The sequence below is a fragment of the Falco punctatus genome (assembly GCF_963210335.1).
Source record: "Falco punctatus genome assembly, chromosome: 8".
Lineage (NCBI taxonomy): Eukaryota > Metazoa > Chordata > Aves > Falconiformes > Falconidae > Falco > Falco punctatus.
This window is the reverse complement of record NC_137588.1, coordinates 46,269,242-46,526,831: the sequence shown is the minus strand read 5'-3', so window position 1 is coordinate 46,526,831 and position 257,590 is coordinate 46,269,242. Positions and strand designations below refer to the sequence as shown.

Here is a 257,590-nt window from a genome sequence, read left to right as displayed (position 1 = left end):
CCCTAAACACTGCTACGTAAAAATTAGTTTAAAAAAAGACACAATACCTTGCTAAATAATCACGAGAAAATTCATTTCAGATCATAAGAATAATTTCTTACCAATAATTTCAAATTCCTTGAAATTATATTTATTCTAAAATTTTCAAAACTACAATTCTTGAAGACTCCTTCTGAAACAATTTTGAAATTGTCAAAATGCTTAGTTGTGCAAGTATCGGTAGCAATACTGAAGTATTTATAGAACCAATTTTAAGTTACATATTTTGTCAAAAGTTTCAATTTCATAACCTGGATTATTTATTTTTAAGTTAAACCCAAAGTATTTTCTGAAAAGTTTCCAGCTCAAACAATAAGATATCTAAATATGTATCTAAGAAGAAAGCTGGCACAGGCCAAAAGCTGAAACCCCAGACCTAGCCTATTCGGGGAGCAATTTTACTAGGAGAATACAAAAGAATTGGCTTCCAGATAGCGCAGAAAGCGCCACAGCCAGCAGAGCTCCAAGCAGCACGCCTGGCCCCCGACTGCCACTGATGAGCTTGGGCTTGATGGCCACAGCTGTGGAAGATGCTATGGTCCTCACCACCCATCCTGCATCTCTTGACAGCACAACCAGTAAAAACAAAGCGAACCGACTCACTGCTTACAGGTGAGAAAAGGGGAGGCACTGGAGCCTCTCAGCTAGGGAAACTTATTTCCCTCTGCCTGTCCCCTGCAAAGCCTCATCTGCTGCAGAGGCTAGAGGGGAGGTTTGCCCAGAGACCTCTGCATATGAATATTTAGGAAACCAGGACAAAGTTCAGCCCAAAGTAAATCCCTCTGTATCCCAGTGACCGAGAATTCAAATGCATACCCTCCAGTTCTGACATCTCTCCCTGGGTTTTAATGCTAATATAGCCAAGTTTATGTTGCTGTGTTTTTTAAGTTGCTATAGAAATATGAAAAAAAGCCACCCTGACCTCTTTACAGAAAGGACCTGATCCAGAGCCCCTAGAAACCCACAGGAAGGCTGCCACGGTCTGCCCCTGGCTTTGGACCAGACTTATTTTCTAAGAATGTGGTGTAGGAACTAAACCCCATTCAGAAAGGGCCGGGAAGTCCACGCTGTCTCAGCAGAAGGGAGAACAAGCCCCAGTGCTCTCCCCCATCATGGCTACCACAGTCCTGGTACTGTAGCAAAGCAGACATTTTGCACTGAATTCTAATTTTATTTTAAAAACTACAAAGCATACCAGAGCACTGGTGAAGCACATCCATTCATATTTGAACTAAAGCATACTGGCTCTCTCTTGTATTTTTTTGGGTGGAAAGGGAAACTCGGTGGGTCATAGCAGGGTAATCTCTTTTTAATGTAGTGCTCTGTGCAAAATCCACATGAAGCCAGCCAAAGGAAGACAGATATTAATGATATTATCTTGCCCACATACAATAATAAAACATCTACAATGTTATTAATCTGCCTTGATTGTTTTCTCAACACTGAAATATTGCAAGTTATCAGGCCTATTTACAGGGACAGAAAGAATATTGCTAGAAATAAAATGCATTTTCCAATCCTGATGTAACATGTGTTTATCTTAGATATTTATATGGTTTCCACTACCTCAGTATCTGGACTTTGTACATTTTTAACACGATTTTTCTACGTGGTAGGAAAATATTAATGCAGATTTTACAGATGGGGAACTAAAAGAAAGGCAAATCACCCAGCAATGGCAACCAGAAATACTTAATTCACATCAGGTTTCAAAACATCAAAAAACTTTACAGCCTTTACAGTCACAAGTTTCAGAAAAACAATAACTACTTCCTGTAGTTGTCTTTTGTTTGCCGAACCCAAAGATGCTTCTTGGCTTTTGTTCTCAAGCATCTTTGAGGGATAAAAATTTATTTTAAGCAAAACAGGGGCACACAGGCATGTGATTTCTCAACACAGGGCCTTCAAATAATGGGAGAAAACTGTGAAACTCATGAAAGCCAAAAACACTTGCTCTGCCTTGACCTGGACCTATTGTCTTTACACCAGAGCCCTGGAAAATTAGGCTGATTACTGCTTCAGCAGCAAAAGATTCACTGTGAGTTCAGCAACAGCTACCACTTGATGGAAAACAACAAGGCTGAGACCCCACCACTAGCAACAGCCATGGTCTTTTCATGCTGAGGGTGGTGGGTACACCCAACTCCCTTTTCTGCAATGAAAATCCCACTAAAAACACCAGTGTCTGTCCCAGCCCCCTGTTTTCAGGGCAGAAAACTCTGTTCTGTCCACAGCTGAGCCTCAAGTCTGACCTGAGGCAAGCCATCCCAATGAGAGAAGCTACTCAATCTTTACACTTATTTCAGTTTCATAGAACAACTACACAAAACCCCTGCGCACGCAGACTATCTTTTCCAGAGCAAACAGACTGTGAAAATGAAAAATGCTTCAAAAATGGGATTATGGATGCAAGTACAGTGCTAACACCAGGACGCTGGCCAGAAGCCACACAATCGCTGGCTGGCACAACCCAGCTGCCGAACTGAATGCTGCGGTCTGGGCATCAGCAAGGAACAAGCCCAAGTACAGTCATTGTATGCAAGCTTTTTAGCACACTAAGTGTGGATCTCTTGTTGCACGAGACATATGTGGAAAGGTCATAACTGGGCAGCAGGCCAGTATATGCTCTAGTGTATAGGATCTCAACCTGCACAAATGCAGCAGCATCCTGGATAAGCCTACCAGGAAGCCAGAGATGCCCAAGAAGGTCACCTCTTGGAACAAGAGAACCAGAAAGCCATCTCCCATGAAATCTTACAAAATTATCTGAAATAACTGAACAAGCAAATCTTCAACCTTCTGCCGACAGCAACAAGTCCCCTGGTGTCACTAGGAATCATCTCACTGCTCAGAAAACGGTATTTTCATACTCAGAATCAAGAATCATTCAACATGGCAACATGTTGTCAAGCCACAAAACAGTGAAAAAACAATTTAAAAAAAAATGTATCAGTCTTAGAGTAATTTGGCAAGGATGGTTTTGAATCCAAGTTGCTCTCTGACTATCAATTTGCCCAGAAATATGTGGAAGACACAAACCCATTAGGCTTTTGGTCATCACCCAGAAAAAAAATAATAATGCTCAAAGTTTTGATTTTTTTTCTTTGTAAGGATAAATTCTATTTTTCCCACCTTGCTCCTTGACTGTATGGAAATTCTCAGCGTATATGTTGACACCTAGAAGACTCCCCAACACTCTGCATTATACTACAGACACAGACTGCAAGTATCTCAAGAACTCATTCCTCCTGAACTTGAAGTGGCAACCAAGGTGGACTTGGAGAGGAGATCCTCCCTCCAGGTGGAACAAGCAAACCCTGGAGTGGCTGTGTATTTCCTCATGTCAGAGTCGGACTGCAGCAGGGATTTTTCCTTGCCTTTTGGCTGAAAAAACATGTATTGACAAATAGATGTTTGCATTTGCCCATGTGGTTTACTGCTTCTTTATACAATATTGGTCTCCACTGTCATGAGAACACGTACAAAACCAGAGCTGTTAGACAAAAAACATTTGAACTTTCCTGCACAACAGGTCTGGTAACCACAGAAAGCTATTCAACCCATGCATCAGCTATGCTACTGCCAGCCCCAAGCAAGCACGGCATAGTTAGACATTTTTTCCTTGCTAGATGCTACTGTACTCTCACATCACATTTTTCCCCAGCAAACGAAAGAACAAGATACTTTCTGTCTTAATGGACTTTAAGATTTGGATCACATTTCTTGCTTTATCAGCAGTGATATTAAGGAGTGGAAGGTTTGCAGGTGAGAAAGCTGGCATCGCTGAGGCAGGTACCTTAACACAGTAAGTTGCAATAAGCCAGCCTAACCATATCTAAGAAAAAGAAAACATCCCTAGAGTTCTTACTTAAGAAAAAGCACCTGAATTGGCCCATGCTTCCCACAGAGGTGCAGGAACAGACCAGCCCATGTGGTCAACATCCTCCTCATGCTCGCTCTCGCAGCCTGCTGCCACCTCAATGTTTCCTTGTCCCCAGCCCAAGGGACTTGTCTGAGACCGTAGCCTTTGAGCCAGTGCATCCCCAGGAAGCGCCCGTCCCCGCCACAGGTCACAAAAGGCGGCCTTTTGCTATACCAGTCCATCTTGAGAACACTGTTGTTTCAGAGCTGGCAGTACACGTTATTTAGGGGATGAATATGGCTGCAGAGAAGGGACAGAAGAATGAGGCTAGAGGATGTCACAGACCTTCCCACACCCAAATCCAGCACATCGGTATTAACTCCCACAGAACCACTTCCTGCTCTGAGCATTAGGGCAGGTGTCTCTCCACCCCATCACACACCTGCTCGGTGCTCAGCCTCACACATTAACTCAGCCATGGGAAAATAAGCACTGAAGTCCTAGACTGCAGGTCCTAATGATGCAAATTTTACATCCACAATCTGGTTCTTTCACGCCATGAATTTTGTCATGCTATCTTTATGCCCTTTAAAACAGTTGACTCTTTCCAGGGGTGGCTGGCAGGAGCTATTACCTGCCACAGACTTTGCCAAGTCAAAGTAATACTGCCCAGCAGCTCCTGCTCCCCAGCTTGGTATGTTGCCAGCAACCACACTTTGACCTTCGCTTTGAGATACCACAGCCCTTAATCAAGCTGAATCTAAATTGAAGGCCAGTTTTAGTATTTTTACAAATTTAATAGTTTCATTTGTAAGTGGAACATTAAGGCTACCATGCAGTCACCAAAGCCATGAGGCCAAATTCACATCACCTGAACCACAGAGGAATATTTCCATTGGCATTATAGGGTGGTTTTGACTGAAGACATGGAAAGGCAATACTTTGGGTGGCTATGAACCTCAGTTTCAGGATGTATTGAACAGCTTGAAATTCAGACCAGATCCGAGACAGCAACTCAAGCTTTTCATCTATCTCTCATCATTTCTCAAAGTACGTTACAGAGATAAACCTTTCACTAAGAGCTGCAGCATTTACCAAGAGGAAGAACTTCACTTTTACTGAGTGATATCCAGCGTTTTCTAAGCATATGGTATCCAAATGCCTGTTTGGAAATGGCATTCACTCTCCTGGGGCAGGCACACACATACACCTCATAAAAATGGACTTACAAGTCAAAATCAGCTATGGTTTGGAATGCAGGTCCTTTCTGTGGATACTGCAGAGCATGAGGTGCTCCCAGATGTGCCTATTGTAATAAAATGCACACTTGCAGGAACAACCCCCAGCTAATTCATTATGCTTCCCACTTATGTGATCATATTATAGAGCATAAAACCATTACGGCTCAAAGGGAACGCAATGGGGGCACTGTTCGCTGTTAACTCTTTATTCCGCCTAATTAGAACGGCCATGGCAATCCTGTGGCATGCACACAGGGTTCACAGGGATGATGATCAAGTGAAAACAGTTGTTACACACCACACAGTATCACTGTAATACAAAACAAGTGTGACTCATTGCAACCCATCTGTAAACTCTCCATTAAACTAATGGGACAGAAATGTCTTTCATTTGGGCAAACTGGGACCTGGCAGAACTATTCGGGAAATATGAGCCATTCCTCCCTCCCAATGCATCATGTTTGCAAATTATTATTTTTTTCTTCACAAAATGAAATTAATATTTTTTGACAAACTTTTCTTCAACTGCCATTGTTCACTTTACATTTTTTGGTCAGACTTGCTTCAGTCTCTGGATCACTCCAAGTTTTAACTTCAGCTAGAAAATGTTCAACAAGTTGTGACTGCTCCAGTCACTGATTTGACCTCTGACTAACACCACACTCCGCACTGGAAGATAATGAATTGCAACTAACCTTTTTGTAAACACAGATACTTACACGAAGAGCCACCATCTCTGAAATACCAGTACAAACAAAACATGCTTGCATAAATTACCTCAATGGGTAAATGAGGAAGAGACAAGAGTTGTCAAAACAAAGTGAGTTGTAGTAGATTTGCTAAGTTTTTCTGCTGTTTAGCTAACCCTGCCCTTAGCACCGAGGGGGCTATTTTTGGAAAGTCTTATAAAATCCATTCAGCAGTTTCTGTGGTAGACGAATGTGGAAAAAACCTCACAGCTGTCAACTTTATTTTTCAGATATTTTTATTTTTTTGATGCTTGGATAATTAAAAAAGGCTTTGATTTAAAACTCCAGACTTGGCAAGGGCAAATGGTAGCCCTGACTGAAAAACAAGAGCTGTGCTTTAAGTTCTGAAATAACCACCTTATGGATGTTTAGAACTGACTACTGAGCCTGACAACACCAACGAGAAGTGCTCTGGACCTTGGCAGGTGCAAAGGCAGCGTTTCAAAGATTGCATTAGCATTTGTATATTTGGAGTGCGTCAAAGCAACACAAGTGATGAAAAACAATAAGGACCCATTAAAAAAATAGAAATTTTACTGAAGTCTGCTATCCCTGCAAATCCCACAACTACGTACCACGTAAAACAGTCTCCTTGAAACGACACACACTGTTTTGTTAATCTTTTTATCTCTACTGAAATACAGACTTAACAGCGTACATGCCAATAAAGTTCACTAATACACTAACCAAACTGGGAACAGATTTTCACTGCCCTGATGAAGCAGTACCTGAAACCGATGGCTGCACTTGCTGGTCATTATCAGGTTTTATTTGGTTTTTTCCAGCTTAAATGGGTTTGTGTGCTACTACAATGGCATTGTGTATTGCACATTATCTTCAAATAAGCATCACAGATTGTTTTCTGCTTCTCAAAATGACAGTTTGCTCAAAAAGTACAACCTTTGGTCAAGTACAACTGCTTAACTCCATAGTTCAGTTGATGAACTCTGACATCTTGGAATCTGTTTTTCTGAAGGCAAACCCAGTTTAATTCATAAACTTACATTGTGGGGGGGAAGGGTAAATTTAAGCAGAGCTTCAGTAAAACAGAGGGCTTTCAGTAACCTCCATTCAGTAGCCAAGAATTAGCAAGGAAAACACCATTTCCCATTTTTTTAATTGATGCTTATGCCAAAACGCCTCAGGTATGTACAATTACAAACAAAAGTCTCTGGGGAATTTCAGCCTCCGGAAACCTACTCTCCTGGGCAAAATGTGGTTTCCTGGAGTCAGTAGTTCTACTGCAGAATATTGGATGTTAACTTTGTTAATAAGAAAACATTTTTCATTTGAAAAAATGACTTGTTAAACCACTTTTATGTCACTTTTTCAGTAACACATTAAAGTAAACAAACCTAAGATGTTAAATAAAATAAAAAACCCACTACACCTGCAGAGTTTTACCAGCTCACATTACAAAGTCCTCTCTGAAGTGGTTGGTGAGCTATTTCCATTACAAACAGCAAGTGTTCTTGAAAGTAATTCAAAGAGTCAAATTAGGCAGATTACATCAGAGTATATTTCCCTGCAGCATAAGGACTTTTGAAACACCTGCCTGACATATTTCAACCACTGCAGAGAAATACGGCACTGACTGGTTTCAGGAGCTGCTAGAGCCTTGAAAGAAAGCCTATTTTATATTTAACTCTAAAAACCAAATTTTAATTAACAAACCAATTTGTTTGCTATTTGTACTTTTGCTTTTAAACACAAAACAACAATACACAGTGACAAGATGCCAAAAGTTGCACTAGCTAAAATTACAGTAAGTTTTGTTCACTTCATGCTAAACATGCTAAAATGTTTCCTGTTAGTCCCAGCGTTTTACCAGAGACTTTGTTGTCTGGAACATGTTTTAGCTAATTAGATATATTGCCCACAAAACTCAAGTGACAAGTTTGAGAAAGTAGTAGTGGCAGAGTTGGACAAGCCAGCATCAGAGACAAACAGGTAGAATTTCACATTAGCATTAGGAAAGAAGAGTTAGAGGGAACATAAATGGATCTACTGTTACAGCTGAGCCGCCCCAGATGTGTCACATCATAGGGTACTTAGCATCTGAAGACTTCAGACTGCTGCTGCAATTGCCTTTTCACTTCAGTTCTTGGAAAAATGCTGGAACAAATCATTATACAAACATTCTAAGCAAGAGACAGAGATGACTGATAGCCAACATGAGTTTCTCAAGAGCAAATTATGTCAAAGCAGTCTATTTCCTTCAACAGCATACAGACAGGTTACATAGATGGAGGAAAAGCAGCAGATGTAGTTCACGCCCTAAATTATCAAAAGCAGCAGACAGGGCAACAACGACAAGAGCAGGAGTATTTTGATGGAATAATCTTTTGACACTGCTTATCAGGACAAAAAGCTGGGTGGAAAAAAAAGAAAAAAAAGAAAATTGAACTGACAAAGTTGGTATTGCTATTTCCTGCACTGGGCCACACTCTGCTTGGTCCCATCCTAACTATGGTTTATTTACTATTTTCTTTAATAACTCAAATGATGGAATAGGTAGTATGCTGCTTAAACACACAGCTAAGGCTAAGCCAGTGGAGAGGATTGCCATGCGAAGTGGAGAGACAGAAGTGCCTGGGGGGGCCAGCAGAAAGGAATTCAACTCAATATGGAAAAATGCAAGATTAAACCCGAGTCAAGAATAATCAGTTGCATAAATCAGAAACTGGGAATACCTCATGTCTGACACCACACAGAGACAAATAGTGGAATTATAATAGAAGAATCTGAACATCAAGCAGCAATGCCATAGTGCAGAAAAAAATGACAAATAAATGAAAAGGTAGTGAGAGAGACATGGTACTGTATGTAGTATCAGATGGATTTCAGCTTAAATACTATATCCTGTTTTGAAAACTCCTCCTCAAAAATATAAATCTTCAAGACTACATAACAGAACAAATGAACAGACATGTCAGAAACAGAATACCTGAAGAAACACAAGAAAAACTGAAGTTATTTAGAACAAAGACTAAGACACTGTCTTAGTTTTCAAGCACTTATGGGATAAAACAAATGACCTATTTTGTTTTCACTTTGTATATTCAAGTAGCGGAAATCTTGTCTGATATGTTAAAGACCGTTTCATTAAGACAAACTGCTGACTCCTAAAAAAGAGTTCCATTTGCATTGCAGTTTTTCTCAAAATGACAAGATAAAGCTACTGAGAATCATAAAGAAGATGTAAACGTTAGACAACGCGTTCAGCTGCACAGACAGTTATGCACTGGGTTGGGTTGGATTGCATTGCAACGCGAGGGATTTCCACCAGGAGGAAAGCAAAACCTTCGAACAGGTGGGAAACACCCATGTGCTCTGGAAGCCTGTCCAGCTGCACCCAGCCTCCTCACCAGACCCATCAGCAGCACCCATTGCACTCTGCAAACCAGGAGATGGCTAGAGTGTGGGACCTCACAGTGGGACCTTGAGGAGGGCAAGATGAATTATTGAGGCTGAAAACACTTCATGATCTAAGTAAGCTGCTGCTTGGACTGAGATGAAATAACAGGCAAAGCAGTTTCAACAAGGAGCGCCTATAAGTAAACATGAAAGCAAAGACCTTTTGCACAATATTATGTTAAAGGCCTGCCTTAACTTAAGGAGATTACATCTCAAGTTGAGCTGAAAAGTATTTCCTAGCAGAGATTTCTTACTCTTATGAGATTGCTTTTTCTTAGTCTTTGTATTTTTATAGTGCTCATTGTTTTTCTTTTTAAAATTAAAAAAAATCATTTTCTAAATCTAGAGTTCATCAGTTTTGCAGTTTAAGCTTTTTTCTTTATAATGTACAAAATTCTTCTTATGTCAACAATGTAAGCCTACGTAATATATTCCTAGGATTCTTTTCAAAAATCGGCAATTAAAAAAAAAAGTTCAGCATATTCTTCATGTTAGCAGCCCCAGAGGTCTGTCAAGATGACTGTGTCTTCTATCTATCAATTCCAGGCACTATTTCTGCTTTTTTAAAAGCTGTTTCATCTGCCACTGCAACGTGATGCTTCCTGGGGAACACACTTGCCATTTTGCACTCAGATATCTGACACAATAAAAGTAATTAGCTAAGCCTGATGCATTCTCTTAGCAGTGCTGCTGCATCTTTGTAGGGAACAGCAGAAGCAAAGTTTGTAGGGAGAGGTAAGCACCTTTTATTACACCATCTTATATGCCATTACTGATTCAGGAGTACATACCCAGATTTCTACTGAAATTGTTGCACTAGAGATCAGTTTAACACTTTCCAGAGTGAGTTTTCCACCTCTTATTTCTACCAACAGCAGGCACACAGCATTGCAGATTCCATGTGTAAGCATTTTTGATGACCAGCTTTTAGCTGAAGATCAGAGGCTGACTTTCCAGCTCACAATTATAACCTTTCACTTGTAAGACGAAGGTAGGAAGCAAACAAATACCTACTACTATGTAAGAGAGAAATTAACCTGCCTGTTCTCCCTTCACCAGAGTACATGCACAATTACAAAACAACAAGCAGCAGGTAAAATTTCCATTAATATCCTACAGAGCAGAGCTGCCTGCAGCCACCAGCTGAGGCACAGGGCAGCATCGCTCACAGCGTGCTCATGCAAAGCAAAAGCGCCGCTGGGTTGCAACATGCTGCTGCCATTTCAGAGCTGCTGAGTTTTATAGAGCTCTTGTGGGAGCGGGGAATAGCCCTGTGCCATTGGCTCTTACTTCTATCTCCTGCATTTCAAGACGCAAATAAAACAAGCAAAGTTGAAAGTTTTTCTTGTATGCAATGGATCCCAGCAATGCCTAAATGTTTTCTTTAATTCTTCCATAGGTATGAGCTGGGGATTGTTACTTTCAGAAGGAACCTTGCAGTTGCACTATGTAAGGCATTGCAGCTCATGTATGAGGATGTCATGGTAAAAATGTCACTTTTTTATGTTGCACAAGCTCTAAAACTGTAAAACCACTACTCTGCAAGTCAAGCCCTAGTTTTATGGAGTTAGGGAAAATAGTTTATAAACCAAATAAATCACTTCTAAGAAGTAAATGGGTGCATCAGAGAAAGACCTTGTAACACACTCTGAACCGGGATCCAAGAAACTGGGACAGGGTATCCGAGGCAGGTTTACAGAGAGGAAGGATACTGCATTTTTAAACCTAACTATACATCTCCTGCCCCTGGCACAACCAATACATTTTTCCTCCCTACAAACTAGAATATTAGACAGTCTCAAGAACAGTTCAAGACTCAGTCCAATACTGAGAAAAATTAAATTAGTGCAGTCAAGAGTTATCACCACAATAATCGCTGTTCTCACTTTTTCTCCCACAACAAATTAAATATTGTGAAGCATTTTGTGCTACTCTTCAAGCAATGTATTTTACAATCAAAGCATTACTTCTGACTTGCAAAAGAAATTAAAGATGAGAGGTAAATTCTGACATCTGTTGTTTCCTATGAAGAGCTACTGCTCAACTGCTCAGTGAGGAGGTAGGTGGGCTGCTGTCCAGCTACTGAATGATGGCATGGTAGGCCAGGTTTTAGGCAAATTTTAATCACCTGTACAACTGAAGTCCACAACTTCTAAGTGCAATCTGTTCCTCAGGCATCTAATAAATTGCACTTGCAATGATTTATACCCAAGAAATTCCTAGCCTAAAAATACATGTCTATGAAAGTTGAAAAATCAGGCCCCAGTGTTTGCAATAGAATTAGTTTCAGAAGTTTTCACTAAAGAAAAAAGCCCTCGGGGGGGGGGGGCGGGGGGAGTGATCCTGACAGCTACTGTTCACTTGTTTTGCTCTTTCTCAAGAATTTAAGAATGAAGTAATGATATTGAAAACAGCTTTACATACAACAAAAGAAACATGGAAGAATGAAATCGTATTTCCCACTTATGTAAAAAAGATTGATTCAAGGCCACACCATATACCCAGCAGATGCTCCCAGAAAACTTCAGAACAAGTTTTCATTGACTGACACATGTACCATTTGTATTCACCTTGAAGGGACACCTCCATTTCTGAAATCTACCATTCTAGCTTTGTTCTGCTGTAAGAACAATGCTGCCATTCTCCAGGTTACATATTTCTCCATATATTTAATGGAAACTTGTTTCCTATGAGCACCTTCTGCTGTATACTAGAGTATCTTGAAGTCTAATGAACCTCCCCCAATCAGCACCTTCAGAAAGATGAACATCTCTGAGGCTTTCACACCACACATTATCATTCAGCTGCAAGATAAGCACAAGGATTATATTTTTTTTTTTTTTTTGCCACAGCTACAGCATGCGTGGCCGGATATTTACTGTATAATAGCTATTAAAAAAAGGACAGTTTTCCCACTCTTCTACTTGACTCAGGCCTCATACCCCTTTCCTGCTTCCTGGAGTGACAACTTCTACCTTCGGGCTCAGTGTGACTGAAATCACCATTAGTATCCTTACACATTGTAGTAATTATCTATGTCTTTACATAAAAAGGGTCATGAGGTCTTAAATTGCTGTACAAGCTCTGTAAGGCACAGAAGCTATTTATACACAATCAACAGTGCTTCTCTACACAGCCCAGATGAACAGTCCAGAGTTTACAGTAGGAAGCATGTTTTGGAGGCTGAATACTTGAAGTAAGGATAGCTTCCAGAGAACGTAACGTCAGCCAGGACTCCACCACACTTGGCACTGTACAAACACATAAAGATAGAAACTATGTCCTGAATGTCTTAAGAGTCTCATGCATATGGAAAAGAAGTGAGGTATAAAGAGCTGAAGAAATTTAATCAAGGTTGTAGAAAACACGCATCTAATTTTACAGGTCCCAAGGCAGAGTTCAATATTTTAATTAAAAGGACAGTCAATCGCTTCAGAAAAAGTGATACTCCAGTTCAGTGATTAATTAACAGCTATTTAGCTTTACTGAAAGGGGAAAAAATCCCCTACCTAGAGAGAACCTCCCCACAGACACCACAGTCTTCATGGAGATTTTGTACCAAACCCACCACCGGTATAATCCCACGTGAGTAATCTTAGAGAGTCCAGAGTAGCATCAGAAATTAAGACCTGCCTGTATGCAAGCTGTATACCACATGGTGGACACCGCAAACATGGCCAGCCAGCTGGTATATAGTGCAAAACTCCTCAGGTAGGTCCTTGGTGAACACGTAATCAACATCCCAAAGCATTTAGCAGGTGTTATTAAACATTGTGAACCACTTGACAGATAATATAAATATTGTCATGTGTTTGGTCTACATCACAACATCAGCCAACACCTGGCAAACATTGTCAATCTCATGGGAATTCTGGCAGTGTCTGTAAGCAGTTAGATACACGAAGCAGAGTGTGACTGCTTCAGAAAACCCAGTTTTCCGAGACCAGCTAGTGTAAGTCCTTGAGACATCGAGAAGAGAAGCTAAAGGCATCAGGAAACAAAGATCCTGACCTTGGAAAGTCAGCAGGACTTCTACCAAAGCAGCCCAGATCTCACCAGTGCAGCCTTTCAAAACCACTGTTGGTACCCTTCACACCAGTTCACAACAGCAAGCAGCAAGGAAGAGTTTCTCTAAAACCCTTATAAGCATAAGGTTTTCCCATCAGAAAGAACTGTGCTGTATCTTATGTTAAACAAGCAGAATAATCTTCTTTATCGATTCCTTTTGTTTGTTTGTTTAGATCAATAGGTTTTTTCTTCATATATTTTAATTCAGGGCTCCCCCCTGCCTTCTGGGAGCATAATCCAAAACAGTCCAACAACTAGTAAACTGAATAAAGCAACAAAAATATTTAGTAGTTATGTCACAATGAAAACAGATGAATGTTGATATTACTTCTCCATATACTGAAGGAGAATCCTCTCAGGAAATTAGCATATCATACCCAACTTCTATCTTCAACAACTTCTGCAGTGCCTTCCTTCTTGTGTTATATTTTTGGTATGGTGTTCATGAAAAAGATTGCAGTAGCACTTAAGTAGAGTATAAAACTCAAAACATGACATTACTTAAAATTTTAATAAAGGAACATTTTATTTAGTATTAAATCATTGCTTTGATAGAATATTGTCAACACCTCCATTAATAAACTCTGAGTAGCCAGTTTCCCCAAAGGATGTTGTGTGATCAACAGAAACACTCCCAGAAAGATTCAACTGCAGAAGCAGGACATTAATTGGAAGCCTGTCAAGATTATGGATGTCATTCACATTATGGCAGTACTCCAGACTTAGATGACTGTAGAAATAAAGAGTGAAAGATCATTCTTGTGCTGCATGTACAAAGTATGTAAAAAAAAGCCCACTGAGCAGCTGGGAAAGGAAAGCAAGAACTACAACATATGCAGACCGCTGGTACATACAACTGATATGAAGCTGACTTTCCTGTCATACTCACTCCAAGAAATATTCTTGAAGAAAGCCTGATTTCTTAAAATCTAAAAAAAAATAAAAAAACCTTAAAGCTTTTATTCAGTACAACAGGGTTTTAGTTAAGTGTTTGAGTTTCAATAAGTAAAGGTATCGAACTATCTCAGTATTTTGAGAACAAAAGCCGTATGATGGGTTCCAGTGGTGGTAACAGACACATGCTGGATGGGCAACCCCATGTACACAACAAAGTACCTTTCCAGATCACCTGCCAACAGACATTCTGCTCCTCCATGAACTAGGTCCTGAGCAATCCCAACAGTTTGATGCAGATTGTAGGCTGGCTGGAGTTATTTCAGCCACTCTGAAAGGGCGCCCATCTCTGCAGCAGAACAAAGCAGCTGTTCAATAGCACGTCAACACCCCTTCAGGAGAGGAAGTAAAGGAAAATACCACATCCATTGAAATTTAATTTGAAAGAATGCACACGTGGTTTAGGAACAGAGTGAGACAGAGACAACATTCAAGAGAAATGCTATGCAAACAGCTTCCCCTTTGGTATATACCACCACTCCTATCTTTGAGGGATCGAGTTCAGAGACATAACGGGGCCAAGCTTGTTAGCTGCTGGATAGAGCCCGCCCTTCCACAGGAGAGCATTCAAGACTGGAGTCCAATCCAAGTTAGCTCCGAAGCCTTTGAAGTGGGAATGCAGTTTATAGTCCTCTGGTAATTCCCTCCTTGATAGGCTGGAGCAAAGTCTTCTTTTTTCTCCTCCTTTGAACAGAAAATGGTCACCAGTAGAAGAGGGAAGACTGCACCAATACTGTCTGAGGGCAGTCGTTATTAGCCCAAGAAGGGAGTTAAGGCAGTTTATAGAGATGCATATTCTTTTGATCAAACTAAATTTAGAGTTAATTTTACTTAGAGCTAGGTACACAAGAAACTGTGAAAGGAAGAAAGTCTTGCCTTGGGCCTGCAGCACAGAGACAGAAAATTATTCCAGTGTTGTCACACCTCTTGCCAATAACACAGAAAAATGTATCAAGCTGACACCAGTTGGGGTTTTTTCCCCAAAAAGAATTTCCCAGGCAGCACAACTAAAAACCTCTGGCAGCAATAATGTTAATACAACAAATGATATCATTTACACACCTGTAATTCCCCAACAACTCTCCTCTTAAAAAAACAAACAGAAAACAAACAAAACAAATACATCTTAGTTACTTTATGAATACTTCAACCAGAAACTTCTTTCTTTAAAAAAAAAATATCTATCCAGTAATTAAAGTCAAATACGCAACAAAAATAGAGGTTACCTTGAGGGTACCACTAAAATGACTGTGTCCACACATAATTAGATCATCTGACAGTGGTACTAACTGAACACTTTCCAAACCACCACCCAGAAGCCTAAGCATCATTCTTGCTCAGCAGGATGAAGCCATACACACATACACCTGCATTCTCCAAACTATTTTTTGTTTTCCCAAAAAAACAAACCAACTGTGGTTTTTTTCAAATTCGTTAAGTTGAACAACTATCCACCCAATGCTTTCCTAAAAACACCCTCTGTGCGCCAGCTAGGTCTCTCCAGTCCACACCACAAGCAGGGTGGTGGGGAGAGTGCCATCCCTGCTGTGACCAATTATCATAGCACTGAATAAGGCTTTTCACTTCTGTGTCTCGCTATCTTCACCCTTTGCATCCCTCCCTAAACTGTAATGACTTCAAAGACTCTTCTTCCATAGTCCAGCCTAATGGAAATGGTCCCAGAAGTCTGCTGTGGTTCCTAGGAGCCACGATACAAAATACTCCTGGGATTTTTGCCATTTCCTGAATGTAAGCCAGAAAAACTCTGGATTTAAAACATGAAGGAATCCAACCAAGCCCTAACTACAAAATTTGCTTTGGTGGAAGACGAAATTCTCTGAAATATGTTGGATAAGTGAACAACGGCAAAAAAAAAAAAAAACAATAAATAAGCATCTATGGTAAAAGCTGGGAAACATGAATATATCCTAAAATTTCCATCACCAGTAGCCATGTATCTAAATAATCTGCCTATGGGACAGCAGTTTGAGGACCCTGGCATCACATGGCTAATTCTGAAGCATGGGTCTGCTTTTGATATGAGCGGTATTTCCCAATAGCTTCCTTCTTTGAGGACAGATACCAACAACATTTCCCTCAAATCCTGTGTACCAGCTTGATTCTCTCTCCCCGGACCTGACCTGCATTTAGAGAAGAGCTGTAATTGCTTCCTTCTTTTGCTTCAGTTCTGCCAGCAAGGGAAGATGGTGCAGGAACAGAAAGCAGAGGTTTGGTTGCAGGACTACAATGGTTCTCAGTTACAGTCAGGAGTAACCAACAGAGATGGGGGTGAAAGGGGGAAAAAAACAAATCTGGGATGGAAAAAGAGCAATTACAAGCATGTAATGGGGCCTTGGAGGCTCTGGCAAGGTTTCCAGCTCCACTGTAGCTCCACCAACACACATGGCCCACAGTGTGCTCCATTTCATGGAGACTGCTTGCCAAGTGTTCGGTTGAAGGTGAACAGCAAAAAGGATCAAAGCAGCAGTGCCTTGTCCACCCTCCATCTGCAGACCTGATGCCTTAATGGAAACAGAATATGGTCCTATGCTCCCGTCTAGTATGGTCCCTTGTCTTGTTCCCACTCATGTCAGCTCATAGACAAATACTATCAGGTTTGTAGTTTCCCAAGTATCTTCTCTACTGGCTCGCATCCTCTTCTGTCATCCAACAGGGAGCAACATGTGACCCAGTCATGCTACACTGGCTGTGTATCCCTACGCTAGCTCAGGCCAAGGAGAGACAATTTAAAGTCATGCAAAGATAAAGTGATGTCTCCACTCATCTGACACGGCCTCTAATGTGTAGCAGTAGGTGTCCACTTCTACTCTACCTTTGACTGAGGGCTCACAGACCAATTCAAGGCCTGTTCAAGCAGTTCTCCATCGCTCTCCCACCCATCAAGTCTGGTATTTTGAACTTTAGGCAGCAACTATGTTGCTTTACATGTCTGCGCAGTGCCTGCTCTGGTAGGGATCTTAGGTATAACAAAGCACCCAGTAAAGTCAGAGCTGGACCACAAGGCACTGGCTACACTGCCAAAACCCCTAAATCCAAAAAATCTCTTGCAGGCTTATTCCCAGCAGACACTAAGTAGAGGCTAGGACTGAAGGACACAGCTTACAGGGAACAGCTCAATGCAGGGGCAGCACAAGCGAAAGAATTAATTCCAGCCAGCACAATAAGCAGAAGCAACAACTAAGCGAGTTCATCCCTCCTTGTTTAAGGAGTTTGCAGACAGCAGGACAAAACTGCACTATTGTACACACAGTAATGGTGGCTGATATCTCACCTATCCTCTCCTCTGTTTTATATGCATCTAGAAAAAGAAACATCTTCTTCCAAAGCATTTTGAGCACCTATTATAGTTTCTCTTTCCTTCCCATTTTATTAAGTCCAAGCTTTGGGATATTCCTTTAACTTCTTTCTCTGAAGAAAGAAGAGACTTTGGGAATAGCAAGTCAAGTTTTGGCTAGTAGAAATCATCAGAGATCCAACTAAAATTAGGTTTACAGATGGTCTGAGTATCTGGAGATCCACAGGGCAGTGCAGAAGACAACTTCACTTCAAACAGCTAAAGATCAAGCCTGCTACTGAAATAGATTCGGGTGATACTGGTGTGTATTCCAACAAAACAAAATGCCCCAAAAACCTTAATTCAGCCTGGCAACGAACTGTGGTGGACTAGAGCATTAGCTATACTTGGTATCTAAGAACCAAAATAAAAGTTAAGAGGCCAATCTTAAAACTAATCCATAGTCCAGTCCCTTACAAAAGAGCAGCCTGTTGAAATTAAACCTCAAGCAATTTGCCCAAGGATATACAATAAATCAATATAATTGGATTGTTTCCAACCTAAGTAAATCATTTAGAGCTTTCATGTTGAGTTGTAAGTTCTCTAGCTATCCAAATGTATCCATGTAGGTATTATTTTATAAACTTTCCTTTTCTGAAAGAAATGTAAACATACATATACAAAAACACTAAGGCTACAGACCCAAGCACTCAAAACTTAAGAAATGCCAGAATTAAGTTTGCATGGGTAAAAAAATATTTTTCTCTTAATTTCATTCCCAGAAATGGTGAAACCATTTTTTGTTGAAGCTTTCCAAACAATTCATCTGAGGCAGACATGCAGCATGGAAAGTTTTAGCCCAAACAGTTAAAATCTGGCAAAGTTATATGCCACTGAAAACAGGGTCTTATAATGGGAAATGTGAGGCAAGCTTAATTACAGGCAGCACTACCAGCAGCACTTATATTTAAGACTAAAATTTCATACTGGCTTTGCTAAGTCTGTTTTTCTAGGAATACTGTACAGAAGTATTTGAACCTTCTTATATACATCTAAATTTCAGACTCTGTAAGTCTGAGGTCTCTGACAAACTTGGCCAAAACTACAACATAGCTATTTGCATTAGCCATCAGAAATAGAAGTCATTACTTTAAAAAAAAAAATCTCACTTATATGATATGAAGTAGAAGCAGCCACACATTTTCAACAGATCTCATACCCATAAAAGTTTCAAGTTTCCACAAGTTTTAATACAGATAGGTTTTTGTTTGCATTTCCCAATCAACCCTCGAGCTGGTCAAAAGGCGATGTTTCTTTGTGAGAAGGTGGTTTCAAGATAAAAGCAAATTATTAATATAGAATTTTCAGCAGAAATGAGCAGATCTGCTTGATAATTAGTGCCTGGAATTTCAAAAGGAAAGGAACTAAGTTCTGAACAGATGGTTAGATATCATGGTATCTAAGGAGCTGGCTGGCATCATCGCAATACTATGAATTCTCACTGTCCCAGCTTTCTCCATGGGCTTCTGCAGTACATACTCTGCATTCAGCTCCTATTCTTGATGGAATCCAGAAATTTCAACATTATCTTGCAGCATTCAATTAATTCTCTACCAAGTAATAAATAAAAATCTTCAATATCTGTATGGTTATACATTAGCACATACCTATATTAAAGAATTCTTAAGGTCCAAACACACAGTCAGGGTTACAAAGAAATGTTAAGGACAGCAACAGAGCTTGCAAAACTTCCTTGTTGTTTTGGGGTTGGTTTGGCAGAGACGGGGAGGCTGGAGGAGGCAGAAGCATTATTATATACAACCAGTTTCCTGTCTGATGCTAAACTGCTCACCACAGTCAGCGATGTAGAGTTTCAGTTTTGTGTATGTAAAACAATCCCCAAGTAGAAACTCAGTAGCAGCTGTTTCTTTTACAATCTGAAGAAGGTGGTGGTACATTTCTCACCGCATTCCTACTGACTACCAACTCAAAGAATGATTTACAGGAAGACAGAAACTGAATTTATGAGGGCTGAAGGAATATTTTGCAAGAGCATGGGATGAATTTCTGTGCTCTCAATATTAAATTCTGGTTTATTCAGTTCCTAAAAAGAATGAAAAATATATCTTATGTAAATGACAAGTTATGTTTTGTTCTACTAGCAATCAAAATGCATTTATCAAGGGGAGAATGAGCTTTCGGCCAAAGCCTTGCCTGAGATGCAGGAGAGATGCTTCCAGTTCTCTTGCTGACTACAAACTTTCTGTTTGACTTTGGCTAATTCGTTTACCTCCAGGCCTCAGCTTCCTACTTTTCAAGCGTTAATACCATGACCTCTGTTCTCCTGCTCTTTTCCAGTTAGGCAGTAGGCTCTCCCAGGCAAGTACTGGTTTCATCCTGTACATTGTATACTACCACCTGCACAATGGCAACACATCTGGGTGATTTCAAGGCATGCTACAATAGAAATAAATCCCAGCTCTCTATAACTGTCAGTTGATTAAAGGCATTCTTTCCAGCAAGACTTAACACTCCCATTCATTTTAAATTAAGTATTCATATTTTATTTTTTGCTTCTTCAATTTGCCTCTTTTGAAGCAAACCCCCCAAAACCATATCAAACATTCTACTCTGCTGAATGGACACCAACTTCTTTATTCACTTCAGCAATATATAGTGACATAAAGGAATCTTGTGAGGCAAGGCATCTCTGGTAGGAAAAATAACCATGACCTGTAGAGCACTTCAACTTTCCTAAAGACTTCGTATTTGTAACTTATGAATCACAGAGGTTTGTTCCATGGTGACCTTGCCAATTATGCTACATTGTAATGAACACCTTTAAGAGCTAATGGTGACACAAGGTTTCTTGATTGAATGTATTTGCACAAAATTTCCTACATCAATCTTGCAACACCGATGGAGGTGATGTAACAAAGCTGGGAAACAGCTATCAATCGTAAATAAGCTAAGACTGCTCGCAGCAGCTAAGCACTGCAGTTACTTTTTTCCAAACTGATGCTGAGGTTGAGCTTTGTCTCCAACATCATCCTTAGGAAAACAAGTGTGAAAAAACTTTATTTACAGCAGCAAATTTCACATTGTGTCTGTCTCAACCAGAGAGCATCACTGCAATTAGAAGCATTTCCTGCAGTTTACAATTCAACCTCAAAAATTTGTTTCAGGCTTGTACTTAACATTGAGGGGTTCAGCTTCAGCAGCTGAATGAAGGTGTGCTGCTCTTCATACTAAAGAAAATCCTCTATTTTGTATGAAAAATTACAGAATCCTGTATTTCTTTGGGCTATTTGCATCATCACGGGCCAATATTACACGCCAGCAATTCCTCACAGAAAAGCTGAGCTTTCAGAGCCAGTCTGATACACTGGTATACTGACAAGAGCTACATCCAATTTATCTCTAAGCTCAGCATTATCTCTTCTCATCATTAACACAAATATGTCATGCAAGTTCTTTACTACTCTTCCAGCTTTTATATTTTTATATATAAAGATTGACACATAGGGATCCTTCCTTGGTTGAGGCATATATCCATTACCCTGTCTCCTAAAACTGTACTATTAATCCAGCTAATCTTGTTATTACTGCAGAAGCCAAGCACATTTTTTGCTCAAGGCATTGCTCTGAAAAATTCAAATAGTGATCATTTCTCTGTACATATATCCCAGGGAAAGTTTCTAAAGGAATGAGACTCAGCCCAGCTTCGACATGACTTCTTCCAAGCAAGCTGCAAACTAAGCAGGAAAGAGCTTCCACAGCTCGGTCACAGAACACCGCTTTCACTTGTGAAATCATCCTGTCTGAGAGTACTTTCACCAACTGTCTTAGAAATGAGCCAGCAGTAGTTATATATTGACTTCATACAAACCCAGCCTGACAAGAATGCCATCACCCTCAAAACCAGACTCGTGATGTAGTTTTGCCTCTATTGCCTGTGCTTCCTGTGAGCTCAGGTTCAAATCGCGGTCTTGAGTATTAAAGTTTTGGAGATTTTTATTTTTATTTTTTTTGTGTGTGTCCAGAGATACAGGCTGCTCTGTGGCACTGTGGGCAGTTCAGGAAATGGTTAAGCTGTCTTAGCCCCATAAACCTAGTCCTCCTTTTCAGTGTTAGTACTCGGGCACTCCTAATTCTGCTCTTGTCAAGAGCTGGAAGGCTCACAAGGAACGAAGGATGGGGAAAAGATGTTTGATCAGTTTTAGACATGCAAAAATTATAGCACCCAATTTTGTCAAAACATTCACAGGGATCTGACAGCATTCAGCTCAAATGAAGCATTTTTACAGTACTTATGGTAGATATCTTGTGCATGAAAACACATTTCTTCAGTCTTCTCTTATATCAAGTAGATGGTGGGGAAGCAATGTCTTTACTCAAGCCAATGAATCAGACCTCTTCCTGTGAGTGTTTTAAATGAAAATTATAGGATTTTCTTACAGCCACACTTTAATGTAAGATGCAACATCACAGAACTGGAAAGGGTTTGTGGTACAACAGAATGACAGGCTGTAAACTTTACTGAACTACCAAAAATACACCAGCATGGCATCGAGAGTAAATCAGACTAACATCTGGATGATCAAGTCATAGAAGAAATTGTCAAAGCTGCATTTTTCCATAAGAAACATCTAGGCTGCCTGCCAGCATTGTGAGGCATTAGGGGTATTGCAGTGTTGGCTTTTCTAGGGAGGAGAAGTCTTGCCTCTGCTGCCTGTTCATATTACAGCGGTGCAGCCTTCACCCTCCTGTTGCCGAACCAGAGGCTCATGCTGTGGCGTGGGTTCAGGGGAACTCCATAAGTGGTGAGCAATTTGGGTATGCTAACCTAGCACACATCTGCCAGCAATTACACTCACTCACTGAAGCACAAAAGAATTCTGATTATTTGTATTAAGCTGTAAATGCAACATGGCATTGGCTTTCAAATACAGAGATAAGCTTGTCATTACCTAAGCTGAACACTGTACATGATCAAAAAAGACAGGCATGCCAGCAATTATTTTCTTATTTCCAAACATTAATCTGGTTGCATGAAAATCAGCATTGTTTGCTCTCTCAAGATTTATTACTGCAGTAAGAAAAGATCCACTCTCAAAAACCAATATGCCTTCTCATAACCATATTATTACACAAACACCTGGGAAGTCTCTTAAGCCTAACAGGCAGAGTCCCCAGGCTGAAAGCAATCAACTGCTGAAGGACAAAGTACTAATTATAAAAAAAAAAATACCTCCTATAAGGTACATCCAACACTGCCTTAAGTTTTAATGGGACAGCATTTCATGGAAGAACCTTGAAACCTTGTAACTCTGAAGAAAGCCTGGGTAGCTGCCACATTCATGGATATCTTAAGCTACAGAAATGCGTGCTATTAATGTGCAATATGTATTATTATGTGCTATTACTCATGAAGAACAGGCTGACCAGCTCTCTAGTATTTACCCGATATGTTTTGTGGCCTTTGTGGTCAGGTCTCACACCCCCTGAATTACTCTCAATTTTTAGATCATGGAAACCGGAGTGACCTCAAGGAAGCTGTTATTCAAGACATTAGCAATCACACTGACTCAACTGTGACATGTATTTGGCCTCTGCTCTCCAGAGGTATTGCCTAAAGCTCCAAAGTCAAGAGAGGTTTCCAGATCCAAGATCATTCCACGGGCTGTCAAGGATGTGTAATACTGCTGTGCGAATGAAACTGGACCTCCACATCAGCCAGAGCAGCAGTGCTGGCCAGGAATACCAGCTGCCATGCCACAGCCACAGAGCTAGTGGTTACAGAAGGAGCTTTTAAGTGGTTGAGAGACATGGAAAATGCCACAATTAGGGAACTGGAAATTCCTTATGCAGATAATTTTCAAATGTCCTCCCACACTGGAAGACATTTGATTTTACGCTTGTTTTCTTAGGGAAACAAGGTCTAAGCAACCACAAATTCTGTTTACTCCACCCAACAACCTGTGTCATTCATTACTACATCTCTAACAAGTTTATTTGAAACTAGTTGTCCTGCAAGTCATGAAAACATGGCCAGATAGAAGAGGGAGATTATTTACATGATAGAGGGATGAACTCACACTGCAGCCTTTATTACATACCGCTCACAGTCCACTGTCACATACCTGGGATCTCAGCTATTGGAAACAAATCCTTAAGACCCTAGATTTGCTAACCCTGGTACATGTGAAACAACTTGCATTAAGAACAAGGGCAGGAGAGGCAGCCTCATCTTTTGCACTTTCTTTCCCCTTATCAAAAAAGCAGCTTACAGCAGCAGCCATACAGCATGGCCAGCTGTTTTGCAGCAGCTGACTGGTGCAAACAGTAGAACATAATGCTATAAGTAATGGCAGAAGTCAGCATTAAAAGTATACAACCTTCAACTCAGGATTACGTTTTTGCACCCAAACAAGGTAGCACATATGATCCCATTATTAAAGACTCCTAGCTGCAACACTGTTTTTCCCAGTAAAGATCATCAGCAAAAAAAATATTTGTCATACAACCCCCTTCAGTTCACTGAAGCATCCCACACCAGTAATGAAGGAAAGGTGAATGAACTACACCTTACTATTTCCTCTTCCTTGTAGCAGTCAAGGAAGGATTGAACCGTAAACATGATCCGTGGCAATGCTTGGAGTTGTTATGTGACAATACAGTGAATTAGAAGCACATGTTCTAAGGGAGAAACGTAATGTAATTGGCATGCTCCAGACGTGAGTACAGCATGACATTGACGGGGAGATTGAATTACAAAGGTGTCAAATTCATAGAAGGGATGAAGGCAACAAAGCAGAAATAGTTGCCAAGATGGGGAAATGAAACATTATATCAGAAAACATTTAAAAAATAGCAGGTTTTGTTGACATCCCAGAAGCCACTTGGACTAAAAGAAGGCAAAAAATGAAGAGGTGAGAATTGAAAGTGGCTGAAACACCTGAAGTTCAGACAGGGCATTGTTTCAGGTGTAAAGCATATCAGCAAAGGCAAGAAGCAAAAGAAATACTAAGGCAGGCCTTATATCTGCTTATTCCTTTAAGCAGAAGCCCAGAGAGCATTAAGGGTTTCCTTCTTGAAAACATGCCAAATGCAGACAGCAATAAAGACTTTCATGAACATACAAACATCGGGAAACAGGGTAAACGCAAAGGATTGCTGTAAGCCCAATGTCACACTGACACGAGGAGAAGGAAACAGCACCTGGTATAAAATAAAACAGGAAAGGACTTCTGCCTGAGAGAAAACAGAAATAAAAAGGGAAGGCGTGTGTAATTTCTATGAAAACAGGATCTGTATTGAGCCTATCCAGGCAGAAGTTATTACCCATAAATTGGGTAACTATACTAAATTTGCACACAATAATGCTAATTTGCTATCGATAAGTATAAGATAACACAATCTTCACTGCATATAAAGAACAGTGATTTCTGGTGTTATACACACTTAGGCAGATATAATCAGAAAGCATTTACAGTCTAGAAAATTGTACACACAAAAATTTACATCACAAAATTTATTAGGACTACACACAGCATATACAATTACTGCAATTTTTTTTTTTTTTCCTAAGAGGGACAAGAGTTTTATATGCTTACAAAGACTCAAGTTGCAAGCTTTGTGCTCCAGGGAGACAGAAAAACCAACCAACCCCTAAACGTGTTCAATTGTCACATCCCTTTTCCACTCACTTCATAATATCTCTCTCCCTCAGCTGCTTGCCTTCAACTATTTCTTCCTTAAAAACATGCCACCTTAAATATTTTCAATGAAAAATCCAAGGCACCAGCAACCCTGAACTTTCAGACACATTTGAAAACAGAAACTTATACAGTTACTTTGAAGTTTTTGTTTATATTGTGCTTCTCCAGCAGGAGCCATATTCCTAGGGCTAGAGTTCATAACTTTGCTTCCTCATTTAATGCCCTACAAAAACTGTTTATTGCCTCACAGTTTTCTGCTATGAACATTATCATTTTAGTTACACCATGAACTACAGGAGATCTTTGTGTTTCTTCCTGCCAGAAAACACTATTTTGACATATCCTTAAACTTGTAATACATAACGGTGTTACATATCAATCTTCTTTCTACTACTGTATGCCAAGCTCATGCTGTTCATTAATGTCATGCTGTAACACTATCATAAAATTACTTCATTCTCAAACTGCTTCCCCAAGCACTTCATTGGTCTTCAGCTAGAACCATCGCCATTGAAGTCTGCTCCCCCGTAACACTGGTTTCCCACTTTAATCACACTAGAGAGGTAAATCATTCCACCATTATGGAGGGACACCAGCTCCCAACCCAACAGTTCCTCACTACCCTGAACCATTGTTTCAAAAGCACAGGGAGATAAACAAACTTGCTTTCAGAACTTCAGACTAGACAAGAACCATTCTGAAGAGCTACAGTAATAGTGACCTCTTCACCTGCTAAAAGGCAACTTACATCCACGTCAGAACAAAGTTAAGTGCATACATCATTGCAGGGTCTGGGTTGATTCGGTAACCTGACCATAAGCAAAGAATACTCTTCACATAATCTCTTCTAAATATTTAATCAACATTTCCTACTGCCTAAGCAAGGCATTTTTGCTGTACACTCAGATGCCCTCAACTCCGGACTTCACCTGGTACTTCAGCTTAGGAAGGGGCAGGATCATTTGAGTCATCTATTCCAGGCAACCACACAGACAGTTATTTAGTGCAAGAAGGTGCCCAGAAAAGTTATCAAACCACACAGCACTTCATGCTCTGTAGTAAGCTTCCTGCCAGAAGCCACAGAAAATATTCTTGTGGCACAAGACCTGAGCAGACTATCAGCATGACAGAGGACTCCATTATTCCCTGTTTGACAGTTGATATTATAAACAGAAACATCAAAATCTGCCACTCCACAATGTTTCCAGTGTTGTTAGAGCATATATAAGCTGATGATGGGTATGCACAGGGCAGTCTGAGGTTGTACGTGCTACAGCTACTGAGGGTCAACACAAGACCCAAATTTAAGTCTTACAATATTCCATCTTTCACAAACAATTCTAATGCAATCAATAAATTTCAAGTATAGAGAGGGGTTTTTTTTCTAAAAGAAGCTCAAGTCCAGACCATCCTTTAAATGGCTTCAGTCTCTGAAAAGGGTGCAGGAGACACTGCCATGCTCAGCAATCACCTGGTAATCTCACACTGAACTGAATCTCTTGGCCAAGTTCTTGCATCCTCAGGATAGCTGGAGGACATACAGGTGGATGTGAACTGGCTTACCTCTCCTATCACTCTGGGACTGTGGTAGGGTGCCCACCCCCAGGAATAGCAAGGAGCAGAAATCTCACAAAGACTCTGAGGACTTAGGTACTATTTACAACACATATACTGAATCTTATATTGCTTACTGTAGTGGGCTTAATGTATATACTCTTACATATGTGGAACAATTCTTAAGGGTCCATTATTCTACTGCTCCAAAAAGCACCTGAGCTTTTAACATAAGCATTTTTACAGATTTCTAAAGAAAACTTTCTAAGTTCATCTTCTTTGTACAAGCCTACCTTGAAAGACTAAACCATGGATAAAGCAAGAAAAAAAAACCAAAACACCACAAACAAGCAAAAACTCATGACAAAATAAGCCACATGAAATCAAAGTTTAACTATGAAAAACACCTAACCTAATTAACCTACTTTACTAATCAATTCAGACCAAATCTCCTTAATGCCTTGTCCCAGCCAGTATTATCAGAAGCATCACTTTCATGCTTTCCTTATTAGAAATTAATCCAGACTGTAAACAATGTATTCAAGTATATATGAATTATATATATAGGTATAAACTAATGGGAATTAGTGATTTTTTACATTGTGGTAACAACGTAATTTTGTATCTTTTCATAGTTTTGCATATAGCTGTGACCACTGCGTGCCTTCCTTTGACCCACCCACAACAGGTCATAAACCAGATACAGTTAAACCCACTTCTGTCAACAAAACATTAGGCCTAAACCTCTTGGAGCATTCACCAACTCCAGACAAATCCCGGCTGCAACCAACGCAAGGGGAGCTGCTTCTCTCCCATGCAGGCTGGCCTTGGGAACACTCCTACAGCCAAACGGCAACATTCTCAGTTGGAAATTAACACTCAGCCCCTGAAATCTGATTGCTTAAAACGACAGCCCGATAACATTCCTAGAGAAGCCACACAGCCCGAGCTAGAAGAGCTTCAGAAACTTAGAGCCTCAAGCAAAGCCCTCCTAGATCCTGCTGAAGGGGTGGGGGGCACCCCACTTCACACAGTACTAGAGGGAGGGGGGGGAAACCAAAAACACCACAAAAAAACCCACAGCTCGGAGCCTGCGAGCGTGCCCCAGACGGCGGCCGCCGCACCCCCCTCACTGCCCGCCGCCGCTCCCGCCCTCACAACCGCGCGGGACCACGCGCCTTCTCCAGAACGTTCCGTGCAGCCCTACCAGCACCTGTACCCGCTCCGCTGGAACATACCATTGGCTCCGGGAGAGGGGGGAAGATAGCAGAGAGCCGGCACTACAGAAATGCCCTTGCTATCACTCACGCTTAAATACCACGGCGAGCCGGAGGGATTAAGCAGACCGGTTATTTAAGCCAGCCGCTTCGCCAGAACCAGCGACTTTGCCTGTCCCTTCCCGCACAATGGTTCGTTCCAAGCCCTTGCCCAGTGCAGTGGCGTTAGCGGAGCACGGGCGGTACGGGCCGGGCGCGCTGACTGAGGTGATTTTGGCTGGCTGGTCTTCAGTTGTAATTCTTTGAGTGAGTGGAGGGGGAGGGTCCCCTCAGGACAGAGCTGGCTCCCCTCAGAACGCGGAGGGGTGATGCCTCCCAATGGACTCAGTGTTCCTGACTGTTCTTAAGGGGAAAATAATAAGGAAGTAACAAAAATAACACAATGCCCCTTCATGCAAACCATGCACTTGTGTGTCAGAGTGATAAAAACAGCCTGAAATGCTCCAGTCTGGGGCTGCCCTGATTGCTCCCCCACCAGCACAAGCCACCCTGTGGCTCCTGCCTGGCCAGCAGCATGAGCTCAAACAACAAAAGGGATTTTACAAATAGGGTAGGCCCTCGGATATTTAAACTTCCTTCCGAGTTTCCTCCCTATTTTGATAGTCAGTTAGCAGCACTCACAGAAACTCACTGGAACAAAGTAAAGATTATGGTTTGGCATGAGGAGACCAAACTGCTAGCTGTCCCCAAAATTCACAGTTGCATGATTGTCTTCCCTCTTTTACCAATATTTTGCCTTTGTGCTTCTGTTCTCCTTGAGCCACTGATCCCCTGAAGCTAAGAAACTCTTCCTCCAGACTGTCCCTCCTGGCTTTGCTGCTGAGAGGAACATACAGCAGAACAACCTGTTCAAAGAGGGCAAGGATATTTTATCATCCATTAAGACTGGTTTCCTTTCCTCTTGTCCTCCTCCCCAATCTCACAACTCCTTTAGTTCCCCGAGCATTACCTCCTCTCCCCAGCACCCATCTATTTTGCTAGAAGAAGGAAGCAGGAAAGGCATCCAACCCAAACGGGGTTTTCCCCCAGGCAGGCAAGAACAAAGTGTGACAACTGATGGGTTTCATCTTAATACAAATCCAGCTCCAGCAGATTTATGATTAAACTGTAAAAAATGGCAATACTGGGAGGAATTAGTGTCACAGAAGATCTTATAGTCAGAGGAGGTTTGGACTAGAGATAAGGACAAGGAGCCACACCGAAAGACAAATTCATCCCGGCTGCACAATGCTTTTGCTGCTGTGAACTGAGAGTAATTCTCCATGGGTAGTACCTGAAACATGAAGTACATCTGGTTTACCCTGGTGTAACTTGAGACTGAACTTTGAATTTTTATGAACACAGAGAAACAGCTGCAGAAGTTAAAACTCACAATAATCCCTCTCAGTAAAGTATTTGGCCCAAAAAGGAGTATATAAACTCAGGCTTTGTGCATCGTTCTCATATACGCTATTCAGGTCTGTTGCTTCTCAACATACACAGTGCAATAGCACATTCAGCCATGTATGTAGCAGATTTGACAAAAGGATAAAACTTGCGAGTACTTCAGACATTTACATCAACCCCACCTGACACAGTGGCCCTTCCAAGCACCTGCAGTTTATTTGTCATCAAGGTAACCTAGGAGATCCAAAATGACAAATCAGGGTAGCATCGTAGCCTAGAATCACATGGGAAAGAAAAATTGGCCTTGTCCATGAAAAAGTACTTCACTGCTGGTCTTCACATTCATGGTCACAGCTGTACTTTTTGTGCTGTCAGTGGGCTCTGCAGAACAGCTCCAGGGAGCCCAAGGCCACAAGACAGCCTCTGCAGCAAGAGCTAATAGGATAACTTCACTGAAGCTATAAATAAGCTGAGAGGATGATAAAAACTGTGGAAAGTACCCTCCTTAGTGTTACAATATTAACTACTGGCAGCAGCTTTGGCCCAGCTAAAAAGTACATTTTCTAAATGGGAGACAAGGCCTACAAGAGCAGAAAATGTGTCTGGTTTTGTTTTGAAAGGAGAGAGCACAGAGAACGTGATTTGTAGCCTGCATCATGCTTGAAGATCCTACATGATGAAAGCTGTTATTATACTTTCAGGGTCCCATGCTGGCAATCCTCAATTACACTGAGCAACACTTCATTACTTGAATAAAACCATGGGGTTCAGCAGGTCTGTTTGTGTGGAGTACTATTCAGACTAAGAGTTGCAGTTTGGCTTCAGTGCTAATTGCTTCTCCTATTTCTTTATATAACATGAGAGCTCCTAAATGCTTTTCCAAAGAAGCCAGGGAGAACATTGCATGTCTGCTCCTTTTTCATCTAAGAGAAATCCATCACTGCCCTTTAAGGTCATTATCAAAATCTGTATTTAAGCCCTGAGAGTGGCACAATGATCTTTACTTTTTAACATATTTTAGGCTGCTTTCAGTTTTGTCTAAGTTAACATCTTGCTTGGTTTGTTCTGGCCTCTCCTTCCGTGACACATGCTGTGCAGGAGAGCCGGTCACTGATTCTTTTACTGAATACTTGCTTTAAGGAATTAGATTTTTAGATATTGGGAAAAAAATAAAAAGAGCAGCTCAAGAGGGCAAATTTTCTAGGTCAGAGCTCTGAGAAGTGTTACATGGACCTCCTGACACAAGAACAGTTTTAGGCAGTTGGGAATAGGCTTAATTTGGGCAATTGAGTTTGAGGTGGCTGTGACAGAACATGATTGAAATCCACTTTAGAGCCCCTAGAACAAGAAGATAAGTCAAATCTACCACTTGAAAATTATTTCTTTCATATCTTTTGTTGGCAATACTATGAACTTCTAGTTAATGGTGTAGCAGCTGCGAAACATCCAGGTCACAGCTACAATTTGGGGAAACAAGTAGAAGTTTTAATTTGTTACCCAAACAACCCGAGACTCCCTTTGTCAGCATATTCCTGCCATCAGACATTCTCTTAAAGCACTCAGTAAGGACTGTCGCTTCTGGAGCTGGTTACTAGTGCAAGGGTAGCTGTGCTACATGAGAATTCAGGATGTGAAATGAGACAAATTGCTTTCAACTAGCACAGCAGGACTTTCAACTAGTTTCAGCAGGACTGTAAAGGGACATTTTTCAAGGCACCCAAAGGAGCTGGGTATCACACTTCTATTGAAAGACCACAAGTATTTAAGAAATGAACTCCTCTTTTGTACTTAGGAGGAGCAGAAAGGAACACTAAACAAATAGTGTTTAAATGAACACCAGCCTGCTTTCGAAGTCATCAATGAGAGCTCTCAATCCTGGCCAGTCATTTGAAAACATTCACAGCCGCAGACAAAAGCCTTTAAAGTTTCATCTTTATACTCAGAGAGAAAAAGCCCACGCTGCTAGCTTTACTCAAAGGGCATTCCTGATGGACAGCTATCCAGATGTGTTCCAGCTCTGTGTGAAGTTGTCTCCTGCAAGACTTACTAAAATGTTTCTGCAGTCATAAGACCAAGCTGCAGGAAGTTAATCCTTGTCATCACCTTTGTGACTCACCTTGCAGTTTCAATTGGACAAATTATTCCTCACATCTCCTCTTCAGAAAAATAAACCACTGTGTTGAGTTGTTAGTGCAGAGCGGCTGCCACGTTCCAGCCTGGGCAGATGGATTACAGCAGTGAGTCATCAAATTGAATGTACAGGCACAATAGCTGCGATTTACAAAGAAGCCTAACCCTTATTTATTTCACTGCAGTTAAGTATCTAAACCATTTACATTCTGCTGAAACCCCTCAGCAGTGAGCCCATTACCTATGATACTTGTAGCTGTATGTTACATGCTGCAGGAACTTCAGTTTTCCAATATACCAATTGTTGAGCAATAATGCTAAGCATGATTTGCCATGCCAACATGGTTAGGAACAGGGGAAGAATCATTGCAGATATAAAATTTTGAACTGGTATCAAAACAAAAAATGATAATGTTCAGCCCAAATGTGAATAAATAAAAGTTTCATTCTTTTTGTTTTAGTGTCCTGAAAAACTGCTTCCTCGAGGACTCTGACCCATAAAGCAATCTGGGACAGAGAGAACAACTTTTGTTGATAGTGGTGGTGTTTGTTGACAAGCCAGAAACTGCAGGGAAAAAAGTAATAACTTTGAACTGTATCCACACAAACTGTCTTACTGTTTTCAGCTGAGATATTTTTATAAATAAATTAATTTGTGTGAATATTTATACAAATATCTCTGAGTATGTAACCTAAGCAGTGGTGAAGCTGAGATGCAAGTTGTCTTCCATGATGAAAACCAGATTATGTTCTATTGTGTTTTTAATATCTTCTGTCTTCCATCTTCAGCACTCTTACCATTTATTACATTACGATCACTAAACAGCCTAATGAGCAAGGATCTGAACACATTACATCAAAAGATACTGACGTAATAACCAAAGAATATATGCAGATGAGAAAAGAGAGCAGCTGGCAAAATAAATAAGGAAATGAATTATCTCAGTGTAGAATAACTAGTTTTGGCATCAGAACTGAAAATCACATGTCAGAGACCAAGAAAAACCTTTATAATACAAGTCCTGCTTTCAGTTAAATTAATTCCTCGTTGAACAGCCTCAGATGGCTTCATATTGCTGAATCTGTTTAGATTTTCTTTTTCTGAAAATATGATTCATCTTATCCAGACCCTCCTGTATCTATTTTAGAACATATTTCACTAGTGATTTCAGGTCTGCAAAGCTATTTCAAATATTCCCTGTGGTGTGCTGATAAATAAACAATAAACCCAAACCTATTGTACTCAAAGTCAGACATCCTAGAGGTTCTCACCATGAATTTTCTTCAGATGTCCAGTACAGGTGGATGTAGCACATCACACCAAGAGCATCAACTGCTCATAGTGCTCTTTTGTTAAGCAAGGTGACCTCTGAGAGGCACTCTGAAGTAGAGATTTTAGTCCTTTACATTAGCCATCAAGTATTCAGAAGTTACTACTCCATCAGACATACCAAACAGCACTGGGGAGTGCCTTGTTCACTAGTCGTCTCATTATCGGAGACACCATTTTTCCATATAAAACATGAAAATTATAAAATAGATATAAAATTAATTACCATTGTGAAATCTGAGCAGAATACACCCCTCTCTGCTGCAGCCCTAATGACTAGGTAAGGTAACAGGAATAAAAGTTTTGACTATTCTTAAATTTGTTTTTAACGCAGTAATATCTCAAACTCCCACAAACTACCTATTTAAATGGTAAGAAAGTGGTGTTATTACATATACATTTGATATTGTAACACACTTTGACCTTAAAACTCAATAAGATTTCGGTTTATCTAATCCTGAAAGGCTCTCTGTGGGATGCCAAGTCTTTTTCTTTTTTCTTTCTTTCCTTTTTTTTTTTTCTTTTTTTTTTTTTTTTGGCAGGGAAACTAGGAATTTAACTATTTTTCAACAGAGCAAGATCTATTCTCACACTCTGAAGCTGCATGGTTTCATTGCATCACAGATCTCCTAAATCCTTGTAGCCCACAAACAGCTCCATCATCTCTCTGTTTAGTTACAAATTATCTTCACTTACACCAAAAATCTATCATGAATTGGATGAAGGCTGTCTTATGGAACTGCTTTGCTATTTTCTATGCCTTCTTTTCCAGCAGCAATGGTCTCTTCCATCTCTTCCAGAACCCTGAGTGAAAACAAGATGTTTGAATTACTTTCTCTAGCCCCAGTTCAGTGCTTTTACTAGCAGAACCACCAACTCATTTGGTATAGAAAGAAGGGCACAATCACATTCATCACTAACTTCAACACATGCAACCCTGGCCCTTGGGGTACACCTTTTCTGCAAAAGATAATGCACAATGTAAAGCGGCATTACATCTATCACTGTGTATGTGCAGGGTGGGCAGGCAGATTTATTAAAACCCAAATGACTGATCAGGTTGTCATTCACCTGCAGGCCCTCACACCTATGATCAGAAAAGCAATCTTAAAGATCCTTCAGATAATATTCTACCCAAGCTGATGGACGTAAGGTAGATGGAAAGAAAGTAAAAAGAATTGGTCTGTTTTATCGGTGTGATGCTGAAAGATGTTTTTCTTGTTTGTTGCTACATGAATAATTAACTGGTTTAATTAACTTTTCATTCTAGGTAAGGAAATGCCATTGAAAGATGGTAAGAGCACTGTAAGCCATCAAGCTTGGGAGCCTCCTACTGATACTGAACTTTGGCAGAAGGATGCTAGCTCATACAGAAGAAAACAGAACCCATTCTGTAATGCTCTGTCAACAGCGCCATTCAGTTCCTTCGCCTCCAGAACACAAATCTACCCTCTGTACTGGAGAATGGCACAGAGCATCTGCAACAGCAGCAACTGACAGCAAGCATGGTAGCCTTATTAGCAGATTAGCTGCTGATTAAATTAAAATTAACCTCCTCCCAGACGTCCTCTGTGCCCACGTCAGGAACTAACAAAGTAAAATCCCATGCTGTTTGTTTCATTTCCATGTTACTGTAATACCTGCCCAAACAATTATTTTGAGATTTTTGAAAAATGTAGGGATGGGTATGGAAAATTAACACTGAGATAGGGTAAGAAGCAAATGCAGAACAACCAAAAAATCCAAGGTAGATGTTAAGCTGGACAAGATTCTGGGCTAAGTTTTTATGACTTGTTTCCTTTTCCAGTTGACCGCTTCTCTCTAAGTCTGTCTTTCAAGATTTGTATCTGGAAGGGGCATTATAAAGACAATGCAAACAAAAGCAGAAAGAATGTGAAAAAAATGAAAGATAGCAAAATTATGATGAAATTTTCAAACAGTGGACTGAGATAGAAAGGGGAACAAAGGATTAGGTCTGCTGTAAGAGAGCACTAAGAAAGAGGTGGGACACAGGGACATGAGGATGTATGAGGAAGCAGGAAGGATTGGCTGTAGTTGAGTGGGACTAGATCCTCAGCCTGTTTAAATTGGCATTGCTGCTTTGACTCAACAGAGCAGTACAATTTACACCAGCTGACGATCTGGCCTGATAGCTGTAAATTTGAGGATAGACCGTATTCATCACAAGGCTGTAAACCTTCCCCACCCTAGGAAAACAAGAAGCGTAATCTGGTTCCTGAGCTTGCTGCAGCCAAGTGGAAAAGGTGCCAAACACCTGAATATCCCATATGTGAGGCTCTTTATTTGGGGGAGGAAAAAAAAAAAAAAGACAATAAAAACAATTTTACTGCCAAATAAAAGCGTCCCTGATGCTTTCCTATAGAGAAACAATGACATCCAGTGGTGAGTTACATTAATCACAGGGGCTTTACATTAACCCTGTCTCAGGAAATCACAGCTCGTACCTGTTCCAGGGAAGGGATCAGTCGCTGTACCCATTACCCACGTGCTGTGGTATTCCAACCCTTGGAGACTTTAAAACTGTCCTTACTGCTTTCTTTTCTGATAAGCCAAGGGCCACCGCATTTTCCCTGTCAGCTGCATCTCTGAAGCCTGGCTCTAGGTCCTCAAAGTCTAATAGGGGCTTGATAGTTTCTAAGAGAAACATCTGCGGGTGATAGCAATATTATCTTCATGAGCAACTGAAGGCTTCTCAGCAGGGCAGGCACAATGGAGTCTGCAGTGCCAGCAGAGCAGATTGCTGCCTGGCACTGTCCTCCCCATGCTGGTGGTGCCTACCTACGCCCTGCCTCACCTGGGTCACAGACTGACAAGCAGCTCCAGGCTGGAAGATGGAGGCGATTAAGAATACAGTCTCTCATAACCTCCTTCCTCTTACCGTTAGGACAGTCTCATACCTGCACAAAATTCTCCTCCCTTCTCTCCCAGCCCTGAAAAGGTCAATACAGATCTGGACCACGATTAATAGTCCCAAGCTGTGGGCATCACAAAACTGCCTGGTTACACTGCTTTGTTTTGTTCACCACCCCAGTGGAGACAGATGACCTCTGGTTTGTAGCTTGTATCCTGATTCAGCTTATCTCCCACTGCTGCTTCAGGGACTAACCCCTCAACCCCAGTCTATTCAGTTTGATTTGTATTTTCAGCTCCTTTTTGGATTTGTACTATATATTGTCATCTTTGGTTTAGATTTTTTAAATTTATGTTTAATTGATCATACATTCCCTTCCTATGATTTAAGTGCATCGTGAGCTTTCTGAAGGGAACAGAAGGGGGGGGGGGGGGGGGCAACTTAGATAAATTGACAGGTGATGTACTCAGCAGCAAGGTACTTTCCCCAGAAACGTTCTTGGAGTAAACTGTCATGCCACCTCTAGTCTGGAGGGTATGGATGAAGAGCCACTCTCCAAACCCAGGAAGATTTCTTTCCTAAGTTTGTCCAGAATCCAATCGTTCTAAGCTTTATTTCTTTTCTGCTATCTAGGCATTCTACAGATTGACTTATCTACCACCACAAGGTACCCTTAAGAGGGGGTGGCACTGGTATACCTGTTGTATTACTGGGAGGCGCAGTAGAAGATGACCAGAATTATTTGTGTATGTCTTGGGTTGAAAACACCTATCTGGTAGACTTTTCAAAAGAAGCTGGATACTGGATTCCTAACAGGATTTTGTCAGGCAGGTACTTTCAAAAATCCCATCAGACACCCAATGTCATCATTAAAGGCCCAAACTGCCCTGACTGTTTTTATCAAAGCTACACAAATACCTGTGCTAGATCAGATGCTGAGGAAAAGCCTAAAATGCACCACCAAGGTCGAAGCCCTGTTGAATGAACTGCTTAAAAAGCACACAATTAGGACTGATTCTTCCGTCTAATGTATTTATAACCTTCACAGGCAAGACTTACAGAGGAGACGGAGGCATGTAGAGGAGACAAAACTTTGCTTAGTGGCACACAGCGAAGTCTCCAAATCAATGCCACTTCTCCCAAATTGTGCTGTTTGTACCAATTGCTTGTCCACAGCCTTTAGCTGTTAGTACTTCTAAATGGTCTAATTAAATGGTCCATGATAAAATATTACCCCTGTTTCATTTTTGCTAACTGACCCCTTGCTCTCATATTAGGGAGCAATGTTAATTTGAGGAGTGGATTAGTTTTCATGGTATCTTTCTTAAACACCTCACTCACATACTCTCCAACCCTTTCTTCTTCCAAGCTAAACAATTCTCACTTTTGCACTCTATCCTCAGATGTAAACCCCACCCAGCCTTCTAACCATCTCATGACATGCTTTTGGTGGACTTCCAAACCAAAGAGGTTTCCAAGCTGAACCTCCAAAATGTTTGAGGTTTCCCCATCTCTGTACAGTACTTTCCAAGAGCACACTCCCATTGATTCTGGAGGCAGCCTTGAATCAAAACTAACCACAATGCAGTCAGGAACAAGTCTGGCTACTTTTTAATGAGGAAATATGCTCTTGGGAAGTATCATGCAGTGATGGGCAAACCTCAAACACATTGGAGGTTCTGCTTCTAAACCTCTTTGATGTAGAAGTCTCACCCAATGGCAAAAAAAAATGATGATCATGCATGCACAGAAGCATGCCAGCCATGGCATGAGAGAGCTATTATCACGGTGGGCAGGCAGCACAGTCCCCACTACACACCCATGCGGCTGACTGGAGCAGTCCTAAGGTTTAGCAAGAAAAGAACATTTCATTACCAATAATAAAAGAAAAAATAACCCAGAAGTATGCAATTCAAGTTAACAATCACCCCTCCCCACCCCATAAACTCCCACTGCAGTCGTATCTGGTATAGCCAGTTCTAACGTTGCTCTCAAATCTGCAGCTGCAGAGAGCCCTGGCCAAGACAGGTTCAGATGATAATGTAGCTTTAACTGCTCATTGTTCCACAGTGACGGAGAAATCAAGCTCTGCTGGGATGCACCACCCTTTTTTTTATTAACCTGAACTAAAAGACTTGAACTCTGGAAGAATAAATTTTGCTTTTAGTGCATGTCACTGTTCTCCCACTGAGACAAGGCCATCTACAACACAAAGTCATTAGTCTCAGCTTCAAGGCTGGCTTTTTACCTCAAACTGCAGAGTCTCATTCTTTCAACATCAAAGACCTGTCATGTTAGGTAGGTGGTAACCAATGCTAGAGAAACAAAGGACTCTGAAAACCAGGTAGAGCAAGAAAACAGAACAAGGCAACAGGCATACTGCGGGTGTGCGCCTGCCCATCTGTCTGCCTCTTCTTTAAAGTCCTGCATGTGTGGACAGAGGTGATTTTCATTCACAGAGAACTTTTTCATTGTGCTGATGAGAGTTACAGAACAGAGAGCCTTTTTGTGCTATGAACAATATTAAACTTCAGGACTTACTCTTCTCCAAGTCGTTTGTTTGTTACACTAGACAACTCCACAGGACACCAGCCTCTGCCAGTTGGTTTCCCCCAGGCTCCTTGTCCCCTTTCTTTTCAGCCTTGTCCCCAAACAGATATTAGTAATAGACCCAACTACCCAACTGAGAGATTCAGTGCATTATCAAAGCACTATTAAAAGGCTTTTTAGTAAAAACAAAACTACTTCTTGTTTCTGACAAAGTCCAAGAAAACAAGGCATTGCTCTTTCATAGTTACAGGCTGCACTGTGCAATACTACGGCAACTGCATGAGAAGAGAGTTGTGAGAGGTCAAAATAGGGTTCTGTACCCGCAGCCTCCAGGAAGGAGGGGAGTGAGTTAGTCCGAAACCTGTTAGAATGATTCCCAGCAAGTGCGAGCAACTGCTATTATTGTGATGTCCAACTGAGTAATATCTTATTTCTAATTTTAACATTCAAGCGGAACTTTTTGTTTGGCCTGGCTTAACTAGAGAGCCATTGGCAGTTGCCTATGGCTCAAATGCTAATATGTCAGGAATTCAGGCTGGCATCCCGTGGCGAGGCGCAGGGATGAGGAGGTGGTGGTTCTCAGTGAACTCTCACTTCCCGTCTGCTCCACTGTTGGCCTGTACGAAAGCCACTGAGCGGGAGACTTGCAGGTCGTGTGGCTCAGTTCCCGTGCTCCGTAGGCTCTGAAAACTCGACTGTATATCTCTGTGGCTCCTACTTAGGTGAAACAGAGGTCACAACCAACCAGAAAACGTCTCAAGTATTAGTGTTTTTATTTTTTATCTGATACCCTGTGTAATACAGAAAGCTGCGCAAATAGGCTGGAGAGACGAAGACGTGAACCAAAGTGAACTTTTCACTGTAAGGTCTGAAAAGATTCCATAACTTTTTATTATCAATAATATCTAACTCCAGATTGTCATTTCATCTCTGATATCTAGCCAGAGCAGGTGCAGTGCCAAAACAGAAGAAACACTGTGCTCACATCTGTAAGGGTACGTTTCTGGTTTACCTTGGTTAACTCAGTAAGATAACCTTAACTCAGTACCAGCAGTAACCCTGAGGGTATAGCTCTTAGTTGCCTAAGACTGGAAGGACTGATGAGGAGAGAACAGTTACGTCCTCTGCTTGAAACTTTTGGGAAAATAAGAAACCTTCTAGAAGCAACCACCCCGTATCTGCCCCAATTAAAAAGTTCACAACACTTCTGCAAGAGAACTCAGATAAGCTTCGCTAAACTTGACCCAACCTTTTGATCCACTGAAGTTCAGACAAGATAACCCCAAAGTACATTAGTGAGATGAGACTGAATCAGCCCTGGAATCAGATATGCAACAGACTGACCTCATTTTTCCTTTCTTAGCCCTTCTTCCCATTCCTGCCCAAAGTTACTCACATTGTTTAGTCTGGTATTTCCTAGTACTTTCATGCATTTATTTTAAATAAAATGAAAGGATGGGGTAGCCGTTATGAGTCTTAAGAGGTTCCACAGTCTTCTCTTGCCAGTAAATCTAAAATTTTCTTTCCTCTCACCCTTAAGTTCCCATCTCATGCTTCATTGTGTGGTTCCTCATCCCACTTAAGGCTTTCATATATTTGAACTTCACCCTTCCTTGTGCCATCATTTAGTCGAACTCTCAGTACTTGCTTTCTTTTTAATGATTTCACCCACGTGTTTTTGTCTCCCTCACCTGATTATTTTCATGGCTACTTAATCCCCACCAACTCACTTATGTCTTCCATCCAACTAGGGGACACACAACTAAATACAATATCCCAAATCCCATAAGGTTGCTGAGATGGTGCCATCTCAGCAAAAAGCATAATTATCTATTTAATATCTGATTTGCTGTCTCCCTATAACTCACAGGTCATGTTCAATAATACTGCTTCCCAAATCTCTCTGTCTGATTAAGTACTTGCAGTTTTCTTTAGACATATTAAGTACATTTTTCTAAGCTGAATCATCTTTGTTTTCTTCTTATTATAGTACTAATCTCTTGAGGCTTCTTTTGTACAAGTGGATGGAAAGAGTTTTTTCCTCTTATTATTGCACAAGAGGGTTTTATGTCTTTGGATGTGTCATAATAAAATGGTTTTGGTAGCAGCAAACCTAATTCCTGTTGTTATTAAACCATAACACACTTCAGGACAACTTAGTCATTGTGGAATAACACTGTCTTGTGAGTACCACATATACATTGCAGAAAGTGCTGAAGTAAGAGGAAATGGGCTAGAGACAGACAAAGAAGAAGGATTTACAGGATGAGTAAGAAATCAAATTCAGCTACTCTTAATGAATTAGGTGCTTTTCAAAAAAAAAAAAAAAAACCAACAAAAAAACCCACTAACAGCTATCTTTTTCTGTTACTCAAAAAAACGTTGCAGTGACCCCCCTTCATATAGTTGAGAGGCAGCAAAAAGCATGGTAGGAAAAACCTGGTTCTTGTATATCGGGTTTTTTAATGGAAAAAGTATAATCCAAAATTTGGCTCAGCAAGGCGGAGGCACTATATGTCCTACGGGAACTGCTGGGTTACTTGGTCTGTAAAGAGGCTGCTCCCCTCTTGACTTATGTGTAGTCAGTATATTTCATATGTAAGGATGGGCTTTAAAGGATTTACAGCCATTCACAGACCATTTTGGAAAGGTATTTTCTTCACATTCAAAGCTGGCCTTTCTTCCCAGCCACTCAGTCCTCCTGCCATTTCTGCTTGCCAAATAAGAGCTCACCGTAGCGGGAACGGTGCACTTCTCTTCGGGAGAGTGGGGCAGCTCTCATGCACACAGCCAGCCATGGGTTGTCCCAGGCGGGTTGTCCCAGGCCCCACAATTGTCTGAGAATTAAAATTTCGTCTATCTGAAATCAAATAGATATATATATACTGGTAGGTTTCTGTAGTGGCTGGTCTACTATACATCTCCATTACGCTTGCCAAACAACCTTCTTAGTCCTAGGCAGTCTGCATTTCAGGTTTGGTTGGTGTGTAAACTGGTCAGCCAGACCAAACTGACAGCCTGACAGTGTGGAAGGGAGATTTCCTTACAACGTATGTAGAGAACTGGAAGGTTTATATGGCTTGAGTTTGTTGCAAATCCAGTACCATCTGACACAGCTGGAAGATAAGACATGGCAGAACAAAAATTACCATGTGAAAAAGCATTTTGGTGGTGAGTTAGTCCAGATGCATTCCATCTCTTTCATTCAAGAGCCCTGGTCAGATCACACAACTCAGCTGAAGAACTGGCAGTGTACCACTTTATACCATTTGATTCCTATGAATGTACATGATCTGGTGGCAGCTGCATGTATTTATGCAGCAGCTGGATTTATTTATGCACAGAACCTAGTTTAAAGAGACTTATTTTGGGAGGTACTGTTCAGAAAAATACCCTGGAAGGTTACATCACTTTAAAAGAACAATGACCTGTGTCGTAGGAGATGGTACACACCTCGGCTTTGCCATTCAGCCAAGAGAACACGGCACTTCAGAGTCGTTCTGCTTCCTTGCACTGCGCTTCGGGAATGCTCCATCATTCATACTGCTCTGGGCCAAGGGTAACTGGGGAGCTAGATGGAGAGGAGGGGAGCTGGCACACTGAGTGGGGGGGAGCTCAGTGGTACACTGACACCAGCACTGCCTGCTACCACTGTCAGCCTGGCAAAATCTAGGCTAGTCCCCACAACCTGAACAGCTGAGAGGTGCAGAAGTGACAGTGAAGGAGGAGCAGGGGAGGGAAGCCAGTAGGAGTGGGAGGAATTAACTGGTCCAAGAGAAGCGAAGTGGATCAGGAGCAAACACTTAAGTCAACAAATGGATGGAGGAAACAAAGAAAAGCAAGACAAAAATCCTTACTTAACAGTTTATAGCAACAAGTCCTAAGGAGAACTCTCAGAGTTTGCATCCCTTGGAAACGAAGCCATCAATAATGCAATCCTGGAAAAGCTTCCCCACTCCAAGTCTTGAACAGTATGGATCCAGGAAATATTAAATCCATCTGCTGTGGAGAAAATGTTTTATCAACAACAAAAAATCCATTTGATTTATTCTCTAGACATTGGGCCCAGACTCAGTCACTAAGCTGTGCTATCTAATGTGGTTAGACAACTTCTAGGGAAGTAACCTCCTGTTGCCATTACTCACAGTATTTGCTTTTCCCCTATTGCCTTACTCATCTGATTCCTCCCTTCTTATTATGACTCTGGTTGAGTTGATAGGTCATAATTTATACTACAGGCTGAGGCTTTCATGCCTTTGTCGGTAACTTGAGCCAGGGAAGTGAGTTATTCTTGCCTTTGCCTTGTTTCTCCATCTCATTCCTTCTCCGTCTGGGAGTTTACCTAGACATAGAACATACAAGCTCCATAGCACTATCCATCAGGAGAGAAGCCGGTTAGCTTTCCCTCCAGTTTTAGTTACAGTACGTGTCGGTGAGTATCTTTAGATGAAGTTTTTTGCTGGATACCAGGTATTTAATAGAAGCCCACAGTGATACAGCACCATTAGTCCCAAAGTGCTTTCCAAACCATAGATTTATCCACTTAAGTTATCCTAACATTAAAAGAGAGGCATCATTGGAGAAGAGCAGGCACACAGTAGGCACTTTCTCTGCAAAGCTGCCATGCAGTGGGCTTTTTCACAGATGTTGTGTCCAGCCCAGCTTCAGCCACTTCAAGAACCATCTCACCTACCTTTGATGCTAGTTCCAGGTCAGTTAACTAGCTCCTCCTGTGTGGACAAAAGCCAAAACATGGTTTACACTCGTTTCACACCATAGCCCACCCACGTTACACAGAGGACACAAGCTAAAACTACTCAAGTCCTGACAAGGAACCTAATTGCTTTCCCTCAGTGATCCCGTGTACCCAGTAGTACAGAATGGTTCTTCTCCAGCTTTCTGGGCAAGGACTCACTGAGCAGTTATGTTTACTGTGAGCAAAAGGCCCATGAGCCCCCCCACCACGGTATTCATGTCCCCCAGACAGAGGCATGGGGCTCCACTCCAGGCTGCAGCTGCACTGAGGTTCCTTAGACTGGAAAATGCTCCTTTGTAAAATGCCAATAACTTCAGATAATTCTACTGCGATAAAAGAAAATCAAGGATGGGTGGAGACAGGCTCGTGCACTGCCCCAAATGGCTGCCCTCCTAATAACGTGCTCTCACATCTGTACCAAAATACCGGTTACCAAATTGCATGAAGGCGTCCAGATCATTCACTGGTAGACAAAAGGCAAAAGATTCACATGGGGTGAAAATACCTCTCCCCTCCCATCTCAAAATAGCCTTGCCTTTTTCATCTTCAGAAATGATCTTACCTAGATAGAGGAGGGAGGCCCTACGTCAGCTGAGCATTTTCTTACTAGAATTTAGGACATTCTCTGCATCTTCCACCATCAAGAGTTCAGCACGTCCATTACCTGCGGCAGTGTGAGTCAGATCTGGCTGGTTCTTGCCTAGGTGGCATCAAAAGAAAAACATAAGGATTCAGTTAGGTAATAGTAAGGGATGATCAGGTGGCCACTTAAGACACATTAAATTTCTTCCCAAGAAGGGTTAAAAAGTTGAGCTCACATGACAATTTTTCAATAATCAAAGTCTTAAAACAAACAAAACAAAGTCAAAACACCCCCTCCAGAAGAGAGAACCATACGAGAGGATTTGAAATTAGCCCCAGCAGTGTGGGCAAATACAGGGCTGGCCCATTAAAATACGCTTTACCTGCCTCAGAAATACCCACATGATCTCTTGAATTGGAGCAGCGATTCCTAATGTGCTGTTTGACAGCTGCCACGGCCTTGCCAAGGGTGGCTCCTGCTCGGTGGTGAGTGAAGTGATTATTGTATCTGCAGTCAGCTAGACACTGCAGCGGGGAAGCCTGGGAGATGAAAGGCACCATATAAATATACAATATTATTACTGCCATTACTATTATTTCACTGGCCTTTTGCCTCGCTTTCTGGTTGAGCAAGAGAATATGAGTATTCCTGAATGTCCCCAACCCTGCATTTAGTCAGGCCTCGTCTTTAGCACTGTAGACCTTCAGATATAATTTTTTCCCATCATTTCAGTTCACAGAGCCACAGACCATGTTTCTTTACTTGGTATTAACTTCAAAGTATTTTTCCTTTTAAAATAAAATACAAGTCAATGTTATTTGTTAAATGACTGTTTTGAACTTGGATCCAATATTTTTAGTTAAAAAAAAAAGGGGGGGGGGGGGAAATGTTTTGTTTTGTTTTTTAACTGGAAGGAATCCAAACTATCCATGGCTTTTATAACCCAACTTCCTTATGAGTCAGGACATTTATTGCCAGAAAAATATTATTTTAACTTTATTAGTGCAATATAGCAGTGACATCTAGTGGCTTTCATCAGCGTCATGATGAGCGAGGGAGAGGCGTAACTGGCAGGACTTTTGGGAACAGATCCAGTTCGGGATTTTATTATGCCATTGTTGAGAATCAGTGGAAGTTGGATGAGCTCTTCTACAGAGTTTACCAAAATCAGAAAATTCTAATAATATATTGAAAACAAACCCTAAGGCAGGAAATTCTAGTTGTATAACACCCATGGGTGATTTCTTCAGCTCATGTTTATTGACAAGTAAGGTAAAATTCCTGCCTTTTTTTATCCCAGCTGAAATATCTCACTGTTCTCACTAGGGAGCTCCTTCACCATGAACTACAGAAACAATATTCTCAGATTTCTAAATCAATGTTCAGTCTAAGGCAATTTACAGACCATGTAGCCTAAATGCCACAGGCACAGCCCAGCTCCTTTTGAAAGAAGCAGGAGTTGTGCCACAGGTTTCCATAAAGCTAGATATCATGTCGTCAGCATTATCTTTTTTTTTCAGAGCTGAAGCTCCTTCTCGGGCCTTCAGCCAGGACACATTTGCATGCATACTTAAATTGACGCTCAGAATACTGAAAAAGGTCAAGATTGGCCTTTTAGTGACAGGATTGAGGCAGTGCGATCACCAGGCAGGCAATGCTCACGGGGCTCCTGAAGGAAAACTGGTTCCAGTATGGTAAATGTAACACTTCTGGTGCTGGCATGAAAGTTTATCATCAGCTTTGTAGCTGAAAATATTTTTTGTTAACTGTGGAATACAATTAATTTTACAACCAATTTGTGGGTTCCCTTTCTTCCTCTATGAGCTTGGTTGCAAAATTTAGCCAGGCACAAAAATTGCCTTTTGTTCTTGTTCTTTGAAGACACGGCTGATTCTGCTTGTCTGACGTTGCTCAGCTGGCTTTGGAGCTTCAGGCTGTTAAACATTCCTGTGATTTCAGAGTCTACCATAGATACTATACTTCTGTCCCTTTGGCTTCATTACTTGGTCAAACTTTCCATGTAGAAGGCTTGCTTAACAAGAAAAAAAAGGCTATAATTGAGGAGAAGCTACTAATAATTTGGTTTACTCAGTTGTGGACGCTAGCTACATACAGAAAAGGAGATGAAATATTGGAAAACTTGTTTTGTATAAGCATATTAGCCTGTGTTGGCTGGCTGCAGCATAGATAAACCAGAGGATCACTCCCCAGCAGACAGATCTTGCAGGAGCTTTGCTGAGGAAGCCTGCGTTATGAGCCGTTGGGTTATGGCTGTGCAGGTGTATGCCTGGGCGTGTGGCTGTATACGTGCACGCATGTGTTTTATTATGAAAGGATTTACTTTTCCATGTGCAGCAGTGACAGCACCCCAGAGGAAGTCATAGCTGGGAAGTGTCTAATATAATATTTGCACTGAGTCTGCACTTTGTGTCAGCGTGCCAACGTTGTTGCTCTGCTCTCCCTCCGTGGGATTATTAGGGGGGTTTGTAACATTAAATATAATGACCGTCTTTGAAGTTTAGACTTAAGAACTGAGACGGTTTTTCCACGTTGGCAGTTAAGCTGCAGCCTTCTTCCGTGGATGGCAGGCCAAGGAAACAAACGCTCAGCTCCACATCTGCCTGAAGCACCTCCACAGAGTCAACCTACTGCTTCCACCCTGGATGGAGCTTCCACCCCAGCCTTCACTTGGTCCCACCTCCTTCGGACTGCTGCAGCGGGGAAGAGGTCAGACCTAGAGGTGTCCTCCAGTGCTCCTTGGGCCAAGTCCCCGTGGGGCGATGCAGCCCTGGCCCCAGGGCCACGGCCAGCATTGCCTCCAGGGTCTGGACCGCGGCTGCCCACGAGGCAGCATTCCCCGCATGCTGGGAAGTGGTGAGTCAGAGCAGCGGCTTGAGGGAGACTTCAAATACTCCAACAGGTCTGGCAGAAATATTTATACACCTGCATTTTCAAATATGCTCTACTTTCTCACTTTATAAATACATGGGATCCAGTTGAACACTTGGCCTAGCAGAGCCAAGCATGCCCCTTTTTATTTGACGGACCAGCTGTTTTTCTGGCCTGTTCATATAAACATATTTGTGTTGATTTTGCAGTTCATTGGGAAAAAGAAACAGATGACAGGTCATATGTGCATTTTTGTTATGTATATAACTACCACATAGAAAATTCCCTTCAGCCCATTTACTTGTTTACTTTGCATGAAGGGAAGCAGCACATAAACCATTCAGAGAATGTATAGGTGCTGGGCTGCTAATGCTTTTTTAACCAAACAGATGCAAAATCAGTTCATACAGGTGAGATGTTGCAGTGGGTCTGTTTATACATCACCATGGGCTGCAATACCGTGTGATATGAGTCCACACGTGGGACAACTGATGTAGCCTGGACAGCAAGCTCCTGCTCACATATTCATTCCTTTGGTTCTGGCTTCCACGCCTGTGTTTCCATGTGTGAACTGGCCCTGGCACTCAGGATTCAGACCAGGCTTTTCCAAGGACGCGAGATAGCCTCCTGTGGCACTGAAATGACACACCAGCTAGGCACTTCATAGGCTGCTGCAATTACCTCCTTCCACACCAGTAGATACCTGCTTATCTCCGGCGTTGCACATAGGTGAACAACAGATGCAGGCTTGTGCTCCTCCCTGCGTGGAGGCTTGTCAGGAGCTAATGCAATACGACATTCTCAACCAGCTCATAAAATTATAACGGGATGTCAAGGAATTTATTGCCAAGTCTGAAAAAGAAAAACATTTCAATATCCTATTATGGCCTCTCTCCAGCCCTATAACCTGCTGAGAACTAGGCTTTAAAATGCTGTACTAGCCAATCCCTCTGAACTTTGACTTCTATTTGGAGGCATTGTTTTTTATTCAGCTATAAATAAGCTGAATTATGGGCCTTTTCAAGGGGGACATGCATCTGGAACACTACATGGAAAACCTCAGGTTAATGCTCTGACAGTTTGTCTAGGCAGTAAAAGGTAATTGCATGTAACACCACAAAAGTTGTGCAATCCCCAGCATAAGGAACTTTGCTTCACACAAATCACTGGAATTAGACAAGGGATAGGATATACTCCTTGGAGGTGCCAGATATCATCTTGCCAGTTTTATTCTTTATACTTACCTTAAGAATACATTTCTAATTTAATATTTTGTTCTATTTCTGATTGTCTTTGGGGCCAAACTGGAGAAACTAGAGCATTATAAAATGGTCCATCCTGGTAAACACTTGCATTTCACCAGCTGCTTAAAATAGTCACAGTATATTTTCACAGCTACCAGCCCCTTCCATTTCATCAGCAACACCACTGAACTCCTTATTTTGGGCAACAAATGAAATTTTAGATCTTATTTTTGCGTGTGTAATTTTATGACACGATTTCACAGCCAAGCCAAAAGGGAGAAGGCAAGTTAACAAAGAAAGCCCATTTCCCAAAAGAAAGGCTTGTGTTCTTGATCATATCAGATGTAACAACGGCGATGGATGTGCATCAGCCAACATGGTAAGGCACTGGTGCGGTACTAGCCAAAAAGGTATCAGTAAGCTATGAAGTTTTATTTCATTTTGAAGAAAAATCTAATACATTCTGCTTCCTTTGGAATTTTACACAACTTTTCATTTCCTTGTAGAAGTGTGGGAGCTTTCAAATAAAGCTGCTTTCAGGGAGGTGCGCCACAGGGACAGGACACTTGTGTACCATACCTGCACTTGTGCTCTTTATGAGTGAGTGAGTGGCTTCCCTGTGGAGAGGGGAGATGTGCCTGCTCTGCCGAAGGCCAGCCACTCCTTTCATGTGCAATAAACAAATGCGGACCCCTTCACTCCCTCTGTCAGCCAGACAACCCCCGCTGGACAGACACCAAAATAAGTAAGGAGAACAACCTACTTAATGGACAGCTGAGCCAGGTGGCTGAATATATGGGAGAAAAATGATTTCCAAGTTGCGTGCCAAGCTCATGTTCTCTACAGTGGGGCCCCGTTTTGTGCTGGGGAAGAGTTAGGACTCTGAATCGCAGTGTCATGGGATGCTCTGGGCAGAGAATCGACTGCTGTTGGCTGGAGGTGTTGCGAGACGGTGCTGATCTTGCTGTAGCTCTGAAAATAGATCTGCACCTGCTATTAGCATCAGCTTTGCCATCAAAATCCTGTCCAAGGATGTAAATAACTTATGAATAAGAGAGATTTTGAAAATATCAAATATCACTCTTCCTCCCTATCAAGGAAACAACCCAGACAAGTAGTCCAAATCTTCCTAACCACTCAAAAGTCAAGACAGAGCATTACAAGTGTTAGAAAGAAGCAAGCATAAAACGCACCTCCACACAATTCACAACTGTGCAATGAAAGCGTGCAACGAACTAGCCTAGATTAAAAATGTGGTCAAAGATCCAGGTATAAATTGACCCAAATGTACCTAAAGAACTAGAGGGCGATTAAATGAACTTGCATGTGCCAGCTTCTCTGCTCCTTTTCTTACTCTCTCTTTGCCTTCCCTGTGGGTTCCAGGCTTGCCAAAGCACTGACTGTCTCTTTCCATCTTCAGGTTTGTAGCTGCTGCCCCTGCTGCCCAGGATCACAGCTGCAGTTGAGTATGGGGTTTATTCTATGAATGAAAGTATAAGAAGTTAATTGAAGATATCACAAGTAAAAAATTCAAAAACAACTGATAATTTTAAACATTTTTATTCTGGGGTATGGCTTGAGCTGCTTGAAATTCAATACCTGGGTTGCACAGTAGTTCAACTGTGCCTCTGAATTAATCTTCAACCACTGTGGTTTCCAAAATCATATGACATTTTTCAAAATCTTTGCCTATGAGTTTAAAATGAGGACAAAAAAAAAGCCCCATCTCCTCCAGAAGGCAGGGAGTCTTCATCCCCAGGCAATGTTGGAGGGTATACCTTTGGAAGAAGTTCTTTTTGAAGGTGCTTACAAACTATTTACAAGCAATGGGTTCTGGGCTGCTGCTGAGAAGGAGCTAGGTAACAAACAGGTATACACATAAGTTAAAAAATCTGGTTATTCAGGGAATATAAACCCAAAGATGGCAACAGCAACTTCAGCTGTATATGTCTGCTAGTTTTACCCAGCTGTGGGCTTGAGGTCACTCCACCACGTGCTTTAAATCAGTAATTTTCATATTGTACACAGAAGAAACATTTCAGTTCAAACCAGTCCCCACCCAGTACCCAAATGTTCCCCTTGGACAAGCCACTTTGCTTACTCCAAACTCAGCCATAGCAGATCAGGGATCAGCTTGTATGTGACCAGGACAAGCAGAGGGTCTCAGCTGAGAAGAGTTGTCATGCTGTCAGCCCATACAACACCACATGCACCTCCTAACCCACATGATCCTGCTGCTGCTGGGGATTTTTATTACGGGGAATCAGGCTGGATTTGTGCTGAACTCTCCACAAAGATCGAGAAATAAAGCCACTGGTTTGGCACAGGTGACCTTGAACTATCTCAGAATAAGCTGAAATAAAACTTGCCTTAGGGTTGTGTCCCCATTTACCTTGAACTCTGATGGCCCTGTTGCTCACATGAATGCTGATGCTCTTCTCACACCGCACCGCAGCACTACTGGCTGAGCAAAAAGGACACGTATCCAGTCCACGAAGTTCCTGCACAAAGAAAATGTTGATTTTCCTCAAAGAAGAATATCATCTGGATGCCTGTTCTATCACTGCCGTAACTGAGAAGGAGCATGGCCCAGCATATTTGGATTGTGTCACATGGGACAAGTTAAAAGCTCAGCAATGGGCTCAGGAATTGCCAAAATGTCATAGAGGTAGTGGAAGAAGTAAAAGTCTCGCCAGCTCTCACATGAATGTGTGTTGGCTCAAGCATTCATGCTGGAAGTCTTTATGTGGCAACTTGAATATCCTCATTTCACTCCTCTTGTTTCAGTTATCCGGTCATGGAGTGAAAAATCAAAACAAAACAAAAGCACCCAATGTACATGATTAATCACTCACTCTGCATAACTCACAGTAAATAGCCAAAGGCTAGTCACGGCAAATAATTCACCAGCACTCTGCAAGCTGAAATACATTTGTATGCAGTGTTCAGCCAGTTCTGACTAGCAGACTTTTAGAAATAGGTATTTGCAGGAAACTCATCAACAGAAAAAAACAGGGTATTTGTTACTGGCTTCTTTGCCAGTTCTATTACTTGCCTAATATGGCAAAACACGGGAAGGGTGAAGCAGAAGGTGCAAACAAACCATGATGTGCCCACCAGAAAACCACCTGGGTAAGAGGGTCCCATACCACCTGGAAGGACACTTGACTTCATTGACCTGCAGGGTTCAGACCTCTCAGCAACCACAAGTGAGGCACAATTTTCAGAAGCTTTGCTTAAATTCAGCCCCATACATGGCCCAGATTTTCAAAAATATGTGACAGCAGATGTACAGAGCCCTTTTGCAAACCCAGCCATCCGACTTGGTCCCTAAATGAGACTGAACTCTGTTGGAACTAACCAGTCAAAGCTAATAATCTGGCTTCAGGCTTGCTATTGTCTCACAGTGGTCATCAGATGCAGGAGAAAAATGAAACCTTGAGGGCAAAAGATCTTATCCAAGACCATCAGTGGAAATGCATTGCTCTGCAAACTTGTTTTCTAAATGGGCTTCCCTCCCACTATACCCCAAGTGGCACATGGCCTGAAACACAGATGGATCAGCACCAGCACATATACAGCTGTAAATAGATCATATATAATGGTGTTTCATTTTGTATTCCCAGCTTGCCAACAGATATTAGGCCATGTGTCTGGTTGTGAGAGAGAGAACTTAAGCCCTGGAATAACAGCTACAAAATTTTCCTTTGTATATGGTTGTGGAATAAGGGCCCCTAAGCAAGATCAAGGTCCTATCGTGGCCGAGTGAAATGATTCATGTAAAGTCATGAACGAGCAGATGAGAACTGAACCAGAGCCCACATCTCCGAATGAGGGGGGGCTCCCCGCCAGCCCGCACTCATGCTGGCTGCTCAGAACCTCAGCCCCCGCTCCAGCTCCGTTTCATGGCTGGGATGTTTACCACGCCGCTTTGACTGCCGTCTGAAATAGTGTCGTGGCTGAGTTTATACCAAGGAAATAATCTGACTAAGCCAGGCTTAATAAAAGAATTTCACCTGTAGAAAGCTACCAAAGCACACAGAGAACCCAAACGCACTATTACTGATGCAGGTACATCTCAGATTAACAGCAACTGGAAAATAAGCAAAATGTGACTCAGAAAAGAGAAAAGTGTAAGGAAGTTCTGCCCTAAATCTGCTTTGAGGCATTGCTCCCAAGAAATTATGTTGCTCTAAGGTTAATTAGCCAAATACAGTCTCTACATTCATTTTCCCTCTTGCATCCATGCAAAACAACTATGGACTCCAAAAGAACCACAGGGGGAAAAAAACCCAAACAAGCAAGCAAGCTGCACATGTTGTACTTGTTTGATGGCACTGCTTGTCATTGCAACAAAATGTCACCAAGCAATTTAGGGCATTTTGTCCACACCTTTACATCCTGCGCTTGCGTTAAATGAGGCCCCATCATATCTAACGTGCAACGCTTCCCATGCGAATGCCTGCAGGCTTCCTATTTTCCCCAAGGATTCTGCAAAGTAAAAAGACCTCAGATATGTGCATATTCAGAAGTGGCAGCGTGGCAGAGACAAACGCAGTACAAGCAAGAAACTGTTCCATATATACAGACTCAAAACTGCAACTATCCGTGTTTAGGGACTGCATGGATCCCAGCAAATACACCAAGAGGAACACTCAGGAGGACCTCTCGTCTGTTTTCTTGCCCGGTAACAGGAATATTTGTCTTACAGAAATAAGCCAAGATGCGTCTTTCCTCCGCCCCCTGTGTTCTGGAAGGCCACGTTCTGCTCCCTGAGATCTCCCAAAGTAACTTCAAAGCGCCCGGTGCTCCGGGGAGGGCAGGTGAGCGAGCACGTTTGCATGTGCCAGCATTACGTGCCTGTCACGGTGTGCAAATTCGCTCAAGCACCTGCTCACCCGGTGCCTGCTGCAGCCCCTCTGCAGCGAGCCAGGCCCTGCAAGCATGGCTTTGAGGGAAAAGTTAATTCATTCTTCAGCATCACTATTTGCCGGGCTGGCCAGGCAGGGCAAATTTTGGTATTGCTTTCATTGCTGCCTTTGCTCTGAATATATGATTTTTCTCCCTCCATTCCAATTTTCTTTCCAACCCCTGTCAAGGCAAGCAGTGCAGGCATTTACAGCCTTTCCGTTTGCTGAAACGTGAGCCTTAGCAAAGCAAAGTTTGCCCTCTCTTGCCTTTCAGGCCACTACAGCTTTCTCTTAAGGCATCACTGGCAGTGGGCACACAGTTGTTTTTTCACAGAGCAGTAAGGATGCTGCTAGTGAAAATACGGTATTTTTTCGAGATGAACGATGCACACTCACCTCCTTCCCAAACCTGTGCTTCTGTCATGTTTCCAGAAGGACTGCTCTGGGTGTGACCTGAAGTCAGAGCTGGGGGTAAGTGAGGACCAGTGTATCTGCAGCAAGAGATTCAAACTGCTGTGCAAGCGCTCTCTCCCTCTCTCTCTCCCTCTCTCTCTCTTTCTCTCCCCCCCCCCTCCCCTTTTTTTTTTTTTTTTTTTTAGGATCCATGCTGGCACTCTGCTTGACCACATGCTTATCTAAAACCGAAAAAAAATCTTCCATGGTAACACAATCACTTCCACACCAATCTTTTTCCAAGTCCTGTTTATAATTAAGCTCCCTAGCATCATATCACCAGGTGCTTTCCCGGCCTCTTAGTCCACCAACTGCCCCCATAAATTCGGGAAATGTATGCCACGGTGAAGCTAACCCAGCTACCTGGCAGCTGCCTGCTGCCATGCCCTGCTCTTTGAGCCGGTCCATCTTTCCACCAAGCCTTTCCAATGCTTGGGACGATGCGCCAGGCTGTTGCTGTGGCAGGCCACTAAGGACCCCACTGCTCTTCTCCCTCCCCTCCCAGAGCCGGGCAGCTTGTCCTTCCTCAGCATTACTAGAAAATTCAAAAGATCATATTGCCTATCACATCTTTGTGGCAGCATATTTGCCCTCACTATGCTTGCCCAGGCTCTCCCCTCCCCTTTTCACTTGCATTTGAGCCTTTCATTTGGCAATTTGCTAATTTTTGCCAGTTTTTGACACCAGCAGCATGAAGAGACAAAACCAGCTGGAGGCGACATGGGGGTACATGTAGTACGCATCAGCTCGGCTTTAAATGTGCGGCTGAAACAGCCGGTAACCCAGCCTGAGATGCTCACGTCCGAAGGAAAGCCTTGCTGTAGAAAGCATCGGCACAGAGGTTAATGCAGTGCACTGATCGGGTACAGGCTTCATCCGAGATGTAACCTGCGCCGTTCCCCCGTGGTGCAGCTCCTTAGCGCCGAACAGGGATAGCACCTCCTTTCTCCCATCCTTTTTTGACTTTATCTGTTCAGAAAACTCCGGTCATTCAGGTGCCCACACTTTCATTTTTTAAAAAAAACACCTGTGTTTCTACAGCATATACAGACTCAGCATTTGCTCCATTTTCAAGGTACCACATAACAATTTTTCCTAAGATAAAAAATTTGGAGTCCACAGCTTTGCTGAGATAGATCAGAAAAATCAAACTAAACCCAGGCTGGAATGAACTCACCAGCTGAAGCTATGTAAACCGACATGTCAAGACAGCAGGAAGTCTTGGGAGGGTGGTAAAATTAAATTTTTCCCAAGCAAAACATTTTTATTGATTTGATAACCACCAGCATTCTATTTTGACATTAACTAGGATTCCAGTCTAGATAATGGGAAATGGGCAGCTTCCCATTTCAGTTAAAAGCTGAGGGATTTATTCTTCTTCTTCTTCTTTCTTTTTTTTTTTTTTTTCTTTCATTTTACAACATTCAGATAGCTTAGAAGCATTTGCTCCATTTCTGATGGAGAGTTTCACCTATAAGCAGCATACACTGGTATGTGTTTTAAAAAATATTTCCATATGCTAAAGGAATGCAAATTGTTGCCAAAGAAAGTGGCTGTTACAGCAGCAGGCTAGGGCTGTTTTTAAAGGAAAAACTGCTGCAGAAACGAGGTATCCACAGAGGTGCACTAAAGCAACACTAACTGCAGTGACCTTGAGATGACCTAGACCTCCTCATATTACAAAAATGAAAAGGGAGTTAGAAAATCTGAGGCCAATTAGACGCTTTTTTTTCCTGGAGACATGATGAAATTTCCTGAAACAAAAACTTTAGCAAATTCTATAAAATACTTCTAGCTTTGGTGGAAAAATAAATTATTGCCTTTTTATCTCCTCATTCCTGAGGCACAGAACTGGCCCACTTCTGTTTGTGCAGATGGATTGGAGGGAAAACACCCAAAGAAGGGCCAAGTGGTGAGATTCTTGGCACGAGCAATTAAGTGTGAAGTTATTCTCAGGGCTGCCTATTTGTTATTGCAGCAGGAATCATTAAGATTATATGGAAAGATATTGTCTGGGAAAAAGTGTGAAGTAAGGATTATATGTCCTGAAATGCGATTAGCGAGCAAAGCATCATCTGTCCTCAGCAGGGTCTCTCCGGACCGGCAAACGGCGGTGGCTGCGCTCAGGTGGCTCGGGGACGCTTGGCTTTTGGTCTGAACTTCACTCCTGAGGCACGTCCATCGGCCAGACACAGAGGCAGGAACCATCACGAAGAGAAGGTTCCTCTTCAGGGCCCTCCAGTGCTTCACACTCAGCCCGATGGTGTCCGTGGCAGCGCGCAGCTCCTAGTGGGTTCAGTGCTGCCCGTGGAGCAGCCCATGGACACAGGAGCATCGCCCATGTCACCGGAGGAGGGTTTGGTGTTCAGCAGCTTCCCATCATCTCAGCCAAGCAGAGACGGGTGTGATGGCGCAGGCTCCTGTTGAACACCCCCCCCCGCTGGCTCTCTCGGGGGGAGGCACGACTGCTGGGGCTGCTGCCCGCGGTGTCTGGGCGCCCCAGGGAGGAGAGCCAGGTCCTGGCAAAGCTGCGCCCTTGGCTGGCAGCTGCGGGCAGCTTGTCCGTCCCTGCAGGGGTTACCTCCTCCCTGGGGGGACAGCCCAGGCTCCCACAGGACGGACACCAGAGTGTGGCCCCTCTCCCGCCCTGTGCCTGGGTGGGCTCCCCAGCCAACGGCTACCAGGGCCTACAGCCAAACTGGCAGCAGGGCAGAGGAGGGCTGGAGAGTCCCTTCCCTCTCCGCCGCTGCCCTTCCACCGACTTCGGCTGACTCCCACTTCCCAAGTAAGATGTGGGCAGATGGGGAGGGCCGGGAGGGCCGGTTCAGCCCCACGCAGCCCAGAGTGCAGGCTCACGCAGAGCCCAGGGACGGCATTTGCAGCTCTCCACTGTCACATCTGCCACCAGTGCCATCATTCCAGGACGCAGCAGCTTTCTCCACCCTTCCCTTGCTCAGCACAACAGCTCACTTCTTGCTGAAAACAGACCCCAACAGCATGGTGTCAGCAAGTCTTGCGCCTCACTCTCAGCACAGCTGCAGCCGAGGCCCAGCGTTGGCCATGCAGCCCCCACCGGCCGCCACGCTCCTCCGCTCCCAGAGCCTGCGAGTCCCACGCGCACAGCGCTGGTCCCTGCAGCCCGGACAGGCGAGCACGGGGGCGGTCAGTGATGGCTTTGGACCTTACGGCCCCGCTGTTGTACATCCATCCTGCTTTGGTCACCCTGGGACTGCTGGATGGGTGCCCGCCAGATTAGATTTAGCTTACAAGGAAAAGGGCTCCCCCCCCCCGCCGGTCACCATGGCTGCCTTTATCCGGGAGGTGCTGAGCAAGATCCAGGCTGGTTTCTCTAAGAACACCAGGATGGATGAGGCATCTCTGCAAAGCAAACTTCCCCCCTGCAGCGTCACTTGTGGCAGACCCTACGGCTGCCGCTGTGCTGATCTTCCCCTCCCCGTGCCCCCCTGCACTCCTCCGTTGTCTGCAGGCCAGGATCAAACGGAGAGGAGCTGCAAGGAGGGATGGGTGCTGAGCCAAGGAGCAGCAGGACAGGGATTAGGGGGTGCAAAGGGTCCTGGGCAGATCATGGCCAGACTGTGCACCAAGAGCGACCTGCCCATCTGTGCCTGTGCCCCCAGACCCGAAGGTCCACGTGCAAACCCAGGAAGCCATTTTCCCTCCCGCCCAAGGGGAAGCAGAGGTTTGGGGCAACACCACCTTGGCCACTTCCCCGCGCCTCTCTTCCTCACTCAGCACAATCCTGTTCAGGAGGGAAAAGTGTGTGTTTCGATCCAAATGCTGGTGGTTTGGACTTTTCCTTTCACAGCCTGAGTCTCGTGGCATCTGCTGTAAAGTGTGACAAGGGTTTGCGAGCTAGCCAGGAGCATGTGCCGAGATAAACGGATGCCTACAAGCGCTGGGGAGGAGCCGGCAGGATGTCTTTGCCTATCACTTGCCAAACCAGCCCGGGGGATTTGGAGTCGATGATGCGTGCGTTGAGTTTTCCAAGCGTCTTTTCTCAACCAGTTCCCCCCACACCACCTCCGAGGAGCCGCCGCAGTGCAGACAAGCACGCTGCATGGTGAGGAGTGCAGACACGTGTAAAACTCATCAGGGACGCCGTGTTTAGACAAGAAAGACCTGCAAGATCATTGGGTTCATCTGCTGGCAAGAAGCTTCGTGGTGCTGATACCAGAAATCCCACAGACAAGAAGAACCTGCATTCCTCTGACACGGCTGGATTACCTGGCCAGGAGGGCTGCTCCGGGTTTACAGCGCGATCAGACAGTAGGAAAGATGATATGGTGAGAGAGGGTGGTCGAACTCCAAACCTTTCCAGATGCAGTCGTAACTAAATACTGTTCCCACAGCGCTGGTGGTGCTTAGGCAAGGCAGCGGAGCAGCGTTAAGTCATTACCAAACAGACAAAAGGTGTTAATTTCTAATGCCTAATTGGATACATCCAATTATGTTGGGCAGAGCTGCATAAACTATGTTGAAAATTCTGTGGAATCTCTCTTTGGATCAGTTGTAATTTTGGCTTGTTAAATTACTATTTAGAAAATTAAAGATAATCTAAATGCTAAAATGAAAGGAAAATAAGGATAAAAAATTCCAGCCAGCGCTGACAGCTTTCAGTGGGCACATACCACATTATTTACTGATAGTGGAAACACCAAGGGAAACTGCGTGAGCTCAGACAACTAAATCAAGAGAGTTCTAGATCAAATCCGTCAAGATTTAACTAAGTCCGTCATCCTCCTACAGCATCTGGACTCAGCCCCAATCAGGTCTTCAAGACATTAGCTATAGGTTCGGGTAATCACTGCTGATTTTTGTCATCTTAATATCCTGAATTCTGGTTATATTGGAAAACAAAAGGCATTTCTGTAGAAGGCAGACAGCACTCCCATGAAGACGCTGCCTCCCATAGCAGTACTTTTTCCTGGTGTGTAAGTGATTAACAACTGACTCGCATCCTGTTTCAGTACCACAGAGCATAGCGCAAATGCTTTTAAAGTATCCAGGGAAAAGCTGGAGCTTGGAAAAGCCGACTAATGCTCCAGCGCATCCCCTCCAGAGCAGTGGCATGGTGAGCAGCAGGAACGCGGGGCCCGGTGCTGCACAGGGTGGCCATAAAACCTGCCAGTGACACAGAGCACGGCCGTCAGCTCGGCAGGCTGAGCCTGCATCGCAAGAAAAACCCATCAAGCCACGACAGAGCAACCAAAATGCAATTTTAGCATCCCCAAGGGTGGGTTTTAAATGGCAGTGATGGTCACAGTCTGTTTCAACGGTGCTCTAAGCAATGCGGCTAATGTCTGGCTCATGGCGCTTTTTCCCTCCACCTCTGCCGGTGGAGCAGCACGTGCAAGGGAGGGCTGCATTCCCAGAGGTTGGGTCTGGCCTGGGATTCTTAGGAAAAGCACTGTTGGAGTGAGGTGGAGAAGCGGATCCTTCCTGAATCTTTGTTTGTATGATGCCTATGCTCTTTCCTTAGGAGAAGTTGGTTCCGAGGCTTGCTGTGGCACTCGGGAAGGGTGGAACAGTGTCCAGGACGCCCCTGTGCTCCTGTGTAGAGGAATGAAGCTGGGTTAATTAGCAATGATAATATACAACTGTGGGTTGGCTTCAGGGGTGGTGGGTTGGCCGATGTAGATAAGGTGCAGCTGTGGCTGGTTAAGTTAGGTGGTTGAGAGCCGATGAAGAGAGAGCAGCTGGGGAAGAGAAGGTGAGAGAAGAAGAAGCAGAGAGAGAACACACACCCTGGATGAGGTGAGACAAGGAGAAGGCAGCAGAGAGGCTGTATGGAGAGTGTGCTGGTATGAGATGGTAAAAGACCTTGTTGCAGCTGCCTAGTTTGGAGAGTGCTGTGACACTCCTGGGCATCCCCTGGCTCGCAGGGCAGAGGAGGGTCCGTGTCCTGCAGGGACGTGCTGTGCCCATCCACGCTGCCAGCGGTGCCCATTGTTTAATTCAGGCTGGAAGCTTTTGGCTGCCAGGAATCCATAGCCCAGGCTGTTACCCACCTTGAAAAGAAGGACTAAGGCTTTGATCTTGATCCAATGGGATATTGTGGTTGGTGCTGTAAAAACACAGATGCCGAGGGCATGAATCTGGCCTCACTCTCTTGGAAAAGTGCCGAGAACTCAGTCCCGTAACTTGCTTCCCACACTTAGCAGGTGGCTCCCATGGGAAACAGCCTCTCTCAGGACAAGGCTGAAAGGTGCAGAAAGACACAAGTCCCAGGATCTCCTTCCAAAGGAAAGATTCAGACTCTGAAACCTCTCTACATCTTTTGTCTGTTTTTTGTTTGCTTGGTTTTTTTTTTTATAAAATACACAAGGATTTTGCCAACCATATTAGAGAAACATATTTCCCATCACTTGACTTCCTCAGCAACAGATTCATTTCAGTAAAGCTATTAAAAATCAATGGGGAAAAAAACCCCACAGAAGATATTATTTTGAATCCTTTTGTGACCTTTTGTCCCTGTTACTTCGCCTGCAGGACAGTGAGCATGACAGGGAGCACAGGAGGGGTCAGGTGGCAACTGGCAGAGCATCTTCCCACGGATGCAGGTAAGATGGAGCCCAGGCCAACGGATCAGCTCCTCTGGCTGAGTGCCAGGTGACGGGGCATGGCATGCATCAGCCCTTACCCTGAGAAGGCAACAACCAGCCCAGAGACAAATCCCTTCAGAGCTCCCAGTCGAAGCCCCAGCAGCTGCTTGCTGAGGAGTAACCGCTGCAGGGGTTGACCCTGCTGAGAGGCAGAGAGGAGAACAAGCCTGGTGGCTGCTCACTGCAGCCCTCCCTGAAGAAATTGCACCACACAATTAACAGCCACGTGGGGCTTCTTAGACAGACTGTTCTGTCATTAAAAAACAAAGCATGAGTGTTCACAGCACTTTCTTTCCCACCTCTTGTGAATAGCAGCTCGCTCATTCAAAACATAAACAAGTTCACATGCTCATGAAACCCTAAGGGACTGAATGGCTTATGAAACCTTAAGAGACTGGATTACTCGAGCCTTTCTTCCTTTTTTTTTTTTAATCATGAACACACCCCTCCTTCAAAAACATTCCCATTTGCAAGATTTAATGAACTGGTACAATGGGCTGCTCAATGATTCCCAAATTAGCGCAGGCAAACCTTGCCACCAAGAGCTGGGGAAGCCGGCAGCCAAGCCCATTTGAGACCTGCAAAGCTCCTGCTACTGTTTAAAAGAGCTGCTGCTCAGAGCATCCCAAAACCTTGAGTGTGAGGAGGCTCCGCCACACCCAGGACCAGCCACTGCCTGGGAAAAATCCAAGGCTGAGTGCTGCGCATCCCACAGCTCAACGCCTGCTTCCCAGAGATGCTCTAGAGAAGCTGATGTTTGTAACAAGAAATGCAAAGATTCAAGCTGAAAGAATCACTTAACGGAACATAGAGAAAGTGAATCTGATGGCAATGGGAGACAGAACCCAAAAAGCCACACCATGGCTGGGCACAACGCACCTCTTTTGTTCACAGCTGTTTATTCCAAGCGAGCCATCAGGGTGCCCCAGATGGGGTAAGGACATGTCTCAGTACCCGTGGGTGGCCAGAGGCTGTTGTACGTGACACTGGGCAGACGGTGGCTGCGCAGCCGGAGCCGCGAGTGCCAGCAGCGGGGAGGAACCCAGCCCTCCCCTGCTCCGCACGCCCCAGAGCGCTGCTGGTGTTGGGTGCAGGGGCCTGGTGCCTCAGTTTACCTTTGTCTCTTCTCTTCAAGGAAGAGATTTGGCTGTGGAAGAGGCAGCTTTCCTTTCAGCACAGGCTCTGCTGGAGGGATGCGCCAGCTCAGGAGCAGCCTTTGCTCCGGGTTCCACAGGCACCCCGTGATCTGCTCCGGCCAAAGGGCCCGGCACCACTTTGCCCATTGCCCGCCCGGCCAAGACACTCATCTGACAAAGTCAAAGCGCCTGGTCCCCCGCTCCCCTGCTCCTCCAACATGGAATCGACAGCTCGCCTTGGTGGAAGAATTACAGAAAAAAAGCAAGCTTTGCTTCTGAGCATGATGTGTTCGGAAATTAAAAATAAAACCTTCAAAGGGCTGCTTCAAAGGAAAAATGGAAGAAAAGAAAATACAAAATTTTTGACTGTGGAAAAAAAACAGTCAAGAGATACAAACGCATCTCTCTATTTGCACTGGCCTGTGCCAAGGAAAAGATGAAACTGCAATTCTTTAAATCATTCAGATGAGGAAAGCTGTTTCTACTTCAGCCCAAGACCTGTCTGCAGCTAAAAAATGGGGCCACCCAGCCAGGGGCTGCCCTGCCACCCCACTCGCCGGGGCTGGGGCCGTCTCTGGCACGCGGCAGCCCAGCTGCCCCGCTCACGCTGCTGGGTGCGAGGGAAGCCGTTCCCGCGCTGACACATCTCGCACGAGCGTGCCGGAGCCAAGCAACAACCGCCTGCACAGGGGATCCATAAACAGGCAGCGGGAACGTTTTACAGCTTGTTCTCCTCCTCCAGAAGGAAAACGTCTCCCCGGAGTGGGCACTCGCCCCCATCCATCTTCTCTTCTTGTTGGCACACATGGCAGCTGCTGTTCATGGAGCCTTTCCAGCAAGTACCAAGAATAAACCTCCAAAAATATACACCCCTCATGCTTCTCCAGAAGGGAAAGTTGCTGTTTCCGATCCTCCCGGAGACTTTTGGCTTGTGCAAGCAGCGGCTCCGCAGTGCAGCTGAGCAGCTCTTGGAGGGGAGGGCAGTGGCTGCCTCCCGCAGGCAGGGGCACGGGCAGGGCTGGCAGCACCCACCCCTGCGGCCCAGGTGGGCACCAAGCGCAGGGACCCACAACCTCTGAGCTGTGGCCACCCAGGGATGCACAGCCGTGCTGCCATCCCCAGCACAGTGGGGCAGAACTTGGCCCCCTAAGTTTGGTGCCTAAAGGTGCGAGAGGGCACTGGGGCAGGAGGTAGCACTGTGCTGGGGGTGAGGGCATGCCGGGGGCGCAGGCAGGGTGGGTTTCGGGGGTGAAGGAGCTCAGAAAGACAGAGGGAAACCCTGACCCACGGAGACAAAAGGGACATCCCTTGGAGAAGAGGCAGGAAAGCTCCTGCGATGGAAATGGGGAAAGGGGCCAGGATAAGACATTTCCTGACATGATTAACAGCCCCATGCAGCTGGCAGGAAGCACCCACACTTGGAAACCAGATCAAAGCACAGGGACACCAAAGCCTTCGCTGGAGCAGAGCGCTGCAGAGCGGCCAGGCACGGGTCCTGGTCCCCTACAGCCTCCTAAGCCCTCAGAGCATGTCACGAGCATGCAGGCCCGCCACAGCAGCCTTCCTGTTGCCATCCCGGGGCCTGTTGAGGCCCTACAGCCACCTGCTGCCTCAGTCAGGAAGGAGTTGAGGGTAAAACAACATTTTGCTGCCAGCAGCTCTGGACTGTGGGCACGGGTGGGAGGGGACACATGCTGCCACCTCCTTCCCCTTCACCAGCACACTGCTGGCCCTGAGCCACCCTTGCTCCGAGCACCTCCGCGATTGTTTCCACCTGACACCCAGAACAGTTTCGAATACAACAGATCTGAGATCCCTTCTAGGAGCTGGGCCGTGTTGAGCCATGGCTTTTGGAGGACACCCATCACATCCCCTCGCTGCTCCCCAAAACCGCTCTGTGCCGCTTGCTGGGGTTTCAGTGCTGCATCCCGTTACATACCTGCTTTGCTGCTATCTTTTAATCTATCATCTGACATTTTCTTATGTCTGTAATTAAGGCTGGAGCATCCAACAGCGCACAGCCTCTGACACGGGTGGCCCTCAGCAGGGTTTGGAGGTGCAGAGCTGCAGCAGAGCAAGAGCATCCCCCCACAGTGCCCTGCAGCCCGGCCTCCCCACAGCCCCCAGCTGCTTCGGGGGTGGGCGGGGGGTGGGGGCACGCACTCACGAGCGGCACTCACGCTCAGTGGACAGCCTTGTTACCTTCAGACCAGATTTAAAGTTCCCAGTTCCAGCCCAGTAAAGAAGTTTGGTGTCTGCCCAGCTGCAGCACTGTGCTGGGCAGCCCCCACAGCTGAGCCAGGCAAGAACAAACACCTGAACCCCCCCGCCGCACCGCAGACCTGGCACAGCCTCCACGGAAACACAGCCGGACTCACCGAGGACGGAAGGCGAGCTGTTCCTCCGCATCCAAGCGCTCCCTGCACACGCTGGTCTCTGCCAGCCATCCTGGCTTTGCAAGTTTTCCCACCGGGCCCCCATCAACCTCCTTCTCACGACCCCGACAGTCCGGCTGTCACTTCCCACTCGGGTCTTCTCCATCTCACAGCTGCTCAGGAGAAAAAAAAAAAAAAAAGCTTCTGGAAGCGGCGAGGAGCAGAGGCAAATGAAGAACAGGCATCTGGGGATAAAAATCGTGCTGCAGCAGAGGAGGGGGGCAGCAAGTCCAGCAAAAGCTCAGCCCTGCAGCGCCCAGTCCTGCACTGCTGAGAAGCCCCAGACAGGCCGGGTGGCGCGTCCAGCCTAAACACCCCAACTCCGCCACGGGCACCCACCTGCTGCTCGCCCTCCTGCCGCCTCCTTCAGTTATGCTTCCCATCGATTAATTAGACTGAAGTACATTTCTACCCAATTAAGCTCATCAACACAGCTCTGACCTCAACAGCCACCCAGGCTGAGTGGAGCTGGACTCGAGAGGAGGTGACATGGCAGTGCTGGCACAGGGCAAGCCAGGAGGGACCCCGCGCCGACACCCACGGTGATGGCACCAGCCCCAGCAGTGTTGGGCGGCAGCTGCCTCCCTGGGGCAACAGAGGAGGTGGAGAACTGCTCTCCCGTGGGAAAAGCAGAGCCTGGGAGCCACCAACACCAGACCTGCCTGCTCAGTCACAGCTCGGGGACAACAGCCCAGCCCACTTCAACATCTCTTTGGATGAGAGTTTTAAAAGGAATCTCACAAAAATAACACGGAGTTCTCCGCTGAGCGCTTTTCCCCTCTGATCCTCTTGACAAAGGGTGCCCACGGCTGTGCCCACACAGGCAAACCCACTGCCGCGCAGAGGGCGAATGGCCACACAAGCAGGACAGGGACGCAGCTGGCAGAGAACAGTGTCACCCCCAACGCGGGGGCACAAACCCCTCGGTGCCCTTCGCCTCAGCTCCAAATGCAAACCCTTCCCAGCTGCTGGCCACCGCGGTCAGCCCCGCTCCCCAGGAGCGCCAGGTACCAGCCCAGGGCAGAGACCCCCGTGATGCAACTGGGGCCACCCCAGCCTGCGCTGGCTGGAGCCCAGTGCGTCTCCTTCCCAGCACCAGTACGGGGCTGTTCGGGATCTGTGCTGGGAACAGCGCTGTTAGCACAGGGGTGTCTTCCTTAGCGCTGAGCAGTGCTCACACAGAGCCAAAGCTGCTTCTGCTCCCCACAGCCACCCCAGCAGCGAGTGGGGGGGGGGGGGCACCAGGAGCTGGGAGGGGGCACAGCCAGGACAGCTGACCCCAGCTGACCCAAGGGCTATTCCACACCGTATGGCATCATGGTCAGCACATAAAGCTGGGGGAAGGAGGAGGAACGGGGGGAAATGGAATGATGGCATTTGTCTTCCCAAGTGACCTACGTGTGATGGAGCCCTGCTGGCCTGGGGATGGCTGAGCACCTGTTCATGGCTCCCCCTCAGCAGGCAAACTCCTTATTTTTCATATTTTTTTTTAAATGAACAAACATAAACAAACTTTGCTTGTGCGCACAGCTTTTGCCTTATCTATTAAGCTGTCTTTATCTCAACCCACACGTTTTCTCACTTTTACTATTCTGATTCTCTCTCCCATCCTGCTGTGGGGGGAGCGAGCGAGCGGCTGCGTGGGGCTTAGCTGCTGCCTGGGGTTCAACCACGCCACCACCACATGGTCAGTGGCCAGGGCCACCTCACACCGCGCCAGGTGAGAACGCTCCATGGCCCCTCCATAACCAGGGCCAGACCCCAGAGCGGACGTCCCTGCCCGCTCACTCGGCCTGTCAAGCATCACTCGCATCACACCCAGCACCGCAGATCGCTCCCAACCCTCAGTGAAAGTCAAAGGGGCCCCAGCGCACCAGAATGGTGGGAGCCCCGGCAGAGGAGCCCACGGCTTCACAGGGAAGTGCTCTGGAAGGAATTAACAGATGACTCTTAAATAGGCTACAACTGCAAGGAAAAAAACCAACAAAACAACAAAACCCAAAGACCACCCAGGTGAGATGGAATTTTAAAGTTTGACCTCAAAGTTTATACCGCAGATTTTAGCAGATGTATCACAGGGCTGTCATGGCTTATTTGGATAATGTTGTTCAGCAAGACATTCACATCCCCTTTGAGCAGTTCAGCGAGGCTTCACTTCTCACAGTGCACTTCCAGCACAAATGACAGATTTTACTTGCTTTCCTCTCACTGAAGTGCAGCTCCATCTGAGCAGCAGCAGTGTTGCTTTGAAAATTATTATCCAGTGTCAGAGCGGGCCACGGAGAATGAAAAGGAACCTACACTAGACATTTTGAAGACCAAATTTGCTAATACTCGGCCAGAACTTTGTTCATATCCTCAGCACAGGGTCCATAGCACCTTTACAAACATTTCAGGTTAGTGCTCCCAACATAGACCTCACGAAAAAAATAACGCTTTCCAGAGAAGGTTGTTGGAGAGCCCCACGGTGGGCACACAAAGCCGGCTCCACCACTGAGAGGCCGAAGCACGTGACGTAACAAGGCATTTTCACCCCCTGCCGCACTTGTACCTGACCCCGAGAAGCCCGCAGGACCCTGGCCGGTCCCCCTGCGCCGACGGCATGAGCAGCAGCAGAGAGTCTGCACCATCAGGCACGGCTGGTCTGAACTTTCAGAAACAAACAGGAGCAACTCGTGAACCCCTCAGCACAGCAGCTTCTCAAATTGTTTAAAAATGAACTGAACTTACAAATAAAACTAGACAGAAGACCAGGGGTTAGAGGCAAAGACAAGAACTTTCCATCATTCGTTCTCACTAGCCACTGCACATTAGCAAAAGAAAACCCAAGAAAAAGCCTTTCCTGAGGCAGAGCTAGCACGGCACAGCCCCTTCCCTGCGCGGGGCTCTGGGCATGAGCACAGGCTGCTTTCGCAACCAGGGAAACGGGTAGTATTTTAAAAATTCTATCTGCGTTCTTGACAAAGTAAGAAAAACACTATTCTTGCGACGTTTCTGCTGACCCGTGGCATGGAAGCGCTGCAGCCAAGTGCCTCCGAGACGGGTGAGCCCCATTTCTCCCGTCCTGCCGACGCACGCGCTGCAGTGCGGAGATGGGCAAAGCAGCACCAGGAACCACCGGCCCCGCCAAGGCAGGGAGCTGCGCCACTGCAGATGCCTTTTGGGCTCGGAGGGCTCTGGCCTGGTAGCCACACGCCGTACGCTGGGTGCTGAAAAGCGGCTGGGGAAAGGCACCCAGAGGCCGCCGGCAGCCAACACGGCCCGCAGGGTAACGAACACTTACCAACACCCGCTCCACATCAGCATGGCTGCGGCTGAGCTTGCGTTAACTAATGCGTAATACCAACGCCTGGTTAGATGACATTACTTATCTATTTATTTGACAAATTAAGTTCAAACTTTTTTTTTTATTAAGCACATTCCACAGTACAAAGCTTTAGATCATGAACGATATCTGTACAATTTAACAGTTTCAAGAAGCTGTTCATACACCAACTTTCCAAACAGATAATTGGCAAACATAATTACAAGTTAGAATTAGACTATCCCAGTGCTTTGAAACATTAATATAGCAGTAATGTACAGTTGCTCAGTTATGGTTAGCAAAACAAAGTCCAGAGTGCAGCCAGGATCACTACCATTAATCCCAGGAGTCAAGTTCCTTGGGTGCCAATCACAAAAGTCCACTGCTATGTTACACAAAGCACAAAGAAGTTTAGACTGCATGTTCAAATACCATTATCTCCCAAGGAAAAACAGGAGTTTAAATCTTACACATGCATTTAAAAAAAGGACTCTTCTTCAGAAACAAATACCTTTTTCTTCAGGGCTGCGACAGATTTTTTTCCTTTTAAAACATTTTAATATTAAAGCTATTAGATGAGTAGGGTAAAGTAAGACACTTTCACGAACTACTGTCAAGCTTACCAAAAAGTGATCTTATGGACGCTTAGGAGCATGTATTTCATCTTCTGTACTTCATCGTGTTCGGTCATCTCGATGAAATAAATATCGTTGTAGTTAATACGTAAACAGGAGTTAACTTAAACACTGACCCCAACACCTCTCCCAGTGTGAAGGGTGAAGAGGAGAAAACCTTAAGTCGCACTTGTGTAACAGTTCGGTAACACCTTGACACACGCTCTCTTGGAATTCGCTTGACAGAAACGATGCATCTGACCAGGGCTGTCCCGCCGGCAGCGACCCCGCGGCAGTCCGACACCCCCTAACCTTGCTGACAGTAAAAGGGAAAAATGCAAACCCAAGAAACTGCTGCCAGAGGACAAAAAATATACAATGTACAAACGATTGAAGGAATGACAACACATTTCTGTGGCGGCACACGCATCTTCCCCAGGAAAACAGGTGGATTTCACGCTGAGCTTGACTGAAGCACAAAAGAAAAGCCACCAACAGGCGTAGTCACACACCGCTAACGCAGATAAAATATTCATGTTTGCATTTATCTATGTCTTACTCCGACATAAGAAAAATGCAGTAGCATTTATATGACCACATAAATTAAGAGGGGAGTCTATGACAACGTAAGAAGACAAGCATGCTAACAAAGAGGAACCGCGACCAGGACATCGCAACATGGTCACAGGTGATCGGTACAGGAAAGGAAACTAGCACGGTAATTAGCACGGTAATCAGCGTCGTAACCAGAGCATTGACTTGAAGGGACCTCCACTCCACCATAAGGAAGTGTTACAAATCAAACATAAATAAATTTAACTTTGGCCCATGGCATCTTCTCCACTGAGCAGCCAAACTAATGCTAAAGAAGGACATCAGCAGGCGTCTGTGAGGACCTACTGGTGTTCAAAGAAAGACACCTGTAAATACTGCGGCACAAAAATATAAGATACAGAACATAAATTAAACATTTTTTTTAATTTTTAAAAAGTTTAGAAATTACATTTTAAAATACGTAGTTCCCATTAAAAAAAAAAATCCTAATGAATACTGAAAACCTCCTTTTGCAGAGAAAATGTCTAGGTAACTCATATTAACCCCTACAGTGCCAGTAGTTAGAACATCCTGCTGCCAAGTGCTACCACATTTTGTATTAGTGTGTAGTGTCAGGAAATCCTGACTCCTAGCACCCGGAGGTTACACTGTTATGTACATTATATCTACATGCTTATACAGTATTTGAAATGAGGCAAGCACACATGGAAAGGTTTTACTATACCAAACATTAGGAAGCGTGGGACGGCTGTAGTACAGAGCACAGTTAAAAGGAAAAGACAGTGCTAGACAACTAGTTTAGATAACCTAGCCTGAATTACAGGTAATCTTTAATTTAAAAGAAATTATTGGTGCAGAAACAAGTAAACTGTAATCCAAAAATATTACTGAGCAATTCAGAAATATTTCTAAGAGTCCAATGTACACTCCTATCAAACAAAACAGGCTCTGAATCTGTCATGAAGTCTAAAGGACAATGGTGACTTTGAAAGCAAAGCTCTGTACATTCTGGGTATGTGTTTGGCACCCAAATTTCATTGGAGAAGGTTTTTTCTTTAAAGTCAGACAAAAGTGCAAAGCAATATAAATTAGGCCAAGTCCTCTCTTGACTTCTGATTTATTTCTGAAAAACAAGCCATCAGAGTTCAGTTTCTACGGACAATTTACATGTGAAGCTTTGGATTTCTCATTGCAGGGAAGGATGGGCTTCTGAAATTCATCTACTCGAAGTCAGTGAATTTGTAGCAAATTCAAAGACGACCACTGAGAGCAGGAAAGATTAAGAAATTTAGATATAGAATTGTGCTGCTTTGCATCTACACAGCATCTAGAACCCATTCTGACTTTAGCTGTCAATCAACATCTTCAGGCATGTAGTAGCCAAAAATCCAGTAGTTCAAGACTGTGAAACCCTGAAAAAGACAAAAGACAAGCTGAACTGTCGGAAGATACAAATCAAAAAGCAACATCTGGAGGAGGTTAGGCTCACACCACCTTGTGCACTCCAGGCTGACACTAAAAGGACAAAACACCCGCGAGGAGCGCACTGCTTACGCAACACGTTCACGGGGGTGCTCGCCCTCACTTACTTCCCTCAGTGCTAGCAGCCCTTCCTTTGAGGAGATGCACCTCCACAGGACACTGTCTTCGCTGTAGAATATGCTCGGAGTTCAGATTCTCAGCGGTGCTAGTCCTTGGGGGCGGCTGTTTTCTCACACGCGGCAAGAATCAACAGCCCTCCTGGGGACCAGCGGGTGAACCACCAGCGTCTCGCTACACACTGAACGCTCTTTCCTGCAACAGTGACCTGCCTACAACTGCGAGAAAATTCTCCTTTCTTCTCCACCCTTCAGAGGAGCAAGTTTTGCACAAGATGCGAGTTCAGGTGCTTTAATACAGGGGCTTTAACAAGGCAGACAAAGAACTCAAGCGGTTTTGTCTTCTGGTTACTTTTTCCAGCCACACGACTCCATTATTAGCCTGGAGACAGCGCAAGCTCTTAGTGTAACTGAATTTGAACTTTGATTTTACCTGCCACTTCCCCAAGCCATTATTGTGGACTACGGAGAGCCACCCTCTTCTGATACGAAATTCCCATGAAAGGTTAAAACACCTTCAGGTACTTCCCCTTGACTTCCCTTCCCCCAGCCCAAGGCCTAGTGCTTAATATAAGAATATTAGACCATCATATGGTAACAATTTTTATCATGTTACAATAAACAACAGGAATTCAACAGAAAGCAATAAAACTCTCGCAGTCAACTGCCAGGACTGTCAAAAATGATCTGCTTTGAAGAGGCATAACATTGCAAGCCTTGTAAAAAAAAAAGTGTACAGGGCTGCTTCAAAATTCAGAAAACTATAACATTTGAAAGCATATAAAACTGTTTCATTAAATGTCATAATGAAATATTAGCTGTCTGACCATAATTTCATGTAGAATTATGGTTTTTGGACTCTGAAGTCAGACAAACCTGTCAAAAAGTGACATCGCAGCATCTCCCCTACGTAGGAAACAATTATTAAGGGACTGTCATTACCAACCCCGACAGCTCCCAGGATGTGGAGATCTGCATGGTTTCCGTTGTGCGTCACGGGACAAGTCAGTCATAAGCTGTGCAAAACTGTCCAAGTGTGCAGAATTTGAACGCAAGAACACTGCCAAAGGCATTTCATATTTCACTGACAAATCTCAGTGACAGTGGGTCTTGTGGGCCACATGTGGCAAGCAAAAAAGAAGTGACACCAGCACACTGCTGCTCAAGCGAACCGATACAAATTTCATTCAACTCCTAATTTCTTTTGCACTTAAGACACACTATGTATAGCTTTTCCATGAATCAAAACTAATAAAAGAAGCCTGCCAAACATATTTCTGTATTTAAAAAACCCCACAAAACCAAAAAAAGAATATCAATCTCAAATTATAATTTCACAGAAGAAAGCACTGGTACATGGACTGGAAGGTAGATGGAGACTGTTCCTAAAACTACTGTTGTTTTCACACAGAGCCTATTCTATCTGTTTGAGAAGGCAAGGAAAGAAAAAAAAAAAAGAATTACTCTGAAAGGAGGAAAAAAATGTTTTCCATAGAGATGGAAAACCATTCAACTTCAATAAGCCTTGGAGTTCCCACAGCTAAAGTTCATTTAGGCATGGACCCAGGTGGCACAGAAGCCAACGGCAGTGTTCTCCATCTTAAAAGGAGCAGGAAATCCCTAGGGACGTTACCATCAGTGACAGCATCAAGTCCCCCACAACGAGGATGCAAGCACGTCATCCTGGATCAAAGTAATTTTGAAGTGGGAGGCACAGGTAAGCAATGCTGTAGGACCTGGCTCTTTGGGGAATTTCAGGATTTACCTCCCAGCAAGTTGTGTCTTTCAGTCACTTCCCCACCCTGCACAAACACCAAGTCCCACCTCCTCAGATGTCCGTTGTCCTGCTGCAGGCAGGACAAGGAAGTCCATCAGTTTTACTACCCCCCCCTTGCAGCATTCTTAAAATGCAGGTTTAAGGGAAAGTCCCGTTAACTGCTGATTCTGCACGCTACCTCATCAGCATAGCGTAAGGCTTCTTTCCTTAACCGTGGGCCTGCTTATATTAAATAAATACAGGTTCAGGAGGACGGACAGGCCACTCAGCCTAGCGATGACCAGCTTTCTGCTGTGACCCTCTGCGAAACGGAACAAGCCAAGTGTCATATCCAGAGAGGACGCTAGCCTGGCTTTTTTTTTTTTTTTTTAAAAAAAAAATGAGTAGTTCAGTTAGTAGGAAAGGCAGCCAACACCTTCCTGAGCAATGCTTACAGGTGCGAGAAAACTAATTTTTAAGAACCAGCATCTCAAAGCAGCAAAGTGTGTCTTCACAAGGAAAGTTTATTTCCCAGCCAGGAACGAGCCTACAGAAGGGGTAGAAAAACCTGAGGAACTCATTGCCACAGCAGGGATAAACACAGAGAGAGAGATAATGGAAATCCATGCTCACGTGAAGACACAGAAATCTTTTCCCACAATGTTTAAGCAAACTATTAATTTTCTACTTCAAATAAAATAAATCCTTCCTGTTGGGGCAATGTTGTTTTTTAACGCCTCTTTTTAACGCTGCGGTGTCTCCACTTCCTTGGACGCATCCAGTCTCAGCACCAGCAGAGAGGGAGCACTGGAGAAAGGGGCGACTGCCCTGGTAAGGCCATTTCCCGGCATTCACAGCTATTTATAGTTTGAAGTGCAATTGTTGGCAGTAATATAGATGACACAAGGAAAAGAATCCCCCGTCCTAACAAACAGATCTACAGCAGAGCTTTTACCCATAGCGCTTCAAGAATTAAATGAAGCTGACTTGCAGAAAAAGGGAAACAAAATAGGCAAAGTTCACATGCACCGCTTCTGACAGCTCCAAGTTGTCACGTTGCCTAACACAACGTAATCTTTAGCTCTGAAAGCTTTCCCGACTCTTGTGATTATCACAAAACTGCTCATTTCAGATAAGCATTTGCCCAAAGATCACATGCGCGTTCAGTTTACTAGGGATGCAATACAATGCTCGTCACAAAGCTTCACATAGTGAGCAGATGCACCAAGGGCTCTAAAAGGCTTCGATTTCACACGGTATCTGGACTACCTGTGCAACACACCAAGTCTCCTCAATTTCCAAGAAAGTTGTGAATAGCTAGTAACTTTCCATAATACCTGAAGTACCCAATTACAAACAGGAGGAGTTACAGAAGGGGGTAAGACAACGTGACAAGTTTTATAAGCTGAAGCATGACCATACCAAGGTTAGATGGTAAAAGAAGTGGCACAAATAGGTTTTACTTTAAGAAAAACGTCCCCTTGCTGTTTTGACTGAGCCAACCTGCAGGCAGAATGATAATTTCAGACATTTGTAATACATTCAGTAAGAGGGAGACTTACCTTCTGAGGGTAGTAAAGTGCAGACTGTTATCTGGAGATGTAAGTGTATGTTCTAGATGGAGAGCGGGTCTCGTTCTGGGCACTGGGTGGCACGTTTAAGAAATCCCAAATCAGAATTGTATCGTCGTGGGAACTACTAATGATCTGAAATTCATCAAACTGAAGTCTAAAGACACGTCCTGAATGTTCCTGTGAGCAACACAGAATTGGTTAGCAAGGTAAGAAGAGAGCAACATTTCATCACCTCTGCGCTCACACGTGTATCTGGGCACAGGCTGGTGTGTTCCAGCTCTGCAGTGCTGGTTAAGAAACCCTCAGTTACAATCACACTCGAGTTCAAGAAAAGCTGGGTTTGTAGATAGGCTTTTTCAGCAAAACACGCGGCTTCCAAACCCAGTGCTTGTGAACCCTGCGCCTCCCCCAGAGGGGCCAGCCGTGGAGGCTGGGATTATTCCAGCCAAAAGCAGCCTATCAATCGAGAAGCAGCAATGTAGAAGATGGGCTGGCACGGGCAATCTGCCAGGGCTCCGTCTCTTTTTTCAAAAATTACATTTGCATTCAAGGCTGCCGCTACCTCCACCTCGGTACAGCCCCGGTGCACATCCCACATCCCAGCCTGGGACTCGCTGCCGCACGGACCGGCACAGCTCCGGCTGGCTCACCAGGCAAGGCGACTGTTCAAACGCTGCCGTAGGAAAGGGAGGCAGAGTGCACACCCTGGCAACTCCAAGAAATCTCAAAATGGCACTTAGAGGCCCAGAAAGGGTTCTTCCTGCTTGCCCTGCTTATCCGTTTTTACTATGTTTAAACAGAGTAGGCTGCCTTCGTTAGAGAACTAACCAAAACCTCAGGCTGATCTCCCAGCCGTGGCCGGAGCTGCAGTATGCCCACAGCAGGGAAAGAGCCCGCTTCTACTGGGAAACTGAATACACCGCATTCACATGGAAAAGGACAGTTAAATCTCATCTCATTGCAAAGACTACCGAACAGAAAGGAAAATAAGAAGCATTTCTAGCCACGTAAGCACTTCTTTAGGTGTTGGAAAAGCCAAGCACATGCTGAATACACCAGTTTCCATCACAACAGTCCATAACTTTAGGTTGCTACTACTTTGCCAAACTGACTCCTGAAGCAGAATTTCACACACGTTTCAGTGAAAAGAACAATGAACTCACTTCCCCAATCTATTTTTAATAAGGCCTACTGTCATAAACCAAAATCCTTATTACAAAAAAAGCCCCCAACTTAAGCAACAGCCTTAAATCTGAGAGTTCTCTGAAGCGATTAGAGTTCTTGTGGTAATCAGTCTCAACCTCCCTTCCCTCTTCACATCTCTTCCTTCCAAACTGAAGGGTTAGGAGAAGAGTTTGGGAAAGGCTCACAAGATTCCTCCCCTCTTTTTAATAAGGGGAAATTTAAAGCCAGCCCTACATTAGGGGAACACACCAATAACTGAAATAATTTGATACGGTGTCATTCTGATACTTTTTTTTTTTTTTTTTTTAGAGTATCCAAGCATCTCAAACTAGAAAAACCTCAGTCTTTCTTTTAAGCTCAGATCCAAATAATTCAGGATATACCAACATATAAATTCTTCTTTATTCTTATAATAAGCAGCAGCCTAGGCTTTATAAAACACCCCGAGTTTCTCACCTATCCCACTCTAATAATGCCTCTCACCTGCAAATAAAAATTTCAGATAACCCCAAATGAATTAATTTTACATACCACTAACGTACGCAAGCATAATGTACTTGCTGGGGCACGAGGGTCAAGAGCAGCTTGCAAGTCCCAAACTTTAATTTTGCTACAAAGTAAAATAAGAAGCTCATTAGGAAAGCATTGTTTCAAGTATAGGCATAGGAAAAGCATCTAAAGCAATAGAAAGCACGCCAGATCTTCCCTACAGGTAGCTCATCAGGATCAAGCAAAATGTTAGAATTTATTTTCACTAAAATACTAACGCTGAATCTCGTGAAGACACAGATAGTTTTGTATTTCTTTTTAGCAGCAAATACGGTGATGTCTTTGAGCTGGACCAAGTGGGCTGGTTCTATGAAAGACAAACTGACCACGCATGTGCAAGCCAGCTGGAACTGCAGAACATCTCAAAAACTCACAGCACTACTGGCAAGGTGCAAAATTCCCATGGGAATTAGGCTGGGACTGCCAACCCTGGTGTGACACTGAACCCTAACAAAAGGCCTGAGACAAACACAGCTCCAAAATTGTTTTCAGTCACTCTACTGCTCACCACAGGTATAAATCAGGCAGACAAAGAAACGGAGAATTTGGACATTGTAAGCTGTCATGGATCCACTACACACTGAAAAGACCGAGCAAGTCAGAAGCGCTAACGGTGGGGGCTCCTGCCCTCAACCCAACCGAAATGGGCACTAAAGACTTCTTGGAGCCCCACAAGATACATTTACACTCACAATAAACATTTTCAGGGTGCTGTCTTATAAAAATAGAAAAGCCTGAACTACTAAGTACACAGGATGGGGCAAGGAGCAATTCCTGAGTGAAGAAACAAAGGGATGTCACTTCAGCCAAACAAAAGTTTACTTTCTATGGAAAGTCAAACTTGAGTGATAACACAGTTTAGGAGTGTGCTAAAGAGCACCAGAAAAGCAGTTTCTTGGCAACTTAAAACTGCAGCCTGCTGCGCTGAAATGCTCAAGCAGAAGCTGCTCAGGTAAATATTGATCCATCAGAACAGAACCCTCACACAAAGCTCAATGGCTTTCGCAAGATGCTTTGTTAAGAAAGGCAAAAAAGTTTTTTTTAAATTGCTTCCAAAAACATACCCATCGTAGGCTCCACTAACAATCCTCTTATTGTCGAACCTGATGCATCGAACAAGTTCTTCATGGCCTTCTAATACTCTTAAACAGGCACCGCATTCAATGTCCCATAGTCTTAAGAGAACAGAGGAGAAAGTCTTTTGAGTACTTCAGGTTCAGCACTGCCCCTTAGCCTCACGCACAGCAATTTAAGCATGCTAGAGTGGTTTTCTGTGGGAGATACCACATAATTTGCTTCAAAAGGCCTGAGAACCACGAGATGTTCCTTGCATGCAATTCAGAGATAAATCTGGGTTGCAGCTGCAGTATAGCAAAATTAATTTTGATACTACACGCATGTAAAGGCTGGATATGTGTTATCTTGGGAAACTTCAGCAGGCTTTTTTCTATTCTGCATAAATCAATGATTAGAGGTTCAGAAAGCAGTTAAGAAAACCAGTGACCAATGTCTTCCCCATCTCTTCAAGCAGAAGACAAGGTGATAAACCACAGCAATAGAGAAGTTTTGTTTATCTCTGTCATAAACCTCAGTGCCCTACTTTTGCACAGCGATGTGATACACTCTCACACTGAGTTAAGTTCCATTCATACATCATCTGCTCCAATAGCAAGGTGCACCAAGCATGTTTTCACACGCAATAGTGCGGGACAGCATCAAAGGTTGGGGAAACCCTATTTTCCACATGAAATGTACAGTGTTACACACCAACAGCAGTTTGTGGGCACCCACCGGATGGTATTGTCTGAAGATCCACTGACAACTAGTCGATCCCTGTACTGGAGGCACGCAATGCCACGCTTGTGCCCGTTCAGAGTACGAACAAATTCACATGTACTTGTACTCCAGACCTGTGAAACACAAGATAAACGCTCTTTTGAGTATTACGCCCAAACAAAGTTTTTGTATTTCAGTAGAAGCCATTATGAATCCATAAACAGAAGAGGTCTGAGGCTGACCTTTGCTGCAGTGGAACAAAAACTGGGAGGGTATTTTTGTGGGCAAAGAGCAGTTACCCGGCATTAACGGGAGGTGGGCGCTGTGGGGACCTTGCGGTGACAAGAGCCACGGGCACTGCTGCCGCACATCGAATCAATGAGAAAAGTTGGGGGCGGTTGTATATAAAATTTGCAGGTGGTAGAGATGGCCCTAAATGATTTCAAAATCTTGATTACGCTTGCATATCAGTAAGTAATCATTTTTAAAATCGGAAGTTATCACATACGCAAGAACACCACATTACCAAAGAAATCAGTAGCAATCCACTAGTACAAGGCGGCCAGAACTGTGGCCCATAAAAGTTTGGTTGCTGCTTCTTTCTTAATATTAAATGATTCAATCAACTTTGCCCATTTTTAATGAACTGTAATTGAAGTTGTAACGTGGAGTATCCAGTGGCTCATTTCCCAACACGGAGTGCAGCGGGATCTCTGGCAGGTATTTGGACATTAAACTGCCAAGAGCTTTTTGGCACAGTCCAAGGTAGCTCTGGTTCTAGAGAGGGAAGGGTGGAAACACCTTTATTATATTAATAAGCTCTGGGTAACTCAAATCTTCTGGTATGTAATAATCTTCAAATAGAGGCTCTTAATTCTTCAAACATGGCAAAGCCTGGTGGAGCTGCTGGGAAGGCATGGCAAGGAAAGGCAACTGCTGATAAATTTCATGTCTGGAACAGGACTGCCAATTGAAATAGAAAATACCACTTGGAAAAAGGCACAAAATGTTGCCATATTTAACAAACCAACCCATACCTTGAGACTAGAGCTCAAACAGCGAATGGGCTTTACTTTTTTGCAATTGTACGACAGAAGCCACAAAAATGTTACAAGCCTAGTTATGCACATAAAGACATTAACAGCTAGCAAGAGGAAGCAGCCAGCTGAATGCTGAAGAAAAAGACACAGAACTGCTCAGAAGCTTTTCTGGCTTGGTAGGCATGCAGCCCTAGGGTAGCGCTCTGCCAACGTACTTTAATGGTCCTGTCACCTGACGCTGACACAATATACTTGTCATCGAAGTCTACCACGTTAACAGCAGCACGATGGCCAACTAAGACACGGCGCAGGGTGATGTCAGTAGGTGATGCCATATCCCAAACAGCAATTGATCTGTCCTTCGAGCATGTCACCATTAAGCCGTTGCTGAACCTTAAATGAAGCACTGCCTCGTTGTGATGAATCAACGTGTTCAGAACTTCACCTGTATTTACATCCCAAACTCTGCAAAAGAAAAGAATTTTATTCCAAATGAAGGATGATGACTATGCATGGTGTAAAGCGTAAACATGCACAAGTCTGTCATTATCTCTAATGACAACCCCTCTAGGTGCCTAACATCTCTTAGGGCTTGGGGAAGGCAGGCACTGGGGTATCCTAGTTCACGTCTCAGACTGACAAGCAAAAATTAACAGCAGCAACAATTAGACCAGGAAATGCCTACGCTGGGACCACTGCTAAAAGAAAGAGCCGCTTAACAACTCTACAACTCTTCCAGGATGACTGAAGCTTGTATGATGTACAAATTGATGGAACAGGCCAAAACAAATACTATCCAGTTTGGGGTTTGTTTTTTTTTCAGATTTACATCATTCATTCAGATTTCACACACACCAGTAGCAACTGGGATACAGCACCCTCCAGGGCTACCTACTAGCTTACATGAAGTGAAAAGTCACTCCTTAATTTATAGTACCTGAAGGGTGTCAAGATGAGCTCTTAACTTTTGAAAAGTTTTATAGACACTGACGTTGGCATAGCAGTGCAAGATACCAGGAAGCGACAAGGCCCTTCCACTGATCTGTACCAGAGTGCCTTTACATTGGCATCTACTGACTATTGAATTCACACAAGAATTTAAACTCTGTATCATCATAATTCCAGTCAGACAAGTGCTCAATATATACCAAATAACCTTTCATAAGGGCCATAATTAAGAGATGTCAGAAGGCAGTACAAGAAACCCTAAATGAAGAAATTATTGCCTAGTTGGCCATCAGCCATTCTACAACTTCAGGATACGCCTTGAATCACTCAGATCATACTCCTTCAAAATTCTTAACACTAACAAAATGAGACAGATTTGGAAAAAAAATGTATTGAATGTGATGCTTTGCCAAGTATGAGTATCTTCATTTTGGAATAGCAGTATCACATTCCCATTAGGGATGTTTTCTGATATTTAGAGATCATTGTAAATATTCCCAGCTCTGATACTCAAATCGTTTTTGTGCAAAAACTTACCTCACTGTAGAATCTGAAGATCCAGTTACAATGACTCTTTCATCATACTGCAGACAAAGAACCGAGCCAGTATGTCCTGTTAATACTTTCAAACATTCCAAGCTTGTTTTGTCCCAAATCTGTTAAAAGCGAGAAGAAAAAACGGCTTATCAAGATCAAGAACACTGATCCAAGAAGGAAGAAAACCAGAAAGAGCAGGAGGAATCCGTGGGCAGTTAGCCTGGCCGATCAGTGGGCCCGTCCTCCCTTCCAGCTTCAGGAAGTCTTAACAGAAGTTTTTGACAGAACAGCAAAATAATTAATGGTCATGAAAAGATAAAAGCCTGGTTTGCAAGAAAAATGCCACGTACGATTAGCATGAAAGCAACGTGCTAGCATGAAAGCACACACAGTCTTCATTCACGTTATGTGCACTCTGATTTCCCAAGCATTTCTTTGTGGTCAATAGCATTGATCTCTGGCTGGGAGTTGGGAATCCCCAAAGTTTCCAGGGCAAAGTGCAGGTGAGAACCTTGCCAGGCTACAGAAGACACTGACCTTGCACAGATAAATACTGTCCCATGATGAGACAAGAGAAATCAAGGAAACACAAGCAGCTAGCTTTCCGAGGCAGAATTACCCACTTATCTCCAGGAAAAGACTTAAAAAAAAAGTGTTTACCTTAATGGAGTTGTCTCGTAGGCCACTGATAATCTTTTCATCATCATACTGTAAACAGTAGACACCTTTGCTGTTTTCAGAGCGGCACTGAATCCTTTGCAAATTATGCCGCCCACATCGCCAGTTAGATTCTATAGTCTAACAAGAGGGGAAACAAGCAGGGGTTAGGCATGAGGCTGCATGCTTGACATCTCCAACACACACAGAGCAATCTTTCCACTTCTACATATGTCGTCCTTAAATTTGAAGTATATAAGACTTAAACGTATCTTCCCCCCCCCCATAAAAATACACAAAACACGATGAATCGGGACTTCTGTAATTTGTCATGGCAAAGGTTGTTTGCTGGTGAAAATTATGGCCAGCTAACCTCACTGAGAATTTCCCAAGGAGCCGTTAGAGACACGCATTTAATAACAATCCAGTTCCCCACCCCCACACCCCAATTTACACGATCATCTGACACAAGCAGCAAAGATTAAACCAGGAGCTCATATGGTGCCAACATTCAGCCTCACCCGACTAACGAACATTACAGAACTGCTGAGTCCAACAGGGAGGTTAAGGGGTTCCTGGACCTTCCCTTCCCCTACCCAGCCACTTCACCTGTTAACCGTCACACCTCTTAGAAAGGGATTTTGAGATACAAAAGCCTCCTCTAAGCACCCTGATCAAAATAAAACCAAACAGGGACTGTAAGGTTCCAAATAATCAAAACTTACTTCCCCTGCCCCCTGCCTCAAACTCTGTGGAAGTGTAATTCTCAGTATTTTCATTCTGAGAGGTACATTTAAGAAAAGAGACCTTAAACACACCTTAAAAAGCTGCAAACGATTGTGTAGCAGAATCAGGATGATTACCATGCTTTAATCAGCTTAATTACTTCTAAGACAACCATCAGTCTCAAAGAAATACAGGATTTTGGACAAGAAGTTTGTAACAACAATCATAACAAAATCTATGCACAGAACCCCTGGCCAGCACCTGCAGTACCTACACAAGCTGGGATGCTCTCCATCCTCCAGGGCAGGCACCAGAACAGGCCGTTAATTTAGCGGTTTCCCTGGGATCCCCCCAAAATACCGTGTGGAAACCTGGGGAGAGGCTGGCTGACTGCCAGCTCACTTGGAAAACCCTATTTATAACCAAAGCCTAACTTTCAAAGCAATAGCAGGCACCACTGCAGCTCCTCCAAGACTGGAAAACAACAGAAACACTTATTAAAGGCAAAAGTGCAGTGTCACTACGACGTCCCAATTCTAGGAAAACACCTCCAAGGGAAAACTAACCCTACCGCTTTGTTTTCCATGCATTTGCTCCTTCATTTGTCTCCCATTAGGCAATTTGGAGAGAACTACACATAGTCATAATACAAACCTGATGTGCCACAGGAATTTGTCTAGATCATAAGTACTAAGAGATGCTTCTAGAGGAGCCTGCTGACAAGCTATTCATCCTCCCTCAATCTCTTCCAGTTTGGTGGGGAAGCTAATGAAATTAAGATAGCAAGTCGTCCATCAGTCTGGGATCAACTTTCCCGGCCAGCTAGCGCACTGCTGGTTGTCAGACTGGGAACTGGGCTTAAAACGGTCCAATCTGACACCGTCCTGGTTCAGCCCTGGACTCCTGCCTTGAAGGTAGCAGACTGCTCGCCGTGGTACTTGCTCAGCACGGGATGGAGGTTTTCAGGAAGAAGGACAGGCAGTTCTCAAGCTTTATCCGAGATTTATCATCTGTGCTAGAAGGGCAGAACTGCAACTCATTAACTCCTTCGTCACTGCAGAGATGACCCTCAGAAACAGGGGAGGACTGTAGACATTCATGAACCAATGTAACAGCTGATCTGAAGGCAAGGTGTTTAAAAATGCAATACTAACACTGAAAACACAGGACAAAGCATCACAGATTTGAGTTAGCAAATTTAAATAGTTTTGGAAGCCATATATGTTCAGATATTCATTTCTAAGAAGTCTTACGGGAGAGTTTTCCTAAAGCAACGTTTTTGGAAAGGTCTGAAATCAGCAGTGGTACAGAACACATGCCAGATTAGCTGCTGACTGCTCAAACACCACTTGAGCACCTTCATGCTTTGGCTTCCCGCGACAGCGACTACCAATAGTTACAGAATACATTAAGACCATCACAAATCAGAAGTTTTGCTTGTAACAGTCTCCCAAACCAAACAGCAGTCAGTGAAGGTATGGCCACCAGCCACTGGGGACACTAGCTGGGCTTAATTCTTGGAGGTTCACTATAGGAAGCTACTTAATAAGTTCCCCATAAGAAAACGCTGGCTTCAAATAAAAGAGACAAAAGTATCATGTATATCTATGTGATGGCACTCTAAAGTGTAAAGTCATATGCAGGTGCACATTTTAATTCTGTGAATAGATGTCATTTCGTTTAGACATTATATGGCGTGGCTACTGTGGGAAAATACTTCATGTTTTTCGAGAACTTGTAAAATCCCCTTACACTGCGTAAATTTTGAATACGCTGGGAAGGTAGCCACAATACACAGAGAATATACAGCAGCATTTCAATTGGCAATAGAGTGAAAACAGATGTGGACATATAGAGAAATAACATTATTTTAGATGACTAAATACGGCTGAGTGGGTGGGCAACCTGGAGGACCCTCTGAAAAGGAACATGTTTAATACAATACTGGAAACCACATTAAAGCTTCTTGCTATAGGAAACTTCTGGTAGTTACTGAATAGGGCAGTTAGTAAAAGTCTTCATCCGCAACCACCTTCCAGGAGATATCTCCATAGACTGTGTACACGTTGGGTAGGTATGCATGCACGTAGAAGGGGCAAGGAAGAAATCGCTGTGTTACAGACTGTTACAGGCATCAAGGGTTAATGATGAAGTGACCCACAGGTGATTCGCATGTTTATGACTCCAAACCTAATACCAATACATGCAAAAACCCACTCCTGTATTTTCTACAGATCCCCTCCAAGTCTCTGATAACAGCCTCTAAACATGGGTTTCACAATGAAAAGCAGGATGTTGCAGAACACTCTTGCGTTAGTTCACACACAAAGAGAAAAAGTTTCTCACGCTTTCCTGAAAGCTCACTAGAGCAACAGCAGCAAGTAGTTGACAAATGCTGTATAACCAACAAAATCTGGACATACAAGGGATAAAGACCAAGTATGAAGCCAAAGCATCTGCCACAGTAGGAGAGCCATTTGGCAGCTGAAGAAATGCATAAATGGATAAAAAAAGGCATTTAGAGAGAAAAGTACACAGAAAACAGTCCAAGATACAGAGGTATAGCCAAGCCTTGATCATGCCAGAATACATTTGCTGGTACAAAGATGCACAGTTAAAAAAGATGCATTTCATCTGGATTAACAGTTGGAACATTAACTATACATTGGAAGCGTTAAGGATAATCTACTAGGAACAGGGTTTTTCCCCCATTCGATAATGTACACTGTGTTCAGCAATTTGGCTAAAAATTGCATTTTTATCCTTGTGAATGTTATTACAGAGTAAGTGGGTTTATCTTAATCCCATAAACCAAGGAGTTTGTTCCCTCTGAATACACAATTCTTCAGGATAAATGGGGCAGAAAAAAAGGAAAAGGAACATACACATTTGTTACGTACGTAGGGATTTCTGCTGAAGCATTAGGCATTTACACCAGGGGCAGTTAAAATCCAAGCCCTTGTTCTTCACATGCTTTCTTCAAAGAAAAAAAGAAAATCCCTCCTGACTGTGGCAGAGGAAAGGCAGAAGCAAAGGAACTTATGTCACCAGGGTAGTGAGGGCTTAATATTTCATTCATTATGAAGTTAAGAGAGTTTGATAAGCGAAGACAAAATGACAGCTTGGTCATGGCACCAGGCTCCCTGCATTTCTGAGGTATTTCACCTCTCAGACTCTCTGAAGATGCTGCAACTGGTTTTTTTTTTTTTAGGGGGATAAAAACAGCATTAAGCTCTTGAAGAAGGATTCCCTAGATCCTGGCTTGAGACTAGAATTCACTGCTGGGTCTCCTCGCTGCTGTTAGTGAGGGCCAAAGAGCTTTTGTAGTCTCTATACCAGCCTAAAGAAGAAAGGCTACATGATAACTTATTACCTAGAAGGCTTGAACTGGTCCTCAAAAGGAATCTGCAGAGCGCTAGCTGTCCTGTCATTACCACAACAGCATGAACCGCAAGATTTCTGACACACAGGCACGACTGGCTCACAGCAACAGATGACAAAACGTGCCAGCAGCAAAGCAGCCCTGAGGACTAAAAGCCCTGCAAGAAAAGAGCATCACCATCTTTCCTGCAAGTCTCATCACTTCTACAAACGACTGTTGTTAAGGAGCTAAGCGCTGGTGGTAGGCATGTAGCAGCAAAGACAGCTAAAAGCTCACAGACCACAGGGACAAGAGCGGCACTGGGGCAAGTATTGTACATGAACAGCAATAGGAGCGCCAAAGCAGCATGGCAGTAAAAGCACTTGCACTGTATCCAACATCCCCTTCGTAAAACAACTCCTCAGACCAGCTGCATAATTCAAGTGATGAACAAGAAAATTACGTGGTCAGTAAGACATCTCAGTGGAGTAGCTGATGAGTTTTGGCTGCAGACATGGTATATCTAATTATACATTCACTAAGACTTGAGCATATTGTCAAATGATTCAACAATGTTCAAACCTGAACCAGTAAATATGTCTTGGAAGTGAGCAGCAGGGTATACAATGTCCGTACCAACATCCTGAACATAAATTGGCACTGCTATTAGAAGAGAGAACACCAAGTGCTGCAAACCATCCACCACCACATCTTGCCAATTATTATCCCACTTTTATCATTAAGCATATTGCCTTTCCCTATTAATTTTCTTACCTTGTTCCATGAAAAAACCATACCAACATGACTCATGCTACACCAGAGGACTCAGCAGAGTGACTAGATTTGGATTTTACTCCCAAAATGCTTTGAAATGTAGAAGGCAGCAGCTATACAACTGGGAGCTACATGACACCATCTCCCTCCTATGACAGCTCTTTACTGTTTAAGTTAAAATTTATACACTACTGCTCATCAAAAGAATCTGCACTTTCCGCTACCAAGAATTCTTCATATTTTAGATTATTCACAATTAAAGCTAAGTGAAAGCCCAGAGGAAACGAAGTTACATGGAAGAAGTCGTTGCCATATTACATGGCAAGAGGTAGGAAACAGTAACATAGTAAATAAATGCAAGGAAGTAAACCTAAGAAAAGATTAATTCAAAACAGCAATCACCTGATTTTTGGTATTTACCTAATTTCTTGCCAACAGAAGAGTCAGGTAGAATAAAACTCATGAAAAATAACAATGAAAAAATAAAAAAATAACATAATAAAAAAAAGAAGCAAGTCTAACAAATAGAGAAATGGAGATTCATTACACCCCACTAACATATAACATATGCTTATTTTTATTCTTACATATGTATATATGTAAATTGCAGCATGCATTTGTTTAATACAAGCAGAAAGGACCACTTTCACACACACACAAAAAAAAAAAAGAGGGGGGGGGGGTGGGGACGGACAGACTACAGGAATGGGTGGGGAAACTTCCAATAAGTGAAAAGTGGGTTTCTGGCTTGATTTATAAAAACCACAGGATACCCAGGCTATGTTTTGAAGAACAGTCTGAAATTAAAGTGAGACCAAAAAGCCAGGAGTGTACTACTGAGAGCCACCACACATCTGAACACTACATGGGCTTTCTGATCAGTTTGGGTTAAAATACCACTTTTAGTATGAACTCCAAGACCAGAAGAAAAGCCATGAACAGTGAAGTCCAAAAAACCTAAACAACTCTAGAGAAAAAGGAATAGGAAGCTTTTCCTATTAAGTGTTACAATTAAATCATGATTTCTTGGCAGAATCCGAGACCTAAAAACTAAGTTCCTAATATTTACAGCTGCTTAGATAAGATCCAAATGTGGACAATATAAATTGATGAAGTGTTGTCTCTTTCTGCATGCAGCTGATCCAGCATGTGAGAAGATGCTCAAAGGTCCACCAAGTAAAACTATGCCCAAGTCCCGCTGCAGCTTTGCTGAACCCTTTTTAAAGCCACATTTAAAAAGAACAGATCAACCTTATAATGCTGAGCAAGATAAATCTGGACAGTGGAATATGCTAATGTCTTACAGAGGAAGAGAAGACGACCTGTAGAAACTGGGTTAAAGGCCACTGACATACAGGGCCCACAGGGAACCACTTTGGGAGAAAGCTGGCGGTACAATACAGACCATTTCATTAAGCACGAAGACAAGACAGCATGTTCCCTCAGTGCCAGAACGGTGGCGTACACCAGAGAGAGCTTAGACAAATCAGATAAAAAAAAAAAGGCAACCAACTGAAGTTTCAGGCCTCTGGAGCAGCAGTCCAACATCAGGACCACCTTACTGCCCAGGATGGTGGGAGTGCCTGACCTGCTGAGGGAGGCAGAACACACGCAGAGGAGGGTGTGAGAGACTTCGATTACCCCCACGGAACTGAAGTGTAGCTGCGTCATGTCCCCACGGTCTCTGCCCCACACATCTGCTGCTGGATGCTGTGCTAGCCACTCTTCGATCTGACCAGTACAGTTGTTCTGTTTCCCCAGGGAGGGAGTAAAGAATCCTCCTAACTCAGGAGAACCTGTAACAGGAGGATGCAGATGCACAAAGCAGTTCCTCCTCCCTCAAAGTCTGCCTTCTCTATCAAGCACCTCTGCAAACCCAGCCCGCAAAGCGCAAGATCCCAAAAGAGATTCAAGGGCAGCTTCTGATGAAGAGAACTTTTTCATCTCTGCAGCTGCAATGATCACAGTACCACCCGCTGATGGGTCTTCGCTGGTTTTCTGTTAAAGGATCCCTATTTCCACCAACTTCCACCAACCTGTTCTAACACACCTAAGACTAAAATGTCACGCTTTGAGGTTACAGATGCAACATCAACATACATTAACTTTAAATGGACTCCTGCTTACACCAAAGCGATAGAGGAGAAGTACTGATGTTACTGCCAGATCTGGAAAAGACACCTTAAAAACACAAGCCAACAGCAACGAACACAGAGAGGGGTCCTTGGAGGCACCTCAGTGACACACACACCTGGACTACACACAACACCTGACAGTGAACAATGCTGCTGAAAAAACAAAATTATTGCACCTCTTAGGTTCCATTGAAGACAATAACAAAGTTTATGCACAACACCATAAAAATACAAAGTTCTATCTAAACAGACAGTTATCAGCCCCCATCAAAGCACAGGGGAATTCAAGTACTCAAACAGGAATAATAAATCCCTCTTTCAAACTGCAACAGAAAAACTGCAGTCTTGGTTTGCCCATTTGTGGAAAAGAGTAGGAGTGACATTGGCAAAGTCAACAAAACCCAACCCAGGGATCCGTCCCACGCTAGAGGCATCTAAACGGCATCTTCTGCCCTGCTCAGACACAAGAGCCGAAATCTGGTGTCAGGCACCACAAGAACTTTGTCCCTGCCACTCAAAAGCCTCTCCTTTCCTTGGCCAATTTCATTTTTAAGAAATGCCTTTTGGAAAGTGCCTGCGAAGTAGAGATTTCAAAGGCTGGCTGAAAAGATTTCAAGGCATATAATGCTGACCAGATTCTTCACACACACGCACACAGAAGTTTCTCCAGCATCAGAATTAGAACAGCACCCAATTCCCTCAGAAATTATAAACTGCAACTTCCATAAACAGAGATCTCCTAAAGCTGGCGGTGACTTAAGGTGAGCGCTGACATTCTCCCCTTTTCAAATTTTCCCAAGGCTTTGAAATTTCAGTTCCAGTCCTAAAATCTGAACTTTTTCAAAATTCAGAAGAACACATGGTGTTTATCTGATGGCCTGGTGCCATTTTCCTAACATCTTCAGCAAAATAACATTCTAATTCTTGTCTTAATTAGGTGGACCTAAGTCTCCATGGAAACAAGATGAGGGCACTTGCCATGTGTTTGAAGATAAGGGGAACATTTACAAAATAAGTCTTTGAGACTCATCACAAGAAATAGACACTTGGGCTAACCCTGAGGGGAAAACAGAATAGTTGGCCAAATTTCACAAATAATATGGAAAAAATCCAGGGACTCGGGGTTCTGGAATCAGCAGTATTAAACTTCCCATCCTGGCAACGTGCCGATTAAACACAGTCCCATTAAACCAGCTGACCTTCCCCAGCAGGCTTGGGGACTGCGCCCGGGCACAGGACACCCAGCACCACCCAGACCACCTCTGCAAGCATGGTCTTGCAAACCCATGGTCAGTCTTCCAGGATAAGCCCCAAAACAGGTTTTTCCTTTATTAAAGCTCCTAGGGAAGCTTGGCAATTCAACATCTGACTCTGAGACATTGATGTTTACCGGACCACCTCTTGTGAAATGAAACCTAATTAAATATTTGGCTTCACAGGAGGTGGAGAGTAGCTACCTCTCTTTCCAAGAACTTGGTTTCAGATCTCTAGATGTCCTCTTATTTTCAAATCCAATGATTTCAAAAGTGACATTATGTTCCTAGAATGTGTTTGGCATGAAACAAACACTAACAAATCTTCAGAGAGGCAAGGGGACCTCACTTTGCCAATTCATTGCCTGTATTACCTTGCAGCTAACGACACTTGGTGGTTGCACGGACTTTTGACCCAAAATGCAAATAGAGCCCAAGGGAAAGAATTCAAATTTGCTATTTATAATTCCTCATCTTTCCTTCCAATTGCTAATTCAGGTTTTGGATTATTTTTCAAATTCTGTCAGTCAACCCAAAGGAGAGAGCACACTCTCCTTTGAGCTTATCTCTATCCACAATCCAATTTAGTACCAGCTGCAGTAAATTAATAATTCTTATCATTAGAAACAGTCTAGCAAAATTTGGTTAATCTTTGTGCTCCGCAGGTAAAATACTGAATGACAAAATTTTTTGTATTACATCAAATACGTTTTACTGTATTAAATCAAGCCCTTTGGACACAAGATAAATGTCTTATAAAAATATTTATATAATTATATAAATGCTAATATGGTAGCCTTTGGCTCATTGATAGCTCCCTAAACTCTGACAGAAACAGAAAGATCTTATTAAAGGTCCAGGCAAATATTTGAAGAAAAAACATTTTGGTATTCAGAGATACAAAATTCATCATCACAGTTAAGATGAAAGGCTCATTTAAGAGCTTCTGCACATTGCTTTGAAAAATGAGGGAATGGGGAAAGTATGAAACTGAGGGAAAGCATGACTTAAGGCTTAAAAACAGTATAAGGGGACGAAAAATCTAAGAAGTGCTCCTAATCTTATAGCTAAGTTTTGTTGTTATTGTTACTCACCATCTACATTTTTAAACAGTGTTAAAAGCTTCTTTTGACAGTTCTTTAGGGAAGCAATTTGTGAAAAGTGCTTTAAAGGGTGATTTATTAGAAAAATTATAACAGACTTTTGGAAGTGGAAGAACTATTGGACCCTTGACTATTAACAAACACTAACCTCACTCCAGGTTGGAAATGTGGAAAACAGCAATATTTCAGAGGGCTTGAATGAAATATGTAAACAGGGAAAAATTTGACGTGGCATACTACTCCCATCCTTCTGCCTCCCCCTCCAGTTCAGCAATTTCGAGGAACCAGGAGTGGGAAATGCGCTGCCTGTATAAACTGAGCAGTGATGATTCTGGAAGTAGCCATTAGTTTTCAAAGAGAAACTTCACCGCTCTAGGAGACTGGACAAGGACATGTTTGTTGCCTGAATTTGGGCAAACAGAGGCTGACACTTACTTTTGCTTAAGTGAGGTTCAGAGGCAAGAGCCCACAGCTGACAGGTCCTGGCTCCTTTCAGCTTTACTGCTCTACCAAAGCATCCACGGGCCATGGACAGCATCAAGGTTGGTTGCCAATACCTGAATTTCTACCCCAAGTGATTGACAACCACTAACGATTAAAGGTTTCTCACAGGTTTATAGACACAAGCACGGAATTACAGGAAATTTTCCCCAAACAGCCCCAATTCTGCTTCTCTGTTCTTGCCTCCCTCCACCTGAGTGAGCCACATTGGAGTTCCCTGCATGCCCCAGTGATATTTAATGTTGTTAGGGATATAAGCATCAGATAGGAACTATGGGAATCATATGTAAAAGTAGCTGGATTGCCAGGCAGTTTGGAATGGGCAGAAGCTATGGTAACAGCTCACAGTTTACTCCTTGTATGCTACAGAAAAGACAACTTTTCCCACGCTCATTACTCATGTTACTATTTTTAACTACTAGTGGCATGGCACGTTTTACATATAGCACACTCCACTGTCCCAGCTCCATCTCAAAGCTTGTCATGAAATAACCCGTTACTCTGCATATTCTACATTGATCACATCATCCATCTCAGCATTATATAATGAAAATTAAAAATCTGTAAGTTGAAACTCCGAAAGAAAATCAGGGTTCAAAAAGAGTACTATAAACCCCTGTTTCTTGCATTTTATATCCATTTTGAATAGATGAGCCCTTACTTTTCAAGCCATGCAGTGCAAATTTTTCTGTTGCCTTGGTTTAATATATTTATTGTTAATTTAATGAAATTTAGGTTTTTTAAGAAACATGTTCATTACTACAATACATTTTTAGTGGCATACCCTTTCCCCACCCCCAGATATTTAGAGACTGAAAATTTTTTACATTTAGTATTGACATTGGTGATGACAGAAGAATGAGGGATTTGGTTTTGTCCTACTTATTTCATACTACCAAGAACTGTCCAGTTCTGCAGCTTCATTTCTGTGCTAGCAAATGTACAGAATCTAAAGCAAGTACAAAATGGCAGGTTATGACAGTTCAAAAGGCCTCAGAAAGTCCTTAGAACATCTCTAAGGAATACTCCCATCTCTAATTCTAAGAATTCCTAATCAAACATTCCACTTACACCTAAAAAATGAGTTTCAGAAGAGTAACTTTAAAAATGTGAGTTATAATAACGCTGAACTTTTTCAGTGTTCTACACAAAGGTTTTCACACTGCTTTTTGCGCATTTTCTTTACTGAACTATACCAGGATTTTGCAGAAAGCAAGAAAATATCACATTAAGAATTCTCCTTAATCCCCTGGGCTTCTTTTCATTGCAATATCACTCCGTCATTCCTTACAGGGAGAAGACATCTCCCTTCAAATAATATAATGTGTAACATTCAGCTTACAAGCCTAGACTATATTTCATACTTAGTTCTTTTAATATTTATAAATTGTGTAGCAAGGGTTATAAAAAAATACTTGAAGATTGGGTTATGTTTTCCAGCAGATACATTTTACAGATAGGTTAAGCGTTCTGAATAATTCTGTTTACTGAGTGCCAAGCAACACAAATTCACATTTGCCATAGCAGAATGATTCCATTAGTTCACATCTGTCTTAAACACCAAAACATGTGTTTCCCCACTAATGAATTTCAGACCAATAATTTCACATCCATCACGTGGTTAAAATAAATCCATCACAATCTGTGGTACAACTTAAGTGTTTTGTGGTGGTTACACAGCAAACTGAGCAAGACAGATTTTCTGCTGGTAGGCAGAACACTAAGGTGATCCTGATTTATCAGAAACATTTTAAAATGAGGGAGCAAGCCCAACTTTGTAAATCTTAAGCAAGATAAGGAAAATATCAAAGAAAAGAATAGTCATTTTTGCAGTTTTTTTACTACTGATACTCCTGCACAGTCTATCACTGTAGGACTAATTAATGTTCTCATCAAAGCACAGGATGGGGAAAAGAAAACCCCATGCAGTGAAGAAAGCTGTATTTGCAACAGTCACCACTTTAGATATACTGTTACTAGATAAGCAGTGTTTTAAATTATTTAAATAAATTAATCAAACAATTAAATTTAAAATAATTAATGATTTTAAATGTTTAAGGCATTAACCTTCAGATCACCTTCTAAGCGAGTGTAACCAATGTATCAGAACATTCAGCAATAGGTGGAACTGTCTTGGAGTAATGTGTCCTAAAATAGCTATTTGATCAAAATCCATAGTCCCAGAAGAGTTCCAAAAATCTTCAAATGCAAAAAGGATGGTGTTAACACTTAAAGTTAATGCACATACTGTGGCTGTAAGTGGCTGAGAGTGTTTTTGACATCGTCTGAAGAGCCAGAGCTCAAAAAGTAGTAGTGATACATATGTAGTGATACAGATACATATGATACACTTCATTGCCCCAACATGCAGCACCTTTGAAACACTATCAATATTCAACATTATTTCTCCCGCGGGTATTATGTATCAGAAAACATACCTCTATATCCTGTATTATCTTTGGGTATAAGGACCTGTAAAATGAATTTGGGGGGCCATCTGTTGGTCTGTTTTTAAACAGGTACTGATCCCTAGAAAGAAGCAGAAACATTTTTCAATGTACCACAAAGAATTCAAACTTTGAAGGAATTAAAAATCTGCACAGAACAAAGCCTTATGACATTCTTATAAAGTACTTGTAAGAATTCTGAGTATTGCCATTACAGCTCTTGTGACTTTACAATTTGACAGCTGTATTGAAAATATCAAAGACTTAAAAAGAAAATGAGTGTTTTCCTTATAGTTTTCCAAATCAGGGTTCACTGCTTCATAAGGCTTTAGCCAGCAGGGTGGCATTCTCCTGCTCCTTACAATATGCCTTGCATTTTCGTAGGCACACCACCAGAGAGCACAGAAAAACAGGTTTCTAAAGCAGAACACCTCCTCATCTCTTCAGGTATTCCCGAAGGACAGAAAAACTCCGTTGCCACAAACATAAATGGTTTCTCTTTGAGAGAGGCTTCTGCAGCCCTATCAGCTATTTTATACTTTAAGCAAAAAAAAAAAAAGTTTAATTGGAAATACTTTACTTCAGAAAAAGCCCTGCAAAACATTGTTGCTAGTTTTTGTGAGCTGATCTAATTGTTTGTTCTCCCTGCAAAACGGAAATTAAAAATTTGCAGACAGACTTACCGTAAGAAAGCAAGTGTTAAAAGACATCAGGGCACACAAGGACGGGACAAAGCCGAAGTGCAAACAGGAGCTGACAGCTCTCCTGTAGCTACCCCAACCAGTCCATAGCAGAGATAAGCATCTCTGCGATAAGAATTTACTATAAACTTACTTTTGGCAGAGCTCACCATTAGGGAAATTTGTAAAGAAGAACATTGTACAAGGTGAATTTAATTATTGTCAAGGTACTTACCAACCCCTTCTTTCTGACAGTCCCTTCCATAGCGGGTCTGTGCGTACCATTCTTTCAATCAATTTTTTCCATAGCATTCCCTCAGAGATGACTCTCTGCCATTCCTTACATACCAGCTCTGCTGCACAGAGTGATCTGGCATCAAGATAGGAAAGGATGTTTTCTGCTATGTGATCTAAGCCTTGCTCTACAAAGAAATAAAGGCAATCAAAACATCAATATCACTTCACAGTAAACTACAAAACAAGCTTTGCAATATACATTCAGAGAAAGCCAACACAGCTTTAAGGCACTAGAGCAACACGATGATTAAGTTACCATACGTAAAAGCACCAGTTACAAATGAATCCAAACAGATACACCGAAATATCTCTAATGCTTTACTCCTTTCCCAGCAGTCTGCCTAATGGACTGTCCCATCTCCATTGAGTCAGAACAAGCACAAGCCAAAATTCACCACAGTACGCAAGTAGCAGAAAGCATTTTGCTTTTTCTGGGCACACAGAACCTGGACTTTTTGAGCACATAATGTACTGCGCTACATGATCCAAAAAAGATGATCATCTTCAAGCAGATATTTTATTAAGCAGCAGTAATAAAAAATTAAAATATAGATTATTTTACTATACCCCTACATATAACAATAGGTAGTTCAACTCAGCAGAAGAGGAGACTCCACAGGAACAAATACAGACATATCCAGCAGAAGCATAAGCAAGGATTCTGCAAAAACTTTCTTGCATCAAATGCAAGGACATATTTTCTATTTAAGCCCTGCCTATAATCTGCAGATGCCAAGTCCACTCCTGAATTTTGTTCAGGACTGGTGGTAGAGCATACGCCAGAGACACCATGCCCTGCAGCCCAGTGTAGGAAGGAGAAATCAATGAGTTTGACAGTAATTTGTCAATCACAAATGCTGCTTTAACATTTAAGGCAGTTAGCCTCACTCATGGTTTGCCGCACTTGGGAGACAGTAGGACAAACCTACCAGAAGCTGGTGGGTTTGAGGCTTCTCTTCAGCTAGAGAAAACTTCAAGAGGGACAAATTTCTTGAAACATCTTCAAGTTGAGTAAATCAGACTATAACATTCAATACAGCATTTGTTTTGGGACCGATGGCTGCAATTGCTTCTAGTATGAGAATCAGCTAAGAAAAGCCCAGGATCAGCAGGAGTCAAGTAACCTTCAAATAACGAGAGGTGGTGACAGCTCAGCTTCTGCACTGTAAATTCCAGTGCAAAGTAAATTTAGTTCAGCTTCACAAAAGATTTCCCAATGTATTTACAACAGGCATATGAACAGATATTATCTTAGCATCTTTCCTGTGTCTGCTGCTCTCCTACACTCAGGGCGCGCTACCTTTTACAACGAGGGAGTGATGTGTGTCCATGTCCTGCTAATGTGACAATGCCAGCTTTACCAGGCCAAAGAATGAGCTCTACAATGTACTACAAGAGAACTCCCAAGGAAAACAACATTACTGCAAATGAAAGCCCTTTGGCAGTACTCAGACATTGCAGAAACAGCATCACCATGGTGACTGCCATACTCTTAACTTCACCTGCAGGACAAGGTGTGCTGGTCACCAAGCAATAGTTACGAGTGGACTGGGGTAACGCTGACTTTCATCGTGAAGAACCTAGCTACCAGAAGCAGCTTATTAACCCCTGTGATCCTTTGATATCATGGCAAGGTTAGTTTTGCATATTAAACGCACTCAACATGCCAGCAGAAGTTCAAATACAGCAGAATTGGGGTCCTGCCCATTGATTCAGGTCTACGTAAGGCCATGTGCTGCAATGTATCATTTCATAAATGTCACGTAATACTTATCCAAAAGTACTAGGTACTGAAGCCGAAGCTGGTAGAAAGCATAAGTACATCAATAAAGATGATGAATACAGTAAGCTGCCACCACAGATCTATCAAGACATAGAACAGGTGGAATGCTGCATGTGTTCCCTTAAGGTCTTTGCCTAGATCTTGTCTCCCACTGAGGGTGTTAGATTTAAAAATGTGATTGTAGTTGATTAAAGATACCTACACAGAAACCACTCAGATAACATACTTGCACTATATTTAAAATAGCAACTAAACTTTTCTTGTTTATGTTCCAACTACAGTGTCATCGGTCCCACAAAAAAATCACTGGTAATCTGTTAACTTATTTCAAAGGACCTGCAATTTTGCTTTCCCAAAAGCTCTACTAAACCAGAGATCTAGAATAACTTTATTTTTGTGAATAATGTATGCCAGTTGGCCAAGCATGAAAAAAAGAGATACTCTTTCAAACTAGGAGACTATGACCTTTTTAATTTTCCACTTTATCTCATAACAGCCTACTTTAGGCTTGAAATAGTCCTCAAAAATCAAAGAAACTACTGTTAATTTTTTTAAGAATTAAGAAAGTGTGCTCATATAGACCCCTACTGCAAGCTAAATTTGGCATGGCCTTCATAAAAATGAACAGCAATAGAAAGGAGAAACCAATACATGTAGTTGAAGAGCATTTGTTCATTTCTTCTACATAATCTAGAGAACTATAAAAAGGCTTTAAAGAATGGTGAAAGCTCCTACAATGTAAATTGGGTTAACGCAAATTTTTCAATACCAGTCATAATAACAGATTCAAAATAACTGAAACAAAGGTCCAAATAGCTGGTGGGTCTCAAATCCAGCCACTTCCAAACCAGCACATTCTCTCCCAGCTACACCATGTCTCAGAGCAGCTTTGAGCTGCACCATCTCCTACATCACTGCTTTGAAGAAAGCACCAGGGCATTTAAATACATTGTTAAGAGGTCTTCCAGTCTGCCCCATCCCAACCTTTCCAGTAAATAACTCTCAGATTCTAAATACTGTTTACTTAGGATATATTTATCTTACTGCGATGTGATGTGATTCGAAACAGTTCTCAAGGTTTTTCCAGAAAATCCAATCACTGCAAGGTCATTTTCAAGAGTTTGTTTAAAATCATGAATCCTTGGGTATCATGGGGACAAACTAATTCATTGTGCAAAACGGAGGACAGCCAGATAAAAATAAAGGAAATAAATGAGTCTGCTCAGTAAGCACTTCTTGGATTTTGAAGGTTACAGGTGTGAACAAGGCACATGCCATGTTTTAAACAGGAACAGATCTAACAGTTATTTTACAGTTCAGTACAAAATAGTCACGTTCAACAATGTAAGATCAGTCTATACAGAGCAAGTGACTGTCTAGTACATCTACAATGCTGTAATTACACAATAGTCCTCCTCATATTTTGCCAGCACAGGGCACATTACGTTTTGAAGAGGAAGAACTTCCTACATAAAGCATTGCAGTTCCCAAAGCAAACAGCACAGATATGGCAATTAACCATCATAATTACAAACTCTGTATTAGTAGAGCAGCACGCTGAGGTTCCTGTATAAAAGGTGTTTAAGGCTCCCACTTCACTATGTCATTTTTCTTTCAACAGCCATCATACAACACCCGAGGTTAGATCGCCCTCCACTCCCTCTCCAGAGCAGCGCCTGCACTATCCTCCCAGCGTGTGCACGATAGGTCAGGGCTAAAGGTGTATTAATGTTTACCCCACACAGGGATATTTAGTCAAATCACTGGCTAACAAAAGCAACGATACTGCTAGGAAATGACAAAATTGATAATTCAGGTCAACCAGCATCTGGCTACTATGTTTCAAAGTTACTAATTAAATACAAAAATAAATGACTGCAAAGTTTGGAAGACGTTAGAAGAAACTGGGAATAAAAACCAAAGTAGGTTACAGTTAAACCAGCAGACCCAGAAATTATTAAAAAGAGAGGAAAACACCCTGATGCCAACAGTATTTCTGCAAAATGTGGCTGAATGACAAGTGCACCAGCTTCCAGCTCTCCCAGAGATACAAAGATGATGTGAAAGGAGTTTTTAATGGGCAGTGGCATGGCAGAAGAGCAGGGGCACACATCAAACTAACCTTTTCAGCTGACCTTAGTTCCCCTTTGTTAGAAGAAAAAACACATTCCAGCCTGGGCTCCAAACAAGCCGGTAGTACAAGATACAATGATGACAGGCAAATCTTTCAGTGTCTGCACTTTTAAGGTGTAGAATTCTTTACTCATGCATCTGAAAGGTTGTAGGTGAATGAGCAAATGAATGATGCAAAGTTCATCCAATAAACTGCCTGTACAGTCACAGAACAGCTGCCCTTAAGCACATTTTTGGTCAAAACTGCTACTGCTCTCCAGTAAAGATGGGACAACAGGATCCATGCTGAACAGGTACCCACCTGCTGGATACTCTTCTCATTCCAAAGATGGGAGGCATAATTTTGCCCAACTGGCATAAGTAAAATAATCATCACATGTATACAAACCTTCTTAGACGAGGGATGCTTAAATGCTTTTAGTCATAAAGCACTAAGCAAACCATAACCCTGAACTTACTTCAACCATGTATTTAAAGAAAGGTTATGGGACAAAGTAGCCATGCTGGCTTGCAAAACACCTCACTTATAGTTCTGAGCAGTTTCTGAAATGTAAAAATTATGAACATGTCAGCTGTGAAATGAACAATTCCCAAGGGAGAAACTGACAAACAGATCTTCAAACTATATTCACGCACAAAATAATATTTTAAAAGTTTATCTGTTACTGCCATCTCCTGGCAGCAAACTAAATCAGCCTCTCCCGAAAGAGGGATGAGAGCTCCCAGGAGCTGTAAAGTTACCAATAACCAACCTAATAAAAAGGCTACATTGCAAGGCATCCTTTGAAGGCAGCCAGTGCATGGTTCTGTGGTTGGCTCTTGGTGGGTTTGAGGTTTTCCCACCTATTCCACCGTACCTCTAGTATCTTTCAGAAGACACTGAACGGGTCAGCTTGAGAGCGGAACTTGCAATGCTTTTCAGAGTTAGGACTACTGTATCACTTGTTTTTCGATAGTTTTTGAATCGAGCACAAACACTTTAGGAGTTTAATATACAGCATATTCCATTACTAGAAATCCACATCGTATTTTAAATCCTTTGCACGAGTAAGAATGTACATGTCATTTAAGCAGCATTGAAGAATTTGATTTGTATTACAATTTTGAAACCATAAAAAGGTATTTGGATCACAAGACAACATACACCAGGGCTTGCTTTCCCCATCTTAAGACCTTTTAGCACAAGGCAAACACAGGATTGTTGAAGTCCATGGTTTTAATGATTTCCTATACAGAAATGTGTCCATGTAATACAATGTGTGTACTCAGCAACTTGCGTTCAACTGCTTTTAGTTTTCTTTTCCTTATGAAATATTACTTTTCAAAAAGATAGTACTCCAGATTAAATCTCATTAAGAAAAATGAGACACAACAAAGCAGGAACATTTTGCAATTGTTCAGTCTTTCACAAAACTGCCTTTGAAAAAGCAGTAACAACCCTCTGACAAACAGTTGTGAAAACCTGGCTCCAAAGCCTCCTCTCAAGCTTCAAGTCTAGAAATGCAACCTGAATGACCAAGGTGCCACCACCAATTCATCCAAAAGCTAAGCCTTTCTTGGAGAGATCACTGTTGCCATTTCTGGCTGTCAACAAGCTGATGTGAAGCAGAGGTGAAGAGCTGGCAGAGGCACCGGGGCATTAATGCCATTTCCTCAGACAGAGGAGGTACAAAAGTCACCCCGCAGCAAAGCCTCTGCTCCGCCTGGGGGAACGGTGTGACGGAGACTGCTCCAGAGTGCAAACAGGACAGGGTATTGCAATGTGTTTGGTGCCTTTCTGTGGCATGTGCAGAATTCAGAAGTACCAGGCTAACACCCAGGTCCCTCTCAAAATCCAGTTTTAAAAAAATCATTTCACTGTAACATGCAGACCAAACATTTAGAGACAGGGCTAGAACATATTCCCAAGGACAGTAACACTCCAAATAAAGTACCAGGAAAATCTTCCTTCCTAAGGTCAGTTTTGTTTTCTACAGGTCAGGAATGTTCCTGAGAAGATCTAGACTTGACTGCCTATCTACAGAACTATCAGACCCAGTGTCTGGAGAGACAAAATCCAAGTGACAAGTGCTCCGCTTGTTTTTATTCACTTCACTAACCCAAGGCTTTTTCAGGCTCCTGCTTGTGGTGTAATCCTAGTACCAAATGCTCATTAATCTTTACCTGAACTAAATCCAGGTTTTCCATAAAAGTTAACTGCAACGAGCTACCACATCTCCACAACAGCCAGAGCATATACACGTATGCGCATCGGTCTGGGACTGCACACTTTACACACACAGCTTGTTCATTATGAAACCATTGAGTTTTAAGGATCAACTGCAAATTACCAGGCAGAAGCCCTTTATTAAGATGCATAATTTTCACAGTTCTGTATTACACTGGCCACAGTTAAAACCAGATTTTTACAAAGTCAGAAACTCAAGTGTTTCCTGATGTTAAAATACGGCAATCTCTTCTTCTGTGACCACACAGAGCCTTGAAAATTGCATACTGAGCACAAATACACAAATGCTTTGCCACCAAGTCTATTTTAAGATTTTTACTGCTTGCAAAAGCGCACAGATTTAAATTGTTTGCATTAGAAAAAAAAAGACATCAAGTAAAATATTTATCCTACTTAACACAGTAGAAACAGGTCCAAAGCACAGGTAATTACAGTGGGCCTATCTAAGCATTTCAGACAACATACAGGACTAAGTTTAAGACGCATTAAGATCTGAAATAGCTGCACATACCTATTTTACATTAAAAGATAGTAAGCGTTCAGTTTCATAAACAGTTTCTCCAACAGGTACTAAAATCTATCAATTTTCTACAGTAAAATGCATCTAGGATTTATTGGTTCATTTTCCAAAGAAAAATATGCTCAATTCTTATGCCTCTACAAGAGCTTTTGCAGTTTTATAGAAAATGCTGAAAAGTTATATCTGTTATTGATTATAGGTACCAGATGAAGGTTTGGTTGAATTTCAATAAGAAATTAAAACAATTAAAATCCACAGGGATTTCAAAGCTCAATGTGTAAATATCACTTTGTATGAAAATGAAACCCAAATGTGGGATGTCAACTCTATAAAACTGACTAACATCAGATACAAAACAGTCACTTAGATCATCCAACTGCACAGGCTTTCATTATTTTAGAAACACATTTCAGAAGAAGCCTGGCAGGGTTTTACTTGCCTGACACAGTGTATAGCGCTCCTATAGTTCTAACACACGAAACAGATATGGAAGGGACTTTCTTTCCTAATCAAAGGTGATGAGGTAGTGCTCAAGGGTCAGAGTTGCAATTTGATTAAGGAAGAAGCAGAAGTTGCATGAGACCATGCAAGGAGTGTTAAGATCAACATCTTAAAGATAATTAAGAGAATCAAAAGCACAGTAGTGACTTAAGTCACTCTCGCAATTACGCTATCCACCACGTACCACTGTCTTTTGAGAGTTGTTTTTCACATGCTAGAGGAAACACTGTTGACAGATGTGGAAAAACAATGAGCATAGGCTCATCAATGAGGCTTCTGAGACACTCTCATCAACGGGACTTGCAACAGCTGGTACAGTATTAGCCATACTCCATGATTGTGATGTGCAGTAAAAAGACCAACCACTGCCCAACTTGTAAGGATAGATCCTGCAAACTAAACGTTTTGCCACCCACTTACGGAACAGCACAGCAGAATTATCACTTTTTTCCACTGAAACAAAAAGAAGCCAGATACCACAAACGTTTTCCATTTTTCCTGCATCCTCACAGGTGTAAAATCAGTGAGGATAGTAGCAAGCAAAGACTATTTCCATGTACAACAAAAGAATTTTGCTTAAAAGAAGTGAGACTATCTTTTTAAAAGGTAGTACTGCGCTGTTATCTTTTAATGTGACATTAGTTCAAGAGGAGATTGATTTCAATCAGCTCAGATTAAGTTCCTGGGTCAATTTATACAGATATTCCTCACACACCACATCACCTTCAAAAAGGGCTGGGCATGGGAACAGTTCCCAGTATTTACATTGTAAAAAACAACAAAAGTTGTTCTGAGCAGCTGGAAGAAGGAATCATGGCTGGACTACAGAATAAAAATCCACAAGTGCTTTTGCTCTCGAGTCAGTAACAAGACCAGACAAACCAGATTCACTCATCTAAGCAGGCAGCTTTTTATTTAAGATTTAGGAAACTCAGAACAAAACTAAAATGTAATGAATGAATGAAAACACCTTTATAGTATTTTTCTACATCTATGGTGTCCATATGAAAACGGAATTTAGACCAGAGCTTGCAGAGATACAACTTTAGCAACAACTCAAGTTTCAAATTACACACAAACTAGTCTTCCGGATATGCTACTCAAACTACTTTTACATGGAACAACACTGGCATCCAGTGGCCAATTCAATTAATCACAGAAGGGAATGATTTCAGCTACCCTCCTGCCCTTCTTTTAATTAGGAAGCTTCACTTTATTTATACAAGACAATCTCAATCTGAAGGACATTCTGAAAAGCTGCATACACCCAAAGAATTAAAAAAAGTATATTTATAAAAGCACCTCCTGTAAAATAAGGATTAGTTTACCTGGTAACGCAGTGATGAAGTCCCGTTGTAACATGGGCTTCAAGTAAGAGTTAATATGTCCATGCTGATAGTGACACATTCGTGAAATAAGGTGTTCCACAAATTCAACTTGATCTGATTCAGACCACTGGTCAAAATATTTAATACACAAGTCTTTTTCCTTTTCGTAGTTTCCTTCCGATGGTCTTTTTCTTGAGACAATCACAGATGAAGTTCCATTACTTATCTGTGTTTAGAAAAGGAGTATTAGTATTTAAACATAAAAAACAGAAACAGCTTTATAAAGAACTCTCTCGAGGAAGAGTATGTGAGAAGATGCAAGCAAATAATCAAAACATTCTCAAAGCTACAAGTTACACCATATAAACTTCATCTTCCATAGATAAAAGATCAATGAAAGGACTTTGCTGGTAATTGTAACTCACTTCTTACACTGAAAGACTTGAATTCTCTTACACCTCTTACCATTTAAACAGCAAGGATATTAACTCTTTTCAGAAGAAACTTTTCCAGATTAAACCAGTGATTTCTGCTGCATATTGCAGTCTCCCTCCTCGAATTATTTACTCGGGTTCCAGCAGTTAAAATAATACACATTTACAGACATGCTGACATTGGATATTAATATTCTAATTAACACAAAAATTCAAGACCTTTATGTCAGTGTCAAACTGCCCGTCCATAAATGAAAACGGACAATTACACAATATCAAGGGCTTGCTTTGATTTTGAAACACAGCTCATGTCAATGTTTGGGACACACACATAAAAACACCATTAAAATCCTGGGAGCTTTACCTACAGATAAGGATGCTACAAGAACACCACCCCAGGACTCATTACTAATTAGTAAATAGAACCAACGATTTATGCCAGGCTCTTCTGAGCCCTTCAGGAGACCAAGAGAGCTGTTGGGGAACAACTGTCAGCTCTGAAATATTCCCAAACTTCTTCAAAGCAAATGGGTTGCAAGTGCTTGCCATGTGAAGGTGCTGAAATTTCCCTTTTAAAGGACAGTCACATGCTCAGAAAGGTTGAACTGTATCTCAAGTATCCTTTGATGCAGAATTGGCCTTCCAAGGTCAGCACAAACTACAAAATCTGAGAAGATCTAGTAATTTCTCAAGTATTATTCATTGGCGTTATCCTTCACTTGAAGGCTGAGATAATTTTAGGATGATACAATCAACTACATACAAGGATGATTATGCAGATGCAAGATTTGGAAGTTTCTCAAAAGCAGGAATGTACAAAATCATGCCAACTCTCTTTCCACGCAACTGTTAGTCCTACCTGCCATAGGGTATTTTTCTTTGGAGACTCATCTTCATTCTGATCCTCCATTACTGACGTGTTCTAGGGGAAAAAAAACCAAATAAACTTCAATTTCTTTATTCTATGGTAATTCCTTGCTCGACAAGCATTATGAAAAAGCAAATCAACTTAACAGATAAAATTCATTTTCCCAGTGAATAGAATTATCAAAGATTTCTGGCCAAAAAAACCTGGGTATTTTGAATAAATTCCCCTTTTAACTGACATGTTTATCAATTCCATTTACTGTAAAGATAACTCCCCAACCCCTCTTCAGTTTCCCTTGACAGGTTTTCATGCAGCCTTTCAACGCTTTTCTCACTGGGAAATAAATTCACTTTCATCCTACTCAAGCCAAAGTAATTAAACCTGTCAAAGTAATCAACCAGCACTTTCTGCCAAAGTTAAATTGCATACATCTAGTTAAAAAAAAAAAAAAGAAGAAAAAAATCACTATACACTACTTCATGCAACAGAATATGTTGGTTTTGTTTCCTAGCTCTAGCTTACCACAAGGAGGAGGGACGGTTCTCGCAGAACGTCTTTGTAATTCCCTGCCACAGTCTGTGTCCTATAACCCTTGGCAGTCACCATCTTTCTTTACCCTGACTTAATTACAGTGTTCTCCCCACATTATAACTGCTCCTCCCTACTGTTTTCTTCCCTTTTGTTCGAGAACAAGAGATGTAAGAATTTCTACAAACATTCAGCTGCAAATGTTTCTCTTACAGCTTACCTCAGTTTTTCAAACTCTTAACTCAATTCTTCCCTTTCCTTTTCTTAATTCTCTGCTCCCTTTTGCTGTCCATAACACAATTACCATCTATTTCCACCTACTCATTGGTACCCCACACCTAGGCAATTACCGCTCATTTAGCTTCCCACCAACCCTGTCCTCCCTATCATTCACCCCCAGGAGACACCAACAAACTGGCAGAGGGCTATTGTGAAAAGCCCTTAAATGTCTTAAAACATTGCATTTATTTCAGCCTTCTCCCCTCTTACCAGCTGTCTCAGTAGAAAGAGGAACAACGCACTCAAGTGAAACACATGATGGAATAAGTCACACAATTCCTTTACTCTTGCCGTCACAGATTATGGATTAACTCCTTAACAACTACATCCATCCCCATTCAAAAAACACAATTCCACTCAAAAGCATTCACTGCTTCCTCTCCTCCTTGTGTAAGGGATGTACCACACCAAACCCAGAAAACCCCCAAGATTACCAGTATTACCCCTTCAGGCAAGCCTTCCTCCACCACTTGACTACACTGCTTTGTCTGAAGTTTACCTTGAAACCTTTTCTGCCTTGCAGTAAGGTATGAAAAAACACGTATCACGTGGACAAAAGATTACATTATAAAAACTATGTCCACTGGGTGATGGAAGAACTTAAGTATATCTAGTTACAACACACATGACAATGACAAAACACAAGCCCAGGAGATGGCCAGAGGCAGCAAAGGTTTTGTGTTACTCCACAGATAGACGTATTTTAGTGTTTCTGGACATACACAGAACAGTAACACTGGAAAAGTAAACGACACATTCCACATTTTCAAAATCATACTTCCTCAATTGCCATTCTAGTTATTCATAACTACAGACTGTTCACAACCAGCGCTACCACTTATGTGCACATGGTGGGCGAACGATGCTCTCCTGCCACACGGTGCCACAAGAAGGAGCACACATCATCCACAGACTCACTGGTACCCAACTGGCCCACACCAGTTACATTATTCTGGAAAGCAAACATGACTCCAGAGAATTATGCAGGGCTTTTCTTCATTTTATTTTAAATTTGAATGTGTAGAAATAGTCATTATAGTGATTATATGTTGTTAACTGTTTTCAATTAGTATGTCCTTAAATGAGTAAGAGCATGTCATCCCTTTTGCAGCTGAAGGCTAAATATATGCATCAATCCTGTGAGCTAAGAGCAAGGAACAGGACCTCTCATTGAGAATATCAAACGTTGATGGCTTGGGTCAGCATATTCACAGAAATCTCACATGATACCAACTTAGCTCCAATCTAACTTTCCTTCGGTAGGTCATGGCAGGACTCTGCCATTGTTTTCTTCTGCTCCTTGGTTGGGAAGTACCTTCAGAGATCATCGCTAGCTTTCCCTGGGATGTAGGATAAGAACTGTCTCCTAAATGTCACATTTTTTCATTCTAGGAATACAAACTTGCAGAGCAGCACTGTAATGCAAAACGGGCAATAACACAAACTTCACCAAACCGAGCAAACTTCCACGCTAAGCAGATTACAGAGCAAAGTTTTGTCTTTGGTGCACACCTACTCAATTCTACCGTGGCTCTGTTGCTGCCTAGGTAAAGAAGACTGGGTGGCAGGCTTTAGGGACATGCTCCATCCGTGGCATGTCCACTGATACAAGGGAGAAGTAGGAGGGACTGCACTTCTCCTACCCCTTGCCGCTTGTCCCTCTTCTTTCAGAGCATCAGAGCCCACTCCTGGCTAAAGTGACAGTGTCTTAGATCCACAAATGGGTGACCTGGCACAGGCAGTACTGTTGCTGATATTTCCATACCCTCTCAACATCTGGGCTGTGAACATGAGGGCAGACTACACAGCCTGACTTTTAGGCTGGAAATATAACGCTGTATTTATGCATTTAACCAGGAAGTAGGCAGTTGTGTTAATTTAATGGTATCTACTACCACCTCGTTTATGGTGTTTTCCCTCTTTTCCCATCCTAAACTCACTCCAATTTTCTTACCATATTTTAGAGCTTGAGATTTTAATCCTTCCTTCATTCTTTCCCCTTCTGCTCCCAAATATATAGTTTGTTTTCCCTATTATATCTTCTCTTCCAAATAAATTTGCTCTATTTCTGTCTTAAACAATTTTTGGGTCATTCCCCTGATTACATACATCCTAAGCTATAATGTGTCTCTAAAGCACTTAAGCCTACTAGCTGAAGACTAAAAGATGGCCAGGTATGGATCCTGTCCTGGAAAAAGCAATTAGACAACTCTAATCTGTCCTGTACATCCACAGCACTTGGCAAAAGAATAATTTCAAAATTCCTAACAGCTGGTGTCACTAGTCCTTGCTCAGGAAGGCCTCCAGCTCTTGTGCAAGAAGATAGATAGGCATCCCCAAATCCAACTCTTCCCTTCGTCCTGCTGGTCCCTTCTCTCCACGTGTACCTTGTTGTTAACCTCACCCACCCTCTATATAAAACTACCGTGCTGCCCACCCCACCTCTGCAGGTTTCCCAAGTAGCTTTTTGGTGGCGTTAACATGGACTTGACTTCATTTCCCTGCAGCTTTGCTGCTGAACAGCATCAAGACCTGCAAACTGTGACCTCTCATTCCAGTTACCCTAGCAGGACCGTCAGCCCCGGCAATACGAGCGACCTGCGCTCGCAGGCTCTGAAAGAACACGGCTGATTTTTCACCCCCACAACACAAGAGCCTAGCAGCTTCTCACAGTGGAAGCACAGCCTCTAAATATGGTCAATTAATCCTGTTTATAAGTTCATTTTTTCCAGAAATTCTTGTTAAGTTGCTCACAGCTCTTGCGAGAGTAGAATGATTATTTCCAACCAGCTGTCATTCCTTAATTAGTCAGCCTGGAGTAAGCGCTCTCCATCCCCTACTGAGAATGGCAGCAACAGCGAAGTGGTAACAATGGGTCTAAGCAGAGATGTTTTCCATTGCCTTATAGTTGTTATAACCCAACTGAATAAATTACACCAAGAAAAGCCTCTGTCTTTTATTTTCACTAACAGTAAAACCAGCAATGGCAGTAAAATTTACAAATTGCTCTACAAGTTGTAGTTTTAGTTTTAAAAGCTTGTTTCCTGAAGATTTGCATCTCATATTCCTTGCCTAGTTCTGCAGTAACTTCAAGCCTTCTTTAGTCTTTCTGCTCCACAATACCACAAGTCTTTGGGATTTCTATGAGATGCAGATGAACATGGCAAACAGGTTCAACAGTTACTTGGGGAGAAAGAGGAACTGACAAGCATAATTACAAAAAGCTCATTTCCTTTGGAGATTATGAAAAGCTTCCAAATTAATGAAAAAGAACAACCATGAATGATCCTCAAAGGCAAAAGATTTTGTAGGTATTATAAAACTTCATGAATCTGTTTCAGTGAAGATCCTTAGCTACTTGGTAGCAACTAAAACGGGCATCTCAAGCGTAATAGTTCCATGTATATAGGATTGTACGACATTTGGTGCAAAAGCACCTAAGTTTTTCTGTAGATGAATGGCACTCAGCCTGCAAGGCTCATCTCACTCATGACAGATATGAAAAAAAGCTGCGTCTTTTCTAGCAGAATTCTATCCTCCACGGGCTAACCAGATTCCTACCAAATTTGTCTTAGCTATAAGCAGGTAACGCTTGGGTTTGCACCATGCTTCAGGACTTGGGAGTGCCTTCAGTCACTTAATTGACTCTGAGGAGAAACTGCATGGTGCAGCTTTGTTCTTTAACCCAGTTTTAGTGCCAGTATCTAGAGAGCAATTACAGAGGTGATAGCAGTAATCCTGGGAACTGGGACAAGACACACGAGTTGCAGGAGTAGTACCTAGCAAGGCAGACAACATTGCTAAGTTTCTTTGATGAGAAACTTTTCCCTATCCAAGAATGGACTCCCAGGGTACAAAGAACGGATGGACAAAACTAGACAGTAGCTGTGTTACCTTGAAAAAAAAAAAAAGAAAGGCAGTCTTCAATTATTGTATTTTTGGCTAAAACGAAAGGGAAAGTGATAGAAAACAAGAACTACTATTTTCCCACTACCCTTGAGACCAGTAATTCTGATCTGAGTTAAAGACCAAGCTATGTCTTTAAAATCTGATTTTTGACAAAATTCCCTACTCACTGAAAATCATACCAGGAAAATTCACTTAAAATTACAAAATAAGCAAAACTAATCAAAACAGTTCAGCCAAACAGACTCTGATCTCCTTTAACAAATCACATCTACATCTGACCTTAGAGAAGCTGAAGAAACAATTTTAAAAAGTAATTGACACATACTTGGATATCTTGAAGTCAAACCAAGCAGATTATGCTTGAGCTCCGTGAACTCACATTGCCTTCTGAAGCCAGCTCTGCCAGCACAAGGATTGCTGAAGGTTTTAATTACACATTCACCCAGAGGAGGAGAGGAATCCACCATCCTGGGTGGTGACTGGACCACATCAGTAAGGAAAAAGCTGGGGAACCACCTTTACCATCTGAAAGCGATGAGCATGTGTCCCTCATGGCTTCCTGCTTTTAGTACAGACAAAAAACCCCAAGTGGTTTAAAGCATTTCAAAATGAATGCAAGCCTCTCCTTAGGATGTCATGGTCACTATTTTCCAATCCAGGAACCTGTTAAATAGCGTTTAACAACAACAACTTGACACTTGATCAGGAATATGAGAGGATTTTCTTCTTTTAACTACCGAGAGCCTTAATATACTGTAGCACAAGAGCTAAATGAAGTTGGAAAATCACTACTTAAACTGCACAAGGTGCACCAAACCCCTTACATATCACACCCCTCAAGATCTGTATATACACATCTGCAAAGAAATACAAAAAATACTACAGTGCTTCCAAATGCCGGGTCAGAAATAGGTGGTCACTGACAAAGCATCCTAACCACTGCAAAGACTCATCACTTCAAAAAAATTTCTTCAGAAGCATAGCCATAGGCTATATACAGAGGAACAACATAAAAGATTCCATGTCAAAGGAATCTGTGTAAGAAGGTATGGACGGTTATTCAAATCGGACGTCTGGCTCCACAGAGAAGACAGCACCAGCAACAACCAGCTCCAGCTTATGGATTTAACCTCACTCAGATTGCCTGTACGAAATGGTTCCTTGCAATATTTCTCCGTTAATTATGTACTAAGATAAAACACATGGGTTTTTTTAATTTAGTGAGATAATCAAGTGATACCTTTATGCAAAAAAAAAAAAAAAATCCCTTCAGAAAAGTAGAAAAGAGAGCCCACAGCCAAATGATTTTCCAAATAAAGACTCTGAAAATAACTGATGGTAGATAAACTTGATCCGCTGTCCACAGTCACTATAAAGCATCGGAAAAGAAAGCTCTAAGGTTCATCCAGTTAAACTTGATTTAGTTTTAGGTAGTCCTACAAGCTTCCTACGAGCAAGGAACCACACTCAATGATCCTTACAGATCCCTTCCAACTTGAGATATTCTATGATTCTAACCTGAAAGTTAACTCTGCTGACCACGGACTTGTCTATATTTGACATCTGTGTTAGTAACTGCTAGTTTCAGCTTAAATTAGCTGATTTATATAAGCACTTGGGATCTGCACAAATTAAGCTCAATATGCTCCATTTCTTACCTAGCTAGCTACTCTGCCAATTGCCAGGTTTTATTTTAGTGCAGTTATTGCTGGAAGTTCAAACAAAAATAGACTTGAAATACTAAAAGAGTCTACCAAGATCCAACAGCTGAAGGCAAAATTAGAAAAGAAACCCTTAGGCTGAAAATAAGGCATCATTTTTAATTGGCCTTTGACTAACCACCAAAAAGCGTACAGGAAGATGGGGTAAATTCAGTACCAGCACACAGTTACCTAGTTTGTGTTTCAAGTCTCTAAAAAGAAATGCTGTAGTTTGACCACAAGCTGTAGATACAAACATTTTTTAAAGATACCCAATGCTTTCACATACCCAGTTTGACACCTCTCAAGAGCCCATCAGGAAGTTTTGTCCAGAGCAGTAAATCCCCCAAAACCAACAGTCTCCTGCTCCTGTCACTGCTCAGAGAAACAGAACCTTCACCTAAATGTTCCAGAACAGTTATTTCTATGGGTTCAGAAGACTACAAGCAGGTACTAAACAAGTTATCTTGTTTAATCACTAATGCTCTGATGACTGGCAATTAGTACCACTGATTTCACTTTGTTTCTAAAGTATGTCTTCACCTTAACCTCATTACAAAATTTATTTGCTGATCTGTAAATAAGTAACTGCATACCTTTTAATATTCAGTATGTCTGGCTTAACAGGAAATTAATCTCAGAAGTCAGATCAGTATGGGCTGTGTCCACACAGGACTACACTACGTAACTTGTTTGTACGTAATTTCATTTAAAAACATGATCAACAGTTTAGAATTACTCTTCTGATCCAATTCCATGAAACACTAAGCAAGGGGGCTCTGACTCCACCACAGAGCTTTTGGTGATGACACATCCTTTTAATAGGCATAAACTGCATTCTGAAGCCTGGCAGAGCAGTTAATTTCTTAATTCATACCCCAACCTGCAAAGCATAATTGCCAATGAAGTAAGAACCGTAACAGCAAAATCACTCTGCTGGCTTTTAGAACTTCAGAAATAGTGTAATACAGGTTCTCATAAATTTAAAAAAAAATAATATATATATAATTTACTGATTAAACCTTAAAAAAAAAAATGTAGGTTGCAGTAAAAAACAAACAAAAAAGTGCTACTTTTGTCCAAGTTACCAGCTATTTTCCAGCACGTCTGTATTTCCACTGAGCAAACTGGCATCACTAGAAAAAAAATATAACTATTGCAATCCCAAGAGACATCCAGTGTTTTCAGCAGCAGGTGTAGTTTCTAAAATTAGATGGGGAGGATGCTTTTGATCTTTCAGCCAATTCAAGTCGTCCATGTCTTGGGGTTTTTGTAAGTACATAATAGCTTATTACTTCTTAGGGGCAGGCTTACCTCAACAGGTACTGCGGGATCACGTCTAACGTATTCCTTGCGTAACCATTTCAAAGACACCCTAACTCTCATTTAATATTCTGAACGTCTGGAATAAAGAGTCAGTAATCCAAAACTGCCTGTATCCATCCTATATTAATATGTTGTATTTACAAGGACAATGAGTACCAAATTGTGTAATTGTAGCAGTTTGATGACTCATCCCTGCACCATTCCGAGTACCCAACCATGAAGGCTTGCTAAACTTGCGCATCATGCAAATTATTTTGCTGAATATAAATATGTTGAGTCCCAAATATATACATATTTAATCACTTTCTCTACACCTGCCCCTCAAAAGAGAAAGTACCATTTTATGCAGAATCAGCTTACTAAAAAAATGGCAAATGCAGTTTTAAATACAGCTAGGCGAGGTCTGGGGGCTACATTAAGCCTTGCTGTAACATTTTCCACAGTGACTACTTGTTCAGCTTATGCTGGTAGTTGAAAAAATCCAAATCAATAACAACAACAACAAAATCTTATGATGTGGAAGAGCAGCCAGCAGTTAAGGGGTAACCAGCAAGTCTTACTGCAATGCTCCACCTGAAGCTTACTGATCACATTTTACTTCAGATGAAAACTGGCTTTATTTTCCAACCGGCTGGACTCTGCAGCCCTTTCCCAGCCTAACAGGAGGTTTAATTATACCTTCAGCTTACAAGTGTTGCTTTTCAGCTGTCTCAGTTCATGCCTTGAACTATATGGTCACTCAGCCTTTCTTGGCAGATACTGGATGTGTGCAATACATTAGCGGTCCACATTCTTGCTCAGAGCAGAAAAATCTCAAGACTTAAATAGTATATTAAAGCAGTCATCAGGCTTATCGTTCCTAGCACTGCAAATAGTTGCAATCACTTTCCTAAAACACTTCTGAATTAGCTTTCACAGCTCTAGAGTATGAATACCCCAAGACAAACCCTTTCTGCCTGCAAATGATAATTTTAACAGTAAAACGTTTACATCAGAAATATAGCTATGATGAACTGGCTGTAGAAAGATACACAGACACTAGGAGCAAGGTACTGGGTTTGGTTTGGTCTGTTTTAATTAAGAGAAATTACCTCAAGTTCTCAGCTACAATTCCTATTATTGCTTTTGCACTGACAATAGCACTAATGGTTCACCTAACTGATCCTCCAAATAAACCTATTCCGGCAGAACCTATGTGCACTCTAATCTTAATCCATCACAAAGTAAAACAGTTTTTCTGTATGTTTAAAACTCAAGGGAAACTTCCAATCGCGTGATCTATACAGTGAAGTCACTCAAACTACGGAAGTAAATGCAACATGTTTTCAGAGCTTCCACTGCATCACGGGCACTTGCCCCACACTACGTATTTGTTCAGACCATGTGCATCTACAACTACACCAAAAGCCACCTTAAATAACTAGATGTTGTTACGCAGTTAGGAGGACTAGATGTCAAGCTTTTATTATTATTATTATTACGAAAACATTAAGTAGCATTTACTACCTTAGAAACTGTCTCAATACCTAGTAAAGAGCCCCTTTAGTTTTTATTTCCTATATAAACAAAAAAATCCCAAATAAAAACTTGAGGGGAAAATACTGGCTCAAGATTATAGCAACTTTTATGCCAGAGCAGATGCAAAGAAACCTCTTCAGATCCACTCATCTATTCATTTATAGGACTTATAAAAGGAAAACAATTTAGAATGTTGCATTTCACTGCTGACTGCTCAGATTAGCACCTCCATCATAACCACTTTAATCGAGGAATTTAAGCACGCCAACAGCAGCTGATTTCAAGGACTCCATAAGCAGCCAAGACACTTTCAAGCTGACTGATGCATCCCCACAACACACTATTTCTACATTAGCATTCATGTTTCAAAGTCCTGAACCAGCTTACACACACCTCCTACCAGCCAAGTAGTTCAAATGGAGTACCGTTTCCAAAAGCATTTGCAGTGTGTGGACACCCTGAGTCAGGTGCAAGGCAAAATTCAAATTACGCTTCACACTGTACAACGCTGCATACAAAAGCTGTAAGTTGTACATTTTTTTTCTGCATTATGTTCATGTGTAAATAAGGCAGAAAACACATCACCTTCCCCTACACAATTAATAAGCCTGTTAAGTATTTCAGATTAAAGGTAGGATAAGTAACATCTCACAAGCAAATTTCAGACTAAGCTAGTAATTAGATGACTTCAGATTCATCAAAAATAAATTAGCCTATGTTAAGATTAACTACATCTGCAACTTGGCTGCCTGGTGTAAAAGTAAAATAATTCAAGGGTTATTCCTAGATTCCCAGAGGGAATTTAGGTTCAGATCTCTGCTACTAGTTCCATGTGAAACCAGCTCTGTCCAAATGTAGTTACCTTGACATGCCAGCCAGAGGACTGGCACAACCCTCACCCAACACAAAGGTGGCTAAAAAGCTGTATGAGACAGGACATTGATAGGCATCAGAAATACAGACACTGCAGCCAGTTAAAGACCCAGATCAATAAGCCATTCTTTCCAAAGCCTTATTTTTTTTTCCTGATATCCACTAATGCTTAACACATGCATTGGTCCTTATTACCTGATTCTTTCCCTAAGATCTAGAAAAGATCTGCAGTCTTAAACTCTCCAGTAAAACAATAAAATGGGACAGAAGGAATGGAAGCAGCAGACGTACTTCCAGCTTGAGAGAACCGGCTGAGCAACAAACACAAATACCACATATTCTTCAGTTGTGTGCTTTGATAATTAAAAGTAAGTAACTCTAAACAACTACAAGTCCACAGCTATGAACTCACTTGCATTAAATAATATGACAAGATGACTGGAGAACCAAAATAAGCTGCAAGCTTCAGTTACATGTTCAATACTTCCATCCAAGCACATCTTATGTATTTTTTTCCCTAATTTTTTGAAGGCCAGGTTCTGGCACTAGTTTCTCTACATCCCTTCTTGCTTTCCCTGGCCACCAGAACTACATCAGAATTTATTCTCGTTCTGTGGTTTTTTTGCTCTTCCCCAAGGATCAGCAAAACTTTAAAATATTCTGAAAGAGGTTTCTATACAAACTTTTTCTATAAAGGTTTTCAAAAGGTTACTCAAAAACACTTGAGGAGTCTGAAATAATAAAATTGCAATAGCCCTCAATTATTTGTCTTTTGCAAAATTGAAAGCATTTGCACACAAAAGAAATACAGAATAACGTAGCCACCACAACAAAATATTCAACAAAACTAAAGCCTTAAACCAGTCAGCTACTCCAAGAAGAATCCCATGCTGTTGTGAGTCTGGTTTTTTTTTTTCCTCCAAAGACGTACGGTAACATATTCCAGATTTGGCAACTCATGAAACTGTTATCAGTCCATCGTAACTATTCAGGAAATCCTAATCACTCATTAATTGCCTGAAACACAATCTTTTGCTTACACACAATTTCAGTGTGTTTTTGTAATTGCCGATATCCAAGCAACCCAAAACCTGGAGAAAACCTTATCTCAAAAAAGGCTGCAGACTAACCTCAGCTAAAGAAAGAAGCCTTCAGTAATAAGAGATGTTAAAAAAACCATGCGCAAATAATTTTTTTCAAATACTCACTCAGCCTTGCCTGGGGTTAGGGAGACATTCTGCATTTGAGTGCTGATTTTATCTAGGTATTAAAAGGAATGTGCAATTGCATAATTTCACATGATTTATATAATGGATGTCTAAATGCTCCTGACCTATCAGGTCAGCACTACTTCTCCCCCTATGACTTCAAGCTACAGTTGATTAACACAAAAAGTACATCATTATAAGACTCTACAGAAAAGGATTTGAGAACAGGAGGAACAGCTGCCCAATGTCCCAGGTTCCTCTTTTTGGAAGATTATTTTTATTCTGTATCACATCAGTGACTTACTTTACGTTACAGCACACCATCTTGTAGCAGCGTAACTGAGAGGTGGTAAGCTGTTGCATGGGGGCAGCAGATCGAGAAGGCAGTGGACAGCTGAAACCAACATATTGTGCAAGGAAGATTTAAAACCAAAGCTGTGACCACCGCAGCATGCCAGCAACCATCTCCTTACTTCCTGAAGACAGCTGGGTTTGATGTCACTTCAATGGGAAAACTGCTGTATGTTTCTTTTACTTCTGAACAAAAGGACAGAATTATACGAAGTTCCAGCTATGGTTTCTGTGGCTTGATCTGGAATCTGAAAGGGCTTTTGCTTCTAACAAACTGCACTGAAGGATAACTTTGAAGTTTGCTGGGATCAAAAAGAACTGAATAGATACTGCAGGACAAGATAAAAGTCTCTACTGTAGAGTGATGACAATCACTTAGCAGCAAGCATCCTGCATTTTTACTATTCAGGTACTGAATTTAAAGGCATTTGACCTAATTCTTATCATTTTTCCCAAAACATGTACTCAGATATAAGCATGAGACTTTCAGATGACATTTGCTCCAACAACCTGAGCTCAACTGTACAGAACTGTACATGGATTCCTGTAACATTACTGTAAATATTTTTTCAGTATTATATGCCTTGAATAAATTCTCTAGTTCAAGTATGTTCAAATGCAGACAGAAGTACTATGATTTTAAAGTTCAAGTGTGCATTCAAAAGATGTTTGCATTCATATGCTTTATAGTAAATATTTAGCAGTTTGTTTATTCAAAAATAATATAAAAAAGTAGAACGGATGCCAAAAAACCTCAATAGGTTAGAAGCGTAGCTTGGATCATCCCTAAAGCCTAGCTTAATAATTGCATCAAAATCACAAGTGAATTGAGGAATGCAAAAAACTTTTAATAATTAAAATGTGAAGAGTTTGGCTTCAACAGCTGAGAGTTTCTAAAAACACCAATGCAATGCCACTGAACAGAATTCAATACTTGCAAAGTAAGTGGAAAGGCTGGGATGGAGACAACTTGTATTATTTCTCTACGGCAACAATGTCAACTCTAACTTTTGAAGTATATGTAAAATCCACCTGTCCAAAGCACTGGGAGGCCATCCTGTGCCACAAAGTAACGCCTTTCCCTAGTGGGGCTTTGCAAATGCGACTACTTTGCCATAGATATATTATGCAAAGTAGTACAAGGGTTTGGTCATAGTTCCTTCCTTCTCTGCTGTACCACTCTTCCATACCTGACAGATAGATCTGGTAAAATTTGCTCAGTTCTGGTGTTGAGTTTGTAAACAGCCATCCCACCCTCGATGCCGACTCCTCTGATTGATTTGGATTCTACCACCCTTTCAAAGGATCACAAAACCCAAACCACATTTGTGAAGACTCTCATATGCCACAGCCTTGAAGACTCACGTAACTTATCAGATGCAAATACGGGAGGCCCAGGGAAACCTAGGAATGGCCTGCCTGCTAAGCACCCCAGGAACTTTTCACACTGAAAGAATAAATGTCCTTATGATGACGACTCCTACAGTGGAACCACTAGGACCAGCAAAATCACTACTAACCCTGGTATCAAAAATGCTCCTTAATTCCCCACAAGCAAGAGATCCAATCCTCCTGCCAGCGATGTTTCTGATAAGAAGTTTAACAGTGCTATGTAAAGACACCACGCAAATGTAATTTCAACATTAGTGAGAAATATTTTGTTATATTTTTCTGTTTCCTGGAAAATTCTTCCATGGGAAACAGACCAAACACCTGCAAGGAAGAGGACTATATCAAATATACCAAGAATAGACTGCCTTGCATTTTCTTCCCTCTCCAAAGAAAGACTTCACTCCCTCCCAGCACAAGCATGGCACTACCAGAAGGCAGGCAGAGCGCCAGGCACATTACCTAGCAAATTCCTTTGCACCATAACATAACAGGATCAGATAGCAAACCCCCCCTCTTCTCCAAAAGAGGTTGAGAAAACATAAATACAAAGCAGTGGCTAACAACATCTCTCCACTCAAAGACATACTCTCCTGCACATACATCATAAGAGGTATCAGGAATAACAGCTCCTGCCCACTACTTGCGAAATGTATTAAGCTTGATGTGATTGTATTAGCTTTTCTGAGGAACAGAAATCCATGTTCGAAATTGTGCTCATCTGTTGCAGCTATAAGCAACGGGCTGTGGATTTACTAAGGCAAGGTCTAGTATCTTGTGTTGATAAATGAGTCCATCATGAAGAAATGTACTTGCATCCTTTGGGACATACCCTTCCCAGTCTGAGAGACAATAGATAGCGATCTCTACATGGTACAAGAGAGAGACACTAGCAAAAGCCAGAATAACTAGGAGTATACCCAGGGGAGTAAGGACTGGATCTCTAAACTCACATTACTTTTTCTGCATTCACAAGTGCCTTCTACAGCAGACAGCAGCTTAGCAAAATATCCAAGAGGGAGTCGTATCACCACTCCCACCTAATCTCTGTCATAAAGATTACTGAGTAAATTACTAACTTTTGAACACCGACAACTTCTGAAGAGAAGACAAAGGTGAGAGAATTGCACACCAACTAACAGCCACAAGTGAAATAACTCGAAAAAGCTGTTTAGAAAGAGAACCACTTCTGTTCAGGCTTCTGTTCAAGCAAACTTGCAGCCCGGGGATGAAGCGTATGATCCTTAGTGCTCTCTAAAAACTGCTGAAAACAAGAATCCAAAAAAAGCACTCATATATACAAAGCTGTTTCTACTAGCAAACCCCTCTATCCACAAGCAGGAAAGTTAGCGCTGGCAGCACTCACACAGCCCCAGCCCAGAGAGGCCACTGCAGTGACCCCAACGTGTGCAGCGGTTTCACAGCCTGCGTGCACCTCCCAGCCCACAGCTGCCACGTGCTGCGTGCTTACCACAGACCAGAAGGAATACAGACGGACTTGCTCGGCAGAAGTCATAGGCAGCTACAAATGACTGATGTACATCGTGTCTGGGGAAAATTAGGAACCGAAACTTACAGGTATTTACCCCATTTGCTAGTTTTCTGACATCAGGGAACATGCTTCTGCTCCTCAGCTAAGGAAACTGAAGAGGAAAAGCTCTGGTTCGTAGCTCAATACTAGCTCACTGGCTGAACATCTGAAGTAATCTAGTAAGTAATCACTCTCTTCTACTTAAAAATAAACAATATGAATTGACCATAAAGAAAAGGTCTCTCTTCGTGCCCCTGAGAAAGAACAGGCTTAGTTAATAATTAAAGTCATAAAAACGAAAGCACACAGATATACAATGGATGACTGAAAAAAGTGCTTATCATAACACTTTCCTTCAGATAATAAATCATGCTTAGAAAAAAACCAATCCCTCCATATTATATTTACTTCTCCTACTGATGTCTAGCCCTAGCAAAAAGCCATGGGCACACCATCAGGAAGCAGCACCCCAAGCCACAGGCAGAGCTGTACTGGGTGCTCAGGAGCCCACAGTCAGAGCAGCGAGCCCAGCTTCGGGCCCCCCAGTACAAGAACTGCAGTGGGATACTGGAGTGTGATCTGCTGAAGGTGACCAGGATGGCTGAGCACTGGAGCACCAAGAAAGGTAAAATGCAATGTTACTCTTTGCAAAATATTTGCAATATATGCAACTAACACCAAATCCAGCTGTCACATCAGTCCGCAGTCTGCCACACACACACGCTAAGAACTGGGAAAAAAAAAGATATTATGAAAACAAAATCCAAACTTCATTAATTATGAGAGGAGACTCCAGCTTTGGCCAGAAGAAGCAACAACACTGGAAGCACTGCTACCGATTAACAGAGGGAAAACTGGACAGTTTCGCATCAGATCTAGAGATTAGGTAATTCAGGGCATCTCACTGCACAAAAAGGCAACAGGCCTACTGCATGGATCTCTTTCATTGCTTCTACAATACTATGCTCAGCTTTAAAGCTGTCTTAGAAAGAAGTCTGTTTAAAACAGAGGGACAAGCACAAATATTTCAGGTCTTTGAGAGAACATTCTGTTCCCTTAAAGAAAAGGAATCAAATATCCATTTCTTTTTAATGGACCTGTTGGACTGCTTCCAAAAAGAAATGGTAACAGCGCCACTGTTTTGAGGCAAAAAACCAGACAACATGTCAACGAAGTATTTGTAAATTACTTCAAACCTAACAGAAGAAGCAAAGCAGTTGTCTGGCTATGACAACTCATTTTAACAGCTGCACAGAAGAATAACATTTTCAAAAGGATGCAGACTACACACAGCGACAGGCTATTCATCATTTCCCGACTTGTGATTTCATGCACCATAAGAAAAGGTTTTAGCAGAATGCATCTACTGCGCTCATTGTCATTTTAATACAGAATCTGTACTGTGAAAAAAGGAAGATGAAGTTTTCATGTCAATGAATCAGAATTCTTAGTTTTCAAATACAATTTTTTCCAACTATAGTTTCCATTGTTGTACTTCCTTCTGGTATGCAAATAGAAATATCAACCAACAGAAGCTCAAAGTTAGTGAAGAATAACAGATAGAAGCTTAAGAAAGTTAATGCTAAATTGTATCTTATCAATAAATAGAAAGATAAACTTCCTTCTCTGTGCCTCAGCCCAGATGTGACAGCACTGAGATTCCTCACCACTAACAAATCATTTCCTTTGCAGGGAATGCTATTGTAAGAAATAAATATTAAAAACTTAATGCTCTAGAACTCCACTTGCCACTGGCAAATAATAAGTTCTTCTGAATGGTAATAAATTATGAATTAGCCAATGCAAAAGGCTTTTAAGACCACGTTTTTGTGAAGATAGCTTCCAGTTATGGAGAGTAAATCAATACACTCCTGTCTTAATCTACAAGCAGGAATGATACTGGCAGGAACTAAGTCAATGTCACCTTCCTGCTGCTTGTCCATCACCGGGACATGTGGTGTAAGAATGAAAATGCAGATCAAGGAAAACCTATAGAGCTGGGCATCCCACCGGGCAGAAGTCAAGAATAAAGGACAGGCAAAGTGAAGTGCGCTATCACAAGCCTACAGACCGCTGAGCAAACGGGCTAGGAGGAGGCAGCGTAGCTTCAACTGAGAAAGCCACTGCATGAATTGTAAGATCTGGCCTCTGCTTCTCACGCTGGAAGCTCTGTAAGTGAGAAGTTCATTGTTCCTCCAGCAAACCAGCGCTCTGTTAAGCTTCCAAGCTACATACCCTACGTGTGAACATAAAAGGAAAAGCAGGACAAACATTTAAGAGCTACATACAATTAAGCTGAAAATTTTAAGGACAAGTAAATGGGAAGATGTAGGAGAAATCCCACGACATATTGGGGAGGTCTAAATAAGCAAGAAAAAACTAAGCAGAATTTTAAAGAGGGATAAAACTATCTCTTTAGAAAAAAACGTCAAGGAAAAGGGTGACTGAATAGAGGGAAGAAAGTTAGTCAAGTAGTATTTGGTTACTAGCTTAATTTCATTACATTGATCTAATAATTTATTCCCCAAGTGTTATTTCATCACACCCTACATTATGCAATCATTCAAAGCAATGTTTGAGCACTTATCTTCTGTTGCTTAATGATTAGCCTTCAATTCACACTGGGGATGTTTAATTACAGAACTGAGAACACTGGACATTTCTCCTTGTGTGACAGCACTGTTGGAGCCATCTCTCAAATCAGTATGACAAAATACATTTGAAACCACTGCAATGCTTCACGAGGATGAAGCTATGGAAGGTGATGTATCCATATGGTTAGATTACACAACTAATTATAGAACCAGTTTCTCTAAACACCTAAATAAGAGACCAGTATGCTTTTAATTTTGCAGTCAAATCCATATCAAAGAGGATGAAAAACAGTAGCTATCTGAATCCAAGTGTGTTCATAATGGTAAACTCTTTGGTACAAAAGCATTATTGAAGATAATTAAGTAGGTAAAAAAGGTCTCAACCTGTAGTAGTTTCAAGTACTATGAACTGGCATTTAACTTATGCTTTTCAGTACAATAACAACAAGTGATAAGTGTCAAGGACTTTATTTCCAAATAATATTAATTACACTGAAAATCAGAATAGATGATAGCAAACTTCAAGTACCACAAATGGGAACAAATATTTTTTAATAATTTCTCTTCTTCATTTGCTAACAGGTCACAGAATGCAGAAAGTAAAAACTTCTCCAGTAAACTACAGGAACTATGAAGATATTTTACTGTGTGAGAAAAAGCACAGACTGGTTTTGGAGAATTGGAACACTACCTCCAATCCACTGGCACCAGAGGATATTTGCTTAAATGTTACAGCTTGATTTTAAAAAAGCCTAGTCAGGTTTTCTGATTGCTAATAGCATTATGGAAAGGCAAGAGTAAACCTAACCTCTGCTTTCTTCTTTTAGACTGATGGTAGATTACTCTCGAAGCCTAAATGTTTGATGAAGTACCAAGACTAAGAGCTTTCTGAAGAAATTCTACAAGGCTCCAAATTTAAGACTAGAGTTTTTTCCCCTCTTTCTGGTCACATACAACATGCACAGATAACGGATAACTGCCAGATAACTTCTGTGAATCACCACAGGGCTTCTATATTTCCCTTAAACATCCTTTCTTAAACATCCTATTAATCATCATTACACTAATCGAATGTGTGCTAAAAATGAAGACCTTCTGGTGTAAATGCCCCACCTGTTTTTACACAGGGGCTTACAGCTCAGGAAACAATGAAGGGCAAGTCATGGTACCAAAAATAAAAAATGGGAAAGGCAGCTGGTGCCACTTTCACTTCCAAGTTCCCCTTTGGGCATCACTGAGTCACTAGCCTGAAAGGAGAACCTTACTTATTTTAAATAATAATTAAAAAAAAACACCACCCCAAAAAAAAAAAAACACCCTCTCACAGATGCTTCTAAAAAGATTCAAAACCTCTTACACTTGGTTGCAGTTCTACAATAACCACTTAAAAAAAAAAACACACCAAAAGCACCTTTATTTTGGAACAAAATTTAAATGAACAAAGTGCTCTCCACACCTCATCAAGCAGCACCCCCCCACAAGGTATCTGCTTAGGACAGTTAAACCTCTTATTCTCTAAACAACCTACCAGGAGGGTGGCAGCCAGCAGAAAAGCACAAGCAGCCCTGCAACACAGAGGGGCCAAACACCCTAGTGAAATCCCTTCTCAGTCACTCCTGGAGTACAACTGCCTGGATTGTTACTTTCCACACACTGAGCTCCCCACAGCTTCAGAGCAATCCCACCAGCTTGACCACCACGGTTGCCCTTGCAGTGATGTACTTTATAACTAAAATTTGTTAACCCTGTTACCTGTTATTATTATATAGTAAAAAATGTTCTGGGATTGTTAAAATTCCTACAGGTACAGGGAGCAAAAAGCCTACACAAACTAACTAGTACTTCAAATGCGGTCTTTGTGAAAGCTGGCAGATCTGTAACAATTCCTGAAAACAACGTAGGGTTGAGAAATCTCTCAAAGTGACGCATCCTGACATCACAGCTACATTAGCTATGGTTTTTAATTATACATGACACCACATCTGTGTGGTAACAGGTTTCCAAAAATCTTGTGTATAAAGCAGAAGATTCATGAACACGCTGCTTTGTATTTTATGCTGTAATCAATATTATCAACAGAATTCTGCAATGCAACGCACTCTGCATCGATTAACCTACCATGCAGCCTGGTCTGAGCTTTCACTTGTTCCATTTACAGTTAAACTACTATGCACCTACTGACAGATACTGTAACAGAAAGAAAAAACAGTGTTCATAACAAAAGGCTTTATTATTTCAATAGAAATACATAGATTTTTCTCTTCGAAATATTGTTTCAATAGGAAGTTCAGTTGGGGAAAGAACCACTTGATTTGCTGTGATGTGCTAACTGATGAGAATTTTCCGAAGAGCTCATTTTAAGAAACTTAGGGCAGTCAAAGTTCTCAGATTCATCATCAAGGAGTCCCTGCAATTCCCAAACCAGGTATTTGCAGAAATGCATGCCTTGCTTGCAGTAGGGAACCTGAGCTTGTTATGGAGCCCCACAGCCTGAAATTCCCTGTGTGTGGCTCCAGCAGCTAGCCCTCCCCAAGGCTGGCAGGCCATGAAATCAAGATCTACATCTACCACTTAAAAGACAGTTATTAACAGAAAAACTGCTCCTATCCTGAAATAGTTCTCAGACTGTTAAATACAGTTAGACATAAGTCACAAATTCAAAAGTTGGGTAGAGAAGGTAAAAAAAAATTAAGCAATAAAGTACGGACTGCAGCCCTAGATCTGCACTGAAGAACAGCCTCATAACAGCACACTTGAAATTCACATCCCTCACAGGGTTCATTAATAAGCCTTGAAATGATTACTGGCCCATCCCACAAGACTCTATCCAACCTAGTCCCAACATCACTGTCCATCTTTAAAGCAACTATGATACCTTGCTGAAACATTCAGAGATGGTCTTTGGACACTCACAAGTTAAGTCCCAGAAGAAAAAAAAAATTCAGAATTCCCACTGAAAAAAGTTTTATTTTCCTTTTCCAGTGAGGGGGCGAATGCTGAGGATCAGGGAAAGAGAGCAGGAAGATCTTATACTAGAAGTAGCTTGTAAATATTCCCAAGGCAGACACCAAACCTCCGTGACTTTGCCCTATCACGACTATAAGCATCTACTATAACCATTATTTGGCCATGAGGCAGCGCCAATTTCTATAAAACTGTATTATCCATCTATACATTTATCTTGGTCATGGGTTCTCTTCCCCATTGAATAGTATTTCAAAATTGGAAACACAAAGCATTCAAACAGAATAACATGTTTGTATGTGAACAGAAATTTTGAAGAAATTTTTAATTCTGAAACTCAAAATTTGCTGGAACTCAAGTGGCCACATTTTGCAGGCAAGAGCCCTCTTAAGGAAAGACATTCATGTTTTCTGAGCGTCTGAACCCAAACGGACTGACAGCAAACAAAACTCAATTTGTTTAAGTTTTCATTCAGAAAATCAGTTTAAGTATTCAGTTTGCACACGTGAAAGACTGAACCACTAAATAATGCTATTGTGTTATAAAAGACACTAATATTAAAGAATAGTTTTGTTGTACTAAAATTGTTACATGCAGAAACACCTTAGGAAGTGCCACACAGTTACAACACGTTCTGCATTTTCCTTCCAAACTGAATATCCTGGGAGTTCAAAATTGTTAACCGGTATCAAAATCTCCTTTTTTAACTTTATAAGTCCCTCCCAAACCAGTGAAGAAACAGCAGCAATTCCCCCCTGTATAAATTACGCAGGCTCAGCTTCAACAGCTTACTAAAAGAAAAACAAGAGAGAACTTGACATTTAGTGCTCTTCTATGCAGAGTAAGCCCCCCATCCCTTGTTCTTCCATTTTTAACAGTTAAGAGGCTAAGTTGGCAGAGTAACCCAAAGAGCTCCAGGACTCCATGCTAACTATTCTGCATTCAAACATGCGCAACAACTGTAATGTAAGGCTATAATCAGAATGATGCTTAGCAGAAAATAAAAAGTTTATCCTTTCTAAATTAAATCACACAAATATTACAGGCTAGTCAGTTCATTGCAATTAAGAGAAATGGCAAAGCTCATTATGTTATTTTTTAAATTAAATGAGAAAGCAAAATGTAGCAGGCAACATGCACAACTATGCTACTTATATCACAACTTCAGTAAACAGGCAATAAAACACAAAAGCTCACCACCCCCCGCAACAGCCTACTGTACAGAAAGCCCTCTTACGATTCACTCCTACAATGCAGTTAAGTAGAAGATTTCAGAAAAGGATGCACAAAAAACATTTAGCAGACTTAACAATTTGATTAAACAGAGTCCTGAGAGTTTAACACAGTTCAACAGCATACGCATAACATTTACAACAAGAAAGAAGAAAGGCACCTGGAGACATCTGACACTGGGCATGCTCTGCAGGCATCTCAGTGCGCACATGCTCTCTACCAGGTTGGAGCAGCCTAGCCACAAAGACCTTGGCACAGAACACTGCAGGGTGACAAAAAGGAAGGAAGAGAAGAAGCAGTTAGATGCCACAACAAATCACTCAAGGCAGGCAACTCATTAGTATGTTAACGTGGGTACTTATCTATGTTATTTCTACATTAGTCACAAGGTTAGCAGCCAAGGGTAAAATAACAACTGAAGATCCTTTTCAGAAAATAAGCCATCCCTCCATCCTATCAAGGGTAACGAGCTGATTTTCCTCATTTGCAACCGCCTGGCACTTTCCGTGCCCAGCTGAACATTTTAACTTACTACCAGTAGTATTCGAGTTGTTACAGTTTGTGTCCACCTGTTCAGCAATGCGTCCACAGGCTGCTACCGCCTGAAGTTCTGCTGCACCGGGGAAGATGCCTTACTCAGCAATCTGGCCTGGCCGTAATTGCTTGTGAGGTTTTCACCTTCGTGGTCACCCTTGGGGAGCAGAAGTGCAGGAGCTTTGAAACATTAGGGTGGCAAGTCTTTAGAATACAACCTGGTGGAGCCTCAGTAATTAAGGTGTGGCACCCCGAATTGTCTCAGCTTTCTCTATTTGTGCTTATACAAGTCAACAGCAAAACCGACATTAACTTCTGATGTTACGGTCTATGTACTGGGACACAGACAACCAAAAAATGTAAGCATTTTAAAGAGGAACAACACCTAGCTAAGGCCAAACTGCAAGACCAAGTTCTGCTTAGTCAGGATGCACAGTATCCTGATTAAACAGGTTATGGGTAAAATGTTTGTATTACCAGTCAAGGGTATCCTAAAGCCAAATTATACCCTAACTCCATTCATTGCTCACAGCACCAACCAAGCCTAACTACCAGACTCCGCATAGCTGACACTAGGAGTTAGGAAAAGTTTGGAAGTCTTTTTTTGTTTCTTTTCTGAAGCTGAAGAAATTTGATGCAGACTACCCAAACCTTTTATAGCTCCATAATATTACTTCACAGTTCCTTTTAAGGACAGAATAGTACATACACTACTTAACCATGAGATCAAGTTAGGGAAAAGGATTCAATTTCTCATTATCAAGCAGTGCACAAACCCAGCTCTAAAATTTGGCACCAACTTAGCTTTCAGAATCTTTCACACAGACTTCCAATTTAGTTATAAAACACACCAAATCTTTAAAAGAAAAATCCCACACAGATCAAAGTTGAAAGTGGAATAACCAGAGGTGAAGACTCAGGAAAAGTGGTTTGTGCCAGTAAGGAGGGGAAGGGGGGAGCCACAGCAACTGAAGAGGTTAAAAACTATTTTTTTCATTTTATATCTTATGAACAGAAGAAAGCCTAGTATTTTCATCTCCATGCTAAGGAGAGAAATTAAAGCAAAAACAAGACAAGCATGACCCTAGCAGCACCAAGACATACTGGAATTCTGAGTCCTCTTATCCAGCAGGAAGTTTGCCATTCCATATGGATGTTCTGTACTACACACTCGTCATGTGATGAGTGGGTGCATATACCTTATGTACAGATATAAAAATAAACATATTTATGTTATATTGTATTATTCTTCCTTCAATATCAAAATAAATCAGTTTTCTATTATTAAAATTTTCTTAAAGTTTAGAGAACTGATTTTTTATTTAGCTATCAAGTAGTTAATCCAGTATATCTAGAATCACTTTGCAATAATTTACGTTGACATGTCCTCACACAAACACTTGAAATTTAGTTCCCAGAATCGTTCTAAAATGGTCAACCAGTGACATCAGGGGAACTACCTTAATTCCAACAAGCCACCAAAAAGAAGATTTTCGTATTTTTAAAGAAAGGTAGGAAGCACTATTCAAACCCACTGATCACAACACTGAATATGGAAGATCTTATACAGACCGCTTACAGCTCTGCTTCAAAAAAGCATAGGGAATTCAAGAAAACTCCTTTCTAATCTGTATCGTTATTTAATCCTACGTGGCACAACACCTGAATGGTGTCTCCACAACACTGAACCATCGAAGTTCAGAGCATGACTGCAAGTATTTATTAAAGCCCAAATATTTTTTTGCATTTTTAACTATACAGACCTGTTCAAATTTTTAATTCTGCTCACATGACTCAGTAAAAGTCACTGATCAAGAACCACAACAAACTCCTCTCCTAAGATTTTTCAGATAATATATGTTATACGGAATGTTTTATACATAATGAATCTCCACCTACAGGAGCCTGCAAATTATAAGCTAAAAATCACAAGTTTAGGTTATTAGACTGTTTTCTTTCAAGAACTACTCCAACTAAATAAGCTGAATTCTAAGCACTTAAAGAGAAATATGGGTAACTTGAGAAGAATTTTTTAATTTAGTTCAAAATACATTAGACACAGAGGCCATTTCCATGCCAAGTTTAAGACACACAAAAACGTTTTCACAGTATTACAGAACCCTGAATAAAGGATTTGTAAAAATCACTGGACACTTAGCTGTAGCAATGATATTGCACAACACTACAAATTAAATATTGCATTCTACTTCACACTGAAACAGGAATGTGCAAATATTTGTGTGCTTCGTTGACATGTTATTTCTTGACCCTGCTTGCATAGGAACCGTCAAATAAAAGCGTAATAGCGTACTAAAGATTTAATTCTTGCATAACAAGAGCCTGAACTTAGGCCTTCCTTCACTTTCCATTTGCCTTTCATCAGGATCCCAGGGCGATACAGCACTATTTAATAAAGTTTGGGAAAGGGAAAATGACACTGGCCAGTGGGTCTAATATTAAATGCACACATAAACCAGCGTCAATCCCACCAGCAGACAACAGAACCATACAGGTAAAGATAAGGCCAATCAAAACTTAAATTTTAAGGAACAAATTAATTTACAATGCAGAGTTTTAACCTACTCGTGATAGCTGCATGTTCCTCTGAACACCCTACTTGCAGGGAAGAGCAAGCAGGTAAAAGAGGGGCTTTACAACTTCAGGGCAAGGAGTGAATGATGCTAAAGAATAAAAGACAAACAGAGAAACCCTCACCCTGCTCTTTTAGCTGCCTTATGTTTAGAAAGATTAATACATTAATTTTATTATTCTAGGATTTGATTTTAATTCTATGCAAAAAGAACTGCTTTGGTAGTCCAGCCTCAGGAATTAAATTTCAAGATATCGATTTCAATGTTTAATCTCAAATTTAAGAAACCTATGCAAATGCTTGCATTTGCGTTCACAGCTATAAATTCTCAGTAGTTTCATAAAAAAAGGAATACGCTTCCATGTCTTTAAACCTCAGATGCTAAGAACTTCTTATATTAAAGGACACAGCAGTGTTTTTCCAATAACTAACTTTGTAGGTGGTAACTTTTAGGATAGAAGGACCAAAAAACCCAAAAAAGCCCAAACAAAAAACTAACTCCAAAACCCCACCAGCCCCTGAACAATCCGAAGTTTTCATTCACTTGGGACTTCTCATAGGTGTAAAGCACTGCTATTTTGTTAGCACACTGTAAAATGTCCAGAAACCTTCATTTCAGTGCCTCCGAAATTCAGAGTTACATCACACAGAAATCCTCATGCTTTCTTTCTTACCCCTTAAAAAAAAAAATAATACCCATTTATCCGATAAAGCCCACTGAAATGCTCAAAAAATTAATATGGACTATCGCCTGTGTTCCTGGTGGACCAAATACATACAGCTTTGATACCCAGAAACAGAAATCCTGCAATGTCAAAATTAAGAACGCCAGCATTTACATAACCAAGCCTTATTGCTGGAAGTTTTATAAAGTATTAAAATTATGACCTTGTAATTTTTCACTGCATTCATTTTATTTATTCAAGATAATGTAAGGAATCAAAATTTATTGGTATGTTTACAGTTTGGGAAATTCTGCTCTTAAGGCAAAAGTATGCTTGCTTTTGAAAATCAGTCTCTTGACAGAGTCCAAAAAAGATTGGCAAGGGGAGATATTTTGTAGTTTCGAAGAAGAATACAGTAAAATGAAGGGGCTAATTTATTCCACTTTTTTCAAGGAGCATGACTAATTATATTAATTCACTCCTCCTGCACCAACTTCTTTCTTATGCAGTTTATTACAAAACAAAATTGAACATAACCTAACAAATCATTCAAGTCTACAAATTCTAAAGTCTGAAACACTTTTCCCAATTTTCTTGTGAGAACAAACCAGCTCCTCAGTAAGGTTAGTTCACGTTCTGGATGTCCACAGGGCTATACAGAGATTTGGACTGGCAAATAAAGGTACAACCAAAAACTTCAACATTTATTCTGAATTCTCTTCAGGTTTTTAGCTACAAGAAACTCACGTGCTAGTCAACACTGGTAACTTAGGGTTTAGTTTACTTCGATTTAGTTCTGGACCAACAGAACTGGTATTTCTTTATTTCCATTAACACCTAAAATTGATAGATTCATGGGGTAACTGCTGTTACTTAAAACCCTCTCTATGGCTGGGACCAACAGACATTCCCCTGTAACTCAGACTTAATGCTGTGAAAAGGGGTATTCTGAAAAGCAGACTTAAGGGCAGTATGACTGTTTACGAAAGCTATATGCTCCCAAGTCAAATTTAATGTCAAGCTCAGATCTCAGTTTCTCAAACATCACCATTAACCACAACAAGATACTAAAATAAATATAAAGCAGTTACACTGTTCAAAGGCCTTCAGTATTATTTTACACTTGGCAACGAATAGTTGCCAACTACTCAAACTCCATCCCCTTTTGCTAGCTGGGATATCATCCAGATCTTACCTGGTGTTTTTACCTTAAGTGATTTATTCGATATAGCGACAAGCAGAGCAGTGATGAACCAACTAGATATCAGAAGTAGTCTGAATATTCGCAAGAGGTGGAAAAGTTAAAATTTCAAAGTATACTCTTAAGCGTGAACACTTAATCAGAAATAAAGTGTGGAGGCATGCACGTAACACAAATACGCGTGTTCCACAAGTGACAGCCTGGCTTGGCATGGTAACACATTGACTGTGCTGCACATTTTGGTACAACCTTTAAGATCTTTGCTGAGGTACTCAAAAACAAAGAAACAATTAACATCAGACCAATAGTAGTACTTTGTATTGTTCCTGTTCTCACTTCAAAACCAAGTTGTCCCTTGAGAGGTGCAGTGTATTCACATGCTCCATACAAGTTTGTTGGAACTGGTGCCATCACATCACTACCTTTTTTCCACGTCCAAAATGCAATCTCACATCCAGTCCTGAGTGTCTGATTTGGAAGGCTGTTTAAGTACTATTCATGTAACATATTTCCAAAATCCATGAAGTTTTACCTATGCATTCCAGTGTTCTACTTTGATTTAAGAATGGCCACATTCTCAGGCCAAGAAAGTTGTCTTAGATGCAATTTACTCTCACATTGCTGTCCTTTGATGAACTACAAATGCAAATGTGAATTTCTCAAAAATAAGCATCCACAGGACACCAAACTCATTTTAACTTGTGAAGTGGTTTTGATTATTAATTTATTGCTATCAGATCACTCTAAAAGAATAGGTTACCAATAGCTGAGTTGCACTTCCATTAAAAAAAAAAAAAAAAAACACATTTACCTAAACAATTGCCATTCAACATAAAAATCACTCCATGTTACAACCTTCCAATAGCCATTCAAGATCTGCACATAAGCTTCTTGCATTTGAGGAAAAATTCTAAGTGAGGATTCAGGAAATTTTAAGCAAGGCAAGGGTAAAATAATTTATCAGATAAATTCTCCTCATTACCACACCGTTCTTCTAGATAGGACAATGAATTCACAGAAGGGTGATCGATAACGCAGTCTCACTCTGCTCCTGAAGATCAAAGTATGCGTTTGCTACAACAAAATGAATGCTACAAAAGGAATATGAGTTCAGCGGAGAAAAGATTAAATGCTTTCTTTGAATATAAAACAATCTTACTCCATTATAATTTATTAATTGGGATAAGACTCATGAAATGCTCTAGACTGTTTTCAGGAAGATACAAAGGACTAGGAAAAAAATCCTAATATATTTACATACGTCAGTGTTAACTGAAGTAATTTTTTCCAAAACACACAGTATTTAGATTAGCCCTTGCTTCCTTTATGTACATACACCCCAATTCCCACAGTTTCAAGACTCCAGAACTATGATAGTCCTTTCTGCATTAACATATCCTATGTTACGTTAAAAAGGCCATTTAAAAATAAAAATGGCTTTCCTATGCTCACACAGTAGGAACTAAGGTGTTACGGACATGTACAGACAGCAGCACACCTGCTCGTAGTAAATCGTAACTGGGGGGGGGGGGGGGAAGAGAAATGCTGAAAAGAGACTTAGCACTCCCTATTGAAATAGTAGAAACTAAGTTAAACAGACGTCTAAGTTTCAGTCACATTCTAAGATGTTGAAAGTTGTCTTAGACTCTTTTCTGTATTTTCAAGGGTGAGGCCTAACACAATCTAAAAATAATATTAACCCTATCTAAAAATCTAGCATAGACAAGGCAGCGTGCACCTTAACTTTATGAGTTTAAATGCATATGAAGACTGGTCTCAGCACACAACAAAAAGCTAGCTTCGCATTCAGGGTTTGTACATCAAATGCTGCAGAGGAATATTTACGTAGCCTTTGATAGCTGACTTACATCTGACTTTTAGAAATATAAGATTCAAAACCTTGGCAAGAACTAAGCCTCCAATCTGCATACACTTGCACTCCAGTTCAACTTAGTTTTAATACCGTCTTTGATAGGACTGTTCCAGGTTTCAAGAAGTTAAGCAATATCAAGTATCATAATATCAGTGTTCTTAATCACCAGGAGCACACATTTATGCTTCCTCTCCCCCCCCCCCCCCCCAATGTACTTTAAATTATTTCCTCTTTTCAGTTTCCATCATTAAAGATGCCAAGTTCACTTCTGCCTCCCCATTCTTTTATTTTAGAAAAAGGCACTGCCTGAACAGCAAATATTCCACAGGAAGATGTTGTTTTGCAGTGTTAACTCCAAGGGGGGTCTGATGAGCACGTGGGACAAATTCAGTTTGGTATTGGATGAGACTGCAAGAAATGTGTCAGACTAAGGTTAATGAGCATTTCCATTAGATTTGCCCTCTGGTGTTTTTTTTTAAGAATTATGCTAAAAAAGCATGCCCAAGACTTCTCCACCCTAACCAAATAAAACTCAAGTACTCAAAAAAATCAAACCAGGAACCAACAGTACCCTGTACACAAACAATTTATTATATATGTACTCAATTAAATTAAAGTATAATTTTTGCACAAAATACCATGCTAGCAAAACAAAGACAGCTAAAACAATACATAAGATCTACAGCACTTTCTTCTACAGTAAATATTGAGGCCTTAACATTCACTTTAATAGCTGTCTACAAAAGAGACCACTCAAGCAGCTTAGTGTTATTGCTATTAATATCAAAAGAAATGGAGGTATACTGCTTTGTACTAACTTTAGAAATAAGTTGCCAAGTTCCTTAAAGCGCTAACTTACAATAAAGCTGGGCATTAGAAGAGAAGTGCAGGTCTCCCGTTCACACCAGGTATTTAACTCACATTACTGTATTTTCTTACCAGCCAGGAACCCAGCTTTCCTTCCTAAGCCACACAAATACCTTCCAAACTTGTCTCCAGGGTAACATGTTACAGCCTTTTACAGCCACCTCGAAAGCTCAGATGAACATCATTCAAAATACAACCATGCTCCCCTACTCTGAAATAAATCCGCTGTAACTTTAAAATGCCTCTTGAAAACTGTGCCTTACAACTGGCTCAGCTACACTTTGAAAACAACTAGGAACAGAACTTTACGTTGAAATCTCTTGAAGGATTTCAAAGGCTGACTCCAAGTGCTTCCCACAACAGAATTTCAAATGGCATTTCAGCAGGATAAAGCTACTGGAATCTGTACTACAAACAACTAGACAAGTTCTCTCAATTTTTGATGAACTCACCAGAGGACACAGCTAGAAATCAGAGCAGATAGCTATTACTTTCCTGAATTTGACTGAGAAATTCAACAAAGTCATTGGTAAGGCTGCTTTCTCCTTTCAGAAGCAGGATTTATAAGCCATTTGCTCAGTGCCCGTGCCCCTGCCCCTGTAGATACTGCTTTCCAGCTCCACAGAAAGCAAGTTTAGCTTATGCTCCTAGGTCTGTTTTTCCCAGTACACTTGCAATTTCCTAATAAACAGCCCGTGTATTTACTGAATATGCCCTTTCTTACTCTAAGCTCAGCAGCTAACTTGGTGTGTTCTAACACCTTAGGGACATTAAGCAGTTAAAGCAAGATACTGAATTTGCGGACAAACTCATCTAAGCAGAAGCAGCAAGATATAGTACAGGGTGACTTCTTACCTGAAACTTTGTTTCTGGGCTTCAGATCCACCAATCCAGAATGAAAGGGGATTCGAATGGGTTTTCCTTCTCAGACTTGTCTGTTAAAAGAGAGCAGCCAATCATCTTCAGCTTGGTGTATCTACTTCTTTCTTGAATGAAATCCCAATTACGTACTCCTAATGCTGTTAGAGAGACAAGGCAGCCTAGGCACCTTACCAGTCCGGTAACAACTACGTTAGCAGGGTCATCGGATTGGTGGATCTAAGACAAAGAAACGGATTTAAGGACAAGAACTTGCTCTTTCCCCTACCCTGAATCACCCAATGGACAACAAGAGTTTTGGGACTACAGCTTGCTTTGCAAAGATTAAGGAAGATGAGAAGAACCTACACTGCAAATTAACGAAGCGAATCCTAAAGCTTCAGCCACCAGCTTCCACCTCACAAGCCTGCTCCATTAACTGCCAGAACAGTAATACACAGGTTTTCAAAACAGTCCAAGTTCTCCTAACTTGCCATATAGGTGCTCTAGAGCATTTTATTGCAACGATTATTTCCCTGTTTCCAGATTCAAGATGATCTGACTTGCCTTACACGCCTGCAGCACAAAGATAGAGTCTTCAAGACACTTATGATCTGAATAACTGCACTGAATTTGGTGAATGTTCAGTATCACTGTGCCTCTGGAAAAGAATTAGAAGAAAGTAAGCCAAGGCGTGCTACTCAAGAAAAAGTCACCTCTTACTGAGCAAGATGATAAAAGGCCTTTATCCAGTACTTTCAGCAGTACACGTAGAGCGACTAATTTAAAGCAGCTTTAACAATAAACCTAAGAGAAGATGGAGACTGCAGAAAACCCACACTATGTGTGCAACAGAAAGTATACCCTAGAGAAACCAGACTGCGTGCCTTCCAGTCAGATCTTCAGAAAGCTTGAGATAAGGCCTACAAAATTTCCTCTAACAGGAGCCAGAAGCAACAGCAATGTTTTCTAGAACACAATGCTGCAACACACACAGAAGACCGTGCCACCGCTGTCTCTCACCCTTTCCTCTGCTGCGCAAGCCCTCCAGAGAGCAGAACCAAGCATTCTTCAGCCTCCACAACTGTGCCCCATGTCTCAAAGCACCAGCAGCTCAGAGAAGGGTGGGAGAAACTGCCACTGGTCCCAGCTGTGCCAAGAAACTCTTGATGAGGACAGTCATGTCCCTGACTGACCAGAGCTACCCAAAGAAAGGAGCGTCTTCATCGTGGGGCGATTTTCTGTTTTTCTACCACTGGTAAAGCAATACTCAATTATAGGGTGACATTTCAAGGACAAAGCAGCACTGTCAGCTTGATACCATGTCCAATTTATGATTTTTTAAGGCTGCCAAGTAATGCGATAAGATGTCAAGGCATATGACTCAGAATTTCAAGAGTACAATATAGCTTAGTAAGAAGCCAGCTATCAAAAGTATATAAATGTACTGATCTGCTAAGTCACAACAGAGCCAGCGGGGTGTTGGAAGGAGAGGCACTACACCATGAAGGCATTCCTTAAAAGTATTTGCGTTATAGCACAGGTCTGATTTTTGTCTCAAGAAGCGTTGGTGTGATGGAGACAGCCTGAATATCAAGTTTCCCTGGCTAGTCCTTCCCTGCCCAAATAGTATTGCCTAAAAGATTGTCTTTCAAATACAAGCTATAATTGTAACAATGAGCTTTGCAAATAGATTCTGAGTATAGATTTTCAAAGAGCTGTAAGTATTTTTGTCCAAAATCTTTAAACTGGCTTGACTGAAAAGGATGGAAGATTTGAACACATCACATTGTGCAAGCCATCCTGAAATACAAACATACGCCTCATGAAAAGGCAAACAATGGAAGTTGTCGTAACTTCTTTTGTACCAAAATTCTGTATTCAAGAACTCTTCAACAGGATGAAACTCAGAATGCAGCCCTGCAGCTCCTAACACTGAATATATGACTGTGGTTCTCCTCTGAGTCAATGTGCAAAACAAAATCTTGCAGCATTGCCACAGCTAAAAGTTGACCCGAAAAGCTTATGAGTTTACCCACAAAACACATCAGTCCTTACTCCTAACAAGTAGGTACCTACCTACATCTTAAAAATTTCTGACTGTATTCATACAAAAAATTGGCCCAGGAAGCTGAACTACTCTTTGATCTCCAATAACAATTGTAATTCCCTGGGGTAGAAGTACGGAGATGTAAGTCCTGAGGGGACCTGGATTAACAAAGCAATGAAGAAACAACATGCCTTCAAACGCTCCCCATTGTTAATTTAGCCTGCATGAGAAGCAAATTAAGTTTCCAAAAAGAGTCAGTGCTTTTTTTTATTAAAATACAAATGGCATTGTGTTATTTTTGCATTATCTGGTCTCTGTTGTGCACTACTCGCACTGGGAAACGCGTGGAAGTAGCACAGGAAAACAGAGTAGGCTGTCAGATGTCACACCACTGAGCTCATGAATACACCAATAAACTGGGGAAGGAAGGGATTTTCCAGAAAAAGTGGATTTTCTGCAAATAATTAAGTACTAGCAGTACCATGAAAATCAAACCGAGAAATCAGATTATATAACAACATAAACAGTGGCCTTAGTATAAAGAAGACATCACCAGAGAAAAAAGCTGGAATGTAAGTATTGTTATTAATCAGCATTAATTTAAACAACTCAGTAAATATTCTCATTTCCCTTCAATTTACTTTCTCCTTTGCAACAAAAAAAAAAAAATTACTTGTCACAGAGCAGCCCTCTTATGACCATGGTCTCTTAACTCTCTCCCACACATCATTCTGGCACGTTTGCTGCAACATCCATTTCATTTTAAACCCATCAGCAATCTCACTTTGCACACTGCTGCACAAGCACTCAGAGCAGCACAGGAAGATGAAACTGAAAATGCCAAAGCAACAGTGACCTCTAAACTTCACAGCAATAAAATTTAACGCATCAAAAGACATACATCAAGTTGATTTAACAAGTAGCGAAGGTGTTTTAGAAAACACACATGAAATGAAAAGGTACATCATCCTTCAAAGAATGTTCCCAAGTCTCTCTAAGGGTACATCCTGTAACAAGGCAGCTTGTTTTGCTGAGATGCTGCTTGCAACGCTCATCGGTGACCCAAATTTTCAGCACCATTCAACAACTCTAAGGGATACAGTCAGCACAGTCTGAAATGCAGAAATGGCATACATGTGCTTTACAACTTTTTAAAGGAGCAACCCCATAGCACTTCAGAAAGGGCAGCTGGCACACATACCAGCATGCCTGCGGAGATGTGATCTCATTCCACAGTGACACCTGGACGCTGGATTTACAAGCACAGTTTGGGAGCCCCAGGTCCCACACCAGAGCTCACAGGCAACACACCACCCTGAAAACTACCTGGCAGTGCTCACACACAGGAAGCTAAATTCGTGTTTCAGGCAGCAAGGGAACTTTCTGCTGCATCTTACTTGCTCAGCATTGTTGCAAAGTCTGGAAAATATAGTAGTGGTAGAAAATTTAACTGCATTGTGAAGCAAAAAACCCCATCTCTGAATCTCAAGTGAGATTTAAAAAGCCTTTGGTGAAACACCAGGTTTTAGCCTCCCCATGAAACCATAACATCTTTCTATTAAGAGCTAAAAGCAATTTAGTTTCTGAATTTTCCCTACATATAAAGCATCTGCAGTTTTCCTTTACTTGTAAAAACTGATGGCTGCTGCTATAATTATCACAAACTTCAGATAACTTTTTCTTTACAACCTCTCTTCTGCAACTTCATATTCTCCTTCTTCCCTTTGCCACCCCATTTCCCCAGTCAGTCTATTGTTTCATCCAACCCTTCCCAAAAGATACCACTTTCCACACATCTTTGTCCGCCTCTCTCATTTCATCATCACTCTGCTGACTCTAAATGCAGTTGCCTTGCTTGAATTAATTTTCTTAAGCTCTTCCTTCCCGTTTTCTGCACTGCTGCCGAAGTCCCAGCAATCTATTCTCTTTATTTTTGCATCCTTCCTCTTAACAAGCACTCTCTGAAATGTGACTGTCACTCTGATAGCCTACGTAGCAGCACAGATCTTACATCCCCCGCCCCGAAGGTTCATCTGTGCCTTCCCAACAGCCATCTAACCACCATCTCTTCAGATATCTGCTCTAGCCATTTCCCTGCCTCCCCGGCTCCCGCCCCACATATGCAACTGTCCAGCATGCCATCAACTGCATGCTTTAATGTCTGACACACAGCTCTCAAACCTGCTAATTTAGCTACTGAAGATTAAAAGGATAATTACAGATAGATTGTTATCTGGTCGAATAAAGCACAACTAGTTTACACACAGGTTTACAAATGTCTTACTAACTCTCCATCTACTCACAGCCTTTAAGAACCAATCACATTTTAGCTAGAACAATCCCTCCTTTGTTTCAGATGCAGAGATGATCACCGCCTAGTCCATCTGTATCTCTATTGCTACAGAAGTAAACTCTTTGAAGGATTCCTCTAAGAACACGCAGAAAAAAATGCACAAAAATGTAACTGCCTACTTGGCTTGCAATGACTGAGACAGGGAAGAAAAAAAGCCAGAACAGCCTTACTGAGATATATATATACAGCAGCTGTATTTTAGTTTCCAAACAGAATCCTAAGATTTATTTTGCACTGTAAAGCTTTAAATAGTTTGGGGGCACAGCCATCTCCAGTTGCAGTAACCCAAGGAACTTCAGGTACTGCTGGCATGATTTACAGAAGAAGTTGCTGCTGGCAAGGCATGCCTGCATGAAATACTTTATTCTGAGACTATTACCTTTTTAATTTGAAGACCTTCATCTCACATCAAAGTTCTGCCAGGAGAAACTAAAAGACTTTTGGCAAGATGTTAAATTATAGTTCTTCATTTATTATTTACAGAAGCACTTAAACACTGGACACTTTTATGAGAGAGACATTCTAGATGGTGAAGGTAGTGTATTAGGAAGAATATTTTCCATCCACATATATATATATGACTTTAAGATACAAATGATGATACAGTGTAAACAAGTGCTTCTCAGTTTTATTCCTACGCATGGTCTTTCCATAACCCTTTCATGCTACTACCATGGAGAAGTGTTACACTGAATTTAAACTGCCAACTCTGCAGCAGGGGGATCTGTGTTTGGAGAACAGCACGTGCATCAAAGACACAGTGGAAAGGCTGATGATTGTAAGCTCAGTAAGCGTGAGAATTTACACACAGTTGGCTTCCTGCTTCAGTAACCATGTCCCATAGGTGTCTGGTGGGCACAAGAGTCTGGGAGCAACACTTTTTTTTTTTTTTTTTTTTTTTTTTACACTATCCACACCTTATGCTGCATGGAGTTCACTCCACAAATGCGTAACTTTTTAACTGGTACAAAAACCATTATTTGCCATACTTATGTTTACTTTCACAACCACTTTAATACAAACTAAGCAGCTAACTACCCCCTACTTTGAAAGCCTGCTGGTAAAACAAAAGTATGGTTCAATGAAGCTTCCTGAAAAAATGAGAAACACAAGGTATCGAAGGCAAACACACAGAACCATTTTGATGTGGCTGAACACCACAGATTTTATATGCAACACAGAATCTCTAGGTAAAAAAAAAAAAACAACCTACTTCACAAGGCATTGCTGTTGGTACTTCACCTTAAGAAAAAAGTTTGGTTCTTTAAAAAGGTTACAGTTATCTAATTTCACAGAGAAAATCAAAACCAGGGGAAGAAAGAGCCCTTTCAATCATTTTGGCTAGCCCCCCATCTGTTCTGGATTACTTCCTTACTACTCATTTTCTAATAGTTTGCCCACTCACGCAAAGCATTTAACTGAGACAGCATAAGTATGAAGGTATCTGAACTAAAAACAACCTTGTCAGATCTGCTGTTAGCCTAAATCCGGACCTCCCGCAGTCAACACAAGTTAAACTCTGAGGCCTCACACCTCTTGAAATCACCTCTATAGGAAACAGGTACCTTGCCTGTAGAGTTAAGAGACCATCTGCAAATGAAAGCCATGAACTGTCAGCACCAAATCAACTGCTCATCACCGTTAAAATGGCTAGACAATATGATTTGCAAAACTAGAATAAGACATGTAAAGCCTTAAGCTGTCCTAAAAGATACAGTGACTTCAGAACACTCGCTAAAACTTCATACAGCAAATGAAAGTTCACTCTGAAACCTTAAAATATTTCTCTTAGATTCCGGCTTTAAAAATAGAACAGCATTATTTCAGTGACTGGTTTTTCTTTAAATAAATGTAAACCACCTAGACAGCGAAGGCACAGTTGAAGGCTAGAACATGGTGTTCTGAAACTTCCGTGCAATTAACATGTTGATACATTATCTCTTGTTTATCAGCCACTTCAGAATTACATTGTATTTGCTCCTCAGAACTTTTGCATCACAGATTTGCTCCTGTATTTACTACAGATTCATCCTTGGCATGGGAGGGAAGTGATCGAGTACCCAAAGCGCATCAAACACAGACTCCTGTATCAAAGAGAGGCACAAAACATCCTGGGTTTAGTAAACAATAACATTCTTAAAAAGAAAAGTATCCCACCAAGCCTGACACGCTAAGATGATCCCTGGTTTAGGCATGTTTGCCACCAGCATTAACAACCGATACAAGAGTTTGCATGGAATACTGAAATTGCTGACTGAAACCCGGTCAATACAGCTTCTGCTTTGTGTATTTAAACCAATCTGAAGAATCTTATCTTCTACAACACACAAGAAGGCAAATCTCCAAGTCATGTCTTCATCTAGGAATGACTTTCAATTATTTTAGTGAAACATTTAAACACAAGTGCTTCTATGCAAGCCTTTATAAGCTTAAAAATAAATTCAACTACCAACTACATTTTAAAGAGTATCATTTCCTACTGGAAACTACAGAATTAATAGTTTATTGATAAATATAAAAATTTAGTAAGATATGTCATACAAGTGGAAGAAATTTGTTTCTTAAACCTCCTACTAGGTAATAAAAAACTTAATAACCCATCGATATTTGCACTGATTAGCACATTTCCAAGGGTACAACAGTTACCAGCAAAAGTTACATTTGCATCCACTTGCTAACGATTTGGCCTCAAATAGAAGACACTTCTAAACAGAAGAGCATTTACAAAAAGACAAGCAAGAAAGTGGAGCGAGGTAAACATACCTTCCAGCCTCAAATGCTATTTTAGCACTTCGCATAACCCTAGGCTGAGGAGTATTAGTAATCCTCTGTTCCAGGTAGGAAAAAAAGTCACTAGAACTCACTTTACAGTTTGGAAATTCAGCAGACATCTTTTCTGTAGATGACTCGTCCTGTAACAGATACCTGCACAGCTGCCCCCAGCCTTTATCCTCGATGCTGCAGTCCACTAACGCAGAAAGAGTTCTGATGTCACCCACGGTTAAGTGCAAGATCACTGAATCGATAGGGATCAGGAAAGGAGTCTCGCTAAGAACAGCTTTTAAGCTACTGGCCTCAGTGATCAGAAACAAATACAGGCAGAATCAAAGGTTTTCTGGGCTTCCCCCACTTTTCCTTTTTCTTTTTTTCATTTCTCCTTTTCAGAGCAGACAACACTCCAAGAAAGTTCGTATTTTCCAAATCCAGTAGCTTAGCAAGAACTCTACTGGCTAAAAAACCCCATTTAATGTCTCCACTGAACCCAGCTCACCTTTGAAGACCCTTAAATGCATATTTTTTCATTTTATCGCTCAATTCTGCAGTACTACATGAAACGCTATATGCAAAAGAAAATTATGACAAATAAATTCACAAGATATTTACTGATTATCTTCCTTTCTCAGCTCCTAATTTTTTTACTTTATGTTAATGATCCCTAAAAGCAGCAAAACTATGGCCCCCTAATATTTGGCCACAGAGACCTAAGATTTGCTTATATTAAACAGAAAAACCCTCCTCTTTCTATTGCTTCTATCTGGCCGCCACTCCACTAACCCTTATTTAGCGGCGTAAGCGTTAATTCGGGGTTATAACAAATACCACCAATTAGGTCTAGTTAGATAATACCTTGTGCGCTGGACCGGAGCCCCAGCACCGGTGCTGCCCCGGGGAGCCGGGCCCTGCCCCAGCACCGACACCAGCGGCACCGCCGCTACCGGACCCCCGCAGCCTCACGCCGGGAGTTTAAATACGCCCCCCCCAGGCCCGCCAGCCCCCCGCAAGCGCCAGCGGGGCGGGCCCGGGATGCCCGAGGGGGGCCCTGCCGGGAGCACGGCGCTGCCCGGGGGCGGCAAGAGCCCCGGCCCCAGCCCCGCCGCATTTCGCTTTCGGTTTTTGCAGCGTGCCCGCATCGCCCGCGCACCGGGCGCGACCCGCCGCGCCCCCCAGGCCGCCTCTGCCTCCTGGGGGGGGGAGGTTTGGGGTGGGCTTTTTTAATTTATTTTATTTTTAATGAAATTAAAGCGCTCGCCGCGGCCCGGCCTGCAGCAGGCGGACCGACGGCGGCCACGGCGGAGGGGGGAGCAGTGCGGGGCCCCCCGCGGGGCGTGGGCACCACCGGCCGGGTGGGCCGGGCCCGGCCCCCCCAGCTCACCTTGGCGGCGGGGCCGGACCCGCAGGCCCGGGCGCGGCAGCGGGGCCTGCCGGCGGGCGGGGGGGGGGACTGCGGGGAGGGGGCTCCGCGGGAGGCGGGGGTCACTCACCATCAGCTCGATGGTCTTGTCCTCGATCACCGAGTCGGGCTCCATAGCGGCGGGCAGCTCCGCCGCGGCGACCCGCCCGCCCCCGCCGCCTCCCCGCGCCCGCCAGGCCCCGCTGCCGCCGCTCGCCCGCCCTCCCGCCCCCCCCCCCGCGCCGGCCACACGCACGCATGCGCCGACGCACGCACGCTGCGCCCTCCGTAACGTCACGACGCCCAGAAGCAGTGAGACGCCCCCCGCCCCGCCGCCTCTGCTAACCGACCACAGCTCCCGGCGGCCCTCGCGGCCCCGCGTTGCCATTGGCTGCGGGCGGCTCCCGGCAGCCCCTGCGCGGGACGCGGGGTATCCCGGGTGCTGCCGGGAGCCCAGTTCTCCGGTCTGGGCCTTACTGGGCTGCTTTGCCGCGGGCCCGGGGCCTCGCAAACCCGGGGCTCGCTGTCCGGTAGCACCGGCCTGAGCAACAGTGGCCGAGGGGCCCGGGTGTCGCTTGGGGCCCGTCACTGGCGGGAGCGGCACCGGCGCTGCATCTGCCCCGCCTCCGTCAGGGCAGAGCGGCGCCTTGACCCAGGGACGGGGGCAGCCCCCTCCAGCAGGCGCCGAGGACGGCGGGGAGTCCTCTCGCCACGCTGCCTAGGGTTCCTCGGCGGCTGCAGGGTCCAAGAGAGCGAGCCTGACAGCCGTTCGGCTCTGCACAGCCGTTCGGCTCTGCTTCTCACGGAGCCTGCTGGGGGCTGGCGCAGGCACCGGGGAATCGGGAGCGCTGGAGAACTCACCATACACCTGCCCCGTGCTCTGCTGCCTTGGCTTGCTCTGCTGGCCTCCCACCTTTCGCTCTCCTGACTTGCTTGGCAAATCAGCACATTTAAATAAATTGCTTTATCCTGTTCTCAATACATTCATACTGACCCAGACAATTGTAATATCCTAGTATTGAACCAGGAGTTGGCTTGATTTTGTCTTGCTGCTTTTGGTACCAAGACCAGTGGAGGGAAGATGAAACCTTGTGGCAGCCTGACCCTAGCACAGTCCCTTCACCAGCTACAAAGCATGCATGAGGAAACGTCTCAAATCCTTTTGACTTACCTGGAGACTAAACTGGCCCCTGTGTTTGTGCCACACCTGAGGACTAGGAGAGCCAAACTCAAAACTACTGAAAAAGTCAGGCACTACACTGGCAGACCTGTCAATGTCACAGTAATATTTATATTAGGGTTTAGGAAAAGTAACGTTTTCATAAAGACCGGCACTTTTGTTGGTTTTGTAGCTAATTGCTGCAAGCTGCTACAGCACCTCTGACCGAGTTTCTTCTTGGCAGCAGAGCTGGGTATGACTCAGTCCAAAATCACAGCTGAAACCCCAAGAAACGTTGCAGCACATGATGGTACCTTGGGAAATAAGAAACTTCCCTGTCTGAGCTCTGCGGTGTGACAGGGAGGAGGCATTGCCACCTGGGACTCTGCGTCACAGTGCTCCAAATCAGTCTGTAGGGACTTGGGGCTGGAGAATGCGACTTCATCTGTTTAACAAAATAAAGTACCAACAGCGTTTTATTTTTACCTTTTTCTTCTTCATAAAATTGTGAATACGCAGAAACTTGTTAGCAAAGGGGTTTTTAGAATTGCTGAAGTGCTAAGCGGTGTTGGTTTTTTCCTAGTGTTTTTTTCCTTAAGTAGCATTAAGAAATGAAAATAGAACCCATGAAAAATACCAGCTTCTGCAAACTCTACTTAATTAGGAAAGCATTATGATATGCAGAATCACGTGCTGATTTCTGCAGGCTGTACTGTTTATTTAATAAACAGTTCCATTTAATAAGCCCCATTCTGTCCAGTCATGTGCCTCCGGACCTGTCTTGCTGGCATCACCTGCTCAGGCAATCGTGTCGCTGCTCTGGAGCGGAGTTGTACCTGTTTCTGCCTGCACTGCTGCTCCAGCTGCTCAGCGGGCAAGCCCTGCACAAGGTGAAGAGCCACCCCGTCATGGATACGCTGAAATGGATGATTTACCAAATGCTGAGCAACAGCAGGTGCAGCATCCGGGAAGCAAACGAAAGGTCCTGACTGGAGGAAAATTTTGGTCTAGGTTAAATGAAGACAGAAAGGGCTGAATAAAAAAGCTTGCAAAGGAGATATGCTGTACTCACAAGGAAACGTGGAAACACGTGGGTAAGGCAGTGGCATTCCCAGCTAGCAGGTCACAACCCTTAGCAATGAATAGCTTTTTCAACCTTTAGGGTCAGTATCCTGCTGGCAAACTGCAACTTGCCACCCTCCTCCGCTGCCACCAGCGCCAGGAGGCACCGAGCACCCGCAGGCGATGGCTGCCAGCAGCCAGCTGGGGCGAGCGCCAGGAGGGATTGCAGGATCGGCGACACTGCGAGCTCAGGTGCTGTGGGTGACCAAGGGCACACAGGCTGCAATCTGATGATGCAGCAGGGACCAAATGCATTTGTAGGCATTGGGAATTGGAAGCAAAACTGTCATGAGCAGCAATCTGGTGTAACAGCACAGTGCTAGGGCTTCTGTGCTTGCGATGAAAATGGACTCAGTAGCTTCATGCTAAGCATTTTTTTCTGTTACCTGTTTAAATCTCTGCCAAATGGTTAAGAAATGGAGTATGAACAAATGGAAATGGTGCAAAATCCTTTCTTATTGACAGCACACCTGCTTTGCAGGACATTTATGTCAGCAGAAATGTATTTCTCTTCATTCAAAAATGCTTAGAAGAATGCTTATCACGAGGTCTAAACTCTTTTTATAGAATTTAAAAAAATAAACCAAGAGCAGCGGGTCCCTCTCCCCATCAAACAGCTGCTGCTGCTCAGAGTCTGGGGCTGAAATCCCGATGTGCTCCAAAAAGCTGCCCCATTCACATTCTTCTGGACAAAGTGAATACTAAACATGCCCTTGCCCCAGAGCCCCTCTAACTGGGACCACAAAGCCCAAACTCACGCACCGGTGCAAACATCAGCTTGGGCTGTGCCAGCGCCTGCCGACCCTTACCCAGACACACTCCACTACCATGTGGACAAACACCCGAGGGCTTTTCCTGTCAAACCTGGGCACCTGGGCTGACAGCTGAGCTGAATTCTTTCTACCTTCGCATCATGACCTGTAACAAAGGACTCAGGTCAAATTATACCCTGTCCTCTACATTGTGTAACGCCACCGACCTCGACAAGCTCACAAAGGTGTCACCGAGAATAAGGTGGGACAAAATCCAACTTGCTTCTGCTCTCCCTGTAATCAGATGCTCGCTCTGGAGATCAAACAAGGCAGCAGATATTTGTTTGTGACACCAAAGTAAAAAATCAGCATGTCTCAGTCTAAATATATGCTGGGGAGAAATTTGCTGACCAGCACAATACTGTTTCATGTGGCACTTTCCAAAGTACAGTTGTACGGTCAGTCTGGTTTTCTGGCTACAGGAAGGATTGCCCAAGACATAGGGAAAGGGAAAGGAAAAGTAGAAGAGAAAACCAGGCAAAACCTCCTTCATTTATTTGAAGAAAGAGTAAATCAGTGATCTCATTCTGGCACTCTGAATGGTTAATGCATCGCAACGATGGATGTTACAGAAGCAGGCGTGGGTCTTTGAAACTGTGACACGAGCTGTCAGATGGAACTTGAGTTCCTGTATTCTGCTTTTAATCACTTGGAAATAACGATTTGTATGATAGGAAAGAAAGAAAAGAATGTTGAAAGTAATTAAGGAAAGCATTATTAAAAAATTAAGGTTTTTGGCTTCAGTGCAGAACACCAAGAAAAGCAAGAGCAGGGGATATTGATCCTTGTATCTGTAAATTAAAGTAAAATCGTCTCTGAGCAACTCATGACTTAAGAGCTCATGGGGACTGAGCGACGTGTCCAAGGCAAGGTCTAGTAAGGTGGATGAAAAAACAGATTTTTGATAAATTTATTCTGATATACAAAACCCTTGGAACCTGATGAAGCCAAGCGCTGTACTCCCACAGCTACCTGAACTATGTGACTGCTATAATTTGAGGAGCCGGTCTCTGGGCGTGTGCGCTGAGCTGGGGTTAACACACCGCCGTATCAGCAGCTCCTCCGTGCGTATAGCCCTTCGCTGACAGATCCCTGTCACCCATCTGCACATCAGCCAGGCAGGGCCAAAGCTGGTAATTAAGTGCTAATGATGACCTTGTTCAGGCAGAAGAACACCAGGGCGGTGGGGCAGTTTCAGCCTAAGAGGACTGGCTCTGCCAGTTTTCCCATGAGGATAAGGATGAGGGGGAAGTGGAAGAAGGAAAGCCCCAGCGCCAACGAACTGGAGACACCTCCACGTTGTGCAACAGGGCAAGAATTCATTGAGGCTGATGTCAATCAAAGCAAAAGCAATTGTTTAAAAAGCCCTGGGAAGCTTGTATGGTGGATCCTGACACCCGAGAGCTGTGGGCATCCGAGCCAGCGTGTCTGCACTGCAAGGGGGTGAGAGGCTGCCCCGATGAGCCCAGAATGTGCCAGGATGCAGCCCCCACGCAACCCCCCACCCCTGAGTGGGACCTCTACCGAAACCCGGCGGTCATTTTAAATCCACATTTTCTGTATATTCATTGCATGATGTCCCAGTTTCCTCTTCCAGCAGGTGTTTCCCAGCAGAGACAGGTGGGGAGGGAAAACCACACCGGCAGCGGGCCGGCAGTGCAGGGGAGCCCCCCGGCAGCCCCCCACCGGCCCTGGAACCTGCCCAGCTCCAGGGAAGGATTTGCTCACTGATCCCCTTCCACTCCACAGGGTAGGTCTGTCAGTGGCTCCTGCTGCTGTGGACCAGCACCACAAAGCACCTGGAGCAGGATATTAGTACCGACACAATATAGAAATATTTCCCAGTTACAACACAATTTGAATTTTTTTCTCCCTGCATCTTTTCTGTATAGTAAAGTGAATTATTTCTGAGCCTATGTCCATTTTTTGCAATATTTTTAGGCCTTGGATAGCCCAGTGGGATGGCAATCATCCTGCCAGCTTGTTCCCTATTTCAGAGCTCCCCCTTGACGTTTAACTCCCATGGGAGATGGATAAAAGCCACTGGCCATGGGTACATCCCAGACAGGCTCCTCCATGCCCACAGGCTGCCCCCAGCCCCACTGCCAATCCGGCAGGGCTGCGCACAGGTGGGGGAAAAAAAAAAAAAAAAGAGGCAGTAGTAAAACCACACAGTCTCTGGGATTTGCTGCAGAGCTGGCGGGAGCTAGCTGCTCACACCTTCCGGCAGCTCCGTGGGTATTCATTTCCCAAACTTCAGATGCCTTCCCGAAATCCCCAGCCTCACACAGTCTACTCACCAAACCCCTCATCTTGGGATCTTACGCTCATTTATTTGGCTGTTGGGATAGGGAGCAGAGGTTACTCAATGGCCACTAACAAGTTGCAGCGTGAGGAAAGTGAGGGCATGTTCATTTCATATGCTGCTGCTGGGAGAATAATTATTGAACTTACAGCTAGATATAAATCAACATTCTTCTTAGGGCAGGGATGACTGCACCTCCAGTATGTAAACATTTATTCTTGCTTCAAAGAAATACTTTGTAGCCAAAATGGGGTTGACACTAAGTTTCATAATTATTTTTTTTGAAGATCTGGAAAAAATGGAGCAGATCCACAACGATTCTTACCCCTGCCCCGTAAGAGATGCACTGACTGCAGCCACCTGGGGAGAGTCAGCTGGTCCTCGTCCAGCCCCGCTACGGCACCTGAAAGAACAAGGTCAGGAGTAGGGAGGCTCAGAATACCAATATCTGTAAAGAAGGAAAAAAAAAATCAGTGCAAAGCCCCCATGTCCTGGGGTGCAGGAGAAGGTGCCGCCTTCCATAGGACCGCACAGGATGTGGAGCAGCAAAACCCACAGGGCTGTCCAGGGGTCCAGGGCTGTCTGGGGGGCCAGGACTGCCCCCCACACGGCTGAGGGGGCTGCGGGCATGGGGCAGGGGGCTCCCAGCACTGCCACTGTGGGGTGACGGGGCACAGGGTCCCAAGCGTGGGATCCAGCACCCCAATCTTACTTTCCTGTGGTTTTGTTCGTTTGATAAAAGGTTTGGAGGCAAGGAATGGAGGGAGGAGGACAGCGGGTGCGGGCAGGGCAGGCAGGGCTGCCGGCTGCTGTGCCCCCATTTTGTGGCTCAGGGCTCAGCTCACCCCCCAGCGACCCCCTGCTGCTTGCACAGCCCATGGGTTGCACTGCTTCAGCTGGCACATTCTATGTGATTGACGTGATCTTGTGATCTAAAGATCAGAGAGCCAGAAGATCCCCTTCCACAGCGTGGTTTAACGTTTGGCCCTCTGCACCCCGCAGGATCGCTGCTTTCCCTCATTTTCCTCCACTGACTTTGTCTTCTGCTCACAGACCACTGCTCATCCAGGTCGGACAAGTTGCACTGCTCCTCAAGCCTCCCAAAAACCCCAGGAACCATTTCCCACGTGCAAGAGAACAGCACATCGTTGCTCTTTTCACATGCAGACAGGTGAAGCCTGTAATATAATACTGCCCAGTACGATGGCACTGGGTCCTCAATGTGGAATGAAATTGCCTGTCACGAAACTACATAAAACTTCACAAGCTCATACAATTCAGAAGGATATCTGCAAGGCGGGAATAGTTTAGAGAATGTCAGTTTTGGATTATTAAGGAAAGAAACCCCAAAATTTTTAATAAATTATATTTGGAACTGGCTGGCTCACCAGAGCTGCCAAGCCCCGGGACTACTGTACACCGTCGCACCCCCTTAATTAAGCTTTTTGACACCATTTTGTTCAAAATAATCACACTTTTGGGGTGGAAACTGCACTGTCTGGCTTGGTGTCCCCCAGCCACAGTGCACCTGCCCTTCCCTGTCAGAAACCCCGCTGGCCTCAGTGGGGGGACCCCAAGCAGAGAGACATCCCAGGGGGACCCTCGGCTCCCACTCTGGCTTCTCCCCTGACTCACTGGCAGCATTCACAGACACCCTGGGGCCATCAAAGTGCTGTTCCAGAGCGCTGGTGTCCCAGTATAAAAGAAAACAGAAAGCAACAAAATAAACCCAAACCTTATGTACCCTTCTAATTATTAATTCCGTGTCTTGGCTGTCTGCAATACATGTGTTTCCATCCTCACTGGCAAATATACTCTCTGTAGACACGCTGTCAGGTTATTCCAGCAACATCTTTTATTTTCTCGTGATGCCTTCAGTGCATTGTGGACGTTTAGGAAAGTGAAATGTATTTTCACCCTGTGGTGGATGCAGAGAACAAAAACCAGCACTGAAATCCCTACTTTAACCTCAGAGCCAGCCTTGCCCTGCAGCCTTCCCAGGGCTCTCACCTGTATTTTGAGGTGGGACAAAATATGTTCCTCCATCCCTCGCCTGGCACATCACCCTCTATTCTGCTGTCACTGCACGATGCACAAACAGAACCAGACCTTTACTGAGGCTCAGCCTGGGGGTGTCAGTCCTGCGATGGGCTGTAGTGCAGTAAGCACGGTGGTGCCGTCACTACCAGCCACACACAGACCCTAAGGACTCCTCTTGGCCTCCCCTTGTTTTGGCTCGTCTTGAACTGGACCACATCCCCCACTGGTGCAACGAGCTCTCCTCGCCGCATCGGCAGGGCTGCTGGACCGTCAGGCCAGCAAGCGGCCGCTGCACCCCCAGCTGCGCTTTGGGTTTGTGCGGTGATGTGGTTGTTGCCCTTGAGAACTGGATCGTATATGGTGAATCCGCTGCTGAGCTCAGTCCTCACTGTTTAATTAAATCTACAGACCCATCGGCAAGCCAGGAGAGTTGCCAGCGGGCTGCTGGGGAGCAGGCAGCTTACCCAGAGCAAGAGTTTGACTGTAAGAGCAGGACAAGAGCTCCTACGTGTGGAAGCAGGCAGTGCCGATCCTGCACGGGAGGAAGGGACATTTGGGCAGCTGCCGTCCTGCCGACTGTAAGACAACTTCTTGAAGCCAATAATTAATTGGGAGATGACAATAACCCTATGAACACACTAACAGACCTGCTTCGCCACGCCGCATCCTTCAGGCACATCCACCTACCTAAGCAAAGCAGCAAGGTACTATGAGTAGCTCTGTAGCCCCGTTAGTAAGAACAGGAGAACAAAAGCAATTCACACGCGACGTCTTTTCTATTCCCAGCACTGGGCAGCGAGGGATTAAACCACCCGTTGGTTCTGCAAGTGAAAGGGAAGGCCCCAGCCCTTTTGCTGGTCTTAATTAGAATTTATTGCCAGGCTGTTTTTTACCCCATATTACAACTGTGCAGACTTTGGGAAGGATTAGTGCGCTGGGGTTCCCCTCAGACCCAGTCGGGGTGTCTGCCCCAGGCAGCGCTGCCAGGGCTGCAGGAACCTGCTCGGGAGCCCCTGGAGCTACAGCAACACAGAGCCCTGAGGACCCCCACACCCCCTCTCCAGGCAGACACCAGAGGAAACGTAGCTCTGTGCAGATGGAGGCTTAGGAATAGTAGTTCTTTCCAAGCCTCGGCTGTACTTTTACATATTTACGGCAGCTCTTTGATTTCCCTGGCAGCCTGTACCACGGGGGATGAGACGGTGGGTGACGGGGCACAGGGGTACCCCTCAAACCACAGCATCAGAGCAGTGCACACCGGCTCTGTGCCCACGGGGTGAGAGGATCTCTACGTTAGCAAGGAAAAAGGAGAATGATTTGTATTTAATTTGTTATCCTCAGCTATGTTTACAGCAGAGGAGCTTGTCCTGGTACCATCTCCGCCCACCTCCCCTGTGCATCCCCCCAAACCCAGCCCCAGTGTTCCTCACGAAGAAGCTCGGATACACTTGAGGGAAGTCAGATGTTACACAAAAGCCAAGGAGCTGTCTGAGAAGCCCGGTGGGAGCTGCCCTTCCCACGCAGAGCATCACCTGATGGACTTTTGGGTCCCAGCGCTCCTGGCACCAGAGCCAGCACGGCCCCCCCAGTGCCGCCTTCCACCCCCGGAACACTGCTCCCGGAGCAAACAAGTGTGACCCAGGCATGAAACCAAACGGGCAGAAGCACAGCAAGGCTCATCTCAAGGAAGAAATGCAAAGGTGGATCTACAGAAAGACAGTCATGTGTGTCGTGTCCCACCCCCCACCCCCCCCAGCTCTGTCATCCCTAAATGTGCTCTGGAAAACGGTGCAGACCTCGGTCACAGCCGAGATGCACAGAGGACACAGGAGGCAGGTGTTTGAGATTCACTTGGCCATGGATGCAACCAAAATCCATCATGGCATAATAAAATCAGCAGGTTAAGTGGAAAGGCAGAGCAGAGAGGAAGAGGCAGGGCACCTCGGTGTGTGACAAAACAGGGGGAATGGTGGCAGAAACCCCAGCGCAGAGGTACGCGAGCCGTCCCGGCAGCCACAGTCCCGACGGCCGCTGCCACCTGTGGCACGGGTTCAGAGCATCCCCTTCCCTCCCTGCCCTCCAGAAGGACGTTCTTGGCTCCCAGGTGGTGCCTGAGTGAAGGCGGTTGGCTTCGGCCTCCAGCGCCCGCTGCTGCACCTCTGCCGTCTGCGCGGGAAGCCCCCGCGCTCTCTCCTGTGCGAAGCATGAAACCCGCCCTGTTGGCTGGTTATCTGCAGGCAAGGTGTCAGTGGGAGCTTTCTCAGGCACGCCGCACAGGCAGGGTAGGGATGAAGTTTCTTCTTAATGAACCCTGGCTCCAGGAACACGAGGTGGTCCCTCTGCCCATCCCCACCAGCTGCCCCCATGGTGGGCTCCTGCGGCCACCACCAGAATGCTGCTGTGTAAGCTAAGCACTAAGCAAACCCTGCAAACCACTACTTAAATAGATAAAACCCCTCTTCCTTTAAACAGAGACAATCTCTAAGTAAACTTTTCCCTTCCTATTTTCTGACCCAAGTGGCTTCAACCCGTTGGTGTCCAGCAAAGCCGCAGGGATGGCGATGCCCCACAGAGCACCAGGCCAGTGAGGGGAGGGGTAGTGGTGGAGAGAACTGCAGAGCAGGGACCGCCGGCCAGCCAGTTTGCGGGGGCTCCACATTTAGGGAGCTCACAGTAGGTGCCGATATCGCGGTACTAAGTGTCTGGCTCGGGGGCACGGCTGGATGGTGCTGGTGTACGTGGGGTTGGGTCTATCCTGGCCAAACAGTCCTTGGGAAAGGCATCGAAGCCCTAATAGCGCTGGGGAGCATCACTTCTCCCCTCCCTGGAGGCAGCATTTAGTTTGTGACCTGTGGAATGGCATTTGTTTAGAAAATGCTTTTTTTCTAACATGACCATGGATGTTTCCCGGCCTCAGAACAGCTCCGGTTTCTCTGAGCAGCGCCCAGGTCTTACCCGGAGGAGCAACCTGGGAGCCACGGGACTGTGTGCTGTGCTGAAAGGCAGGCACCCATGGAGCACCCAGCAACAAGGACCGTGGGGTCCCCTCTGGCGCCAGGTGGGGGGCACCTCCACCTCACCCTGCAGCAGCCAGTGCAGCTGGAGGCCCCGCGACCGCTGTCCCCTCCACTGTGGATGTCTGCGACCAGTCAAAGCCGCCCGGTATTCCTGAAGGATGGCACTCAGGTGAGAGCGGCCATCCCTCTCTCTTTTGCCACCCATTTCCTCTGTATTTTCCGTTTTCCTCACTAGGAATAGTTTTTCCGCACACTTTCAGGTTTTGGGCAAGCTGCCTGCCTCCGTCTCCTCCTGTCCTCAAACAATACAAACTTCTCTGCTACTTCGGGTAAATCTAGATGCGACTACGCGGGACTGCCCCACTGGGGGTGACCCCGAGGGCTGTGCTCTGCATGTCCTTCCCACACACCAGCCCACCTGGTCAAAGTCCTCCTGTGCAACCCCAGACTGGTCCCAAACCCACTGGTGGCCGGGAAGCACACGGGATGTTGGGCAGCGAGAGGTGCTGGTGCAGGCACACAGCCAGGGCAGAGGCGTGGGCACAGCCTGATCCTGGGGAAGGATCCCGGGGAAGGATTCTGGGGAAGGATCCTGGGGAAGGACAACGGAGAAGGATCTCGGGGAAGGATCCCAGGGAAGGATCCTGGGGAAGGATCCCAGGGAAGGACAACGGAGAAGGATCTCAGGGAAGGATCCCGGGGAAGGATCCTGGGGAAGGATCAGGGGGAAGGACCACGGGAGCTGCTTTGTTTAGTCTAGAGAGACAAAGATGGAGGGGAGATGTGACAGAGCCCTTACAGGGCTGCATGCGGGGAGAAGTGCTCGCACAGGAGATGTGGGCAGGAGGTGACACCTGGCAAGTGCGATTCCTTGCACCCAACCAAGCGGTTAAACACCCTTTGCTGAGCTTAACAGTGTGGCTGCCTGGTGTGGCCCCAGTATTCCCAGGAGGGTTCAAGGAGAAGTGTGAGCAGCACCACGGGAGCATTCAGGAGCTTTTCTACTAAATTACAGCAACCTGGCCTGCGAGCAGCTTCCAAGAGATCAGCTTGGGGGAAGCAGAGGGGTTTTGTGAGCCTGGGTAAAGTGGCTCTGCCTGCAGCCTGCTTGCCAGGGGCTGCCCCGCGCCGTGCCCGGTGCCAGGGAAAGCTTCCCGTGGCGCAGTGGCGACGCAGCTCCTTCCCAGCATAGCACAGGGCCCCATGTATGGATGCTCAGAGCAGCCCCCCCCCCAGCTCCAAACGCAGGTGAATCCCAAAAAGGGGAAGATAACCCCGGAGGAGCAGCCAGGAGAGGGGTCAGCACCTCTGTGAGCAATGCACCACGATGGGAACCACCGTGAAGATGGAAACCATCAGCCCCATTCAGAGCTCGAGGCTTCATGGGCTGGGACAGCCCCCCCTTGGCCGTGCCTCGGGGCGGGTTTGGGCATGGGGACAGGGGTGAGCACATCAGGGTGGGCTGAGCGGCACGGGGGGAGCCTCAGCACCAGTAACAGCAGCCAGCCGCAGCGTAGGAAAGCACAGCAAGTCACCGCCATCCCCGCTGGCTCCCGCCGCCACCTCCCCACCACGCAGCCCTCTCCGCTGTGGTGCCGGGGCTGCCCACCCAGCAGCACCCTCCAGCCGCTGCGGCAGCCCCCAGCCCCCAACCGGGGCAGGGCAGGAGCTGGCTGCGGGCTGGCCCGGGGTGCCCAGCTCGGTGCACCCCGCAGCGTGGGCAGGGTCAGTCCTGCCCACAGCTGCCACTGGGGCCAGCCACGGGTCCCCTCCCCAGGGACACTGCAGGGTGGCCCAGAGCTGCCTGGCAGCCGCAGAGCCCATGTGTGCCCAGGGTCACGGCACGTGTCCTGCCAGGAGCTGGTGTCCTCAGCACCCTCATACCTCCACGGGGCTGTTGGAGCCTGGCCCAGGTGCAGAGCTCACGGGTAACTGGAGGCTACTGGGAGCCTCAGCCAAGCCAAGCCAGGGTCTCTCTTTTAAACCATCGTGCAGTCCCAGCACAGGGAGAGGCTCTGGGACTCTCCAAGCACACACCAGGAATCACCAAGGCAAGGAAACTCAGCTGTGAGGATCCCATTGCCAGAGAAGGTTTCTGTGCCGATGTCGAAGCTTGGTAGCCAAACAGGTGAAGCAGCTTCTGAGAAAACTCCTGCTCTGGCATTAAAAAAAGAAACTGTGGGTTAGAAACTTTTTTTTGTCTTACAAGCTACGAAGCTGATTGGGGTTGAAGGCAGCTTGATATTCAGCCTCCTGGACTTACAGCATCCTTCTGGATCTCCTGCCTCCAGGTCCTGGCTTTCAAAGACCTGCTACATCCAGGGTGCCCAGCACCGCGACTCTGCGGTGCGCAGCCCTGCACACAGCACCACCATGGAGCTACATGGCTGCGGCAGAGCTAAGGGTGACGCCTGGGGAGGCAGAGGAAAATGGCAGGACTCAGCCCCAAAAGGGGCACAGGGAGAAGAGCGAGGAGCCAGGAGCCACCCCAGCAGAGCTATGGCCATGGACCACCTGCATAAAGCAGGACAGGCTGGTGCAGCGATGCCCTCCTGCCCTCACCGCCCCATCCCCCCGCCGGGCAGCTGGGGTCCCTCCCCACACCCACACATCACCTTTGCACCAGCTCAGCCTCCGCCAGCACCTTAAGGTCACCTCCTCATCCTGCTCATTTGCAAGAAGTCAGGATTTGCCCTTTGATTTATTTAAGTCCTGACAAAGATTCAAAAGTGGTGGAAGTGCAATTTTTCACCACTGACTAAAAATAGCCGAGTGAAATTCCAGAGCTGCCTTTCAGTGCCGCCGGCTGTGCTCGGCTTCCCAGGACAATGGCATTTGTAGCCTGCTAGCAACAACAGTGCAGGCTGGGCTCCAGCACCCAAAATAACAAGTTATAAAGGGCAAATTCTGTCTTTAATTACAGCTATACAGAAAGTAGCGTTTAAAAAGAGCATTAGCTGAATATCTGAGCACGTGGTGCCAACTTAAAACCGCGCTGGGGAATGCAGCAAGAGCAGTATGGACTTCAGTACACAGAAAATAAGAATTGAGCAGGTATTACTGAGGACATGAGGCACATGTGGTTGAAGCATTTAGAACAGCTGAAGACTTTTGGCATGAAAGAAAAAAAAAATGTATTCAGCCAGCAAGCAAAGCCGATGACCTGCTACAACTGCTCCTGCGAGCCTCCTCGCAGCCGGCTGTGGCGGCACATGTTCATGCTCCGTGTTTCCGTGCGTGTTCATGTTTGCATGTGCATGTTCACGCATGGAAGCGACACCATTGCTTCCAAGTGCAGGTGTGAAATGGCGCAGGTGGAGCCGCACAGGGACGGGACCCTCAGGGGACACGAGAAGCACAGAGGCAGCTCCACACAACATACTGGAGATGACACTTTTATTTATCGTCTTGATTCCAGCTATCCAAGATCAGATCCCTTCTAGGGAAATAACTTTGTACAGCAGGCCCGCAGAAGGCCACCCTGCCGAGCTTTCAGATACAAACCTGCATCTTCTGATCCCTCGTGCCCGAAAGCGCGAACTCAGCCCTGCCAAACTCCCTTCCAAATCCCACGTCGCAGCAATTCAGCGCGCCGAAGGTGGTCGAGTCTTTCGGATGAGAGCACTGCAAGGGGACGCTCCTGTTTATACACTGGGAAGAACCCACCCACCCGATGCTCTGCAATGTTTGATGTGAAAAAAAATGACTGTAAATCAGCGCTTGCAAATACGAGACAATCCAAGAGCCCACACTGACCCCTGTGACCGAGCCACGAGCAAGCCTGCAACAGAAACTGCCTTCTGAAGGGTTGAAGGGACCCAGCGACCTTATTTCAGCAGCTGTAAGGAAGATCATTTCACCGTTCCTCTCCAGTGGCCTCACCTTTCTGTAACTCTGGGAGGAGCTGGAGGCGAGCACCTCTGTGGCAAGGCAGCTGGAGGGAACCCCAGCACCCACCTCCTGCAGCTGCTCTGCAGACTAGATGCATTTGTGTGTTCTCACTGAAACGTGAGAGAGACACGAGAAGCAACCAAGGTTAATACATGAGGACAGAGCAGCTTCCAAGCATGTCTGGCGCAGAGCATTTGTGACGCTGAACTAGATGCAGCAGCAGCCAGGCTTCACTGCTCCTCCCTGCCCCTTGGGAAAAGCAAAAACCAGGTTTGCTGTTGCTGCCAGTAGAGGATTAACTGAGAAATATTTCTGGGTGGGTTTTTTTTTAAAACAGTATATACATCCACATGCCTGGTTACAGCAAGTGGTGAGACTGCATGGGCAGCCTTCTGCAAGCAATAGCTTCTCCTGCTCCTGTGACACATACTGACTGATGGGATTATTTTTTTTAATATATATTTTGTGCTGATCTCAGCTTGATGCTTTTATCTGCACCACGAGCTGAACAGTGATCAGTTTTCTGTACTTAGGCTGTAGACAGCATGAGATGCATGCAGCAAAGCTGTTTTACGCATCGCTTTTATTTCTGCTCCAGCAGAAACATCTCCAAAACTTCTGCTACGAAGGGACCAGAGGCATGTGAGCCACACTCCCCCATCTGCTATAGCTGCAGATCCAAGACAGTGCAAGGCAGTGAGTACACAACCTGAAGCCTGCTGAAGCTCCCAGGAACACCTCTTGCTGCACGAGCAACAGTGTGACAACACCGGGCAGACAGCTACAGCTACGCGGCGCAGATCCTGCTCCCTTCGGGTACTGCAGCATGAGAAGGTGAATGCTGAGCTCCAGCCGGAGAAGCACTGCTAGGCAGGGCCAGCTGACAGGTGATTTAAAGCATCTGTTACAATTCCTGATATTGAGGATGTCTTTGAGATCTCCCTTCCCAGCTAGGGGAGGAGGCAGGTCCTCTCCGGGCACTGACACATCACAGCTTGGGAGCAGGGAACGCGAGGCAGCAAGGCCACGTAGCAGCCAAGCTTTGGATCCGCATTTGTCCCACGCTAAGAGGCAGGGTAGAAAGGGCTTCTTCAAAAGAAAATGCCCAGGTGTTCTGTGACTGGAATATCAAGGGCAGGTTCCTGCATCTGCAGGGTATTTTTCATCTGCCTGGGCTGTTCAAAAGACCACCCCTGGTAACCCTCCCAGCACAGCTTGCTTTGAGCTTGGGCTGGTGGGGTTCCTCCCCCCTTCTGAAGTCAGATTTCTGCTACAGCTTAAAAGAGCAGCTTGGTAATGATGCAGAAACACGACGCTGAAGCCCAACTATGAAAGAGCTACCTTAAAACTCAAATACTGCCCTGAAGCTGGAAGCGAGCTGAGAGTGAAGCAGGTGTTTCCTGGACTAGAGAAAATAAACCAGGAGTCCGTACTATATTCTTAAATATGGTTTAATACTCTTCTCCATTTCTGTACATCACAACACCAAGATATCACTGCTTGGGATCTCTCTGCAGAGGCTATATAGTATGCGAAGGCTAGGATTTTTCACCCCCGTTTAATGTGTTTGTATGTGTAAGTGTAATACATATCAGTATATATTGATATACACATCAATATATAATGCAATATATATCACTGAAGAGAACACATTGATTAAAGAAATACAAAAATTTGGCATCATTTCCAAACTTAAATAGTAAAAATAAAAACTACAAAAAGGAGCTGCATACCCTAATGTATCATGTGAAACAACAAGCAGTATATTCAAAAATGTAAATTTACATCCAATTTTTCTGGTCTTGTCATGTCACATTAGACCCATTTACAATGGCAAAATCCAGAACATACCGCTGTGAAGACCACAAATGTGCTCAAACCTTGGTTTGCGCAAATCCGCGGTGGACCCAGTCACACCTTCCGTGAGAGATTCCAGCGTTGATGTGAAAACGACAGCAAAGCCATCTGCCCGGTTAGAAACAAGGGTTGCAAATAATATTGCTTACAATGACAGTAATTTTGGACCTCAAAGAACAGTGTGGCAGAAATTTTAAGACAAGCCCTCCCCCCCCCCTCCCCCCCCCATTCAAGTGAAACAGGATTATTGGGAAAACAGGCAGGTATGCAGCTCGGAATGGAAGCTGCTTTTGACCAATGCACCAGGATGAGAGCCAGCAAGACCAGAACTGCCAGGCATCACCGTGTCAGAACACCCGTCGGAGAACCCCGTGACCCCAAAAAGAAGCAAGACTTGTGCATCATCTTGTGCCAATGTCCACTTCACCCTCTGCCTGCAAGACCAGCTGAAAAACCCTTAGCCGTTTCTAGTAGGTTGAAATGCATTCTATATAGCAGGCCTGACAAAAAGCTTTCTTGTTTCTTGATGTGACCAGAAGTTTTAACCCGTTAAGGGCACGTTAGAGTTCAGCGTCAGATTGCCGTGATGCCTGTGAGCCAGTACAACCGAGCACCTCGGTGCTGGGGGTGGATGGCCCCGGTGGGTTGTGCTAACGTTCAGCAGACTGGTATCAAATGCTCCACATGCACCAGCACTAAGGTTTCAGGCAAGGACTCTACGTACTAATTATTCCTGTAAAACACCTGCTTCCATTAAAGAACTGTGGGTTCAAATTCACATAATCAAGGAAACCTTACAAAGTCATAAAGCAAAAAGAAAACCTTACTGAGGAACAAAACAAAGCAAAGTGTACCTTACTTCACTTAAATCGTGTGTTTATTTTTTGTCAAGACTGAAAAAAAAAAAATAATCCTGAAGGCTGCACTGCTCAAATCCAAATTAAGCCCAAGACTTCAGCAGCATTTTCATCGCAATCAATGAAGTGCATTTCCTAGTTTGTAAGAACAGTGCTTCTGCAAATAGATTAAAGCACGTTTGGCTGTAAGCCTCCCCAAACCATCTGAATTTGCATGCCACACATTATAAGCTAGCACTCTAGGTAAGTGCCTTCTCATTCTTTTGAAGAGAATGAATGGCTCCCATTTCATTATATTTCTTAGTCTGCAGTCTAAGCTGAGAATGCCATGTAAATGGGTCACGCCGCTGCAAAATGCAGCAATTGATTTCTCCAATCAAAGTAAAAAGAAACAAACCAGTAGGATCTTACTTCTATTAATTTTTGAAGGAAGAGGTTTACAGCAGTTAATGTATCATGAAGGTTAAAAAAATCATTTTCATAAAATACAAGAGCAACCAATTTCACCATTGAGTAAAAGTAAAAACTGGGATTCTTTTTAAATTAGTCCAAAGTGGCATATAGGAACTTAGTAGTTTGCTGCTGTACTGACACTATGACAAATCAAAGTGTAGGGTTTTGCTTTTTTAAATCCAATGCTTGTGGATCAAGTTCTGGAAATGTTCCAATTCTAAGGCAGGGATCTGTTGTGTTTTCCACCATGAGTTTGCTCCTTGGGTTGGATGCTGGAGGGGCGAGGCACGTTTTGCCGGACCCAGGTCGACTACCTAGTAGTCATCAAGGTCAAAAAATTCATCGTCTCCTCCTTGGTATTCCATTCCCTGGAAGTCCACTCGGTACCGCAAGATACCTGGTAAAAACAACACACTTTAGCTTCTTCAAAATTTAAAGAGCTAGAAAGGCATTTTAAACAGTTTACTGAGCCCTGTCTGCACATCAAGAGTTTCTCAATTAAAATTTCAGAAACTGGCTTAGTACTTGTATTGCCAGTTAGGCTCAAAGTGGTGACTGACAGCAGACGTGCAGCTAGAGTGAAAACACCACATCCCTGTTACAGCCTGGCATGACTTATTGCCAGAAGGAAGAAAAACCTACCTGCCCAGCATAGGCCAGCTTTCTTCTGGAAAAGCTAAGCCTATTCTAGGAGGCCTGTACCTCCAAAAAAATACCAGTAACAGATCATTTGTCCTAATATAACTCTCAAAGTCCTGTCGGTTAAACTAAGATGACAGCTGGCACTGAAATAACTTCTCCAACGGAATAAGAGCAGTATTCAGGGGCTGTCTTGCTGGATTCTTCTCACCCCAAATACCAACCTGGGCTTCTGGGAAACCTTTATCCCCAGAAGCATTTACTTAAGTGAAAGGTATTCAAGGAGTATTTCCTTTCAGGTCTACGAGGACTGGAGCATGGTAGCAAAGAGTATACCCCACCATGTAAAGAGGCTGGATCTGGCAGGATGGGTACAGACCCTGAAAGTTTAGAAACCTGTTGCTCCTTATGTAGCCAAACAATTCAAGCTTGTTTCCTTCTAACTGGTGTTCTCCGGCCCCTAGAAATTCCACTTTACCATACACTCATCTATGTTTTACATCCATCAACCTAAACACAGCACATGGCAACAGCTGGCTTATCAGCAAACAAGCAACAGCTTTGCCCTGGAACCCCCGGTCTGGGGAAAGTAAGGTGCACGGCAGGTGGTTTTGCTCTACCCTGCAAATGATTTTTGTCAGACTGAAGCGCAAAAGCTACCTGCACCTCTGCCAGACTTAGTCAAAACTGGTCAGCGAGCTCAAGAGAAGGACAGAAGGATTTCAGAAGCCTCATTTCTCCATGAAGTTGGGCTAAAAATACACTTTTATTTTGAAAAGAAGCGGAAGACCAGGGAGCAAAGTACAGGGAGGTTCTGAGAGATGAGTAACAGACATCCAACTGCTTCAGAAACTGGGCTGCGGTGTTTGTCATACACCACTTCTACACAGTGGGGCACAGCCTGCCACAAAACAACAACTGCGCAGAGACAGCGCAGCGGCTCACAGCCCTTCTGAAACTCAGCTGTTGGAAAGAAAGGACAGTCCAACCTGGGAGCGCCCTGGAGAACAGGGGGATCAGAGGAACACAGTCAAAGCAGCAGCTGCCTAACATGCAGCATCATCTTGCTGAATAAGGACTGAATTCACCTGGAGATCCCTGATGAACAGGACAGTATTTTGAGCTGGTGTCCTGACTAAGAGGAGTAAGACTAATCAATCCCATTTGTGTCAGCAACAATTATCAAATCAACCATTAAAAGCAACAAACATTCTCCTGGAGTTTACCTCCAATTCCTCCAAATCCTTTCACAAATTGGGATCCTTCCTGTGATTTGTCTGTAACAATTTCCAATGTTGCTCCAAATTTCTTGTAGTTGTTTGCGAACCACTCCAGAAGGGGCATACTTTCTATCAGTTCATGTTCCTGGCCAGTCTATATAGACATTTGAGGGAAAAAAACACAAAAACCCACCAAAACAATAAAAAGTGTTAGTCACTGCATGTAAAGTCTTGATAAAATTCATACCAAAAGTTATCTTTGGCTTAAACATCACCACTGCCTTTTTAGTCCCGAGACACACCAGCTTTCATGGGCTGCATGCTGGAGCACCCAACAGGCAGGGTCTGGGCGGTGGGCGCTCCCGACACACCTGTGCCAGATCACTGCTGGTACAAGCAGATGGCCCCTGGTGCTAAGAAATTAAATACAGACAGGCCTTGCTTTGGGCATCCATACTATGGAAGTTAGTGCAGAAGCAGGAAGGAAAATGCCTTCTTCATTTCTCTGGCCAGGTGTTACCTCACACTACGTTCCTGACTTTCACTGTTTCTTTAAATTTGCTTTATACGCTGCAAACAGCCCACGGCCACTCATCCAACCAGGCGTGTATACTCTAGGAAACACTGACCTATGCAAAACCCATAGTTTCCCAAGTAGAAGGTCAAGTGATTATTGGCATAGAAACACTACATCATTGCAGATAACATTGTAAACCTTCCGTGCGCAGAAGGAATTAGCAATTACTGCACCAGGAGGGAAAGCGGCTGGCATGGCTCCCCTGGCAGCCCTAACATGAGGCAGACACGGCCACCCCTTTTGCAAGGGACAGAATTTTCTGCCCAGCTCACTCTGCAAGTAATAGATACCCCCGACCCTGCTGGGGGGTCTGACCTGCGCAGGCAAGAAACTCACACGCAGCACACGAAGATCCACATTTCAAACATGTCTAGAAGCAAACACTCCCTTGCGCTTAACTCCGTGTCATAGTCTGGAGCCTCACAGCTGCTTCAAATTGACCAAATCAGCCCACAGTAAGTAGGGAGTAAATGGGTTTGGGACCTTAGGTTGCATATTGCATGGTGGCTACCAAATTCTTCCAGCAGATGGTTTGATGGTGGTGAAAGATTCCATATTGCCTGTCACTTCAACTCATTTATACAACCTTGGAACTGGCAGCAGGGAAGACTGGAGAAAAGCAAGTCTAGAATCCAGGGGTTACACTGAAGGTGAACAGGAAGAGCTGCTGACTTCAAGTCCCACCCAAGTGCCAGAAAGGTCATTGTGCTCACATGCTTGTGACAAACTAAGCTCAGATGTTCGCAGCGCTGCACCAGTACACAGAGAATAAAGCTACGTGACCAAAGCTGAAATACCTCTTTATCTGTGAAGTGGGATTTATCCTTCTCTTGCTCTGGTGTCAAATACAGGATCTTCTCCTCTGAGAAGGATAGGAGGGGGAAAAAAAAATTAGGTTGGACAAGACTACCAGACACAGGTTAAGGACAAGACTACCAGACACAGGTTAAGGACAAGACTACCAGACACAGGTTAAGGACAGCAAGAAACTGACAGCAGCCAGTAATTACAACACAAAAAGGTCTGATCATTGACACTGCCTTTCCTCCTAGCTGAAGCTCTACGAGAAACCAGCCAGGGCACACCAGTAGAGAGCAACTGTAGTGTCAACACAAAAAAAGGCAGAGGTCCCGCTGTAGGCATATGGTTTGTCCGCAGTCAGTAAGAATTATGTTTGTGGCTGTAAGGAACAAGCCAGTCTCCCCTCTGTGATGCACTGGTATCACATTTCTACTTACCCAACTGAAAGGCAGGATTCACGGTAGCTAGCTCTGTCACAAATTGCCACGCCTAGCTGGGATACTGCAAGTTAGTGACCTGCCTACATAACATCTCCTTGACCAAAAGTCCTTAAAGATCTGCTTAGGGAGTTCCTCCGGCATAATCTATCCAAGTGAGACAGCTTAGGTGTTAAACCCTCATGGACCTTTTCAGTTTCACAGAAGTGCTACCTACCCTCTGTGCCTTGGCAGTGGAGAACGTATCTCATTATATCCAGATTTTCATAGACTATCAGTATCTCTACTGCTCCCATTTCCAAAGCTTTTAGTGTATCTTCAACGCCAAAACAGTACTTTCCCGTGTCCTGACTGATTTCGTCGAAGTATCGTCCTGCAGCCAGGATACAATGAAAGAGATGGTCATGAACAGTGATCGTGCCACATGGATTTTTAAACAAGCCTGATTTCAATGCAAGAAGCAACTGGACAAGGAGACTGCAATGCCACTGAAGGAAGCAAGGGATATGGTAACATGTAAAACCATGTAATTTAGAACATTTGTTGGTAGAAAATCAACTCCACCAAACACTGCTCTGTCAGGAATCTCTCTCCATTGAAAGGCTTACCTTGCTATGAGACAGTCAATTGGACTGACCCACCAGCAGGCCCTATTGAACTTCAGTCTTTTCAGAGGAAAGCAGCTATTGTTACTGTTGCCCTCCAGTGCTCTCTAATTAGTAACATTAGTCTGCTGACAATCAAACAAGGGATCATTTTTACTGCCATCTTAAAACAAAATAAATCTTTACTCTCATTTTGCTGAAGGTGCAGACAACCTGAGGAGGTATTTTTTCCCTTCCTACCCAAATGTCATGAGAAGGCCTGAAACTGAGGTGACCTCTGATGAAGGAACAGAGAAGATCAGAGAAGTTTGGTGGTAAAATAACAACAAAAAAACCCCACTCCCTAAAGTCTCATTTACGTCCTGCAGCATTTGAGAAGGTGCCCAGGTCACAAAGTATCACGACAAGTCACACTCTGCCCAACTCTGAAAGCATTGCAGGGCTGAGGTAGCACACAAAGGCACTGCCAGGAGGTCTAAAGCAAGATCAGCACATTCAGTCAGGCACATCTGACTCCGGGAAAGGCTGAACATGTAGTCAACATACCTATTAGTTTTTTCTCTTGAATGAATTTCACATTGGAGAGGACCTCAGTTGACAACTCAATTGCTTGATTGAATCCATTTTCTCCTCCATATGAAATGTCAACTAGTTTGAGCACTTTGGATTGCAACCGCTACACAAGAGAAAGAGGAGACACCAAAAAGTCTATTACACAGCACTGCCATAAGGACTACTTCATAATGCCACAAGAATAAGTACCTGGCAAGAGTCACAGCATTAATCTATTTTTCTTCACTTGCAAGCAGATGTTCTGAGTCAGAGGACCTCTGAATGCTTAATACTGACGCACAATTTTCAGGCAACAAAGCTTGGGTTCAGTGGAGTTTAATTTCAATAAAGTTTCTACTTCAGATTTGGCAACATAAAGAATGTGAATGCCAGTTCCAAACCAGGGAGGACACATTTCTTCTTAGCACCGTTATTAAGGAAAGGAGATCCTACCTTCGTGCAGTAGGTTTTACAAAAGGGAAAGCTCTTTAGGATACATCAGATTTTTAGTTTTGATCAAGTCACTCCAGACACCACTTACATTCCTCCTGAGATGCACCTTATACCAGAGTTACTGCTAAAATCACCATGTTACTACTGAAAGCTTAAACATTTGGGCTTTGCTCAGAAAAGGCCGCTCACCTGATCAAACATGTCAGATTGACTTAATTCAGTTTTGAAGTCAGCTGATCCAGCTAAAACGAGACCAGCCACGTTCACCTTGTCGCCAGAAATGAACAGTTGCACAGCCGTCTCTGCTACCTTCCTTACATAGTTGTGTCGTTTTTCCATTCTCAAACGAGCAAAACGCAAGGCAGACTGACCTCCTCTACCTTTACGAGAGAACAGATGTGAGGTAGCAATTTGGAAGTAATTTCATTTCAGGAACATTATTAGCATGTGGTCCCAACTGGGCCCTGAATAACTGAAGCCAAGGGCAGATGCAGCTTTCAGAATTAGTTTGCCACAAGCAGAGCCAGGGGCACTCATTGAAACATGACGTGAATAAAGAGGGCTCATTCACAGCAAGAGATTTTTCTCCATGCACCCCATAGAGGAAAATATGTTGGGCTTTTTCCTTTTTTTTTTTCCCCTCCATACAGACTCACAACTCTCTACAGGAATTTTGAACATCTGTGCAAATTTTTATGTCCTGTACCTTTATTAAAAGCAGTTTCCTTTGCTACACTGCCTCACATACTCTTCTTGCTGATGCAATGCATCCCAGCAGTCTGCTGCAAAAACTTTGTGGGGGAGACATTTCTATTTCATTTTGTCCCATCCTAAGCTACAAAGAAGGATGGTATGCCAGGAGCAGCTAACAGACAATTTGCTGAATTCATCAGCGGCTCACTACAACACAGCATCATACCGTGGAACTAGAATTTTGCTTGCTCCATTAGGCTTCTGTGCTTCTTGGAAGGAACAGCTGTTTGCTTTTCGGTGTGGTGCATGCAACACCATCAGATGCAAATTTTAAAGACACTACTATGTGAATATTACTACTTGTGCTAGTAGTAATATTTAGTTAAGACTGCACCAAGTAAAGGGTCAAATGCACCAAGAAATAAAAAGCACCACTTTAAGAAGATCAACTGCGTATTACAGTGATGCATTAATTTTGACAGAAGGCTCAGACTAGAGGCTTTGCTGTCAGATTTCAAGGGAGCAAAGAACTGAGCAGAGCTGAACACCTACAGGCCAAGTTCCCTGCTTTTACCCTCGCATCTCACCCAACGACATTCTGCTGCAAACAGTCCAGAGACAGACTAGTGCATTACCATGCTTCTTTGGAAGATCCACAGTGAATTTGTGCAGGACTTCTCTTGTGTTTCCTTGAAGAGTTCCAAAGAGTGCACCGCTACCATCTATTACAATAAAGCCAAACTTGCTGTCGTCAGAAAGCAGCGCTGTAAGAGCCTGGAACAGAAAACGATGCTGTCAGCAATAAGCACCAGTTTATTAAGGACACTGGTTCAGAACAGTTACCAGAAACAATACACCTCAATTTTAGTTACATAGGTGGTCATTGCTATTTTTCACAAGTAAATAAACTAGAAGAGTAGCAGATTCAGGAGTTGAGACTGTCCCAGATCACTATCTTGCACATTACTCCAAGAGCAGAAAGGCAACTGATGTTTAAGCTTGATAACTATTTTCACAGCATTACCAGTTCATCATATGACATCACAAGCAGATATAACAACAACACAGTAAAGACTGGCTCTGGAAAATGTTAAGTGAAACAGATCACACCTCTCCGAGGCTGCATCACCTCTCCAGCTGGCAAAACTGGAAGAGTTAAGCTTCCTAGTATTCCAGCCAGGAAAGCAGAACTTGCTTAGTTCACCGATTGGGCTATTTGTCAGTTCAGCTTTATACTACAAAGCACCGATACAGATTTTCAACTTGTCAACTATCACAAATACTGGTTTGCTGCACCTGCTGAATTCAAGTCCCAAAGGTAGAATGATGACACCTATAGTGGCTATGACAAATTCAGCCTTACAAAGCAGAATTAAGTAACAGCAGCAATAATCATCCTGTGCATAACTGGCTACAGAGAAGTCAGCCATAACATCTGCTGGAAAATGAAGCTATCCTTCACTTTTCTTCCCTTTAGAGAAGGCAGCTACATTAATCCTGTAAGGTCATTTCAGTTGAGTAACAACTAAAGCACTGCTTGGCATCAAGGCTTTTGAGTTATTTTTGTCTAATTTGCTGCTCAGTCCTGGTTCTGGTGGTTTGGGACATCCACAAGTACCCAAACTCTGCACTCCTTTTTTGAGGGAATCTGTCAGCTACTGTTCCCTCAAGGACAGCCCAAGCAGGCAGGAACATTCAGCATGCACACAGACACATACACACACTCTTGCTCACAGAATTCATGCCCAGTAACAGTAATAGCAAGAATTCTGTCTCTGGCTGGCAAAAACACATCAGCAGCATGGAAAGCTTGTCAAATTCCGGATTGTTTTAAGTCACCAGTTTAATACTGGAAGAGTGATGGTGTTGGTTTACTGCACAGGACCTTTAACTGCCTGCATGCCTGCCAGCTTCATTATTAGCCTGAATGGAAAGGATAAAACCCATCAGTCATCTTTATCCAAAATCCACACAACCAAGTCTACAGCTTTCAAGCTTAAAAGAAACAGACACTAAGGTTTAATGGAATCTACTGGCCAAAATAAATATTCTGTATTAATTCTTCAGCAGTGGGATGAATGAGAGGAGGAAGTGGCATATTACATTGCAATCTATTTAACTGGGACAGAGCCAAGCAAATCGTGTGACTGGAACGAATGCTCCAGCCAAGGTATCAAAATAAGTCATTGTAAATCCTACCCTTCAGACACACATCAGGGTTCATACCCCTCTTGGGAAGTTACTTTGGTTTCACACAGGCAATAAAATATCTAGAGGAAATCTTATCAGATACTCTTGCCAGGCAGCAGATGACTACAGCTCTGATGTTCTTGATTCCCTCTTATTTTAATAAAGTATCCAATGATCACTGATTCCCTCAGCTTCCCCTTCGTAAGTTCTATGTCAGCAATTCCACTGTTTGACCTGTCAAGCACAACAAAGGGACTATTGCTTTTATTCTATGCCTTCAGCCTGGGCTGAGTTTCCTCTTTGCAGCTTCAGCCTAAAGGAGAAGATCACGTCCTTTTTCTGCTCCTCGACATGCCCTCACTTTCCTAGGAGATCTGTTGGTCTGTACCAAGCCAGATGCTCTGTCTGTAGAGTTCTAGCTGCATGCTGGGGGGAACCAGTGGGTTAAAAGCATGGCTCCACAACCAAATGAGACAGACAAATCAAGACTTCAGCGCTAACATCATCTCGTTGCTCAAGACAGTATACAGCAGGGTTTTACAGCTAGATTTGATTCTGCAGTGCAGACAATACCAAGTAAAATAATCACATACTCGAAAGACACAGGAGAGCAAACAGCCTACAGGGAAAGGTACTGTCAGTAATCACATCACCAGTAGCAGCAATTACCACAAATTCCTCAAGTTATTTCCACTCTCACTGAGCAACGCTACACACCAGCAAGAGCGCTACACACCAGCAAGAGCGTATCTACAGCTGCCTCCTGAGAACAGTCCACTGGGCAGCAACTTTTTTTTTTGTTATTATTATCATTTTTTTAATATTGAATCAGTGCCCTGAGGCAGTAGCTGCAGACAAGACCAAATGAATCCCTTTCCTGACAGGGCAAAGGCAACTCACCGCCGCTCACCCACTGCCAACAACTGCAGGGACAAACACCTCCCTGGGCTTTGCACCTCTGGCTCTCTCCTGAATTCTCTTGTTTACCTTTTGCTCTCAATTGCCTATGGGCACGTGGGCTCAGCAGAACCCAAGAGCTCTACCTGCGGTACAGTTGTGTTATTCCAGGTAGGTCAAAGATGTATTGGGATTTCATCCTTTTTGGGGAGACAGAATAATAGGGATATGCCTCACCTGTTCAACAAGCGTACCTTTCCTTCCCGTACCCCTCCCTACCCTTTGAAACCCAATCGTCTGCAAGATCTCAAAACCCCCCCCCGAGGAACTACATCACTGAAGGGCCTGTCAAGCCCATGTCATATGGGTTTGATGACAGGCAACTAAGTCTCAGTCTACACATTTATCACAGTTGAACACCATGAACGTGAAAGGCAGGCAGTAATTACTACAAATATTGAGACCTCTGCAACTGCCAGCAGATCCAAATCAGACTTAAGATGCAATAAACTGACTTTGTGCAGTCAAGACTAGTTTAATCCGCATTACTTTATATATGCCTCAAACCATTCATTTAACTAAGATAAGCAGATGTTGGATAAAAATAATCCCACTTTAGTGCAGACAGATTAGGCACATGCCAGTTCTCCATCACGGGCCTCAGTTAACACATGTGATATCAAGACTGGCAACACTAATATTATCTTGGCATTACTTTAAGGCCTAGCTTGGAATAAGATCTATGGGCCTCTAAGGTTAAGAAAACCCACTGCCTCCAGTGACAGAGAAAAGCTTACATCTGTGGGTTACACAAACTCAGCAGTTACTAGCTGGGCCAGTTAGCTGTAGCAGGAGCTGGACAATATCTCAGCTCCTTTCAGCAAATCTCACACATTTCTGAATACTGGCCAGTCACAAGCCACCCAGTGGCTTCACCAGCAGGATGTCTTAATGAAAGCCTGCTGTCCTACAGACTGTGGACTCAAGCACACCAAGGATTGTTCCAGTGAGCCTAGCAAAGCAGTCTGACTTTGACTACTGCAAGACCAGCAGGCAATAGGAGTCTTCTTACCTCTGTGTGGAATTTGTTGTCGCACAAATACAACGATGTATTGATTGGTTTGAAAGGTTCAAAGTCAATGTTGACTTTCTTCTCTTTTCCTTCTTCTGTCACAATTGTTCCACAGTAAACAACCAGACCATTTGGAGGTACTACAAAGGACATAATGCAATTTTAGATCACTAAGAAATATTGCAAGCTGGACCCATCAAAAACTAACTGCAAGGGCCCGAGACTTAAGGCAGAGTTGTAAAAAGCTTGGGAACTTCAATTTCTTTCCATTTTCCCCACCTCGTACCCTCCCAGATCTCTACAATGGAAAACAAACTAACTTAGTGCACCTATAGTGAATAGCTTAGAGCCAGAAGCTAAAGGTAACACTAACGGGAAGGCCTGCAACAGGGCTGCAAGAACATGTGCCTGTCTGTTAAACCCATGAGCTGGCAAGCTCAGAGAATCCACAAAAAGGCTGAACAGCCCTGTGACGCTTTCCTAGTTCTTACACAACGATTTATAGATTGACCATCTCAATGAAGGCCACTTGCCAGTATAAAGACAGTAACAATGAACTCTTTCCCAGTACTTATTTTAGATGGCCTGGAATTATTTCCTCTCAAAATGATGGTAGCGGCACAGTGGCATGCATAAAGCATACCTAAGTTTCCACTTGATGGAAACCCACTAGTTTAATGCAAATACACTATTGTGGAATAGCTCTTAGAAGACTGGCCAAGTTTAGAAGAGTCAGCACTGCCAAGGACAAAATCATGACCCTGCTTATTAAAGACAAGGACCACCTTACTACTGAAATCCCAAGGTCTACCCCTGAAGTAACCGTCCATGGGCAACATACCTGGAATATCAGTGCAAAACAGCAGCACAGGCCAACAGATTTGATTAGCAGAAAACTGCATAATGCAGGAACATAAAGCTGCTTCCAAGTAAGGAAAATTTGCCAGCATCCATACAAGCTAGAAGTTACCTTTGTTATAGAGTTTCAGTCTTTGCTGTACAGATGTAATGGCTCCCAGTACTGAAAGGCGATTCACTCGAGACTTAATGTTGGAGGCGGTGCCAAACTCATCCGCTAACATTTTTGCCACTCGCGAAATCTGGTCTTTGGGGGGAATGATCAACGATATCATGCTGGTACCATTGCTAGGAAAGGAAAAAAGAGGGGTTGTGAGCAGCCACCGGCCAAAGCAACAAGTGTATTCATACCGTATCCCGTGCACACGGTTGCCTCTCCTCCCTCCCCACAAGGAGGCTTCATGCCAGTGTTGTTGGTGTAATTTCCCTTCTGCTGGATCATAATGGGAAAGAAAAGAAAACAAAACTCTTCGGAGGATTTGACTCTATAATGAAGTATTCAGGTTAGCCACTACCAAGTCCTCCAAAAGCTGCTCATTTAACATGGGATACTACTCTGAGAAGAAAAGAATGTATGTACAGGCTAAGGGTTGCAAGCTAAAGGCATGTAAGCAGTCCCTAGCAGAGATCTTCTAAAACAATGCAGCCACATACTTTAAGGACATTTTAAAGCCCATTTCATTTGTTCTCAGACAGCTGGAGCACTAGCCAGCCCAAGTGCTGGTTTAACACTTTGTTCTCCTCCGATTAATATAGAAAACTGAACTGGAATGATCCTTTTGTAGCAGTTAGTCCTTCCTAATTTCCCACTAGCACTTTGCTTTATAGAGAAGCTCACCCTCTAGCAGCTGCTTTAAATAAAGCACGCTTAAGCACATGGCAGCTAGTTCAGAAGCACCAACCCCAGGCACTGAGTCAGGAGATAAGACCCTACAAATCACAGAACAGGCTTAAATTAAATGGCAGGGGGGAAGTGAGTTTGATATTCGTTCTTCCTAAGGCTTTTGGGTGGATCCTGCAGAGGTCTTAATCCCCAGAGCAGCCTCGTGGTTCAAATCCATCCAAAGCCAAAACGAAAATTGGGAAGTTCCTGTCTGCCTCCCAGCAGGTACCTCCCATTTGCCACTGAAGTATCCCAGATGTCTGAAGTGTTGCTTCTGCATTGTCTCAAATTTAACCCAGACCTCATACTTCACATTAGAGTAATGACATAAAAATCAAATACCTCATCATATCCTCTAGCCCTCTCAAGGGCAAACCAGCTAAGCTCAGTGAAAAAAGCCTCTACTCAGGATGCAGAGTCAGAGAACTAAAGTGCTTTTTCAGCCATTAATTTTTTTTTTAAAGGGTTTTGCTCTTTTACATTTCTTACAGTAGAAGACTACTAACACGGTACCTGTGTGCTGCTGTTTCAGCTTGTCATGCACTAGCGTCCTGCCTGAAGTGTTTGGGCTACAGAGACAGCAGGGAAGTGCTTTAAAAAGCATCACTTCATTAGCCTCTTTACAAAAGTTGTACAGCCCTCTTCCAAAGATCTTCAATTCAGGACAAGTTGAAACAGATGCTGGTAGGTCAAGTAAGTCCCTGACCTTAAAGACAACTAATTGGTTTTAATATCCAAGATCCTCATACACACTAATCAAGAAAGTCGCAAAGAGACACTTGCACACATTATTCCCAGAAGGAGCTTTGAGCCATGCTGACAGCTATCAGACTTCCAGGTCACACCAGCCAAGAATACTCCATATACCACTCAATTAAAGCCGTTAGCTACCCCAGTGAATGGCACAAGCCTTAGGGGAGATATAATGGTCTATCATTCCCAGCAGGCTCCTTTGAGCAAGAGGCTGATCAGAATGAAAGCAACTCTTCCCGACTTTTCTGAAAGTAGCACTCGAGGCAAGCTCACGCAGTTCATTTCTCCCCCTGAAAGAAGAGATTCTCACACTTCCCAGAGATGAGAAAGGTCTGCACATCACGCCCAGCTTGCTGCATGAACTAAGGCCTTCTCAATGTGGCAGATGGCAGGTGGGACTGTTGTGCCTCTTGGTCACTCTGTGGCTCTCCTGCTAGGAAGATGTTCCATGCAGTTTTTCCTGCATTGAGGACGGAGAGGGAAGAGCAGGCAGCAAGCCAGGGGAGCACGGGGGAATAGCAAGGAGGAGGGGTGGGTTCTTCAGTAAAAGAGCACCTCACTTTTGCAATGCAAGCCACCCCTCGAATCCCAGCCCTGGCCTCGCGTTATGTTCCACTGCCCCAGAAACACTGGCGTTAGCACCCGCTGCCCAGGGTGCAGCTCTGCGTACTGTGAGCCAGCTGGACTGTACTAAACCCACACTGTGAAGAGGCCACCGTCACCGGCGATTATTTGTATTACACACAGAATCTTATCCACAAGGCAGAGTCACGTGTGCCAGTCAAATCACTGCTCCTTAGGACCAGCCTGCCCAAAGCACCCTACCCGAGGTAACACAGCAGACTTCACAAGCCCTCATGATTTATTACTGCTAACGAATGAAAAGGGTCTCTTAGATGATGTGTTCTCCTTCATTTAAGTCTCAAGCTAGTTTAACATGTACAGTGCAGTACTGTGCTTGGTCCAACCCTTCAGCAAATCCCAGCCCAGACATATCCGACAGCAAGTGCATTTCTTGGGTTTGACGTGCTTTCACCACTATTTAGTCCGCGAAAGCTATTTCAGGCACTAACTGATTCCTGCAGAATCCAGCAAAATAGCAAGTGTGCAGCTTGCCACAGGAGCAGCAGCAGCTGGAGCACCTCGCAACAAGCCAGGAGCACAAGGAGTCAGCCAACTCGTCACCCTGTGTCCGCAGGCACCCAGCACCCCAAGGGGGGCAGCCCCTGCCAGCATGCTGCTGCCTGCTGGGTACAGCTAATCCACCCAACCAAGTAGTTAATTAGGCAGCCAGCTAATTGCAGGTTAACAGTCAGCACCCCCTGCTCATCTTCCTCTTCCTTAAACAAGCACACTGTCAGTATCTGATCACTAAACTAGAACACGTCCCAGAGAGGTTGAGACCAGCACGACACCAGCTGAAGCAGATCCACACCCAAATTACCAGGATGGCTACAGAACTGCCTCACACACCACTAAGACCTTGTCACCCTACCGCAGAAGAGTGGTTTTCCCCTCTCAAAGCAATCTTGTACCTGTATGTGACCTTACTGCAGGATGGCAAGGTCTAAAAAAATAAAACAACTTGTGGTTGCATCTGCTAAATTCACCACAATGAGACAAAGCGTAGCAGTGTTTCCAAGAAAGCTGCTGGTCAAAAACACCTAGGGAAAAAAAAAGGTTATTCTGTATAGTAATAAAATTTCCAGGTTTCCTAACGGTCTTTGCAGCCACTGCACCCGAACAAGACAATGGGTATTTCTGCAAAATCCCATGCCAGGTTCTAGAGTACATTTAATCTGGGAACGAGGCAGGGCAAATCACGCTGACTACAATCTCCCAAAAGGGGCCTTTCCAAACAGCAGACCTCTAAAACCAACAGGCTCTGCCATGCACGAAGCACACGGGACATTTGCTGCCTGGCAGGCCGCGGCCAACTATGCATCCCCTAGCAAGCACACTGCCAGGCAGAACTTCATTACAGAATTGTTACAGTGAACAATTAAGTAATCAATCTAGATTAAGGCAGTGCTCACACACTGGCAGCTCGTGATCGAACGTGCAATGAGCTGGTTCTTCCCTGAATCATCCCCAGCGCTCCTGCAGGAAGGATGGACCTGAAGCACTCTGGATTATATTCTGCTCAGAAGGATCCCGATTTCAAAATGCAGCATTGGCAAGAGGCTCCCTCCCTCGTTTTAGCGTACCCAAGACAAATTATACTAGATCAGCTGAAAGCTAATGCTTTCAGACTGAACTGAGCCGGGGAGTTTTAAGCAACTAGAGACAGTTGCTGTCCCTATTCTGGGCTAAGGAGTGCCTGCACAGCAGCCAAATAGCTGCCACTGTAACGCAAGTATGTGCATCAAGGACCCGAAACGCTCCCAGATTATTTGCTTTGCAAGTAACTGGCATCCTGGACCACAGGCCAGCACAACACGTGGCACTGCACAAGGGACTGGAGAGGAGGAAACGAAAGCATTAAGGGCACCTGTTCACACACTACAAAGAAGCAAGGGGGCAATTAAGCACCGACCTCTGGAAAGGTAGAAACACTTCACTGTGGGTACTACGGTAACTACTCATGCTGTGCCAGCCCTGCCAGTAATTGGCAATTAGATCAGCTTTAGCATGGCCTGGAAGGTACAGCATTAGGTATCTCTAGGATAGAAGATGATGATCAGGGCTCCAACTTTGCTCCTAAACCACTGCAGGTGAGCTCCAACAACCTGCCAGACAGCTGTTGGGGGGAATGGGTGGACAAACAAACACAAACACATTTTGCACTCTCAAGACAGCAATTTCTTTAGAAAATTGAGGTGGATAGGACAGCCTGTTCTATTATTAAAACTTCAATGTTACTACAGTTTGAATTTTAGACAACTGTACCACAAACTAAACAGCTTTCCCAGTCACAGAGAGGCCCAAGAGCAAATGTTAACAAGTTATCACAGCGAGTGGCAGTGCGTGCGGTGCTGAATCATCACTAACCTAGCCCTGAAAAGCTGAAGGGGAAAGTTTTGCCAGTAATCCTGCAAACAGGTATTACGGCATCCAAGCAGCTCATTTTCCCTGCAAGATCTTCCTGCACTGCCTAACAGGTATCATCTGACAGATCTCACTGTGCCTTACAACAGCTGTGGTACCTGCAGACCAAGAAGAGAGCCACTGGGTTCTTTCCAGAAGCAAGAGCAAGGATTTCACAGAAGACACACCAGCTGGACTGCTGTTTGGAGTCCCAAGCCATGTCTGGCACCAGGAGCGGTGCCCACTGCGGACACATTTTACGGTTCAGCATGAGGAAACCACCACAGCAGAAGGGCAGTGCACAAAGCAAGCCGTGTGTCACATTTGAGATAAGCTGCCAAGTACACCCCATGGCTGGTTTTCATTACAGCTGGCAGTTAAGCCTCCTGTTCTGGGTGACCATCTTCATCCACAGGGATTCGGTTTCTACTCTTTTGCCCATCAGAAGGGAACAGCTGAGCAGATCCTCAGACCTTCAGCTTTCAGCTGAAACTAGAAACTGGTCTAATGGTTTTCTAAAAGACTTCTACCATCTTACACAGCACTATGTCAGTAAAACGGCTACCTGCATGGCCACGTACCACGCAAAACCAAACCAGGGAGCACTGACTGTAGCTACGCTTGACTTGGCAGCCAAGAGCAATCCCAACCAGAAGTCTGAGGAGTAACAGTCACTCAACCTGCCTCCTGGAATCTGGGATATGTGCTGGCAAAGGAGAGCGTTAATTTAACAGACATGCCATATAAATAGCAGTTACTGGCCTACCCTGTGGTATCAGAGGAGACTTCACAAACAGCAGCTGAGCTGTAGTTGTTCCACAATGAAACATTTTACACGAATAGCATACTGTGTAATGTGGAGATGCAGAGGCAAGGAAGGTCAGTCATTCCCTCGGACTCAAAATGAGCATATTTTTACAGTGCACTAGCTTCATGAGCATTTTGCTTTCCCCAGGAACCAAGGGCAGCACAAGGCCTATATGTGATTGTGCCAGAGACTGGCAGGAGCACGGAGCAAACATGCTTTCAGATAATCTGATCTTAACCACCTACCACAGCTAGGAAGCTTTCTATGAAATAACTGTTGCCACATACTGCTTCAAGCGATGATACCTGCCCAAGGTAACATCTGTTGGTCTCCATCCAAGAGGACTGCAGATTACTGGGCAGGCATTACATGTACCGAGGAGCCCAAGCTGCCTGGACAGCCAAGACTGCTGAAGTTATATGATGGCTAGACCAGTTCCATCACTGACACATCCACAGCCAGCTGCAAGATGGATGCCAGCAATATCTATTTAGCCTAAGGCAGAGTTTCACCAGGCACATACCACAGGTCCAGGAGAAGAGAGCTACCTTTGAGCAAATATCCACACAGCACTGCAGGCATATGGTGCTTCAGCGAAGGACTAAGAGGAGAGCACAGTCCACACAAGCAGTGACGCAAGTAAAGAATATATGAGCATTTTTTTGATCCTGTATCTGAGCAGAGATGTTGAATCAAGCACTATAAAAAGTAAGTGTCCTTTGGTATAGGCAAGCACAAAACTGCTGGTTCAGGTTCTCTTACAAAACACAGGCCATTAGACACTCCCTATTCATACAAGCTCTGTATGCAACAGCGCTGACCTTGCCGTAGGGAAGTTCTAAGCATATGCTCTTACAACTTATGAATTATGCTTGTGAAGTACATAAACAGGTCACAGCCATGCCCTTTAGAGACTTAAGGTCCTTTAATAAGACAAAGCCTTCATCAAATAGGAAATGGCTCAAGTCCACTTGAGATGCCAAATCTAGAGAGAAGACAGCAGATGCAAAACCTGGAAATCCTGTCAGCCTGCTAAGAAACAGCAGAGACAATCTTAAGAGTCTAGGATCCCTTCAGAACTTTCCAGAGGCAACGTCATCTGGAAGCTTACCCAAAGACCGCATTGCCTGTGAGAACATTGGTTGAATGCTTTGCAACAAACACAAGCCAGCATGCCTCAATATAATTGCTGCTTGAGAAGCAAGAGCTTTTTGTGATGTCTCCATCAGAAATAGATGAAATCCCACTCCCTGTTCAGATGATGGGCTCAAAGCACAGCTGGAGCAGGAGACAAGTGCTGCATGGATACCTAGACAGAACACACACCACCAGTTAGCTTGGCAATGGGATCTACCATTAGCTCCTTTGAAGTTTAATGCAAAGTTGAGCTGAAAGCTGTGCAGTTGGCAGTACATTTTACAGCACTGTTTCAGCAAGAACCTCACAACTCCCACCTCAGAGGCATTCTGCATTTCACCACAGCACACGCCAGAACTCTGGATCATCTATTAAAAGGCGACATCAATACAAGTTGCTCCTCAAATGTTTCCAGGTCATGCAAAGAAGGGTATGAAGATGTGGAAGAGACCGGTTCCCAAGCAAAAGTACAGCAGAGAGATGACCTCTCTGGATCCAGTGCCACCTCAGAAGCCCAGAAAAAAGCACAAGGTGGGGGCAGGGTGGATAGGAAGGGAGGACTGCAGAGCCAGAAGACCAAGTAATTCTTTCCCCAAGAATACTTTTCAGCATAAGCATTAATTGGAGAAAGCCAGCCCCCCTCCCCCGAGTCCAAGAAACACTCCAGACAGCTAATTCCCCGTCAAGTCTTTGAATGCCACCTCCACCCTGGACAAAGGAAAATCACTTTGCTGCACAGCATGAGGCCATGCAGCTATTGCCACCATGGCTCACACAATGCCAAGCTCTCACGCTGTAGTTCTGTCCCAGAGCCCTGGACAGGAATCTTGTACATCATCTTCCTGTAACGCTGGCAAATGCGGCAGAAAGCATTTTGTGTAACCAGACACAGTTTGAACAGACATTAAGATTGTCCTGGAAAGGTATTCTGCCCTCTTACTCTAACCCACTGACCTTCTCAAAGCCCCAGGTGCCAAGCAAGCTTACCAAGTGCAAGCTAGGGAGCAGAGCATGAACCCACCCTGGAAAAGAGAAGTGAGCCTGCTTTCCTCAGTGCACCCCCTGCTTCAGCAGCAAGGGAAAGCTTCCCAGAGGGAGGCAGCAAATGGCTGCTTCAGCAAAGGAGCAGAGGCAAGCCTGGCTAGTGTCTCGCCAAGGGTCAGGCAAGGTAGTGCTCTCCCCACTTCAGCAGTCACGGGCCTGCTGCCAGGATATGCCTCCTGAGCTCAGCATGCATCACTCCCCAGGGACAGAAAGGAGGTGAAAGAAGAATCAGGTCACAGACCTCTATTCCTCCACATCACAGAGAATTTGGCCAGGTATCGCATGTCCGAAGGCTGCACAAGTAGCAGGTAACAGCAAGCCCTTGCCCATTGGTCCACCAGGCACCACCTGCGCAGAGGCCAAGAGCAGCAGCTCCATGCTCTGAGCTTCCACCTGTCCCCAGCTCTGACACTGCGGCTGCTGCTCAGGCAACACCAGCACCCAGATCCCAACTCAGTTCCGCAGCTCCAGGAGCAGATCCTGGCTGACTTCATCCCCTGTTGCTGAAGAGCAGTGAATCAGCACCAGTGGACACAGCACACCCCACAGGGAAGGTGAATTAATGCCACTCCGAAATACTTGGATCAAAGGCAACACATCACAAAACATAATTGTGAAGGCATGTTTTGAACAGGCCTTATTGGCTGCATCTGACCTCATGCAGAAAGCCCGGATGCCCAATTACTGGTAAGTGGAACAGACATTTCTGCACTTCAGACATTTGTGACTCACCGCCTTAGTTTTGCGACAGCTCCCCTGCTCTCCCTCCTCCCTCTCCAATTATTAATGCTCCAAGTTTAAAAGACTTGTTGCATTATGCTAATGGGCCAGTTGGGTACAAGATGTACACTGAGGGACTGAACCAACAAATCCAGATTTGCTTGTTAAGATGTTAATGCCTCAGAGCTACGTGGGAATCGGTAGCTAACAGGGGCAAAAAAGAAATCCAATTGCCACAAAGCCAAAAAAGTCTGTCCTCTTTTGAAATGCTCATTCCTGTCTTCCACCACGTCATTTATCTTCAGCAGTCAGGGGCTCATTCATTAGCTCTATGTGAATGATGATCTGTGTATGAATCACACTGTTCACTAATGATTCACACAGTTGTGAAAGAGGGTATCAGGCTGCTGAACTACCAAGGGCTATAAACCACTTACTAGAGTTCCTGTCTGACATGTAACCACTCTCCCAGATCAGGTCATTTTCTGCCACTTGCTAGCGTGTACTCTCAAAACAGCACTTCCTAATTGTTGCTATAATTCAAAAGGAACAGGTAGAGCAGGCAGATGAGAAAGCCCAGGAAATGTTTTACAAGAATTAGACACAGGCAACCAGCAGGATGTCAACAACCCTTTGGATGTTCTCCCCCGGCTTTGGCTGTCTTCTCACCTGGCGCAGAGAGAGGGCAGCTTTCTCACACCACCCACCCTTGACAGCACTGAAAGACAAGCTCTTAAGAAACACTGCCTTAGTCCGGAGAGGTCTGATCAGCCCCACTCACATGAACTCAATATTCAGCTTCTAACCCAGCACTATGAAGACTGGCAGCCTGAAGAGACTCGAACAGTCAGCGCAGGGAAGCAGCATGTAAGCAGCTGCAGTACATCCTATGTCATTACCTGCCACAGAGCCCTCAGACACCACTACTGCCCTGGACTACTATTTCTATTCCAGCCTCTCTCCCAGCATCTCCTCCTCCTCACACTACCATTGCCTCTAACAGAAATGGACCTCCTTTAGAAATTACCCTTAAGACAAGGGGGCTAAGAAAGCACTACTTCGAGGAAGCAATTTGGTTTAGGTAAGAACTGAAATCGCAACCTCTTCCCTGAACACTCCACACTTTAATGACAGATCATAAAGCCAAAGCACAGAATTCCTTGTCAGTAACATTCCACGTGCCACCCCGCAGATGCTACTGTTCCAGTCCTTGCCCCACTCATCTGCCTCTCATTCCCCACAGAGTAAAAGAGAAGCTATTTACCCCAAGGCTGGCCCAGCCCAGATTCCAGCCGAATCAAAAGACTTTTAGCAAAGGTAGGTCCACTGGAGACAGCAGCTTGCTGGAAAAAGATCCTCAGGGCTATCCCATGACTGGCACTAGCACGACATGTCAGCCCTGCAACCCAATTAACACAGCACAAGTTGGAAAGCCAAGTAGTACCTTGCCACAGCACTGCCCTTCACAGATCGACCAGCTCACCCAGGCCCGGTTCAAGGTCTCCTTCATAGTCCACGTCCTAAGGTGAAACCTTCGGTTCTGCAGAAACAGATCCTGTATCAACGGTTAAACTGTTTCCCAGAGCCCAGATCAGAAGCACGGCCACAATGACAGACCCCGATAAAGAAAGCAGGGAAAGAGATCTGCTGCCAGCCTGGGAGCAGGGCAGGGAGCCTCTGAACCAACACATCTCTGGCAGCATATCCAGAAATCAAAGTGATGAAAGGCCACACCAAATCCTCCTCCTGATGTATGACATCATTTAAAGACAAGATAGCTATACTGGTACTTGCCTAGACACGGTGGTATTGTTACGCTCGAGTAAGACACAGTACACCACTATATATGGTGTACTGTATCTTACAGGCGTATATGGTGCAGCAGAAGAATTCACACCAGAATAAAGAATCAACTATTCCAGCACATTCAACTGTTCAACAGTTACTCCAGCACAGTTGCAACTTCAGTGCAACGAAGTTGTACAGTGCCTGCTATCAGTAGAAAAGCCATCTACAGTCAAGTGCTGCAGATGCTCCCAGTGACTACTTGCACTGCCTAATTCAGGAGAGAAATACAGCTCAGACGCAGCACAGTATAACCTCGCACCGCCAGCTTCCCAGCACTGTGTTCAAGATGAATCAGGAATAAGGCAAACCTGCACATGGCATCTGCTTGTGACTGACCACAGTTATTCCCTAAGTGCATCCCAGCAGCTAGCGCTGCCCCAGCATTCACAGCTGTAGTGTCAACTCACAAGGTGGGCTTTCAGGTCCCTTTTGGAAAGGCCACCATCCTAACAGCAGAACAGGACAAGACCTTCTTGCTCTCCAGAACCACCAGGTTGTCCAACAGGTCTCAGCCTTGCCAACTTGCCTGGTCACCAAAGTGGCATCATCCCAGGAGACCCCAGAACAAGGTGTGGAGATGCCCAGCCTACCACCCACCTTCACGCAAGTGGCCTCCCATCCCTGTCGCACCAGGCTGAGAAAGAGTAGCAGTTTGAGGCTAATTCCAAAGTTGGGCTCTTCTGCCAGGACCAGCAAGGCTCTAGATGAACTGCAGGAGAACCCTGCTCCAAATGATGCTTTCTGCAACACAAGCTGGGCAAATCATTTATGTCTAAGCAACAGGTCAGCTCTTCTACCCTTCAAGAAGAACTAGTATACGTTTCGCTTCACAGGAATTCCCACATATTTTCAGGCCTCTGTCCTTCCCGGTGACACGTTTGGTTTCTCCCGTATTTTGGTTTCTCCCGTAGCAGATTGAGGTCTCAACTTGGCAGAATCCAAACCCTAGCAGGAAACTGCACTGCTTTGCTTTCCCATGGCTCCGGAGACACCAAGACTTCCCTTCTCCTGCCGTTTCTCCATTCTCCTGCTTTGATACATTTCTTCCAGTCACAACCAGAGTTAAGTTACTTGTTGAGACTTAGTTTCTGCATTTGCTGAGAAGCCTGCATATGCCCTGTTCCCCCCTACCTTCCAAATACTTAGTTTGGAAAAAAAAAAAATTCAACACACTCTATTTGTCAGCCTTAGTTGTCCTTGCAGACAGAGCCTTCAAAGACATCATTCTCTTCGCCTGTTTCAGTAAAATAACTAATAAGGGGTGCTGCTCTGAAAGAGCAAGTCCAAGGCAGGAGAGATGATGTCTCAAGGGAGCAGGTTCATGAAGGTTTGACCATTATTAATGCAGCTCCACACCCTGCATCAGCACTTGCTGTGCTCTCAGGGTCAGAAAGTCCATCTGGCAGCGGAGGTGAGAGGTATTGGTAAATAGTTTCTGAGCAAAGCTGTTTGCAGGACGAAAACCCTTGTATCCAAGACTTTCAGAAGTTTTCCAAATGTGATTGAGATGTGACGTCTCAGGCCTAAGCCTGCAAGGAGACTGCTAGTGGTTGCTGATACTCAATTTTGCCAAGCATTTACAGCTTAGATTAGCAGAAAAAACTGACCATAGCCCTGCTAACTATTCAGAACTGCAAAGACCAAAGGAACAAAGAGTGATTGTCAGTTTAACACTGACACTGGAAAACTGCACGAAGCAACAGCAGAAAAGCCCCAAGAGAGAGGACAAGGGAAAAACATAGTGGCTCATACCACTTGTACTTGAGCTGCTGCAACATCCACATCAAAAGACATGGCTGCAACTTCTAGGGGGCACAGTCTAGCACCAAGTCTCTCTTTTACAAAAACTAACGGTGGCCTGGAAGCAGAATCACTTTGTAAGGGAGAAGCAGAAAGGCTTGATGAAAGTCTGAGCACTCCAAGCTACCAGAGATGAATGACAAGGCTAGACTTCTCACAAGGGCTGGCTCACCACCAGCCTTTTACCCTCATCATCTTCTGGCTAGAAAGGTTAATTGCCTGTAGTACAGAACTCATGCCCCATTTGCTCTCATACATACATACTCTGCAGATACCACATACCCCCCCCCTTCCTTTCTCACTAAATCAGAAAGACCAACTCATTCGCTTTGTACAGTATCAGACAGTTTGCAACTCAACTTTGGAAGAGCTAGGAGGAGATAACAGACACTTCGGCTTGAAGCAGCAAGATACTGACAAAAGCTCCTTCTACTCCCTGCCAGAAAACGCAGGGTTTTGAGGTGGGTTTGAGAGTTTCAATAATTAGGTTGCATTTTTTTTATTTCCCAGATGAGTGAGAAAGCCAGCTTCCCTAAGCAAGGCCGGAAAAATAACACAGGACTTTCTTGCTAGAAGTGTTACCTTAAAGTTTCAGAAGCAGCCTTACCCTCGCTGGCCTCTAACCGATCACCTTCTGGTGAAGCTGAAGCTGTGATCCTTCTCCCTCGGTTTTCTGAGCAAATACTGCCACTTACCTCACCTATCCCAGACACGATAAAAGAACTTCCTTGCTCTCCTGCTTGCTTAACATTTTGATAACATTCTGCAGATTTCATTGAGATTTTACCAAAATAGCTGGGTAACAGCAGAAGTGCCCCAACCACCACATACGAATCAAATGCCTAGCTCCAGCTTCCTCTGTTTCCCGTCCCTTTGATCCACTGCAGGAACAACCAGCACATGAAACTGGGACACTGCTGCTGGGTCACTGTTAGGAGTACATGAGTAAGGGAAGGTGGAGACGCCAAGGAGTCCCTAGCTCTCTACATCACCCTATTTAAAGGCTTTGCCCCCTAACCCACCCAGAACAGGTCTTCCTACTTCACAGGAAGAGGAAGTGACCCTCCCAAAGGCCGGAAAAGCCCGTTTCACTGCCTCACACCTCTTGTGCCTGAAGCCGAAAGCTTCTGGTGGCAAAAGTTGTAGCATCTCTTCCCCTTACTAGGCCCAAACTCAGTAGGATAGTTTTAGCTAGGACTCCATGGAAGCACAACACACATTTACACATAACCAGCATAAGCTTGCTTACTGAAGGATTGCTAGCATCAGCGGCCTTCGTCAGGTGGCGGTTTAAGCAGCTAGCACACGTATTAAGGAACAGCAGTATCACGACAGCTAGGAGAGATGCTGGATCCAGAGGGCTCAACTAAACCTCCTACAAGCACTTTCTTGCGCTTGCAGCACCTTTACCACAAAGTAGAGATGTGCCAGGGATCACCGATAGGGAAAAGAGGGAAGACAGCTGGGCTGTGGCCCCAGGAAGCTGTTACCCCTAACAGCCACCCGCTCCAAGCTAGCCCTTCAGCCTCAGCTCCCCCAGGAGCTCTCCAATACCAGTTTTAATCTTGTTCTCTACAACGTTCATCTGTTCCAAACAACATAAGAGCTGCTGCCGCTAAAGGTAGACATGCTTACGCTACCACATTTTGAATCAGAGAGAGACAAAATGCTAGCTGTACATTTCCAAAACACACCCCAGCCTCCCTTGGTTCTGTTGCAGAGACCAATAGCTGTTTTTACAAGCTGCAATGGGTGCCTGTAGCTCCCAAAGCCCTTTCAACTTCACAGCAGAAGTCATTTACGCGCTCCCATGCTTGCTGGGATCTCCCCATAAGTACAACACATGCTGTCAAGGCTGTGCGAAGGCACAGCCAAATGATCAGCTTTGGCAGTCAAAGTCCACTCTGCTGCAGGGAAGGACAACCCTGGCTCCCCACTTTGTTTTCCCACAACCTCATCCCTTGCCCAGCAAAATTATAAATCAGATTTTTAAAAAAATTTAGGGAGACCTGTGGCTTGTGTTCTCCTCCTCATTGCCATCCTGCCTGGGTTACTTTTCAGCTGAACGATTCCCCTGGCCTACTCTACACACAAGAACAAGCACGAGCACTAAAGAAAGAACAAGACGGCAGCTCTGCTTACGCGAGCTGTCCAAAGGCAACCTGCCTTTTGGGTGGCCACAGAATGGTGCCAGCGGTGCCCCAGCTAGATTAACAGTGGTTCAGATGAACCTATGGAAACTGGAGCCGCAAGGGTAGCTAAGGAGTCACCCTTGATTTTTATTTTATTGCATTGCACACCGAGACACACACCTTCTTCGCTATTTCACAGCTCTAGAACCTGTAGTTCTTTCTGTTACTCAAGCCAGAGTGGGTTCCTGACCAGTGCAACAAGCAGCTGCTGAGTAAGCCATGGAAACAGGCACCATGTCACTGTTGGCTGTAAGAACATCCAGAAGTCTAACTTCTAGCGGGGAAAAAAAGAAATCAAAGTGCAAGGCTGATATAAGCAGGATTAGAGACTTTAAAGGGAACACTACCCAAGCTCGGGAAGAGCGTGCTTTCAGGGAAATGGGGCAGAGCGCTTTCGCTGGAAGGTGAAGGGGTGAGAAAGAGCAAATAGGTGTCAATATGAGAAGTAAGGCAGGAAGGGCTGCCTCGGCCCCTGCCTCCCTGCCCTCACCCTGCTGCCTTCCCCGGGCCAGCTGGTCCCTTGGGAGGGGCCCAAGCCTGCACGGGGGGCAGCGGAGCAGTCTACTCCCGCTGGAATCCGCCGCTCCCCGGTGCCAGCTGGCACGGGGCGGCCGGGGGCACGGCCAGGCCGGGCCCACGTGGAGCTCGGCAGCCAGCGCGGGGCCGGGGGCACACACCTGTGACACCCCCGCAGCGGCGGCCGGGTGCAGCTCACCCGCTGCGGGGGCGGGGGGCAGCGGCTGCCGAGCCGCCACCGGGCCGAGGCCAGCGGGCAGCTCAGCGGCGGGCGCTGTCCCGCTCCCGCACGGCCACGCTTCCTTTCCGCGCCGAAGACTTCCCGGTGCCCCCGGGGTGGAAGCGGCCCTCCCCGCCGGACCCCAGCCCCACTTTGCTCCGCCAGCCCCGGGCCCCAGGTGGCCACAGGGACCCTCCGCCTCACCACGCGGCCAGACAAAAGGGCACCGGGGCCGGGACCGCCGGGACGGGGCTGCGCCTCGCCTCGCCTCCCTCCGCCCCCGCGGCGGCAGGCCCGGGCCCGGGCTGCAGGGCCCCCGCTCCGGCCGGGACCCCCCTCCCCGCCCCGGCACCCCCGGGGCGGCCGGCCCCGCTGCCCACCGGCCCGCCCTCCCGCCGCGGCCGCCCCTGAGGCGGCGCAGGCCCCGCCGCTCACCCGCGGGCCGCCTCCAGGCTCTTGATGAGCTTCTTGATCTTCCAGATCTCCACGTTGCGGTCGGCAGCGCTGGGATCGTCCGCCATCTTCTCCCTCCTCCTCCTCCTCCTCCTCCTCCTCCTCCTCCTGCTGCGGCTGCGGCGGCCTGCGGCGGGCCGGCGGCACAGACACAGCGGTTAAACCCCCGCCCCGGCGCGGCCCGGCCCCGCCGCCGCCCGCCCGCCGCTCCCTCACCTCAGGCCCGGTCCCCCCCGGCGGCGCGCGGCTGGCGGCGGCGCTGACGTCGGACACCGGCTGCTCGCGCTCCCCCTCTCCGCGCTGCATGTGTTGCAATCGGCTCACATGGGGCCTGTGACATCACTTCCGGGGGACCGGGGCGGGGGGCGGCCGTCCGCCCCGCCCGCGCGGGAGCGGAGCGCCACACCATAGGCCTGCTGACGGCCCCTCACCGCCCTCTTTCCACGCCGCTATTGGCCGCCGCTCCGCGCGGGGCGCTATGGGTCGCGTAGTCCGCGGCCCGCCCCGGCGGGGCCGCGGCGCTCGGCCGGGCGGGGCGGGGCGGCACGGCGGATCTCGCGAGAGCTGCGAGGCAGAGCCCGGGTGCGCTTAAAGGGCCCGCGGCCGCGGCGTGGCTCGGGGTAGGGTTTGCGGCGGCCCTGGCTGCCCGCAGCGTCTCAGCACCCCTCACCCCCGGACCATCCCCCCCTTCCCCGGACCCTGCGGTTGGCGTCTGTGTCACACCCACCTACCGGGCGGTGTCACCCTCCAAGGCCGCCTATGCGCCCCCCCGGGCAGCGGGCCACCTCTGTTACAGCCCATGCCACCCGCTGTGCCCCCGGCAGCCCGCCGGGGCGGGCAGCGGAACCTGTGCCCCTGGGCCAGCCGCTCCCAGCAGCGCCAGACGGGCCCTCACGGGCGGGATCTCCGGTCCCCGGGCGGCCGCCGCCCCTCAGCACGGCCGGGGCGTTCTCGGAGCCACCCAGGCCCCCCCGGCCCGTCCGGGTCACGCCGGGGGGAGCTGAGCTGGGCGGGGGGCGAGGGTGCACTTACGGAGTCGCAGGGTTATCCTTTCCCTGGAAAAGTCACCTTCCTGCCGGCCTTGTCTGCAGAGGCCTCAGCCTGTGCTCGGGGCGCTGCTCCGGGTCCCCACGTCCCGAGGCGGGCGGCGAGAGCGGCCGGGTTCAGGGGCGGCCAGAGACCTGGGGCGCGGGGTGGAGGGGACCCGGCTGGCGGGGGGGTGGTGCCCCTGCCGCCCTGTCCTGCACCGGGCAGATAAGCCAGCACCGGGCTGCCCGGCGGGTGGGGGCCCCGTGCCCTGCAGGGCCGCAGCTTGGCTCGGCGGGGGGCAACCTCCTGCAGCGCCCCCCGGGGCCCGGGCGAGCGGGGGGCTCACGCCAGCCCGTGCCCGGCACAGCAGTGGCTTGGCTGGGGCAGCAGGGCTCCCCGTGTGCCCCTGCAGCGCCCCGGGGCTGGGGCCTCTCCTATTAACGCACCATTTGAGGGGGGTTGGCCCGGCAGCCCCGCTCCGGGGTGACAGGCTGGCAGGCCCCCCCTTGGTGCTGCCGCTCGGCGGGACAGCGGGGCAGTGGGGGGCGACCCGCCTCTGCGTGTCTGAGCACGGGTTCAAGAACTGCAGATAAACAGCAAACACAGCCCCAGCCTCCCCGCCTGGGCCTGGTGAGAACTGGGACCTACTGGGCTTCCTGGGGGATGGCAGCCCTGCACAGGAGGAAAGTGAGATGGAGCCTCTCCCCATCCTCCGCCAGACAGTGGCTGCCAGTGCACTGCAAGGCACGGCTCCTTTTTAAAACCCCTCTCCAAGTAGCACGGCAGCGTATTGAAGGCCACAACCGGCTTTTTTGGCCCCAAAGGAGCCAGGCAGCGGGGCTGGGAGCACCATGGCCCGGGGAGTGCCTGCTGGTTCTGCCTCTGGCAGTGCCTGAAGCAGGACTGGCCGGGACCGGGGCATGAAAAGATGCTGAAGCCATTTACTTGTTTCTTTTATGAAGCGGTAGCAGGGAGGTTGCCCCCTCCCGCCCCACCCCCGAGGTGATGCTCTCCTGGTGATGTTGTGCAGGCACCAGCTGGATGCTGTGGGGGTTCGTGGACGAGGTGTCCCTCCAGCCCCAGTCTGCCTCCCTGGGACATACCAGCCCTGGTGTTTGCCATCAGCCTGGTCACCACTGCCCTGCCCAGGGCAGCCTGGCCTCCAAGCTGTGCCCTGCCCCCCGAGCTCACTGCAGCCTCCTCTCCCTCCTGCACTGCCTCTTGGCTCCCCGGCCCAGCATGCCCCAGTAAGGCAGCAGTGAAGCCCTGCTGGGAGCTGGGCACAGCTGGGCAGCACCGTCACCTGAGCAGAGATTGGTCTGGGACTCAGCCTGAAGCTGCTTTTTTCTATCAACAGGGTCATGCCAGGGAGATGCCGTGAATTTCTGAACTACTTGGTTGGATTTAAAGTTCTGTTTTCCTGAGGCTGAGCAAATACCAATTTCAACACTTAGATATTTTTTCCACATGCATCTGGTCCCACACAGCCCTTTATAATCCTCCTCGGTACAGTAAGACACTGGATTATGCCAGGCTTTAGGAGATGATCTGCTGAGATGGAAGTTTATGTGCCTGATAGGACAGGGACAGCGTACACACAAGTCACCCCGTGCTTCCCTGGCAATCCTGCCCTTCCAATTCAACCCAGGGACTGGACTCCAGAAAGCACCTGCTGAGCAACCCAGTTACTGTCTCCCAGTGCGATGCACCCACTTTGCCATGGCACTTTCTGCTCCAGCCTTCTCGATGCGACAGACGCTGCCATCAGTTCCCCCCGCAGCTCTCCCGCTGGCTGGCTGACACAGATGCCGAGCAGCGCCTGTCTCCAACAGCCGGCACAGCTCCGTGGGAATGAGGAGGGAGCCGAGAGCAGCGACGGGGACACAGCCACTGAATTGGAGAGAACTTCTTCAATACGCTGCCGTGCTACTTGGAGAGGGGTTTAAAAGAGGAGCCGTGCCTTCGCAGTGCACTGGCAGCCACTGTCTGGCGGAGGATGGGGAGAGGCTCCATCTCACTTTCCTCCTGTGCAGTGCTGCGATCCCCCAGGAAGCCCAGTAGGTCCCAGTCCTCACCAGCCACGCTCCCCTAACATGGCATGCTGCAGTGCTCTGGGCTGGGGGAAAATGCTTTTAGGAAAGGAAAAGCAGCCATTGCAGATACCCTGCACCCGACTGACATGTCAGCCTTCCCTCCCCCATCACAGTCAGGCAGGAGCCGTGATGCTGGAATCTACTATCCCAGTCCTGTTTGTGTTAGGGAATGTTGCGGGTTTGAGGCAGTCTGACTTCCAGAGCCCAGGGAGGCCGTGACTTGCACAGACCTGCTCCCATCTGCAGAGGACATGGCGAGAGGACGCATAAAGGTGGAAGCACGCAGCACAAACATGGCTTGGTCACCTTTTTCCCCCAAAGAACATGTGCAAAACTTCTTAATTACTATCCTACAGACCAGCAATTTTTTCCGGAGCTAGTGCACTGCTGGGGCTACAGGCTTCCTAAATGAGTATCAGCCTACAAGGAAAGTGACAGCAGGCAATGAACCCCAAAACCTCCTTTCTCCAGGTGCTGACAGATACCTTCCTAGCGGTGGGACGGCAGCAGCTAACTCTGCTGGACAGGAGTCACTCCTTTTCACAACACAACAGCCCAGCTGCTGCATCTCCTGCCTTCCTGGCAGTTTTTCACAGCTAGAAACTGTTTTCAGCATGACACACATCACCTGATTTCACTTCTCCCTCCCCAGTTCAATAATTTAGCTTATAAAGGAGGAGCTAAGAACAGTGCATTAAAAAATAAAGAACATCTATGAAAGATGTATTTAAACCGTGACAGGGAAAATAATTCATTGAAGAAGCAAAGGCCAACCCTGATCAATGATTCAGGACCCTGGAGGCTGCGAGATGATGATCCATCACCTTGGCCCTGATGGCACAGCGAGCCCAGAACAGAGGCAAGAGCACGCGAGCAGCAGCCCCCACACGCAGCAGCGCTGTCCTAGGCTGCCCCGGCTCTGCTGCAGAACATCTGGCTGTGGTTTCCGGGACAGGAAAAGCTTCCACAGAGGATGATTTCCAGTGTTTCACTTAAGGACATTTCCTTTCAGCACCTGAAATACCCAGCTTGCTTTGCTGGGAAATTCCTTCTCTTGTTCAAACTCATTTCATACAGGGGACCACTTCTGACAGGAGCAGCAGCAGAGGGAAATTCAGGACAGAAGTCACCTCTACAAGCAAGTTTTGTAAAGGAAATTATTCCCAGGAGATGCCCAGCCAAATGCTCCCTGCCATTACCAAACTCACATACAGAGAGGAGTAGGGTTATGCTGTGACAGAACGAAGCACACAGCTTTGCACAGAAAACACACCCAGATGGCACAAACAGTTCTTGGGAGCAGCAGCTGCTGTGAACGTGCATGTCCTTAGCCACGCGTTCCTCAGAACTTCCAGGAACCACACTAGCCACAGCATCTCGGTACACCTCGGCCTGCCATTACCTGCCTGTGACAAATAAAGACCTGCCACTTAAAAAAAACCATAACCAACCAGGACACAAACCCACACACAACCAGTTTGTTCATGTCACTTGGCTGCTTGTGGAAGAACCAGCCAGATGAAAGCTGCACAGGCTGGCATACTGTTACACTACCCTCCCCATAACAACCAGAGTTCGGATCCTGAGATCCCACCAACGCTCCTGCTGAAAGAAAAGCACTAAAATTTGGGTTGGAAGCCCTCAGTCCACCTGAAGTAAGGCTGCTTAACACCCCAAGTTTCTGTTAAGACCCCCCTGCATGCCTGCCTACCCCACCGTGGCACACCAAGCATGCTCCAGGCTCCTAAGGCATTACCTCTTACCTGCTCCTACAGCTGCACCAGGCCCCTTCCTCATTTATTAAAATGAAAAATTTTGACTTTACACCCAGGTCAAAATGCTTCAAGCTTCCTCTCGCTGCACAGCTTGATCACCCTCTAAAGTTTCTTCCCGCCCCTCTGTCCGCTTCCCCAGTCTAGGCAGACGTACTCTGAAGTGCAAGCAGCTTGCCAGGACTGCTGGGGAGAGCTCCATGGCTGAAGCAGACGCTCTCGGTCCCTTCTATCCCTAACTTAAGGAAAAGTTGATGAACCAGGGCTTGTAGCCTCCCTAATAGCTTCTCCTATTTAGGAAACTGCCTAGGAAGAATCCTTTCCTCCCTCCTAAATTCCTGAGCCGTCAGGACAAAGCAGCCCTAGACTTTGCATTTTCTTTCCAGTCCATTACACAAAGAGTAACAGAAGGGAAAGAGGAGAAACAGATAAAATTTATCGTGGCAAGGAGAGTGCAGTTCCCTGGAAGACACGGTTGCTGGAAGCAGCAGCAGGCAACTGCTGCTCTGCATCTACAGCCTGTCTCAGAAGGCTGAGACCACACACAAAGTGCCTGAAGGTGAAGTCCCACCGCTACTGCGGATTGCAGCAGGACTTGCAGGTTGTGCGAGTGCAGCAGTGGTACTCCTAGAAGCGATGGACGCTGGTCTGACACCAGGTACCTTCTTTCTACATGTGACAAGCACAAATTCCAGAAAGCTGCTCTCACTACAGCTGGCTGGCCGTTTGCCCCCAGGAGCTCTCACAGGCCGTCAACATGCTCACGTTCTCCATCAAAGGCCAGGATACCAAGAACTCCATGTTAGACACTTTTCTGCTTTTATTTTAAAAAAATCCAGAATGGATCCAATAACAGTTTTATTATCAAGGAAATGTTTTACCATAAGCAGAGAACAGACACAGGATGGAGCAGAAGGCTCAGACAAGCAAAGTATTTAACTTCCACATAGCCTCTTTTGTAAGAAATAATGTTACAGCTAAATTTGAAGTAACCCCCCTCCTCCAGAACAAGGGTACTAACCTAGCCGCAGATCTGAATGCTCTCTAGCAATGTAACCAGCCTCATCACTGCTGCTCACAGGCTTTATTACCTTCTCGCAAGTACTCAGATCCACAAGGAGGGTCCATACAGGTGCTGCTCTCTCCCAGTTCCAGCAGGACTTCCATCTCCACCTCTTAAATTTAGTGACATGGTTTCCAAACTTTGACATCAGATTTAGTACACCATTGTGTCAAGTATCAGAAATAAATCATCAGAGAGTCCCCAGGTGCCTTGGTTGAATACCAGGGGGCCAAACACCTAACTTCATCTGGCATGAATTAACTTTCATCAAGTGGCAATTTATCTAGCAGACGCATCACTAAGTTTATACATTAAAGAATTTTATATATAGAATACTGCAAAAACACAGTAAGTCTGAATTCTGCCCACTGCTGCTCAGGAAGGTCCCTTCTCTCCCAAGCGTCAAGAAAAATCGATCTCTTCTTCATACTTTAGTCAAGGCAAGACAGAGACTTCTTATTGCTTCTCTTCCTTCTGATCCCCTGGACTTCCAGAACCCTCTCTTTCAGAGGCCATCTGCAAAAAAGTCGGCTTATTAATTGTATGTCCTAGACATTTTTTTCCTAGCTGGCTGCTTAGGTTGCTTCTAGACTGAAGAAACCCTTCCTTCAGTGAAAAGGGTAACTGTCCACTGGAGAATGGAAACCATCTTCATCTCTGCATGACTGCTACTAACAGGGAGGAAATTATCTTCCCATTATTTACGCTTTCCTTGTGGATGTAACGAGCTTACATTGCAGCACTGAACATTTTCAGTTCGACATCAGAAAAGTAGCTTTCCACAAACAGGACAGCTCAGCACCACCAAGGTCACCTGGGCAGCGTGTGCCACTTCCATCCTGAGACACCTCCCTGCACAGGACGTCTCTGCCAGGGCTTGAATGGGTGGGCCTTTCACTGGGAAGGAGTCCCAGTGGCAATGGCCTTACTACTGTAATTTCAGGCAGACTGAACAGGCAACCTGTTTAACAAGAATCCTTACAATAAATCCAGACGTCACTTCTTTAGGCACTCTACATACCTAGGGGAAAGCCCTGCCTGTGCTGCTCTTGATGCTCCTTACTAAGAAGTTCCAGCATTTTCCACGCAACACTGTACAGTAATGTAACATAGAGCTTGGGAGGTGGGCTACCTACAGTAGGATGGCCAAGATTTCAGGCCTTCAGCTCTGCCTTTCTACAGCTGCCCCATCAGCAAGTGTCACTCAGAAGGAGCTGCACTGAGACTCAGCGCTACCTCCGAGCACAGCTCTTACAGAACCGTCTGGTGTCCTGACTCACCCCTCCCCATCCAAGGGCTAGAAAACAGAAGCAACCATGAACCTACCTTCTTGTATGCCATTTCAAAGAGTTTCAGGGAAGCCTGCTGCAGGCTGGTTGCTGCCTGTCTGATGTTTTCTCCCGTTTCAGTATCTTTACGAGCCAGAAGTTCCCTCATTTTAGCAATTTCTTCCTTTAATTTGTTGCACTGCAGTAAGTCACAAAAAAATAAAAAAAAAGATTAAATCCTGCACTTTGTTCACAGAGAATGTCTTTTCTGTCATTTCACCCACCTATTTGCCACAGCAAAACCACCTTTCTTTTGCCAGAAGCCACGAAGTTAGATCTCAGACCAAGCCACATGGTCTGCAGGGACTAGGACTGTGTTCAGCTCCCAACGGGCACCTGTCCACTTCACTAAATGTGCCACAGTTGGCATTAATCTGTCCCCTTGTTTGCGTCTCTCAGAGGCGCCAAGGACAGAAAGCCCTGCAGAGCCTGAACAGGCTGCCAAGGATGAGAGCTGCTCTCCCTGGCACACCTCGCCAGTGAGTCCGTCACCCCAGGAGCCAGGGTGAAGGGAAAAGAAAGCTAGTTTTCATCTATAGTTAAGGCACTGTCAGAAAGCCAACAAGTAAGGCTGTTCACCACCCTGTTTAATCCCTTAGTGGCACGTGGGAGAAGGAGCAGAGAGGCAAACCAAAGCAATACGGTCTCATCCCAGCCCCTGTAGCCATCTGTCAAACCCTCCTCCCAGTCTGGCATTTCTCTGTCAGACTGGCACGCTGCTGGAGAGGCAGGCCTGGAGAAGCAAGGTTACTGGGGGACAGCTGTGCCGGCAGTGCTTGCTCAGCAGCGTTCGCAGTCAAAATGTGGGCAGTTCTCATTCAGACCCGCAGGAAGGGGAAAGCGATCAACGCCGCCCGTGTCAGGCCACCAGCCCCACTCAGACAGCACAGGGCTTCTTCCAAGCACTGCCACCCACTTCCCCTTGGTATTCCCCCCCACCCAAATGTTACAGGGAACAGTCCCTGCAGGTAACAGGGATTTAGGCTCTGTGCTCCTGCGAGAGAAAACTAGTGATCACAATCCCAAACACAGAGTCAGCCAGTATCCCAGAGAGGAGCTGGGCTGAAAAACAGCATTTAAACTGATCAAAGGCTACTTACCAGTAAACTATAATCTTGTTCCCTCAAACACCTCACAGAGCCCCTAAGAGCCCTCTGATTCTGCTTCCAAGAGTTTGCTGTCTTGAAGACTCTGTGCTCCATTTTAAACTTGGCTTTTGAAGTTCATAACGCAGAACTTAAACTGTCACTTAGAAGTAGTGTGAAAAGCACTCTTTTGATACCAAATATCCACTTCACTCCAAAGACAGAAGAAAAACTGGAGTTAAGTGGGTACAGTAATCTTCACTGTCTCCACGTTCTTGGGTTGCCGTGCATGTATTGCAGGGACTGCACAGCAGCTTTGCCTTTGTCCCTCTGCTAGTCCACTGGTGGGCACTGTTAGTAATCTCTGGATTCAAGCAAAACTCTTCTCTCAGACATGCCACAGTACAGTTCTTGTCAAATCACCACGAGCCCAAGCCAAGGACATAATTCATGCAGAAGCCTTTCGTTAAGGGCTTTGCAGGCTCTCAGATCTTCAATGACACTGAACTTGCACTCTGAAATAGGGTATTTGCTATTATCTAAACCATGTTCTTCTGTGTCCTCATATCCTCCTATCAGCCACACTCACCCACTCATCAAGTGCAAAAACTGTCAGTCAATGACTGCCATCTTTGCACAGTATGGAAATATACACGGAGTTGGTGCCACTGGTCAAAGCCAGTGTGAGTTAAGTGAAAATTTAAGCAATGATTCAGTAAGTAATCTTACCTCCTTTACTGTTACAGGATCAGAAACAACCTACCTCATCTGCTGGCAACTGATCCTTGAACTCCTCCATCTTCGACTCTGTGTCATGGATGATGCCTTCAGCCATGTTCACCGCTTCCACACGTTCCTAGGTAAGAGAGCTCATAAGGACCTACTGCACACATCACTGGCGATACAAGTTGTGTACATATGAGCTGACATTTCTTTCCTCAAACTGCCAAACTCTGCTCTGGTTCCCACCCAGGGTCCTTCTTACTGGCAAGGGGGCAAGAGGAAATGCAGGAAAACCATTTCTAGATGCATTCTGGCACCAGAAAGCCCAAACACGGAGTCTATGCAAGTCAGTCCTCACACTTTCACACTCAAACTCACTTCCCTGGAAGTAGAAGCAACCAATGCAGCATGACTGTTGGCACACTGAAAGAGCCAGCAACTGCAGACAGCACAGCACGCTCTGCTCCTCAGGAAGGCAACAGAGCTTTCAGCTCCTTCAGCAACAAGGGCCCTCAAGACAACTAAAATACTGGGTTGTTTTACTCACATCCCTGAATTACAAATGCTTGTAACATCTCAACAGTGGAAAAAAATCCCACTGTGCTAGGTAAGACATATCAGTTCCTTAAGTTACTGTTACCAAGACAGCCAACAGGGAACAAGGTAGGCTGTAAGTACAGAGCAGTCTTGCTGAGACTTAATTCAGTCCCAGTGTCAACATGAACTATTCCACCAGCAGCAGTCTCTGGTATATCCAACTCTCTCCATTTGAAAAAACTGTCTACCTGAACAAGGGTGTGGTAATATTCTCAGGAGACTAACCACTTCCAGTGGAAAGCAGATGAAAAATAATTTTGTTTCTACACTACATTTTCACTATTTGTGGGATGTCAAAGTTCACATGATGCCAAGTCCTGCAGAGTGGCAACTGTGCATTTGTGATATTTCCACAGCAGTAAAACCATGATCAGAAAGGTATAACAAGGGAATTTTGACAGTTACGGTTACACAAGTCCAGAGAAGTGATAGTTAAAATAACCTGATCACCTTCACCCGATGGGGTCACTGGACTGAGGTAAGTCCACTTCAGGATTACAGCAGGGAAGAACTTACTCGCCAATTTAAGATACAAAGTCAAAATAAGGCAACAGGAAAAAGTTTGCAGTGCAGCCTCTTCAAATGCTAGACCACCACCTACACTTCATGTCAATGCTGTGGTTACTTAAACAGCGAGACTTTCTGAAGTCCCACCTAAACTACATATGATAATAAACCAACACTTTGTGGCTTTAGAGGTTCTGAGGTAAGGCAATACTGCTTCACATGAATTTATTCCATGCATTTTCCACTTTAGTCCTCTTCTGATCCCTATACTACTGAGGGTGAGGATTTACAGTGCTGCTTGAACACCTGAGAGTGGTTTCTACACACTAGAACACAAGGTAAATCAGTTCATTGTGCCGGTTTCAGCAAATCACTAAACATATGCTGGTGCCATATCCCGGAGTAGCCCTGCACTGTCTGCTTAAAGAAAAAAAATAATCAATGCTCTATATTTAGTGGCGTAATTCATTAGTATTACCCTCATTAAACCAATTAGTTCCAACCATTAATCCTATGTATATTACAGGTTCAGTCACTCAGCCATGGCAAGTGTCATTCTTTCCTTGACAAAGTCAGTGAGGCTTTCAAACACCTCCTGATGGCGTCACCTGCACCGAGGGCAAACCCTGTGCTCTGATACAGCATTCAGGATGCCACAGTGAGACTTGAAGCACTACAGAAAGCAGCTTCCCACTTCTGAAAAAAGAAGGCCAAGGTGCAGCTTTGCTTGGCAGGTTCTATTAATTAAGCTTTAAAATAAACTCGGAGAAAGCAGCTTAAATATCTCCATACTGCCTCCACTTAAATGGAACATCACTTTGAGAGCCCAGCTGTAGTAGTCTGGCTTTAAATAAACAGCCAAGTAACAGGCATGTGGACAGGACAGAGCACTGATGGCAAAAGACATAACTAGAGCTGCAAAGCTGTTTGTTATGAGTTACAAGCAGGTGAATTTGCTTACTGCTGCCTCCACGTCCCAGAAATTCTTCAGGGAGCAATCAGAATGCCAGTTGCACAGAGTTAGTTATTCAACCCAAACCCAAGATCCAAATGCCTCTACATACACCTCCTTGCAACTCTGGAGTGTAAACTGAATATAAGAAAGCAAGCAGATATTCAGCTAATTGCACAAGCAAGCAGCTCAAGATTATATAGGCCAGAGCTACAGCTCCTCCAAAGGTGGGCACAGTTATTAGCACAGAACAGCGATAACCAGCAGGTACACTACTAGCTGGAAGATGCTGTAACGATCACATTACCTTCCTTCGTCTGTCTTCCTCTGCATATTTCTCTGCATTCTTCACCATGTTCTCAATTTCATCTTTGCTAAGGCCACCAGAAGACTGGATAACAACTGCATTAGAGAAGAAGCATTGATAAATAATGTGCTCTATCTTTGAGTATTATTTCTCAAACCCTCTCAATGGCAGGAGCCTTGCTCAGGACTCTGCACCTGTGAAGACCCTGCGGCCAGTACAAAGACAGCCAGTCTTTGAAGAGGCAGTGATGCTGCTGCAAGATAAAAGCCTGACATCTTAGATCTATGAACTCCCCAGCTCTGCCAGACACTTCCTGTCCACTGGTCTGCAAGTCACTTGACCTTTCTTCAGTTACTCCTCTTGAAAAGTGCACGTGCACACAAAGTCCCCAGACCAAAGGAATATTCAAGTTTTAAACCATAAAACTAAAAAACCCCCAAACAATCCAAACAAACCCAAAGCCAACAGGAAAAAAAAAAAAAAACTAAAAAAGAAAAAAAATCCAAACAGAAGGAATTGTTTTACCAGGGCACAGAGATTCCTTTCACTGTTGGAAAGAAGCCCGGGCTGGTAGGATAAGACAACTTTCCCCACCCAGCTCCTCACACTGCCCTTACAAAGTGAACATAGTGTGACTCCATGAGCATGCTCGTAAATGTGTCACACACACCCACCCCCCTTTTTTTTATCTTCCATTAGTGATAAAAAAAGTGAAAGAAGTATAGCCTGGACTTAATCCGATTTCTGCAGTAAAGCATAATTTCACTGTGAAACAGAGGTCCAACATCAAGGATACTGTAAAGTCCAAAAAAGGATATACTAAGATCCTTGCTAGAAGTAAGTTTTATATGTAATATTTGTCAATGGTACAAAACCCTGAACAGAAGACACACATACAGACACGTGTCCTTTGGGTGCAGGTGTGGGATGAGCAGTTCAGCTTTATAATTAGGTAGGTATACAGATGGGCAGCTAAAAATTTCTGGTTGTCTATTATCAGGAACCACTCAGAGGGTGAAGGCTGCCACACATAGAAAATCTACCAGGAAATCAAAGTTAACAAGCAGCACGGTTTTGATAAATTTCTGCCAAAAGCCAAGCAACATGATTATGAAGAGTGTATATATATATATTCAAGTTGCCAATAAAAAGTTAACAATATTTTCATAACTGGAGCATGTATTTGATTGCTCAAGTAGCTGCCTCCAAGAAACAACCAAAGGGCAGCATAGAGGCTTCCCAGTTAGAGGCACAAGAGAGATCTGTTTTGTATCAGGGGAATCTACAAATGCTTCAAATTAATCGTCTGAGCCCACAACAGAGCTTTAGAAAATGTCAACCATGTTGTTAATTACCCCAAAACACCAGGCCTAACATTTCATTGCACTACAGAGAAAAAAACACTGACAGCTTGAAGTCCCCCAAGCCTCCTGCTATTTAGAGACGTTTCCAGCCTAAATGGATGAAAATGAACAAAGGTGGCTCTGCAAAATACCTGCTGCTTCAAAATACTTGAATTCCAAGACCTTTCTAACAGAGCACTTAGAAAGAAAACAGAGTCTCAGCAGAGGGCCGATCTGTTTGGCTGTACGTGACATGCCTTGGATTCAACAGAAATCTCCCTAATTCAATGTCTCCCTTAAAAGCTGACACCTTCATGCAGGCAGCCTCAGACAGCAATCTTTTAAAGTGTTAGCAGAGGGCACTCCCAAAGGAACAGCATGCCCACAAAAACACAGCTCAAGAACAACTCCTACAAGGTGCTGGATTCCCACTCCCCTGATTTCTGTCCCTTCAGGGTAACATGGGGCAGAATGTCACTGCTCCAAGCTCCTTAGTGACACAGAACACCCCTGTAAAGCAGCAGGAGCACTGCTCCACAGACACCAGTATGCCCAACACTTCTCTGGGGACAGAGGCACAGCCAAGACATACAGGAAACCCCAGGAAACAGTTGCACTCTGCTAAAATATTGCTATAGCAATCACAGCAGATGGCAAAACCAAGAAAGGACTGTCATACAGTGCAAAATGACTTGGAACATGGTAAACCTTTGCCAGTAAGGACTTTCTTGCCCTTGGCATAGGCAGATGCTTCATCTATGCCTAACGGGCAAGGAGAGGGCATCCGTTGGTGGCGGTCTCTGTCAGCAGGCTAACAGAGAGGGCAGCTGCTGAGTGCTGTGTGTTTACAGAAGCTTTACTTCCTTAAAATAAACCTACAGGTCAGTTGTCTCCTTTTCCCTACTTCATTTTTCAGTAACCTTTTGCCCTGCTTTCCAGAGGCATTTAGGCTAAGATTACTTCAACTGCATGTTACGCTGGCAACAGATTATTTGTGTCATCCTTACCCTTAATCGAGTAACGTGCTGCACAGTCCTCACCCTGGACTGTGGGATGCTCAAGACAGCACTCCATTACCTTCGGAGTCACTTAGTGTTACCCCCAGCCCAACACATGTGGGGCCCATCCCTGCTCCACACCTTTCCTCCTCGATCCTAGGCAACGCCCCAGAGCACTTACTTTGCTGTTCGCGTCCGGTGCCTTTATCCTTGGCTGACACGTGAACGATACCATTAGCATCGATGTCAAAAGTGACCTCAATCTGGGGCACTCCACGCGGTGCTGGGGGAATCCCAACCTGAGAACGAGAAGTGCTTTGCCATCAGCTCCCACGTGGACATAAACTCAAGGTGTGAGGCTCTGCTGTTGCCATGTTATCTTAGTGATCTGTCAGTTGAATCAACTATTAACTAACCCTCAGAGCAGAATCCTCTAAAGACCTGTTGGCGTCATGTGGTTAATCAGTAGCACCTTGACAGATTTTAACAGGACACAGATTTCTACCCTAAACAAATCAACAGAAACCATGAGACAGTCCCCAAGTTTGGTTTCAAGGTGACATGGGTTCTGAGTTATTGCTAAAGAAGTCCCTCTTGCACGGACGTGGCAGGATGCTTTCTTTCCTCAGTTCATGACGTAACTAAACTCCAGTGACTACCTCAGAGGCAAACGTTTTTTAAGAGTGACAGGCAGTACAGCTTCCTTCTGAAATACAAAAGAAAGGCAAAGCCCTTCCTTTCTGTGGGGCTCCTCCTACCAACAGGAGGTTTGGACAGTTATAACAGGGCCAAACTTTGCCAACACTGACCAAACCAATTCTGCACAGAGAGCTGGTTAGGCAGCTGTTCTCTGTTCTCCTTTAAGCAGGGGCGTTCCACAAGCACTCACAGAAAACCAGTACTGGGCTAGAAATGGGTTACCCTAGGGACTGCAGGTATCATGGAGCCTACTCCAAGTGTCATCTTTGCAAGACCAAAGGAAAAGCCAGCATTCAGGTCATCTGCTGCAAAGGCCTAGTACTACAGAAATCTTTTTAACTCTTTGCGCCCAGGAGTGCACCCTTTTAGGTAACCAGGCTCTAAAGCCATAGTAGCCCCTGTGCCACATAGGGCCACTTAGAAACTAAGCTCTGTGTTAAATGCTAGTTGCGCCCCTGCCACTGAAAGGCTGTCCCAGAATAAGGCTGTGCCTTTAGAGACTCCTTTTTTACTACAAATAGGGTCAAATGTCTTCTGTAAGATGACTCCCCCTTCAACGCTGCTTTCAGGGGTCAACTGAAATGGAGAAGGCTTTGACCTTCTCAAAGAAGGTCAAGTCTAAGGTCATGAATACTGTAGCAGACGTACCAATGTGAATTGGCCAAGAAGTTTGTTGTCACTAGCCATCTCTCTCTCTCCCTGGCATACTTTAATCTCCACTTGTGTTTGCCCATCAGCAGCTGTAGAAAACACCTGTGGAAAAGGAACAAAGTTACTGTATCACTAGGAAGTTGCAACACATGAACTGATGCAGTTACAAGCCCACTAAACAACAAGGAAAGGAATAACTGAAGAGGTAAAGAATCATTAAAACTTGTTGATCCCCCGGTTCCTCTGACAAAAGACTGAGGCTCTAAGACTAGCCAACAGCCAAGCTCACTGGCATCTTGTCCTGTATGCACATGAGCTCACAAAAAGTGGTAATGCCATGCCAGCAGCAGGCTCCAGTGGCAGCCAGCCACATAACCAAAACTTTTCCTCCTGAAGCAGCAGGGCTCCTGCCCCAGCCCCACACCCCAGACAGAACAAGTGTTATCAGTAAGAGCACACACTAGCAGACCCAGACAACGCACAGTGAAAGAAAGGATCACACCCAAGTCTACTAGGGCTCTACAGCTCAGGAAAAAAACCCATAAATTATTCCTTCCAAGGCATGGAGACCAAGAAAGGTGGTCTCAAACAAGCATGGTGCTCAGTTACAGAAGGTCTCCACATAATTCTTCAGAATGATGTGTTGACAGTTAACATCACAGCACACACTTGCACTGCAATCCTGATGAAGCCACAAACATTCTGGGGTATCCTGGCACACATTAACTCAACTCACCTCCCCCCTTGGGCATGCTAATAATCAATAGAGATACTCGGTGGCTGACACGCTGCATCTCCTTGCCAGATGAGGAGGAGACAAAACTATCTACTGGGATGCTTTGGGTAGCCCTCACTGGGTGTTTGAGACCACCAAAGACCCACCCATCCAGAGTCAATTTGTACCTGGCTCTTCTTAGTTGGTATGGTAGTATTCCTGTTGATGAGCTTCGTGAAGACACCTCCCAGTGTCTCAATCCCCAAGGAGAGGGGAGTTACATCCAGCAGCAGCACATCAGTAACATCACCAGCTAACACGCCACCTTGAATTGCTGCACCAATAGCAACTGCTTCATCAGGATTAACTGCTTTGCTAGGAGCACGGCCAAACAAATCCTGTACAGTCTGCTGCACCTGAATGGAGAGAAAGCACAGCTCATATGCAGAGTGAACCATTAACACCCAGTGCTGTGGCCAAAAGAACATGCCAGCCTTGGCTAGAGGTATGCTCCTGCTGCCGTGTAACCCTGTGGCATGACAGAAGTACCAACTGAAGTTTTGACGGCTCCTTAACTTCCTATCTTCCACGGACCCTATTAAATGCATTCGGTCTAGATATCCCTTTCTCTGGAGACTTTCTTGCAGCCAAGTTTGCCAGCTGCAAGTCAGCATCAGTCCTTTCACTGTATTCAGCCCAGCTGTATTCAGAAGGGATCACTCATGCTTATCAAGCAGGAGTCAAGCACTGCTCCCCAGGAGCCTGCACAAGCCAACGCTGGGCAGAACACAGCTGTCCAGGACAGCACAGCTATGGAGGCAGAGCACAAAAAATCCAGAGCAGGACAGTTCACCTTGTTCATGTGTTATAAGGCAGGGGTGGGGACTGTATCAAGTACAGTCTTTTCAAACTCTTTACTTAATGGGCTGTTTCACCTGAGAAATAGATTTGCCATCTCAGCAGACAGTCTGAGCCGCTTTACTCAGCTTCTCACCGCTCTGGCCTTTCGGAAGGATGTGCTCGTGATTGCAACAGATTTGCTGCTGAAATACCCAGACGAGAATGCAGTAAGGTATCTGCAGGAAGCAAAGCTCAGCAGTTCACTCCTCTGCCTCACAAGAGAAGGGTGTGGGACTTGGTTCCCAGTCACAGCTTTCCTCCTGAGTACACCTGTTAGGCACGCAGCAGCACAGGTGAGCATGTGCCTGGAAAACTGCTGTAAGCAAATGTCCAACTCCTCTGCACTTCAGCCAAGAGACATCTGCCGGGAGCATTCATTACAGAGGAAGACACTTTATGTATGAACACATAATTAAGTGCAAGTCTTTCCCTGTGGAGGCATATTTTACAATACAAAAGAAGCATTACTTCTAACCAGCCAGTGTACATTTCCTGGAGCACTGGCCATGTGAGTGCTCAAAAAAAAGGCACCTTCCCTCCTAGCAGGGTGAACCAAACACAGTACATGAGAGAAGGTTCTATGCTTTGTGCAACATAGCGGCACTGATCTGAGCCAAAGCTGTAACTAAAGGCATTCAGGAAAGCATTCTGTAAGCTCAAAGCCACAGATGTGGGGGCTTATAAATAGGAAGTAAAAAAAGTAACAATTAAAAAATAAACTCAATATTTAAGTACTGCCTTGCACTCCCAAAGAATGCATTATGTTTCAATAATGGCTTCCCCACTTCTAGAAGTGTTCCCCATCACTTATACGTAGCTAACCACAGCATTATTCCTTTATCCAGCTGGAACAGCAGGGAGGTTGGGAAGGTATAGCACAGCTAATCCATTTGAGCTCCGGCCAGAGCAGCACCTTCTGTTTGTCTTGTTGCTCTGATCTCCCTGCCTGGGGGATGTTCTGCACACACTAGTATCACCTCCAGCCACCAGGCTCATTTAACACAGCAAGGAAAAGGACCCCACGACCAAACCTCAAAGCAATCCCAAGTAGGATCACGTACACACCTACTATCCTACAACGGACCTGCAAATCACAAATCTTAGCAGCAAACCAATGGTCCAAGTGTGACTGATCCCTATGGAATGAGATTTTGATGATCTCCGTAAGAAAAGGACAAGCTGTACTCTTGAAGACAGCTGTGTACATACATGTTCAGCTCTGCCTTCAGGGGACCTAAGCAGTAGTATGCACTGCTATGAACAAGAACAGTAAATTGCCAGCAGACAGCGCCTTACCTGCAAGACTGTGCATGTCAGCAGAGCAAGCTTCCAAGTTACCTGTTGGTGCTTATCACCACAGAATACAAGGGCCAGGTATTAGGTAATGAGCGTTTGGAACAGCCCATTAAATATGCTTGACAACACCCAGCCCCAAACAGGTAGTCAAATTACCAGCAGATAACAGAGCCATTCCGCTTGTGCACTTTTTTCGGAGCTAGCTATGATTGCTCTACAGAGGTGAAGAAATCCACTGGAAGGCCCAGATTACTGATAGATTCTTGCCATTCAAGGGTACCTTTATCACAAACTGAAGTTCACAACAAGAGAAAACACTGTGTATCTGAACAATGCCGCTTATGTTCAGTCCACACCAGAAAACATGATTTTATGTTGAATTTTCAACTCTTGATACCTCCCACTTCTCTTTGTAAAGTGCCACTCAGCTACAGCCCCCAGATCCAAGCTGAGCTAATTAAACAGGATGAGAAAGCCCCTTGCCACTGCTTTCACATGACTACTTAGCATTTCTGCTCCTGGCAACTTTCAGCTGTTGGAGCTCTGAAGTTACCAGACTCCCAACTTTCCTGTTGCAGACCACACTGAGTAGCTCTGCCAGCTTTGCCTGTAACAGGGACTTATCTCATACCTTCGGCATTCTGGTCATGCCACCGACGAGGATGACTTCACCAATGTCACTCTTGCTGACCTCAGCATCCTGCATGGCTTTCTGGCATGGTGCTACTGTCCTTTTGATCAGATCAGCCACAATGCCCTCAAACTGAGAGCGACTCAGCTTCATGTTCAAGTGCTTTGGTCCAGAGGCATCCATAGTAAGGTATGGCAAGTTAATATCAGTCTGCAGCACAAACAGACACAGAATAAAAAACAGGAATGGAAAATAAGACAGCTACATACAGGTTTTAGATCAAGTTATAGATTCTTTTCTGCCTGTACCAAAGCATTACATGCCTGTTCACTCTGCAGCCCCGTCTTTAATTGCAGCAGGCACACTTTTGTTTGACATTTCAGACAAGGACAGGAAAATTATTTTGTTACATATTCCATTGTTACAACTGTTAAGTTCCAATTTTAATACTGTGTTATTTTGAGATCTTTTATGAATAAAAGAAACAATTTAATTTCTATCACAGCCACGAGGTAAGAACTGAAACATTAGAAGTGACCACCTTAATCCTCTTCCCTTACGCCAACACAGAAGAAAGCCTATCTTCAAAGTTCTGCAAGATTTTGCCAAACGACTAACATTTCATAGAAGGTAAACTACTTGAAGGAAATAACTCAGGACCATTTTCCAAATGTGAACAATTCATGCTCAAAAAATCCACTGCCAAAGTTCATCAGTGCCAGGGACCATAAACCCCACTTTTCATGGCTATTTGTGAATGATCTTACAAGTTTACATGTTGTATTTTTACAGTGAATCTTGCACTAAACCATCTTGTTCAAGCACTGAGTCATGCTGACATCAAAAGACACTACAAATCAAAGCAATTAAAAACATTAATGCTTTAAGATCTAGAGATTAAGTTTACACAACAAGAGCTAAACCTGTGTTACTGACTAGAGGTGTGCGTTCACTTTATTAATAGCATGGTCAAAAATACCAGGGGAAAACAGGGCCAAAAGCAAGTTGTTTTCCATTCACTACTAAAGAGTTAAGGAATTCAGTTTTTCCTGGTATGAACAGACTGCATTTGCCAACTCTTGAGCTAGTAAAACAGAGCCTGCTATGTCTCTGGCAGAACTATGAATCCATTGTGACTTGCTAAACTCCTTGCTATGAGCTCCCTACTGGCCAACAAAAAGACCACCATCAAAAAAAAAAGTTTATTCAGAGCCTAGAAATTGGCAGAGTCCCCATTTCAATTACTATATAATTGACCCTAATTTCACTTCGGCAAGACTATTACACCCCCAACTTGCTGCTTCTCCAGCTCCTTATTCAGTAGTGAATAAAGGACAGGCTTGAACACATTAATATACAAAGAGGATGCAAAAAAGAGTATATGTTTCCCATTGCCTAGACAATGCTTCTATAGGCAAGTAAGTACAGGTTCTTTATAGAAATTATTTCTTACTGGACAAATTAGCTGTTTCAGGAATGAGTAGCAGCAAGGTTTTAGAACTGCCTGCACAAAACTGCAAGTGCTTCCAGTAACCCAGCAGTACTAGCTGCAGCTAAATTCCATGATGCCCGCTGTACTTCTGAAATACATTTAAGTTGGCAACAAGTTCACAATCCCTGCAAGATCAGAAAACATGGTGCCAGAAGAAAAGCAAAGCCCAGCACCCGCTAACATTCTCAGCTTCCAACAACTAAACATGCTCCTTAACAGTCTACTCTGCTAAAGGACTTTCTGTTAAAGTGATGCCATTTGGTTACTCAGAAGCTTGTTCTGCCACCCCAAGGAAAAAAGCAGCAGTTTCATAGAGCTTTGTAAATAATAATAATGCAAAACTCACGTGTATCAAAATGTTTTACTGGACTGCTTTGAACCCAGCCACCTACCTGTACAGACGACGAAAGCTCACACTTTGCTTTTTCTGAAGCTTCTCTCACCCGCTGAAGGGCCATGTTGTCTTTAGTCAGGTCAACACCCATCTAAGTGATAAACAATATGGGTTAACACTCAGCGTTTGCACAGGAGTCACGGGGAGCTTTTCTTCACCGCAGTTCACCCTCCTACCACCCCTGACTGTAAAGATGTTTGTAGAAATACAGCCTGACATGTGCACTTCTGCTGATCTCTCTCACTTCTGGCAAATGTATTTAGCATTTCAAAAACATCTGCTAGCCCTCTCTGCTCTGGAAGTGATTATACAGTAAGTTACAGATAAAGCTTGGAAAAGGTGCTGTATCACAGAATATAAAGGCAGGACTGATTTAGCAAAGGAGTTAGAATGACAATGTAGTTTCCAACAGTCTTAACTGTGTATTCTAAGAATCTATGCTGACATATTCAACTGAACCACAGATTTTTATTGTTAAAGCAAGCAGACTATGTATAGGATAATCCTTCTACACTAGACGGAAAAAAAAAAAAAAGGTAGAAGCCCAGCTATTTTATGTCTTCCAGGAGAATATTCTACCTCAAGAAAACAAGCATAAGAACTGGAAGCCTGGCTAACAGGTGTCTAACACACTTAAATTTCAACTGTGTCATAGTTTACAAACCAAGTCCTAATAGTTTAGGAAAAATACATTCTTCTAGAGAAATTAAGCAAGGCTGAAAAACAGCGTAACACAAGATTGAGTTCTGATGAGATACCTTACCTCTCTCTTGAACTCTTTAACAATATACTGTAGCAAAGCTTGATCAAAATCTTCTCCACCCAAGAAAGTGTCACCATTAGTGGACTTCACCTCAAAGACTCCCTTCTGGATTTCCAAAATGGAAATATCAAAAGTGCCACCACCCAAATCATAGACTGCAATACTGCAAGAACAGATGCAGAAAACATTAGTTTCTAGACAAAGTTGTGTGGCTCAAAAAAAAAAATCACTGTCCTCAGGAGGTAAGTGTGCAGAATTCATGTTGCTGTCCACAAAAGTTGTAAGTCTCTCTAAAGACAGCAGTCAACAAATTACACAGTATACACATTCCTCGAGCACTCCGAAGTCCATGTAGAAGTCTCCGAAAGATGTGCTGCACAACATTTAACCTTGCCTGCTATTTCAGAGAGGGCAGTTCCTCCTTCTTCAAGGAAACACACTCCCATCCACTGACAAGGACAGGGACACCAGAATCATTACGAAACATGTTTTTCAAGATGTGAGGCTTTCACAGCACTATAATGTACATCAGAAATACAAACTCTGTAACAAAATACCTGCACCTATATAACCACCCTTGACAGTGACAGAAGGCTGAATGCAGTCAGGGAAAATGGAAGGTGTGGCCAAGAGGCACCAAACCTCAGCGGACCTCTTCAGCACCAACGGTGACATCCTCTCGCCCCGTTACCCTTAGCCACACATATCACTGCTACCAGTGGGTAAGATAATTGCCACTCCACTTTCATAATTAAGTTGTAGCTGCAAGTTATGAACTCACCATCTTTAACAAGCATGTCTGGCATAAAACAGAGGTGACACTACACAGCACTGACTCACAGCTGTGAGTCTACTTTGTGGCAGAATTCCAACCAATGATTTAAAAAACAGAAAGCAAGAGAGACATTTACAAAGCAAATTGCAGCATGCTTATTTAAGAGAGGGTATGTGTTATGAACAGGCACTTACACTTTGTCTTCAGACTTGTCCAGACCATAGGCAAGTGCAGCTGCTGTTGGTTCATTAATCACCCTCAAAACATTCAAGCCAGCGATCTGCCCAGCATCCTTTGTAGCCTGAGGAAAGAAAGAGGAATGCTGACTACTGCAAGAAACTAAATGCAATTTATAAGCCCGAAAATTTTACAGCTTGGTGAATACCTGTCTCTGGGAATCATTGAAGTAAGCAGGGACTGTGATCACAGCATTCTTCGCTGAATGTCCCAGGTAATTTTCTGGAGGAAAAAGGAGACAAAACACAAAGTTGTCCTTATAAGATACAAATGCCACAAAATTACTATGTAGTTTGAAGTATTTTTCCTGAACTAAAAACAGAAGATAGGCTTGCTGCCCAAGAACCTGCTGCTTTCCGGAAAGATGCAGAGGGAGCTGTGCAGAAAACATGTAATTCCATATAACATGGGATAGTCTGTAGACTCTGACAGAACAGCAAAGCACCTCCACAATTCAATCAGTGACTGGATGCTGCTAGTGAGTGAGAATTCATCTGAGAGCTTGTCTTTTTAGTGCGTGAGACTGAAGCTGTTTTCCATTTCTTTGTAGTATTCAACATCTGATGCACTTAAAACTTACTCATTTTCATCCCGTTTAGTCTGCTGTCAGTAACAGTTATGTGGTACAAATAATGGACATATACTAACTTTATAAGAATTTGAGACAGCAAGTCAGGAAAAAAGTATGTATTGCACCCTAATTTAAAGTCATAAGCTTCCCTCAAAAAACCAAGAAGGATGTCATCAAATAGACCCAGACTTGCTAAAAACTAGGAACGTGCATGATGCAGTGAGACTGCATACAGAATTTATGCCTATGCATTAGTCCTGCCCAGACTTTACACACTGCATTACTCTGCGTTGTCTGCAAAGCCAGATCATTCCATAGTTGAATTCATCCAGGCCAAAGCCAACAGACCTATAGGAAACAAACCCCTGCTTTGCAGAAAGTCAGATTCATCACATGATGCTCATGTACCACATACTTGTATTTTACTCTTTAGTGTACCTTTTAGCAAGTATCCAGGATCTATCACTGGGAAATAAAAAAATACATTTTGATGGAAGCTTCAGTCCTGCCCTCCAAGCACTTACCACTGGACGCACATTTACCAAATGAGGCTGCAGAAGGCAGCTACTGACTATTATCTCCACATATTATATTCAGTAAACCCAGAAACCATGTTAGGAATTGAAAAGGAGAAAAAAAATATTCTCCAGGCCAATGGATGTTTTCCCCTGGTGAAGGTTTAAAGGCAGCACTGGCTCAGAAGCTATTCACTCAGCCCCACAATCAGGTCCCTTGAACACCTTTCTTGCTACATAAATAGCAGCTGAATTCAAAGCAAAGCCACTGAAACCCCTGGCTGCCACAGCCTGTGCTCAGCCACAGGCAGGGCGGCACAAGGCCTGCAGCTTACAAGGAAAAGGAGCTCCCCCTTCTGAGCAAGTCTGCATCCAGTTCAATTAAAACTGATTATCAACTCAATCAGTATTCAATTTTGGTAAGAGTGTGTTTTAAGTAAAGCACTAACGTCTTGCCAAAGACCCAAAATCGAGGTAGGCACTGATCTTCCTTGAAGCTTTGTAACAGCCCCCATCACTGCACCCTTCCGTGATCTGGCCTGCTGTACAAGGATTCCCGTACCAAAAAGGCACCTTTATGGCTGCAGCACTTCCATTTACCAAGGCCCAGCACCAAGGCCACACCTGCGTGTGCAGACGGCAAAGACCCAACTGTACCAACCTGCAGTTTCCTTCATCTTCATTAGTACAAAGGCACCGATCTGGCTTGGAGAATAGAGTTTCCCATGAGCCTCTACCCAGGCGTCACCATTGGAAGCACGGACAATTTTAAATGGAACATTCTTACTAAAAAACAGAAGAATTCCACACTCAATTTCACATACTCCCCCTACAATTACTATCAGCAGATGAACATGTGCATATTCTAAACACAGAATAGTGAACCTGCCAGCAGCAGCCTCAGATCCCGAGACTCCCAAAAGTACCAATAAACTATTGATGCTGCTTTACATCAGCTCCATCATTTAGTCCCAAGTCCTAGATATGATCATACAGCTTTGATTGCAAATACCCTCAAGAAAGAGAAGTCTTCACTGACCACTCCGCACAGCGTCAGCAAGGCTTTTTTTTTCTTCCTTTCTGAAAACCTTAAAATCAGCAACTAACACAGCAAAATACAGCTTGACCCTCACAATATAAGCAGTGAAACTTTGAGACATGGGGGCATAACTACTTTACCCAGAAGAAAGCTATGTTTTAAGACAGAACAGGTCATGTTATACAGCATTATATTTTACACATTTCTGCTAGTAGCCGAATTGCTCTCCACCCTCACTTACATATCCTTCTTCACTTCAGAGTCATCAAAGCGCCGCCCGATGAGACGCTTGGTAGCGTAAAAGGTGTTGTGTGGGTTAGTTACCGCCTGCCGCTTTGCTGGCATTCCAACCAAGCGCTCGCCATCGGCTGTAAATGCAACAACTGAAGGTGTTGTCCTGGCACCTTCAGAGTTCTCCAGCACCTATATAAAAAATGTTAATAGGGTGCCATCAAAAAAGATTGCCTCTGAGAACACTAATTTGGACATTCAACTTCTAACGTAACCACAAGCTGGTATTCACTTTTTACTTACTTTTGCTTGCTTTCCTTCCATAACTGCCACGCAGGAGTTTGTTGTACCCAAATCAATTCCAATAACAGCACCTTTAATTGCTTCTGAGCTGGAGGGCATATTATGGGGAAAACATTAGTACTAAAGGAAAGTAACCAGATAGTAAAAAACCCCACCACTTTCTACCCTGAAGACAAGCCAAAGTTATTTACTTCAACATCTAGTGAAAAATCGACATTGTATTTTGACCCAAGGTGTTCTCTGTTACACAAGAACTGAATCTTGTGCCTCTGTTTTCAATCAGATTGCTCATAGGTATATCCTTGCTTGTTTAAATAAACATATAAAATATTATTATTCACAAGAGTAATCTTTACCACATATGTCAAAATCTTTAGGGATGTTGAGAAAACAAACTTGTAACTAATTCTGTCCCTACACAGACAGGACTTGTTTTGGGTTACTTTTGATGTTTGAACTCATTTGAAAACATCCAGCTGGAGTTAAGAATGCTAATAATAAATTGTATTGGTTTTTTTATCATTGTTTAGCATGAAGAGAAAAATGCACAAAGACAACAAAATACTCAACCAATGCAGGTTCTCTGAGCCACAGCAAAAAATAACCACCTTTCTGATCCTGAGGAGCAACAAATTAAATTAAGTCTGAAAGATGGGGGTGCTTCTTACACAAGACAAATCTGACCCTCCTACTCCTTTCTAGGAAGAGCATATTACCCCTTGCAAGGCTAGAGAGAATTCTTTAATCATAATTTTGCCTTATAAACAAAGCTATGTGCTTGGATGAAGGTGGAGCAGCACCACATTTATTACCAGGATGTCACCTTCTCACTCCCCAAGATGCTAAGTCACTCTAATTCCAGTTCAAATAACAAAGCAGTGATCTTGAAAATGTGTAACTGCTCAGCTTCTCTGTACTAACCAGAACCAGGCAGTTTTCCTAACACAAACAGATTTCCCATTCCGTGTCCTGAATCAGCATCAGCCACAAAACATCTGACAGAGTTACACAACTAACTGATACTCTCTTCCCATTAACTTGCAACAAGAAAAACAACTGATTAAAATGCATCAGCTGTTTGAAATATATTTTAACTGTAGTGAAACAGAGCCATGTATCATGCTTGTTTCATGCTAGTGTAAAACAACTTGTTCCATCAATGTTTGGGTATTTTTTTGTTTGTTTGTTTTCTCAGGGCTGCTTTTTTAACCAAACAAATGTCAACAATTCACATTCTGAATGCTGGTGGTGGTGGGAGAAGGGAGGAAGAACAGTTCTTAAAGTTCCCCTGGAAAAAAAACAAGAGATAAAGAACTAGCCTTAGAAAAGTTATACACAAAGATTCTAGTCTAATCTTGCTGGTTTTGCTCCATTCTTCCATCTCCGACTCAAATAACCAGTACTGTTATCAGGAGAAGAATAAATATAAATATCAAATGACCAAACATGAAAAAAACAAGGAAATACTTACGCATATTTTCTGCTGGATGCTGCTCTGAGAACATTTTGACTGAGGCCATTCCAGAATGTCTATAAAATAAATATATTCTAATGAAAATTCAGTTTTAAATAGTAAGTGATCTTTAAGCTGCGACTTTCAAAGGAAGACAACTTCTGAAGCGACAGGGTCATACTGCAATGTTTTATTTTTAATAACTGAAGTGCAAATTCAGGAAGAAACTGAGAAAGATTTGGACTGCCACAAAAAACCCAGTTACTACAAATATCCATCAGGCAGAACCCCAACCTGTATTACCAGAACTGAGCTATTTGCCTCAGACTAAATAGTCAATGGCTATCCTACCAGGTAAAAGACATTTCAGTAAATTAACTCTGAACCTTCAGCTTTCAAAGAACAGCAGGAGATAAACATTAACCCCATTTCTCAAAGCTTTATGTGTGGTCAGCAACAAATAATCCACTACGTCCCTTGAAGAATCTGCAATGGAGATTTTGCAGCAACTCTTCTAAGCTTTCTGCAGTGGCCACAACCTTGTGCGTGCAAAATCAGGATCTTTGAGAACTCCAAAAGCATTATCCATGTTTCTGTTTTACGAATGAGTTTTTAACAAAACATCTTAACACAGACAGAACCACAACAAGACACGAGTATTTCGCTGATTCTTCCAAGACGCTTGGCCTAGCCACACTCCATGAGCAGGTAAGGGTGCAAAGGCCTGGCCAGAGCAGGCCAACAGAGACTGCTCTGCCGTGTGCCGATGACCACCACCAGCACCGATTTGGTCTCTGTGCATGCTCATAAATTGCCTTCACGTGCCTTCCCCAGCCTGACCTCCGCTATCGTTTTCACACGGAGGCTCAGGAACTAAACAATTTTACTACATGCTTCCCTGAAAACAGACCCAGGCATACGGCACACGTCCCCGCTGTGCCACCCCCTCCTCACCCACGGGGTGCTGCTGCGCCCTGCACCGCCATTAAACACTTTCTTAATAGCTACTCGGTACCTGGGACAGCCCAACGGGCCCGGGCTCGTCCCCGCCGCAGCGAGAACTCGCAGGTTGACAGTGCCCCCCCCCCATCCCCATAGCCCCCTCTTCGCCTCCCCGGTGTCCCCACGGCCTCCTCCCCGGGCATAACCGACGGGCCTCCCCCGTCCCCTCAGGGCCGCGGCCCCGCTGGGCCTTGCCCCGGCCCCTCACGCACCTGCGCCAGCCCGGGGGGGGCGGCGGCGGGGGCGCCCCGCGGCAGGAGCAGAGGGAGGCGGGCGGCGGCGCGGCGGGCGCTGAGCATGGCGGCGGCGGGCCGGGCCGGCGGGCAGAGCAGGGGGAGCGTGGGGCCGCGGCTCTTCTGGAAACCTCCACCCACGTGGGCCGCGGGGGGGGAGGGCAGATCGCGCCGCAGGACCCCCGCCGCGGACCGCCCCGCCGATCGCCCGGTCCTGCCGCTCGATTTCGGCGCTCCGCTCAGCTACCGGCACGGGGACACGGCTGCACGCTGCCTTTCGAAGGCGGCGAGAGAGCTCGCTGCGGCGGCCGGCGGGGAGAGGGGCGAGACGCGGGCGCCCGAAAGGCGCGGGACAGCCCGGCGCGGCACGGGGCAGCCCGGGGCCTGCGGCAGCCGCGCACTCAAGGTCGGACAGGATAAAGCGCAGGGCGATTGCCGCGGCTTGCGTCAGCGCTGCGGCGCGCGTGCGCTCCGGGGGGCGGCAGGGGCGGGGCGGCAGGGGCGGGGCAAGCGGGGCGGCAGGGGCGGGGCAAGCAGGGCGCCGCAAGCGGGGCGCCGGGCCTGGCCCTTCGGCTGAGGCGCACCCAGGGCCCTTCCCCTGCAGGCGGTGGTGAGCGCCGCTCCCGGGCGGGGCAAGGCGCAGCCGTGAGCAGGGCTGTACCGGGGCGGTACTAACAGGCCTCTGGCTGCCTGCGCCCTCGGCTCTTCGCCCCTCACGGCAGTTTCATGCCGTTCCCCACAGGCACGACCTGCTACGCGCCGCCAGACACTAAACCCGCGGGGCCCAGCGCCGGTGCGGCACTAACACGCCGAGGCGCTGCCTGTGCCCGGGGCTCCGGGGCTGCCCGTGGAGCTGGTCACTTCGCCCGGCACCAGCTGCCCGAGGCCGCCCACGGGCCGCGGCTGCTCTTCCCACGGCCCCACGGGGTCCGGGGCCTGCCCGGGGGTGGGATGGTCCGGGGCCTGCCGGGCGCGGGTCCGGGGCCAGGCAGGGCAGGGCACGACTCCACCTGCTTGTGGCCACCTGAGAAGGTCCATTTTGCAGGACCAGGACCCGTGGCTGGGGCCCAGTGCCCACCAGCCGGTACAGCCGAGCCATGGTTAGCGCACACCCCTGCTAACCCCCCCGCCAGGGCCAGGCCCTGCGCCGTCCCCAAGGCTGCCTTCATCCCGCGGGCATCGCTGCTTGTGTAAATGCGGAGCCCTGGGGTGCCCACCCCGACCCGGCAGCAAGGCAGGAGGGGGACGCACAAGTGCCACCCTCCCCTGTCGCCAGAAAGGGGCAGCAGCCAGCCGTGCTAGCGCTGCTTTCCGGCTGCTCCTGTGAATCACCAGCCCGGGAGAATGACAGCTTCATTCACAGGGCTGACAAGTCCCGGCTACGGGCAGGGCTGCGATTAAACCACTGACGCGTTCGGAAGTGGCTCTCGGGGAGCCCTGCGTTCCCCGCGCCGCCCCGCTGTCCCCCGTCTCAGGCGGGGAGGCCAGGCTGCCCGGAACCGCAGCAGCAGGCCCTTCACCCTGCGCCGCCGCACCGGCTGCTCCAACAAAGCAACAGGCAAGTGCTTCAGCAGTTTCTGCTTCCAGCAGAGACCGAGGAAATCCTCCTGCTCTGAAGGTCAAAACATCCCCCTCTGGCTGCTTCTAAGGAGCCAGATGTGACCTGCAGCAGCCCTGGGCACAGCACCTGGGCTCTGGCTGACTGCGGGTGTCAGAGCACAGCGGAACACAGGCAGCGAGGGCCCTCAGAACCCCCGGGTGCAAGGCCAGCAGACAAGTTCAGTCCCCGCTCCCAAAAGGTGAGGTGCTCACCATCTGCTCACTAAGAGCCACGGCTTTGGGATTCAACTTACAGTTAGTTGTTCCCCTCAAGTGCACCACTTGCAATGCCCTTTGTACCTACTGCAGCTTTCCTCCCTGCTCCTACGCACATTGATCCGTCAGAAGCTATCTGCCTCACGTTCTGTTCCCCTCTGCTCCCTAAATTGTGCTATGTAGCCAGCTGTGCTGGTGAAATGCATGGCCGTAGCCCTTGGTGCTCGGGCAGTGAGCTGGCAGGCAGTGAGCTGGCATACTGAGCAACCCCTGAAAGAGATCCAGAGCTTCCAGCTCACTGGCTTCAAGTGACCTGGAGGATGCATTGCATCAGGCAGGATCAGCTCCTGAGCCTGTACTTCCCTGCCCTCGAGCCTTCCTAGGGAAAGGGGAAAAACTGTGAGGGGCTGGTAGCGGGGGGACTGCAGGGCAAGGTGATACAATTCATCTCGGACAATCCGCAGTGAGGACCAGGCAGCAGCTGCCTGCAACAGTGACACAGAAACAGTGTGAAGGAGCTGCCCTTTGGGGACCCAATTAGTTTCCTTCCTGTTAACTGTTGCCAGACGTGAGGCTGCTTTGAAGCACTGCAGAGGCTGGTTTTGCAGTGAGGCAGCCCTTTGGCAGCTGCAAATGCAGGGCTCCACGTGGATGTCCTGTCCCTACTCCCACAGGGATCAGCAGCAGAGCATTCGCTTGACTCCCGTAGGAGAAGATCAGGGGTAACTCCTTTCCTACAAAGCTTCAAGCCGCTTGGCTGCATTTGTCAGCTCCGTAGGCATCCGTCTCAGAAGGACATCACTGTAAATGGGAAAAACGCAAGAAGTTACACACAGTTTTCAGTGGAAGCAGCATATCAGAGGCATCTGCCAGTGCTGAGGCAGGCTGAGGCTGCCGGCAGCATGACAAGAGCTTTGGGGAGCTCTGTGTTAGCTTCTCCACCTTCATTATTTCCCACTGGCAGGGATCTAAGGGCAGTCCTGCTCTCTGGCTCCTAGATGCCTTGGAGTTACCCTGAGCGATGATGGCATGACTTTAGGTGACCCGGTGTGAAAAGGCTCATTGAGGCAGCTGCCAAAACAGCTGCACTTCAGTCACTTTACTGCTCACCGAAATGGAGTCTAGTAGAAAAAGCAGTGATGGATCAAACACAGCGTAGCATCAGTCTGCACCCTGAGTCAGGGTGAATCACAAACCAAGCCCCATCACGCTTGGTGTGTGGGTGAGGAAAGTTGTATTTGGATTTGGGGTTATCCCCAAACGCTTAGTGAAGGGTTGGCCAGGGGAAAGGCAGGCTGCAGCATACAGGAGTAATGAAAAGAGGGCAGCAGGGCAAAAATAAACCCTCCCATTTGCACGGGGCCGGGGCGGGGGGGGGGGGGGGGAAGGGATGCAGGCGTTTGGCTTGGGTATTTAGTAGTTCATATGTACCACTGTTGCAGTGAACTGCCAGCCAGGTGCTTGGCTAGGTAATCATCTCAGGGGGGATTGTAGCAGGAACATGAAGGTTTGAGGTGGGCATTCAACAGAGCTGGCTGACAGCATCCTTCCAGGTGTCCCCAATTTCACCCCCATGATTCCAGTGGGGCCAGCAACAAGCACCAGCCTGTAAAGCATCATGAAATAAATCAGAAGGCAACACAGAAACAATAAACCAGCCACAGGACAGTTGTGAAGGCTGCCTGAGAGTCTGCCAGAAGCTTATCAGACCTTCTTCCTACAGTGCATGTAGCAGAGACCTGTCACTCAGCCGAGGATGCAGGCAACCAGAGGGAGCAGCAAAGCACATCTCACCCCTACACAATTGCAGCTGCTGTAATAAGGATCTGAGGTGCCTCCAGGAACCATAATAATGAGGGCAATTAGCGTATTATAAATGAAAACTTCCAAATGCTGTACTCTGCAGATTTTTTTTACCCTGATCTGAAGCAGCTGAGGTACAAAGGGAGAGTCATTTTGGGAAGGATGCTGCAGCTCTGAAGGCTGGTCTCAGCTCTGCCAAGAGGACACACGGGCTTGAAGGTCACCTGTAGCCAAGCCGTGCCATGGTGGGAAGGCTGACAGGATCAGCCAGCTGCCCTCACAGCCAGGGGAAGCCCCTGGGGACCCGTCTGTGAGGGGTTCATGCTCTATGTGCATTGACACAAGTCTCTCCTCTGCCCTTTGCTGAGCAGGGCTGGATTCATCCTCTCACCCTGGCTCACAGTGGGGTTTTCCAGTACACACCGGTCCTCTGCTCTGGCCTGATGTCTTGGAATAGGCTCATCTTCTCTCCCATATACCCTGCAGCATCCCCGCTTGAGACCCAAATGTGCTTCCCCATTTCTGCTTCCCTCATTTCTCCCTTAATTAAATGGCTTTGGAAGGATCGCTCCCCTGCAGCACACATGCCTCTCCCTCACTGCTAGCTTCCTGTCTCCCCAGCCTCTCTGCTCTTTTTGCTCTCTAGTATTTGCAGAGTCACCAAATTTACAGCCCGTGGAAACTTAAGTGGTCTGTACTCCCTCCTCCAGGCCATTATGAGGGTGTGTTTCCACACTATTTCCTCCAAGCCAGTTCCTTGCAGCACCAATTGCCCACTGTCCTTTTACCCATGATAGTTTAACCTGCTCTCTGGATTTGTACCCACCAGCCGAGAACCATCGCTTTCCATTCCCAATGCAGCTCGGAGGATGCAAAACTCCCCAGCCAGCACCTAAGTCCCAAGGCAACATCTTTGTCTTTCGATAAAGAATACAGGTTGTTATTCTGAAACCAGTATAAATCACTCCGTCGATACATACTTGTTATTTCCTTTGTTGTTTCCTAAACACATGTCCTTTCCTTTGAGGACTACAGTGCTGTGAACCTTGTGCAGCTCCTCTGGTGCAAACACACTTTGCTTTGTGTTCACTGAATACAGAGCCAGGAGAGAAAGACGCTTCCCTGCCTGGCAGAGCCTGTGCCAAGAAGCTCCTGTTGGATCAGCTGCTGCCAACACACCCAGCCCAGGTAGAGCTTGCAATTTATTTAATACATACAGTTACAACAATTTCAGTTTGAAATCAGCCTCACAAGATAGGTGTGAAACAAAAGGGTAACATATGGAAGAGATGAATTCCTGATTTGTGCTTAAACAGATGAAATGCTCCTTCTCTGCTACCTTGGCAATAAGACAATGAGGGAGGAAAACCAAAATCATTCACATTCCTGACTCCCTCCTTTCCAGTAGCACCAGTGTGTATTTTGAAGAGCTTCAATGCAGGCTTTTACTGCAGAAAATAGACAGTGCATCATGTCCCCCCCAAGCAGCAGCAGGAGAATATATCCTGACTGCCTCCAGCCTCAGCTCCTTACCTCCTGCTGAGCCAAGCCTCATCAGCATGCCAGGGTACAGACACGTTTGGCACAAGCCAAACCCTTCCTGGCTGAAGGAGGACACAGCCAAGACACCCACCTCTTGATTTCCTGGAGCTCCCTCAGCCCCCGCTTACTTAGGGGCAGGGGGTGCTCAGCTGGGGGGCTGCAGGGACCCACATTGCAGAGGGCTCTCCCCACCTTTGCCTTTCACCAGGCTGGCTTTCCCCAGCTCGCTCCCCAAAACCCCTTCCCTCCACAGACAGCTACAGCACAAGGTGAACACCAGTGACCAGGCCAGGCATGGAGGCAGCTTAAATTGATTTAAATAGCACTGCAGCCAATTACAAACCCAAAGTCTTTGCACATGTTTTTCTCCTGCAGAAGCCGAAACCCCTGGGTGTAATTAGCAACACGCTGCACGGCTGAGGGGCCAGCTCAAACGACTGCTCTAAACTGCTGCTCGCAGGTGGCATCCCTTCCTTCAGAAGGAGATGGCTCTGGTGGGATGCGGGGAAGGTGCTGCCCGGCCGTAGCAGATACACCCACGCATAGCGTTCCTGCTGCGTAGCAGGAGGGCTTAGGGGGCCCGATGCTCCCATGGCCCCCCTGTGTCCTGCCTGTGACCCACCAGTTAGGTCCAGGAGCAGCCTGAGGCCGGGGGGGGTGAGCAGGCATCGCTCCTCGCCCCAGGAGCAATTCCCCCCCCCGCTGCTGTCCCTGCGGGGGTCCCAGCCCTCCATGGGCGTGCATCCAGGAGCCTGGGAATGACACAGACACCGCTGCCCAGCCTGTGGGAGCCCTGCCCAAGCCAAGGCAGCAACGGTGTCTGTGTCCTCTGGTGCCCTGGGCATGCAGGGCAAGCCCTGGGCTGGGACTTCTCCTGCTCTCAGCAGTAAGCAGAGAGCTCCAGGGCACTCCAACAGCCCCCCAACAGCACGACTTACCAAACTGTACCAGCATCTGCTCTCTGGATGTGTGGGGTTTTTTTTAAGCAAATGAGGAAATGAGACACACAAAGCACAATTTGCTGAAATTCATGTGATAGATTGGGGTAAATTCTGCCCTGTGGCGTTTTCTCCTTGGATCATGTCACTTGTTTTTCAGTCCATCAGCCCTGTCTGTTTTCAAGCCTTTCAATGCTCTCCTGACCCTAAAGGAGGGAAACCAGCTGTACCCTGGGCTCCTGTGCTCTCCGCCTCAGTCCTTTCTGGAGGACGTGAGCTCCACACCTAACCATGCCACATTTTGAGACCAAAATCTTCACTCCTTGAAGCCGGGATCCTGCGTCCTTGGGTGAGAGAAATCAGAAAAGGACAAGGTGGGGAAAAATACGAGCAATGAGCTCAACACCAAGCGTGTTATTTCCATAGAGGCATCTCGGATGCTTCCTAGTCCTGTGTTTTTTGGAGGGAGGGCATAATTTAGCACATTGATTCAAATGACCTCCACTATTAATCTTTGAAAGACTTTTTTATTTTTTTTTTTTTTCCCTCCAAAAGAGCAGGCAATTTTAGCCACAGCATCATTCTGTGGGGAGAGAGAGGGATGTGGGATGTGGACAGCTTTGAAGATACGCGACTCAAAGACCTAGTTATTCTCCCTGTTTTTCCCTCACCAACTTCAGCAGCAAGAACACATAAATTGTGTGTCATAGCTGCCTTTTCATCTGTCCCGGGAGTTATAGACTGCACACATAAGACAATTCATGTTCCTCTGCATAATGAGGTGAGTTTTATAAATCATAAATCTTACTTAATATGCAGGTGGTGTTTGCTGCCAGGTTTAGGAAAACTGATGCAGTTGCCAAGTTCATGAATGTCATAAATCATTCATGCTAAGGTAGTCTGCAATTGCTCAGTCCTTTGAGACAGACCAATTTCAAGGTGGTTGTTTAACGCACAAACACGATCTTCATTGATTGTTTATACAAATATATATTTTCATTAAGTTTTTCCGTCTCCATTTTTTTTCTTTAGGTGCCAAGAGTGATGCCCCGAAGAGTCTCGCTAGTGGCTTCTTTCCAGTTTCAAAATTCCATTGGAATTCCATTACCAAATGCATTAAAATCCATGGATTTTTACTAGAAAGAGCCTCCTAAAGCTCAGAGAACACAGCCTGGATGTCTCAATAAATCCCGATACATGTGATTAAAAAACCAGACCGATAGAGCATGCCTCAATTCTTCACAGGGTCATTTTGGACATAGAGTATTTTCCACAAAATTGCCATTAATTAAAGGTGCACTGATCCCAGCAGGGTTTTCATCTCTGCTCAGACGGTAGCTTCTGTGTGCACAAGAGCAGGTGACGCACCCCCCGTGGGGAATACCCTGCGTGCTTCTGGATTTAGCGTAGCCCACACACACCGGAGCTTGCTGGGTGCTCTGCAGCCCCCTGGGATGTATGAGATTCAGTGGGAAGTCTCATGGGAAGGCAGCTTTCCTGAAAGATCTCCAGTTTTTAGTGGGATGAAAAATTATAGCTGTGTAAATCCTGCAGCTACCTGGGAAGAGACCCGCCAGGGCCAGCCCTGAGGGGCTGAGCACGGACAATCCTGCTGAGGGCTGTGGGGAGGTTTGGTTCACCAAACTCAACCGTGATGGGAGATGCTTCTCCTGGCCTCACATCTCCCAGCCCCAAATGTCCCCAGGAGCTCTCAGCTCATGGTCTTTGTGCCACATCTTCCTCTCCTACCACCTCCTGGGCTTTGCATTTTGCTTTCTAATTTCACGATTGCATTATTTCTAGGCTGCTCCTGCAAGGTGAAAGCTCTTTGCCATCTTGGAAGTGTTTAGGGTCATCTAGGGAGAGCTGTCCTCTCCCCTGCAGAAGCAGGACCTTGGATTATCAAAGCCTTTCACTTCCCACCTGATTTACATCTTGGAGAGATCAAAAAACATAAGGCACAGTGCTACCGGACAGAGTAGTAAATCAAAAAATGTTTAGGCTAAGAGTCACCTGGCGCCTGAGAGGGTCTAATATTGAACACCACATTAATTTTGAGTGGATCTAAGAAAATCGCGTAGGTGGAAAAAGGCAGAAAATTTTGACTGCTGTTCCTGTCTTCCATCATCCTTTGCCAGCATAATTAACTCATCACAAATAATTCAGGCACTGAGTTCTCTCTCTTCTTTTTCCCTGTGATGAGCCAACAAGTGCTGAAGTTTCTCAAGTTTATTCCTTGTTCCAAACTACTCACCGAATAATTTTTGCTAATAACTCCCCAGCTGCAGATTGTTCCTCAGCATCTCGTTTCAAGAGTGTGCCAGCCAGAATTTGAGAACTGAGCCAGCCTGGTTAGTTTTGGTGAGATGTGAAGGTCTCCTCCCTTGATTTAATGAGCGTGAAACCTAGAAAAGGCTTTTAGGGAAAAGATGACTTAATAGTTGACTTGCTACAAATTCGGCATTGGGTTTGGCTCCCATCCTGCCCTGAGATTTCTGTGATTTCAGTGTTATTCCTCACAATCCTCCACCAATCTCATGGTTCTCAGTATGTGATCAGATTGGTAAAACATCCTGTTTTTATTGACGCTCCTGCTTGCAAACCAGTTCTTTCGGATATTAATGAAAATGCAGCCCTGGGCGTAGGTGCTGCCAAAAGGAGCAACCCTCTCGATTTCAGTAGCCCCAAGGTTCCCACCTCCTCACTGCAAGGTGTGCTTCAGAGAAGCATCTTTCTAACAAGAATGGCAGCTGATGCTTCCCACTGATTTGGAGGCGAGATAAAACCTAAGTGAATCTCAAGAGCTACAGGACCTTCACGGCTGTAACTCCCTCCCCTGGGAGTATTTATGTTCTCAGACTGATTGAGTTGGGGTTGAGCCATACCTTGCGCTCCTCGTGATGCTTTCCACCCGGTAGCCCATGCTGGCTTTGTGCTCTGCGCGTGAGCAAGCGAGCACAGGGCTGGGGTAGTGCCGGCGTGCTCCTAACCAGAGAAATTCATCGCTGGTGACCACAGCCCAGACAAAATAATACAGTGTTGATCTTCCTGGGAGTTCTGCGTTGGTGGGCAAGAGGCATTGCAACCCCGTCCTGTGGAGGGCAACTTCTCCTGGGAGCGGCAATCAGGGAGCTGGGATGCCAGAGAGGGAATGCTGTGAGCCCACCAGGATTTATTAGCAGTGTATCCTTGCAAGCAAAAATCTGAGCTCACCAAAACCCTGTAATGGTAAAAGACTGAATTATCTGAGTTATTCCTACTCCGTTTGCAAAGGGAAGTTTTGGGGGTGGTTTCTCTAAGGATGTAGAGGGAGGATTCAAACCTTCCTTTAATTGTTCCTCCAGGTCATAAACTACAGAGATGTAGAAGATGCTTCTGTGCCGAGCTTGCTGCTGGCTGCATCTCTTCACCCGAGGCAAGCCCCCAGGGGCAGGATGGGGGCAACAATAAAATGCCACTAGAATTATAAAAGAGAGGGAAGTGAAGAAGAAGGAGGTCAAATGAAGATAGGGCAGAAAAGAGCTGCAGGGCTGTAGCAGCAGCCCTGCTCCCGCGGGTCCCTGCTGCCGGGCAGGCACGGCAAAGCGGTGGGGGCTGCGGGCCAGCACTGCCCCCTCCCATTATGGGAAAGCCTGGTTTTCCTTGACGTTTGGAGTTAAATAGGGGAAACTTTTCCATAGCCTGGGGAGTTGCACACACTTGGTGGGGCAAATGGGGCTTCTCTGGGTCTGGCTGAGCCAGGCAGCTCTGAGGAGCACTGCTGCACCCAGGACCAGGGTGCTGGCCAGGGGGATGGAGGTGCTGGGTCCCAGGGACGGGGCCATCCCCAGGAGGTGGGCTGTGCTGGGGAGCCAGCAGGCAATGCACCACGGTGCTTTCTCCCATCCCTCTCATTCCTTTTGCATGCGTCCTACTTCTTCAAAGCTCCTGAGCACCCCAGCTAGCTTTTCTTCCCTCTCCTTTCTCCAAAAAGTGTGACATTATCACCGTCTGTAAAACTATCAAACAGGCAACTCGCCTTTGCATTTCCCTGCAGGGCTGCTCTTCAATTAAAAGCTTTTCCTGATGTTTTAACTTTCACCTTTCTTAATTGAGGTTCCTTTTTGCAGCTACTCCCCCTTTTTAATGAGAGGATAAAATGCTGGATAACAGAGCTTTGTGATGGGCAGCACGGGTGACCAGGCAGTGTGAAACCCAGGAGCACATCTGGAGGGCAAAGGCTGCCACAGCTGGGCTGCTCATGGCCTGGCCAAGTCCCACAGACCCGGGGAGCAAAAGCCAGTGGAAAAATACAGGATCCAGGTCACGTATAAAATGATCCTGCCCTTGGTGCATGCTCCCAGGCTCCATCAGTCAGCACCTCAGCAACTAATGATACAGCGAAGCTTCTCCTGTGGGTGTTGCAAATGCAGGGCAGGGACCCAGGCGGTGCAATGGAGGCGAGGGGGGCACGGCCCGGTTTGGTGCTCGGCCAGCCGTAGCCTCACGCTGGCACCCAAGTCTCCCCTCCTGGAGCACCATTGCAGTGCTACCACCCCCAAATATTTTAAAAGTATGAGCTGGGTTATATGTAATGAGAAGAAAAAAAAAAAAAAAAGACTATACATCCTCTTCAATTTGCCTGCTAATTTATGAACAGGTAAGCTTCTCCCCTGCCAAGCTCTTCTTCACAAAAAAAAAGAGGGTTAGAAACACTTCATAAAAAATATTGAGCACTTCACAAATTTTGCAAGTCCTTCTTGTGCGGGGATGGGGATAATTTTCTGTGAATTACTCCTCTTTTAAAATTATAGTAGGTGTGCAAGCAAAGTAACCGCACACCTTTATTTTACGTTCAGCCTTGGCTAAGTTCAGAAGGCTCTGATTATGTACACTCAGACATTTTTAAAAGCCGCTCATTTGTGAAAACCAATCTTCTTATGAAATAATGAATTGGAAGCTTTCATGGGAATTAACCACATGCTGCTGGGAACTGGTACGTGGAGAATAACAGAGATATCACAGAGGTTTGCAGATCGACTCCCTCCACATGCCCCTCCTGGCCCAGCCCGTGGCCCCGGGTTGCTGGAGATGCAGCAACCACACGCTCTGCACTGCGATGACTGGGAGCTTTTGGGGCTCATTGCAAAGGGTGTCCTTGCACCAGGGCTGATCCCTGCCGCAGGGGCGACCCCTCAGTGCATCGTCTTGCTACAGTAGGTCCCCCAGCTCCTCTGCAGAGCTGCTGCACTCACGGAGCTGCTCAAGTCCAGGTGGTGCCAGATGTCCTTGAAATGCTGCCAAAAGAAGGGACAAATGTCTGCAAAATTGCTCATCTCTTGCTGTCCCAATCATTTTATTTCTTCCTTCATACAGTAAGCCTCATAGCTTGTAAACGCTTAAACTGTCCTCACCAACTCTCAAGCAGTTTTAAACCTGAAACGTTGTGTTGAAATACTTCCATGATTTCAAGCGTAGATTTTATTTCTGGCCTTGCAACAGTTTAAGAATTTCTGATGTTATGTGCTTGGTGGTCTTTAAAAATCATTCATTTGCAACATACAGTTGCCTTACAAAGTCACGGTGTGGGATTTGGGAGGGGAGAGCCGGAGCTGGAGCAGAAGGGCCGCTTGGAGCCAGGGAAGCCCTTCTCAAAGCTTTGCAGATGGGCAAGCAGACGCTTTCACGAGGGGAGAGTGGCATGAGCTCTTGGATGAAAGTGAATGAAGCGAGGACAGCAGGACTGGGGGGAGAGCACAGGAGCAAAAGCCAGGAACCGCGTTTTCCAGCCCAGAGGGTTGGAGGCTGCTGCAAGGACTCAGCACGTGGTGCTCAGCACACGGGACCACGTACATGCCGATGCAAAGCCACAGGCAAGCTGGGCGGAGGAGGCTCACAGGCGGCACCTGGCTCATCCACTGGCACAGCCGTATGAATACACATCTAAAGCTTCGGGATAAATTCTGGAGGAGGTGCACATATATTTTTGTAGACAATAATTTTGATTAACAGACAGAAAATCAGTTTTATAGGGGCTTTTAGGAGGATGTTTGCCAGCACGAATAAACAACGAGTACCTGGCTCTGAAGGCAGGCTGGGAGCGGGGCTTTGTGGAGCACAGTGAGCCTCAATGGGCTCAGCATGTGCCTGGAGCTGCATGCCCACCACCCCCTGCTCCATAGTGGCTCGAAGCTTGGCCAGCACCAGAGCCACTGAAAAAAATGATGTTTTACCCTTTACAGATCATTTAATGCTCTAATAAGATTCCTTAAAAATACAAACGAGCCACCTGATACGGCAGGATGAAAGCCTATCTCCATGGCAGTGATTTTTCTGAAGACGCTTTTCATCTTTGGCTGCTGGAAGCTTCGATGTAAAAATTTATCGCGCGCCCTCCCCTAATAAAATGTGATGGTTTTACTGTATTTTTTATATAAGCGTGCATTTAGTTTTGAATTATACCAAGAGGCAGGCGCTAGCTTTGGTCGAGTCTGCGACACGCAGCATAAATCACAGCTCCCTAGCAACTTCCCAAGACCACAGCCTTCTGCCTAAGGGTACAAGTAACTTCTATTGACTTCAATGAAAGTTTCTGGTATCCTGCAGCGAGAGAATAGGCCCCCAGAGACTCATTTGCTGTTGATTAAAAGCAAGAGACTAAAAGCACTGGGCACCACAGTGCAGCCGAGCACTGTGTCGCTTCCCGCCCGCACCGCTGCTGGTGCATCAACTGGAAGCCTGGCCCTGCTGCTCCTGGGAGTAGCAAATCTCTCTGACATGCATCTTGTTACTGACCCCCAAACCATTCGTTTCAGCTGGTAGACCCCCAAACAGCACCCAGTGCCACCCCAGTGCTCCCAGGCTGCCCCAGTGCTCCCATTGTCCTGCCTGTCCTAACCCAGCCCTTGGCTCCCTGTGGACGTTGCCCCCCCACCTGACTTCTGAAAAGGTCCTGGTGTTCCCCTGCAGCTGCAGCCTTGCTCTGCTCAGCAGCTGTGTGAGGCATGGAGAGACGGGGGTGAGGGTTATGGGCTGACCCAGTCCCATTGCCCACAGCAAGGAGCACCAGCCTGGCTTCTCATTTCTTGACCAGCGTGTCCTGTCCAAGGCTGGGGGTGGACAGCAGAGCCCCCCGTGCACATGGCTGGTCCATCAGCCGATGGAGCGTCTGCCTTTGATCTGATTGAGCATAACGAGCAGCACGGGACCTCGGGAGATGCACCATCAGCACGATTACCCACATTCTCCGGGGAAAGGGCTACGCCAGGGAGATGAGAAGATGACTGGTGATGGAGGAGTAGCAGATGGTCTCTCTCAAGGAGAATACTGGGACAGTAATTACAAGAGACAAGAGGAGAGCTGCTGGCTCGCTCACAAGAATTTGTCCAAGCCATCATGGGAAGCACGAGCGACTCTGCAGAGCAGGGAAGGGAATGTGATGGGGGATGAAGACTTTTACCCACAGGCTCCCAGTGCCACAGCCAGAGCCCACCCGCCTCTCCAAGGCAGCTCAGAATCTCCCTCTCTTTGCACCACACCTGCAACTCCCTTTCCACCAGCATAACCATGGTTTTATATGCTTTAAGCTTGGCTTTGCATTCTCCTGCTCTACGTTGTCCAAAGGGCGTCCCAAACTCCGTGCCACTTCCCCCAGCCACTTCCCAACAGGCGTGAGATAAAGATGTGTCTTTGATTCTTGCTTCTTGTACTGGACAAGCTGTGCCAGGAAGGCTGGGCTGGCTGCGTCCTGGGAGCATCCCTTCCCAGGGCTGCTCAGGGAATAAAAAAGACAAGAGAGCAAAGCTCACAGCTTGCAAGTGTTTTTCATCCTCTTCTGCCCAGCTGTGATTTTATGCCTTATTGCCCCTCTACCCCATGCCCTCATTTTTCTACTTTACCACGACTCTCGATTCCCCTTGGAGTAGCTCCCTGCCAGCCAAAGCATGGCAGAGGTTAGAGAAGAGTTTAATTAGCTCTCCTCTCCCTCGCCACCTGCTCTCCTGTGCCCGCCAGTGTCCCTGCAGCTGGGCTGGAGGAGCAGGAAGCGGAGAGGTGAGGAGGGCTGTGAGCATCCCAGGGTGCTTCTACTGTGACGGATCCCCTGCCTGTGTGTCCCGCTTGATGTTTTAGCTCTGTAATGCAGCCTGACCAGTAGCTGAGTCCTGCAGGTGAGAGGAAATCAGGGGTAATTAGAACTGCTGATTAGATCTCTGCTGAAACATCGCCTCTGCTCTGTGCCCACGGGCTGTGCTCTAAGATGGGTCCCTCTGCCCGTGCCACCACATCGGGAGCACACATGCTGCACACACACAAGACAAAAACAGAAATGGGGGGAAAAAACATAAATCAAAATCACTTTTGACAAGACCAAAGTAGTTCACATCACGCTCCCACTGGCCTGGGAAGAGCCGCAGCTCCAGCTCTGCCGAGGGCACTGAGCCATGAGCATCCAACGGAGATCTATTGTGCTTCCTATTTCTTCAGCTCAGCCTTCGGGGCGAACCTGCTGGGGCGGCTGGGATGGCTCGGCACGTGTTAAAGCCATCCCAGTAATGTGCTCCAGGACCAGCCAAAGTGGGGCCAGTGGCAGTCGGGGGCACCCACCCGCCAGGGCACCCTCCTCTCAAGGCTTTGCAGGGAGCAGAGCTGGGATTTTACCCCTGCAAGCTTTTCCAAAGGGCTCTGCAGCACGCCTGCCCAGCTCTGCCACCAAACCCCTTCCTGGAGAGCCCTGTCGTCTTTCATGGCAGAGGAAGAGTGGCAGGCAGCACAGAGGGCTTGCCAGGGGACCCCGGGTCAGCCCGCTCCTGGCCGTGGGCAGCTGGCAGCACCCGCTCCAGCAGTTGCCCCCAAGTTTTCCCGTCCCCTTCCCGTCAGCAGCAAACCCTTCGGTCAACTCACAGCTCCTGGAAGGGCGCTCAGCACACGTATCCGTCACCTCCAGGAGGAAGGGGACTCCCTCCCCTTCCTCAGAGCAGGGGTTTAAAATGAAAAGCCCCGCCCGGATTGCAAAGCACAGCCCCGGGACAGGAAGCATTGGCACTTCTGAGTTTACCTGGTGTTTGTTGGGAGGGGGCTGTGCCACGTATCCGCCGAGGACACCTGGAGTGGAGCCACACAGGCGTTTTGGTGTTGCTGCCGCCACCATCAGCATTTGTCTCGCAGGATACAACATTGACCAAGGCAAACATACCCTTGGGTCAATACCATTTGCTATTTATATCAGCAGACATTAGGAGTGCCAGATTAGGCTATAAGGCCCTGATTTACTGGAGCACTTAAGCTTGTGGCTAACTTTAAGCACACAAGTAGATCCATTGACTTCAGTGGTTTAAGGTTCAACATTTGTAAGTAACTTGCCGAACAAGGACCTACATTATTCATCCGAAACCCTGGGTAATGCATTCTTAGGAAATAACTGTAGCAAACTCTACAAATCCCTGCTGGAAGGACATCCTAAAGCCCTAGCTAGATAGAGAGATTAGCTGGGTTTGCTTTGTAAACAATGCACATACATATCTATTTATATTTTAAAATCAGGCAGTGCAAGATTCAGACTTGCAGAGGTCCCAGCTCTGCCTCCCTGCTGGATCTCAGGAGAGGGGACGTATCGTGGCACAGACCAGCCCTCCCCACAAGGCAGCTATATAGGGGATGATGCAATTAAGCAAACTAATTTAAGTGCAAATGTAGGTGCTTATACCACAGACACTCAGGCAACATCAGCCATAACTGCAGCCAATAGTTCAGCTGCTGTTATTGCAGTCTCAAGATGATATAAAGCCATGTCGAGTTAAGACATAGGCATAAAACACTACACGCAGAGGAAGCAGGCGTCTCCCTGCTCCAGGGAGCAGCAGAGCCCCCCAGGGGTGCAGACCCATGGTACCTGTTGGAAGTGAGCAGAGCCAGCCCGCTCATAACACCGACCACAGTGTTATCACTGTGAGCAGGACAAAGGACAAGCCTGGGGACCGTGCCCACAAAGCAGGGCTGCTGAGGCACATAGCAAAGCCACCCCATAGCTCAAGCAAAGAGCAAGGGGTTCAGCTTAAATGCATCTCCCACGCTAAGGAGGAAGGTCACCAGTGAGGTTATTCCCACCTCCTTAGCACCCACCTGCCCCAGGAGCACCGGGCAGCTGTGCCACACCAGGACCCTCGCGCTCAGAGCCTCTCAGGCACTTCTATGGCATGTGTTAATGCCCGCTCCTTCCCCAGCTGGAATTGCTTCCTCCACAGTGGCTTTCAACTGGCTGGGAGGGAAAGCAGCGATGGTGTGGGCAGGATGGGTCCTGCTGGCCACACCACTCCATTTGCAGGGGACCTCCGTTTCCAAGGGACCTGGAGAGGCAGCGATCAGACTGGCACTTGCCCACACCATGTTTTCTGTTACTGCATCTGCAATTATCCCCTGCAAGCCATGAGGAGCAACCTGTGTGGCATTAGCAGGGAAAGCACCGCGCATGCTTTGCTGTCGGCGTCCAGAAGACGGCTAGCAAAATGAGCTAAAACGACATGGGTTGGAGCCATTTCATAAAATGTAATAGAGAATTATATCCCTGTTGTGCAATTCCACCAGATAGTTGAAAAACCCCCAGAAATCTGTTGAAAGGATCTCATTCTGCATTCAGCCGGATGAGCAACAGGAGAAATCCTCGCCTCATCCAAGCACATTTGTTGGTGCCCCGTGAGATGCACTATTACATTCTATAGCTTTTCTATACTTCGTGCCACATCCGTGCGCGTGGGTGACCAGCTATATGTGCAGGGCTGGGGGTGTCTGTGCGTGCAGACAGGTCTGTCTGCGTGTCCCTGTGCTGCTCCTTCTGCCAGCACGCAGGAGCAGGAGCAAGAGGGTCTGCCACCGGGATGGCTTCGTCTTCCTCGCCGTGCCGCTGCTGGTGAGATGCAAGTGGTGGGAAGTGGGGAGAGCCAAATGTTATGGATCCCCCAACCACTGTTATTTGTCCCCATGTGCATTGCTGGTATTTTGCATTAAAATATATGTTGTTAAATTTATGCCTTAATATATATGTGTGTGTAATACGGCTGAGTTACAGTTGCTGTGGGAACTATAACTTTCTTTCTTCCAAGAGGCTGTTACAAGTCTTATTATGTTGTATCATCTGGAGGTTGGCTGGAAGCAAGATTGCTGCTGCTAATCCTTCGGCATGGAGGGCTGATTAAACCCAGCCGGCCCCTCTGCAGGTCTGGAGCTGCACGTAGGGTCTGGAGCTGTATGTGGGCAGCCCTCATAGCACAGCCTCTAATTAGACCGCTCGTTCGGGGCAGAGGATCCGGGCTCTGGGAGAAATCACAGTGTAAAGCATCGGTGTGAGCTAGCTCTTAGTTGCTTACCTGCTGCGCTGCTGGGCGTGGGCTGGGGACAAGCGCAGCCAGGCTTGAGCTGGGCACCAGCCACCTGCTGCTCCCACCTCTCCCACCCTCGCTGCAGAAGACAAACAGGGTCAGGCTCCAGCTTCCCCCACAGTGGCCTGGGCTTGGGCAGGATTTGAGCTGGGTCCCCTCCCTGCCAGCCTGAGCCTCTCCATTGCTCTCCACTTGGGAGCTGGGAACCAGTAGAAGGGATGCAAGCCCTGTGAAACTGCCTGCTCCTGCCTGACCTCCAGCCCTACCAGTGGCATCAGCGGGACGTGCCCAAGCTCTGCACCACGGGGTTCATTCCCGGGAGAAGCCTGTCCACAGCCCCCTCCATACCTGGTCCCAGCACGGCTCCACAGGGAACGTGCCTTCCCACCTCCTGGGGGGCATCTTCACCCCCACATGCAGAGACAAGGCAGCACCTGGGGCACTGAGGCACTGCTGGGGCTCCCACCACACCAAACCCCGCTGAAAGCAGGATTTGCTCCTGAAAGCCCAGCACTGGGCCCTCCTACTGCCTTGGTGGGGTTTGTTTGTGTTTCGGCTGCTGCAAGTCACCAAGGTGGCTGATTAAAGGCTTTAATGGGCCATGGAGCGGGTTGATTTGCTGGAAGGCTGCTGTAAAAAGATAGGAAGGCTGCTTAGCGCCTCGGTCACTGGAGGTATAAACAAAGGATGGATTTTCCTAGCACATGTCCACTCTCCCCGTAATGAAACGCAAATTGCTCACTGAGAAACTGCTCCGGGATATAGATGTTTGTGAGAGGCTAAATGAGCTTCTTACCGTTTAAATATTTATTCCTTTTCTCCTGCTTATTTTTTTTAATTTGCAGAAGCCACCGGTGTATAAAAGCTTCAATGCACAACACTTAAAGGCAAGGGAAGTAAATTCTAGTTGTTAAATGCTACCCCACTGGACCCCTCCCTGGCTGGTGTAACAGCTACATGTCCTGTGGTGTCCGAAAGAGCAACACCCCTGGGTGCCGAGGGACCCACAGGGATGAAACCCTGGCACCGAGAGGCAGCACTGACCCCAAACCCTGGCAGAGATCTGAGCAGCAGCCCCCGAACAGCAGGTGGTGGGGGGAGCTGGGAGTGCCAGCGCTGGAGGCATCCTTCGGCATGCTTATGCAGCCCCCAGCCCCCCCTTTAACCTGGGTTAAGGCTCGGCGAAGCCTGGCTGCTCGAGAGGCTTTTCCTTTCGGGCGCTGATCCCAGGTGGGCTCAGCCCTGGTGCCCCAGAGCCCGGAGCCAAGGGCTAGCCAGGGGGGCTTCCAGCCCGGAGCCACCCCATCACATCTCCCCATGGATGGCAACGTCCCCCACGCCAAGGTGTTCTCCAGAGCGTTGTGGCCTCCCATCACTCTCCTGCTGAGGACGACTTATGCCAGATATAAATAATCCTCCAACTGAGGTTGCAGGAAGGAGTTATTTACAGAGGAGGGATGAATCCCGCTGCAGGGTGACGTTCCCCGCATGACTAATGGCGTTGGTAACACTGCTTTGAGTCTGTCCCCACTGCGAGGAGGTCAAGAGGCAGGGGATGGGATGGGGACAGGGCAGGTTTGGTCCTTGACCCCAAGCCCCCAGGAACAGGCTGGTGAGAGCGTAGGAAGGAAATGGACAGGAGGAACGGCTTCCCTTGGGCTTTGTCCGTATCAGTTCACAGCCCTCCCAGGTGACTTCTCAGCTCTCACGCTTCACTCAGCCTTCAAGAGCAAAGATTTCCTGGAGAAATTAAAAGGAAAACCGATATATTTGCTGCTTTGAGACAGGGCCTCATTAAAGCCCAAATGCTCTCTCACTCGTGGGATGAGGGTTTCTCCCCATCTTGTTACAGGGTGATAGAACAAAACTAACCCAGCACAAACCCAAGTACAAAAGGTCAGATGAAGTTGCTGGAAGATGGGGCCATGTCCTCCCTGGCGGCAGACAAACAGCCTGGCCCTACCTGTGCAAGCCCTGCCTTGCTCCTGCCCGATGCAGGATGCATCCTGCGAGATGCAGGGCAGGCAGTGCGCAGCGTTGATGGAAAAGTACTGCAGTGAAATGACAGAGATTTCCCTTCCACAATACTGATATTTTAAAGTTATTTATGAACTAAATGTACCAGGGTTGCTATTGTCTCTGCAGCTCCATTTATTGTAAGGCATGCAGCATGAATTTAACATTGAGGGCTTTGTGCTGGGGAGGGCTGCCTGCGCCGCACGAGCACTGCAGGAAGGAACGGCTGGGGCTGGCTCCGATGTCCACGCTGCCCTTCCCACCTCCCCAGTGCTGCCTGACCTCGGGCCAGGTGCTTACTGGTGCTTCTCATCAGGGCAGAAGTAGAAATTGAGGTTTGCTCTATAATTTGCTTTTCAGTTGTAGCAAGAGGCAAGCGGAGGTTTAGAGGAGAGTTGAGGGAGCAGGGAGGCAGGGACAGGACAGTGACATTAGGGCTACACCTGGGTGGTGCTCCTGCTCCCATCCCAGCCCTGGGATGACAGCAGGGTTGGGAGAACATCAAGGAGGGCACCTGAAAGTCATGCTGCCTGCCCTCCCCATGCCTCAGTTTCTCCATCTGCAGAATGGGGTGGCTGAGCTCCCTCAAGTGCCACAGGGAATGCCGGTGGGTGGCAATGGCACCTCACGAGCCCTATCCTGGGAGTCATGTTGCTCCAGCCTGCACAGAGCCTGTCCCCAGCACCCATCCCAGCTCCACTTTCTTTGTCACCAAGCATCGATCCACCTCAAACAGCTGCATTTCCAGGAGCCCTGCCTGTTTGCGCTCGGCATGACATCGCTTGGCTTTGCAGTTTACCTTCTGCTCTTCAGATGAGTTTGTTCCTGCCCTTGAATCGCTGTTTGGTTTGCAAGTCCCTCCCAGCATGTTGTGCCTCCGCGCAGCCCCGTCTCTGCTCTGCACAGCATCGCTCTGCCCTGGCTCTGCCTCGCGTTACTCGTCGTCTCCTCTGGGTTTTTCCCTGGTGACTGGCTGGCGTTGGGGATTTGCACCACCTGGTTTGATGCCACTTGCCTCTGCCAATTGCCTGCATTTTCTTCTGCCTGTTCCACATTATTAGTCTTTTTCTTCTTCTCCCCTCCGCCCCGCCTTTATGTTATTTGTTGCAATTTGGTTTTCTGATGTTCTGTTGGGTTTTATTTTTGTTGGCATCGCATCTTTGGGGATTTCACTCACATCATTTCAGCCCAAATTTGCATTGACATGATTATGTTTCTTCTTTTCATCCTGCCTAATTTTTCTTCTCAGCCAGTGCTGTTTCAGTGTTCCCTGACACGGGCTGGGGACAGTGCTCCTTGGCCTTATTCTGGGGGGTTTGCCTTCCGTGGTGTGTGAGTCTCACGAGTGCAAGCTTGGCCTCGGGCAAGCACAGGCAGAGCCTGTTTTAGCGTTTCTGGGCTGAGCTGGGGAAACATTCCCGAGCCTATAGCACAAGCGGCTGCAAGGGACGCATGGCAGGCGGGAGCGGGAGAGCTGCCTGCAGCCTCGCACCAGTTCCCCCAGTCAGCACCTCCTCTCTGCCCTCATTTCTCTGCCGCCGAGGTGACAGTGCCTGTCTGCTCCAGCACCGGCAAGGCAAAGCACTGCGACTACTATTGGAGTTCACTGCCATGAGATGGGAACTATTGCTGTCAGCACGAGGAGAGATCCAAAGCCCCACTGCTGCTGCTCGGACTCAAAGCCAAGTGGGTCGGGGTGCCACATGCAGGTCACTGGTGGCCCCTCTGTGCCACACACTGGGACACCCACCCCTTCCACAGCCACCCCGGGCTTCATGTGCTGTGATCATCTGGTGCCACCTGGCTGCTCACCTCCAGGTAGGCACCAGGAATGCTAAGAGCAGAATGGGTGGGCAGGGATGCCACCCGAAGGCTCCAGGCTGTTCTGTCCTGGTCCTCGCCTGCTGCATGTGCTTGGGAAGGCCAGTGAGCTCCTGGCATCAGGTCCTTCCTCACTAACGTTAACATCCAACCCTGGAAAAACACCACAGCTCTACAGTGTATGTTATCTGGGCAGGGGCACGCAGGGATGTGAGAAACTAGAGCAGGAGGGAGATACCAACAGTAATGCAGGTATCAGGTCACTGCTCAAGTAGGGAAAAGCACACAGGCTCCCCAGATCCCTTCCCAGTGCATCATCTGCCTGATTACCAGCTCTCATTGTAGACCATTCACTTCTAGAGACCCACTGGGGAGGGAAATGGGGGGAGCTGGACAGACAGACCGACCAATGCCTGGGATGTACCAGCCATCATGACGCCTGGGGACATCCCAAGACAAGGGGAGATGGATCCCTGGCAGCAAGAGCACAAACTCCTGGTGCCACCACCCAAGGTGCAGCCCTGCAAGAAGCTCTGACAAACAGCAGCAAGACCCCTCGCCACGTCACCCCAGTGCACATGAACTGACAGGGTGTCACGGGGGTTGTGTGACCGCTACCACCCGCAGGGAAGGACCGTGGCCACGTGTCCCTGTGCCAGGCTCTGCCCTGGGGCCAGACGCCCACCAGCCGGGAGCAGGCTGAGCCCTGGCCTCGTGCTGGTTGTGGTGTTGCGCACAGCTTGGTGCGGTGCCCAGAGGTGGAGGCTCTCAAGAAGGAGCTCCACCATCTCGCTGTGTAACCCCGACTGCCAAGCGCGTCCTCCCAGCCTGACCCTCCTGTGAGCGTGCAAATGGAGCTGGAGCCTTATCCTGCCCCAGATCCCAGCGCTTCTGAGCTTGGCTGGAGGTGCCAGATTTTACCTTCAGTCAAATAAAAATATATATAAAAAAAGATGAAGGATGCATGGAGGGAGCCAACAGGAAAAACACGCTCAGACATCCTGAATCACAGGAAAAACTACAGCATGGCATGCCTGAGCAGAACAGCATGTCGCTGCTAGCAGCCTGTGTCCTTCAGCTACCGCTAAGGAGGAAAGAGATCTCGGCACAGCGGCTAACGAGAGAACTGCGAGTCCCACCTTCCTCAAGTACATCTGAGATCCACATTTAGACTCTCTGGGAAAATGCTGGCTGAAAGGAAGCTGGCACAGAATTTCCATTTGCAGTTGCAGGGGTCTGGGGAAATCAATCTCTTTAGAGTCCTTTGGAAACCTCAGTCTGATGGCTTTAAACATGTCCTGTAATGCTACACACCAGAACTCAAAATTGCGGGGCGCGTTCTCATGGGCAGCCGGTTGGTTTACATGCTGTAAGCCTCCAAAGCAGCCGGTGTGGGTACTGATGAAAAACAATCCTTAATATGATTGTGATTCGCAGTGGAAAGTCTCTAAAATGCATTTGAATTTGGGAAAAAACCCAAGTAATTCTTGTGACTACAGGGCATTAGTGTCCTTCATGCTCTGCGCTGGTGATGGGAGCGGGACAAGGAAAGCCCACATCTCAGCCAGCTGTGCCCACCACCTCTCGCTGCAGGAATGAGCGACAGAAATACCCTCCTGGGATCATCTCCTGGTGCTTCTGTGGCTTGGGATGACTCAACTGGGGAAACTGGAATACAGAGATAATGCTTGTCCTGCTGTGTAGCTAATGACGTTGCCATCTCAGAGGCTTTAAAGTGGCCAGAGTGAGCATTAGGCATCTTTGGCATCCATAGTTTTTTCTCTTAAGCGTAATAGCAGGCGATATCTATTTTCCCCCTTTTGAAGATGCCTCTGATGTCCCTGCTGGTGTCAGGGAGAGTTCTTACTCAAAAGCCTAAAAATCAACAAGACACTGGAAAGTAAACTTTCCTCACGCTGTTATGGTCTCTCCCAAAGTGACCAGCCCATTTGCCCCCCATAGCTCTACAAGCACAGGCAGCCAGGGCAGGACAGGAGGCTGCTCTGCTCTCCAGGCCACCCAGATCCATCACAATTGCTGTGATCTGCTTCACCTACACCTAGAGCCCAAAGGCTGCAGCTCGTCACAGCTCAGGGCCACCAGCCAAGAGCCAGATGGCCAAGGCAGCTGCCTCCAATGGGCATGAGACACAGCAGACGTCAAGGACCTGCAGATCCATGGCTGATGGCAAAAGCGTTGTGCTCCAGCTACATGTTGAATGACGCCGTCAGGAGTGTATCTGGATGGAAATATCTAAAGGTGCCCTGCAAGGAAAACCCGGAGATGGAGCAGGGCACAGCAAGAGGGTGTCCAGCACCTGCACTGGCCAGGCCCTGGGGGAGGTGTTGTGGGGATGTCCTGGTTTCAGTCTCCTGGCCAGTTTAACATAGATCTGTCAACGAAGAACACATCTTCACATGTTTCAGAGGCACCTGATGATAGCGGAATGTTTGAGCATGCTTATTCTTCCAGTCCAGAGAGGTCCTGACAACAGCCAGAAGATACTTCAGTGGCGTGTGGGTGATGTCCCACTGAAGTCCTGCTGTTCACGCACAGCTTCACCCTCCCAGCGCCGCAGCCTGGAGCACGTCCTGTCCCAGCAGATGGCTCCAGCGCTGCCCTGCACCACAGCAGGGGCTCAGGCCAACCTGAGCTCTCCGAGATCAGTCTGAAATCAGCAGCAAGACAGCTGCAGGGCACTCACTGGTCAGTGAGACTGGGGGTTAACCCCTTGTTAGGGGGAGGAGAGGGAGGATGCTGCTCCACAGCTCTCCAGCACCTGCCCCCCCCGCAGCTGCAGCCGAAGGCAGCAGCCCACAGCACAGGGTTCGTTTAACCAGGCTCAGCCCCTGCAGCCCATCTCAGCCCTCAGCAGGATATCCCAGGCTGGCTGCAATAAATAAAAGTTATTTTGGTACGAACATGCAGATGTGAAAGTGAGATAAATATTTGCTGCAGTCAATTCATTAATCCACTGATGAGTGTGCCGGGGGACTGCCCGGCAGGGAGAAAACGGCACAGCGATTGCTCCCTAAACAAATGGGGCTGGCTGGTGAGCTCGGGGCATCACTCCTGGGCACATGAGGTCCCAACGAGGCCATGACCTGATGCAGGCAATGCTGTGATGAGCAGTACATCCTCCTACACAGAGGAAAACCCCCAGCAAAACCCCCAGCCAGGACTTTGGGCAGCACACCCCGCCGGGCACTGCTGGGAGGTAAAGGCGACAACTCCCACCTGGTGCTTGGTGGGCTGAATTTTGGCTCTGCATGAAGCCACTGGGTGGGGTCTTGCTTCAGATGCCCCTCGCTGTGTGGCCTGGAGCCTGGCTGCAGCCTGGGTGTGCTGCCCCCCCGCCCCCAGATGTATGAGCATTGCTGCAGAGCATGGAGAAAGTGCAGAGATTAAAAAAAAAAAAAAAAAAAAAAAAAGAGAGAGATGGATGGTTCTGTGAAGGAGGTCTGGACTGGATTCAGCTGTTTGTTTAGTCAGGTCGGCGTGGCATCAACTGCTGCCGGGGCAAACAGTCTGTTTAATATCTCCCAAAGGGAAAGGGCTGAAATGTCCTTAAGGCTCACGCCAGCATTTTACCAAAATGTTTATTCCTGGTCATTATAGATCTGCTGGTTGTGCTGCTGGGCAGGCTGTAGCAGGTCATCAGCATCATTCTGAACAGCTCCATGCAACAGCAAGTCCTTCAGACTCATACCCCCCGTGCTGGGCCACCAGCACACCGAGATGCAGGATCAATGCCCCAGCTCTGCAGCCAGCCAGAGCCCCAGAGAGGCAGTGGCAGGGGGATGGGCACAGCTGCCGGTGGAGCGGGCCCCAGACCAGTGACCACTTCACACCTCTGCGGTCACTTACACCAACACAGCTCATGCCTGGGCGTAATTTACCTCCCACTTTGCCTTGGTGTAAATAACTACCTACAGGCGACGGCAGGCAAAGCGCAGCCCCCTGCCAACCCACCACTGGCAGCGGTCCAGGGAGACCAACGCTTTTGATGGCAGCTTCTGATGCTGACCACTCAATAATGATCACCCAGCTGCCCCCTCAAACAAGAGTCTCAAATCTCAGAATATTTAAATCTAAATAAAATCTGGGTCTCGTTCACCAGCTCCGACCTGCAGGGGGGTCACGCTGCCAGGACTTCCCCCTTCATTTTAGGGCTAGCAACATTTTGTGGATTTCCCCCCCTAGCAATGCCAACTGAGATTTTCACATCGAGACCCACAAAGGTACATTGTTGCTTCCCAGACCATAATTTACAGGAGATGCACATGGGAAATACCAGAACCATGAAATCCACAGCAAAGCCACTGTTGCTGCCGCTATTGATTTCAATGGGCATCTCCACAAGTTTGAGAGATAGAAAACAAAACCCAGCCAGAATATAACATATATAACATATACAGCCAGAATCTAGCACGCTTTCTGGTAGATACACTGGGATGTGGGCTCAGTTACACAAAATGCAGGACTAAAATTGTCTGACAGCTATTGCAGTCACTGGGAAGCCCAGAAGAAACCAGCTGGGAAACTGGCTGCCTGTTTGAAAGCTGTCTTATTGATTAAAAAAAGGAAGAAGCATTAAAATTCCCTCAACAGTAAAACCCCAGCTTTGTTCAGCCTGGCTCTTTCAGCAGCACTAAAAAAAAAAAAGGAGCGAAGGAAGGTGATACACAACCGGAGCCCTGCCTGTCCCCAAAACTGCCTCACCCATCACTTTCCCATGGCTCCTGCTGCCACTCACCTCCCAGCCAGCAAACACCTTGATTTTAGAGCTGCTGCAACTGCAAACAAGGGGGGCAGGTTAAAACCCATATTGGCAAGGAAGGCAGAAACACCAGGGATGGGATGGAGCAGTTACAGATCCGAGACGGCTGGGGTGCACCTTCGCTGCAGCACCAAGGGCACACGGTGCTCCCGGCACCACTGCAGGGATTTCCCGGGCACATGCAGCAGCTCGGGGAGGGCAGCAGCGACCCAACTGCTCGAGGCCTCACTCGGTGTGCCTGCTGCAGCGTGGGGCATGCACTGGGCAGCCCCAGCAGAGGTACAGCAAACCTGGTACCAAGGATGAGCGAGCCCTGCTGCTCCATCAGGGTCCTTGGCTCCAGAGACCCAGAAGAAAAAAATAACAGGCTTATCAAAGACTAATTAGGGACAATCCTAGTTCCTCTATAGTCAATAAAGTTTTGCTATTAACTGTTATCAGGTCCAGAATTTACCCAAGGAGATTTCCTGTTAAAAACCAGCTTGCTTAAAGCAGGTAGAAAGTCCTTGTAGATTTCCCTACTCCCCCACCAGCAGCCCAGGCAGCCAGGGGCAAACACAGACCTCAAGTGAGGATCAAGGGGAGATAAAAGGGACAGAAAAAGCCCATGGGCTTAGCTTACACATAGGAGCAGGGAGATGACTCCCTCATGCAGAGCCAGCAATCCTAGAGCACAGCATCACCTCACAGCTCTTCCCTAACCTGTATCCCATCCCATTTCTTCCTGCCCTGCCCAAGCATCCCCCACCCATAAAAACCCTTCCAGCTCCTGTCCTCACCCTCCTCCAGTCCTTAACCACCTGGCCTCCCCCAGCAGCCCTTCATTTCTTTAATTGATTTTTCTTCCTGCAGATATTTTAAGCACCTGCTGTACCCAGATTGGTTGCTGTCTGATGGAAGCAGGCAGCTTTGCTCTTATCTGTCAGGGTAGACGCAAGCCGAAGCCAGCAGGGTATTGGCCAGCTCTCTTGAAGCTGGGTAATAGCTTTATGTAACTAGAATAAAAGAGCCAAATTCAAGAAAGCTCCTTTTATCCTTGCCCTGCCACAAACTGGAGGGTTGGGATGTGCCAAGAGCTCTGCTTGGGCTGCGGTTCCCCAGCTGGCAGCAGCCTTGGGTTTTCGGGCATGTGGGGTGCACAGCCTGCCCTGGGTGCTGAGTGGGTTGTGTGCTCTTCTCCCTGCATCCCAGAGAAAACCGTGCTTTGCCTCCAGCCTGGGAAAGCGTGGACTCCCAAGGCTTGTCTTGGCATGGGGGGTTGCTACAAAGCTCCAGTTGGGCTGCCTGAATTCCGAATTTGGAGGACATATTTTGCATTAATCAAATAAATGCATCATGTGAGCCATTTTCCATTTGAATGTCTGAAACAGATGCTAACTAAATGATCAGTATGACACCAGCAACATGGTCTGGGTCTAGAGGATCTGGGAAGCAGTGGAGAGACTCTCAGGCTGCAAGCTGTGTGCTCGGTCCGTGTGCCAAGCGACCCGCCGAGGACAGAGCCTCGATTAAGTTCTGATTAATCCACGGATGCAGAAAAAGTAATTCTTCAAACTCGCTGCCCAGACTGAGGAGCAGGGAGGTCTTTGCAAGACCTCAAAATCCACTGTACAACACATAGTCATCTCTTACAAAGAACCAGACATATTTAATCCGGCTCTAACTTTTCACATAAATCAAGAGTTTTTTCGGTGCTGCTTACTTTCCTCCATTTGCTTTCAAAGAGGAGCCTTTCCTACAAACTTTCCCAGTGCAATTAAGTTAAGCCGCTCGAACTTACACTCCTGAAGGCAATAAATAAGAGCGGTTTGAATTGGTAGCTGAGCTGCTTATGGCAGGAGTGGCAGCCAGATACCACGGGGAGAGGTGCGAGAGCCAGGCTTAGGGTGATAAAATAGTTCATTTGGGATAAGCATCCAGCAGGACAGGACTTCGGCTAATCCTCCCCTGCACTTGCTGCTTCTGCAAGGAAGAGTAGGAATGTGGTGAGAGCGGGGTTTCTTGCAGCAGTGTTGGATCTTTCCAGGAAATATTCAGAAAATACAGTTTCCTAAGCTGATCTGGGAGCTCGGAGAGACTTGAAAATACAAAATAATTGCTGGAAAGGAATCTGAAAATGATAGCTTCTTTTTCTGCATAGTGTTACACTTCACTTCTCCTGATGGAGAGTTCAAGAGCCAGCTCTTTTCCTTTTTTCATTAACTCCTATGACTACATACATTTGAGAAAAGCTTCCATTAGTTACAGTTGCTTTCCTACTCATCCTTCATGCCTTTCAGCTACAAGACCAGACTAACTGGTACCCGTATAAAATAGATTTCATGATGACAAGTATTTCCCCAAGTCCAGCTATGATCTGAACATCGTTATGTCTGTTAAACATCGCTACCTCTTTCCGAGAAGTCACGATTAGTGCAAATGCAGAAAATAATGATTTGGGACAGATACCTAATATCAAACAAATCCTCGCTCTGACTCCTACCATCTCTTGGCTGACAGCGAAGAGCATCAGGCCGTGAACAAGCACTGTCAGCAAGATGATCCCTTCCAATTATCTAGAACTTGAAAGGTCTGGCAGAGGGTATCCGCGCACTGGGAAACTCAAGTCTCCCCCAAAACAGCATCAGCCAGCCCTTCTGATCTTGAAACTGCCCTGGCCGTGGGCAGGGGGCTGCTCTCCACACGAGGACCTGAGCAACTCTCCCATCAAGGCTTACATTTTAAATATAGTGGTTTCTCTATGTGCTTCCTGGTGAAGGCCACCTTTTAATGCAAAGCCTGTACGTTGGGCAATTAATTCACCCCCTGCGATCCTGGGAACTGCCTTTCCCCTTTTCCAGACATGAAAAACTCTTGGTGAAAGTGAATACTAAGAATGGGCAACTTAGCTGGAAACAAGGGAGGTAAAGCACAGGGAACATCCGATGAGCCAGCTCTTGGCAAAAACTGCCTGTGAAGCACTGCTCCAGTGAGTTATCATTTGCCCTTGGTCTGAAAAGCGAGCAACATATTTTTTCCCCTCCCAGCTCACCGCCCACGTGCAGAAAAGCAGGCGCGGAGGCAGCCGGACAGAAGAGCAGCAGCTCCGAGGTGCGTGCCAGGGGGGTAGTGCCTGCGAGCCGCTCCAGATGCACGCTCTGCAGTGAAGCGAGTTGCCCAAAGTTGGCACTGTTTGCAAACAGGAGGATCTGTTGGCTCTCCGTGTTGCGCAGGCTGTTCCCCTCCGTGCTTGTTTAGCTGGCACCTCAGCCGTGTTACTGGCATTACACCCCCGTGGGCACGGTGCCACCCCAGCAGATGGGCATCGTTGCAAAGCTACAAGAGGAACAGCGTGCACATCAATTGTCGGTGTATTAGAGGGAGGATTTATGTTCAGGAATGTTAAAGCAGCAGCTCACGCAGTGCCCTGACCTCTCCGACAAAGGAGCTGAGCTGCTGAGTGCCTGGGTGGGATGAACGCTGCGAAGCCACCATCAGCTCCCCATCCCACCGTGGGGTGGGTGGGGGGCATGGCAGGGACTGGGAGCCGACTGGGAGGGCTGGTATTGCCACGCACCTGTACGCTCCTGGCTTTCTGCTGGAGAAGCCTTGTAGCTCCTTCCCAAGAGCTCAGTCATCCTCTGGAAGCAGCCGAGGGCCCTCCCAGGGCTTCCACATCAAGGGAATGTGAGCATCCATCCTTCTCTGCTCCGGCACAGCTTTTTAGAGACGGCTACAGCCATCCCAATGCTGTGCAGAACATGCTCCGTGTTGGCCTCTTCAATTATTGCAGCCGTAGCAGCTGGATCTGAGGAGTGACCTCAAAATAACAATAGGGACACGCTGTGAAATCCTATAAGAAACAACAATAAAAAATATCTTTATTGCTGTTACTAAAAGTACTAACAGCAGCACTTTGTTCAAGCTGAGTTTTAAGGCCAGGATTTTAAAGTGTGCCTGGGGGGATGTGTGCCAGTAGAGCATGGCATTGCAGCTCCATGACGCTCCTTCGAAAATACCGGCCCCAAAATCTTGGGGACTGCTCAGTGTTTTGTCTCCTTCTGCATTTTCTACGTCAGTCTTGATTTGTGCAATAAAAAAAATAATAAATAATTGGTTTCCATTCCCTTTGTGCCAATGCATGTGTGGGATTACTGTGTTCCTGCAAAAAGGGGTGAATAGATACTGAGACTTTACAAGCAAACAAAACTGACCTTTGAAGTGCGACCTGCCACTGCTCCCTGCTCACGTTTTGTGCCCATTTAACTGTGTTAGGTACGTGGCCGTATCTACACAGCAAGCAGAGATCTGATGACAAGGCACATGAGGTCCCCGTGCTGGCTGAGCTACGCTAGCAGAATACCACTGGCAGGGAAGGGGAGCGCAGAGGCGTCGCTGAGCATTAGCACATCAGATGGAAATGCTTCTGAGGACCCCAGAGATGCGCTGTCCTTGCCAGAGCATTGCAAAGTCCATGTGGCCACAGCTTTGCTGCAGTTGCTTCCTTGCAAGCTAATGTTTGCCAGCGCCGTAGCCCACTCTGCTCTCAGAGCAACACTCCGCTGCAGAGATGCCCCCTGGTCCACCAGCTTTCCCTGCCATCGCTCCTGCCAAAGGATTTCTGACAGCACCAGTGCTTGCCTGTCACCCTGTGCATTTTCGCTGGAGAAAGCTGCCTTCCCTTCCCCAGTGAACTGTGGCCAAATGGGTGGGGAGCCCCAAATTATTTGTAACTGCATTTTGTTTCCTAGACCACATGCCCTGCTTTCCGTCACTGTGTCACATCCCTTCTCCTTCAAGTGCTTTTTCATGTGTTTGAATGAAAAGCCGTGAAGCACCTCAAGCAGCGTGGCCATGACTGCATCCATTTATAAGCAAATAAATAGGCTTGAGTCTGAACGTCCCTGGCTCGCTCAGCAATGTGCATATGTGTGTATGGATGTAATGCTGGTTTTCAGTGGTTTCCCGAGGTCTTGTGGCATAGCAGGGACTTGTGGCCAGATCTTCAGCATCTCAGGGGGGAGCTCAGCAAAAGGAAAGGGCAGGGGCAAGGGCAAGGGCAGGCAGATTTTCCTCTCTGGGTCATGCTGTTTGGAACCACAAATTCCACCCCACTTCTCTGGTCCTCTCCTGGGCAAACAGGACAAGCTCACCAAAGGGCTGGGGTGGATCTTAGGAGAAAAACAAAAGCTGGAAGGATGGGTGAGGAAAGCAAGCCATGCACAGTGATGCCCCTGGCAATCTCAGATCCAGCCTTGGAGCAGAAGAACAAGACCCATTTGTCACTTCTACCAAAGCTCTGTGCAGTGAGATAAGATCATAAAAATGTGCCCTGGTTTTCATTTTTCCTGTGAGGAAAAGCAAGATGGGAAGGCAGTACCATGCAGAGGGCCCAGAGGAAAGCTGTCTCTGAGTGACTGCACGATTCAGAGTTCAGCTTTGCTTCTGTGCTTCAGCTTTGCTTATGTCTTCAGCTTCTAATGTTCATGCACTGTTACATCAAGGAATGCAGGGGCAGATGCAATCCAAAAGCCAGGCTACCTCTCAAAGGTTATATATGACTCTTTTAGGAAAAAAATATCTTTTTTCTTAGCCTTACGATAGCTTAGAGTCCAACTCGTGCCATGGAGCTGGTGTTGGGGTCATCGGTCAGCCAGGGATGTGCCGCAAAGGCAGCAAAGCGCATGAGAACAAGGAGCTGGAAAGATCTTGGCTTCGAGTTGGATGTAATCAAGGACCTTCTGAAATCACAGTGCTTCTCTGAGAGCTGAATCAAGACATCACTGAAGTGGTCCTGTCACGCCCACAGAGAATTAACATGCTGCACACTCTCAACCTGAAGGTACAATAAGCTGTGACCTTAAAACCATAGTATAACCAGGGGATCTTCACATCTTTTAGTAAATCATCAGCACCTATTCTGTTAATACAATTATTACTGACTGTTCTTAAAACCAGAGGCAGTATTATCTTGCTTTTTAAGACCCAGTTGCCCAAATCACCCCTCCAGTAACATGCAGGTAACATTCAGAACTGAGGAGCTCACTGCGGTATTTGCCCCTCGGCGCTGGGCTGAACCGGTCCCTGTGCCATGTGCCATGCTGGTTTGGTTTGCTTTGGTTCCTCCTGCTCACTGGTGAAGGAGGCCCACTCCTGCAGCATTCCTGCTCGGGCATTTGGCTGAAGGGCCTTGCAAGCTTTCTACAGCTTTATGTCTCCTCGTGGAAAGCTTGGGAAGATGAACGGATCATTTCTCTTGCAAGTGCTTATTAAAAAAGTGAAATGCGTGATGATTGCCTGCCAACCACCCAATTACTATTTCTGCCCATGACACAGAGGGATGGTGAGAACATCTCCCAGCCAGGCACAGCACAAATCAAAGCAGCACAAATTCTCCTGTACCAGTGGGGTCAGGGCTCGTGGCCGAGGACTAGCCGTGCTGGACAGCCTCCCTCTGCTCCGGCACGAGTCACTGGCACAAGGGATTGTCAGCACCCAAAAGCTGAATAAATGAGCAAATTTAGACTGGAAAAGGAAGGGAAAGTCTGCTAGATCTCAAATAGAGATATCATAGTATCATGGAAGATACTGTGTGAGTTTTAGATGTTTTTCCTTAATGAAGAAGCGGTATGTGACCCAAGGAGGAGCCCTGCCGTGCCCGCTGCTGGGGCATGGAGGGTAGCTGGGTTTGCAAAGTTTGTTTCTGCCTGAGGGATTCTCTGTTTCTTTGGCCAGGCCTCACTCATCGTGATGTTACAGCTCAGGGGGTCGCTGCCATGTTGGGTGAGGGCACTGGTTTGCCAGAGGGGTGTCCGGTCCTGGGCAATGGTCCACCCTGGCTCCTGAGAAGCGCAGTCTCCATCACGCATGGCTGCTGTGCCAGGCTTTCCTTGGAGGGGGAAGAGGAGATTAACTTGCGCCCTGGAGCGTGGTGTTAGATTGCCCCTGTAATGCGATTAGACCATGAAACAGCAGATGTTACAGGTTGCTTAGGGGGGTGCAAGGCTGCAGGAACCAAACCGATGGAGAGGTATCCCCACCCACACATGGGATCGGCAGCAGAGACAGGATTAGAGCAGAAATTGGCCTGTTTTGGTTTTTTTTTTTTCTCATTCTCTTATCCTACAAACCCTTACAGTGACAGGGGAAGAGGAAAACAACTGAGAGTCATTTACAGGATGCAGACAGTGCCCATCGCCATGTGCGTAACAGACACCGCTCACAGGACTCACCACCCCCCAAAAGCCCCAACACAACCCCATTTCCCCAAAGCCAGTCGACATTTTGATGTGGGAGGGGGTTAGTACGTTTCCTACCACCACCACTACCAGCAGAAAAAGTTATTTCCAATCAGCAGAAGACCCACAAGCAAGTCAAACTCAAATGATCTCTCAGGTGGGGCTGGCTGGGGACCAGAAGCTGTGGAGCACAGTTATCACGAGGACAGAGCTGTGCCTTCCCCACATCCACTCCCAATACTTTTCAGTCAGACATCACCCAGGATGGCCCATCTGCCTCTTTCTCTCTCTGACCGTGCATGCCCCAGAGTTTCAGGCACTTTTCCCAGGTCTGCTAACAGTTCTTGGCAAAGAGCTGGCTCCCACCGCCAGCTCGCTGCAGTTTTTACTTCTGCAGATTCTGGTTTTACAGCCTTGCAGACATCAAACCGTGCTGCACTTGTATCAATTCTGGAGGTAGTCATTAGTTGCAGTTGCTTGGGGAAGGCTGCTGAGCTCAGCGCTATTTGATTTATTGTATGGTCAATCTCATAAAACAAGCTTTAAACTCAGATACCTTTACTCGGGCCCTCCATTTGTCAGGCGGTTAAATCTATGCAGAGATCGTGGTTCTCCACCATGTAACAGCGCAGTCAATCCTGCTGCGGAGCCAGGGATGGATGGAGTGACCCCTCCACCTGCAGTGCTTAACGGCCTCTTTCAGTCAACATCCTTCTCCTCAACAGGCCCGGAAATTCTTTTTTTGGCTGGCAAGGAGGCACTGAAGTCCTCAGGCGGGAATAACCCTTCGGGAGTGGAGCTTGCAGCATCACGAAGGAGTTGCCAAGCGGTGAGAACAGCTGGGTAGACCTGAGGCCTCAGCTGTGTTGGTGCATGCACGGGGACGACGCCTGCAGCCCTGTGAAGAACGGCTTTTCCCATTTCATTTTCATTTCAAGCTGGCGGCTCTCCGGCTCGCATCGGCTGGTGGGTCTGAGCCCTCTGCCCCTCTGCCGTGCTCCTGTGTGGAGCTCCTGGCTCCTGCCTGGGGGTGGCGAGCACCTCGCTGCACCTCCCCGGGAAGCGCAGCCCCCTGCCCCCACCGCTCCGGTGCTGCCAAGCACCTTCAGAAATTAGTCATACCAGCTTCAGGAGCTTTCAGGTCTGGTCTGATTTTGAACTTATTTTAGCTTAAAATATACTTATTTTAGCTTTAATAACTTTTGAAAAAGTATTCCAGGAACTTCTCCTATGCCTGCACCATTCAGATGACTAGCGCAGCTTGCCCGAGCTGGTGTCTGTTATCTGTCCTGTTGGTTTGGGTTTATTTTAGTTATATTATTACTGACTTCTTTTACCTTAGGCATTGCTTAGCTTTGTGCAATTGCATGACTTTCTCATCCATCAAAGAAATCATATCGTACAGAGAGAAGTTCAAACAAACCTAAATAACCGTGGTACGACTAACCACATGGACCAACAGGGGAGGGAGGAGTGTAACCCATTAACAGGTATGAACTAGAAATTTATAAAAATAACCCTAAATGAACCCAGAATCGAAGGGGGATGGCTCCCACTGTGCTCTTCCAGGCAAAGCCCATGGGAACCTGATGGCTCACCATGACACCACGATGGAAGGGTGAGAATTAACAGAAGGGAAGGGATGGAGACATGGGACTGGGGTTTCATCATCCTTTTCTTTTACTCTCTACCTCCAAAGCCGCAGAGGTGTCGCTGCCAGTGTGGCAGCTCTGTGTGGTACAGTTTGCAGTAGCCTTCACTCATGCCAGAGTCTAATCATTTTTATTTCTTTGCACCTAAAATTAAGCGAAAAATGACCAAACCCCATCAGTTTGGGGAAAAGAAAGCCAACCCCACACTCACCCAACCAGATGGATCTGTTTTTAGCTTATAATTAAACTCACCCTCCTGGATGGGAGTGTGAGCATGCTGTTTAATTGGGGAGGGAGCAGGAGATCCTTTCCAGGCTGTGTTCTGGCAAGGGGGAGTTTTGTTGCTGCTGAAGGGAAGCAGCATGACGAAGCCATGAGCAACTGGAGAAAGACAGAGGAATTCGCAGTCCTTCCAGCACGCTCCATTATCCTGACAGCTGGAAATTGCCTCAGTTTAAACACGTTTAGCTTTTTTTTTTTGGTCCTAATGAGCGTAAATCTCTGTGACGATGATGCCATCTGTCCCTCTGAGTAGGCATGCAGTGATGTGTCTCTCCGTCTATCCCTCCCCACAGTGATTTTCGGCAGAGGGGGAGAGTGCTATCACAAATGCACGTGGTGACAGCCAACCTGAACAGACAAGAAATATTCCCAGATCAGAAGGTTTTCCCAGGACGGAGGAAGATAACCATTGCCGGTGCACAAGACCCACTGGAAGAGCTGTGCTGTCATCTCCCAGGAGGCTGCCTTGCCCTTGGGGACAGGGCGCAGCCACCGTGGAGGTGCCGTCAGAGCCCTGGTTTTGTGTGCATGCTGCATGGGAAGTCCCTGCACCTGGGATGGGGGCATGTCTTAAAATAAAAGGGAAAAGGGCAAGGGAGAAAGAAGAAGGGAGAAGGGAGAAGGAAGAAGGAAGAAGGGAAAATGAAATGAAATGAAATAAAATATAAAATAAAATCAAATAAAATGCCCGGCAACTAATTAGCATCTGTCTCCCCCTGGCTAAAGCCGTAGCTGGAGGGACTGCTGCCTGCGGGCTGCAGCACGATGAGCAGCCTCTGCCCCGGTGCAGAGCAGCCTGGTGCTCAGCCCCCGGGAGACCGGCTTTCGATGCACTTGGAGTTTGCAAACAGGCACACACCTGCACTGCTGCCCAGTGCGGACCAGTTAAGGAAGTGCTTTGGGAAGTGAGTCCAAGTGAGGGGCTTTGCACACTGGACATGGCAGCCTGGTACCTGTCTGGGCAATGCTGCTGCGCTCTGGGGAGCGGCATTCAAAAAATTGCACCTCATAAGCCCAAAGCTTCTGAATGAGAGCAAGAAAACTAGATTTGCCTCCTGGCTACAAAGGCTCAGCCACCAGCTCATCTTTCCAAGGCTTGCTTAAAAACCCAAGGGGGCAAGAATGCCGTTGGCAAGAGGCTGCCTGAAATGCATGGAGATTTATTTATTTTTTTTAAATTACAAACATGACTTTTTAATTCTAAACTAAACATCCAGAGTCTCCTTCCACCTGATGAATGGCAGATGCTGCCACTTACTCCACTGGCTTGGCTTTTCATTTAAATATTCCTTATGGAGGGCATAGCTGGGTTAAAAAGACTGAATGTTTTAGATGCGCACGTGTCTTTCTGCTCCTGCATGACCTGCACCCAGGATGCCCAAAGTCACTGGTGGTGATTTGAGTGCTGGGACTGGAAAATTCATCACACTTCCTCATCCCAGTGCTCCTGGCAGAGGACACTGCTGCCGTATCCCACGCTGCAAAATAATAACGCAGAGCATCCCGAAGGCAATTACAGCCCGGAGATAACACGTAATTTGCAATGTTGCCTTAAATTGACAGCTTCGTGTGAAACAAGATAACAGCTTGTTCTAATGAACCTGTAATTTATAAACTGATGGGTCTAACAGTGTTTTTAGCATGACATCAGAGCCTGTGTAAAGGCAGATTAGGGGCACACGTTACCTGATCTCACGTCACATCTGTCCCCAACCCAGCAGAAACCACTTGGCTGCGGGTTATCGCAGCTGGTAGGAGAGATGCTTTTGCACTGGATAGACTGTATCTGATAAGTTTAAGTCAATCTCTGAATTTCTAATTAGGGAATTAGTTGGAGAAAGGATTTTCTTGCAGAACACTTAATCATTGTTTCAGTAATTGTCAAGGATCAGGAGTAAGGACCTGCAGTTGCATATTAGCAGCATTAGATGTTAGCGCAGCTGATTTAACAAGGATGTTATCACTCAAAATAATTGATGTAGAAAAGCCTCAATCTTTTAATTTTTCATGAAATGCAATGTTCTGTTTCCCCAGGTTTTGTTTTCAAAAATCTGAAACATTTCTATAATTTCTGAAATGCAATATAACAATAGAACAATTTCCTTTAAAACAAAAGCTAGATCTCTTCCAAGTCACTTAACTTCCAAAAGTTTGAATTCTTCAGTTAAAAAAAAAAAAAATCAGTCTGAGCACTTCTAATGAGAGTATCACAATTATACTTGGCCTGCCACGTGGGATTTCCCTTCACAGTGGCTTGGTTCATGGGGGAAATTAACTTGTTTAAAAGTAACAGTTTTTAATAGAAATGTTCTGCTGACTGTTCTGCTTGCATGTTAGCTGGAATCTAACGGCACAATGACAGGTCCCGGAGGCTGGGACGAGCTTTTTGCTCCGCGCCCGCCTTCTGCCCGCTAAGCCGATCCTGCCCACAGCCCTACCGCAACACAACTCATCCACAAAGGCTACTGTAATTGTTTTTTAAAAAAACTCAACTATTTAAAGTCTTGAAAACTTCCAAAGTCAGCACTTGAAGAAACATGAAATGCAATGAATTAATGAGAAACAGAGAATGAATCATTAAAATTGCATCACCGCGATGTGTTCCTGATCGCATCTCCCTTAATGTTCTCACAGTCTGAACAATTGATTAAGAAAAACACCGCAGTACACTAAAAATTGGAAACAGTTAAGAAGAAACAGGATTAGCAAAGTCTTACAGGAAAGGTCAATTATTTCTCCCCATTTATTGCTAACCTGACATCTGTAAACAAATCACTCGAGGAACTCCCCGAAGACTACACTCTGTCCAACAAGACATCCTAATTAATGAGGATGCGCTATGCAAACACAAACAGAACCAGAGAGAGATAATATCTAAACTCAGCCTTAAAAAGATACAGTGGAAAAGGTTCCCCAGGAGGTTGCAGGAGATCAATATATGAAAAGAAGGTTCAGGAGAGTCAGAATTTGCTGTGGGGTAAAGGCGAATAATCTTTGCGGTTATCAGAGCTAAGATGGCAAGATGAATTAAATTAGTTCAGAGAGGACTTAGTGAGACTGGCTTAAAAATGGGAGAGGGTTGCAATGATCCGCTGTGCCTTGCGGCAGCTGGGGACTCAGCCAACATCTCCGGGTGCCCTGCCTGCGGGGCTTTCAGTGCTCTTGGACTTTGCGAGCACCTCACTGACCTTCAGCATCTGTGAAGGCCACATCATCGTGCTTGAGGAGCACTCCAAGGAGGTGCCCAATCCCACCATTGTTCCAGATGAATTCCAAGCTGCAAAGGTTAGGATTTTCTCCTCTCTGGCTGCCAGCTGTGCCTCGAGAGCCATGCACCACAGCAGCATCCTCTCCACCAGCCAGACTTGCCAGCATCCAGGCACGGTGCCTGCCCCAGAGCCCTCCGTGAGCAAAGCTCGATTGTGGCAGCTAATGTTTAAGATTCCCCTTCATCAGCATCCCAATGATTAAATATGTATAGAGGCATCTGAGATCTAATTTATTTCTTTTGTGTTGTAAATTCCTTTTCTTGTCGGCTTTTTTTGAGCTGCTTATAATTAAGACCTTCAGACAGAGCTCAGCATGGCTGGAAACCAGCCATGCTGTTGTTGTACCCAACCCGTTTGAAGTGCATCCTGCTCCCCCTCTCCTAGTCAACCAAGAGATTTTTCTTTATTAATTCCAGTAATGATGTGATTTCCTTCTTTCTTAATGAACAGAGTGACACTGCATTGAGTCACTGATGTGTAACTTGCTGTTTTTTCCCTCCCTTTGGAAAGTTTTCAAAATATTTATAAATTTTAAAAGGAGCAGAGAAAGAAAGAAAATAAAGTTGCATTGTGTTTATTTGGCTAGCGCTCCCCCTTCTCTTTCTCATCTGTGGGAACTGCAATTCATCCTATTGTCCGGGCTGCCACGGGGCTGCCTTTGGCAGGTGGATGGATGCCTGGCATCCCCTCTCTCCTCTGCTTACCCCTCCTTGCTGAGCAGTGCTGCCAGGGGAGTAGGCAGGGATGCAGCCAAGCATGAGGGGCTAAGGGAGCCCACCTGAGGGTAAGGGCCACCACACCAGAGACCAGAGACCCTAGTGCCCACTGACCCGCACCTCGGGGGTCTGCTCTAAAGGAGGTTATGGTGACTGTGTTGCATTGGAAGCACTTTGAGTTCTTTGGGCAGACCTGAATCCAACCCGATGCATGTACATCCCAGAGGAGCTGCTGGAAATCCACGCAGCAGAGAATCCCTGTAGGGACGGCATGGGCAGCTTTCCTTTGCAGGGCCCTCTGCTCCCCTCCCAGCTCCTTGCTACCCCAAAACGCCAGGGAGGAGCAGTCTTTTCCTCTTGCCTTAGTCAGATATGAATAATGAAGGAAGCTTGAGGAGCTATAGAAACTCCCAGAAAGTGTCTGAATCCAGATACTTCTGAGTCCTCTGGGTCTGCTGTAGGGTCATTGTTAGGAGCTGCTGGTTCAGCCTGTGTCCCAGGGACAACGCTGCACCCAGGATGCAAGCCCCACCAGGAGGAATTTGGACGAAGGATTTCAATAGCTGTCATCTACATGGGGGGAGAATGCAGGCACTGAGCTGACCGCAGGAGGAGGCGGCACCAAACATACTCGGCAAGGGATGCACCACACTTGTGCACAAAGTCATGACCTGGCTGGATGCTGCAGTTCCAGCTGAGAGGCAATAAATTTTCAAGTCTTGTGTGTCCAGAAAGTCAACAGAATAGGAAGGGTGGTAGGTAACAACCGCCAGGCACGGGGCCAGCAGAGGTGAGACTCTGCAAGAAGCCCTTGGGGCAAATTAATGCCCTGCGAGTTCACAGCAGGCTTCCCCAGGGACTGCTCCAAGGCAGAGAAGTGTGAGGAGGGAGATGTCTTTGGCAAGTTCAGTCATGCTCCTGAGGACCGTGGATGGATCGGATGGACCTTCAGGTCTGATCCAACTCTTCCCGTGTGACATGAGAAATGCTGCTCTGAGTACCTGGAGCAGACCTACACCCTCAACTCTCAAATGCACACCCCAGGACTCAGGTCTTCAGCAGGGCTGGGGCACACAGGGAGTGTGGCATTGGGGCAGCATGACCCAAACAGTAAATGGAGACCCCCCAGCATGCCATCAGCCTGGGGCTTCTCGGAAAGGGTTTTTCCGTCTCTATTCCTACCGAAAACAGCGAGAAGCTATTCCCACTCCCCTGCACCCGGGGCTGGGAGTGAAAGGGGCAGCCCAAAACACCAGCTGGCTCCTGACAATGCAGGACACTGAACCCCAGCATCCTCCACCTCCTGGCTCTGCCCGGGCCCAGCTGGGGCTCTTGGCTCCCACCCGGCATGGTGCCTCCAGCTCCCTCCACGCCAGCTCCTGCAAAATCTGCCGGCAGAAGCATTGCTCCTTCCTACAGCCACGGTGCGCTCTGCAGCAAGGAGTGACTCTCTCTCCAGATGGCTGTAAAGGTTAACAAGGAATTTATTCAGAGTTACATACAAATCAGATTGTCTTTTTTTTTCTGAGAGGGAACAAAAACAACCACATAATTTCAAGCCCACACAGGCAGCGCAGCCTTCCAAGGTGGTTCAGTTGCTATAGACGACCGCAGGCAGCCGAGCTGTCACGCTGAGCCCCACGGCATTGCGGGGACACGCCGTGAGTCAGGGGACCGAGGTGAGCTGTGCTTCCGCTCCCCCACGCCGCCCCCAGCTTGGCACCCGGCTCCAGCCCAGCTCCTCGCCCCTCTCCTGGGATGTACTGGAGTGAGGGATGAGCTGGCTGCCCAGGCTGCCTTCCTGTGCTCTTAGGAGCTGTGCTTCTCGAGGGTGCTGCCTGGGCCCATCTGGCCGTGGTGGTGGAGATGGGTGGCCCAACGTGGCACCTGGTTAAGTGGATGGGGTGGGTTCCTCTGCAGGGCACTGAAAAATGGAGGAACCAGAGATTTGGGGCAGAATCTGAAAACCGATGGTGTTTATGCCATCCACCATGGACACTCAGCTTGGAGCTGCTCTGTCCCTGCTGCCCTGCTCCACCTTCTCCCAGGCACCTTTCCTGCATCACATGGGATCCCCACAGCTCGTGGCCAAGCCAGTCCCCACAGAAACTCATCACCCTACCTGCAAAACCTTGCCTGCGGCCAGCCAAGGGCTGCTCCTTGGGGGCTTCCAGCACCCCACCAGCTGACGGCCCACACATCAGCTCTTGGGGGCCAGAACCACCAAATCCCTTCAGTTCAGTTTGCAAATCACCCGGCGCATCCCTGGGCTCCAAGCTGGAAACGGGGAGAAGCAGACATACCTGATTTTTTGTTGCCTCTCAAAGCTGACGCTAACAGAGTATGGGGTCTGTGGTGCTGCAGAGGTCCGAGCAGACAGGGACTGCTGGGAACATGGAAAGAAGGGAGATGTTCATGTGAGAAAGTTCCAGGAGAAGCACCACACGAGCTACAAGAATAGTCTGTACTGATGACTCGAGGACACGACCAGCAGCAGCGGTGCCGGGAACACCCAAGAAGTGGTTCGCACTGAGACCCGGCTGCGGCCAGCTGGGCGGTGAAGCTGGGCAGCCTGCTCCAGCGCCAGATCCCCCGGGGAATGAGGCTGCAGCAGCTTTCGGGGGAGGCACAGCCCGGTAGCAGTGGGACCACGTGGGCTTTCCCGGCAGGGACAGACCATCCGCACTTCAGGCAGCGATATCCCTGGTCCCCCAAGGCTGGGACATGGATTTCAGAGACGGATGGAATCGTTTTACCAGCCTGATAAACCTCCCCCAAAACTCCAATAAAATACATTTTTAGAAGTTTCAGACAGAATTGGGGTCAGGTCACCGAGGATATTACTAGCCATGCGAAAAAATGTTGCACTCAGATGAGACCAACACACTCATAAAGGATTGTGGGACACACTGGCGGGTGTCAATCATGTTGTCCTGCTTCACTCCCAGCAGGCACAACAAAACGTCCCGATTTTTTGCCCAGGATTGCTTTGCTGGCCCTGCAGAAGCAGGCTGTCGGAGCAGGGATGTGTCCTTCATCATTTCACATGGACAGAAATGCGGAGAGCACAGAGGCTGGCCTGGGGTGGGGGGTGGTTGGGAGGTGGGGGGAGGGGGCAGAACATTCCTTCCTCCCTTCACAGGGAAAAGATGATCTATTACCAGGTTCCCAGTGGTTCCTCTAGGCTTATTAGTGGGGATAAAGGGGAACGGGGAGGTTTGATTTTGGTTTGCAGAAGGAAAACACACACTCTCAGCTCTGCGGGGGCTCGAAGCATCATCTGACATTTTTAAGAGAAGTACTTCTGGACAGATTGAATCCTGCCATTCTTGCTACACAGCCTTATCGATCAAATAAAACTGATGCCTAGGCTACTTGGATGGAAGACGCTTCTCCAGCCCTCCCTTTTGGATGCCAATGTAGGAAACAAATGGGTTCATCCCAACCTGGGCACAGCTGTGCTGCAAGGTAAGCCTGGCGAGGTCAAGGCAGACTCTCAAAATAGCCAACATGTTAACCTGGAAAATTTTTAAGCTGTTTTGAACAGAACCTGGATCACATGTTTTTCACTGGCCTGTTAAATCCCACAGTCGAATGGGAAAGAGCAGGAGGAAGAGCTAAAGGAGAAGCTATAGTTAGTTATTATCAATAATAAGAACAAGCAGATGACAGGCCACATTAGGAATATGCTTATAAAATGTGTTCCTCGGCTGTACATTCACAACATGTGTGTCTTCTTTTTTAGCATTGATGTGCAGTATAATCCAAAATCTGGCACCGTGGGTTTTTTCCCCCAAAGCCTGTCCTGTTACCCAGATTGCTTTGGCTTAAAACATTAGTTCCCTTGGGCGTCTGTTATTCGCAGACCTCGCAATGCCAACTGAACGGCTTCCAGGAGCTCTGATGTCTCTCTTTTTATTTTATTTTTTTTAATACTGTGATTCACTTTATTCCATCCACCTTCTGGAACAATTCCCTGGAGAGTATCGATTCTGCCGAGCATCTGCTCATGCAGGAAAGCCATGGCCATTCCTCCACTGGAAGTTTTCACTCCTTAAGGTCACTAAAGGCCCTTCAATCTTGTTTCCTGATAGATCTTGGGGACAATGTATCAAAACAAGTTATCCCTGCAGATACCTGTTGCTTGGATTGCCTGGAGCCCATCCCCACTGCTCCCAGATGCTTGATGCCCACTGGGACCATGGGCCCCCACAGGGGCTTTTCTCTCCCATCTGCTTCCATGGGTCACAGTTTTCCCATGGGTCTGCAGCTTTCCCCCACATTTCTCCTGACCCTATGTGGAGGCTCACTGGAACAGGAGCAGAGTGAAATGACAGCTTTTGTTGATGCTCACAGATTATTTAGGATATTAAGGACAAGGGCTGACTCTGAGGGATTGCAGAAGGTGCAAATTGTGATGAGTGACTGGCCAAGAAAATGACAGGAGAAATTCAGTGTGGATAAGTAGTGGTGTATGTGGAAGAAACCATTCCCAACTTTGGAAATAAAATGATGATCTCTGAGCTGACTATTAACTCTCAGGAATGAGATCTTGGGGTTATAATTGATAGTTCTCCGAAAACATCAGCTCATTGCTCAGCAGAGATCGGGGTGGGGGGTGGGGGGTGGGGGTGGGAGGGGAAGAAAGCATCTTGAATGTTACGGATTACTCAGAGAAAAATAGAGAGCAAAACAAAAAAAATCACGCCATCGCTCTATAAATCCTGTGTGCACCTACACGTTGAATGCGGCACAGGTGAAAAGGGATGTAGTAGATCTGGGAAGTCTTCAAAGAAAGGTGGGAAGGATGATTAAATATGCTGAATGGCTTTTGGGCAGGCAGAGGATGCAGCTGGGGAGCTCCAAGGCTGGAGCTCCACCATGCTCTTCCACCCATGATGACAAGCCTTTCCCTCCCGCTGGGAGACAGCTGGTGGCCACAGCTCAGCCCCTGACTCAGTGGCTCCTCATCAGAGGGTGATTCAAGCCCACACAGGTGCTTCCCCCAGGGTTTCAGGTTGGTATTTGTGCCACCCCCTCCTCCTGCCACAGAGGAGTTGATGACCACCACGCACTGTACCATGTTCTGCGGGTGCCGCATGTCCCCCGTGCTAGCCCAGCTGGGCAGGTAGCGTGGGCACTGGGGAAGAGGAACTGAAGCAGCTTGGCAAAAAAGCAAGGGACAGATGCCAAAAAAAAAAAACAACAAAAAAAGGAAAAAAAGAAAAAAAAAAGAAAAAAAGGGGAAAAAAAAGAAAAAAAAGAAAGATCTAGCTTCACCTTCTGTTCTTATAATTCTTCTGTGCTAGCAAATCTGGTGGGAGGAGGAAAAGGAAAAAAGGCAGAAAATCCAGCCCACTGATGGAGGCAGGATTGTTGCACTGAAAAGAAAAAAGCAAGAGAGTCTGGGGCTAAACCCAATGGCCACCATTTGAAATGAAGTCCAAATTCCTCTTCCCAGCCCTAAGTCTTGGGTACGCCAGACACTGCGGGAAGTTTTCGTCTTTATAGATGGGGAGGATGAGACCCAATGTCAAACACCTTTGGGCATTTGGGATCAGAGCAAGACAGGTGAAAAGA

General features: G+C 45.6%; 3 protein-coding genes across 9 annotated transcripts; all 3 read right to left on the bottom strand.

The window, feature by feature from the left end:
- Nucleotides 1-66,861: 66,861 nt before the first annotated feature.
- FBXW11 (F-box and WD repeat domain containing 11) lies at nt 66,862-141,443 on the bottom strand. 5 transcript variants are annotated; one of them, XM_080398570.1, is made up of 15 exons: nt 141,295-141,443; nt 132,627-132,706; nt 124,202-124,303; nt 102,630-102,692; nt 101,337-101,562; nt 92,783-92,969; nt 91,859-91,949; nt 79,571-79,708; nt 78,911-79,029; nt 77,641-77,890; nt 76,401-76,519; nt 75,674-75,784; nt 74,592-74,670; nt 72,864-73,052; nt 66,862-69,359 (listed from the first exon to the last, which is right to left on the bottom strand). In XM_080398570.1, exons 3-14 carry the CDS (start codon nt 124,250-124,252, stop codon nt 72,891-72,893), a joined length of 1,596 nt encoding a protein of 531 aa, XP_080254696.1. In that variant the 5' UTR covers nt 124,253-124,303; nt 132,627-132,706; nt 141,295-141,443; the 3' UTR covers nt 66,862-69,359; nt 72,864-72,890. The 5 variants fall into 5 exon arrangements, with proteins under 5 accessions (XP_080254696.1, XP_080254697.1, XP_080254693.1 ...); XM_080398571.1 differs by lacking the exon at nt 124,202-124,303 and having other exon boundaries at nt 141,295-141,442; XM_080398567.1 differs by lacking the exon at nt 132,627-132,706 and having other exon boundaries at nt 141,295-141,399.
- A 15,539-nt stretch (nt 141,444-156,982) lies between these two features.
- On the bottom strand, nt 156,983-185,477 carry ETF1 (eukaryotic translation termination factor 1). Of its 3 annotated transcripts, XM_080398572.1 has the most exons (11): nt 185,328-185,477; nt 185,094-185,238; nt 169,823-169,998; nt 168,853-168,992; nt 165,329-165,467; nt 164,190-164,380; nt 163,542-163,671; nt 162,608-162,763; nt 161,950-162,014; nt 160,582-160,729; nt 156,983-159,113 (listed from the first exon to the last, which is right to left on the bottom strand). In XM_080398572.1, the coding sequence occupies exons 2-11, from the start codon at nt 185,177-185,179 to the stop codon at nt 159,031-159,033; spliced, it is 1,314 nt and encodes a 437-aa protein (XP_080254698.1). In that variant the 5' UTR covers nt 185,180-185,238; nt 185,328-185,477; the 3' UTR covers nt 156,983-159,030. The 3 variants fall into 3 exon arrangements, with proteins under 3 accessions (XP_080254698.1, XP_080254700.1, XP_080254699.1); XM_080398574.1 differs by lacking the exon at nt 185,094-185,238 and having other exon boundaries at nt 185,328-185,462; XM_080398573.1 differs by lacking the exon at nt 185,328-185,477 and having other exon boundaries at nt 185,094-185,251.
- Nucleotides 185,478-190,801: 5,324 nt separating this feature from the next.
- On the bottom strand, nt 190,802-213,193 carry HSPA9 (heat shock protein family A (Hsp70) member 9). Its single transcript, XM_080398566.1, has 17 exons — nt 212,788-213,193; nt 211,592-211,650; nt 210,121-210,208; nt 209,828-210,009; nt 209,209-209,333; nt 207,610-207,683; nt 207,419-207,525; nt 206,450-206,612; nt 205,685-205,777; nt 203,801-204,010; nt 201,162-201,389; nt 200,256-200,360; nt 199,090-199,207; nt 196,568-196,662; nt 194,245-194,337; nt 192,395-192,535; nt 190,802-191,584 (listed from the first exon to the last, which is right to left on the bottom strand). The coding sequence occupies exons 1-17, from the start codon at nt 212,872-212,874 to the stop codon at nt 191,525-191,527; spliced, it is 2,028 nt and encodes a 675-aa protein (XP_080254692.1). The 5' UTR covers nt 212,875-213,193; the 3' UTR covers nt 190,802-191,524.
- Between the last annotated feature and the right edge of the window lie 44,397 nt (nt 213,194-257,590).

What these genes read in the sequence shown, in the direction of transcription:
- FBXW11 (XM_080398567.1), bottom strand. Translation starts at nt 141,339, where the DNA reads ATGGAGCCCGACTCGGTGATCGAGGACAAGACCATCGAGCTGATG. An exon ending in CCAGTGTCAGATGTCTCCAG is followed by an intron (nt 102,693 to 124,201) that starts GTGCCTTTCTTC and finishes TTTTTCCCCTAG; the next exon opens with AACACGTCAGTAATGGAGGA. An exon ending in GTTAGTGGAGCCTACGATGG is followed by an intron (nt 74,671 to 75,673) that starts GTATGTTTTTGG and finishes TTTACTTTGTAG; the next exon opens with CAAAATTAAAGTTTGGGACT.
- ETF1 (XM_080398572.1), bottom strand. Translation starts at nt 185,179, where the DNA reads ATGGCGGACGATCCCAGCGCTGCCGACCGCAACGTGGAGATCTGGAAG. An exon ending in TCAAGAGAAAAAACTAATAG is followed by an intron (nt 162,764 to 163,541) that starts GTATGTTGACTA and finishes TCCTGGCTGCAG; the next exon opens with GACGATACTTCGACGAAATC. An exon ending in CCACTGCCAAGGCACAGAGG is followed by an intron (nt 162,015 to 162,607) that starts GTAGGTAGCACT and finishes TATCCTTCTCAG; the next exon opens with AGGAGAAGATCCTGTATTTG.
- HSPA9 (XM_080398566.1), bottom strand. Translation starts at nt 212,874, where the DNA reads ATGCTCAGCGCCCGCCGCGCCGCCGCCCGCCTCCCTCTGCTCCTGCCG. An exon ending in GAAGATGAAGGAAACTGCAG is followed by an intron (nt 207,684 to 209,208) that starts GTTGGTACAGTT and finishes TTTTTCCTCCAG; the next exon opens with AAAATTACCTGGGACATTCA. An exon ending in TTAAAGAGTTCAAGAGAGAG is followed by an intron (nt 205,778 to 206,449) that starts GTAAGGTATCTC and finishes TTTATCACTTAG; the next exon opens with ATGGGTGTTGACCTGACTAA.